Here is a 288,358-nt window from a genome sequence, read left to right on the forward strand (position 1 = left end):
TTTTATACACGCTGGTCTGCTAGGACTATAAATTAGTCTATGGTGATTAAACTTGAGTCATTTGACGTTTTTCACTCAAGATGAAACGATCCTATTCATTTCAGAAGAAAGAAGAAGAAAGTTAGAGGCAGAAACGTGATCTATCGCCTCGTACCAGGGCCTGAAATCTTGGCACAAATTCATGCCAGTGATTTTGAAGAGGACATGAGTGAACCAGAATCCGCACCCTCTAAACCAAGTTCACCACCCTTAGTCAACCCTGAAAAATACTTTTTCATTCGAGAGACGGAAAAGCGCTCCTCTAGAAAATTTAGAACCACGGCTTACAAATACACAGTGAAGTTTAAAGATTTCAAGGCTGAAGTGCCGTTAGAGAAAGCAGAAGTGTTTATCACTGGGGTGTGGGATTCTTTGCTCACCGCACTCAAGCGACAATGTCAACCCAAAGAAGACAATCGCTTGAGACTTTCCATACAACACGACGGTTTGAAATCCCCTGTTTGGATCGTGTTTAGCACCCCTGCAGAATTGACTGCTTCCAAAGTCATGGGCAAGATTCAACACGTACAACAATCTAATGATCAGTTTGACATCACCGATGGTAAAGCCACACTGGACATGACCCACGTCTCTCCTCCTCAAGGGACTGGACGCAAAAAGATGTTATTGGTGGACGACCTTCGCAACACCAAAACAAGTCTCGTCCGAATTAACAACCCTCAAGACCAGATGTGCTTGGCCCGTGCCATCGTGGTGGGACGAACCTATGCCAACAAGAACGACACGGTAGAATGGAAAAGAACCTGAGAGAACATTCGAAAATCGAACCGAGCCAAACAACGAAACGAAGCAGAACTCCTGTTACAACAAGCCGGACTGTCCAAAGACATACCCTGTGGCATTCCTGAGATGCAAAAATTGCAAGATGCCCTAGCTCCACGATACACCTTGAAAGTGCACCCTCAAGAAATGCGCAGGCCTCTGTTCTTTCGAGGCCAAGATTTTAAGGACGGAAAATGCATTCATGTTTATAATCACGATGACCATTTCGATACCATTACCAGTATCACTGCATTCCTGAGATATAGTTATTACTGTGAGAAATGTGATTATGGTTTTAATGATCGAGAGCAACACAATCATTGTGGATTGAAATGCCGAGGATGTTTGGCCTCTCCACCCTGTCTGAGCGAAGAACCAGTGCCTTGTTCAACTTGTCTGCGCACGTTTGTCAGCCCTACCTGTTACCAACAACATTTGAAGACGCAAGGTTCACAGCAGAAATGTGCTTGTCAACTCCTGAGATTGTGCCCTACGTGTGGACAAGGCATATGTACCAATGCTGCCAAGGCACACGTATGTCGAGGAAAGAAAAAATGTCACATTTGTCACCACATCGTGGACTTGGAACATCAATGCTACGTGCAAAAATACCAACCCCCACCAGAGAAAGAGGACGGTCACAAGAAGAAAGGCAATTTCATCTTTTTTTATTTCGAATGCATGCAAGAGACCGGCATTCACATTCCTAATTTCTGCGTGGCTCATCGAGCGTGCGAGAAGTGCATTCAAGAACCTATTTTCAGTCATTGCCCTCACTGCAGCAAGATTCCTGGAGGGCGTGAAAAAATCTTTCGGGGACCGAACACGCTAGCCGATTTTGCCCAATGGATCTTAGACCCCATCGACAAGACGTGGAGCCAAGAGGACATCAAACGTTACGGAGATTGTCATCGTCATGCCATGGTGATGGCTCACAATTTCCCCGGATACGATGGACAGTTTATTTTGAGGTACTATACGGAACATGGCACCGAACGTCCTAAAGTCACTTTGAACGGAGCCAAAATCATTTTCATGCAAGTGGGACAAAGTGGGACAAATGCAGTTTAAAGATTCGATGAGCTATTTGGCCATGCCTTTGAGTCGAATGCCTAAAACGTTTGGAATGACAGAAATGGCTAAAGGGTACTTTCCACACTTTTTCAATACGGAAGCCAATCAACACGCCGTTCTACCCCATTTACCCGAGGCTCACTATTACGACCCCGACAACATGCGTACCGATCAACGAGAAGCTTTCTACGCTTGGTACCAGGCTCACGCCTCGGACCCTTTAGACTTTCAGGAAGAAATGTTAAAGTATTGTCGTTCCGACGTGGACATTTTACGGCGTTGCTGTTCATGGAACACGGAGGGGTCGATCCTTTGAAAGAAGCTTGCACCATTGCCAAAGCGTGTTCCTTAGTGTATCGACAACGATTCATGCCTGAAAACACCGTGGCTGTCATCAGCCCTCAAACGACCCTCTTTGTCAAACGTCAATACCCGGTCAAAGCCCTACGTTGGTTACATTACTTGTGCGACAAGGAAGACAAGTGGATTCAGCATGCCCGCAACGGAGGGGGTGAAAAGACCATCGGAACGTATTCGGTTGATGGCTGGGACTTAGAAAACCCCAAGATCGTGTACGAATTTAACGGTTGCTTATTTCACGGATGTCCCGTCTGTTACCCTGACCGTAGCACTAAAAATCAGTTTTTTACAACGAACCATGGAAGACTTGTACCAGGACACATGTCAGCGGCGCTTAAAGCTGGAACAGCAAGGATACCAAGTGGTGGAAATGTGGGAACACGAGTACGATCACCGTATGAAAACCGATCCCGAGTTTAAACGTCTCGTGGAAAGTTACCAGTTCATGGACCCGCTGAACCCGAGGGATAGTTTGTACAGAGGAAGGACCAATGCCACCTGTTTGCTGTACCAAGCCGACGAAGAGAAAGGAGAAGAAATCAAATACTTGGACGTGTGTTCGCTGTATCCCTACGTGTGCAAATATTGTCGCTTTCCTGTAGGACACCCACAATTGCTGAAGGAACACATCGACCTGAAAAACATTCGACAATACGAAGGCTTAATCAAGTGTAAAGTTTTGCCTCCCACGAACCTATACCATCCCGTCTTACCTCACCATTGTCAAGGCAAACTGATGTTTCCATTGTGCCGTACTTGTGCCGAAACGTGCAACCAAGACCAGCCTTGCCATCACACCCAGGAAGAACGTGCCTTGACGGGAACCTGGGTCAGCGTAGAATTGTTCAAAGCTCTGGACATGGGATACCAACTGTTAGAAGTGTACGAAATTTGCCACTTTCCTAAGACACAACAATACCACAAGGGTGACCCCAGTCAGAAAGGCATTTTCGCTGACTACGTGGATGCCTTTTTGAAACTGAAGCAAGAAGCCAGCGGCTATCCGTCCTCGTGTCACACTCCCGAAGACCAAATACAATTCAAAGAGAAATACTATGAACAAGAAGGCATCTCTTTAGACCACATCGAGAAAAACGAAGGCAGGCGATCGTTTGCCAAAGTGATGTTAAATTGCTTGTGGGGTAAAATGGCACAACGACCGTGTTTACCCAAGACGGAATATTTGACAGAACCTTCCCGCTACTTCCAGATGATTCACGACAAAACCAAATACATGAAACACGTGGACATCGTTCGAGAGGATTTGATCTTGGTCAATTACGAAGAAGATCTGGACTTTGTACAAGACGACCCTTTTGGAAATGTCATCATTGCGGCTTACGTGACAGCTCATGCTCGCTTAAAATTGTACGAAGTTTTAGAACTGTTAGGAGAACGCGTCCTGTACTTTGACACGGACAGTTGCATTTACATCCATCACCCGAGTCAACAGCACCCTAACATCGAAGGAGACCGTTTAGGAGCCTGGACAGACGAGCATCCCGACGACAAGATTCTAAGTTTCGTCAGTGGCGGTCCCAAAAATTACGGCTACGAAGGAGAATTGCACACGACGTGCAATGTGAAAGGACTGACTCTGAATTATCGTACCAGTCGTGTGGTCAACTTTGGGGTATTGAAAGAAGCCTTGCAATCGGGAGAGGATGGAAACTTTAAAGTGAAGACCTATCAACCGAACAAGATTGTACGATTACCCACTCACCACATCGTCAGTCGACCCTTGGAAAAAGTCTATCAAATCGTGTACCAGAAGCGAGTTAGACTTCCCAATCATTTCACCTTACCGTATGGACACGTTGGTATAAAACATTGGTTGTAAGAGGATAGTCACCCGCTAGAAGGATGACTTCGCCACAGCAAGAATCGAGTGAGAAACCCGATGAGAACTCCAAGTTCAAACCCTACCATTTTCCAGTCTTCTTACTTGACTGTTGTGATTGTGCCCGTCGATTGGACACGTTTCAGAAATGGCCTACGGATAGGGAAGGATTACCTTCTTCGCATGTTTTAGCTAGAACAGGATTTGTCTACTTGGGACCTGAGTCAGGATTGGGATACGAGGTACAGTGTTTCGCTTGCGTACTGAAGTTACGAATGGATCTATGTATCTATAAAGATTCAGTTATTCTGGAACATACCCGATGGTCTCCGCACTGCCCTTACCTTTCTATGGCCTTTCCACCCATCACACTACGGTACAATGTTGACGGTACCTTAGAGACGATACCTTCCAGAACAAGACATAAAAAACATAAAAAAGGAAAGATGTACAAGCTGGAGACTGCATTGCGACTAGTATAAAAAGGGGGTTATGGTCAAGATCGATAGTTCATTGTGACTACCAAGACCGAGCGAACAAGATGAATTCTTTCAGAGAAACACAGAACAAGTTGTTTAGAAAGGCACAATTCAAGTGTGAGGCTTCGGAAGTGGAATGCGATTGTGAGCCTTGCGATGGGTACGATGCTGTACGTTGTGACCTTAGCGATGCCGTAAAGCATCATGGGAACTTTAGTGTCACTACCCCTATCATGGAAAGGGATGCTGTGGGTGTCCAACCTGAGGGATGCGAAAGTGATGCCGCTCGTCCTCTTGGAAATTTTACTGGGTTTCGTTTTAAAGGGGAATGTTCACCTTCACGTCTACCCTCCCTACGGATGTCATCCAGCCCTGAGCAAACTCCTGCCCATGTCACTTAACCCTCATCGAAACGAACCTGTGAAAGACGAATATTCGTTTCCTGTGCGTTTGTCGGAATACTGCAACTTTGAAAATCGTCTTCAATCGTTCAAAGGAAAATGGCCTAAGTATCTGGGAGGACCGACCCCCGAAGAATTAGCCGGAGCCGGATTTTTCTACTTGGGCGAAGGAGATAAAGTCAAGTGCTTCAGTTGCGGTGTGTCACTTCATTACTGGGAACCGCAAGATTCGGCCTTCGATGGTCACCGAATTGTCATGACTTACCTTTAGTGGGACCGAGACATTGAAGTAACTTACCATAATCTGTTCATGGATACTTTACAAGAGAACATTCGTGCTTTGCCTGTGGAGTTGAGAGAACGCATTTACCGAGAGCTGGTCAAAATACAAGTGAAACGTAAAGAACAATTGCATCCGTTACGTCACCGGTGTTTGAACCACTGGTACCTGAAGGCTATACAAGGATTGATTCAATTGAAAGTGTTCCATTGGACAGACATTGGTCAACGATCCCCTAGTTTTAAAAAGGATTGGTTTGTTATGGACGATTCTATCTACTACATCATTGTAAACTTACTGCATCGAATTCCAGAGGAAGAGTTAACGAATTACCAACATCTTGAACACAATGCCAACTTAGTGAAAGAGGAAACTTCTGAACGAATTGTAATGTGTAGATTAGTGACTAAACGATTTAAATTCGACACTGAAGTAAAACCATGTTTGTGCAAAGAGTACATTTCTTGTGTCAGACCAAAGAGGATTTAGTATGACCTATTCATGGATACTTTGCTAGAGAACATTCGTGCTTTGCCTGTGGAGTTGAGAGAACGCATTTACCGAGAACTGATCAAAATACAAGTGAAACGCAAACGCAAAGTTATTCAACCGTTTTTAAATTATGCTCTGTTCCAAAGTATAAGAAGACTGATTATAAGTGGATATTACATCAGGCACAAAGGTAAACGAGGCTATTGGCCACCACCCAAGGATTCCAAAAACAGTGTATATACTTATGGATACTTTACAAGAGAACATTTTGGGCTTGCCTGAGGAGTTGAGAGAAAGGATTTACCGAGAACTGGTCAAAATACAAGTGAAACGTAAAGAACAATTGCATCCGTTATGTCACCAAATCTTTAACCACTGGTACCTGAATGGTATAAGAGGACTGATTCGTCAGAAATTTTTTCAGTGGTCAGACCTTGTTGAACACTTTCAGTTTGTGAATGATGATGAACTAGACGTTCGTAATTTTGGTTACTTCGAGATTCACTTACGGCAACGTATTGAGGAAGACGAGTTAAAGGATTACCAACATTTGTTACATGGAATCTGCTTAGAAAAAGACGAAACATCTAGACAAACTCTGACGTTTCAGTTACAGTATGTAACATTTAAATTCCCTACTGGAGAACGAACATGTTTAGTTAGAAATTACATTTATTGCTTCCGAAACAAAGACACTATAAAATCAAGTTGCCATGCTACGGATTATGTCACATATTATTGAACAGATTCCGTGGAAGGAACTCAATGACCATATTCAAACTGTGGATCATTACCATCGATTATTACAAGAACTGTATCCATTCAATTTGGGTCAACAAGTGGTGTGTGTCTTAGTGACTTGTTTTCTGGGATTTCGTTTACCAGCCGATTCTTTGTGGACTCTTTACGATCAGTACTTACCACCTCAATGGCCTTAAATGGTCACGAAAAACTCCTTTTGCTCAAAGCCTTGCGTTTTCATCTGGATACTTCTCGACCTCAACAGGAAAAAAGGATTCGTCAACTTTTAGCTACGCAAGATGTGTATGGCGATGTGAGTGTAGCTTGTGACTTACATCCCCATTGGACAGATGTCCGTGCCTGGAAAGAATGGGATTTTGAGGCTTGGACCCAAGAAGTGGCCCAGTATGCACGAGAGTTGTTCAAGGAAAAAAGTTACTTTTCAACCCGTGTTAGTGACGGTGCCAGAAGAACCCGTCACCCAGGACGGGACTGTCGTGGACAGGCCTGAAAGACCCTTTCGGGAGGACACTTGTGTGACCTTACCCCCTACTATAGAACTGGTTAGAACAATACCCAAAACATGTTGTACAGACACTTGTGTTTATTCCACGTTAATGGTTATCATGTGCCTTTTATCCTTGTACTTAAGCCTTTGGCTTTTATGTATTTTTGTCTTTCGTATTCATGTTTGTAACATTCAATAAACGTGTTCTGAAAAAAAGTATATAAACTCTTGTTTTGTTTGTTTTCATGTCACAAGTGACATTTCTCACACTATGGCTACCTCTGCTGTCTCTGCTCCCTCTTCCTCTACTGTCAAAGTCATCGACGAACACTTAGATCGTGCCAGTTGGGAGGCTGTGTATCTTCGCCATCCTTTTAACATGCTCATTGCTGGACCTAGCGGTTCAGGCAAAACCGAATTCGTCAAACGTTTGATCGAACATAAACATCATTTGATCGATCGTCCCCCTCAGCGGATCGTGTGGTGTTACTAAGAGTGGCAATCGGCGTACAGCCTCTTGCGAGAAAGTCAAGGCAATTCCATCGTGTTTGTGGAAGGCATTCCTAAAGAAGACGACGGCATCGTCTCTGACTCCCGTCAAACCCATTTGGTCATTTTCGACGACATGTTAGGAGAAGACGAAGAAGAAATTAAACTGTGGTTCACGCGCAAAGGGCATCACCGTAATGCCAGTGTCGTTTACATCACCCAAAATTTGTTTGAACAAAGTAAAGCCCATCGCACCATCAGTCTCAATTCGCATTACGTGGTCTTGTTTAAAAGCCCTCGAGATAAATCGCAAGTGCAAGTCTTAGCCAAACAGTTAGGAACGCCTTGGCTGACTCAGGCGTACGACGATGGCACTCAAACACCACACGCCTCTTTACTCGTCGATTTGAAACCTACGACCCCCGAGGATTTGCGATTTCGTACCCACTTGTTTCACCACTGGTGCCAAGACGGAGGGCCTGTCCTGTACACGTCTCCGTCCTCGACTTAATTTCACCCCACATAAAAAAATCTATAAAAACCTCAGACCCTTTTTCGTCTGTCTCACACAACGTCAACATGACGTCCCTTCAGTCGCATCTTCCCGTCAAATTGATTCGTGCTTTGTATGGCATCAGTCGAGAAAAAAATCCACAAATACGAGTTCGTGTCTTAGAAGCTAGTCTCAAGAAGTCTTACGATGGTTCACGGTGACGGCACGTCAAATACTCCAAGGAATCATTCAGATTCCTCATCAAACCAAACGCTTTTTCGATCGAAACAAAGTCGCTTTGGTCCAACTGGCCGATCCCCGCATCGACACTCGAACCAAAAAACAAATCATTTTGAAACCTGGAGGGAGCGGTACTCTAGGAGGGGTCATCATTCGCTCTCTCTTAAGATGGGATCCTAATGCCCCCAAAGTTATACCCAAGAAAAAAGTCCAACGAAGCCCCAGGAAGAAAAAGAAAAAGACCAGGTCCCCAAGGAGAACTTCTCCAGTGACAGGACTCTCCTCTTACCAGACACCACCCCGGAAAAAGAAAAGAAGCCCTCAGAAAAAGAAACAGAGAAAAAGTCCCCAGAAAAGGAAAAGTCCACAGAAGAAAACTAATCGCAAGAGAGGCACTTCGGCCAGGGCGCAACTTTACACTCGCAAACCACGACCTGCCACGGCGGTGACTGCGTCTCCGGCAGCCTCACGTTCATCCACTTCTCCGTTGATGACACCAAGAACTGAAGAGTACTTGGAGACGTTGATCACACCAAGAACTTCTCCGTTGATGACCCCAAAAATAACTTCCCCAGTGGCAGGACCCTCCAATTTAGTGGCAGTGGCTGCTGCTCACAAAGTACCTTCTCCCAAAATCAAAGTCCAAGAAAGATCGGGCATGTTACAAAGTTTACTGGATTTGTCCAAGCAAGAACTGGCTCGATTTAGTCCGTTACGTACCCCTGCACGACGTGTCATGCCTGTCCTCAAACTAATACGACGTAAAGACAATCAGTGGCGACGCGTTCCAGTATAAAAAAGGCCTGTGACCAAGTCGGGGGTATCAGTGTTTTTGGTGCCTTTGAAGATGTCACCCTCCAGAAAACCCCAAGGAAAGAAAAGGAAAGGACTACCACCACGTTTAATCAAACATGGGGACATGTTATCTGTCCTGTCCAAAGCTTCTCCACCTCTACGAAAAAAACTCATTCAATCGGCCTCCAAAGAGGTCATCGATACCGTGTGCGAATGTTGTCTGAACGTTTTGAAAGGCACGATCCCTTTGTCCAAACACCAGTAACAATGCTTAAGCAAACATCGTCACGTTCTTCGCCAAATGGTTCAAAAGAAAATTCCCATTCGTCAAAAAAAGAAGATGTTGGTCCAACGTGGAGGCATTTTACCCCTCTTGTTAGGCACCATACTGAAAGGAGTCTTGGGAACCATGTTGGGAGGACTGGTGGGAGCGAGATAAAAAGGCCCTCGGAAGTCCCAAGATCTCAGAATCGACCCCTGACAACCCCATGGAAGGACGAAAACTGGCTTTAGTGCCTTACAAACGATGGATGGAATACCATCGGTGGCAAGAACAACGCACCCCGCATTTACCTCCCAATCCCAATTTGAGCGAGATGTCCCAGTTACAACACGAATTGCAGTCCTTGATGGATCGCCAAGATTTGTCCGAAACAGAAAAATCGCAAAAGTAAAGATGAACTCCCTCATCGCAAACCTAAAGACCATCTAGCTTACGTGATCAACACGGACGACAGTCATCTCCCAGGAACCCACTGGGTAGCCGTCTACTTTCCTCAAGAAGGATGTGTGGAATATTTCGATTCGTACGGATTGCCCCCTTTGGAAGACGATATTATTGACTTTATGAGAAGAAATGCTCAGACCACCCGATTCAATAATGTGAAATTACAAGGCACAGATTCCTTGGTGTGTGGACAGCACTGTGTGTATTTTCTGCATCATCGCAGCCTAGGTTATTCCTTAGAACATTTAGTAACTCATTTTGATCCTCGTTCTTCTTCTAGAAATGATGTGAAAGTAGATCGATGGTTCTGTGACCATTATGCTTATCTTTTGTCTCAAGCTAGGAAACGTAGTGTCCATCAATGGCCTAATGATTTCCAACAGTGTAAATCACAATTTCATTCACAACGTTGTCAGCCCTGTTTAAAGTAGACTGTAAATTGGAAAAAAATGTTTGATGTTATAATGTTGGATTATTGTTAAAAAATGTTAGAGTTGTTGTTTAGTGTTAAGTGATTATTGAATAAAAAATGTTGTGTTTTGAAAAAAATGCATTTGTGGTTTGTTTAGCTATAAGAATGTTGGATTCATGCTCTTTGACTTCTTACTATCCCTCTCATGACACTCACTGAACGTTGCGGCTCGAAAACCGTGGAGGGGATGTTTTCCTTCACGTCCGCGCTTTGACTTTAAGAACCGGGGTTGTTTCCAGTCTAACCATCCATTGTCGACTCATCCTTCTACGAAGATGTGCTCCAAACTAGCTAAGCTAAACGAAGCCTACGTGAATTTGCATAGGGTCAGACACAGTCTGATACCGAAGCCAGAAGAAATAGCGAATGTGAGAATGCTAAAAGTCACTGAAGACCTGATAGAAGAGCTCTTCAGAGAAGAAGTGAACAGGGAGAAAGAAAAATGGACAGAGAAGTACAGACTTCAGAGACAGCAGCAGCAACAGCAACAACAACAACAACAACAGCAGCAGCAGCAACCTGAAGCTGACAGAGGCTTTGTCGATTGTCGTATCGACACCAAAGAGTTCTTCTTCTCTTTCCGAAGAAGCAGACCTATCGCCAGAAAGTCTATCCTCAGAGGACATCGCATTCTTAGAAACGAAAAAAAGATTGCCATAGCAAACAAAAAGACAACAAAAAAAACCAGCCCTTTTCAGGGCTACCCAATACTCTAGAAAAGAAATAACCATCGATTTGCCAATGTGAGTGTGTGTGTGTGTGTGTGTGTGTGTGTGTGTGTGTGTGTGTGTGTAGGTAGAGTAGTGTGAATATAAACACTAACTCCTTTTTTAAAAAATGTGAGGGTATGTGTTTGTGTATAGGATTGTGTGTTTGTAAGTGCTCACGTACGTTGGTGTGGATAGTAGATTAAAATGATGTCTTTTTTGGTGTTTGAGGTGTATATTTGGGGTTAGATTGGATTGCTTTGCGTATGTGGATAGTCTATTGAAGTGGTTAATAACAAAAAATTTTTAGAATAGTAATGGGTAGCATAAAAAGTGAGTGAGTGTTTCTTTTAGGTCCGCGCGTTGTTTTTTTGATCATGGTCTAGGTAAGATCAATTTTATTTTTTTAGGGGGATGTTTTCCATCACGTCCGCGCTTTCAGTATAAATTGAAACTCGCTCGGCAGTCTAGCTACCCTTGCTGATTGATCAACACCAGAAGAATGAACACCAGAATTGTGAAACTGCTAGAACTCCAGATGCACCTGGAATATGCCAGGCGCATAGTAAATGAACTATCCGCGGAAGCCATAGTAGAAGAGGCAAGAATAAAGAAGGAAGAGGAGGAGAGAAGAGAGAGGGAAGAGGAGGAAAAGAAAATAGGAGAGAGGATGACTTACAAGATACCAGAGACAGAGGATTGGGGTGCTGAAACCAATCATCCCGCCTCTGCACTCCCAAGAAAAAAGGTGAAAGGAGACTGGGGAAGAAGATGCGTGTGTGGCGCCAGGCCAGGAAGGTGCCATCATTAGATAGGTGCATCTGGAGTTCAAAAAAAAAAAAAACCAACAGCCCTTTTCAGGGCTACCCAATACTCTAGAAAAGAAATAACCATCAATTTGCCAATGTGTGTAGGTAGAGTAGTGTGAATATAAACACTAACTCTTTTTTTCATAGTGCGAGTGTATGTGTTTGTGTGTTTGTGTTTGTGTTTGTAACTGCTCAGGTAAGTTTGTGTGAATAGTAGATTATGGGTTTCTTTACTGTTACTTAGCGTATGTGGAGAGTATAGTTTGGGTTTTATTATATGAAATGAGAAAAGTGGGGGATGTTTTCCTTCACGTCCGAGCGTTGTTTGGTCATGATCTAGGTAAGATCAATTTTATGTTTTTAGGGGGATGCTTTCCTTCACGTCCGCTCTTTTCATATAAGAACCCACAGTATTCGTCGTTCAAACCATTCTACAAAGAAGATGGCTTCGAACCAACTTGACAAAATGCAAAAATTACAAGACGTTTTAGACAATTTAGGAATGATGGAGCAGATGTTAGTGAGACTCAATGAAGACCACTATTCCTATAGTCCCCATCGACTAAAGATGGAAATTAATAACTTAAGAAAAGTAAAGGACATAATAAGTGGTGTCATGAAAGAGATAAAGGAGGAGAAAGAGGATGAAGAGAAAAGGATAAGAATAAGAAAATGGAATGAAAAAATTGAAAAAGAAGAAGAAAATTAGAAGAGGAAGAAAGAAGAGGAGGAAGAGAAGAAGAAAGAAGAGGAGGAGAAATAAAAGAAAGAAAAGAAGAGAAAGAGTGTAGGAGAGAAAACAAGAAGTTGGTGGAGAAAAAGAAGAAATTAGAAGCAGAAGAAGAAGAAAAACCAAAGGCCCTTTTCAGGGCCACCCATATTTCTCGAAAAGAGAATGACTTTTCAATTGCCTACCCCCCTTTTTTTTTTTTAAAAAATTTAAAAAAAAAAAAAATCCCATATTCAATTCCCCTTGTCCCTAGACAGACCCAAACACTATTGACCATGTTCAATTTCCCTTGTCCCTAGACAGACCCAAACTCTATTCCCATGTAATGTTAATTCCCCTTGTCCCTAGAGTTGCCCACGATTTTTCTCCATGTTAAATTTACATAGTCCCCAGAGTTGCCCAGGGGTGTCTGTAATGGTAATTCCCATTGTCCCTAGGGTGCCCCTATTAACTACTCAACGTGTGTTTTGTACTTCATAGACTCATCTCTCATATAAAACCTGATTTCTTGTGTTTCTAGTTTCATTGGGCAGAATTGGTAAGACTCACATTTTGTCAGTCGATTCGAACAATTTATGGTTCTATCGTGATAGGTTGACTTCATCTATGATTGATTCTGTGTCATTGTTAAGTAAATACTCATTGATGGTAAATCAGTTCTTTGTTGAAGAATCCTTCACTTTGATGGACCCCAGGCCCTATAATAACTAAAGTGATCTGTGCCGGTGACAAGAGGAAGATCTCGTTTATATTTACCACTTGAAAAGACAATAAAGATATCTTATTTAAGGCTCTTATATCCTGGGCACAATATGTTATTTGCCCTGGTTGAAAGTACTAATCTATGTCCAACGCGTTTTTTGTTCACATCGGCTAACGAGGTTGGGGCAGTACGCACTAGCACAGCATTCGAGCGATACTGTTCAATATCTGATATAATTTACACCCTGAGAAGAAGGTAGAATACACTTTCTCTACATTTTACCTCACAGACTTTCATTCGAGTGAGCTCCGTTTGACATGATAGGATTTAGAGCAACAGCAAGAAACGATCTCCAGGGTCATTTCACAACTTTACAATGACACGGCCAAATGAGTGCGTAATTCTCTCTCTCTTTCTCTCTCTCTGTCTCTGTCTCTCTATCTGTCTCTCTCTCTCTTTCTGTACATATATATATATATATATATATATATATATATATATATATATATATATATATATATATATATATATATATGCTTCCGGTACATTAGGGAAACGGAGATACACAATATGTATCACTTTTGTTAATAAAAACAATCTTGATGATGTATTTTTAGGTTACCGTTTCATGTAGAGAATCTTTAATTTGCTTCTGTGCTAGCGTCATCTATTCAACGTTATTTTTTAACTTAGTGCCAATTTTGTTCGATACGCTTGCAGTCTGAAGTAAACATTAAAGTACAAATATCTTACCCTGTCTAATACCAGGGAGAATGAAAACAATACCTGGATTATGCCTGGAGCTTTTCAATTAGCTTTGTAATGTCTACATAACTATAATCGATTTCTACTGTCTAAATACGTTTATATGCGTCATTAAATATCACGTTTGGTTCAAGAATGCAAATGGGAAATTTTTTTAAATGGATGAAGAAGAATTACCACTTCCATGATGCACAACTCCATTCCACCTAATCAACACAGTCATTGTTGTTCCTTTCGTCCTCGTTATTGTTGGGGGAAATAAAGAAAAACTTATGATTGTGCGTACATATCTCCCAAACCCGGCTTTTTGGGGGTTTGTTTTTGCACGGTCCTGTATCTAATTTACTATGTAAGTTTCACGTCTCCTTCAGTCTTCTTTTGCTTTCGTTTTTAATGCAATATTGTATGCGCACGCAAAATGAGGAGCACTACACAATTGTTTAAAATATGATCACATGACTTCTCATTCTGCCAACAAGTGTCACTTTTGAAATTGTGTGTTTCGTTCTTATCTAACACTTTTTATAATTTTGTCGTGAAGCTTTGAGTATGCATACATCATGTTGTAGATCTAGGTCACTATATTTTACTTTTCATACTTTTACAAAGTTCAATAGAAAATATGCTTTAATATCACATTTCAATTTTTAGTTATGATATATAGGACAGAGTTAATACGTGATTTCACACACACACACACACACACACACACACACACATACATACATACAAAGATACATACATACATGCATACATACATACATACGTGTGTATCCAAACAAAATAAATCTTTTGTGGATAAGATAAATCATTCCAGTCGTGCCATTTCGCCCCATCCACTTAATATAGCCTTTATATCTTATCTGACCTATTGAACTTTACACAGGCCTTTCACGATCGAGGACTTATTGCTAAGGTGGTCTATTATTGCCAAGATGGTCTACTGGTACTCTAACGTCTGTAAGTAATACCTATATTTTCTGAGGAGAATTTTGAAGAAATATGCTTATTGTTTTCTCTGATAAAATACACAGTCATATATGATAATCAGAATGCAGCATGATCAGAACTATGTTTGTGTAACAATACAGTTTCATTACATCACGACAAGATGAAGCCACGAATCACAACCTTTACATAATCAAAGCCTCTCTCTGTCTCTGCCTCTCTCTCTCTCTCTCTCTCTCTCTCTTCGGCAGCCGTATTTGTTTAATTAATGTCCTTGTATATGCAGATGTAAAATATCCGGCAGATTTAGCAATTATCAAAACGTACGGATGAAAGTCACAAGAATATTTTTATTTTATATTTTATATTTTTAGTTTTTAGATTATTAGTGTTTTTGCTGTTGTTAAACCCATGATATGCAATGAACCGTTGAATAAGAAAACACTCATTTTATCCTAATTCTTTAATGACCGTGCGATTATCATTTCACATTATGGTTCAAATTATCTTTGTCTCTTATTTGAAAGACAAATATCTATGCACACAAGATACAGGTATAAGTTACATTCAAACGACAGCTTGTTTACTAACCCAGCTTTCACTCTAGAGAAGAACAAAAATTGGACAGATTTTTTTCAATGAATATTTACTGTCGAGACCTTTTCTGGCTATCGAAACACCAATTTTGTTTTACGAATGTAGAAACAACCCCTAAATTCCTTTACGTACCCCTTGAAATGCAAACTGAATGGTGAACAAACTGTAAATGGGAGAAAATGTGTACAGAACGAACTATGAGCTAATTCAGGAATGCCAGAGGACAAAAAATAGCACTTAGACGGCAAATGCTGCTTGAGGCAAAAAAAAAAAAAAAAAAAGGCTGAACTATACAGAACTGTCGACGAATCATCAATGATGAAGAATAAATCATAAATTATTTTTAATTAGCTTTCGTTGTGTTGCCCCTCAGAAACGTTCGCAACTGCATTTTCACAAGCATCATTAAAGACACGTAAATGGAAAGGCGTAATGATCCAAAGTCTAGATAGATAGATAGATAGATAGATACATAGATACATAGATAGATAGATAGATAGATACATAGATAGATAGATAGATAGATCTATAAGTGTACTATCATTTCAGTGATTGTGTTGTCTCTTCTCAATGTGTGTGCGACTGATGATGGAAAACACCAGAGCAGGAGAGGTTTGTAACAATAACCAAAACACAGCAACATATGGGGAAAGGAATGTACTCGAAATAGTCTAAAATCATTTGCTTGGTACATTAATATTTTGCCTAAATATTCATTACAATCCAAACAATGTTCACAAAGCATAATAGATGGATAAAGCTGAATATTACTAGCATTTGATTAACTTTAAATGTTCAATTTTGCCTGAACATTTATTTGTTTTATTCAGGACTTTAAGTTGTAAGAATTCCAGTGAAATAAATTATTTGTTAATTTTTTACAAAACTTGTTGTCATTCACTCTTTTCTGTTACTTGTTCTAAGAGAATAGACTCGTAACAGAAAATTGGGAGCTCATCCTTGGGATATAAATTTCTCTAGAATAGTTCAGAAAACTTTGCTTTTGAAATTTTGATTCTCCTCACTTTCAAACTGTCTAAATCGCTGGTATCATTTCACATTTTAGAAATCTTTAGTGAACCGACAAGGTTCTTACAAAGTCATCTAATGTAGAGATCTTTATTTCAAGTCCTACCCAGGAACGGTTAGACTCCTTGATAAAGGATGAGCTGCTTCGGCTTCCAAGAATATATCTTTCTGAGGCAATGGCTTTCTTAACGAAGCAAGAAACACAAAATATTTTGGTCAAATATTTGGTAGATAAGAATGTTCTCGATAATAGTGCTTTAGATTTAATTAGTAAGCCTGTATCAGACTCTAGCATACAATTAAAGGAATTAAAAGTTAAACACAATACGGAATTAGAGTTAAGAAAGCTTGAGCTTCAGAAAGAGGAAAATGTAATTAGATAAAGAGGAAAGAGAGAGGAAGTGCAATTGGAGAAAAGGGATAGAGAGAGAGACAAATTGAGTAACAGAAGAGGAGAAACAAATGCAAATGTAATTAGAAAAATGTGAAAGAGAGAAACAAATGCAAATGCAGATGCATAGAGAAAGAAAAAAGTTAGAAAGGGAATATCAGTTTAGATTAACCAAATTAGAGCTGGCAAGTGAAATGTAATCCTCCACTTTATACACAAATTTAAGTTTTGATGTTACTAATAATATTAAGTTAGACACCACCACCCCCTTTATAGAAAAAACGTAGATAAATATTTTCCTCATTTCAAAAAAATTGCAGAAAATCGAAATGGCCAAGAGAGCATTGGATTCTATTATTACAAAGTGCATCTTATGGCATAGCCCGAGACATCTATGCTTCCCTGTCAGTAAAGCAAAGTACTGACTGTGGTCTTGTTAAGGAATGCATCTTAAAATGTTACGCGTTAGTCCGTGAAGCTTAGCGACACAAATTCAGGGACTATAAGAAAGAAGCTAGACAAACTCATGATGAATTTGCAAGAACAAAAGAGCAGTTGTTCGATCGGTGATGCTTAGCTATGAATGTTTCTCAAGGTTATGAAAATCTCTGACAACCCATATTAGTTGAAGACGTCAACAATTGCGTCCATGGTGACGTTAAGACTTATCTTGATGAGCATAAATTCGAAACTTTAGAAAATGCTGCTCCTACTCCAGACCATAATTCCTTAGCTCATAAAGTGTATTTTGTTGGTAAGTCCTCAACTCAGCAGTCGTCTGGTGAAAAAGTATTTCAGCCTCATACAAGCCCTTCCAAATCTCATTCTGGCAAAACTTTAAGCAATCAGGTTTCTGATAAGATTGATCAAAAGTACTTGTCTCTTCCTACGTGTACTTTTTGCAGGAAGAAAAGACACGTTACTTCGGATTGCTGCAAGCTGAAAAATAAGCAACAGAATCAAGAAAAACCTAATCCAAATGATCTTATGTCTAAGAGGTCATGGTCACGGTCATATATAGAAAGAAATATATTTGTTGGGTCAAATAAACTCCAGTCTGATTTTATTATTGATAATTATGAATATATTCATGTCGATGGGTTTTATATCACCCTATATATGCCCATCCACGATTCTCCGGCTGCCTTGCTGGTCGGCTTTGGTTAGCCAAAGGCTAAGGGAGTAAACCCTATAAGAAAATCTGGAGTGGAGACCCTAAAGCAGCTGGACAATGTACTACATCCCCTTCTGGCAACTCCTTGGTCAGGAGAGGGATGGACTCAGCCAGACGACTTTTACCCAAGACACACTGATAATGCTGGACAAATCTGAACTTACCATATCGGATCGGTCGTCGCCCGGGTCAACAAGGACCGCGCCTGCCATTGTCCACCAGGACGGAGGTGACAAGTTTGCTACTGGTACTCTGTATAAAATCAGAGCGAGAGACAGCATTGCCATCGCCACCTGGAACATTAGAACTCTGGAGCAAATTGGAAGACTCCAAGAGTTGACACATGAGCTGGAACACTACACATGGCACATTCTGGGACTCTGTGAAGTTAGATGGAAAGCCCTAGGAGAACAACAAACTGAAGATGAACATATATTATACTATAGTGGAGCGTGTGACAAGTCCATAAATGGAGTAGGCTTCCTTGTAAACAAAGCCATCAAGGGATTTGTGCTTGAATGCTGCCCCATATCTAGTAGAATCATTTCCATTCGTCTGAAAGCATCTCCATTTAACATCACAATTATCCAAGTCTATGCTCCAACAACCGATTATGATGATGAAGAAATAGAGGAGTTTTACAACAAACTACAGAGTATTCTGAACATGGTCAGTAAAAAAGACATCCTCGTCATCCAAGGAGGCTGGAATGCCAAAGTTGGCAAAGATGCTCTAAAAGACTGGGAAGATCATTGTGGACATTCTTGCAATGAGCTTACCAATGAAAAAGGGAGACGGCTGCTCGAGTTTGCAAGCTACAACAACTTGGTAATAGCCAGCACCATGGAGCAACATAAAGCTTCACGATGCTGGACATGGCACGCACCAAATAGAACCCATCACAATCAGATCGACTACATACTGGTTCAAAACCGTTACCGATCTGGCATCAATAGAGCAAAAACAAGGACGTTCCCAGGTGCTGATGTTGGGAGTGATCACGACTTCGTAATTATGAACTTCCGAGTGAGGCTCAAGAAAATTAACTAGCCAAAGAACATAAGGTTCAAATTCAACCTTGAACAACTGAAGGACCCTAACATCTGCAAGTCATTCAAAGCCACAATTGGAGGAAAATTTGCTCCACTCCTTGTGATGGATGGTGATGTCAAAGGGATGACGGACACCTTCAACACAGTGATGACAGCAGCTGCCAAGGACTTCATTGGCCTCCATCGCCCGAAGAAAAAAACTTGGGTTACAGAAGAGATTCTGGAGTTGTGTGATGCCCGAAGAGAACTAAAAAACACCAGACACACAACAGGGGCAATGGAGTACCGAGAAATAAACAAGAATATCAGTAAAAACTTGAAGAAAGAAAAAGATTAGATTGGACAAAAGTGCACAGAAATAGAGAGCAGTCTGATAAAGAATAACAGCAAACAGGCATTCCAAATTGTGAAAAACCTCACCAGACAGAAACAACCAAGAGTCAGTAACATCCAAGACAAAAATGGAACATGCCTCACAGAAGCGAGTGACACTGCAGAAAGATGGACTGAGTATTGCAAAGAACTCTACTACCATCAGTCCACAGGAGATCCAGAGGTGCTTGAAGTTCCAAACTTCTCAAATGATGATGACTTTCCTATTCTCAAAGAAGAGGTGGAGTCAGCAATAAGAGCACTGAAGAATGGGAAGGCAGCTGCAGTAGACAACATCTCAGCTGAACTTTTCAAGAATGGGGGGATCAGTGAAAGAGCTACTAACAAAAATCTGCAATAAGATCTGGCCGACAGGTGAATGGCCAACACAATGGTTATAACACTTCCCAAAAAAAGGCAATCTCCAGCTGTGCCAAAATTACAGAAACATCAGTTTGATCAGCCATGCTAGTAAGGTAATGCTGAAGATATCTTGAACAGACTGAAACCAGAAGCAGAAGAAATAATCGCTGAAGAACAGGCTGGGTTCCGGAGTGGAAGAAGCACAACAGAACACATATTCAAGCTCAAGGTTCTGTGTGCAAAGTACTCGCAACACCAACACGACATCTATCATGTGTTCATAGATTTCAAAAAGGCCTTCGACAGAGAGTGGCATGAGGCATTGTGGGTCACAATGAAGAAGTATAACATGGGTCAAAAGTTCACCAATACGATCAAACAACTGTATACCAAGGCTATCATTGCAGTAATTGCCCAAGGTTCTGTGGTGGACTGGTTCCAGACAAGTGCGAGTGCATCAAGGTTGTCTCCTGTCACCCACGCTTTTCAACATCTACATCATGAGCGACGCCCTGGAAAACCACTGTGGGACAGTCAGCATTGGAGGGCGTAACATCACCAATCTCCGATTTGCAGACGACATTGATAGGTTGACAGGCAGTGAAGACGAGCTTGCCACCTTAGTGAAGAACCTGGATGAAACATCTTCCAGATTTGACATGGAGATAAGCGCTGAGAAGACAAAGCTGATGACAAATACTGGCAAACAAATCTCAGCCAAGATAAAAGTCAGAAGACATGAGCAGGAAACAGTGATCCAGTTCATATATCTTGGTTCCATAATCACCGAATCAATGCATACATTTTGTCAAGAGCATCAGAAACAATGGCAGCTATGACAAAGCTAAGACCCATCTGGAGAGACAAGAATATCTGTCTGAAAACTAAAATCAGACTATTGCGAGCTCTAGTCATCTCAAGCTTTTTGTACTCATGCGAGGCCTGGACAATGACAGCAGAATTACAACGAAGAATACAGTCACTTGAAATGTAACGCTACAGAACCATCCTTGGTATCTCTTACATGGACCACATCATATTACCACCGTCAAAAAGAGAAAGCTGAAATGGTATGGCCATGTCACTAGAGCCACCAGTCTATTCACAACGGTCCTGCATGGCAGCGTCAGAAGGAGAGGTAGACAGAGAAAAAAGTGGACTGACAACATTACAGAATGGACCAAGAAAAGTTTGTCGGAGACACATGCATTGGCACATGATCGAGACAAGTGGAGGGAACTGGTCAGATGTTCAGTAGCACAGTGCCTCGATGACCACACTAGGTCATGAGACTCATGATGATGATGGGTGATGGGCACTCCTATCATTATTACAATTTAAGGGACACATGAGCTTCTCAGAGACTTTTTTATTTACCTTTCTCTAAGAAGTCTTCTTCTAATGAGAGTGTTTTTATTCAGGGAGTAGAGTTCGGCCTTGCTAACGTACCTCCCCATTGTGTAAATGTGTCATCATACATAGTATCCGGACCCGTAACAGTTGGAATAGTATCGTCTTTGCACACTGAGGGTATTTATTTAGCATTAGGCAAAGACCTAGCTGGAGGTAAGGTTGTAGCTAATCCACTGACAACTGACAAGAATAGTTTGACTCAGAACGTCGATCCTATTGATAAAGAAATCCCTAATTTATACCCAGTTTGTACAGTTACCATAGCTATTGCAAAGGAAGCTCTTGAGAATGGTGTTAATCTAGAAAGTATTCCTTTAGCTGACATATGTAATATTCAGGTTTTTGATGAGGTCACTTTCACTCCTTGTGTGGAACAATCACAAGATATTGATCACAGTAATCCTTTTTTAACTACTTATTTTCTGTATTCTTATCAGGGTGACAAGCGACAATCACCTGTCGTCGAAAAGGAAAAAGATCCTAAGATCTTCAGTTTGTTTCAATGGGTCATTAGTCAAACATACGCCACATAAATACCTGTTTGATATTTCGCTAAAAATGGGATTATTATTATAAAATGGAGGTCAACAGAAGTGCCTAATGATGCCGAGTGATCAGTGAACTTTCAAATTGTAGTTCCAAAATCGTACAGACAGGAAATTCTTAGTCTAGCCCCTGAAACTAATTTGTCTCGTAAATGTTTGAATCAAAAAGACTTATCAAAAGATCTTGAATTAAAAGTGATCTTTGAAAATACTGCAGATCTTGTCACACTTATTAAATGGTAGGAAAACTCAGTCAGAAGATACGTAAGGCTCATCTGCAAGATATTCCTGCATTTAGCAGAATAATGGTAGATTGTGTCTATCCCTTACCTAACACCAAGCCAGGTAACAAATTCCTGTTGATATCAAAACGAAAATAATTGTAAAAACTTTGATAAAGATTGTTTACTCAAGTTGGCCTCCCAGAATCTGTCCAATCTGATCAATGGTCACATTTTGGGTCTGGAATATTTCAGCAAGTTATGTACAAATTAGGCATTCAACTATTCACATCTTCTGCCGATCACCCTGACACTTTCCGAACGTGCACTGACTATAGAGTGTGTGACTACAACAGATTAATTTCCATAGCCCAGAATCGATGTCTGTATTGATAAAATTGAAAATGCAAAGTATGTCACCAAATTAGACCTTCTGAAAGGATTTTGGAACATTCCGCTGACGGAAAGAGCAAATGAATTTCAGCCGACCATTTAAATAGTCTGTTGACGCAAGTGATGTTGGCTTGGTGCAGTATTGATTCAAGAAGAAGAAAAAAATGGTGTTGATCATCCAGTATGCTATTTGTCTAAGATATTAAATAAGCAACAGAGAAATTATTCCACAATCGAGAAGGAATGTTTGATTTTGATATTGGCATCACAAAACTGTGAAGTCTATATTGGTTCAGCTCCTTCTCCGATTGTACTGTTTAGTGATCACAACCCACTTACTTTCATTGGCAATATGAAAAGCAAAATTCAAAGATTATTAACATGGAGTCTGATGTAACAGGAATCTAAATATTGACATCAGGCACCTTAATGGAAAAGATAATTTAATAGGAGATGCACTTTCGCGTGTATAGAAATGTCTTGTTTCATTTATACTTTGTGTCATTCATAAGATTTCATCGTATGAACTTTTTGGGCAACATGTATGATTGACTTATAGTAAAAAAGAAAGTTTTATTGGGTAAATCTTTCTTTTACTTTATGAGGAAAGTGTTATGTATATTTAATTTGCTATGTTAGTTAGTTTTTAGGTTTCTTATTACATAACATGCTATTTTAATGTAAAATTGTATATTGTACTTGACCTTGTCCAAAATTGGATTCATTTCTGCTTGACCCGAATTGACTTTTTAATATTTTATTCTGTGAAATCAACAAATGCATAGCTAAATTATTATTTTTGGTTGGAATTAAAATCAGTATTATTATTAATAGAAGTAAGTGTGTTTATTTGGTCTTATGTCTAGGTTCTTTAATTTCCTTAGGGTATTTTACATAATCCAGGTTATGGTTTTTATTTTCTAAACATTAGGGTCATTCTACAAAGTTACTTTCCATTAGGTAATGTTTGTTTTTTGTTTGTTCTTTGTTTGTTTAGAAAATGCTAATTTTGGCCTGAGGTCAAGTAGAGAACTATGCAGTCTAGTAACTGAAAAGATTTTTTTTCAGTTGTGCTTGAAGACATAGCACTTTTAAGGTTTATTATAATTTGTGTCCAGTTTTTCAATTTTGGGTTGGAAAATTGATTTCTTCAAATTACTGAATTCAAGTGATTCTTTTCTGTAGAAATGCAAACGTGCTTTGATACAATTCTTGGATAGAGACATTCACTAGAATTTTGAGTGAATAAAAACCTGGAAATGTATTATTGTGATTCAACAGAAGACCGTTGGAACTTCAACACTCTACAAGCTATCACAGACACATCATAGTCGTCAGTTTTTAGATTTATTCAGAACTTTTAATAATTAGGACTTGTGTCTGTAAATTCTTGGATTATTTAGTGATTTAATTCGCAGTACCGTCAGTTCTTTTTCTCATTTTCACTTTGTATTCTATAAAAATAAATTATTTGTTAAATTGTACAACGCTTGTTGTTCTGTTACTTATTCTAAGACATCAGACTCCTAACAACATCTATACATTTATTTATTCATTTTGCAATGCAGCTGGTATCGTGGTGTGAATTATAATTTCATCATATATTCGACGGTTCCAATCTGTTTAGAACGTTTAGGAAACCTATCGATAACTCCATATATGACAGTAAAGAAAAATTTCTCATTCACTGATTTATCTTTACAGTAACTTTTAACTATGCTATTTTCTTGAAAATACGATCAAGTTGGCTCTGTCTTCAGCTATCAAGCAAAGAACTACATTATCATTGAAAAATAGTTCTAACGGTAGGACTGTATACACATGCTTCACAGGATAAACCTGTTGAAGGAAAATTATTCAGTATTGATAAATTAGCAGTTGCTCTAAACAAGGTTCTATCTTCCGCGTCTATATGAATAGGAATGACACAATCCTCATTTTAATCACTTGAGCTATTTATTTATTTATTTATTTATCTATTTATTTTACAGATAACAATTTCATACATTATTGTTATTGAACTGAGAGCGGCAGTAACACCATTATTTCGCTCATACACACGCACACACAAGCACACACGCACACGAACAGACACATACATACATACACACACACACACACACACACACACACACACACACACGAACACGCACATACTAGATGCACACAACACAATGATAAATCCACTCATCGACCCCAGTAGAGTTAACATTTACAATAAAATGATTCCGTCCGTTCCACGCACCGTCCTTTCTTTTATCCGGCGGTCTAATTCATATAGCGTGATTCAAAAAACTATTCCAGGTATATCTTTTCAACCGTGATAAACATATCATGATAATGGTCTACTGATCACTTTCGTTAATAAGTACGTCTTATGTGCTGGTATTGCCGTGAAAGAAGTTACAAACTGATCAAATGTATCGTTTCAGGGGAGTGACATCAAACCGTATTACATGCATAGTTATGCAACTTAGGATGTAAACAAAACTCATTTCTAATAAAGAACTTGTCATTGTTATTATTTTTAGCGTTGTGATAAAACAATTTTAATATCATCAAACATTTTTTTCTGGACAACTCTTGAAAAACTATTAAATACAACTAGTTTCCCAACTTTTAAATCTCAGTTTCAGAACTTTTACAATTTGTTAGCAACTTTTCAAACGTTCATTATGGCTAGTGTTAGAAGGAGTTACCCCTGTGATGAGAATCATTTTATAGCGTGACTCTTGCTAATCAATTCCGAGAAAGAGAGTCATGTACATACATCAGGTGCATAGGAAAAGAACATTTGCTAGCTTTTTCAATTAATTATATTCGAGAAAGAAATTATTAAGTACGTGTTACATGCGTGTTTGGCCTGGTTATTATTCTTCACTGACAGATAGAGATCGAAAATAAATGTCTCGCTACAGTACAGACTTCAGAGGTTTCATAGGTATTGTTTTTGTAATTCTCACACCTGCTCTTGCCCAGGAGAATTTAAGCAACCTTTTGGCAGCATATGTCACGGTCTCTCTTATAAGACTTCAAAACATTTACCACAGCTTTTTCCAAAACGAATTTCCCTTGGTGCCAATTAATTACAAACCGAATCCAAAATTATAACAGTTTTTACCAAGTGCAACATCCCGTCTCCTGCAGCATCTCTTATACCACAGCCTGCTTGATTATTTGCATCATTTTAAAAAGCATGAAGGTAAAGATGCTTATCAGGCAAAGTACGCATTACCATTTTGCTTCCTATGCGGAGATAAACCCATGAAATACCCGCCTATGAAAACCTGGCATATTGTGTGTCTTGTCGTGCATGAATTATTTACATCACTCTCTGTTGGAAATGGAATGTAACAGTCAATAAGTAATATGATACTCGAGACATTCAGTCTAGATACTTTAATACAACTTAGAACACCAACTAAATAGGCTATTTGGTGATATGTTTTATTATAAAGACTTTTGAAATGTTACGATTTAACAAATAACAAATGTTAATGAACCAAATGAGTGCTTCTGGGGCATATATTAAACTCTTTTGGAGATATGTGTATTTTATAAATAGTACATAAATCAAATTAATGGCTTATATGCGCCTTTTGTACTAAACCATAAGTATGTTACCCTGGCGTCATTCCAGCCAATCTAGGTTTCAGACGCGGCATTCCAAATCTCTAGTACCACTTACTTCCGGTTTGCAGCCAACACTCATCTATACCCATTTTCTCCATCGTTTCTAAACAAGATTATGATTGTGATGACGGCTACATAAACATATTTATTACTAGATATACTCAGTTGTTTTTGTTTTCTTTTTTCATACAGGCTTAGACTGTTTGCCGCAGAAAAAAAAAAACATGCATTTTATATAATATGGGGAATAGTGACTTTCGGATAGATATAGCACATGTTCAGTCGCGGACAATTTGCAAGATATACATGGAATGTTATCAATAAAAGAGTTAATATTTGAAGCATACCTTTCCTTTTTCCGGTATTAGTTTAGGCATTGATTGATGGCACCTCTTTATTGATTACATAATTTTATCCTCTGTTTTGAGACAGATAGAAGGGAGATAGCTGTAAGGAGCAGAACAAGAATCAAATCAACTAGATAGGCTTAAATATGCATGTACACGTTTCATTGACATGAACAAATGAAGGTATATTTCCAAAATGGGAGACATTAATGCTAAAATATCCTTGAACTTCCACGATTCACAACATTACATTTAAAATATTTTAAATCTGTTTAATTACGACATCGAACTGGAGGTTCTGCTCCGACTATTTGAAGAATATGAAGTCAGGTTTAAAAACATTTCATGCATGTGAAACAAATAAAACATCTTTACATCACGTAACAAAAATAAACTGTTTCGGAGGCGGAGATCATATATTAGTTTTAGAAACTATGTTTTCTTCAAAGCCAAAAGACAACCACAGCGAGAATCGGTCCTGTTCAACGATTGCAATACATTGGTAATCGTTTCACGTCGTATATTAGGTCACGGGGGTCATGAACTAGATTTGACGCTTTCTTTGCAATGATTTCTTCGTCAACTGTTTGTCTAAATCTTCCTCATTCCAAATAAGCTGAGCTGACCTTTGTGTTTACATCACACAGCATTGTCTCACTGGGAAGATTGGGTGTCGTGGTCACCATGTTCGGTCACATGCAGTGAAGGGGAGCAGTTCAGATCTCGACAGTGCATGAAAAATACAGCATCGGCTCCAGATTGTCAGGGGAATTCCATCGACATGCAAAAGTGTGATACCCATGTACATTGCCAAGGTAAGAAGGTGAAAATTGTTTCACGAAATGAACATAAAAGACTAGTATGAATTATTATTTTTTTTATGATTGCTCATTGAAAACCAGATTTATGAACAGATTTTTAACTTAAATTCTGTGCGACCGTTTTCGGAAACAAGATTGATAATTTTTCATTGGTTCCAAAATATTTAAGTTCAAACGAGCTTGAAAAATATTGTCTATAATATGACAAAATACGTACATTGTTTGGAATGAACCTGCGCATTAGAGTATCATTATTGGGTCCATTTTTGTGAACGAGATTGATACTTTTTTATTGGTTTCAGAATATTCGATTCAAAAGAGCTTGAAAACTGTTATCATCAATGACAAAATACGGACTTTGTTGGGAATACAACTGCGTATTAGAGTTGTAAAACATTATAAAGTAAATTCTTAAGAATTTGATATTACGTATTTGCCTTACGATTACCATAGAAAGAATGTTTGTGTCTTCCACTTTAGGATGTAACAGCACTCCCATGATGAACAAGGCCGCCATCTTGAAATATATGTTCTAACATCATACAATTACGGGAATGTCTTTCTGTTACACTGTAGCATGTTAGAGGCGGAAAATGCAATAAATATAGCTGTATCATGTGTGAAGTCCCCTGGACCAAAACAGAAAATGTAATGATATAATTCTACCCATGCAGCTTCAGAAAATTCCCTTTTCGAATGACGAAAGGTCGATCATTTACTGATTACACTGTCAGTTATGGGTTTCTCTGGTCTAAAATAAAAAAATGTAATGATAAAACTAAAGCTACTATTTGAAATGTATCTTTGAAACGACTATCAGTCAGTAATGTACTGATCACACCTAGTACGATGCAAAGGGACTATAAATAGAACAAGATACCAGCCCTATCCCTTCCATCGTATGATCCATCTTACAAATAAAGTAAACACCACTAGAGTACCCCTGTAATTTTAAGACCACCCCTGTCGTTCTATTTTAAATAAAACTTCCATCACATTCACACAGGGTATAGGGTAGGGTAAAAAGGAAGGTTTATATAAAGCATTTAAATCCCTTATAAAGAAAGCTAACTTCATTATCTCCCCTAACACACGATGATCTGTTATAAATCAAATAAAATATTTATAATTTATATAAAATAAGGTATAGTTATATTAAATAACTTTTCCTATCTCCGTTTGGAAGGATCAGCACCCAGGTATCTAAGTACCCCAGACGGCAGAATGTTAAAGAGGTGTATAAAATAGAATTTAAATCCCTCATAAAGCTAACCTCTTTATCTCCCTGTTGAATATTTAAAGTAGATGAATCCCCATCCTCTACCTCTCATCCCCATCCATCCTAGCGTAAGCAAACTTATTATTCCCGATTACTTTTCTTATAATCCATGTATTCGTACCAGTGGAGTGAAAGAAGAAGCTAAACGTTGGCCTCCATGTTTGGGATTTATTGTGGGAAACTTTCCTCTAAGAAAGGGTTAATAATTTTCATGAGACGAATCTGTCTGCACATTAGCTAACAAGATAAATGGTTATAAAATTGAAACGTAATCGTACAAATAGTTTCACAGGTTTTTTTTTCTTCACAGAATGAGTCTGTCCGGTTAAAAATGCTATTAATGTTACAAGTTGGTTCTATTTGTGTGGGGATGTGAATTTGTCTGCCCTCAAAATTAAATGGCTTTCATGTTATGTTATGGACTATAAAGAACGCATATGTCTTTATCGTAACATGGGTACGTGAGAGAGAGAGAGAGAGAGAGAGAGAGAGAGAGAGAGAGAGAGAGAGAGAAAGAGAGAGAGAGAGAGAGAGAGAGAAAGGGAGAGAGAGAGAGAGAGAGAGAGAGAGAGAGAAAGAGAGAGAGAGAGAGAGAGAGAGAGAAAGGGAGAGAGAGAGAGAGAGAGAGAGAGAGAGTATACTGTACCTTTATCTTTGTACATTTTGTATGTTGTAGATGGCCTCAAAAGGATTAGTTGTTTTGTTGTGGTGTTTTTAGACCAAGGAACACAAAAATGTTATTTAGTGACGAAACAATGGGGAAAATATGCCTTACCCGATGACACGACTATGTTGACCACCCTGGGTTGGTCCGGTTGTAGGGTTCGAACCAGCATCCTTAAGTTGCGAGTCCGGAAGACTAACTCGAGAAAAGCCAAGTCTCAGAAAATATTCGCACGTGTGGATAACATGTTTGTACGAATATAAAAACAATTAAACCTTTGATAAGATTTGAATATTAACCGTTTACAAAAGACAGATTGTATCCTCTTCGAAATAGAGTTTTAAACCAGTGGTATCGAAAGGCGGTATAAAGTTGATTAGATCGAAAATGTTGAAATGGTAAAATGACACCAGCGATAACGAATCTACGGAGCGTTTACACAAATTCAGATGAAAAGCATTTTGCGTATAATTAATTTTGAATCGAGAAAATGAACTTTTTTGATATGTTTTTTAATTCTTATGTAATTCACGGGAATATATCAAAACCCTAAATCTCTTATATATATATATATATATATATATATATATATATATATATATATATATATCATGTTTGCCTTGATTTTTACTTTGTAAGGTATGAATACGATAAAGAAAATTAAAGAAAATTATAATTACATCTGTTCCGTTCTTAAGGTACCAGTATCTCTCCCTTTCTTTCACTCAGATGTAAATGTGTGTCCTTATATATATATAAAGAAAGCATAATACAATAGTTCAATCAGAGGGAGTACAAGTTCACATTTCTCCCAGAACAGTACACATTTGTAAAATTGTTTTCATTGCTAACCAGATATTCTAATCACATGACTAAAATAGGAACCAATATTTAAAATTACATTTCCAGCCGAAACAACATATTACACTGTTATCGTTTCTGACCAGGCAGTCTTCACACTTTGCAGAAACATATGGACCAGTTTAGGCAGTACTTTTTCTTCCAATACTCACACACACACACACAGACACACAAAATGGAGGCCTATATTCACTTCTTCGTTCACTCCACTGGTACAATTATAGAGATTGTGAGAATAGTAAATGTGATAAATTATAGAGATTATATGAATAGTAGATTGGATAACAGTTATTTTTTTTTTAAATAGAAGAATTACGTAGAGAGATGGATATTGTTGGTGGGGATCATAAACGGGATCAAAGGTAACATATAAGGGTTAAAGTTATATGTTATACCTTTTCCTTTTCATACCACCGTTTCGGACCACTCGATGAATGAATGTTGGTCCCTGTAAACGGATGTACGGAAATTTCAAAGGAATATATATTTTACGTTACTTATAATTCTGTTTTATACCCATTTTAATATTCTACACTATGAATGGAAAAGTAGTTTTGTTTAAGATAGGAGGAGAGGCGAAGGAGAATATATTGGGTTGTTTTAAAAATTTACTTTAATAGTGATCATAAAGTGATAGAGAAACAGGAAAGCTCTTTGTATTTATGCACTTTTGCTCACATCTTAACTGCTATGGTGTGTAAATCACCGAATGTTAGTCATTGAAGAGTCATTGTAAATAGGTAGTATAGTTTTATCAGAGAACCCCACAAATGATAAACCTATATTAATTATAGACAGATGGCAGTAAATCTCATATATCTAGCCTATAACATGCTCCACAGCTACAAAGATATTCCCATAATGTTACACACTTACAACATGCATTTTAAGAAGGCAGGCTAATGTTAAATTCCCGTTTGGGTCTACTGGATATTTAAGATGGGAGCCCCCATAATCCTTTAAATGGCACACATTTATGCTAACAAGGGCAATAACTATATAGTTGAACCATCAGGGCATTATTGTCACAACTTCTCCTGTCGATTAAACCAAGATTAAGCAGGTTATTAATTAGGTGGATGTGACGTCACGCGTAATGATCACCTGCCTTAAAATAGTCAAATGTGTTCAGTGTCTTAAACCCTTTGTAACATAGTTGCTAAATTTTAATGGTTAGATTAAAATGAAGACGACAATATGTAATATTAAGTATCTTGGTTTATGAGTAACGGAATAGAACCGAAGATGAAGTAATGACGCTTTATTGCGATGGACACGTGTATTTTGTACACTCGCGCTTGCAAAATTGATAGAAGTTCATATTATTGTTTCTACAATATTGCGTAATTTCTCAGCTAACAATTCTGAATGGGAACCCTGGTCGTCATGGACAGATTGTAGTGCCACCTGCGGCCCAGGCATTCATGTGAGGACTCGCAAGTGCCGTGTGTATGTTGAGCAATGTGTTGGAGCCTCAGTTGAGCCAAGTGAATGTGATAATGGACTATGCCAAGGTATTATTTGCCTGTTGTTGTAAATATATTTAAATGCAACTGGTTTACGTGGATAAAGAGTTGACAGAAATCAATTACCCCAAGTAATGACCTCCCAAAAGACACACTAGAATCAAATATAACAACTGATACTATATTGATTGTTTATAGACCTTTTTCAATTTGTGTGCTTCAAACTTACATTCATTACTAATTTCCAATATATACTTCCATATTACATACATTACTAAGTAATAATGTTATACCCCCAAGCTATCAATTATCTCTCTCTTTCTCTCTCTTTCTCTCTCTCTCTCTCTCTCTGTGTTTTCTTCTTTCTCCTTCCATTGTCGAAAAATAATTGATTTCTAGAACTTAATATAGTATAAATACATATATGTGTATGTATGTATGTATGTATGTATGCATGCAGGTATGTATGTATGTATGTATGTATGTATGTATGTATGATCTATTTTGTGTTATTAAAATCTTAATACAAAAGAAAGTATCCTAGCTGACTCTACTGAGCAAGGGTACACCATGAACCTCTATAAAAATGGCAACAAGAGTTATATCAATTGCGCTGAAATTAGCATACAGACATTCAGTTCTCAGTGATCTCTTTTATATGTTATTGGGCGTTGTAATGACAAAGAAGCATTCATATATCAACTTTCATAAACAATCATTGAGAGTAACTATTAATAACAACAATTTCGAAAGGTAAACGAAACGTGAAATACAGCGTACAGTGAAATACTGTTGTAAAACCTTCGTCTAAATGCATATAAATGCATCCTCTCACAAAGTTTCATGACTTTTTGTACGAGAGAATATGGGAATGGATACATAAGCTTATGCGTAAATATAAAATCTAAACTCGTACACTCAACAAGTTAGAACCCTCCCCAGGATTTCAATGCTATGGACCTAAGGATCCAGCATATTTGAAGCTCGGTGAAGATGTAACAACATATATGTTACAACCTGTATGGACGCAGACACCGACACTGCGGGTAGTAAACTGTGTTTGTTCTTCTTCTTAATGGCGAGTTATGAAAATGATTCCTCAGAACCTGTTAAATGAAAGGTGTCGCTAGAAGTGAAACCCTTTGAAGAGTATGGCATCGATCATCCACCTAACGCATACATGTATAACCAAATCGAATGGATCACCAACCAGTTTGGTTGCCAGCAAGGTACACTTTTTTACATAATCAGGATTTTCGACACACGGCTTGCCAATAGAAGGGTTTCTTTTTGTGGCGACCAGTACATCTGACAAAGGAAGAACGAGGGAAAGCCCCGAGAAGGACCACCAACACAAAGGAAGCTACTGAGAGGCTTTTGCACATACCCACGATGGCCTAACCGGAGACTTGAAGACACGCCGGCAGAGGGAAGCTGTCAATGATTGATAAATTAGACCACTGGGCCATCCGGTGGTCAAGAGAAAGAATTCACTAGCATACATATACAAATTCCACTCTTTGTAATTTAGATTTTTCATATAATTTTCATGTAAATTTTATAACATAGTAATTAATCTTATTTCGGTCACTGAAACATTTTTCAAAATGAAAACGCCTATCGGTAAGAAATAGTCATACAGTAGAGGGAGCATCCCACATTATTTAGAGAAGTAAAATTCAAATAATTAGTGATCTCATTCCATTTGTAATACTGTTGCCACATGGTCGTCAAGGTTCGTACGCAATTCACGTATAAAACAAGGAAGGAACAATAATTACATATATTCCACGCGACCTTTGGTTCCAAACACAAATCTCACGAGAGACAAGCAACTGTGAATTTCTTTCTTATTAAAAACGAAAGTATCGTACATATATAAGATAGCGGATTTGACCCAAGCAGCAAATCGCAAATCATAAAGCAGATATCCTCCCATGTTTGAAATTGGATTTAAAACTTGTCAACGCTTCTGTCTCGAGTCTGCGTCCATGAATGTGAATGTAAACGTCAAAAAGAATCCAGCATCTATGCTGAATCAATGCGTTTCAAGAGGACTCGCATTTTTAATCAGACATTCAACCTGGCTGAACGTGAAACGGGTGGGAGGATGGACGCAAATCCATCTAGGATTCCCGTCTAGAATTGCGTTCAGTTAGTTGTGTGGAACTGCATTTGCAAGTCGCAACAGAGAAGCATGAAAACTGGTTTCCTCCACAGTTTGTGTTGTTATTTTCTTTTGTCGAGAGCGGAAACTTGCTTTACATTTTGAAAAGGACAGGTAATCAATTTTAATTACGAACAATGATTATTCGTTAACTATAATAATATCACATTTTCGTGTGTTATAATTAGATCTAGTCTTACGGAATTTAAAATGATTTAATCTGCAATAGGTTGGAATCATTTTACGCATCTGTTTCACTTCAGCACCTAACAAGTATATTTCTTACAGTCTCATCTTTTGATTCACATTTTGTTGTCAAGGTTTAATTTAATATTTATTTGATTTATGGCACAATACAGATATAACAGGCAAAGCGTTTATAGCTAAGTCATTGTTAGAATCTGAGTTACTGATACCAAATTGCTCTTGATTTCTGACTCAAGATTCTGCCGGAGCAAACAAACAAAATATCTGCTACATAGTGCGATTCAATTAAGATGTAATTAATCCGTTTTCCTAAAATCAAAGCATACATGAATAATTATTTCATTTGATTTTGAGATCCTTTTGTGAGGTTATATGCCACTGTTTCTGTAAATTGTTTCGGATTAATGATATGCGACAATAACTTCCGTATGGATTAGTCAAAATGTACTTGTTTGTAGCGTTGACCATGATATATGTAAATTATAACTTTCGTGTGCGCTTAAATAAAAGCAGTCGCAAAAAACGTCATTCCTTTTCAAGAGGGACAAATATCGTTCGCATATTAAGCGTTGCCTGAAATTTACCTTTGGAGTTAGTTACAGGAGTGAAATGTGAAATTTTATATTGCGAGTTGTTACATACTAACGAACAGTTTTGTCGCGGTAGCACTTGTTTATTAGTTGTGGCATGGTTCGATGACGATGAAGTATATGGCGCTGTTTAGTATGGGGAGCGGCGGTTACTAGCGACAAGTGGTTTTGTTAGAGATGGGTAGCCCTATAGAAAGACTGATGTTGTGGCACACTTTACTTTGAATATTGCTGGATGCCAGAATTGTATCGGTAGATGTCTACTATTGATTTTATTATGCATGATTAAATAATCCGCTCGTGAAGGTCAGTGTTCATTATTTAAACGCTGAAAGACTACCTTTAGAAAACGAAAATTAATTAGAACAGTACAGATAGACTGACCACAAAAACATGTTTATATATATATATATATATATATATATATATATATATATATATATATATATATATATATAGTTGGTTTCGGCGATAAGTGAATAACTTTAGCAAATTAATAGAGTGTGAACAATTTAGGGGATCAGATTCATCGATCCTAAGTCGGATCATAAATTAGATTTGAGACTCTTGAATCCAATTGACGGTACATTCTCATAGAGCAATCGGATACGATTCATGGCCACAAATATTACGTTCATGAGCATTCGGGGACAGGCGAGTTACATAGGAATTGCTGATGCAACAAGCATACCGTATGTCGCATTTATTTATTTACGTTTCTCTTTGTAGATTTGTTAGAAGTTAAATGACTATTTGTCAGCTTAGTGGGAGTCTGTTTTCTGGGACTATATTTCTCAAACGGAATGATAAGCCAACGTCTAGGAACACAAGTCACAATGTACAGTCTCTAAGAAACCTTATAGTAGCAAGCATTTGTTTCCTAAACAGGATGCCCCCCCCCCCCCGTATTCCTAACATAAGAATATCTCGAATATTTTTCAAGTATAAATGTTTAGTAGTTTCAGATAAGAATAATTAGGTGTATTATGTGCTTGTGTCACGTTTTATAGTACCAGTCATACAATTCATATAATTACGGCTTAGAAATGCGAACTGATCAATCATACAAAATGAAGAAACCAAAATCCATACAAGTGTGAACAGTTAACGTCTTCTGAATGCTTAGTCTTTAGCTGAGAGAGGAGAATAATTCATGGGGAAGGGGCTTTCAAAAATCCTTAGAGCAAGGCTGATAAAGGCTGGTGGCTTGAGGTCCTAGGAGAAAAGGAAACATTGGCCTCAAAATAACCGCACGCAGGTGTTATTTGATTCGCACGGTAGTAAGGTGCTGCAAGACCGATGGCATGCTCCACAGGTAGTAATATAATTTCTTAGCTGCTTTACCTTTCTGTTCTCAAAATGAGAGTATCGTATTGCAAATACATCAGTTGAATGTAAATATGCATTCATCCATTCACATAACGGGTCGTTGTTGATTATTTGTCTTAAAATAGGCAAGGAGATCATACAATGATAGCTGCACTGAATATAAAGTTGCTAGACCTTAGAGAGCAAGCACAGCTCAATGCTTGCAATCCGGATGATTGGTTCGTCTAATGGCGTCTGAATACCTAGCCTTTTCATTTTCTGCAACTGTAAGGCTGCTCAATATTTGTATTTTTGTCAGTGAATATATTTTACAAGGCTAAAAATGGTTTGCAGGTTAAAATAATAGCACATACAAAAAGGTAATCTTAAGTAATTTTGCTCTTTCTCATCATCAAATTGTGTTTTCATTAAATCTTTGTTCGATTAAAAATACATGCATGAAATATTAACTAAAAACACAACGTATACACATTCCACCTCAATTCTCTTCAGTAATGTCCCCATCTATCAACCCGATATATCAGTGCTTTCGTTCAGCTTAAAGACGAATTTATTTTGAAAAGCTAATAATTGTCTTATATTATGCTTACATTAACGACAATCTAATGATTGTTGATGCCGATATGTTCTGACATTCCCTCAGGAAGAATTAACAATATGTATCAACACAAAACTTCCAACCTCAGGAAGCACGCTCTCTCATGGAATATCCAAAAATTAACACTATAATTCACGCGTAATATTTTCCAAATCATGAATGAATTACATGCTTCGACGTACAGCGGTATGCTGTTTTGTAACGTGTCATTCCTGAAATAGCAGACCATCTGTTACTGTAGACTTCAGTGACGGAACGGTAGATTCAAGTATAAAAGTTTCCTCCTGCATGTGTAGCATTCGGTTACAGCTTGTGATCAAATGCATTAACATTTTAATTGATTTCTAAACTTCACTGACGATTGAAGGCGCAGACCGAAAAACAAATTTCTTGACTGGACATATCATTCAAAGCATTGAGGATAGTTATCCTTTTCTCCTTGATAATAAAAGCGAACAAATCATCGCAAACCGTTTCCAATGCTGAAATAGAATTTATACGCAGATTTATGCATCAGTATCAAGATAACATTTTCCAATAAAAAGTCGAGCGCGAGCGAAAAGTAGCTAAAATACGTTGCCCCCAACCTCTTCCATTATTGAGGACGGATATTGTTATAGAAAGTATACATCTTAATTTAAATTCAAGGAAGGATACATAAAGACATCTAAAGTAGAAATAGGAAAATAGTATACTATGAGACGATGGTTATATTTATGCAGGTTTACCCATTTACCCATTTAAATATCTACTTCCCAATTTGAAAGAGCAATTGTTGATCATTTTGACCGCAGATAGTCAATTGCTGACTTGTATGTAATATAACTTTCTAAAAGACGAACCATTATAAGGTGTATATTGCTCTTATTCTCTGAAACGTGAAATTTTTGTAATTATTGCCACCAATCGTTGTCATTGAATCTTCTTAGTGCTCATTGACACTACTAACTGTAGAAGCATCGTTGTTCAATTGCAAACAGATCATTGTTATATTATTATTCCATCGCGAATCTCTTACGCTAATATCTCTACATTAGCTAGTCATTCCTTCTAAGAGACGTCACTTGCGCCTTTTTGTCAGGTGTATATATCTGCTCAAACTTAAGTGAAGTCAAAACGTTTGTGACGGCAATAATATCTAGCCCATGCAATGTAATTTCTAGGAACAACTAATAAGGGGTTTTCGAATGTGGGATAGATTTTGAAAACGCTATTGGTGCCACTTAACCACAGGCTACCATTTTCTTCCAGTGACACGTTGTTTCTCTTATAGTCAATGGATCCTGGGGTAGCTGGAACGCATGGAGTTCCTGTTCTGTCACATGCGGTTTTGGAAACATGACCCGAACCCGGTCCTGCGACAATCCAGTACCTGTAAATAGTGGTAAGACTTGTGAGGGCTCCGCGACAGAGAGCACAGGTTGCCCAAATACGACAAATTGCCCAGGTAGGTTACCAATGACTGTGTTTCTGTTTGATATATGACACGTCAAATGAAACATTGTGTGCAGGTAGAGTATCAATTATGGTTTTTCTATTTGGTATATAACTATGTGTCTATTGTACTTAGTTTTAACCTTTTGACCATAACGAAGTCCCGCAGAGACGATACAATTTTGCAGCCATTGCTTGAACTATGGTAAAGTTTCTTCCGTTGCTATTTTCCCCAACATTAGTAGATTACACAGGAAACAGTCTATTGGAAATTCAATTTTCATTCAGTAAACATGTGTTTATTCTTTACACTTTTTCTTTAATAAACATGTTCAAAATTACGCTAATATTTCTGCATTGGCGAGTCATTGTTCCGTTGATACGTCACCTGCGCTTGCTAGAACTTAAGAGAAGTCTAAACTTTTCTGAATGGAATAATATCTAACATATGAAAAAGAAATGTCTAGGAACAACTACCACCGAGTTGTCAGTTCTTGAAGATTTTTTTAAACAAAAGCTATAGTTGACCCTTAACCAAACGTTATCAATTTCTTTTAATGGAACATTGTGTCTCTTACAGTTAATGGACATTGGGGAAATTGGAGTGCATGGAGTATCTGTTCTGTCACATGCGGTCCAGGAAACATGACCCGAACCCGATTATGCAACAATCCAGTACCTGTAAATGGGGGTAGGCTTTGTGACGGGACCGCAACAGAGAGCAGAAGTTGCTCAAATGAGACAATGTGTGCAGGTAGGTTACCAATGTCGGTGTTTCTGTTTAATACACGACGCGTCTGTGTGCCCTATTTTGTGTTTATTTGCGTCTTTTGTTCTTGCCTAAATCACGCATTGACGATACAATTGTTCAGCCAATGGTTGAATGACGATATCGATCCTAGCATTTCAAAACTTCGATCATTAATCAGAAAAGGCAACTATGGGGTCTAAGTCTAGGTTAAATTCTTCGTTACTTTGTACGCTTTTGTTGTATTTTCGTCGCTCTTCCTTTTGTTTCCTTTAACCGGCTTCATCCATTTGCTTGGTTATATTTCTGGCAAACAGAACTGTACAAAGACTTAACCAATGTTAAATATAACTGAAACTTCTGATTGCAAGAAAACGGTCTTTTGGAAACTCAACTTTTATTCAATAACAATGTACTCACTTTCTACACTTATTCTTTAATAAGCATCCTGAACATTGGCATAAGGTGTTTAAATCATGGCAGTATGCTGGTTAGAGATTACGCAAAACAGTATGTAAACTTCTGCACCAATCAGTGTTACAACAATGACACCGGAAAAAAACCTGTAAGTTATGATATTGTCTTCCGGTAATTTGCGCATGCTACTTACAAAAAAGATCGCATAAAGAATTCGAGGACGTTCGTCAATGAAACATCTCATGGTCATGATACTTATTTAACGTCTAAAAATAGATGCAGACCCAAATCGAGATAAACAGCTTATAGAGCACAGCCGAATAACAATTTGGAATTGTAATCAACATCATGTGTTCTAATTGCCATCTCGCTACGTTATGGGGCATTCTTGCAATAGGGTCAGAGTAAAATGTGAAATAAAGAGAATTGATTCACTTTGCTTTCCACAGAGGACCGTGTTCTCTAGACTATAAAGTTATATATAACAGGTTACACAAGTTCTTTCATTTCGGTAATTAAACATGGCAATATATGTATCTCGAAATGGTTATTCGTGTCTGGTTTTGTACGTTTTCAAAAAAGTGACAATTCGATTTCCTATTACTTGATCATCTTCTTACGAATCAATAATTTATATAAGGTATATATTGATTAAATTCGAATGATCATTTCACATGCGTTGATTTGCGTCTACAAGCGCAACTGCCGTCTTCAAGTAGACAGCACAAACTGCAAATAAAAAACATGATAATGTACCTATCACCGCTTACTTAGCGAACTTACACTGGATAAGAAAGCTCATTTTCTGATAGAGTGAAATGGAATGTTCTGATAGGTAACATTGCTATTTGTTGTAATCTGCATATTACAAGCCGATCGAAATCTCACGTCTCTGGCATAAATAATGGCAATGTATCTCATATTACACAGTTCACCGCTGTCAATGAATGCCATTTATATTCCCCCAAACGTCATGACCACTGCCTAAGATTGATATCAAAAAGTACAATTTGTCTCAAAGGAGTTCATATATTTCAGTTACATCAGCTGATTGCCAACATTTATTCACTTATTGATATAGTACTGCGATTTGAGCTATCTTCATTCCCAGATGTCTATATTGGGTAGGGATCACACGTTAGCAGTGTAGCAGTATAAAAATGAAATAAGTTATATTTAGAGAGCACGCGCAGTTCAATACCATCATTCTTATATACATTGTCATTCTGATAAAATGCACTAATTGAAAATTTAACAACGTGCAATCTACTAAACCTACCAACAACATCAATCTACTACAACTGGACACCCAATTCATTCAAAGAAAAAACAAAAAGTGTTATAGAAAACATAATGCTTGTTTCATATTAAACTTACAATGACACCAATCTATGGCTTTATGATATTCGAATGTGGTCGAAATTCCTCCAAAAGATAATTCAAGACAGGCATTGCCTATAACAATGTCAAATGGTGATTGCAAAAGAAAACATCATTCTTGCAACTCGGGAAAAGTACATTACATCGTCAAATAAAGCGCACGAGAAAAACGCGTCACATTTATGGATAATGTCACTCGATATCAGTTAATACTCACATATCCAGTACGCGTTGCTAGGTCTTACGTATTTCTCATTGGGACTAAATCATCTCTTCATTACTCAATTTCCAAAGGTATAATCACGCTTTGCTATGTCTTACCTATTTCTTATTACAACAAAATCACCTCCTTAAAACTCAGTTTCCAGTCTGAAGTCTTTAATCATATTTGATCTTTATTGTGTTCTGATATAATTTTAACGATACTTTACTTGAAAATACAAACGTTTCTCTCGTATCTTTCTTCATCCTAATCTCAAAATTAAATCGGACAGATGGGGTTTCCTCTTCGGTAATGCTTCTTGGGTAAATAGAAGGGGGGGGGGGGGGAGAATTAAGTCAAAGAACAAGAAGTTATTATTGTAGCCTTGAAACGTATCATTCTCTCAGTGTCTTTATTCGCTGGCCTTACATGTTGATAGATATTAATTGTTAGAACTGCAACTGGGGCAAATGCATTGTTTTCTATGATAACTGAACATGTTCTAAACGTGGCTAGTCAAAGCCATATGGAGAAATTTAGATTCTTTCTTTTGTAGAATAAATATTATGTGTATATTGTTGTCACCTTTAAGTCTATACTAAACGTTGCATGAAGATCAGATATGATTTGTTGAAGTTAAATTTGGACGTGTTTGAATATGTATGTTTTTTTTATTGACACTCCTCTAGGTGTGAGAGTATTGTACGTCAAATGTTCCAACACGCTCTTAAAGTAAAGAAAAGTTCCAAATGCTTTACACACGGACAGCAATTTTCAAACGTATTAATAATAGAGTATGGCATTACAAGGTAAGATGTTATTCAATGGAAATGTAATCGTACAAATAGTTTCACAGGTTCTGTGTTTTTCACAGAATGAGTCTGTCCGGTTAAAAATGCTATTAATGTTACAAGTTGTTCTATTTGTGTGGGGGATGTAACTTTCTCTGCCCTCAGAATTAAATGGCTTTCATGTGATGTTATGGACCTTAAAGTACACATATGTGTTTATCGTAACATGGGTACGTCAGTGTGTGAGAGCGAGCGAGCCAGCGAGGGAGCGAGAAAGAGAGAGAGAGATAGTATACTGCACCTTTATCATTGTTTGTACATTTTGTATGTAGTAAACGGACTCAAAAGGGTTAGTTGTTTTGTTGTGCTGTTTTCCGGCCGAGGTACACAAGAATGTTATTTAGTGACGAAACAATGGGAAAATATGCGATGGACAAGTGTATTTTGTATACTTGCGCTTGCAAAATTGATATAAGCTCATATTATTGGTTCTACAATATTGTATAATTTCTCAGGTAACAATTCTGAATGGGAACCCTGGTTGTCATGGACAGATTGTAGTGCCACCTGCGGCCCAGGCATTCATGTGAGGACTCGCAAGTGCCGTGTGATTGTTGAGCAATGTGTTGGAGCCTCGGTTGAGTCAAGTGAATGTGATAATGGACTATGCCAAGGTATTATTTGCCTGTTGTTGTAAATATATTTAAATGCAACTGGTTTACGTGGATAAAGAGTTGACAGAAATCAATTACCCCAAGTAATGACCTCCCAAAAGACACACTAGAATCAAATATAACAACTGATACTATATTGATTGTTTATAGACTTTTTTCAATTTGCATGCTTCAAACTTACATTCATAACTAATTTCCAATATATACTTCAAAATTACATACATTACTAAGTAATAATGTTATACCCAAGCTATCAATTTTCTCTCTCTCCCTCTTTCTCTGTCTGTTTTCTTCTTTCTCCTTCCATTGTCGAAAAATTATTGATTTCTAGAACTTAATATAGTACACCATAAACCTCTATAAAAATGGCAACTAGAGTTATATCAATTGCGCTGAAATTAGAAAACAGACATTCAGTTTTCAGTGATCTCTTTTATATGGTATTGGGCATTGAAACAACGAAGAGGCATTCATATATCAGCTTTCATAAACAATCATTGACAGTAACTATTAATAACAACAATTTCGAAAGGTACGCGAAACGTGAAGTACAGGCTAAAGCGAAATACTACTGAAAAACCTGCGTCTAAATGCATATAAATGCATCCTCTCACAAAGTTTCATGACTTTTTGTACAAGAGAATACGGGAATGGTTACAAAAGCTTATGAGTAAATATAAAACCTTAACTGGTATGCTAAACAAGTTAGAAGCCTCCCCAGGATTTCAATGCTATGGATCTAAGGAGAGAGCATATCTGAGGCTCGGTGAAGATGTAACTACATATATGTTACAACCTGTATGGACGCAGACACCATCACTGCGGGTAGTAAACTGTGTTTGTTCTTCTTCTTAAAGGCGAGCTATGAAAATGATTCCTCAGAACCTGTTAAACGAAAGGTGTCGCTAGAAGTGAAACCCTTTGAAGAGTATGGCATCGATCATCCACCTAACGCATACATGTATAACCAAATCGAATGGATCACCAACCAGTTTGCATGCCAGCTAGGTGCACTTTTTTACATAATCAGGATTTTCGACACACGGCTTGCCAATAGAAGGGTTTCTTTTTGTGGCGGCCAGTACATCTGACAAAGGAAGAACGAGGGAAAGCCCCGAGAAAGGACCACCAACACAAAGGAAGCTACTGAGAGGCTTTTGCGCATACCCACGTTGGCCAAACCCGAGACTTGAAGACACGCCGGCAGAGGGAAGCAGTCAATGATTACTAAATTAGACTACTCGGCCATCCGGTGGTCACTAGCATACATATACAAATTCCACTCTTTGTAATTTCGAGATTTTTCATATAATTTTCATGAAAATTTTATAACATAGTAATTAATCTTATTTCGGTCACTGAAACATTTTTCAAAATGAAAACGCCTATCGGTAAGAAATAGTCATACAGTAGAGGTTGCATACCACATTATTTAGAGAGGTAAAATTCAAATAATTAGTGATCTCATTCCATTTGTAATACTGTTGCCACATGGTCGTCAAGATTCGTACGCAATTGGCGTATAAAACAAGGAAGGAACAATAATTACATATATTCCACGCGACCTTTGGTTCCAAACACAAATCTGAGGAGAAACAAGCAACTGTGAATTTCTTTCTGATCAAAAAGAAAGAATCGTACATGCATAAGATAGCGGATTTGACCCAAGCAGCAAATCGCAAATCATAAAGCAGATATCCTCCCATGTTTGAAATTGGATTTAAAATTTGTCACCGCTTCTGTCTCGAGTCTGCGTCCATGAATGTGAATGCAAACGTCAGAAAGAATCCAGCATCTATGCTGAATCAATGCGTTTCAAGAGGACTCGCATTTTTAATCAGACATTCAACCTGGCTAAACGTGAAACGGGTGGGAGGATGGACGCAAATCCATCTAGGATTACAGTCTAGAATTGCGTTCAGTTATTTGTGTGGAACTGCATTTGCATGTCGCAACAGAGAAGCATGAAAAGTGGTTTCCTCCACAGTTTGTGTTGTTATTTCCTTTTGTCGAGAGCGGAACCTTGCTTTATATTATGAAAAGGACAGTTAATCAATTTTAATTACGAACAATGATCATTCGTTAACTATAATAATTTCACATTTTCGTGTGTTATAATTAGATCTAGTCTTACGGAATTTAAAATGATTTAATCTGCAATAGGTTGGAATCATTTTACGCATCTGTATCACTTCAGCACCTAACAAGTATATTTCTTATAGTCTCATCTGTTGATTTACATTTTCTTGTCAAGGTTTAATTTAATATTTATTTGATTTATGGCACAATACAGACATAACAGGCAAAGCGTTTATAGCTAAGTCATTGTTAGAATCTGAGTTAATAATACCAAATTGCTCTTGATTTCTGACTCAAGATGCTGCCGGAGGAAACAAACAAAATATTTGCAACATATGCGATTCAATTAAGATATAATTAATTCGTTTTCCTAAAATCAAAGCATACATGAATAATTATTTCATTTGATTTTGAGATCCTTTTGTGAGGTCATATGCCACTGTTTCTGTAAATTGTTTCGGATTAATGATATGCGACAATAACCTCCGTATGGATTAGTCAAAATGTACATGTTTGTAGCGTTGACCATGATATATGTAAATTATAACTTTCGTGTGCGCTTAAATAAAAGCAGTAGCAAAAAACGTCAATCCTTTTCAAGAGGGACAAATATCGTTCGCATAGTAATCTTCGCGTGAAATTTACCTTTGGAGTTAGTTACAGGAGTGAAATGTGACATTTTATATTGCGAGTTGTTAGATACTAACGAACAGTTTTGTCGCGGTAGCACTTGTATATTAGTTGTGGCATGGTTCGACGACGATGAAGTAAAAGTCTATATGGCGCTGTTCAGTATGGGGAGCGGAGGTCCCTAGCGACAAGTGGTTTTGATAGAGATGGGTAGCCCTGTAGGAAGACTGATGTTTTCGCACACTTTACTTTGAATACTGCTGGATGCCAGAATTGTATCGGTAGCTGTCTACTATTGATTTTGTAATGCATGATTAAATAATCCGCTTGTGAAGGTCAGTGTTCATTATTTAAATGCTGAAAGATTACCTTTAGAAAACACAAACTAATTAGAGCAGTACTGATAGACTGAGCATAACAAAAACATATATATATATATATATATATATATATATATATATATATATATATATATATATATATATATATATATATATATATATATATATATATCTGGTTTCGGCGATAAGTGATTAACAAATTAATAGAGTGTGAAAAATTTAGGGGATCAGATTCGTCGACTCTAAGTCGGATCATAAATTAGATTTGAGACTCTTGAATCCAATTGACGGTACATTCTCAAGCAGCAATCAGTTACGATTCATGGCCACAAATATTACGTTCATGAGCATTCGGGGACAGGTGAGTTACATTGGAATTGCTGATGCAACAAACATACCGTATGTCGCATTTTGTTATTTACGTCTCTCTTTGTATGTTTGTTAGAAGTTCAATGACTATTTGTGGGCTTAGTGGGAATCTGTTTTTTGAGACTATATTTCTCAAACGGAATAATAAGCCAACGTCTAGGAACACAAGTCACAATGTACAGTTTTTACGAAACCTTATAATAGCAAGCATTTCTTTCCTAAACAGGACGGTTCCCCCCCCCCCCATCCCAGTCTTCCTAACATAAGAATGTCTCGGATATTTTTCAAGCATAAATGTTTAGCAATTTCAGATAGGAATAATTAGGTGTATTATGTACTTGTGTCACGTTTTATAGTACCAGTCATACAATTCATATAATTACGGCTTAGAAATGCGAACTGATCAATCATACAAAATGAAGAAACAAAATCCATACAAGTGTGAACAATTAGCGTCTTGTGAATTCTTAGTCTTTAGCTGAGAGAGGAGAATAATTCATGGGGAGGGGGCTTTCAAAAATTCTTCAGTTGATAAATGCTGGTGGCTTGAGGTCCTAGGAGAAAAGGAAACATTGGCCTCAAAATAACCGCACGCAGGTGTTATTTGATTCGCTCGGTAGCAAGGTGCTGCAAGACCGATGGCATACTCCACAGGTAGTAATATAATTTCTTATTTGCTTTACCATTCTGTTCTCAAAATGAGAGTATCGTATTGCAAATACATCAGTTGAATGTAAATATGCATTCATCCATTCACATAACGGGTCGTTGTTGATTATTTGTCTTAAAATAGGCAAGGAGATCATACAATGATAGCTGCACTGAATATAAAGTTGCTAGACCATAGAGAGCAAGCACAGCTCAATAATTTGCAATCCGGATCACTGGTTGGTCTAATGGCCTCTGAATACCTAGCCTTTTCATTTTCTGCAACTGTAAGGCTGCTCAATATTTGTATACTTGTCAGTGAATAGATTTTACCAGGCTAAAAATTGTTTGCAGGTTAAAATAATAGCACATACAAAAAGGTAATCTTAAGTAATTTTGCTCTTTCTCATCATCAAATTGTGTTTTCATTAAATCTTTGTTCGATTAAAAATACATGCATGAAATATTAACTAAAAACACAACGTATACACATTCCACCTCAATTCTCTTCAGTAATGTCCCCATCTATCAACCCGATATATCAGTGCTTTCGTTCAGCTTAAAGACGAATTTATTTTGAAAAGCTAATAATTGTCGTATATTATGCTCACATTAACGACAATCTAATGGTTGTTAATGCCGATATGTTCTGACATTCCCTCAGGAAGAATTAACAATATGTATCAACACAAAACTTCCAACCTCAGGAAGCACGCTCTCTCATGGAATATCCAAAAGTTAACGCTATAATTCACGCGTAATATTTTCTAAATGCATTACCTGCTTCGACGTACAGTGGTATGCTGTTTTGTAACGTGTCATTCCAGAAATAGCAGACCATCTGTTACTGTAGACTTCAGTGACAGAACGGTAGATTCAAGTATAAAAGTTTCGTCCTGCATGTGTAGCATTCGGTTACAGCTTGTGATCAAATGCATTAACATTTTAACTGACTTCTAAACTTCATTGACGATTGAAGGCGCAGACCGAAAAACAAATTTCTTGACTGGACATATCATTCAAAGCATTGAGGATAGTTATCGCTCTTCTCCTTGATAATAAAATCGAACAAATCATCGCAAACCGTTTCCAATGCTGAAATAGAATTTATACGCAGATTTATGCATCAGTATTAAGATAACTTTTCCCAATGAAATATCGAGCGCGAGCGAAAAGTAGTTAACATACGTTGCCCCCAACCTCTCCTGTTATAGAAAGTGTACATCTTAATTTAAATTCAAGGAAGGATACATAAAGACATCTAAAGTAGAAATAGGAAAATAGTATGAGACAATGGTTATATTTATGCAGGTTTACCCATTTACCCATTTAAATATCTACTTCCTAATTTGAAAGAGCAATTGTTGACCGCAGATAGTTACCTGCTGACTTGTATGTAATATAACTTTCTAAAAGACGAACCATTATAAGGTGTGTATTGCTCTTATTCTCTGAAACGTGTAATTTTTGTAATTTTTGCCAATACTCATTATCATTGAATCTTTTTAATGCTCACTGACGCTATTAACTGTAGGACCAAAGTTACTCAATTGCAAACAGATCACTGCCATATTAGTATTTCATCGGGAATCTCTTACGCTAATATCTCTATTTTAACTAGCCATTCTTATTAGGAGACGTCACTTGCGCCTTCGTGTCATGTGTGTATGTCTGCTCAAACTTAAGTGAAGTCAAAACGTTTGTGACGGCAAATATATCGAGCCCATGCAATATAATTTCTAGGAACAACTAATAAGGGGTTTTCGAATGTGGGATAGATTTTGAAAACGCTATTGTTGCCACTTAACCACAAGCTACCATTTTCTTGCAGTTTCACGTTGTTTCTCTTATAGTCAACGGATCCTGGGGTAGCTGGAACGCATGGAGTTCCTGTTCTGCAACATGCGGTTCTGGAAACATGACCCGAACCCGGTCCTGCGACAATCCAGTACCTGTAAATAGTGGTAAGACTTGTGAGGGCTCCGCGACAGAGAGCACAGGTTGCCCAAATACGACAAATTGCCCAGGTAGGTTACCAATGACTGTGTTTCTGTTTGATATATGACACGTCAAATGAGACATTGTGTGCAGGTAGAGTATCAATTATGGTTTTTCTATTTGGTATATAACTATGTGTCTACTGTACTTAGTTTTAACCTTTTGACCATAACGAAGTCCCGCAGAGACGATACAATTTTGCAGCCATTGCTTGAACTATGGTAATGTTTCTTCTGTTGCTATTTTCCCCAGCATTAGTAGATTACACAGGAAACAGTCTTTTGGAAATTCAATTTTGATTCAGTAAACATGTGTTTATTCTTTACACTTTTTCTTTAATAAACATGTTCAAAATTACGCTAATATTTCTGCACTGGTGAGTCATTTTTCCGTTGATACGTCACCTGAGCTTGCTAGAACTTAAGATAAATCTAAACGTTTCTGAATGCATTAATATCTAACATATGAAAAAGAAACGTCTAGGAACAATTACCACCGAGTTTTCAGTTCTTGAAGATTTTTTAAACAAAAGCTAGAGTTGACCCTTAACCAAACGTTATCAATTTCTCTTATATGGAACATTGTGTCTCTTACAGTTAATGGACATTGGGGTAATTGGAGTGCATGGAGTATCTGTTCTGTCACATGCGGTCCAGGAAACATGACCCGAACCCGATTATGCAACAATCCAGTACCTGTAAATGGGGGTAAGCTTTGTGACGGGACCGCAACAGAGAGCAGAAGTTGCTCAAATGAGACAATGTGTGCAGGTAGGTTACCAATGTCGGTGTTTCTGTTTAATACACGACGTCTTTTGTTCTTGCCTAAATCATGCATTGACGATACAATTGTTCAGCCAATGGATGAATGACGGTATCGATCCTAGCATTTCAAAACTTCGATCATTAATCAGAAAAGGCAACTATGGGGTCTAAGTCTAGGTTAAATTCTTCGTTACTTTGTACGCTTTTGTTGTATTTTCATCGCTCTTCCTTTTGTTTCCTTTAACCGGCTTCATCCATTTACTTGGATATATTTCTGGCAAACAGAACTTTACAAAGACTTAACCAATGTTAAATATAACTGAAACTTCTGATTGCAAGAAAACGGTCTTTTGGAAACTCAACTTTTATTCAATAACAATGTACTCACTTTCTACACTTATTCTTTAATAAGCATCCTGAACATTGGCATAAGGTGTTTAAATCATGGCAGTATGCTGGTTAGAGATTACGCAAAACAGTATGTAAACTTCTGCACCAATCAGTGTTACAACAATGACACCGGAAAAAAACCTGTAAGTTATGATATTGTCTTCCGGTAATTTGCGCATGCTACTTACAAAAAAGATCGCATAAAGAATTCGAGGACGTTCGTCAATGAAACATCTCATGGTTATGATACTTATTTAACGTCTAAAAATAGATGCAGACCCAAATCGAGATAAACAGCTTATAGAGCACAGCCGAATAACAATTTGGAATTGTAATCAACATCATGTGTTCTAATTGCCATCTCGCTACGTTATGGGGCATTCTTGCAATAGGGTCAGAGTAAAATGTGAAATAAAGAGAATTGATTCACTTTGCTTTCCACAGAGGACCGTGTTCTCTAGACTATAAAGTTATATATAACAGGTTACACAAGTTCTTTCATTTCGGTAATTAAACATGGCAATATATGTATCTCGAAATGGTTATTCGTGTCTGGTTTTGTACGTTTTCAAAAAAGTGACAATTCGATTTCCTATTACTTGATCATCTTCTTACGAATCAATAATTTATATAATGTATATATTGATTAAATTCGAATGATCCCGTTTTACGCGATCATTTCACATGCGTTGATTTGCGTCTACAAGCGCAACTGCCGTCTTCAAGTAGACAGCACAAACTGCAAATAAAAAACATGATAATGTACCTATCACCGCTTACTTAGCGAACTTACACTGGATAAGAAAGCTCATTTTCTGATAGAGTGAAATGGAATGTTCTGATAGGTAACATTGCTATTTGTTGTAATCTGCATATTACAAGCCGATCGAAATCTCACGTCTCTGGCATAAATAATGGCAATGTATCTCATATTACACAGTTCACCGCTGTCAATGAATGCCATTTATATTCCCCCAAACGTCATGACCACTGCCTAAGATTGATATCAAAAAGTATAATTTGTCTCAAAGGAGTTCATATATTTCAGTTACATCAGCTGATTGCCAACATTTATTCACTTATTGATATAGTACTGCGATTTGAGCTATCTTTATTCCCAGATGTCTATATTGGGTAGGGATCACACGTTAGCAGTGTAGCAGTATAAAAATGAAATAAGTTATATTTAGAGAGCACGCGCAGTTCAATACCATCATTCTTATATACATTGTCATTCTGATAAAATGCACTAATTGAAAATTTAACAACGTGCAATCTACTAAACCTACCAACAACATCAATCTACTACAACTGGACACCCAATTCATTCAAAGAAAAAACAAAAAGTGTTATAGAAAACATAATGCTTGTTTCATATTAAACTTACAGTGACACCAATCTATGGCTTTATGATCTTCGAATGTGGTCGAAATTCCTCCAAAAGATAATTCAAGACAGGCATTGCCTATAACAATGTCAAATGGTGATTGCAAAAGAAAACATCATTCTTGCAACTCGGGAAAAGTACATTACATCGTCAAATAAAGCGCACGAGAAAAACGCGTCACATTTATGGATAATGTCACTCGATATCAGTTAATACTCACATATCCAGTACGCGTTGCTAGGTCTTACGTATTTCTCATTGGGACTAAATCATCTCTTCATTACTCAATTTCCAAAGGTATAATCACGCTTTGCTATGTCTTACCTATTTCTTATTACAACAAAATCACCTCCTTAAAACTCAGTTTCCAGTCTGAAGTCTTTAATCATATTTGATCTTTATTGTGTTCTGATGTAATTTTAACGATACTTTACTTGAAAATACAAACGTTTCTCTCGTATCTTTCTTCATCCTAATCTCAAAATTAAATCGGACAGATGGGGTTTCCTCTTCGGTAATGCTTCTTGGGTAAATAGAAGGGGGGGGGGAGAATTAAGTCAAAGAACAAAAAGTTATTAGTGTAGCCTTGAAACGTATCATTCTCTCAGTGTCTTTATTCGCTGGCCTTACATGTTGATAGATATTAATTGTTAGAACTGCAACTGTGGCAAATGCATTGTTTTCTATGATAACTGAACATGTTCTAAACGTGGCTAGTCAAAGCCATATGGAGAAATTTAGATTCTTTCTTTTGTAGAATAAATATTATGTGTATATTGTTGTCACCTTTAAGTCTATACTAAACGTTGCATGAAGATCAGATATGATTTGTTGAAGTTAAATTTGGACGTGTTTGAATATGTATGTTTTTTTTATTGACACTCCTCTAGGTGTGAGAGTATTGTACGTCAAATGTTCCAACACGCTCTTAAAGTAAAGAAAAGTTCCAAATGCTTTACACACGGACAGCAATTTTCAAACGTATTAATAATAGAGTATGGCATTACAAGGTAAGATGTTATTCAATGGAAACGTAATCGTACAAATAGTTTCACAGGTTCTGTGTTTTTCACAGAATGAGTCTGTCCGGTTAAAAATGCTATTAATGTTACAAGTCGTTCTATTTGTGTGGGGGATGTAACTTTCTCTGCCCTCAGAATTAAATGGCTTTCATGTGATGTTATGGACCTTAAAGTACACATATGTGTTTATCGTAACATGGGTACGTCAGTGTGTGAGAGCGAGCGAGCCAGCGAGGGAGCGAGAAAGAGAGAGAGAGAGATAGTATACTGCACCTTTATCATTGTTTGTACATTTTGTATGTAGTAAACGGACTCAAAAGGGTTAGTTGTTTTGTTGTGCTGTTTTCCGGCCGAGGAACACAAGAATGTTATTTAGTGACGAAACAATGGGAAAATATGCGATGGACAAGTGTATTTTGTATACTTGCGCTTGCAAAATTGATATAAGTTCATATCATTGGTTCTACAATATTGTATAATTTCTCAGGTAACAATTCTGAATGGGAACCCTGGTTGTCATGGACAGATTGCAGTGCCACCTGCGGCCCAGGCATTCATGTGAGGACTCGCAAGTGCCGTGTGATTGTTGAGCAATGTGTTGGAGCCTCGGTTGAGTCAAGTGAATGTGATAATGGACTATGCCAAGGTATTATTTGCCTGTTGTTGTAAATATATTTAAATGCAACTGGTTTACGTGGATAAAGAGTTGACAGAAATCAATTACCCCAAGTAATGACCTCCCAAAAGACACACTAGAATCAAATATAACAACTGATACTATATTGATTGTTTATAGACTTTTTTCAATTTGCATGCTTCAAACTTACATTCATAACTAATTTCCAATACATACTTCAAAATTACATACATTACTAAGTAATAATGTTATACCCAAGCTATCAATTTTCTCTCTCTCCCTCTTTCTCTGTCTGTTTTCTTCTTTCTCCTTCCATTGTCGAAAAATTATTGATTTCTAGAACTTAATATAGTACACCATAAACCTCTATAAAAATGGCAACTAGAGTTATATCAATTGCGCTGAAATTAGAAAACAGACATTCAGTTTTCAGTGATCTCTTTTATATGGTATTGGGCATTGTAACAACGAAGAGGCATTCATATATCAGCTTTCATAAACAATCATTGACAGTAACTATTAATAACAACAATTTCGAAAGGTACGCGAAACGTGAAGTACAGGCTACAGTGAAAAACTTCTGAAAAACCTGCGTCTAAATGCATATAAATGCATCCTCTCGCAAAGTTTCATGACTTTTTGTACGAGAGAATACGGGAATGGTTACAAAAGCTTATGAGTAAATATAAAACCTTAACTGGTATGCTAAACAAGTTAGAAGCCTCCCCAGGATTTCAATGCTATGGATCTAAGGAGAGAGCATATCTGAGGCTCGGTGAAGATGTAACTACATATATGTTACAACCTGTATGGACACAGACACCATCACTGCGGGTAGTAAACTGTGTTTGTTCTTCTTCTTAAAGGCGAGCTATGAAAATGATTCCTCAGAACCTGTTAAACGAAAGGTGTCGCTAGAAGTGAAACCCTTTGAAGAGTATGGCATCGATCATCCACCTAACGCATACATGTATAACCAAATCGAATGGATCACCAACCAGTTTGCATGCCAGCTAGGTGCACTTTTTTACATAATCAGGATTTTCGACACACGGCTTGCCAATAGAAGGGTTTCTTTTTGTGGCGGCCAGTACATCTGACAAAGGAAGAACGAGGGAAAGCCCCGAGAAAGGACCACCAACACAAAGGAAGCTACTGAGAGGCTTTTGCGCATACCCACGTTGGCCGAACCCGAGACTTGAAGACACGCCGGCAGAGGGAAGCAGTCAATGATTACTAAATTAGACTACTCGGCCATCCGGTGGTCACTAGCATACATATACAAATTCCACTCTTTGTAATTTCGAGATTTTTCATATAATTTTCATGAAAATTTTATAACATAGTAATTAATCTTATTTCGGTCACTGAAACATTTTTCAAAATGAAAACGCCTATCGGTAAGAAATAGTCATACAGTAGAGGTTGCATACCACATTATTTAGAGAGGTAAAATTCAAATAATTAGTGATCTCATTCCATTTGTAATACTGTTGCCACATGGTCGTCAAGATTCGTACGCAATTGGCGTATAAAACAAGGAAGGAACAATAATTACATATATTCCACGCGACCTTTGGTTCCAAACACAAATCTGAGGAGAGACAAGCAACTGTGAATTTCTTTCTGATCAAAAAGAAAGAATCGTACATGCATAAGATAGCGGATTTGACCCAAGCAGCAAATCGCAAATCATAAAGCAGATATCCTCCCATGTTTGAAATTGGATTTAAAATTTGTCACCGCTTCTGTCTCGAGTCTGCGTCCATGAATGTGAATGCAAACGTCAGAAAGAATCCAGCATCTATGCTGAATCAATGCGTTTCAAGAGGACTCGCATTTTTAATCAGACATTCAACCTGGCTAAACGTGAAACGGGTGGGAGGATGGACGCAAATCCATCTAGGATTACAGTCTAGAATTGCGTTCAGTTATTTGTGTGGAACTGCATTTGCATGTCGCAACAGAGAAGCATGAAAAGTGGTTTCCTCCACAGTTTGTGTTGTTATTTCCTTTTGTCGAGAGCGGAACCTTGCTTTATATTATGAAAAGGACAGTTAATCAATTTTAATTACGAACAATGATCATTCGTTAACTATAATAATTTTACATTTTCGTGTGTTATAATTAGATCTAGTCTTACGGAATTTAAAATGATTTAATCTGCAATAGGTTGGAATCATTTTACGCATCTGTATCACTTCAGCACCTAACAAGTATATTTCTTATAGTCTCATCTGTTGATTTACATTTTCTTGTCAAGGTTTAATTTAATATTTATTTGATTTGTGGCACAATACAGACATAACAGGCAAAGCGTTTATAGCTAAGTCATTGTTAGAATCTGAGTTAATAATACCAAATTGCTCTTGATTTCTGACTCAAGATGCTGCCGGAGGAAACAAACAAAATATTTGCAACATATGCGATTCAATTAAGATATAATTAATTCGTTTTCCTAAAATCAAAGCATACATGAATAATTATTTCATTTGATTTTGAGATCCTTTTGTGAGGTCATATGCCACTGTTTCTGTAAATTGTTTCGGATTAATGATATGCGAGCAGCAGGGAAGTTGTACAGACCAGACCCCCAGACCAAAATAAAGCTTTCTACGCAAACTTTCTCCGTAGAAGCCTCAGATTTCAAAAATAAGCCTTCCTGCGAGAATTAATTTGCGTAAATTCGTTCCCGATTGCAATTTTTGTGTGCAAAAATCATTGATTTTGGACAGCAATTTTGGGGGGGGGGGTAGGAGAAATTTATTCCATCGATGAAGTTTGCAAAGTTTGGCTGTTGATCCTAATTTTACCTCGCATTAAAACAATATAGTTGAAAATAATATGAGTCCGAAAGCTAGCACAGTTGGAGAGCCTCATTCTGCCAGATTAGCGCGAGAGCAATTAGCGGCAGTGAAGAAACTTATCCCGGTAAAACAATTATTTAAGAAAAAAGTTCGTGATTACGAAGATTCTTAGTATGGAATTACAGAGATATCGTCAAAGTTGTTGAGTCCAGTCACTGGAGCAATCGAGCAAGTCGCATACGGCGATAAAAAGGAAGATAAGGAACTCAGGAAGAAGGGGCTTATTCCTATGACGAGAGACATTGAGCAACACACTCGATTATTGCCGGAGCGAATAGTACAAACACAAACACGAGCACAAGCACAAGCACGAGCACGAGCACAAGCACAAGCACAAGCACAAGCACAAGCACAACAAGAACAAGCACAAGCACAAGCACGAGCACAAGCAGAATTGAGGACGGGGCAAATTCCTGAAGAATTAGATGAAGATCAAAAATTACGGCAAGAACAAGCGCAAGAAGAAGAACAAGAGCAAGAGGAAGAAGAAGAAGAAAAAAAAGAGGAAGATAAAGATATTCAACCTCGAGATATAATAAAAAAAAATTTGCCAAGAGTGGTTGGGAAACAATGGAAAAACAATTTGACTTATTTGGTAAAGATATTAAAATATTTGCTATATTTGCCGAAGATTCCTTTGACAATAGAAAAGTTTTTTTAACGGAGGAGGGATTGAAAAAAATTAAATCGCGTGAATCTTGGTATAATAATTTATTTCGAGCCAAATATAATTTACTTGAGGTGAAGAAAACAAGTTTTCTTTATAGTGATTTTCTGGATCTCGCAAAAGCAAGAAAAGAGGAAAAAAAATCTTCGGGGATATCGCAAAAATCAACTCAACAAGAGAAAGAAACTGCGAAGTCCGACTATGAAAATCTTCATAAAGCTATCGGAATTGTTTTTACCCGTGATGTGCATGAACAAATCGCAAGGGGAGAAAATTTAGTAGATATCGCCGCGGATTATGATGATAGGGATAAATATTTTAACCCCAGTGTTCGTGGAAAACCTCTTGAAAAAAGCAAATATATCGACTGGATATATTTTGCTAGTAAAAAACCACCTTACAAACGTGATGACGAATATTTTAAATTTATGGAAAAAGTAAAACAAAAAGAAAAAGAAAAGGAAGATAAGGACGTGTTAACGGAGTGGTTTAACGAACCATCAAAATCAAAGACAGGAAGCGGATATACCGTTTGCCCTGACAGCGTTGTCAACGACGTGTCTCGCCTCGAAGTATTAATCGGAGGAAAACGAGCCGGAAATAACTCTCGCGAAATAATCAACGAAGCCTCAGATATTTGTCAGCGATTATTCCGCGGTGGTGTCATCGACTCTCACATTTACAAGGAACTTGTCGATGAGCTCATCGATTAAAACAACACAATTGAAATAACATGATTGTTCACAAACATCAGCGCAGACCCAGACAGGTCCGCATAGTAAACTCTAGATTGCCTGTATACAAATATATACACGGCAATGGATTCGGCGATATCATTGGAAGTCTCGTTACGCGAGTAATACCTAAAATCGGACCCACGATCAAACAATTCGCGTCAAAAGCAATAGGAAAGATCGGCGAGACTGCCATTTCTGGTATCGGTAATTTGGCCAGTAAAGGCTTCAATACTGTCAAAAGTAAAATATTAAATTTAATGCGTAAAAAACAACCCGTCAAATTACCTAGCACCAGAGAAATGCCACCCGAGATCAGTAAAGTCATAAACGACGCGGCAAATAAAAAAATAAACGATCTAGCGCAGGAAGTTGCTAAGACAAATCTAGTAAAGGAAGTTGCTAAGACAAATCTAGCAAAGGAAGTTGCAAATACAAATCTCGCAAATGAAGTTGCAAATACAAGCTTCATTTCAGGTAGTGGTCTTTGTTTTAGATGATATTCTTAATAATAAATGTTCGCACAAGTGTCAAATGCAGTGTTCGACATGGACGAGCCTGTAGGCAGAGACACATCCGTGCGGGATTTCCAGTATTTCTCGTACGATGCAGTTGACCCAAATACACCTAATCGCTTGGAAATTCAAGTTCACGATACAACAAGATATTTTCTTCCATCTGAGGCATATATCGAAGTTGTTGGGAAAATTAAGAAAAACGATAATACCGACTATGGAGCAGATTTTAAAGTCGGATTTGTCAATAACGGCATTATGGCATTATTCAAGAGTGTCACTTACATGATCGATGGAAGAGAAATCGAATCAATCACGGACAACGTTGATATAGCAACAACGATAATAGGACTAGCGAGATACTCGGATGATTTTACCAGATCAGCCGGCCCTAGTATGATGTTCGCCAAAGATAATACTGATCTCGCTGATCATATCCAGTATACCACCGGTGTACCGCAATCTTCCGCTGGCGCTGCCGCCACAAACGTTGATGTAATGCTCGGCATCAATAATAATTATAACCTTGGATTTGCCACGCGGAGAGCTATGCTAAAGGGAGATGAACGAAGATTCTCATGTGCAATTCCGTTATCTCACATTTTTGGATTTTGCAGACATTTCAGAAAAGTTATTTACGGAGCAAAACACACGATAACTTTCATTCGAGACGCTGCTGGCAGTGACAAAGCCATCTGGAGAGACGCTGTTGTTGTTGATCAAGGTAAAGTACTACTAACTAAATTTACCTTGTGGATGCCAGCGATAGTTCCATCGATGCTCGAGGAAGAAAAATTATTATCATTCATGAATCAAGGAGGAAAATCCGTCATGTCCTGGTTGACAACGATGACAGACTCCTGTGATGTTAATATCAATGGAATATTTACCTGGCGAATTGCGTCACAACAGGGTGCTTCGGCACCTAGGCATATCTTCGTTGCTCTTCAAAACGCAAACAGATACGATCAACTTCACAGTCATATGATATTCGACAAATTTGCAGCAACAAACGTTTCACTGAGAATAAACGGCCAGCAAGAACCATCGGAGGAAATAGCCATCGATTTTGAAAATTTTTCGACTGCTCGCGCGTATCATCGATTGCTAAGTTTCATGGGCCGCGATCAAAATATCGATACCGGATTGCAAATATCACAGTTGGATTTTAATACTCGCTATCCCATCTATTACTTCTCCTTGGAGCATCTCGATTTGGTAAAACAATCTGTTGTCGATATTCATTTCAAAGCCAGAATTAACACAGCCGGAGCAGCAAGAGCCATCGCGGTAATCCTCAGCGATAGAACAATGATCTTGGAAGGAATCAGCGGCAGAATGAGAGTCATCGATGCTCCTGTCGAGAATATGTGACAAATTCTAAATTTAGATTAAGCGGTTATTAATATGCCATACGAACACGTCAGTGTAACTCTGACACCGGGTCAGATAAAAAAGCTCCATTCAGCAACAGCAAAGCGAAGCGGTTTGAAATTAACCTTGAAAAACAATCAGATTCACGGTGGGCCTAACAAACTATCACTAACTAGAGGTCAACGTGAACGATTTACCAGAGCCAAATCAGCGAATTCCGGCGTTCATCTGAATCTCTCAATAGGCGCAATCAAAGACATGGTCAAAATAGGCGGATTTCTTCCTTTTCTTCTTCCTTTACTGGCTCCGTTAATAACAGGCGCAGTATCGGCCTTAGGTGGATTCGGGGCTAAAAAAATAATAGAAAAAGTTACAGGAGGACGATACGGTAAAAAAAAATATCGCGGATCCGGCCTAAGATTAGGGCGACCCCCTTTGTACGGATCCGGCCTAAGATTAACACGCCCCTATCAAATTTAGATCTAATCAACGAAGCAAAGAAAAAAAAAAAAAATTTTTTTAGAGGCGTATTTATGCGAGATCAACTACCAGAAAAACCAAACCCTACCGAGACAGGAATAATAAATCTCGATAAAAATACCGGCCCTGGTACGCACTGGGTTGCCTACTCGATTAATCCTCGCGAAGTTATTTACTTTGACTCATATGGATTAGCACCGCCAAATGAATTTATCAACTACGTGTCTTCGCTGAAACTTCCGGTTTGGTATTCGACTCTTCCAACACAAACATTAGCAGATCCACCAATATGCGGCCCAGAGTCAATTAACGTCCTCGAAGCAATTTCAAAATCATCCGGTCCTTATAACAAAATTTTATTTGAATATACCGTAGATAAATATCATGGTTGACATTTATGGTAGATCCCTCTTCAGGAAGGAAAAGGAAAAAGAAATAGAAGGCGTCGATGTATCAAAATTCGCAACCAAGAGTGATATTAACAATCTCCTATCGTTGTCAGAGATAGATCCTGGCGAAATTGCTATTTTTCAAAATACCGAAGGGCGGTTACAAACTAGCAATGTCAAAATAGCTGATATAATCAAGCGAGATGAATATAACGAACGCATCGAGCAGTTTACTCGCTTGTCAGATTCTGTAACAAAATCCATCGCTGACGTCACTGATCTTATCGCGAAGTTGCCATCGAAGGCCAATATCGCTGATGTAGAAAAATCCGACAAGGAGTTATCAGCGGCGTTGCTGCTAAAAGTCGATAAGGCAACCTACGATGATGCTCAAGAAAAATTTGTAAAACGACTAACCAAATTAACTAACGATCTTAAAAAACTCGACGATGCCTTGGGTAAACTTAGCAAAAAAGTTGACGAGAATATAAAAAAATCCACTGACACTTCATTCGTCGCAGATCAGCTAGAAAAGAAAAAAGTTGATCAAGAATTACACGATGACCTCAGCGATAAGGTAGGAAAAATTAACGATGATATCACTAAAATTATTGCCGATATTGGCGAAATAAAAACCACAATGGATAAGAAAGGCGATAAAGTATTATACAGTGATCTCAGCGAGAAAACAAAGAAAATAAATGAAGATATCGCCCAAATCAACAAAGATATTGAAGCGGCACGTGGATTGTCGCGTCAGGATGCGTACGACGATCTTACCGAGAAAACAAAATTAATCAATGAAGATATCGCCCAAATCAACAAAGATATTGAAGCGACACGTGCACTAATATTTCAAAAAACCGATAAAACATCACATAACGATCTCAGCGAGAAAACAAGAAAAATCGACGAGGATATTACTAAAATCAGCGTAGATATTGACGTGATGCGTGAATTAGTAAGTCAAAAAGTCGATAAAACATCACACGACGAGAAAGCAAAATCCATCAACGATGATATTAACGCGGTACGCCAAATCGTAAACGAAAAAGTCGATAAAACATCACACGATGACCTCCACGAGAAAACAAAAAAAATCAGCGGAGATGTTACTAAAATATCCGAGGAAACCTCCGCGGTGCGTCAAATCGCAAATGAAAAAGTCGATAGAATATTACACGACGACCTCTACGAGAAAACAAAATCCATCAACGACGATATTGCTAAAATTAAAGAACATATTAACGTTGAACTCGAACTAGCACGTGAAAAAAACTATCACGGAATCAACTTGGACTACATCGATAAATATGAAAAAATGAAAGAAAGCCTCGATTTTTCTTCAGGTTCTGTGTATATGCTGGATTTGTTCGAGGATGGTATCAAATTATTGTTTGGTGAAATTATTAACGAATACGAGAAACAAAAAAAATTATTAGATCATTTTTTCCAGGAGTGTATATTTAACGTGCAAACTTCATGTAACGAAATTACCATAACAATAGAGCGAATAAATAAATTAGCCGCTGATATGGAACTCATTAACAACCTAGCGACGGAAAATATACAAAACAGCGCTGTTTTTGGTATTGGTTATATTATCACGGCATTCATGCAAAGACATAACCTAACCGAGAGGACACTGCTAAGTTACAAATTTCCTGGTTATAACGTTAATGAAATGAGAAAATTTGTCACTGATACCACTGATAAGTTATTTCCTAAATTACACGATGCGTGGGCCAAGAAAAAATTCCAAGCAGAATCGATTTTGCAGCATAACAACGATGGAGTGGGGCAAGGACGGCATATTTCACCTGGTATCGTTAATATAACAGAAGTTATCGCGATTTATCTTCACGCGGATGTTGTCGAAGGCAGCTACAATGTTGATTCGTCAGAGTCAAATCAGGCGCAGCAGGGATTTATCTTGTATTCGTTTTCCCCTAACGTCTCTCCCGGATATTTGATAATAAAAGAGCCAGTAAATCCGTTTTATCTGCGATGCCACAATCGATTATTATCAAGGATAAATTTCAAACTAACGAATCAAGACGGAAATTTGCTTGATATACGCGGAGAAACATTAAGTATCAATCTGCTGGTAAGATCATGAGAATCTGTCCACGGGGGAAAAATGGGCCAAAAAAATAAATAAAATCCAGGGAAATTTTCAAAATTAGTATTTTTTTTTTAATTTTTGATGGGGTAAATACCCGTCAAATCGAGTAATTTATATAATTTCGTGAATCTGCTGGGTAAATTACCCGTCAAATTATGAAATTTATATAATTTTATGTTTTTGATGGGGTAAATACCCGTAAAAATAAAGAAAATTGGATAATTTCAGTAAATAAATTATTTTGGTAAATAATAAAAAAAAATTAATAAAAATCAGAAAAATTAGGAAATTTGCGTAATTTTATGTTTTTTATGGGGTAAATACCCGTCAAATCGAGCAATTTATATAATTTCATGAATCTGCTGGGGTAAATACCCATCAAAATTATGTAATTTATATAATTTCGTAAATTCGTTGGGGTAAATACCCGTCAAAATTGCAAAAAATAAATAAAATCCAAGGAAATTTTCAAAATTAATATATTTTTATTTTTTTTTGTTATTTGTGGAATTTTTCAGGAGGATATTTCCTTGGCCTTGTTCTCATCGACAAGTTTTTTCAGTTGTCTGATGCGCGAGCTTGTAATTTTTCTTGATTCATATTCGTCGGATAAAATCAATCTAGCTTTTTCTACCAGCGTAGATAATTTAACAAAATCCTCGATGCGATCATCGCTGACTGTCGCAAGTGATTGATACATCGCGATTTGGATTTTCTTTATTAATTTGTATTCGGATGGTAGCGTGTATTTGTATTCAAGTTTCCCCTGAACAATCGTCTCGAATTCGGATCGGATTTTATTCGTGTCTAGATCCGATGAGAGATTTATTTTTTTCCTCAGATCATCGATAGCTTCGATAATATTGTTTATGGTTTGTTCATCCATGTTATATTAATTTTGTAATATTTAATTATTCTTCGTCGAATATTATTGGTATATAGGAGAATTTGATCCAAGTGCCGAGATTATATGAAAATGTCGCGTGAATTATTCCCTCTGCCGCATATCGCACCGATGCTGGATGAATACGAAAATACCTCCCAGCGCCTCTCATCGACGTGAATATCATCTCCTCACCCGTTTCTTGATTTATTGATTTAACCGACTTAGCTGATCGTGCGCCACCGGTATTGCCGGATCTTAAATTTTCGCTCTGCGTCACTGCGCGAAGATTGGAAAGTTTATTATTGATTTTATTTCCATCGATGTGATCGATAACAAGTCCAATCTCTATTGGTCCGTGATAGCACTCGTATACGAACCGATGGTTGGAATAATTTTCGCATCTTCTTTTTTTGTTTTTACCGACTGAAAATCTGAGATAGCCATAGTTATCAACCCTACCAACATTTTTCTTTGTTTTGATGTTTCTGACGGTACCATCCGATGATGCTTCGTAACCCTCGATAGTTGGATGAGATTTATACTCGTGCGTGATTGTCATTGCAGGAATCGTCAATTTCATTTCCATATACAATATTCTGTTTGTTTAAATCATAATTTGCCTTGAATCGATTAATATAATCTTCTTCGCATGTTATCACCGACGAGGATCTTTTTTTGTAATATCTGAGCAATTCTCGATAATTTTTCCCTCCACAGGACAAACACAATCGGGTCTTTCCTCGTGTGCCAACTTGACAAACTAAACATCGCTGTGGTCCTTTACTGCCTCGTCGAATCGCGTATATGTGAGCACCACAATATTCGCCTCTGCAGGATTTGTCGCATGATTTTGTTGATCCGATTGGTATCCACGAACATTTATTCATTATAATTTAGATATTTGTCTAAAATATAATAATGGATGTATTTGATCTTGATGAGGCAGAATATATCATACCTGAGGTCGATCGCGCCAAGAGAGAATTCCTCGATGATGGAGCGATTCATGTTTGGTCGACATGGAAAACTAACGCTGTTGATGCTACGATGAACCTAGAGCGGGCAAAGAAGATAATCGAGCACATAAAATTCGAACACAAGGAAGAGCGATTTATCTTTGGGATAAAATTTATTGCACAAATGCCTGACGACACTTGGATTATTCGCGATAAACGAGATCCCGTGCGTGGCGGTAAGAAAAACGTCGTTCTTGATAAAAATTCGAAGCTAGGATTATTATTGGGAATCGATGGTCCTTATTATGCTAGGGCGTATCCATCTAGCGCTGTTGTTTATGGAATTTATCGGTTGAATAATAATCCGGACATGAAAAATCTACCTGTGATGAAAGAATCACCGATGATAAACTGCGTGGCTGAGCGCGTTATCGAGCATATGAAAAACGCTCGTCGCGGATCCGGATTGACTCAGTTGAGGTTGAATAAAATTAACTCATGGGCAAAGACAGTTGTTGATGGCGCATCGATTGACGATGTTGCTGTGTTGAGCAAGAAACTTAAATTTCCTATTACCGTGAAAACACTATCGGGAGAAATATTATATTCGTCGCCATATAAATCTCGAGGAGTTCCAATCGAAATTGTTGATCATAATTCACATGCGTGGTCGCAGTCGGTAATGATATTCCCGCGAGATCGGGTTGTTAAATTTTATCCTGTGGAAGGCGCTGATGCCATGTTTCGATATATCAAAATATTAGCCGCGTCTGATCCAATATCGGTTTGGTTATTCTCGAGTGAAGAAAAATACGATCAGTTTATCTTGCCGCGAGGAGATATTTACCGAGATGAAAAATTACATGAATCTATGAAAAATATCGCGGTGAAATATTCGTCAAATCCCGATCAGTTATTAACGAATTGTTTTACGGTTCCGTCTGTTGCTGCTCACGCTGCCAGAGAGAGAAATTCGTGGAAACCTACAAGGAATGAATTTCTCACTGATATTCAACTTAGCTGTATCGAATACGGCCATGGCGGATTGTGGAATACCAAATATTATTTCGAAGATATGATCTCCGTTGATATGAGCGCGTGCTATCCTGGAAGTTTCCTCGGATACGGCGATTGTGCGGATTATTTTGCTAAATTTGGTCATCCCACCAGCGAGATGACGAGAGTTGCAATTAACGGACCGTTACCTGATTTTGTCATGACCGGATTCGCTTGTGTTACTTCATTCGAGTTTGCTGAAAATTTACATAAAATTTGTTATATTTGTTTTGGTCGGCATTTATCTCAACGTCGTTGGGTCCCTATAGTGTTATTGAGGTATATGCTGGATTCATCAATGTTAATATCGTTGACGGTTAGCGAGGCGATTATATCGTATAGAAAACAAACCGAAGTTTGGTTGCCGACGGATTGTGAAAACGCGAAGGATATTGGAAGAAAAATAATTGGCAAATTTACTCAAGGAGGATCCGTTGATCATAAACACCGACACGCTAGGTTGTTTATCAATGATGCCGAGATGGACTTTATTATTGCCGATACAGTATCGCGAGGAATATTCTGCAATAGAGAGAATATTATCATTGACGGAGAAAAATTAGGTACCGTAATTAGCTATCTCGACGGAGAATCAGCGCAGTATACGCATTTGAGGTCTTCGATGCTCGCTTATGTGAGTATAAATTTACTGTCGATGATAAATAAATTTTCTGATATCGCAGTAAGGGTCGCAACGGACTCGTTTTATATCGATAAGAAATATCAGTATAGGCTGGATAATTTAATCGCCGATGGTTCTTGGGGCACTTGGAGGATAAAAAACGAGGATATCCTAGATTACTGTGAGGACGCTGATGTCGAAGATTGCGATAAATTTCATCGAGATAAATGCGAGGAAATATCGACGGCTGCATCTGCATTTGACCCGATTTCACGTAACAAATTCGTCTACATGAATGGTCCTGGTGGTAGCGGTAAAACAACGCGAGCGATAAATTTATTTGCGAAATCTGATATGATCGTGTTGACTCCAACTCACAGATTAGCGCGAGAAATAAGGCAACGCGGCGTTGATTCTGGTACTTATCACAGTTATTTCAAATATAGCGGTGGATTATGGGATTCGGCTCGCATGGGAAACAAATATATCAACAGAATTATAATATTTGATGAAATTTGCACAGTAAATTTAGTTGTATTAAAATCGTTCCTGGCATGGCTGGAGGAGAAAAATACCGCTGTGATAATGTGCGGAGATCATGGCCAGCCTGATCCGATTGATGGAGAATCTTTTCACGAATGGCTCAGAAATTTCGTTGACTATTATGAGGAAATCGACGCTGATTATAGATCCGATGATATTTTACTGACTGAATTTAAGAAAATAATTCGATTGCGACCGAATAAAATTCAATGCGATGTGATGAGAAGAATAATCGACGAGACTCCGATGGATATTTTTCTAAATTTGTGGCGTCCCGATCATTTGATTGTTGCTAGTAGGAAAATTGTTCGCGATGTTATTCAGGAAATGTTATTCAAGCTTCATTGTGAGAAATTTCCAACATTGCAGGTGCCGTTGTGTTACAGGCCCGCTGATACCAGAAAACAAAATATCAGTGTTACTTTACCCTGTGGAGAGGAAAAGATCCTGGTACTGAACGATATTATTCTTGTTGATATTAATCTTGTTAATGACGCGATAAACGCAGAAAGATCGCCATGGAAACAAGGATATGCAACAACGATACACTCGTCGCAGGGATTAACCGTGGATGGCCAAGTTTGGATCGTCGATGATAGAATTTCCTGGTCAAATTTAGTTTATTTAGCCGTGTCAAGAGTAAGAAAATTATCTCAGTTAGGTAGAATTCGGTTTCACATTAATGACGCTGGCGGTAGTTGAGTATCTTTCGGTATTATTTGTAATTCCTCCTTGGTAAATCCGCGTTGTGGCGCTAGCGAATCTAGGAAATAAATTGCTGGTCTTCCCGATGATCTTGTTACGGATGATATTTTATGTGTTGTAACGCTCCAATTTGGATCAGTTGCTCTTTTTCTTCCTCCTTCAGCCTCGCCTTCTTTATATAAATACCTGACCGTGACGCTACCTAGCACAGGCGGAATTGTGGAATCTCGCTTTAGGGGTATATTTGGTTTTGTAATTGCAATTGCAGGTTTCATTGCTATTGTTCTCGTTGTCTCGTTATTTAGTGCGTTAATCACGTGAGGTAATCTTGTTACCCAATCATGAGATCGATTATCTTGAATAAATTCACGCGCGTACTGGTATCCGAATAATCTTTCCGCGAGAGTTTTATTGAATCTTTCGACGATAGCCTGATTGTGATGAACACCTACAATACCGCGACGGATTTTAACATTATTCTTTTTCATCAATGAAGTAACCGCGCCGAGAAATTCTCGACCTGGATCAACCTGGAGAAGCTTCGGCCATGTTAATGGAGATCGTGAATAAATTTCGCTAAACGCCTTAGCAATCTCTGTTGCTGTTTTATTCGATAACGGTTCCGCTTCCTTGTATCTGCTAGCGATATCAACAACCGTCAACACATACTTGTATGTGACTCCGTCGACGGTATCGTAAGGAAGAAACATTAAATCAGCCTGATGGACTTCATTAGGGACGCTGACAGAGAAACTCGCATATGATATTTTCTTAGGTGGAGGAAGATAAATTTGCCAGACTGCCTGTTTCGATAGCCACGATTCAGTAACGGACTGTTTTACTTTAGCGGCTTTGGCAAGTTTGGCTATTGCTGATTTTCCTCGCCAGAATCCTCGCGGAGAATAATATATTTGCTCCATTATTATTTACCAGCGCCGAATACTAATTTACCTTTCATCGCGCCTTTTATCAACCAGGTTGCCAATTTTTCTTTGAAACTTTTGTCAGGAATCGCGTCTATTGCATGAATTAGCCTAATATCAGCGAGATGTCTTTGTTGTAAATCCCCGCTACGATACGCAAGATCGTGATAGTAGCACGCGTTATCGATGGCGTTTACTGGATCTTCACCGGGATTTGGTTGATTATTATCGTTGAGTCTTATATCGAGCCTTGTACCGGGTCCGCAGTAATTGTATCCTGGCAGATGTTTTTCTCCGGGATATTTTGCCCAAGGCAGCCCAGGTAGATTTTTCATGGAGGCGGTAATGTCTCCTCCGGTTCTTCTATTTTTTTTTTTACAAATTTAAACTTGCGTGTCTTACAAACTTCGCATTCTCCTGCAATTGCGTTCCTGTTATTGCGTGTGACGATTTCGATTGGATTTATCGTAGCTGTGCGCGTGCGACACTTAACACAATATAGATCCATGTATTTTAGTAACATGAATGTAATTGATTTTTCCGCCACGAAGCGACGCGAGCAAGCGAAACACAACGCGGTATTACCGAATTCGATAAGGATGATAATCATTGGCCCGTCCGGTTCTGGAAAGACGCAATTGTTGCTAAATTTGATAATGCGATGGTTAAAATGGGATAAGTTGTATTTGGTTGCACCGTCCGTTGAAGATCAGCGTTGTTATCAAGTGCTAAAGGAATTTAGCGACAATACCGACGAAGGCACAATCGAATTCATCACAGACATCAATGAAACCCCATCCGTGGAAAATTTAGATGGCGATGTTAATAATCTTGTCGTATTCGATGATGTTATGCTGGATAAGCAAACTAATCCGGCTAGGATATTCTCGCGTGGCCGACACAAGAACACCGATGTTATTTACGTGACGCAGCGATATACACAAATTCCAAAAGTAATTAGGGACAATTGTAACATCTTATCGGTGTTCAATGGCGTCGATACTCACACGCTAAGAAATATTCATCAGACTTGGTGTAACGGCGATATGGACATAAACAAATTCAAAATTTTCTTCAGCCGCGCCCAGGCAACACCGCATGGTTTTATCACGATTAATCTTCACGATCCGCGTAGTAGATATCGAATCGGTCTTGATCAAATTTATTCATAAATTAGCAGCCAAATCTTTGCAAACTTCATCGACGGAATAAATTCCCCCCCCCCTTTTTTTCCTTGTCTAGAATCATCGAATTTGCACACAAAAAATTGCAATCGGGGTTGAATTTACGCAAATTAATTTTCGTAGGAAGGCTTATTTTTGAAATCTGAGGCTTCTACGGAGAAAGTTCTCGTAGGAAGCTTTATTTTGGTCTGGGGGTCTGGTCTGTACAACTTCCCTGCTGCTATATGCGACAATAACCTCCGTATGGATTAGTCAAAATGTACATGTTTGTAGCGTTGACCATGATATATGTAAATTATAACTTTCGTGTGCGCTTAAATAAAAGCAGTAGCATAAAACGTCAATCCTTTTCAAGAGGGACAAATATCGTTCGCATAGTAATCTTCGCGTGAAATTTACCTTTGGAGTTAGTTACAGGAGTGAAATGTGACATTTTATATTGCGAGTTGTTAGATACTAACGAACAGTTTTGTCGCGGTAGCACTTGTATATTAGTTGTGGCATGGTTCGACGACGATGAAGTATATGGCGCTGTTCAGTATGGGGAGCGGAGGTCCCTAGCGACAAGTGGTTTTGATAGAGATTGGTAGCCCTGTAGAAAGACTGATGTTTTCGCACACTTTACTTTGAATACTGCTGGATGCCAGAATTGTATCGGTAGCTGTCTACTATTGATTTTGTAATGCATGATTAAATAATCCGCTTGTGAAGGTCAGTGTTCATTATTTAAATGCTGAAAGATTACCTTTAGAAAACGAAAACTAATTAGAGCAGTACTGATAGACTGAGCATAACACAAACATATTTATATATATATATATATATATATATATATATATATATATATATATATATATATATATCTGGTTTCGGCGATAAGTGATTAACAAATTAATAGAGTGTGAAAAATTTAGGGGATCAGATTCATCGACTCTAAGTCGGTTCTTAAATTAGATTTGAGACTCTTGAATCCAATTGACGGTACATTCTCAAGCAGCAATCAGTTACGATTCATGGCCACAAATATTACGTTCATGAGCATTCGGGGACAGGTGAGTTACATTGGAATTGCTGATGCAACAAACATACCGTATGTCGCATTTTGTTATTTACGTCTCTCTTTGTATGTTTGTTAGAAGTTCAATGACTATTTGTGGGCTTAGTGGGAGTCTGTTTTTTGAGACTATATTTCTCAAACGGAATAATAAGCCAACGTCTAGGAACACAAGTCACAATGTACAGTTTTTACGAAACCTTATATTAGCAAGCATTTCTTTCCTAAACAGGACGGCTCCCCCCCCATCCCAGTCTTCCTAACATAAGAATGTCTCGGATATTTTTCAAGCATAAATGTTTAGCAATTTCAGATAGGAATAATTAGGTGTATTATGTACTTGTGTCACGTTTTATAGTACCAGTCATACAAGTCATATAATTACGGCTTAGAAATGCGAACTGATCAATCATACAAAATGAAGAAACAAAATCCATACAAGTGTGAACAATTAGCGTCTTGTGAATTCTTAGTCTTTAGCTGAGAGAGGAGAATAATTCATGGGGAGGGGGCTTTCAAAAATTCTTCAGTTGATAAATGCTGGTGGCTTGAGGTCCTAGGAGAAAAGGAAACATTGGCCTCAAAATAACCGCACGCAGGTGTTATTTGATTCGCTCGGTAGCAAGGTGCTGCAAGACCGATGGCATACTCCACAGGTAGTAATATAATTTCTTATTTGCTTTACCATTCTGTTCTCAAAATGAGAGTATCGTATTGCAAATACATCAGTTGAATGTAAATATGCATTCATCCATTCACATAACGGGTCGTTGTTGATTATTTGTCTTAAAATAGGCAAGGAGATCATACAATGATAGCTGCACTGAATATAAAGTTGCTAGACCATAGAGAGCAAGCACAGCTCAATAATTTGCAATCCGGATCACTGGTTGGTCTAATGGCCTCTGAATACCTAGCCTTTTCATTTTCTGCAACTGTAAGGCTGCTCAATATTTGTATACTTGTCAGTGAATAGATTTTACCAGGCTAAAAATTGTTTGCAGGTTAAAATAATAGCACATACAAAAAGGTAATCTTAAGTAATTTTGCTCTTTCTCATCATCAAATTGTGTTTTCATTAAATCTTTGTTCGATTAAAAATACATGCATGAAATATTAACTAAAAACACAACGTATACACATTCCACCTCAATTCTCTTCAGTAATGTCCCCATCTATCAACCCGATATATCAGTGCTTTCGTTCAACTTAAAGACGAATTTATTTTGAAAAGCTAATAATTGTCGTATATTATGCTCACATTAACGACAATCTAATGGTTGTTAATGCCGATATGTTCTGACATTCCCTCAGGAAGAATTAACAATATGTATCAACACAAAACTTCCAACCTCAGGAAGCACGCTCTCTCATGGAATATCCAAAAGTTAACGCTATAATTCACGCGTAATATTTTCTAAATGCATTACCTGCTTCGACGTACAGTGGTATGCTGTTTTGTAACGTGTCATTCCAGAAATAGCAGACCATCTGTTACTGTAGACTTCAGTGACAGAACGGTAGATTCAAGTATAAAAGTTTCGTCCTGCATGTGTAGCATTCGGTTACAGCTTGTGATCAAATGCATTAACATTTTAACTGACTTCTAAACTTCATTGACGATTGAAGGCGCAGACCGAAAAACAAATTTCTTGACTGGACATATCATTCAAAGCATTGAGGATAGTTATCGCTCTTCTCCTTGATAATAAAATCGAACAAATCATCGCAAACCGTTTCCAATGCTGAAATAGAATTTATACGCAGATTTATGCATCAGTATTAAGATAACTTTTCCCAATGAAATATCGAGCGCGAGCGAAAAGTAGTTAACATACGTTGCCCCCAACCTCTCCTGTTATAGAAAGTGTACATCTTAATTTAAATTCAAGGAAGGATACATAAAGACATCTAAAGTAGAAATAGGAAAATAGTATGAGACAATTGTTATATTTATGCAGGTTTACCCATTTACCCATTTAAATATCTACTTCCTAATTTGAAAGAGCAATTGTTGACCGCAGATAGTTACCTGCTGACTTGTATGTAATATAACTTTCTAAAAGACGAACCATTATAAGGTGTGTATTGCTCTTATTCTCTGAAACGTGTAATTTTTGTAATTTTTGCCAATACTCATTATCATTGAATCTTTTTAATGCTCACTGACGCTATTAACTGTAGGACCAAAGTTACTCAATTGCAAACAGATCACTGCCATATTAGTATTTCATCGGGAATCTCTTACGCTAATATCTCTATTTTAACTAGCCATTCTTATTAGGAGACGTCACTTGCGCCTTCGTGTCATGTGTGTATGTCTGCTCAAACTTAAGTGAAGTCAAAACGTTTGTGACGGCAAATATATCGAGCCCATGCAATATAATTTCTAGGAACAACTAATAAGGGGTTTTCGAATGTGGGATAGATTTTGAAAACGCTATTGTTGCCACTTAACCACAAGCTACCATTTTCTTGCAGTTTCACGTTGTTTCTCTTATAGTCAACGGATCCTGGGGTAGCTGGAACGCATGGAGTTCCTGTTCTGCAACATGCGGTTCTGGAAACATGACCCGAACCCGGTCCTGCGACAATCCAGTACCTGTAAATAGTGGTAAGACTTGTGAGGGCTCCGCGACAGAGAGCACAGGTTGCCCAAATACGACAAATTGCCCAGGTAGGTTACCAATGACTGTGTTTCTGTTTGATATATGACACGTCAAATGAGACATTGTGTGCAGGTAGAGTATCAATTATGGTTTTTCTATTTGGTATATAACTATGTGTCTACTGTACTTAGTTTTAACCTTTTGACCATAACGAAGTCCCGCAGAGACGATACAATTTTGCAGCCATTGCTTGAACTATGGTAATGTTTCTTCTGTTGCTATTTTCCCCAGCATTAGTAGATTACACAGGAAACAGTCTTTTGGAAATTCAATTTTGATTCAGTAAACATGTGTTTATTCTTTACACTTTTTCTTTAATAAACATGTTCAAAATTACGCTAATATTTCTGCACTGGTGAGTCATTTTTCCGTTGATACGTCACCTGAGCTTGCTAGAACTTAAGATAAATCTAAACGTTTCTGAATGCATTAATATCTAACATATGAAAAAGAAACGTCTAGGAACAATTACCACCGAGTTTTCAGTTCTTGAAGATTTTTTAAACAAAAGCTAGAGTTGACCCTTAACCAAACGTTATCAATTTCTCTTATATGGAACATTGTGTCTCTTACAGTTAATGGACATTGGGGTAATTGGAGTGCATGGAGTATCTGTTCTGTCACATGCGGTCCAGGAAACATGACCCGAACCCGATTATGCAACAATCCAGTACCTGTAAATGGGGGTAAGCTTTGTGACGGGACCGCAACAGAGAGCAGAAGTTGCTCAAATGAGACAATGTGTGCAGGTAGGTTACCAATGTCGGTGTTTCTGTTTAATACACGACGTCTTTTGTTCTTGCCTAAATCATGCATTGACGATACAATTGTTCAGCCAATGGATGAATGACGGTATCGATCCTAGCATTTCAAAACTTCGATCATTAATCAGAAAAGGCAACTATGGGGTCTAAGTCTAGGTTAAATTCTTCGTTACTTTGTAAGCTTTTGTTGTATTTTCATCGCTCTTCCTTTTGTTTCCTTTAACCGGCTTCATCCATTTACTTGGATATATTTCTGGCAAACAGAACTTTACAAAGACTTAACCAATGTTAAATATAACTGAAACTTCTGATTGCAAGAAAACGGTCTTTTGGAAACTCAACTTTTATTCAATAACAATGTACTCACTTTCTACACTTATTCTTTAATAAGCATCCTGAACATTGGCATAAGGTGTTTAAATCATGGCAGTATGCTGGTTAGAGATTACGCAAAACAGTATGTAAACTTCTGCACCAATCAGTGTTACAACAATGACACCGGAAAAAAACCTGTAAGTTATGATATTGTCTTCCGGTAATTTGCGCATGCTACTTACAAAAAAGATCGCATAAAGAATTCGAGGACGTTCGTCAATGAAACATCTCATGGTTATGATACTTATTTAACGTCTAAAAATAGATGCAGACCCAAATCGAGATAAACAGCTTATAGAGCACAGCCGAATAACAATTTGGAATTGTAATCAACATCATGTGTTCTAATTGCCATCTCGCTACGTTATGGGGCATTCTTGCAATAGGGTCAAAGTAAAATGTGAAATAAAGAGAATTGATTCACTTTGCTTTCCACAGAGGACCGTATTCTCTAGACTATAAAGTTATATATAACAGGTTACACAAGTTCTTTCATTTCGGTAATTAAACATGGCAATATATGTATCTCGAAATGGTTATTCGTGTCTGGTTTTGTACGTTTTCAAAAAAGTGACAATTCGATTTCCTATTACTTGATCATCTTCTTACGAATCAATAATTTATATAATGTATATATTGATTAAATTCGAATGATCCCGTTTTACGCGATCATTTCACATGCGTTGATTTGCGTCTACAAGCGCAACTGCCGTCTTCAAGTAGACAGCACAAACTGCAAATAAAAAACATGATAATGTACCTATCACCGCTTACTTAGCGAACTTACACTGGATAAGAAAGCTCATTTTCTGATAGAGTGAAATGGAATGTTCTGATAGGTAACATTGCTATTTGTTGTAATCTGCATATTACAAGCCGATCGAAATCTCACGTCTCTGGCATAAATAATGGCAATGTATCTCATATTACACAGTTCACCGCTGTCAATGAATGCCATTTATATTCCCCCAAACGTCATGACCACTGCCTAAGATTGATATCAAAAAGTATAATTTGTCTCAAAGGAGTTCATATATTTCAGTTACATCAGCTGATTGCCAACATTTATTCACTTATTGATATAGTACTGCGATTTGAGCTATCTTTATTCCCAGATGTCTATATTGGGTAGGGATCACACGTTAGCAGTGTAGCAGTATAAAAATGAAATAAGTTATATTTAGAGAGCACGCGCAGTTCAATACCATCATTCTTATATACATTGTCATTCTGATAAAATGCACTAATTGAAAATTTAACAACGTGCAATCTACTAAACCTACCAACAACATCAATCTACTACAACTGGACACCCAATTCATTCAAAGAGAAAACAAAAAGTGTTATAGAAAACATAATGCTTGTTTCATATTAAACTTACAGTGACACCAATCTATGGCTTTATGATCTTCGAATGTGGTCGAAATTCCTCCAAAAGATAATTCAAGACAGGCATTGCCTATAACAATGTCAAATGGTGATTGCAAAAGAAAACATCATTCTTGCAACTCGGGAAAAGTACATTACATCGTCAAATAAAGCGCACGAGAAAAACGCGTCACATTTATGGATAATGTCACTCGATATCAGTTAATACTCACATATCCAGTACGCGTTGCTAGGTCTTACGTATTTCTCATTGGGACTAAATCATCTCTTCATTACTCAATTTCCAAAGGTATAATCACGCTTTGCTATGTCTTACCTATTTCTTATTACAACAAAATCACCTCCTTAAAACTCAGTTTCCAGTCTGAAGTCTTTAATCATATTTGATCTTTATTGTGTTCTGATGTAATTTTAACGATACTTTACTTGAAAATACAAACGTTTCTCTCGTATCTTTCTTCATCCTAATCTCAAAATTAAATCGGACAGATGGGGTTTCCTCTTCGGTAATGCTTCTTGGGTAAATAGAAGGGGGGGGGGGAGAATTAAGTCAAAGAACAAGAAGTTATTAGTGTAGCCTTGAAACGTATCATTCTCTCAGTGTCTTTATTCGCTGGCCTTACATGTTGATAGATATTAATTGTTAGAACTGCAACTGTGGCAAATGCATTGTTTTCTATGATAACTGAACATGTTCTAAACGTGGCTAGTCAAAGCCATATGGAGAAATTTAGATTCTTTCTTTTGTAGAATAAATATTATGTGTATATTGTTGTCACCTTTAAGTCTATACTAAACGTTGCATGAAGATCAGATATGATTTGTTGAAGTTAAATTTGGACGTGTTTGAATATGTATGTTTTTTTTATTGACACTCCTCTAGGTGTGAGAGTATTGTACGTCAAATGTTCCAACACGCTCTTAAAGTAAAGAAAAGTTCCAAATGCTTTACACACGGACAGCAATTTTCAAACGTATTAATAATAGAGTATGGCATTACAAGGTAAGATGTTATTCAATGGAAACGTAATCGTACAAATAGTTTCACAGGTTCTGTGTTTTTCACAGAATGAGTCTGTCCGGTTAAAAATGCTATTAATGTTACAAGTCGTTCTATTTGTGTGGGGGATGTAACTTTCTCTGCCCTCAGAATTAAATGGCTTTCATGTGATGTTATGGACCTTAAAGTACACATATGTGTTTATCGTAACATGGGTACGTCAGTGTGTGAGAGCGAGCGAGCCAGCGAGGGAGCGAGAAAGAGAGAGAGAGAGATAGTATACTGCACCTTTATCATTGTTTGTACATTTTGTATGTAGTAAACGGACTCAAAAGGGTTAGTTGTTTTGTTGTGCTGTTTTCCGGCCGAGGAACACAAGAATGTTATTTAGTGACGAAACAATGGGAAAATATGCGATGGACAAGTGTATTTTGTATACTTGCGCTTGCAAAATTGATATAAGTTCATATCATTGGTTCTACAATATTGTATAATTTCTCAGGTAACAATTCTGAATGGGAACCCTGGTTGTCATGGACAGATTGCAGTGCCACCTGCGGCCCAGGCATTCATGTGAGGACTCGCAAGTGCCGTGTGATTGTTGAGCAATGTGTTGGAGCCTCGGTTGAGTCAAGTGAATGTGATAATGGACTATGCCAAGGTATTATTTGCCTGTTGTTGTAAATATATTTAAATGCAACTGGTTTACGTGGATAAAGAGTTGACAGAAATCAATTACCCCAAGTAATGACCTCCCAAAAGACACACTAGAATCAAATATAACAACTGATACTATATTGATTGTTTATAGACTTTTTTCAATTTGCATGCTTCAAACTTACATTCATAACTAATTTCCAATACATACTTCAAAATTACATACATTACTAAGTAATAATGTTATACCCAAGCTATCAATTTTCTCTCTCTCCCTCTTTCTCTGTCTGTTTTCTTCTTTCTCCTTCCATTGTCGAAAAATTATTGATTTCTAGAACTTAATATAGTACACCATAAACCTCTATAAAAATGGCAACTAGAGTTATATCAATTGCGCTGAAATTAGAAAACAGACATTCAGTTTTCAGTGATCTCTTTTATATGGTATTGGGCATTGTAACAACGAAGAGGCATTCATATATCAGCTTTCATAAACAATCATTGACAGTAACTATTAATAACAACAATTTCGAAAGGTACGCGAAACGTGAAGTACAGGCTACAGTGAAAAACTTCTGAAAAACCTGCGTCTAAATGCATATAAATGCATCCTCTCGCAAAGTTTCATGACTTTTTGTACGAGAGAATACGGGAATGGTTACAAAAGCTTATGAGTAAATATAAAACCTTAACTGGTATGCTAAACAAGTTAGAAGCCTCCCCAGGATTTCAATGCTATGGATCTAAGGAGAGAGCATATCTGAGGCTCGGTGAAGATGTAACTACATATATGTTACAACCTGTATGGACGCAGACACCATCACTGCGGGTAGTAAACTGTGTTTGTTCTTCTTCTTAAAGGCGAGCTATGAAAATGATTCCTCAGAACCTGTTAAACGAAAGGTGTCGCTAGAAGTGAAACCCTTTGAAGAGTATGGCATCGATCATCCACCTAACGCATACATGTATAACCAAATCGAATGGATCACCAACCAGTTTGCATGCCAGCTAGGTGCACTTTTTTACATAATCAGGATTTTCGACACACGGCTTGCCAATAGAAGGGTTTCTTTTTGTGGCGGCCAGTACATCTGACAAAGGAAGAACGAGGGAAAGCCCCGAGAAAGGACCACCAACACAAAGGAAGCTACTGAGAGGCTTTTGCGCATACCCACGTTGGCCAAACCCGAGACTTGAAGACACGCCGGCAGAGGGAAGCAGTCAATGATTACTAAATTAGACTACTCGGCCATCCGGTGGTCACTAGCATACATATACAAATTCCACTCTTTGTAATTTCGAGATTTTTCATATAATTTTCATGAAAATTTTATAACATAGTAATTAATCTTATTTCGGTCACTGAAACATTTTTCAAAATGAAAACGCCTATCGGTAAGAAATAGTCATACAGTAGAGGTTGCATACCACATTATTTAGAGAGGTAAAATTCAAATAATTAGTGATCTCATTCCATTTGTAATACTGTTGCCACATGGTCGTCAAGATTCGTACGCAATTGGCGTATAAAACAAGGAAGGAACAATAATTACATATATTCCACGCGACCTTTGGTTCCAAACACAAATCTGAGGAGAGACAAGCAACTGTGAATTTCTTTCTGATCAAAAAGAAAGAATCGTACATGCATAAGATAGCGGATTTGACCCAAGCAGCAAATCGCAAATCATAAAGCAGATATCCTCCCATGTTTGAAATTGGATTTAAAATTTGTCACCGCTTCTGTCTCGAGTCTGCGTCCATGAATGTGAATGCAAACGTCAGAAAGAATCCAGCATCTATGCTGAATCAATGCGTTTCAAGAGGACTCGCATTTTTAATCAGACATTCAACCTGGCTAAACGTGAAACGGGTGGGAGGATGGACGCAAATCCATCTAGGATTACAGTCTAGAATTGCGTTCAGTTATTTGTGTGGAACTGCATTTGCATGTCGCAACAGAGAAGCATGAAAAGTGGTTTCCTCCACAGTTTGTGTTGTTATTTCCTTTTGTCGAGAGCGGAACCTTGCTTTATATTATGAAAAGGACAGTTAATCAATTTTAATTACGAACAATGATCATTCGTTAACTATAATAATTTTACATTTTCGTGTGTTATGATTAGATCTAGTCTTACGGAATTTAAAATGATTTAATCTGCAATAGGTTGGAATCATTTTACGCATCTGTATCACTTCAGCACCTAACAAGTATATTTCTTATAGTCTCATCTGTTGATTTACATTTTCTTGTCAAGGTTTAATTTAATATTTATTTGATTTATGGCACAATACAGACATAACAGGCAAAGCGTTTATAGCTAAGTCATTGTTAGAATCTGAGTTAATAATACCAAATTGCTCTTGATTTCTGACTCAAGATGCTGCCGGAGGAAACAAACAAAATATTTGCAACATATGCGATTCAATTAAGATATAATTAATTCGTTTTCCTAAAATCAAAGCATACATGAATAATTATTTCATTTGATTTTGAGATCCTTTTGTGAGGTCATATGCCACTGTTTCTGTAAATTGTTTCGGATTAATGATATGCGACAATAACCTCCGTATGGATTAGTCAAAATGTACATGTTTGTAGCGTTGACCATGATATATGTAAATTATAACTTTCGTGTGCGCTTAAATAAAAGCAGTAGCAAAAAACGTCAATCCTTTTCAAGAGGGACAAATATCGTTCGCATAGTAATCTTCGCGTGAAATTTACCTTTGGAGTTAGTTACAGGAGTGAAATGTGACATTTTATATTGCGAGTTGTTAGATACTAACGAACAGTTTTGTCGCGGTAGCACTTGTATATTAGTTGTGGCATGGTTCGACGACGATGAAGTAAAAGTCTATATGGCGCTGTTCAGTATGGGGAGCGGAGGTCCCTAGCGACAAGTGGTTTTGATAGAGATGGGTAGCCCTGTAGGAAGACTGATGTTTTCGCACACTTTACTTTGAATACTGCTGGATGCCAGAATTGTATCGGTAGCTGTCTACTATTGATTTTGTAATGCATGATTAAATAATCCGCTTGTGAAGGTCAGTGTTCATTATTTAAATGCTGAAAGATTACCTTTAGAAAACGAAAACTAATTAGAGCAGTACTGATAGACTGAGCATAACACAAACATATACATATATATATATATATATATATATATATATATATATATATATATATATATCTGGTTTCGGCGATAAGTGATTAACAAATTAATAGAGTGTGAAAAATTTAGGGGATCAGATTCATCGACTCTAAGTCGGTTCTTAAATTAGATTTGAGACTCTTGAATCCAATTGACGATACATTCTCAAGCAGCAATCAGTTACGATTCATGGCCACAAATATTACGTTCATGAGCATTCGGGGACAGGTGAGTTACATTGGAATTGCTGATGCAACAAACATACCGTATGTCGCATTTTGTTATTTACGTCTCTCTTTGTATGTTTGTTAGAAGTTCAATGACTATTTGTGGGCTTAGTGGGAGTCTGTTTTTTGAGACTATATTTCTCAAACGGAATAATAAGCCAACGTCTAGGAACACAAGTCACAATGTACAGTTTTTACGAAACCTTATAATAGCAAGCATTTCTTTCCTAAACAGGACGGCTCCCCCCCCATCCCAGTCTTCCTAACATAAGAATGTCTCGGATATTTTTCAAGCATAAATGTTTAGCAATTTCAGATAGGAATAATTAGGTGTATTATGTACTTGTGTCACGTTTTATAGTACCAGTCATACAAGTCATATAATTACGGCTTAGAAATGCGAACTGATCAATCATACAAAATGAAGAAACAAAATCCATACAAGTGTGAACAATTAGCGTCTTGTGAATTCTTAGTCTTTAGCTGAGAGAGGAGAATAATTCATGGGGAGGGGGCTTTCAAAAATTCTTCAGTTGATAAATGCTGGTGGCTTGAGGTCCTAGGAGAAAAGGAAACATTGGCCTCAAAATAACCGCACGCAGGTGTTATTTGATTCGCTCGGTAGCAAGGTGCTGCAAGACCGATGGCATACTCCACAGGTAGTAATATAATTTCTTATTTGCTTTACCATTCTGTTCTCAAAATGAGAGTATCGTATTGCAAATACATCAGTTGAATGTAAATATGCATTCATCCATTCACATAACGGGTCGTTGTTGATTATTTGTCTTAAAATAGGCAAGGAGATCATACAATGATAGCTGCACTGAATATAAAGTTGCTAGACCATAGAGAGTAAGCACAGCTCAATAATTTGCAATCCGGATCACTGGTTGGTCTAATGGCCTCTGAATACCTAGCCTTTTCATTTTCTGCAACTGTAAGGCTGCTCAATATTTGTATACTTGTCAGTGAATAGATTTTACCAGGCTAAAAATTGTTTGCAGGTTAAAATAATAGCACATACAAAAAGGTAATCGTAAGTAATTTTGCTCTTTCTCATCATCAAATTGTGTTTTCATTAAATCTTTGTTCGATTAAAAATACATGCATGAAATATTAACTAAAAACACAACGTATACACATTCCACCTCAATTCTCTTCAGTAATGTCCCCATCTATCAACCCGATATATCAGTGCTTTCGTTCAACTTAAAGACGAATTTATTTTGAAAAGCTAATAATTGTCGTATATTATGCTCACATTAACGACAATCTAATGGTTGTTAATGCCGATATGTTCTGACATTCCCTCAGGAAGAATTAACAATATGTATCAACACAAAACTTCCAACCTCAGGAAGCACGCTCTCTCATGGAATATCCAAAAGTTAACGCTATAATTCACGCGTAATATTTTCTAAATGCATTACCTGCTTCGACGTACAGCGGTATGCTGTTTTGTAACGTGTCATTCCAGAAATAGCAGACCATCTGTTACTGTAGACTTCAGTGACAGAACGGTAGATTCAAGTATAAAAGTTTCGTCCTGCATGTGTAGCATTCGGTTACAGCTTGTGATCAAATGCATTAACATTTTAACTGACTTCTAAACTTCATTGACGATTGAAGGCGCAGACCGAAAAACAAATTTCTTGACTGGACATATCATTCAAAGCATTGAGGATAGTTATCGCTCTTCTCCTTGATAATAAAATCGAACAAATCATCGCAAACCGTTTCCAATGCTGAAATAGAATTTATACGCAGATTTATACATCAGTATTAAGATAACTTTTCCCAATGAAATATCGAGCGCGAGCGAAAAGTAGTTAGCATACGTTGCCCCCAACCTCTCCTGTTATAGAAAGTGTACATCTTAATTTAAATTCAAGGAAGGATACATAAAGACATCTAAAGTAGAAATAGGAAAATAGTATGAGACAATGGTTATATTTATGCAGGTTTACCCATTTACCCATTTAAATATCTACTTCCTAATTTGAAAGAGCAATTGTTGACCGCAGATAGTTACCTGCTGACTTGTATGTAATATAACTTTCTAAAAGACGAACCATTATAAGGTGTGTATTGCTCTTATTCTCTGAAACGTGTAATTTTTGTAATTTTTGCCAATACTCATTATCATTGAATCTTTTTAATGCTCACTGACGCTATTAACTGTAGGACCAAAGTTACTCAATTGCAAACAGATCACTGCCATATTAGTATTTCATCGGGAATCTCTTACGCTAATATCTCTATTTTAACTAGCCATTCTTATTAGGAGACGTCACTTGCGCCTTCGTGTCATGTGTGTATGTCTGCTCAAACTTAAGTGAAGTCAAAACGTTTGTGACGGCAAATATATCGAGCCCATGCAATATAATTTCTAGGAACAACTAATAAGGGGTTTTCGAATGTGGGATAGATTTTGAAAACGCTATTGTTGCCACTTAACCACAAGCTACCATTTTCTTGCAGTTTCACGTTGTTTCTCTTATAGTCAACGGATCCTGGGGTAGCTGGAACGCATGGAGTTCCTGTTCTGCAACATGCGGTTCTGGAAACATGACCCGAACCCGGTCCTGCGACAATCCAGTACCTGTAAATAGTGGTAAGACTTGTGAGGGCTCCGCGACAGAGAGCACAGGTTGCCCAAATACGACAAATTGCCCAGGTAGGTTACCAATGACTGTGTTTCTGTTTGATATATGACACGTCAAATGAGACATTGTGTGCAGGTAGAGTATCAATTATGGTTTTTCTATTTGGTATATAACTATGTGTCTACTGTACTTAGTTTTAACCTTTTGACCATAACGAAGTCCCGCAGAGACGATACAATTTTGCAGCCATTGCTTGAACTATGGTAATGTTTCTTCTGTTGCTATTTTCCCCAGCATTAGTAGATTACACAGGAAACAGTCTTTTGGAAATTCAATTTTGATTCAGTAAACATGTGTTTATTCTTTACACTTTTTCTTTAATAAACATGTTCAAAATTACGCTAATATTTCTGCACTGGTGAGTCATTTTTCCGTTGATACGTCACCTGAGCTTGCTAGAACTTAAGATAAATCTAAACGTTTCTGAATGCATTAATATCTAACATATGAAAAAGAAACGTCTAGGAACAATTACCACCGAGTTTTCAGTTCTTGAAGATTTTTTAAACAAAAGCTAGAGTTGACCCTTAACCAAACGTTATCAATTTCTCTTATATGGAACATTGTGTCTCTTACAGTTAATGGACATTGGGGTAATTGGAGTGCATGGAGTATCTGTTCTGTCACATGCGGTCCAGGAAACATGACCCGAACCCGATTATGCAACAATCCAGTACCTGTAAATGGGGGTAAGCTTTGTGACGGGACCGCAACAGAGAGCAGAAGTTGCTCAAATGAGACAATGTGTGCAGGTAGGTTACCAATGTCGGTGTTTCTGTTTAATACACGACGTCTTTTGTTCTTGCCTAAATCATGCATTGACGATACAATTGTTCAGCCAATGGATGAATGACGGTATCGATCCTAGCATTTCAAAACTTCGATCATTAATCAGAAAAGGCAACTATGGGGTCTAAGTCTAGATTAAATTCTTCGTTACTTTGTACGCTTTTGTTGTATTTTCATCGCTCGTCCTTTTGTTTCCTTTAACCGGCTTCATCCATTTACTTGGATATATTTCTGGCAAATAGAACTTTACAAAGACTTAACCAATGTTAAATATAACTGAAAATTCTGATTGCAAGAAAACGGTCTTTTGGAAACTCAACTTTTATTCAATAACAATGTACTCACTTTCTACATTTATTCTTTAATAAGCATCCTGAACATTGGCATAAGGTGTTTAAATCATGGCAGTATGCTGGTTAGTGATTACGCAAAACAGTATGTAAACTTCTGCACCAATCAGTGTTACAACAATGACACCGGAAAAAACCCTGTAAGTTATGATATTGTCTTCCGGTAATTTGCGCATGTTACCTACAAAAAAGATCGCATAAAGAATTCGAGGACGTTCGTCAATGAAACATCTCATGGTCATGATACTTATTTAACGTCTAAAAATAGATGTAGACCCAATACGAGATAAACAGCTTATAGAGCACAGCCGAATAACAATTTGGAATTGTAATCAACATCATGTGTTCTAATTGTCATCTCGCTACGTTATGGGGCATTCTTGCAATAGGGTTAGAGTGAAATGTGAAATAAAGAGAATTGATTCACTTTGCTTTCCATAGAGGACCGTGTTCTCTAGACTATAAAGTTATATATAACAGGTTACACAAGTTCTTTCATTTCGGTAATTAAACATGGCAATATATTTATCTCGAAATGGTTATTCGTGTCTGCTTTTGTACGTTTTCAAAAAAGTGACAATAGGATCTCCTATTATTCGGTCATCTTGTTACGAATCAATAAGATATATTATGTATATATTGATTAAATTCGAATGATCCCGTTTTACGCGATCATTGCACATGCGTTGATTTACGTCTACAAGCGCGACTACCGTCTTCAGGTAGACAACAAAAACTGCAAATTAAAGACATGATAATTTGCCTATCACCGCTTACATAGCAAACTTACACTGGATAAGAACATGTATTCACTTATTGATATAGTACTGCGATTTGAGCTATCTTCATTCCCAGATGTCTATATTGGGTAGGGATCACACGTTAGCAGTGTAGCAGTATAAAAATGAAATAAGTTATATTTAGAGAGCACGCGCAGTTCAATACCATCATTCTTATATACATTGTCATTCTGATAAAATGCTCTAATTGAAAATTTAACAATGTCACATCTACTCAACCTACTAACAACATCAATCTACTTCAACTGGAAACCCAATTCTTTCAAAGAAAAACCAAAAAGTATTATAGAAAACATAATGCTTGTTTCATATTAAACTTACAATGACACCAATCTATGGCTTTATGATATTCGAATGTGGTCGAAATTACTCCAAAAGATAATTCAAGACAGGCATTGCCTATCACAATGTCAAGTGGTGGTTGCAAAAAGAAAACATCTTTCTTGCAACTCAGGAAAAGTACATTGCATACTCAGATAAAATGCACGAGAGAAACGCGTCACATTTGTGGATAATGTCACTCGATATCAGTTAGAACTCACATATCCGGTACGCGTTGATTGGTCTTACGTAATTCTTAATGGGACTAAATCATCTCTTCACTACTCAATTTCCAAAGGTATAAATCACGCTTTGCTAGTTCTTACCTATTTCTTATTACAACAAAATCATCTCGTTAGAACTCAGTTCCCAGTCTGAAGTCTTTATTCATATTTGATTTTTACTGTGTCTGATATCATTTTAACGATAGTTTACTTAAAAATACAAATGTTTCTCTCGTATCTTTCTTCATTCTTATCTCAAAATTAAATCGGACAGATGGTGTTTCCTGTTCGGTAATGCTTCTTGGGTAAATAGAACGGGGGTGGGGGTGGAAATAAGTCAAAGAAGAAGAAGTTATTAGTGTAGCCTTGAAACGTGTCATAGCCTCAGTGCCTTTATTCTCCGGCCTTACATGTTGATAGATATTAATTGTTAGAACTGCAACTGTGGCAAATGCATTGTTTTCTATGATAACTGAACATGTTCTAAACGTGGCTAATCAGAGCCATATGGAGAAATTTAGATTTTTTCTTTTGTAGAATAAATAGTATGTGTATATTGTTGTCACCTTTAAGTCTATACTAAACGTTTCATGAAGATCAGATGTGATTTGTTGAAGTTAAATTTGGACGTGTTTGAATATGCATGTTTTTTATTGACACTTCTCTAGGTGTGAGAGTATTGTACGTCAAATGTTCCAACACGCTCTTAAAGTAAACAAAAGTTCTAAATGCTTTACACACGGACAGCAATTTTCAAATGTATTAATAATAGAGTATGGCATTACAAGGTAAGAGGGTATCTAATGGAAACGTAATCGTACAAATAGTTTCACAGGTTTTGTGTTTTTAACAGAATGAGTCTGTCCGATTACAAATGCTATTAATGTTACAAGTTTTTCTATTTGTGTGGGATATGTGACTTTCCCTGCTCTCAAAATTAAATGCCTTTCATGTTAAGTTATGGACCTTAACGTACACATATGTGTTTATCGTAACATGGGTGTGCGAGTGTGCGGGATAGAGAGAGAGATAGAGAGTATGCTGTCTCTTTATCTTTGTTTGTACATTTTGTATGTAGTAAATGGACTCAAAAGGATTAGTTATTTTGTTGTGTTTTCCGGCCGAGGAACACAATAATGTTATTTAGTGACGAAACAATGGGAAAATATACCTTATCCAATCACACGACTATGTTCACCACCCTGGGTTGGTCCAGTTATAGGGTTCTAACCAGCATCCTTCAGTTGCGAATCCGGAAGAGTAACTCGAGAAAAGCCAAGTCTCAGAAAATATTTGCACTTGTGGGTAACATGTTTGTACTAATATAAAAACAATTCAACGCTTGTTTAGATTTGAAATTTAACCGTTTACAAAGGACGGATTGTATCCTCTTCAAAATAGACGGTTAAACCAATGGTATTGAAAGGCAGTACAAATTCAAATGAAACGCATTTGAGGTATAATTAATTTTGAATGGAGAAAATGAACTTTTGTGATATGTTTTGTAATTCTTTTATAATTAAATGGGAATATATCAAAACCCTAAATGTCTATATATATATATATATATATATATAATGTATGCCTTGATTTTTACTTTGTCATTTATGAATACGATATAGAAAATTAAATAAAATTATAATTGCAGTTGTTCCGTTTTTAAGGTACCAGTATCTCTCCCTCCCTTTCCCGCAGATGTAAATGTGTGTCCATATATATATATATATATATATATATATATATATATATAAAGAAAGCATAATACAGTAGTTCAAAAAGAGGGAGTACATGTTCACATTTCTTGCCAAAACAATACACATTTGTAAAATTGTTTTCATTGCTAACCGATATTTTAGTCATATGACTCAAGTATGAACCAATATTTAAAATTACGTTTCCAGCCAAAACATCACCTTACACTGTTACCGTTTCTGACCAGACAGTCTTCACACTTTGAAGAAACGTATGGACCAATTTAGGCAGTACTTTTTCTTCCAATAACCCCCACCCCCACCCCACACACACACAGACACACAACACACACACAAATGGAGGTGGCCTATATTTGCTTCTTCGTTTACTCCAAATGTACAGTTATAGAGATTATGAGAATCGTAAATGTGATAAATTATAGAGATTATATGAATAGTAGATTGGATAACAGTTAGGGGTTTTTTAATACAAGAATTGCGTAGAGTAGTGAAAATTGTTTTTTGGGGATCATAAACGGGATCAAAGGTAACATATACGTGTTTAAGTTATATGTTATACCTTTTCCAATACATGCCACCGTTTCGGACCACTCGATGAATGAATTTTGGTTCATGTAAACGCATGTACGGAAAATTCAAAGGAATAGATATGTTACGTTACTTAAAATTCTGTTTTATACCCTTTTTAATATCCCCACACGGTAAATGGAAAAGTAGTTTTATTTAAGATAGGAGGAGAGGCGAGGGAGAATATAGTTGATTTTTAAAAAAAATTACTTTAATAGTGGTCATAAAGCGGTAGAGGAACAGGAAAGGTCTATGTATTTACGCAATTTTGGTCACATCCTAACTAGTACGATATGTAAATCACTGAATGCTAGTCATTGAAGAGTCATCATAAATAGGTAGTATAATTTTGTAATAGAACCCCACAAATGATAAACCTATATTAATTATAGACAGATGGCAGTAAATCTCATACCTCTAGCCTATAACATGCTTCAATGTTACAAAGACATTCCCATAATGTTACACACTTACAACATGCATTTTAAGAAGGCGGGCTAATGTTAAATTCCCGTTTGGGTCTAGTCTATGTTTAAGATGGGAGCCCCCATAATCCTTTAAATGGAACACACTTATGCTAACAAGGGCAATACCTATATAGTTGAACCCAGTGGGCATTATCATCACGACTTCTACTGTCAAATAAACCGAAACTGAGCGGATTAATAATTAGGCGGATGTGACGTCACGCGTAATGATCACCTGCCTGAAATTAGCCCCATGGGTTCAGTGTCTTAAACCCTTTGTAACATGGCTGCTAAGTTTTAACAGGTAGATTAAACTGAAGATGACGATATGTAGTATTAAGCATCTTGGTTTTTGAGTAATGGAATAGAACCGAACATGAGTTAATGACACGTTATTCCGATGGACACGTGTATTTTGTATACTTGTCTTTGCGAAATTGATATAAGTTCATGTTATTGTTCTTACAATATTGTGTAATTTCTCAGCTAACAATTCTGAATGGGAACCCTGGTCGTCATGGACATCTTGTAGTGCCACTTGCGGCCCAGGCAGTCATGTGAGAACTCGCAAGTGCCGTGTGATTGTTGAGCAATGTGTTGGAGCCTCAGTTGAGTCAAGTGAATGTGATAATGGACTATGCCAAGGTATTATTTGCCTGTTGTTGTAAATATATATATATACACAATTGGTTTAAGTCGATAGAGTGTTGACAGAAATAAATTACCTCAATTAATGACCTCCCCAAAGACACACTCCCATCCCACATCAGAATTAAATATAACAATTGATAATATATTGGTTGTTTATAGGCTTTGTTTAATTTGTATGCTTCAAACTTACATACATTACTAAAACCAAGCTATCAATTATCTCTCTCTCACTCTCTCTCTCTCTTTCTTCTTTCTATTTCCAATGACGAAAAATTATTGATTTCTAGAACTAAATATAGTACAAATACTTACGTATGTATGTATGCATGTATGTATGTATGTATGTATGTATGTATGTATGTATGCATGATATATGTTGTGCTATTAAAAGGTTAATAGAAAAGAAAGTATATAACTGACTCTACCGAGCAAGGTTGACCATGAAACACCATAAACCTCTATAAAAATGGCACCAAGAGTTATATGAATTGCGTTGAAATTAGAAAAACAGACATTCAGTTCTCAGTGATCTCTTGTATATGTTACTGAGCGTTGTAATAACAAAGACTCATTCAAATATCAACTTTCATAAACAATCATCGACATTAATTATAAATAACAATAATTTCGAAAGGTAAGCAAAACGTGAAGTACAAACTACAGTGACATACTGTTGTAAAACCTGCGCACGCATGCATATAAATTCATCCTCTCACAAAGTTTCACTACTTTATGTATGAGAAAATATGGGAAGGTTTACAAAAGAATATGTGTAAATATAAAACCTTAACTCGTGTACTCAGCAAGTTAGAACCCTTTCCAGGATTTTAATGCTATGAAGTCTACGCATAACGCAGCTATGGACCTAAGGAGCCGGCATATGTGAGGATCGGTGAAGATGTAACAAGATATATGTTACAACCTGTATGGACGCAGACGCCGTCACCGCGGGTAGTAAACTGTGTTTGTTCTTCTTCTTAAAATCGAACTATGAAAATGATTCCTCAGAACCTGTTAAACGAAAGGTGTCGCTTGAAGTGAAACCCTTTGAAGAGTATGTCATCGATCATCCACCTAACGCATACAACCAAATGAAATGGACCTCCTAAACAGTTTGGTTGCCAGCTAGGTGTTCTTTGTTACATAATCAGGATTTTCGACACACGGCTTGCCAATAGAAGGGTTTCTTTTGTGGCGACCAGTACATCTGACAAAGGAAGAACGAGGGAAAGCCCCGAGAAGGACCACCAACACAAAGGAAGCTACTGAGAGGCTTTTGCACATACCCACGATGGCCTAACCGGAGACTTGAAGACACGCCGGCAGAGGGAAGCTGTCAATGATTACTAAATTAGACCATTCGGCCATCCGGTGGTCAAGAGAAAGAATTCACTAAAATACATATACAAATTCCACACTTTGTAATTTCGAGATTTTTCATATAATTTTCATGAAAATTTCATAACATAGTAATTAATCTTGTTTCGATGACTGAAACATTTTTCAAAATGAAAATGCCTATCGATAAGAAATAGTCATACAGTAGAGGTTGCATTCCATATTATTTAGAGAGGTAAAATTCAAATAATTAGTGATCTCATTCCATTTGTAATACTGTTGCTACATAGTCGTCAAGCTTCGTACGCAATTGACGTATACAACAGGGAAAGAACAATAATTACATATATTCCACGCGATCTTTGGCTCCAAACATAAATCTCACGAGAGACAAGCAACTGTGAATTTCTTTCTGATCAAAAAGAAAGAATCGTACATATATAAGATAGCGGATTTCACCCAAGCAGCAAATCGCAAATCATGGTACAGATATACTCCCATGTCTGAAATTGGATTTAAATTTGTCACCACTTCTGTCTCGAGTCTGCGTCCATGAATGTGGATGCAAACGTTAAAATGAATCCAGCATCTATGCTGAATCAATGCGTTTCAAGAGGACTCGCATTTTTAATCAGACATTCAACCTGGCTGAAAGTGGAACGGGTGGGAGGATAGACGCAAATCCATCTAGGATTACAGTCTAGAATTGCGTTCAGTTATTTGTGTGGAACTGCACTTGCAAGTCGCAACAGAGAAGCATGAAAAGTGGTTTCCTCTACAGTTTGTGTTGTTATTTCCTTTCGTCGAGAGAGGAACCTTTCTTTCCATTATGAAAAGGATAGTTAATCAATTTTAATAATGAACAATGACTATTCGTTAACTATAACAATTTCACATTTTCTGTGTTATAATTAGATCTAGCCTTACGGAATTTTAAATGATTCAAACTGCAATAGTTTGGAATTATTTTACGCATCTGTATCACTGCATCAGCTAACAAGTATATTTCTAAGTCTCATAGTTTGATCTACATTTTGTTGTCAAGATTTAATTTAATATTTATTCGATTTATGGCACAAAATAAACATGACAGAGAACTCATCATCTATTAGGCAAAGCGTATATAGCTATGTCATTGTTAGAATCTGTGTTAATAATACTAAATTGCTCTTGATTTCTGACTCAAGATGTTCCCGGGGCAAACAAACAAAATATTTGCTACATAGTGCGATTCAATTAAGATATAATTAATACGTTCTCCTAAAATCAAAGCATACATGAATAATTATTTCATTTGATTTTGAGATTCTTAAGTGAGGGCAGATGCCACTGTTTCTGTAAACTGTTTCCGATTAATGATATGCGACAATAACTTCCGTATGGATTATTCAAAATATACCTGTTTGTAGCGTTGACCATGATATATGTAAATTATAACTTTGGTATGCGCTTAAATAAAAGCAGTCGCAAATAATGTCATTCGTTTTGAAGATGGATAAATAACGTTCGCATAATAAGCTTTGCGTGAAATTTACCTTTGGAGTTAGTTACAGGAGTGAAATGTGACATTTTATATTGCGAGTTGTTAGATACTAACGAACAATTTTGTCGCAGTTGCACTTGTATATTAATTGTGGCATGGTTCGATGACGATGCAGTCAGTATATGGCGCTGTTGAGTATGGGGAGCGGAGGTCCCTAGCGACAAGTCGTTTTGATAGAGATGGGTAGCCCTGTTTGAAGACTGATATTTCTACGTGAGTTTTCATCGTGATTCAAAGGGCATGAAGAAGTTTTTGACCTGTTAGAGACCTCCTTTTATGAAAGGCTTTTAGTACACTTTACTTTGAATACTGCTGGATGCCAGAATTGTATCAGTAGCTGTCAGCTATTGATTTTGTTATGCATGATTAAATAATCCGCTTGTGAAGGTCAGAGTACATTATTGAATTGCTGAACAACTACCTTTAGAAAACGACAATTGATTAGAGCAGTACTGAGGAGGGGCTTTCAAGAATCCTTCAGTTGATAAAGGCTGGTGTCTTGAGGTTCTAGGAGAAAAGGAAACATTGGTCTCAAAATAACTGCACGCAGGTGTTATTTGATTCGCTCGGTAGTGAGGTGCTGGGAGACCCCTGATATGCTCCATACGTATTAAAACAATTTCATTGTTGCCTTACTTTTCTGTTCTCAGAACGAGTGTATCATATTGCTAATACATCAGGTGAATGTAAATATGCATTCATTTATTCACATAATCGGTCGTTGTTGATTATTTGTCTTAAAATAGGCATGGAGATCATGCAGTGATAGATGCAGTGAATATAAAATTGCTAGACGATAGAGCTCAATACTTGTAATCCGGATGACTGGTTGGTCTAATAGCCTCTGAATACCCAGTATTTTCATTTCCTGCAACTCTGAGGCTGCTAACTATTTGTAGACTTGTCAGTGAATAGATTTTACCAGGCTAAAAATGATTTGCACGTGAAAATAATAGCGCATACGAAAATGTAGACGAAGTAGTTTTGCTCTTTCTCTTCATCAATTGTGTTTTCATTAAATCTTCATTCCATTAAAAATACATGCATGAAATATTAACTAAAAACACAACGTATACACATTCCACCCCAATTCTCTTCAGTAATGTCCCCATCTATCAACCCGATATATCAATGCTTTGGATATGACACCCAATTTGTTCAGCTTAAAGGGGAAATGTTTTTGAAAAGTTAATTAATTGTCTTATATTATGCTTACATTAAGGACAATCTTAGGATTGTTGACGCCGATATGTTCTGACATTCCCTCAGGAAAAATTAACAATATGTTTAAACAAAACCTCCAACTCAAAGAAGTACGCTCTCTCATGGAATATTAAAAAATTAGCGCTATAATTTACGCGTAATATTGTTTAAATCATGAATGCATTATCTGCTTCGACATACAGCGGTATGCTGTTGTGTAACGTGTCATTCCAGAAATAGCAGACAATATGTTACTGTAAACTTCAGTGATGGAACGGTAGATTCAAGTTTAGATGTTTTCTCCTGCATGCCTATCATTCGGTTACAGCATGTGATAAACTGCATTAACATTTTAATTCATTTTTAAACTTCATTGACGATGGAAGGCGCAGACCGAATGAACAACTTTCTTGACGGGATATATCATACGGAGCTTTGAGAATAGTTACCGTTCTTCTCTTTAATAATAAAAGCGAACAAATCATCGCAAACCGTTTCGAATGCTGAAATAGAATTTATACGCAGATTTATGCATCAGTATTAAGATAACATTTTTCAATGAAATGTCGAGCGCGAGAGAAAAGTAGTTAAAATACGTCGCCCCCAACCTCTCCCATTATTGAGGACGGATATTGTAATAGAAAGTATACATCTTAATTTAAATCATACTTAAACATTCAACGAAGGATACATAAAGACATCTAAAGTAAAAATAGGAAAATAGTATATTATGAGACGATGGTTATATTCAAGCAAGTTTACCCATTTACCCATTTAAATACCTACTTCGTAATTTGAAAGAGCAATTGTTGATCATTTTGACCGCAAATAGTTACCTGCTGACTTGTATGTAATATAACTTTCTAAAAGACGAACCATTATAAGGTGTGTATTGCTCTTATTCTCTGAAACGTGTACTTTTTATAATTATTGCCATCAATCGTTATCACTGAATCTTTTTAGTGCTCACTGACACTATTAACTGTAGAAGCATCGTTCTTCAATTGCAAACAGATCATTGCTATATTATTATTACGCTCTCTTACGCTAATATCTCTACATTAATTAGTCATTCTTTCTAAGAGACATCACTTGCGCCTTCGTGACAGGTGTATATGTCTACTCAAACTTAAGTGAAGTCAAAACGTTTGTGACGGCAAACATATCGAGTCCATGCAATATAATTTCTAGGAACAACTAATAAGTTGTTTTCAGGTGTGGGATAGTTTTTGAAAACGCTATGGTTGCCCCTTAACCACAATCTATCATTTTCTTGAAGTGACACGTTGTTCCTCTTACAGTCAATGGATCCTGGGGCAGCTGGAACGCATGGAGTTCCTGTTCTGTCACATGCGGTTCTGGAAACATGACCCGAACCCGATCCTGCGACAATCCAGTACCTATAAATGGCGGTACGACTTGTGAGGGCTCGGCGACAGAGAGCACAAGTTGCCCAAATACAACAAATTGCCCAGGTAGGTTACCAATGACGGTGGTTTTTGTTATATAAGACACGTCAAATCAGACAATGTGTGCAGGTAAGGTATCAATGATGGTGTTTCTATTTGGTATATAACTATGTGTCTGTTTACTTAGTTTTAACCTTTTGATCATAACGAAGTCCCGCAGAGACGATTCAATATTGCGGCCATTGCTAGAACTATGGTGATATTTCTTCTATTGATATTTTCCCCAGCATTAGTTGATTACACAGAAAACAGTCTATTGGAAATTCAATTTTCATTCAGTAAACATGTGTTTATTCTCTACACTTTTTCTTTAATAAACATGTTCAAATTACGTTAATATGTCTGCATTGGCGAGTCATTAATTCAATCATACGTCACCTGCGCCTGCTCGAACTTAAGTGAAGTCGAATCATTTCTGAATGCAATAATACTAACATATGCAAAATAAATGTCTAGGAACAACTACCACCGGGTTTCCCGTTGTTGAAGATTTTTTCAAACAAACGCCATAGTTGACCCTTAACCAAAAATTATCAATTTCTTTTAATGGAACATTGTGTATCTTACAGTCAATGGATCATGGGGCAACTGGAGTACATGGAGTTCCTGTTCTGTCACATGCGGTCCTGGAAACATGACCCGAACCCGATTATGCAACAATCCAGTACCTGTAAATGATGGTAAGCTTTGTGACGGGACCGCAACGGAGAGCAGAAGTTGTTCAAATGAAACAACGTGTGCAGGTAGGTTACCAAAGTCTGTGTTTCTGTTTCATACACGTCGCGTCCTTGTGCCCTATTTTGTTTTTATTTGCATATTTTGATTGCCTAAATCATGCACGGACAATACAATTTTCCAGCCATTAGATGATTGACGGTATCGATCCTAGCATTTCAATCTTCGATCATTTATCAGATAAGGCAACTATGGGGTCTAAGACTAAGTTAAGTTTTCGTTACTTTGTACGCTTTTGTTGTATTTTCCTCGCTCTTCCTTCTGTTCCATTTAAACGGCTTCATCCATTTACTTGGACATATTTCTGGCAAACAGAACTTTACACAGAATCAACCAATATAAAATGTGACTGAAACATTTGATTGCAAGAAAACAGTATATTGGAAACTCAGCTTTTATTCAATAACAATGTATATACTTTTCTACCCTTTTTATTTAACAAGCATCCTGAACATTGGCATATGGTTTTTAAAGCATGATAGTATGCTGGTTAGAGATTACGCAAAACAGTATGCAAAGTTCTGCACCAATCAGTGTTACCACAATGGCACCGGAAAAAAAAACCTGTAAGTTATGATATTTTCTGCTGGTAATTTGCGCATGTTACTTACAAAAAAGAACGTATAAAGGCGTTCGAGGACGTTCGTCAATGAAACATCTCATGGTCATGATACTTATTTAACGTCTAAAAATAGATGTAGAACCAATATGAGATAAACAGCATACAGAGCACAGCTGAGTAACAATTTGGACTCGTAATCTACATAAGGTGTTCTAATTGCCATCTCGCTACGTTATGGGGCATTCTTGCAATAGGATCAGAGTGAAATGTCAAATAAAGAGAATTGATTCACTTTGCTTTCCACAGAGGACCGTGTTCTCTAGACTATAAAGTTATATATAACAGGTTACACAAGTTCTTTCATTTCGGTAATTAAACATGGCAATATATGTATCTCGAAATGGTTATTCGTGTCTGATTTTGTACGTTTTCAAAAAAGTGACAATTGGATCTCCTATTACTCGATCATCTTGTTACGAATCAATAATTTATATAATGTATATATTGATTAAATTCGAATGATCCCGTTTTACGCAATCATTTCACATGCGTTGATTTGCGTATACAAGCGCGACTACCGTCTTCAAGTAGACAGCAAAAACTGCAAATAAGAAACATGACAATTTACCTATCACCGCTCACATAGCGAACTTGCACTGGATAAGATCGTTCATTTTCTGATAGCGTGAACTGGAATGGTTTGATAGGTAACATTACAACTATTGTAATCTGCACATTAAACGCCTAATCCGATATATCAATCTACTTCAAGTGGACAGCCAATTCATTCAACGAAAAATAAAAGGTGTTCTAGAAAACATAATGCTTGTTTCATATTAAACTTACAATCACAAAAATCTATAGCTTTATTATATTCGAATGTAGTCGAAATTCCTCCAAAAGATAATTAAAGACAGGCATTACTTATCACAATGTCAAATGGTGTTTGCAAAAAGAAAACATCTTTCTTGCAATTCAATAAAAGTCCATTAAATAGTCAAATAAAGCGCACGAGAAAAACGCGTCACATTTACGGATAATGTCACTCGATATCAATTAGAACTCACATATCCAGTACGCGTTGCTAGGTCTTACGTATTTCTTATTGGGACTAAATCATCTCTTCACTACTTAATTTCCAAAGGTATAAATCACGCTTTGCTAGTTCTTACCTATTTCTTATTAGAACAAAATCACCTCCTTAGAACTCAGTTTCCAGTTCTGAAGACTTTAATCATGTTTGATATTTATTGTGTTCTGATATCATTTTAACGATACTTTACTTGACAATACAAACGTTTCCCTCGTATCTTTCTTCATCCTAATCTCAAAATTAAATCGGACAGATGGGGTTTCCTGTTCGGTAATGATTCTTGGGCAAATAGAACGGGGGGGGGGGTATTAGGTCAAAGAACAAGAAGTTATTAGTGTAGCCTTGAAACGTGTCATTGCCTCAGTGCCTTTATTCGCCGGCCTTACATGTTGATAGAGCAGCAGGGAAGACGAACAACCTTTAATTGGTCCACCAGTGGATCGTCAAAATAAAGCTTCCTGGAGAAAATTCACCGAAAAACGCCTTATTTACCAAAAATAAAACCTCTTTGATTAATTCGTTTTAGTCCAATATGTCCACTTCTTGCGGCGAGTTTGAAAGCACGTCTTCCCTGCTGCTCTATATTTCATCCAAAAATTGTATCTAGTCCGATTCGATGAATTAAAATCATTATCATATCAATAATGACAAATATTGGAGAAGCACATTCTGTTAGATTAGCACGAGAAAGAATAGAAGAAATAAAAAAATATATTCCTGTGAGAGATTCTGTCAGACGAAAAATTCAAGCAAGAGAAGAAGCAGAACGAGGTTTCACAGAATCATCTGAATTTTCTTAAACCTGTGACTACATCTACTGAAGAAATAAAAGAGATTTTACAAACTCTTCCAGCTGATATAGTTAAAGCTCAAACAGTTGGTGAAGACAAAAACCTGTATCTGAATCTAAAGCAAGAGTAGTAAATATTGAACTGGTTGAAAAATTTAATGAAATATTTATTGAAGATATTAAAAAAACTATAAAAGAAGAATTACCTGAAAAAAATGTTTATTGGTTTACTTAATAAACTTAATAATTTAAAAATCGATCATAAAAAAGTAACCGATAAAGATTTTATCAAATGGATATATAGCATATATAAAAACAAGAAACGAGTCAGTAATTCAGATTTGGGATATAGAAATCTTGTTGAGGAAATAAATAGACTTGATAGAGAGGAACTAGAACAAAGATCACAAACATCTCAGTATCAATTTCCTCCACCCTTACAAAAACAAAAATTTCTTCCGCAGCAACAGGAACTTTTTTCACCTTCTCCACAGTTGCAAGAACAAAAACCTCTTCCACGGCAGCGATCACAAATATTTACCGATGAGGTTCTTACTATTTTTACTGATCGGAATAAATTGATTAATATTGCTGCGCATAAATTTGAATCCAAAAATAAGTATCTAAATCCTGAATATTTTGAAAAAATAAAATCTGATTACTGGATTCCTGTATTATATTCTGTTGCTAAAAATGTTAAATATGATCCAAAAGATCCAGGATATCAAAAATTTAGAAAAGAAGTAATTGAGGCGAGGAAAACGCCTCCTCGACAACAATCTCCAGAAGAAGAGTTTCATGATCCTCCAAGCGCTGTAGGTAGTGGTTTGGGAAATAATTATGCTTGTCCTAATAATATCCTCAATGATGTATCACGATTGGAGGTTCTTATTGGGGGAAAAAGAGCCGGGAATAATTCACCAGAAATAATCAATGAAGCAGCTGATATCTGTCGGCGATTATTTCAGGGTTGTATCATGAGTATAAATGTTTATCGAAATCTCATTGATGAAATCGTTGATGACTACAGCGATTAATTGTTAGATAAATAAGTAATTAAATAAAATGATTGTTCATAAAAATCATTATAGACCCTTACCCGTTCGAGTGATAAACTCACCGTTGCCAATATACAAAATTACTTATGGAAGCGGAGTCGGTGATGATATTAAAGATTTTTTCACGAGAATGACTCCTAAAGCAGCACCTATTGCAAAACAGTTATCGATGAAAGCAATGGATTTTGTTCGTGATAAAGTTCCTGCTGTTATTGCCAGTATCGCTACCAAAGCGTTTTATATGTTTAAAGACAGAATAGAAAGATTAACACGATGACGATGACCGGTTAAATTGCCTAGCACTGAGGTTATGCCTGCGATATTAGTAAGGTAATAAATGAAGCAGCAAATGAAAAACTAAATGAGTTGATAAATCAAGGAGCCTAACAAAATACGAGTTTGATATCAGAAAGCGGTCTTTGTTTTAGAAGATAATAAAATTATTATAAAATGTTTAAACGGATATCAGATCCAGCTTTTGATATGGACGCACCTGTATTTAAGGATGAATCAATGCGCGATTATCAACATTATTCATATCATGCAATATCACCAAATAATGAAGGACGAATTGAACTACGAGTTCAGGATACAAGTAGATATTTTCTACCTTATGAGGCGTTTATTGAGGTTGTGGGTGAAATTTTAAAAACAGATAATAATCCATACGGAGAACATTTCATAGTTGGTTTCGTTAATAACGGTATTATGGCATTATTTAAGAGTACGATATATATGATTGATGGAAAAGAAATCGAAACAACCAATGATGACATCGATGTTGCTACAGCAATTATAGGCTTAGCGAGATACTCAGATGATTATACTAGATCAGCTGGTCCAACTATGATGTTTGCCAAGGATAATTCTAACTATCCTGATCTTAACCCATTTCGTTGCATACAAGTTGAAAGCGATCCTGCATCTTATCCACAACCTGCTGGAGCGGTAGATAGACCAGCTGCTGCGTTTTTAATGCCACATAGTCAGAATCCTAATTACAATCTAAGATTTGCTACGCGTAAAATGATGTTGAAAGGTGATCGTAGAAAATTTTCGTGTGCGATTCCATTATCTCATATTTTTGGATTTTGTAGAAATGTCAGAAAGGTTTGAGCTGTACTTGTGAGGAAAACGATAGTAACGATGCTATCTGGAGAGAAGGTGTTGCTAATGACGCTAATGCTGGTAAAATAGTATTATCTAAACTCACATTATGGATGCCAGTAATGACTCCATCGATCACTGAAGAACAAAAAATACTCTCCTTCGTGGATCAAGGCGGTAAATCAATAATGTCGTGGTTAGCGACAATCGTTGACAGTATTAATACTACCGCAACCAGTGATTTTACTTGGCATATTTCATCACAACAAGGTGTTTCTGCACCAAGACATATTTTCATTGCTCTTCAAAGAGCTGATCGATCAGGTAATCAGGTAAATAGTCTAATGATATTTGATAAACTTAATGCTACAGAGGTATCATTGAGGATAAATGGACATCAAGAACCATTTGAGGAAATTTCATTAAATTTTTAAGAAAATCAGGTATCACGTGTTTATTATCGTTTGATGAGTTTTCTGGGACGAGATCAAAATATCGATACCGGTTTACAAATATCACAATTAGATTTTACAGGATTATATCATATTTTTTATTTTTCACTAGAACATATTGATTTAGTAAAACAATCTGTCGTTGATATACACTTTAAAGCTAAAATAAAAAATCCACTGTTACTAATATCAGAGCAATTGCTGTTATACTCAGCGATAGAACAATGTTGCTTGAAGGTATTGGTGGACGAATGAGAGTCATTGATGCTCCGGTGGAAAATATGTGAGATTAATTTAAATCAATCACTTTTATTATAAAAAGCCAAATTGTCATGCTAGTGTGACTCTGACTCCGAGTCAGGTGAAAAAACTTCAATCAAACTCAGCAAAACAGTTGTGGAATAAAAATGACATTAAAAGAAGATCAAATTTCTAATGGTGGTCCAAATAAACTATCATTGACTCAAACACCACTAAAGAATTTTAATAAAGCAAAACAAGCAAAAACTGGAATCCAACTTGATCTGTCTCCGAATGCAATCAAGGATATTATTAAAACAGGTGGTTTTCTTCCTCTTCTTGCATCTATATCTTTTATTGCAGCAAAATTAGCTACTGTTGCTCCGATTGTTGCAAAAGCGGCTGCATTAGGTAGTGTTGGATACGCTGGTCATAAAATAGCAGAAAAGATAACGGGAGGAAAATACAATAAAAAAAGGATCCGGATTAGAGCTACCAGGAACCCCTCCAGCATGGTATGGAAAAGGTCTAAGGCTACCAGGAACCCCAGCATTATGGTATCCAAAACGGCGTTGACTGACGCGATGCGTCCGTTGTCAAACTTTGATTTGATCAATAAATCATGCTAAAAAACTAAACATAAAGTTCTTTAGAGGTGTTTTTATGCGAGATCAGTTACCGGAGCAACCAAATCATAATGAAACCCTAGTTATTAATCTCGACAATAGTGATGGTCCGGGAGCTCACTGGCTTACTTACGCGATAAATCTGCGGTAATTTTTTATTTTGATTCATATGGATTAGCACCACCAATTGATTTTTTAAAATATATACGACGATTACAAACTCCAGTTTGGTATTCAACGTTACCAACACAAAAACTGACTGATCCTTCGATATGTGGTTATGAAGCAATTAATATTCTTGATGCGTTATCAAAATCAACCAAACCATATCATAAAGTTGTTCGTGAATACACCGCAGAGAAATTAAATCAGTCAATAATGAATAATGGTTGATATTTACGGACGATCTCTCCTATCACGAATGATGAAAAAATATTCTAGTGTAGATCTGTCAAAATACGCAACAAAAGACGAAATTAACAACCTTTTAGCATTATCCGAAATAGATCCGGATGAGGTTGTTGTTTTTTCAAGACCAGCATGGAACATTAAAACGAGTAATATCAAAATAAATGATATAGTTCGACGGACCGATTATGACACTCACGTGAATGATTTCACAAATCTTCGAGAAAATTTTAGAAAAACCGACGAAATCAATAATGAATTCTTCGGTATTCCAAATAATATCAGTATAAAAGTCGCTGATATCAAGAAGAACATTGATGTGTTTGAAGGAATTCGGGTATTAATCCCTGGAGTTATCAAAAAAAAAAAACTGGTCTTATTAAAATTCAACATGGAATTTCATCACAGATTAGTAATATTGTACCTGTGATATTAAAGGGATCCGCAACGTGGTCACAAGATAGTAATACTGTCAAATTTACCGCACCGGTCACTGGTGCGTACAGGTTATCTGTTTTTAGTTTTATAAAATTTAGAACAGTTATGAAAAATTATATCTGGCGAAATTCCATAGATAGACCTTTGGGGGGGAGTGTCTATTATAACGAATAAAGGAACCGAAGAAGAATTTACTTTGAGACATATTGATGTAAAAACAACACCAGTCGGTGTAGGATACGTGTGGTGCATATAATTTTTATTTGAAACACCTCAATTACCTTAATTGGTTACGTAAATAAAATAAATAATGAGTACCCCAATCGACAATGCATCTCGATACGGGTATAATCAAGCGCGTGAATGGCAAACAGCATTTAAAAAATATCATCGACGCGTACACAGGAAAAATAAAAAAATATCGAGGACGATTGTTATTGCTGATGTAATTGTTTATTCAGTATCAACCGCTGTTGCCGGAACCGGTGTAATATTATCTGCGGTAACAATGATGGCACCAGTAGCTGTAACTATTTGTATTTCAGCGACAACGACGATTGCAGGTGTTCTTAATATCGTTGCAAAAAATATGTTCCTGTACGAATGAAAAATTATCCGATTATATAATAAAATTACACACAGCAACTGTCGCGTATTCAAAATTATCCTCGATACTATCGACGAGTCTCAGCGATGGAATGATATCTGATTTCGAGTTTTCATCGATGATCAAAATATATAACAGCGCTGGTATTAAAGACACAAGTATTAATAATGACGGAATTACTCCAACTGATCGTGACAAACACAAACCCACCAAAGACCACCATGATCTCGGTAAGTTCGACTAAACCAGAATTTAGCATAAACTTTCCAACTGCGATTTCAGCAAATGAGATCGCGCTAGCACAGTTGCGAGTATATTATAATTGGCCAAATATCAGATCAAAATCATTTGGTGGGTTATGATCGAATAATTCACTTGTATTTGCTATATAAAAAAACAGATGGCACTCCTGATTGGATCGTTGTTGGTATTCCAACCGGTAGTTATCAGGTCGAAAAAATCAATGATGAATTATCACGCAGAATAAAAAATATTACCGGAGAAGAATCTAAAATAAAAATATCCGTTCATGAACCAACGCTATCTGCGGTCATCGAGATAAATTCTCCTAATCATGTTGTTGATATGTATAAATCGTCGATCAGAACTGTCCTAGGATGGCCCGAAATTCAACCACCGACACCACCAATACCACCAGAACCTAAAAAGTCTGATTATGTCACGGATAAGCGATCATACCACGAAATTAATCCTCGTTATAAACAAAAAAATACGTAAGATAAAAGAAGCAACTTACAGTAGTGAATTTATTTTCAGAAAAAAGGCGATATATTATCTGATTTTTCTTGTGAGAAGATATTTTTTCAAATAGGATCAAAAGTAACAAGAATATGTATATTTGTTGAATTAAGTGATATCATTGAATTCTTCAAGGAAATTAATCAAGAGCATAAAAAACTACAGCTGCTACGACAGTATTTTCAAGAGTGTGTTTTTAATACATCAAGTTCATGTAACGAGATTATCAAACGCGTGGAGATACTAAATCAACTCGTGTCCGACATGGAATATTTAAACCAGCGAGTAATTCGGGCAGTAATTGATACTAAAAATTTAGACGGTAAACGATGATTTTTAGACGCGTATTTTTTGACGGAAGCTGAATTACAGAATTTTAAATTTCCGTGATATAACGCGGATGAACTGAAAAAATCTGCCAATGATGTCATCGATGAATTCTTTTCTAAAATACTATCCGCGTGGAGAAAATCCCTACCACCACATCCAGCTATTCTTAGATACAATAACGATTCATCTGGAGGCGGACGACATGTATCCAGAGGAAGAGTCAATATAACATCCGTTGTCGCAGTTAATCTCGCTTGTGATGTCGTCGAAGGTAGCTACAGCACTGATACAACAAGATCAAATCAAGCTCAGCAAGGATTTATTCTTTATTCATTCTCGCCAAAGGATATACCACCTGGATTTTTAATAGTGCAAGAACCAATTAATCCTGTTTATCTGCGTTGCCATAGTCGTTTGTTATCAAGAATAAATTTTAAATTAAATGATCAATCAGGAAATTTATTGGATCTGATAAACGAAATGTTGAGCATTAATTTGCTTGTAAAATCGTAAATAATTTCAGTTAAAAACAAAAAATATATAAGAAATTTTATTTTTTTCTTTGAAAAAGTCAATTCTGATAGGATATTTACTAGTCAAAATCATGAAATTTCTTAGATTTTATTTTTCTGATAGGATATTTGCTAGTCAAAATTGTGAAAATCAACCGATTTTATTTTTCTGATAAGATATTTACCAGTCAAAATCATGAAAATCATTCGAAAAATCAATTTTGATAGGGTAATTGGTAGTCAGAATCAATCAATTACCTGAAATTTCAGTATAAAAAATATTTCTGTAAAAAAATAAATATTTGAGTAAAAAAATAAATAATTTCAGGAAAAAAAGTAATTTCGGCAGAAACATAAATAATTTCAGTAAAAAGATAAATATTTCAGTAAAAAAATCTGTAAAAAAATTTATTCACTATCCAGTATTTTTCTTAATTGTCTCACGCGAGCGTAATTTTTTTGCCTCCTATTCGTGAGACAATTCTGATCTGATCTTTTCGATTGCCAGAGATAAATCAACTAAATTTTTATCTGCGTTTCATCAACGGTAGCCAGTAATTGACACATCGCAGACTGAATTTTATTTATAAATCTATAATCGGATGGCAGAACATACCGCCCTTCGTATTTACTTTCTTGCAGTGTTTCAAAATCAGGAAAGATTTTTTTCAGGATTTAATTCGTCTGATATTTTTATTCCGTCATTTTCCAATTTTTCAATAGCAGCAATTATTTCATTGATATTTTCTTTATTCATTATATCAAATATCATATTTCTAAAATAAAGTAAATATTTTCTTCAGAAAAAAAGTTTTTTAATCCAATATCAGAGGAACATAGGAAAACGAAATCCAACTTCCAAATCGATACGAAAACGATGATTTATATATATTTTCTGCGACATGTTTGACCGAATGTGAATTAATACCAAAATGTTTTCCAGCATCGGTCATCGATTGAAATATTATTTCTTCACCGGTTTCCACGTTGAAGGATTTAACAGCTTTGGCAGTTTTATCATTACGGCCAGTGTTTCCTCGTTTATAGTTCTAGCTTTGAATAATTGCTTGGAGGATGGATATTTTATTATTCAATCTGTTTCCGTCAATATGGTCAATCACAAGATTGTCTTTTATTACTCAAAAAAAAGCATTCATAAACGAAACGATGATTGAAATAATCTTTCCTTCCGGCTATGAAATGAAGATAATCAAATTTATTGACTCTACCAACTGGTTTTTTCGTTTTGTAGTGTCTAACAGCACCATCACAAGATGCTTCGTAGTTTTCGATGAATGGATGTTTTGTGAATATTCCGTTCATCATGATAATACAATTTGTCTAAATTAAGGTTTGTTTAAGAACCTTTTTATATAATCCTCATCGCATTTGATAACTCTGTCACTATCATATTTTTTGTGTCGTAGTGTCTTTTTAACTCTCTATATCGTTTTCCACCACAGTCTAAACACAATCGTGTTTCTCTGACTCCAACTCCACATCGCAAGCACGGTATTGGTCCTGAACCACCTCTACAAATACATTGTAGATGCTGCCCACAGAATTCCTTTCTGCAAGGTTTTCCACAATTAGTTGATGAACCGATCATTAACCATTTGCATTGATTTATTATTCATATTAGATATTTGTTTAAAATATAATATGACTGCAACAAAGCCTTTATTTGATCTGGATGATGTTGAAAACGATTTGATCGAAATTAATAACGCCAAAAAAGAGTTTTATGATGATGGAACATCTCATGTATGGTCCACGTGGAAAATTGTCCATGACACCGAAGGTGTTGTTGATAACACAATGAATGATATGCGAGCAAAGAGAATCATCAATTATATTGGAGTTCATCATCGTGATAAGACATCTATTTTTAGAATAAAATTTATCGCGCAAATGACTGATTCTGATGTATGGGTCATTCGTGATAAACGTGATCATGTAATTAGTGAGAAAAAAACTGTTGTTCTAAGTGGTGATTCTAAACCCGGTTTCTTAACTGGAATTGATAAACCGTATTATGAACGATCGTATCCTGTAACAGCGGTTGTCTATGGGATTTATCAACTTAATGATAAACCCGATATTAGAGATCCTGCTCCAATGAAATTTTCTTCGTTGAATTGTGTAGCAGAGCGAGTGATAGAACATTTTACAAATACGAAACGAGGGGCTGGTTTAACAGATTTGAGACGCGACAAACCAACCGCGTGGGCTAAATCAATCGCGGATAAAGGAGCATCAATAAATGATGTTGCTGAGTTATCAAGTAAACTAAAATTTCTGATGGTAGTAAAAACACTATCGGGAGAAATTTTATATGAATCAGTTAATAAAGGAAAAGGAACGCCAATTGAAATTATTGATCATAATGCTCACGTGTGGACATCCGCGGTAACAATATTCCCACGAAATCGAACTGTAAAATTTTATTCCCTAGAGAATTCTAATGAGAATATATTTGATCCTGTGTCAGTATGGTTGTTTAAAAGCTCTGAAGAAGAGTAAGATCAATTCGTAAGACCGAATGGTGATTTATACCGAAGGGAATCATTACATGAGAAGATGAAAAAACTCGCGGAAAAATACTCAGAAAACGCAGAACAATTACTTATCAATTGTTTGATAATTCCATCAGTTGCTGCTCACGCTGCTCGAGAAAAAACTCGTGGAAACCAACAAGAAATAAATTCCTCGAGGATGTCCAAATGAGTTGCATTGAATACGGACACGGTGGTTTATGGAATACCAAATACGATCATAAAAATATGATATCCGTTGATATGGTCGCATGTTATCCAGGAAGCTTTCTAGGACTAGGTGAATGCACTGAATACTTTAAAATATTTGGTCATCCTACAAATGCAATGACACGAGTATCAATTAATGGTCCTTTACCAGATTTTCCATTGACGGGATTTGGTCGTGTGGTATCATTCGAGTTTGCTAAAAATCTTCATAGGATTTGTTACGTTTGGTTTGGTAGACACTTCTCTGAAAAACGTTGGGTTCCAACAGTGTTATTGAGATATATGCTTGATTGTGTAATGCTAACGTCACTGACAGTCAGTGAAGCGATTATATCATACAAAAAACAAAATTCGGTTTAGTTACCAGCACGAGAAAATGTTAGCATTGATGATGCTATTGATGAGTATTCACGAGACTGTCCTGATATTCCTATTGATGTGATTGTGAATGATGCTCATAATATCCTCAATATCAAACTCAACAATAGCGAGAAAACAGCAAAGGATCTCGGTAGAAAAATAATCGGCAAATTTACTCAAGGTGGAGCATATGATCACCGACGGCATCATTCACGATTAATTATGGATGATGCTGAATTAGATTTTATAATCGCTGATACCGCCACAAGAAATATATTCTGTAATCGAGAAAATATTTATTTATCAGACGGAAAAAACTAGGAACAGTCGTCAGTTACATTGATGGAGAATCTCCTCAATATACTCATTTAAGATCTTCAATGTTATCTTATGTTTCGATAAATTTACTGTCGATGATAAATAGATTTCCTCATGAAGCAGTTAGAGTTGCTACAGACTCTTTTTATATCGATAAAAATCATTCAGCGTTGCTAGATCGTTTTGTAGGTACTGATGAATCATGGGGTTCATGGAGAATTAAAAAAGAAAATATTCTTGATTATTGTGAATCAGCCGATGTTGTGGTTAAGGAAAATTATTGTCTTGATGAAATATTAGAAATGTCGTTAGAACCATCAGTGCATGATCCGGTATCAAGATATAAAACAGTTTATCTGAATGGATTAGGTAGTTCAGGTAAAACAACACGAGTAATAAATTTATTTTAAAATTCAGATATGATTGTATTGACACCAACACACAGACTAGCACGAGAGATGAAGCAACGAGGAGTACAATCATGTACTTATCACAGTTTTTTCAGATGGAAAGGTGATTTATGGACTCCAGATCGAATGGAAGAAAAATATATTCCCAAGGTTATAATCTGGGATGAAATCTGTACTGTTTCGTTAGAGGTATTAAAAATATTTCTCGATTGGTTATTAACAAAAAATACCGCTATAATAATGTGCGGTGATCACGGTCAACCACCACCTGTTGATGGAGCGTCTCCACATGATTGGTTGAAAAATTTTGTTGATCACTATGAAGAAATAAATGACGATCATAGAGCACTTGATGCAGAATTAAGTGAGTTAAAATAATTAATCAGACTGCAGCCGAATAAAATTCAGTGCGAGGTGATGCGCAAGATAATTTCAGAAACACCTAAGAAAGACTTTTAAAACCATGGAAACCAAATGATTTGATAGTTGCAAGTAGAAAAATAGTTAGAGACACACTTCAACGAGAATTATTTCAGTTGCAACGAGAAAAATTTCCAACACTACCTGTTCCGTTATGTTATCGACCAGAAGATACGCGACTGCAAAATATCGACGTTGATGTAACAGGACAGGGGTAATAAAATCTTGTGTTGAATGATATTGTTACAGTTAATATTGATTTCGTTGAAGACGCGTTAAATGCAGACAAATCACCTTGGACACTTGGATACGCGATGACGATTCATTCATCTCAAGAATTAACTATTACTGATACTCGAGTTTGGATTGTTAATGATCGCATCGAGTGGTCAAATTTAGTTTATCTTACAGTATCTCGAGTTAGAAAAATATCTCAGTTGGAAAGAATTGTTTTAGATAAATTAGTGATTAATGATGAAATCGACGATGATATAATAAGAAAAAAATATCTAGCTATAAACGAGATGACAAAAAAATAAACGCGATTTTAATCTTGATGTTGAGTTTATTATATCGCTGAAACAACAACAAAATAATCACTGTGCCAGTTGTAATTATATAATGCTATGGCGGTATCCAAAAAATGATCCAAGATAATTTACCGTAGACAGAAAAGATAACAATTTTGGTCATACACGAGAAAATACTATGTTAACCTGTCTTGAGTGTAATAGACGTAGAGGTGCTGGTGCTAGTTAAGTGATTTAGGTGGTAATTAAGTGTCTTCGGGAATTACTTGTAATTCTTCGCTCGTGAATCCGCGTTGAGGAGCAGTTGAATCAAGTATATAAATCGCTGGTCTACCAGTTGATCTTGTTACACCAGATATTTTATGTGTTGTGATGCTCCAAATAGGATCAGTTGCTCTTTTTCTGCCGCCTTCAGCTTCACCTGGTTTATATAAATATCTTATAGTAATATTACCTAATACCGGTTGCGCTGAAAATTACGTCGCTGTATTGGTATATATTTTTTGTGATCGCGTTAATCGGTTTCATATTTATTGCTCGGGGCGTTTCGTTATTTAAAGCAGCTATCACATTTGGTAACATTTTTACCCATTCGTTAGATCTGTTATCTTGAATAAACTCTTTCGCGTATTGATATCCAAATAACCTCTCAGCTAGTGTTTTATTAAATCTTTCAACAATTGCTTGATCATTATGCACTCCAGTGTGTCCTCGTCGTATTTTAACATTATTTTGTTTCATCAATGACGATACAGCACCAAGAAATTCTCTACCAGGATCAGCCTGTAATAAATTTGGCCACCACAGAGGTCCTCGTTGATAAATTCTTTCAAAAGCATTAGCTACCTCAACTGCAGTTTTTGTTGATAACGGTTCTGCTTCTTTTATTCCTACTTGCAATATCAATAATAGTCAGAACATCTTTGTGTGTTTTTTGATTAATAGTATCATGCGGTAAAAACATGATATCAGCTTGATGAACTTCATTAGGAACACTGACGTCAAAATGTGTATACTGAATTCGTTTAGGTGGTGGTAGATAAATTTGCCATATCGCTTGTTTTGATAACCATAATTTAGCAGTAGAATATTTTACTTTTGCTGCTTTAGCAAGTTCACTGATCGCTGCTTTACCTTTCCAGAATCCAGCTGGGGAATAATAAATCGATTCCATTATTATATATAACTAGCACCTAATGCTAATTTATCTTTCATCGCAAATTTTATCAACCAATTAGTTATTTTTTCCTTGAAGGATTTACCTGGAATAGAATCTAATGCATGAGTTAATTTTATATCCGCGAAATGCCTGTCTTGGCTATTGTTACTCCGATAAGCAATATCATGAGCAAGACACGCTCGATCAATAGCATTTATTGGTTCTTTACCTAATTTTGGATGGTCCTGATTATCGAGTCTGATATCAAGTCGGGTTCCGGGACCACAATAACTGTACCCAGGAAGATGTTTTTCTCCAGAGTATTTAGCAAAAGGAATTCCCGGTAATTTTGTTCATTTTGTTGTGATATCACCTCCTCGTCTTTTTTTATCAGCAGAAACAAATCTAAATTTCTTTGTACCACATATTTCACATTTGCCAGTAGCAGCCGATCTATTATTTTTTGTTTTAACAATTGTTACATCAATTGTTGGAGTACGCGTCTTACATTTTACACAATATGAATCCATGAGTATATTCATATCATGAATGTAATTGATTTTTCCGCGACAGGAAAAAGAGAACCAGTCAAGCACCATCCTGCATTACCGAATTCTATTAGAATGATCATCATAGGTCCATCTGGATGTGGAAAGACACAGTTGTTGCTTAATTTGATAATGAGGTGGTTGAAATGGGACAAGTTGTATTTGATAGCACCATCGGTCGATGATCAACGGTGTTATGATGTAGTAAAAGATTTTAATGAAAACGCAAAATTGTTGAGTGATCACAGTGATGATGTTATCGATTTTATTACCGATATTAATGAAGCACCATCATTTGATTCTATTGATGGACTCATTAATAATTTAGTTGTGTATGATGATGTAATGCTAGATAAGCAGTCAAATCCTGCTAGAATATTTTCTCGAGGAAGACATAACAATACTGATGTTATTTATGTAACTCAACGATACACGCATATACCAAAGGTTATCAGGGATAATTGTAATGTTCTAGTTGTTTTAATGGAGTTGACACGCACACGCTAAGAAATATTCATCAAACTTGGTGTGGTGGCGACATGGATATGATTAAGTTTAGAGTCATAACAATAAATTTACATGACCCTCGAACAAGATACAGAATCGGACATAGTAAATTTTTGGATGAAATGTAGAGCAGCAGGGAAGGCGTACTTTCAAACTCGCCATAAGAAATGGTTTTATTGGACTAACACGAATTAATCACCAAAGAGGCTTTATTTTTGGTAAATAAGGCGTTTTTCGGTGATTTTTCTCCAGGAAGCTTGATTTTGATGATCCACGGGTAGACCAATTAAAGGTTCTTCGCCTTCCCTGCTGCTTGATATGTATTAATTGTTAGGACTGCAACTGTGGCAAATGCATTGTTTTCTATGATAACTGAACATGTTGTAAACGTATCTAGTCTGAACTATATGGAGAAATTTAGATTATTTCTTTTGTAGAATAAATATTATGTGTATATTGTTGTCACCTTTAAGTCTATACTAAACGTTGCATGAAGATCAGATGTGATTTGCTGATGATAAATTTGGACATGTTTGAATATGTACGTTTTTTATTGACACTCCTCATGGTATGAGAGTATTGTACGTCAAATGTTCCAACACACTTTTAAAGTAAACAAAAGTTCCAAATGCTTTACACACGGACAGCAATTTGACTCGTCTGTGGTGAAGTGTGACTGACAGGAAGGCACGTTTGGAATTTCTTGGGGGTTGCTCATCAGAGTCAAATATCACGCACTTGATATGCTAGAGTGACTGGCTTCATTTTGATGGCGAGCGCAGAGCCCAGTCCTTAGCCTACCTCTTCTGGAAATGCACACTTGTATCTTCAGCACCATAATGCAGATGAAACTAATTCGTTTCCGGTTGTCAAGTTCTATTTTGTATTGTCGTATGGTGATGTGGTTAGAAGAAACGGAAGAGTGCAAAGTGACGTAGGTAAACAACAGCAATGCCAGTGCAGATCTTGTGACCCCGAGGTCAGTCTTGTTTTGCGTTATCACCTCAGTTTATTTTTTTATTATTTGCTGTTGTTATTATTTAGGGCTTAAATCCAGATCGGTTATACATGATGGTCAGTATGACTTTTTGAGGAATAAAGCGGTGAAACTCCAGTATGAACCACTTATCCACGGGAAATGTATTGGCAGGTTCCTCGAATGCCCACTTTGGCATAACGAGATACTCTACCCCACGCAGACAGATGTGATATGGCAATGGTCGTTTTTCAGAGAAATAAAAGATGGAACGTAGCAATAACAGTGCTCGAGCTGATAGGTGAAGGCTTTAAAATCTCTGTTTCCCGCTGATTGCTGCAAATCACTTGAAAAATTAAAAAGGTGATAAAGTCTGCATTTCTGTACGAATACCTTTAGAAACCGGCTTCCGCTTGTAGCGGCGCTTTACGAGAAGTAAGAACGTCATCCAAAGAGCTTTCCGTGTGCAGAGAGGACCCTAGCGTATCTGTTATTTTAGGTACCAGTTTTATTTGTGCCCGGAATTATCGTGTAAGTCGTGCTATCCGTGCGTAAGACTGCTGACAGTTGCATCGGCTGGCTCGCCGGAAACCTTATGGTGATTGTTATCACAATGTGGTAGTTATTGTGTTCTTTGCCGTTCTCAGCCGACTCTCAACAAACGTAGGAAATAAAATCCCCACTGCGATGTTAGCCAAAATCTGTGTTTTGAGCCTCCTTTGTAGGTGCGATTTCCTCTATTCCACCAGGTCTATCGTCGGCTCTAGCAATAAGCCAGAATATATGCTCATCAACATGCACAACCGAGGCAGTAGCAATCCTGCTGCTTGTCGCATATCGAGAAGGAACGAAATCAACCCATTCATGATTAGCTGGCTACGATTGTTTAAGGGATGCCGCTGCTGTGAAAGATATCCTTTCCTAATTCATAATTTTGTATATCACCATACACCTGTTTGTTATAAGAAGGGCGTTATTATGCCATCCGTGGGCGCCAATTCTTAGCCCCTTGTTGCTTGGCAACATGTAAAAGACTTTTCTCAACGACACAGTCTAGCTTACTCATAATCGGTCTCGCGTTATATGTCAATTATTAGAACGTAACTAATAAACTAGAGGTATCGGTAGATATCAGCACCAACATATCATCCACGTGTATCAGTAACATAATTTGCATAACACCGCCCATTCTCAGAGCAGTATTGATCAGCGCATTTCGGTTTGTGCCTTTATGTGCCTCCTGTGCGAAACGTGGTTCGTTCTGCCAGCAGGGTCTTCAGACAGAATAATCAGGAACAAATATAGGGGGATGAGTATCATGGGTGGGATGGCCTTTGCACATGCATGAATATGATAAATATACCGGCCTTCCTGGAACACAGCTGATACACAGCACACATATTCATTTGTTATCTCCTTGATTATATCGTCATTCTGTTATTATTCACTCTAAATGTATTACAAATGTACTCCATGGCAGCTATATCAGTGTTATTATAATACGAATGCCACGTTTTATGTTTGGATTTAGGGACTTTATCTGAGCACACACAAAAACACATCCTGACAGTACACGTGAAATCAACAAAAGCTGTTCGCCATTTTAGGCAAGGTTTCCGAAAGAGGCTGGTCACCAACGTTAGCGCCACATCAGCTGCTTGGGCATCCAAATTCAAATTTCACTTACTTCATCAAAACGCCATCTCAGACTCAGATTTCCAGAATTCTAGCCACTGTTTTAAGTACTATGTACATGTATTTTCTACTGACAAATCCTTTAGATAGGCGCTTGGTTCTATAACTGGTAATATGTAATGACTGAAATTTGCACGTAGCGCTCCTACACAGATCTTTAAACAAAGGATCAAATCTGTTTTGGCACGTAAAATCAAAGGCACGTCTATGGCTTAGAAACTCAATTTAATAAATCATAGGAAAGTGAAGAAACAAAATCCATGAAAATGGGAATTTAGGATTTCACGAATAATTGGTAGTTAGCTGATTTGAGGAAAATTCTGTATGGTACTGAGACGGCTAAGAATCCTTCAGTTGACAATAACGTATGTTTTGACGTCCTAGGAAATAAGGCAAGCATTTATTTCAAACGAACCTCACGCAGATGGCCTTTGTTTCGCTCGGTACTCGGGTACCGGGAGACCCCTAGCGTATTGGAAAAGTATTAATAAGTAGTTTTCTTATATTTATTTCTTTTTCTAAGAATGACACATTGCAGCTACACCAGCAGACATACTGACATAATGGCTCATTTTTTTGTGCTGTTTCTTCACCGATGCTTAATTTGGACACGGACAACGTGCAATGATAGCAGCACTAAATATGTATTGCTAAAAGAAAAGCGTGGTAGCTCCACATTCTTTAACACTAGTTGAAACCTTTCACCAACAAGATAATCTATTTTGCTTGCAGCCCTGTCTATCGACAGGAACTGAGCTAATTAGCTGGATATATATTTTTGTCCTTGGTCACCACATATCCTTAACGTGTGTCAGATTCTTTTATTTTGCATCATCGCCCTTTACAGTGCTGTATTGAAGGGCGCATTTCAGTGTGTGAGCCTAAAATTCTCCAAAGATACAGCAGAGCACTTTCATTATGGCACTCTACGCCGATGATGATAATGCCTTCTGTTCTGTCCAGCATCAAATACACACAAATGTGTTCTGCTTCTGTAGCCTTTGTCCTACACAAAATAGGCAAAATGGTGCTTTTCTTAATGCACAGTCCTCAAAACATAGCAAGTTGGTTCAAATATATTATGATGAGCATAACGAGTGGGAAAGCCTTCCCGTATCCACGGACCTCATAAATGGACAAATCTAATATACAATATATCCAGGCCTTTGCTATCACCTTGTATGTATTGCTAATCAGTGTTTTTATTCAGTCAAAACTCATCAGAAAGTCACTGTTCAGCGGCTATATCAATGCTATTTTCAGCTGTGTACTACATTTATTGGTTTGGAAAGGGTATTTCATCTGAATAAGAATTTTTTTCTATCTGATACCAAATGTGTAACCTGCTAAAGCTGCTAGTTATTTTATGCATGGTTTCCGAGGGAAGATGGTTCCCAACACTAATGCTGCAGCCGTTGCTAGAGCACCAAATTTAAAAATCACTTGATTCTGACAAAACTTTATCTCAGATTATATTCTTCCTGCAGCGTGTATGTTTCCAAGTGCTAGCAATTTGTGTGTACTGTCCTATCGTTTGATTGGGCCTTTTTGGTTACAGAACAGGTTATATGCATACGGACACATTTTCGCGTGAGGAAAATATACGAATCTTAATCTTGCTTTAGAACTCAGGCAGAACATCTGCGAGCTCTGTCCAATACCACGGGCGCACGGCTATGCGATTAAGGCATTTACTTCTCACCTACGGCTGTGTCTGTTGGCACGGATGTGGAGAAAATTGGCCAAGTGTCAACAATCAAATAGCAATTGCCTTTGAGATCACATCTTTATGTCTGCGGCTTGGTTTCCAAATCTGGAAATTTCATTAGCTGGCTGCAGTCCAAGAAGACTAAAATGCACAACGAAATCTGCGTCTCCAAAGAGGCAAAACTCAACATAATAGCCAAACAATACCGTTTGCGAGGAATAGGTTAAGATCATTCACGACGAAGTCGACAATTATACGGCAATAAAAATGGGATAGGGGCTGTGTCACACAAGACGAACGCTTCCGTTATCATCGACAAAATGGAGAAACGCGCATCGATAGCTAAACGTAAAGCAGAAAACCACGAAGAGGTTATCAAAATTCTAGCTTGAAATTCTTAATAAGCTGCTTTAGTTTTATGGAAACAGATGAAACATCTAAAAACCACTGAAATAATATGACACAACTGGGACGACAAATGTTTTTCTCTCATACTTATCTCTCTAACACAGAATAAAACCTATGGCCTATTCACCGCACCATGTGATACATTGTTTTCACATTGATGCACTCTTCAGCGACGCCAAAACAAAATACCACTGTTGTCATCATTCCAAATCAAAATACTCGTACATGCAGATCGGTGTTGTTGTTTTTGTTCTAGGGTTTAACGTCATTTTTCAGCACATGATAGGCTATTCATGGCGGACAGTATTAATGGTGGAGGAAGAACCCGGGAAATCCCCGGAAAGAACCACATACCCTCGAGAAGCTACTGGCAAGCTTTCTCGCATACTCACATTGGCCGAATCCGAGACTCGAACCCACACAGATAGAAGTGAGATGGCAGTGATCCGTAACGGAGAGCGCTTTAGACCACTCGGCCAATCGGTGCTCCAACATGCAGATCGAAATGGTCTTATATAATTCATTCAATTTTATCAACAATAATTAATTTAATTTTTTCTGGTGCCCCTGTCAGGCTGGTGCCCTAAGCTCGTGCTCAATATGCTTAATGGGTAATCTAGCACCGTTTGGCATTATAATGTAGCATAGTCGCATAGCGCTGCTAATTGGTAAAATACAGGTAAAGTGTATTTAACTGTGCAGATGCATTTCAGTACCAACAAAAAAATCACTTATCCATCTTCAACTACCGCAATTTATCAATTATATATATATATATATATATATATATATATATATATATATATATATATATATATGGATATTTTTCTCATTTTCTCAAGCAAGCATTTTTCTAGCAACTATATGTCGTAATAAAAAACCCTGTTCAAACGTTTGTGTCGATAATTAGCATCAGATGTAAAAACAAAAACACAAAATACAAGTCGCCTTCGAAACATGTATCAGTTACCGTGCATTTCATCGTCCCATGTTTTATTTTTCCAGAGAAACCTACAATTTTGAGCGTGACGTCATCACCGCCATCTCCAGTAGACGGGAACAAAGTGATTCTCTCATGCAATTCCACGGGAAACCCGACTCCTGAAGTTCACTGGACGTATCAAAATGTAAATAACGTATCATTTACATGATTGCTCAAAATCCAAAATGATTATTCAGAATGTTAGCGTTATCAAAATACATTGCTACCTTAGGACTCCAGCAGAAAACATTATCGGTACTGCTTGCATTCGGAACAATTGCCATGAAAGTTCCACACAAGCAAATAACTTAGACCAATAATAATAAAATGGACAGTATCTAATTCTATTCGTATTGTCAAACAAACAACACTGACCCTGACTGCACTGCGCATTATGTTACGGTCGATCTGATCTATACTTTTGCGAGTTATATACTGCAACATTCGATTTTCAAGGGAAGGGCGTGGATAAATGTTCACCGAAGTACATATAGCATATTTTCAAGTCCAACCAATTCATTCTCAAAACAGTTCATGTATGTAAGGTCTTGCTGGGCGGGAGTAGTGGTGGGAAAGGGGAGGGAACAGCAATGGAAGTGTTCAAAAATAGAACATTTCCAAAGGATACAGCCTTACTGTGGTTCAAGTCCTACTTTGTCAACTGGACACAAATTGTATCTGCAAATGGAATACACTCCAGCCACCCAGTTGATCTATGTTGTGGTGTTGCACAGGGGTCCTTTTTTGGACCTGTTCTCTTCATTCTGTACACTCAGCCGCTCTCAAAGCAGCAGAGGGGGCGAATCGGACATTTGGTCCAATCGTCATTTGGTTTAATTGATACTTTCTGCACTCAGCGGATCCAGCGTCGTCAGCGCCTGGTAAAAAAAAAACGACGTCGTCGTCGGGGGAGGGGGGGCAAATCGAACGTCATTTAGTTTAATATACTTTCTGCACTCAGCGATCCAGCGTTGTCAGCGTCCGGTAAAAAAAGCGCGACGACCGCGTTGATGTCATCGCCCCCTCTGCTGCTAAGGGGTTACAATGAAAATTATTTACAATTTAACCGAATATTTGGTCAAGTCCGATACGATATCGTGTCCGAGGATCATGTAAATTTATCGTTACAAATCCATGTGGGGTCGACTGAGCATGACTAAAAAAGTTTCGAAAAACATTAAAGTCCATGTCACAACCGCACCATGTCTGCCAAATATTTCGTAGCGTGTGTGTATCAACGCCGTTGAATACAGCAAGAATATTACAGTTGTCTCTGATTACTTTTGGAATCTGAGTGTATCGTTGAGTGACATATATCACGTCAGTGTTTTTATGCCTGCCTCTGGAAAATATCCTAGCTGGGTTTTTTTGATTGTCTAACATAACATCATCGTACACGACTAGATTGTTAACGTCGCCATCAATATCATCAATACCTGGTGCATCATTGATATCTGTAATAAACTCAATAACATTTTTTTCAGTGATCGCTGATGCATTCTCGTTAAAATCTTTCAACACCTCGTAGCATCGTTGATCATCTACGCTAGGGGCGATTAAATACAACTTATCCCACTTCATCCATCTCATTATTAAATTAAGTAAAAATTGCGTCTTGCCGGATCCAGATGGTCCGATGATAATCATCCGGATCGAGTTTGGTAACGCTGCAACATGCTTAACTGGTTCTCTTGTTTTAGTCGCCGAAAAATCAATTATATTCATATCTCTATACATAAATTATGGATCTATATTGTGTGAAGTGTAGAGTGCGTACTGGCACAAATGATATGACAACCGTTACAACAAGAAATAACAGATCGGCACTTACTGGTAAGTGTGTACAATGCGGTATAAAGAAATTTAGATTTATTTCTATTAGACCCGGGGATGTTTTAAAAAAAAAAAGCGAGGAGGTGATATTGCAGCCAAGTTATCAAAACTCCCCGGAACACCGTGGGCAAAGTATCCAGGAGAAAAGCACCTCCCAGGATATAGCTACTGTGGCCCCGGAACACGATTAGATATCAGACTCGATGATCAAAATCAACCCAAACCCGGTGAGTATCCAATAAACGCTATCGATAAGGCGTGTCATGCTCATGATGTTGCTTACAAAAGTAGCGATCTGCAACAGCGTCATATCGCGGATGTAAAATTAATTCACGCGTTAAATGCTATTCCTGATAAATCCTTCAAAGAAAAATTGGCCTCATAGTTGGTAAAATCGGCTATGAAAGGTAAATTAATGATGGGCGCTGGTAATTAATAACAACATGGAATCCATCTATTATTCTCCGAGAGGATACTGGAAGGGGAAGGCCGCAATTGGTAAGCTTGCAAGCGCTGCAAAAGTAACGAGGGCCACTGCGGCTAATTGGTTATCCAAACAGGCTATATGGCAAATTTATCTACCACCGCCTAAACAAATCAACTTCTCGCGCTTTGATGTCAGCGTACCTAATGAAGTTCATCAGGCTGATATACTATTTCTGCCGCATGACAACGGTTACAAAAACGCGCTAACCGTAGTTGATGTTGCGAGTCGATACAAACAAGCGGAACCGTTTAAAACAAAGTCAGCAACTGAAGTAGCCGATGCGTTTGAGCGGATTTATCGAAGAGGTCCTCTGCGCTGGCCAAATCTATTACAAGTTGATCCTGGTAGTGAATTTCGCGGCGCTGTTTTATCAGCGTTGAAACATCATAGCGTCGCGATACGACGAGGTCATACTGCGCTACATCGTGATCAGGCAATTGTTGAACGATTCAATCGGACTCTTGCTGAACGGTTATTTGGATATCAGTACGCAAAAGAATTCATCCAAGAAAAACGATCTCGTGAATGGGTCAAAAGGTTGCCAGGCGTAATTGCACCGTTAAATAACGAGATTACCCGAGCAATCAACATGAAGCCCAGCGACGCGATTAAAAAAAAGTATATACCCGGAAGATCAAAAATAAATAGCGTTTCCAAGCCGATTCTCGGCGATGTCACCGTGAGATATTTATATGAATCAGGAGAGCTTGAAGGCGGCAGAAAAAGAGCTACTGATCCTATTTGGAGTGTTACCACACATAACATATCAACGATAACACGATCAACTGATAGACCACCGATCTATAGACTGGATTCAACTGTCCCACAGCGGGGGTTTACACGCGAGCAACTACAAGTGATACCTGACGATACTCAATTACCCCCGCGTGGTCTTAACTAGCGCCGTTGCGTCTATTGCTCTCAAGACAGGTCAACCTCACATTGTTTTTGACATGACCGAGACTGTTATCGATCCTGTCCACGGTAAATTGGCGAGCGTCTTTATCCGAATAACGCCAGCGCATTATGCAATTGCAACTCGCGCAGTGATTATTCTGTTGTTGTCGTAACGCAATTATTAATTCGGCATCAATATCAAAACGCCGCTGTTTTTTTTATCCTGTTGGCGGTAACCCGAGAGTTTTCTATCAATGACGCTTGCATCGATGATGTCGTTGTCACTGGCTTCGTCAATAACAATTCTTCGAAGCTGATTTATCCTCCGTACTCTGGACACTGCAAGATAGACTAGATTTGACCATTCGATGCGATTATCAACCATCCAAACAATTGTATCCGTGATAGTCAATCCCTGCGATGAATGTATTGTTGTTGCATATCCTAGCGTCCACGGGGATTTATCAGCACGTAGCGCGTCCTCGACGACGCTGATATCAACGAGCACGATATCATTCAGCGCAAGAATTTGTTTTTCTGTCCGTCCTGGAATTTCAACTTCAATGTTCTGCCGCCGTGTACCCGCGGGTCTATAACATAACGGCACTGGGCGCGTTGGAAACTTTTCCTTATGCAACGTAAACAACTTTTGCTGAAGTGTGTCTCTGACTATCTTTCTACTCGCTACAATCAAATCGTTTGGTCTCCCTGTTTCCCAAAATTCATTCATTGGAGTTTCCGGAATCACCTCGCGGATTATTTCACATTGAATTCTATCCGGCTGTAATCTGATTAATTTTTTAACCTCGCGCAGTTGTTCATCAAGTGCTCGGTAATCAGTATCGGTTTCTTCATAATAGTCCACAAAACCCTTTAACCAATCATGTGGGCCCTCGCCGACAAATGGTGGTGGTTGGCCATGATCTCCGCACATTATCACCGCTGTATTCGCGCGCAGCAACCACTCAAGAAACATTTGTAAAACATCTAACGAAACAGTACATATCTCATCCCAAATGATAACCTCAGGAATAAATTTTTCACCCATTCGATCAGGAGTCCACGCACCGCCGCTGTATCGAAAAAAGCTGTGATAAGTAACGGCGTCAACATTTCGTTGTTTTATCTCTCGCGCTAGTCTATGGGTTGGTGTAAGCACGATCATACTTGCCCGCGTTCGAAATAATTCAATTGCCCGAGTCGTCTTTCCCGACCCGCCACAGCCGCTTAAATAAACTGTTTTGTATCTACAAATTGGATCAGAACACGGTGGTGCATTAGACCATTCTGATAGATTATCACCGCGTAAGTAGTTGTTCTCAACGGTGACATCTGCTGATGGTGAATAATCGCGTCGTATTTCATTTTTAATTCTCCATGTACCCCAACTCTCGTCCGGACTAGTAAGCACAGCTACGTTGCTTTTATACTTTACGTCTATGTACATTGAATCAATCGCAACTCTAACTGCGGTGTCGGGAAATCTATTTAACATTGACAATAAATTTATACAAGCATAACCCAGCATAGACGCCCTCAAATGTGGATATGCCGGGCTGTCTCCATCGCTGTAAGTAACAACTGTACCCAACCTTGTTTCATTGGACAAGAAAGCTGTTTTGCAGTTCACGTATCTATTTTTCGCCACTGCGTCCTTGATTACGAAATCATATTCTGCCTCATCTATAATCAGCCGTGAGCAATATCGTTTGTAGTCGCAGTTTTTTCCACCTTGTGTGAACTTACCAATTATTCTTCTACCGAGATCTTTTGCCTCTCTGTTTCGTTGGTTGAATATCTTTTTGGACCATTCGATGATATATTCCTCGTCGGCATCAATGTGTTTTCTGGATTCGTCAATTATGCTATCTAGACGCTCCGGTTCTGGTAACCAGACTTCAGTCTGCGCCCGGTATGATATAATCGCGTCACTGACAATCAACGAAACTAGCATTTTACAATCAATCATATACCGTAGCAGCGCTATTGGCAGCCACTTCTTTTCAGTCATGTGTCTACCGATCCAAATATAGCAACAGCGATGAAGTCCTGCCGCGAATTCAAATGATACTATGCGAGCGAATCCGGTTAAATCAAAATCAGGCAGTGGTCTATTAATAGCAACACTAGTCATTTCATGTCTGGGGTGTCCAAATCGTTTAAAGTACTCAGCGGCGGATCCATACCCGAGAAAACTCGCTGGATAACAGGCAACCATATCAACGGAAATCATAGCGTCGCGGTTGTATCTAGTGTTCCATAGTCCACCGTGATAGTATTCCAAACAACTGGATTGTACATCCGGTAGAAATTCCTTGCGTGTTGGTCTCCACGCATTTTTCTTTGCTGCAAAATGAGCTTCAACCGATGGAATTGTAAAACAATCTGTTAGCAGTTGTTCATCATGCTCTCCAAATTCCATGGCGGTTTTTTTTATCCTGTTGTGAAACGCTTCAGTGCGATATAATTCGCCATTTGGTCTTACAAACTGATCAAAGGTATCCGCATCGTTTTCAGCGCTGCGAAGTAACCACACTGATACAGGGTCGTTTTTACACAAACAAGCAATAGCATCAAATAGTTTCCTCTCCGCGAGAAAACCATCCTTGGAGAATTGTTCTCCCAGGAATTCTTCAGGTATATACTTTACTGTTCTATCCCGTGGAAATATTGTGACCGCGGGCGTCCATGCGTGTTCGTTATGATCAATAATTTTGATTGGGGCTCCCTTTGATTTATACTTTGATTCGTATAATACTTCACCGGTTATCGTTGTAACGGTTATTGGAAATCTCAACGATGTTTGTAATTTCGCTATGTCGCTGATGGTTGCTCCTCGCTCGCGCACTGTCTCCCCCCATTGGTTGATTTTGCTACGTCGTAAATCAGTCAATTTGTTTCCTCGACATGCATTTGTAAAATGCTCTATTATTCGTTCTGCTACACAATTTATCCCCGTTGACTGTTTCATCGGCGCTAGTTTTCCGATATCAGGTTTCTTATTTAACGGGTATATTCCATAAACAACTGCTGTTTCAGGATACGCTCGTTCATAGTATGGTTTGTCAATTCCGGTTAACAGCCCCGGCTTGGAGTCGCGGCTAACAATGACTGTTTTCTTGTCGCTGAGAACTGGTTCAAATTTATCACGTATGATCCAATTACCTGATTCCACCCGGACAATGAATTTTACTCTGAAAAAATACTTTTTACCGTCAAGGTGTGATATTATCGTTGCTGCGCGTTTGTCGTTCATGGTAGCATCAACAACGCCATCAATTCGAAATGTTGACCAACTATGAGATGCACCATCACGCTTGAATTCATTGATACAATCACGGATTTTATTTAACAGGGTTTTATCGTTTATTAACGCTTTTGGTGCGTCCTTGAGGGCTCTATCGAGATTGAACTTAATATTTTTCCAAGGCTTAATTGCTGCTAATTTCTTGAACTCCTCCTCCATATAATTAAAACAAGTATTTAAATGAAAGAACATAGTATAATGAATCACTGCAAATGGTTGATGATTGGGTCGACAACCCCGTGCAATAAATCATGTAGAGGTGAATTCTGCGGGTATCATTTACAAAGCGTTCGTAATGGTTCTCTTGGCCCCCTCCCGTGCTTGGTTTGCCATGTTGGTGTAAGAGGAAAATCGCAGTTGTGTATCAATTGTGGAGGAAAGCGATACAGAGAGTTAAACGTTATTATGATAAACGAATAAAAAACTCCACCGTTGACTTCAACAACGATAAAATCATCAAAACTCCTCAGGACTACATTGAAAGGTTTATAATTAAACCAAATAATGAATTAGACAAGTAGTATTATTATACAAATGAACCAAGAGTTCAGACCTCACCCTGTGCTTGTTAATTATGAAGCATCTCGCGACGGCGTTGTTAGACATCGTAGACTAAAAAAACCAGTTGGATGGAAAAATAATCACGGATATTTGATATTTGGTGCTGGGAAAAAAATCTATCTTGTTCACAGGGTGGTATATGAAACGTTTAAGGGGCCAATCGAGGATGGTTTCGTTATTGATCGCATTGATTCTGATTGTCTAAATAATTCTCTTATAAACCTGCAATCCATTACTCAAAGTCAGAATAACAAAAAGGGTAAAACAGGGAAACACGCAAAAAAAGCAAAAAGCGTCAAATCGTTTGATACAATAACGCACGAAGAAAAAATATTTCACTCTATGAATGCGGCTGGTAGGTACTTCGATATTTGTAGTAAATCAGTTCGAGATGTTGCAGAGAATATAACTAAAACAGCGATCTCAAAAAAGACCGGACACAGAATTCGATTTTCATATATAACATCAAAGGGGAATAACTCGTGATGGTATATCACCGAGTGACAAAGTTACCGACAGTGTGAACGCTACAGTCTATTACAATTAATAAATTGTCCGTTTTAAAGAAAACTGATGGAATAAATTGTCTTTACAAACAACTGTAATATTCTGTTTTATGTTTCATCGAAGTATTTAGTGTTGTTTAAATGCTATTGATAGCGTTTTTTAAGTAATTTAACAAAATACAATAACACACCTTGTGACTGACGCGGTTGTATTAGTCACCTTATATATAAGCCGACTCGTTATAAGCCTGGGGCTTTCAAAAGCCGATTCGACCAATCAAAACTAACCCACGCTCTTGACCCGGGCGTGTGGTTGTCTTTTGTTCACAATCATGCAACCGGGTTAATTTAATTGGGTTGCTTTTGATTGGTTGAATTGACCGTAGAGTTCCGCCCCGCCGTTTTATGTCTGTGCCGTCTTGTGCCGTCCCATCATTAATTAAGTACATGTAGTGATGTCCCCCCAAGCATATCTTCTGGGCGGTCTACGATGACGTTTGTCACCCTAGGCCTCCCTCCCGGAGATGTATGTTTCGGGGTCCCCTTGGGCTCAGATGGATGCGAAGGCACCCAAGGGGTTCCAAGATGTGTTGTTGATGGCTTGTCCTTAATTAACTTAATTAAGTAACCTCTGGGTCTCTCTGACGTCATAGGGCGCCAGCGAGATTGCCAAATGGGTTATAATTCTCTAGGCAGTAAAGATGTTAACAGCACCTTTATATGCCTAGAGATCATTTTGTAAAACTTTTTTTTTGATATTAGAAATAAGATGTTTATAAGAATATGAATATCGAAGACATCAATAATATATTAACCGAGATTTCAAAATTAAAAAATCAAGGAATTGAATTATCTGATAGTCTCAACAGCGAAAGAATATTATCCGACTATGAATATATTAACGAACAATCGAAACGGGGGCGTTTTACCCTGGCCCGCGAGTATTCTTTTATAAAACGATTACAACATACGATTATTGAAAACCTGTACCTCAATGACGTAAATGCATTCATTGGGCTATTCACTGCCGTTGAAACAATACGAAAAAAACTTGGACGTGCCTATGAACGACGGCGGGAGATTTTTAGTAAGATTAAAAACATTAGAAAGATTATAGACGAAACCCCCGTGGAGCCCCCAATTTAATGGTAGCGTAACGGGAGTGGCACATTGAATGTATACATATTTTTTTTTCCCCCCGATAGGTCATACTACTGAAATAGTAAGACGATTGCGTTTCATGGCATTTGGGTATTCCTGCCACACTCGGCGGGAAATTAGAAAATTTTTATTTATAATAATGGTAGGCGAATCACTTACTACTCGGCTAGCCAGAGAGCGGCTAGCAGCGCTTAAAAAGTTCATACCGTTACGAGACAGGGTCCGAAAACAACTTCAAACGCGGCAGCAACTACAAACTGATTTTACTGTTGGAAGTGAACAACTCTTTGCTCCGATAACGAGTGCAACCAAAGATGTGAAAACAGCGATATACGGGGATATCCCCGACGAAGAAAGAAAGAAAAAGGCGCCACTGCTTGGCGTCCTTGAAAAGATAGCGGCTCAGACCGAACAAACAAAAAAGTCTTTAGAAACACTTCCTGCGGAAATAGCGGTTGCTACAACACACCAGCGGCGAAGACCACCACCACTCGCTATAATGGACCCACAAGAACCTTATGTTACAATGGCCGATGAAGAAGAACTAGGTGCTACTGCAAGAGAACCAGAAGAAGAAATACCGGAAGAAATACAGGAAGAAATACAAGAACAAAAAGAGAAAGGGGAGAATATACCCCGTAATGTACTTAAAAAGGACACAATAGATAAAATTAGAGGCTTCAACAGCGATGAAGAATTGATTAATTTTACTGCTACAAATTTTGCTAAGGATACACGAGAGAAGGAGCATATCAATAGCAGTTACTGGGGAAATATAAAGACGTTAAAGGATTGGACAAGAATAGTGTATTTAGCAAGTAAATATAAAGATACATTACCACATCGTGGTGATGTCAATTACACAGCATTCCACAATAAGGTTAAAAGTAGGAAACCAAAAAAAGGAAAAGGATACAGCGGCGTGGTTGAAAACGCTAGTGTTACTTGTCCTGGTAGTGTTTTTAGTGATATATCACGGCTGGAAGTACTAATCGGAGGAAAACGAGCCGGAAATAACTCTCCGGAAATAATCAATGAGGCCGCTGATATTTGCAGGCGGTTATTTGCCGGTGGTATCATGGACATAAATGTGTATCGAAAACTCATTGACGAACTGATGATTAATTGGAAAACTGGTGTTTTTATAATAAAGATGATCATACACTACAACCATGATAAACCAGTAAACGTCTACGTGGTAAACTCACGATTGCCTGTATATCGCGCGTGGTACGGAGACGGTCTCGGTAGCACCATTGCGGGGTTATTTACAAGAATGGCCCCAAAGGTGGCGCCGTTAGCTAAACAATTATCTATGAAAGCCATTGATGTTATTCGTGATAAGGGAATCAGCGCTATTGGAGATGTTGCCGGAAAGGCGTTTTCTGCAGCAAAGGACAAACTAATGTCGTTGGTGAGAAGAAAAAAACAAACGCCGCTGCGTTCTACAACAGCAATGCCTGCAAATGTCAGCAGGGTAATAAATAACGCGGTGGAAAAAAAATTAGCGTCAATGACCGAGTCGATGACCGAGTCATTGGCGGCTCAGTCGTTGGCGACTCCGCCATTGATGGCTTTGCCAACGACCACGTCGTCGTCCACTGATGCAACAACCAGCGCGCTCATGAACGCGATAGCGGGAAGTGGTCTTAAACCAAAACGGAAACGACGTTGAAAATCGTAGATTAGTTTGCAATTGAAAACATCAACATGATAAATAATAAAATGTTTGCGCGAACCGCTGATCCCGCGTTTGATATGGATGCCCCAGTGCGCAAGGATGATTCTGTCCGTGATTATCAATTTTATTCCTATCAACCACCACAAGCCAACCTACGATCGCGAATTGAACTTCAAGTCCATGATACCAGTAAATAATTTTTGCCGTGTGAAGCGTTTATCGAAATCGAGGGAGAACTCGTGACAAATGTTGCCGATAATACACCATACGCAGATGACCCTCGGTAATTGAATCAGAGGTATCACCGACGTCACATCAATATCGATTCGATACCGTAAAAGAATTCTCCGCGAACTTGAAAACGCTTTCCGAACAATATTGTGTAAAAATAAAAAAATACCGTCGAAAAATAACCACCATCGACGTGGCCGTGTACTCGGTGTCCGGTATAGTAGCTGGTACCGGTGTCATTTTATCCACGGTGACCATGATGGCCCCGATCGCTGTTCCAATCGCTATCTCCGCGGCGACAACAATTGCTGGAGTTGCCAACGCAATCACTAAAAAGATATCATCGTGTTCTCAGAAAAAACTCAACGAGTATACAGTAAAACATCAAATAGTATCCGACGCGTACTCGAAATTATCCGGGTTGATCTCGTTGTCAATTGATAATTCGTTCATATCCGATGTTGAATTCTCCACGATGGTCCAGTTGTATGACTCCGCGATGTCAAAAATCGAGGATTTTCAACTGGAAGCTGGAAACCACGTCGCTGAAACCACTTCAATGGGCTTAAAACATTCTCCTGAAAACAAGCAAGTTGTTAATATTCGGTGTTGAAATTGAACACTAAAAACAGCGAATAATAATAATGTCGCTGAACCCCGAATGGTTTCAATTACTTCAACGGATCGCGGAGAACACCACTCCGGTACAAACAAGTATGATATCAATAACATCAACGAAGCCAGAATTCAGTGTGAACTTCCCATCATCGGTTCCAGTGAAGGAAATATCCCTGGCAAAATTGCGAGTATATCACAGTTGGCCTAATATCCGAGCGGAAGCATTTAACGGACAACAACCTAACAACTCGCTGGTTTTTGCATGGACAAATAAGCCCGATGGGACCCCAGACTGGAAAACTGTTTCAATACCAACTGGGTCATACCAAATAGAACAAATCAATAAAGAATTTCAACGCAGGATAAAATCGATTACCACAAAGGAATCAAAAATAGCTATTACGGTTCATGAACCGACGTTATCGTCGACGATTGAAATAAGCACACCGGGGTATATGGTTGATATTTATAACAGTTCAATAAGAACCATACTAGGATGGCCTGAGAATCCACCTCATGAAATCCCCGCGGACTTGCACACGAATGCGCAATCGTATCATGAAATTAATCCCAGTTATCGAGATGATTTGTCTATTATAAAAAACACGTTATTACCCAGCAGGTTTATATTTCAAGACAGGAATACCATGCAATGGTATTTTCCGTATAAGGAAACTCCTGAATCGTCCGCCGTGGTCACAGTTAATTTAAGTGATATCACTGGTGCTTTTACCGAGATTAATCGTAATTACCAATTACAACTAGAACAGCTACGGAAAACAAAAACACGAAAACACGTTGAGGTGTTAAATCAACTTATATCAGACATGGAATATATCAATGAACGAATCGTTAAAACAATATCTGCTAACAGCGATGATAATAAACAAAAATTCCTAACCGAGTATAATATCACAGAAGCCAATTTACCGGATTTCAAGTTTCCAGGATACAACGCGCCAGAACTAAGAAAATCTCTTCATGATTTTCTCGGCCCATTAAATATCCTTAGACACGATAACGGAGAGGATGGTAGGCATATTGCTCCATACAACGTAAATATCACATCGGTAATAGCAATCAATCTAGTGTGTGATGTTATCGAAGGGAGTTACCAGGTGGATACCAAGCAATCAAATCAGGCTCAACAGGGGTATATCCTTTATTCATTTTCACCAACAGCCCCTCCGGGATTTTTAATTATTGAGAGTCCGATTAATCCGGTCTATATGCGATGCCATAATCGGTTTTTAACGAGAATTAATTTCAGACTTACCGATCAGTCAAATAACCTAATTGATCTACAAGAGGAGGAGTTAGTGATCACTCTGTTTGTAAGATCATAAAGATTTTCATTGTAACCCCTTAGCAGCAGAGGGGGCAATGACATCAACGCGGTCGTCGCGCTTTTTTTACCGGACGCTGACAACGCTGGATCTCTGAGTGCAGAAAGTATATTAAACTAAATGACGTTCGATTTGCCCCCCCCCCCCCTCCCCCGACGACGACGTCGTTTTTTTTTTTACCAGGCGCTGACGACGCTGGATCCGCTGAGTGCAGAAAGTATCAATTAAACCAAATGACGTTTGGGCCAAATGTCCGATTCGCCCCCTCTGCTGCTCTCAAGTGTCATAGATCATCATCCAGTGTCTCATCAATTGTACGCTGATGACACCCAAATATACAATTATAGCCACCCAACTGAAGTAGATGCTACTAACCAAGGTGTAGAGAAGTGTATTTCTGATGTGAGATCATGGATGACATGTAACAAGCTGCAGATGAATGATGATAAAACTGAGGCCATTCTGATCACAACACAAAGACTTTCTCATTCACATCCTTTACGTCAAACAATAAATATCAGCAACACCAACATTAAATTCACACAATCAGTGCGAAACCTATGTGTTACTCTGAACAGTACTCTAACATTGCACCAACATGTCATGAACATATGCAAGGCTGCATAGCTAGAGCTGAGAAGCATTAGCTCAATTCGCAAATATCTTTCAGTTGATGCCACTAAAACACTTGTGTGTTCATTAGTACTTTCAAGACTTGACTATCGTAACTCAATTATGTCTGGTTCATCTCAATATCTGCTCCAGAAACTTCAAAAAGTTCAAAACACAGCTGTTCGGATCTTACTTAGAGTACCACGACCAGAGCACACTGCTCTGTACCCTACAGTGGCTATCCATTCTATCCAGAATCAAACACAAAAGGTATTCTCTGAGCTACGTTTCACTGTCGGACTCTAGTCCAACATACCTATCCGACCTCCCCCATGTGTACACACTAGCAAGATACTTACGCTCCTCTTCTGACAATCGTATACTCAGTATTCCCACTATGAAAAGAAAGTCATATGGACAGCGTTCTTTTGTATACCAGGGCCCAGCAACATGGAATGAATTGCCCACTGAACTTAGACACAAAGGCACAGTGATCACATTCAAGAAGGCTCTCAAAACTCACTTATTTCGACTGCAAGAACAAACTTAAAGACCTAATAATGTTTCCTACCTTAAATATTCTCAGCATGTTTTTGTTAATGTTTTCTAATTTTATGGTGTTTGTTTTTGTACTCATATCATTATACGTTTTTTGTCTTATATGTGTTGTCTAATGTTGTAAAGCGCTTAGAGCTTCTAAAGATTAGGCACTATAGAAAGTCCTCATTATTATTATTATTATATGCTCGTAGTGTCAATGGCATTTTTGATGGTATTTTAACACGGAATGAACTTTAGTCTTTGCAAACCTATAAAGATGAAAAGAAAGGAGTTGTTGTAATACCTTATTTAAATATTTTGAAAAGTGACATTGTTTCTCGACTATTAGTTGTAAGTATTGGATGTCCGGTTCTGGATCCTAGGTAACTGTCCCGAGGTGTGGTTGAGATAGGTAATTTAGGTGTTGCGAGTGAGTCCAATAGAAGTGGCGATTTGCAATGCTGAGCATTTTAGTTGCTTTCAATCTGAAATAGACACCTGTTCCAATCTATGGATATTGTCACATACCCCCAACGGAATTTTTAGTAACCCCGGAGAAGGACGGACAATTTAAAGGTTAAATAGCTCCGTGCCCCCAATCAGCAAAGCCGACGGTCTAGGTGTTAAAATATAAAAAAATAAGGTGAGACAATTTAATAAACCTTATCAAAGTATTCCACAATTACAGGACACTTTTCAATGCATGTGCTTCCAATCAATCCACAACCTATCCGAATTGCCAATTATTTCATCCCGCGAAATTAGATCTGAGAGTGTTTCCTTCCCGTGTCCCTTTTTGTTACTCATCTTTAACTTCCATCTTGTATTGCTTTCCCTGCTCTCCTTGTTGGTACTTCCGGTACCCTCGTTTCCGTTATATCGGCCCTTCTTGTCTTTACTTTTAGTACCCTCCTTTCCGTTCTCTCGGTCCTCCTTGTCGGTTCTTTCGGTACCCTCGTTTCCGTCTCCGACCCTTCTTCCACGCATAACAGCCTATCTCAACGTGCTCTCTGCGTCTTATCTCTAATATTCGGGTGGCGTCTGTTCCCACCCGGAAAGCTTCCCGTGGACTAGCAGGTACGTAAAATGGTGCCTCCTTGTTCAAACACGGGAGAATTAAGACACTGTCACAGAACTTTCCTCAGCATAATGACAATTAAATCATTAGGTCCACTCATAGACTCACATCCAAATATTCCACACAATAATATCACGACTTCTGATACATACATATATATCCCTAATTCTCTATATTGTAAACTATCAACATCGATAATATTCTTACGCATTTTCTGCCTTACTAATTATAAAAGACACTTGCAAATATAAAGGCCTAATTATACATGCACGAGGCCAACAAAGCTTAACTCTGCACAATCCACAACTATATATTCAAATACAAACAAGTACAAGGTCTAACTACACACTATTAAAATCAACATCGTAGCAGATTACACCGTCAACTTTAATTTTATCCCAACAATTACATACATTAATCTTGATTATTACTAATTCGCTGTGCTTTACGACATGTTGATAATTCAGATATACAAAGAATAAAAAATTGTCTAATACATTCAATGCACATAGGAACGTATAAATCTTACGACACCTAGTTAGGAAGTGAGATTCGGGACTTTGTTCCAATTTCGACTGTAGGTCCTAGAACTAACTTCCCATCCTTTTTAACCTTTTTTTTTTTTTTCGCTTTTGGGGGCACCAGACAGATGCTGCCCCCCCCCCCCCTTTTCCCACAAAGAAGTGTTTTTACGTGTTTGTGTCTACCCTATAGGTGTGTGTGTTTGTATTGTTTTATATAAAAGAAGTTTGATCAAAAACTTATTTACTCACAACTTTTTGATGGGGTATTGTTCCCTAGTGTTATCAAAAGGGTTGTTCGTCCGATCTAGGTTTGTTGGAGTCTCTTCCCTTGTTTTTAGCAGTGACTTCTGTTAAGGATCCCCTACGTCCTGTATATGCTATATGTAAGTTTGCTATTTTGTTTTCTGTGCTATATATGTATATGTTAATACAGCAGTTATATCAAATTTGCCCTCTTTAGGTTATATATTAAGAAATATTTATGTCTAATCTATGTAGATTGATAAAGGTTCTAAACGGCATATAATTTTAGTATTTTTAGTAGATACCAGTTATTACTAAACTTATTCCCCATTTGTTTGTATCGTTTGTACATATCCTGCATGATGATTTGTCTGAGGCTCTTTCGCAGGCCTGGTCACTTCGCGTGGCGCCTTGTGATATAGCCCTGCCATGTCTATGTCTCTTACTTATCCATCATGCAGGTCCCTGTGTCCCACTATTTATAATGTAATTTGGGAAAGGAAAGATAGAGAGACTGGAGAGGGAATAAAAAGAAGAAGAAAATGGAAATAAAGGAATTTTCTAAAGACGTTTTGTATATTGATATTCTTTATTTATCACTTCGGGAACCCACTTTTGATTAGTATTGGCAGTATAAGATTAGCCCTTTTATTCTTCGTTTTAGTTATATTCAAATCCTATCCAAAGTAAGCGCTGACTATACAGGATGTATTCACTCCGTTACCTACATAAGTCTCACCACAATGACTTCAAATCATACAAAACGACCATTAAAAAATTATTAAAATACCGGGATGGGGTGGTGGGGTGAGATGAGATTAGGGCTCCAGCCTGCGTACTGGCGGTACAGACCCTGCTTGGGTTGTAAACAGAAGCCCTTTCCCATCTCCATCCCATTTGGTATAATTTTATAAAACTTATTAATAGATTCCCATGATATTTTTCCCTTCATGTTTTATTTTATATTCTTCTACCTTTGCCGCAGACTAGCATTGTTTTTGTACTATAGCAGGAATTACTTAGAATATATTCTTAGTGTTCATTACATACATATAATTTAAAATTGTTTCGAAATATTAAAATATATGGGGTGAGAGATAAAGTTTGGGCTCCAGTCCGCGCACTGGCGGTACAGACCCATACCTGGGTTGTTTACCGAAGCCCTTCCCCCATCTCCCTCCCCTTTGGTTTAATTTCATTAAACTACATGTTTTATTTTATTATTTTTCTAACGTACCCGCAACCTAACATTGTTGTTGTAATATAATCAATTATTTTTAAAACTACTTTATTTTCAAAATTTACGTCTATATATAAAATGTTATTTATATGGTACTTATACTCTTTAGATATTTCCATTATTAATACTTTTTACATATTTCCATATTTAACATTATCCTATTATTTTTTTTATTGTATCACATTGGGCGATCGCATGGAGTTTAGTGAAGTTGGCTACTTTACATAAAGGGCATTTTGGCATTATCTGATTATACGACGTCTAATAGTTTCTTCGCCTGTGAGCCAGGTGTTGTGTAGATATTTAAAATTATGCTTTCTGTTTTCACAGATCTTATTGTTTCCCAATTTAGTCAAGTTCTTTCCCAGGTACCCCCCGCCCCATTGTCCTGCTCTAGTCTACATCTTTTATTTTTTGGTTGTTGTTGTTTTTGTAGGGTTTAACGTCATTTTTCAGCACACGATAGTCTATACATGGCGGCCAGTATTAATGGTGGAGGAAGAACCCGGGAAATCCCCGGAAAGAACCACCGACCTTTGAGGAGCTACTGGCAAGCTTTCTCACATACCCACAGTGGTTGAATCCAAGACTCGAACCCACGCAGACAGAGGTGAGATGGCAGTGATCCGTAACGGAGAGCGCTTTCGACCACTCGGCCACTCGGGGCCCCTATTTTTTTTTTGGTATATCTTCTCTTTATAAATTATATGTATTTTCTGTGTCTAGTTGCCATAAATCTATTTTGTCTCTGTATTGAAGTAAATTTTCTGTAATGTATCTAAATTTTCTCGGCACTTCGAGTTTTTCTGTAAGCTTGTCATTTCTGTATATATCTGGTCTGCTTCTCATCGTGAAGCCAACCCAACACTGTCTTAGGTTCGGGTTGCACTTTTCTAAACCTATTAATTATGTTCAATATCTTCATTAGTAGGGGCTGGGTTAACACAGTCAACCTCTACTTTTTGCTGCATATAGATTTTCTTTCATTATGTAATATGTTTTATAGTTTCATATATAGTCTATAATGTTTGTCTAGTTTAGAGTTTCATATTCCATATCAATTGACCTAATAGTGTAGTTTATATTTGAATAGAGATATGTTTTGGCCACTTGGGCCCGCTCAATTATGCATAACTGCGCTAGAGCCCAAATATGTGCGTTTTCTTTTTAAAAAAAAATTAGTACATGCTTGTAGTTTTTCTATTTTGTCTTTCCTTCCAAAAATTATCCCTACAGCTTTCACTTTGTCCCTCGCCTATTTTCAGAATTTCGGCCTTGTCGTGATTTATTTTAGAACCTGATGCTTTCCCGAAATTTTCTCTTGATGTTGGTAAGATTTTGCATCTCTTATGAAGTTTGTACAATCATCTGCATGTTGGGGGCATTTTAAATTCCTCTCTAAGATTTGGAATTTCTATACATTGTATTTCTGGGTTGTTTCGTATTTTATGACTTAGAATCTCAATTGCTATTACGTATAATAGCATTGATACGTATAATAGCATCCTTGCCTCACTGATCGTTGTATTTCAAATTCTTCGTACATTTTCCGTATATCTGTACACATGAGGTTATTTTTGTGTATGGGATTTCAGTCCATTTGCGGAAGTTTGTTCCGAAACCGTACTTCTCTAGTACTTTCTTTCTATATATATATATATATATATATATATATATATATATATATATATATATATATATATATATATAGTTGTGTTCTAATTGGTCAAAAGCATTTTCTTGTTCGAAAAGTACCTGTTTCATTTATATAATCTATTATTATTTTTATATTTAAAATGTTATTTTGTATGTCCCTTCCATTTTTCCCCACAAATTTGGTTTACATTAGTTATTTTCCCATATCCACCCTTTTAATGAACATAAAACTTCGGCACTCAGAGCGCAGTCTAGTCTCTCAAATTTCCCTATGATCTGCTCTTGCCAAAGTCCAGACGTCCACTGATTCATTCATAATGGATTAAACAGAATAATGACTGCCTGCGTGAGGAACCCGCCCGAAATTCGATTATCTTAGTTCTGATTGGATTCCGGTGGTCTCTTTGAAAACGGTCTGCGGTGGTATCACTGAGATGTTACAATTTCAGGTTTCCGGCCTCCTAAGCTAAGCCGACTGCTAACTGCAAACAACAGTATTTTTCGCCCTGCGGCAAGATCTTCAAAGGAAGTAACCGCGAATTTGAAGTTAACGCGTTGACTTATTGATGGACAGGTATTTTCTTTGTTTCAGAATCGGCCTAAAGTCGTAATATTATATAACACGTATTGACATTACCCAAACTATTTCGAATTACAAATTATATCAGAAGACATTTATAAACATGAGCAGGAATTGTTAACAAATGTTCTTCCACAACGTGACAGATATTTTGCGATCGTTGTTGTTGTTGTTGTTCTTCTTCTTCTTCTTATTATTATTATTGTTATTAGGAACTACACATTTTTCAGAATTTGGGGCTTTTCTACGTCCCACCTGCGATTCACTACAGTCCAGATGAAACCCAGGTGACGATTGACGTGTATACCAGCACGACGTACGGTGGAAAGTGGACATGTTTCGCATTCAACAGCGTTGGTACCGTTAGCCTGGGCATACACATTTGACGTTAAACTTAGGTTTCTAATTTTACGAGAAAATTCTTTGAAATGCGGTTTCAAATCAGGCTTGATGTTTGGCTGTTCTCAATGTTATATAACACTGACGAGATCATAATAAAGTTACTTTGAGGAGTTTTTAGGTGTTGTAGTTTTGAACAAAACCAAAATTTAATGACGCAATATATGTAATAGATTTGGGGCATTGATATCTAGGTCGATGTCAGGTTGTGTTGAGTAATATGCAACAAAATTAACGTGGAGAATTCCTCTGTTTCATTGTTATGGCAAACGCCTAGCATGGAAAACATTTAAGCAGACAAACCATATCACATTTACTGAAATTGCTAACAGACTATAAAAATACTGGAGAAAATGGCTGTAGAGTCTGTCATATCTCTCTCTCTCTCCCTCTCTCTCTATCGTAGTGTGCTCAGTCTGTGCAATGAATGATTTTGAACTCGAATAATCGTTCGGTAGTTTTCAATAAGCTAGTGATATTTTCTTTGCACGAGATTAATGATTTGAACATAAGACATCTAACATTACATTTTAGTTCGAACCACACATATTAATTTAGAGTAGTATGGAAGAGTAAATAAACTTAAACGAAACGAACACTGTCCAAAATATGTTATAGAACGACAGGTACAGAAGGTATTATGGGAGAAATAGGCAGGCAGGGATTATCTAACTGAGCCCTACTAGCTGATCTATATATCCATCAATTATTGTTACCTTAATTTGATGTCGACGGTGCCTTAAAAAGGTAGACTGGTACCACTAACGTAAAGAAGATGACGACTAAAGATGAAAATCTGAAGGATAATTAAAGTGTGGAACCGACAACAACGTTTACACTGACTACCTGCACAACCCTATGCTTTCTGCCTTCTAAATCAATCATTCAATGAATCAGTCAATCAAACAAATAATCAATCAATTAAAGATTAAACATAGGCGTCAATGAGTCATCTAGCAGTTTCGACTGGTCCGTTGAGAGAAACTATTACCGCTCTAGTTCATGGGAGATAAATCTGCAAGAACCGTAAAAACAGGTCGGGTCCATGTTACGTATAAACATGGAACGTGTCTATTATGAACATTATAAAAACCCACATAATGGATTTGTATGGAATTCAAAGCTGTCTTAAATGGTCCGTTTTTAATACATGCAGATACAATTATATCATATGATACGCATATATAGGTGCGCTAGCGTCTGTTCACATTCAAACCATGTGACCGAGTTTTCAAACATGACGAAAACTAAGAAGACGATGAATTATTGTGCACCAGCCGCGAAGACGAGAAGCGAAAGCATAGCAGCGGCTACCAAAGTCAACACGGGTCTACTTCCAGAAGAGGTGGATTTTAATTTGGATTTAGTTGATTTTGTTTCTTCTTCGCAAGATTTGTTTTCAGTACCAGTACCTTCGCCACCTTCTCCTTCTTTACCACATATCGAATATTTTAAACAGAGACAGAACGAAGAATTTGAGAAATTGTTACAGCAGCACAAAGAAGCAGAACAAGCTTTTCTCCTTCAACAACAACAGCAGAAAGAAGAAGCAAGAAGAAGAAGCAGCAGAGAAGAAACAAGGTCTAGAAGAGAAAGAGAATAGTGAAAGTCAAACGGTGACGGTACTCAGACATTTTGGCAGAGGTAAGGAGTCTGAAACAAATGTATCAGACTTCTTTGATGTGACCAAAGAGAAAAAGCCCTTCCCGAGCCAAGTTTCCCAGCCCTGATATTACGCCTGCGATACCACCCCTAGTGACCTCAACCAAATCATCATCGACAGGAGCCAGTCCTGAAGTAGACCATGGCCGTGGCAAATGCTTAACGCAGTTTGTTTGCTTGAGGGCTGATGAGAGTTTGTTTTTTAAAATCGAAAAGAGATATTATTTCAACTGCCAAAATCAATTAAAACTCAAAATCAATTTTTTATCTATCATGTACTGATGTTTCCCTTGTGCCGTACTTGTGCCTAAACGTGCAACCAAGACCGGCTTTGTTAGCACACCCAGGAAGAACGCGCCTTGTCGAGAATGTGGGTCAACGTGGAATTGTTTAAGGCTCCGAACCTGGGATATCAATTGCTAGAAGTGTACGAAATCTACCACTTTCCCAAAACAGAAAAATAACACAAGACTCAGAAAGGTATTTTCGCATACTACGACGATGCTTTTTTGAAACTGAAATAAGAAGCCAGTGGCTATCCTTCCTGGTGCCACACTCCCAAAGACCAAATGAAATTCAAAGAGAAATACTGGGAGCAGGAAGGCATCGCTTTAGGCCACGTGGAGAAAAACGAAGGAAAGCGATCGTTTGCAAATGTGATGTTAAATTGCTTGTGGGGCACAATGGCAAAACGACCGTGTTTACCTAAGACGGAGTATTTAACAGAACATTCGCGGTACTTCCAGATGATTCACGACAAAACCAAATACATGAAACACGTGGACGTCGTTCGTGATGATTAGATCTTAGTCAATTGTGAAGAACTGGATTTTGTTCAAGTCGACGGATTTGGAAATGTCATCATTGCGGCTTACGTGACAGTCCATGCTCGCTTACAATTGTACGACTCTTTAGAACTGTTAGGTGATCGCGTCCTGTACTTTGACACGGACAGTTGCATCTATATCGATCGCTTGGGTCAACGACACCCTGACATCGAAGGAGATCGTTTAGGAGCCTGGACAGACGAACACCCCGACGACAAGATTCTAAGTGTTGCTAGTGGCGGCCCTAAAAATTACGGCTACGAATAGCGGGACAAACAAGGAGAAGTGCACACGAAGAGCAAAGAGAAAGGATTGACTCTCATTTATTGCAACAGTCGAGTAGTGAACTTTGGTGCATTGAAAGAAACACTGCAGTCTGGAGAGGATGGAAACTTTAAAGTGACCGCCTACGAACCGCACAAGACTGTACGTTTACCCATTCACCAAATCGTCAGTTGGTCCATGGAAAAAAATGTTTCAAATTGTCAGAAGCGAGTGCGGCTTCCCAGTCACTTCACTTTACCGTACGGTCACGTCGATATTGATCAGCAAATAAAAAAAGACAACCTCCAAGATAGATAGTTCATTGTAACTACCAAGACCAAGCGAGAAAGAAGAATCCTTTTAAACAGATATCATTCAAGTTTGAGGATTCTCCAGTCGAGTGCGATGCTATGGCTTGCGATGAGAGCGATGCTGTACGTTGTGGCCTCAGAGATGCAGTTCCACATCATGGTAACTGTGTTATTACAACTACCATTACCACTACACCTACATTGTAAAATGATACTCTCCGTGTCAAACCTAACGGATGCGAAAGCGATGCCTCTTGTTATCGTGGACTTTTTACTGGTTTTCGTGGTCAATGTTATTTTCCACATGAAACCATTCAGCTACCACCCTACGGATGTCATCCAAAACTGAGCAAACTCATGCGGATTTCACCAGAATCTGTGAGAGACTAATATTCGTTCCCTGTGCGTTTGCCTGAATTCTGCGACTATGAAAGTCGATTCCAAACCTTCCATGGAAAATGGCCTAAATATCTGGGAGGTCCTAACACTGAAGAATTAGATAGAACTGGCTTTTTCTACTTGGGCGAAGAGGATTAAGAGATGTGCTTTAGTTGCAGTGTGTCACTTCACTAGTGGAAGCAGAAAGTTTTGGCTTACCTGGAACATGCTCGATGGTCTCCGGATTGTCACTACCTACCTTTAGTGGGACCGAGTCATTAAAGTGGCATACCATGTTGCTTAAGAAACCAGATTGGTTAGGAGTCAAACATTGGACAACACCTAGACAAGTATTTAAATGCCATTTAAACAATAATATTCAAGGACTACTAAACGAACTGCAAGAGAAGATTTACAAGGAATTTTGGCAGTGACATGCCAGAGCAAAATCTCAATTGTTTATTGTGGAACTTTTGTGTCGAGAAATTCACAAGATGAAAGTGAACAAGTCAACAAACGTCGTCAGATTTCTATGGATCAAGTGTGCGTTAATCCAATTATTCCGCTTTAGTCCGCTTACATCAGAAGATCTTATTGACATTACCCTGAATGGGAGAGGTCAGAAATTACTCACTATGTCCAGTAATTTCGCTCTAGAAGATTTTAAATAAAATAATACCGACTGGCTTGAATCATGGATACATTACAAGAGAACATTCGTGATTTGCCTGTAGAGTTGAGAGAACGCATTTACCGAGAACTGGTCAAACTACAAGTAAAACGCAAAGATCAATTGCACCCGTTACCTCACCGATGTTTAAACTACTGTTACCCGAATGCTATAGGAGGACTGATTCAGATGAAAGTGTTCTAGTGGTCAGATATTGTTAAACTATACGTGAGCTAGAAGGCTTGGATTGTTGTGACTCATTATATTTACTACAAGGTAGAATTACTGCAAAGAAATCCAGAGGAAGAATTAGAGGGTTACCAAACTCTTTTACACAACGTAAACTTACTTCAAGAGGAAATGGTGGAACGGTGTTTTGTGATGTGCAAGTTAATAACTAAACCATTTAGATTCGCCACTAAAGTACAATCATCTCTGTGCAGAAAGTACACTTATTGCCTCCGACAAAAAGAGGTATAAAAACAGGCTATCATGCGATGGCCTTTGTCAGAAATGATACCACAGATTCCGAAGAAGGGAATCAATGAGAGTATTAAAACAGTGGAAGATTACCAACACTTATTACGAGAACTGTGCCCATTCAATTGGGGACGTGTGATATGTGTCTTAGTGACTTGTTTTCTGGGATTTCGCTTACCAGTCGATATCTTGTGGACTCTTTACGAACGGTACTTACCACCAAATAAAACATGAAAGTGGTCCATTTAAATGACCGCGAGCAATTCATATTTTGTTCAAAGCCTTGTGTTTTTCATCTGGATATTTCTCGACTTCTACGGGAAACAATATTCGTCAACTTTTAGGTACCGAAGATGTGTATGACGATGTCTGTGCAACTTGTGACTTGCGCCGTCATTGGATAGATATACGTGACTGGAAAAATTAGGGTTTTGAGGCTTGGACCATAGAAGTGGCCAATTATGTCCAAAAAAAAGTAAATTTTAATCCTGTGTTAGTGACAGTGCCAGAAGAACCGGTCACCGAGGACACACACTCCTTTCAGGACAGAACTATCATAGACATTCCTGAAAGACCATTTCGGATTGCTACTAGTGTGACTGTACCCAATGTAGAAACTGTACAAATATTACACACTGTCCCTAGAACACCATGGTTACCAACAACATGTAGTACAGAGACTTTTCCGCTTTGATCGCTTTGATGTGTTTGTTATTGCTGTACTTAACCATTTGGCTTTATGTATTTTTGTCTTTCGCGTTGTTCCATTTTAACTTGCAATAAACGTGTCCTGAAAAAGCTATGAAAACTCTTGTCTTATCTGTTTTCGGGTCAAAAGTGACTTTCCCTGCACTATGGCTACCTACGCTGTCTCTGGTTCCTCTTCCTCTACTTTCAATGTCATCGAAGAACACTTAGATCGTGACATTTATGAGGCCTTGTATCTTCGACATCCCTTTAATATGTTGATTGCCGGACCTAGCGCTTCAGGCTAAACCGAATTTGTCAAATGTTTGATCGAACATAAACATCATTTGACCGATCCGCCACCTAAACTAATCGCGTGGTGTTACGTAGAGTGGCAATCGGCGTACAGCCTCTTGCGAGAAAGTCAAGGCGATTCCATCGTGTTTGTGCAAGGCATTCCTAGCAAAGACGACGGGATCGAGTCTGACCCCAGTCAAGCCCATCTGGTCATTTTCGTTCACATGCTAAGAGAAGATGAAGAAGAATTAATCTGTGGTCTACGCACAAAAGTCATCATTGTAATGCCAGTGTCATTTACATTACTCTACATTTTTTTCAGCAAAGTAAATCCCACCGCACCATCAGTCACCCCCCCCCCCCACGCCTATTTACTCGTGGATTTAAAACCCACCCACCCCTATTATTTGCTATTTCGTACCCATCTGTTTCACCACTAGCGCCAAGACCGAGGGCCTGTCGTGTACACGTCCTCGTCGTCGACTTAGCTAAAAAATCTATATAAACCTCGGACACTTTGGATCTGTCTCATATAGCGTCAACATGACGTCCCTTTAGTCTCATATTCCCGTCAAATTGATTCGAGCCTTGTATGGCATCAGTCACGAGAACAATCCACAATTACGTGCTCGTGTCTTAGAAGCCAGACTAAAATAAGTCTCACCATTGTTTACGGTGACAGCAAGTCAATTACTGCAAGGCATCATTCACATTCGTCATCAAACCAAACGCTCTTTTGACAGAAATAATGTAGCCTTGACGCAACTGGTTGTATCCCGCATCAAGAATCAAACCAACAAGCAAATCATTTTGAAACCTGGAGGTAGCAGTTCTTTAGGAGGTGTCATCGTTCGCTCCCTCATAAAATGGGATCCTTATGACACCAAAGTTCTCCCCAAGAAAAAGTCCACTCCCAAAAAGGCCAAACGAACCCTAAAGAAGAAAAACAACACTGGTTACAAGACCAGGTCACAACCCCAGAAAAAGAAAATCCCCCAGAAAACTGCTTCTACCCACAAGAGAGACATTTTGACCAGGACTCAACCTTGCATTCGCAAACCACGACCTGCAGCGACGGTGACCCTGTCCTCAGTAGCCTCAGGTTCTTCTACTTCTCCATTGTTGGTGACACCTGCCCAATCAGATTTGACACCCGTTCTTCCTCAGTTGCTGTAACAATAAAACGTCTCCTACAGCGGTGACGTGTGTGATGTGATGTGATTTTGATTTTTAACGTAGCTTTAACAATTTTTCAGTCATATCGCTACGATGTCTGCAATGTGGCAGTTTATAGTGATGTCTAGCACTGGGGCATCATGCCGCAGACATGTAGCATGATGTCCCACCCAGTCAGATTATCCTGACACCAGGCCGACCAGTCCTAACACTAACCTCTTAATGCTGAACGCCAAGCGAGGCAGCTGTTAGTACCATTTTTTAAGTCTCTGGTATGACTCGGCCGGGGATCGAACCCACGACCTCCCGCATCCGAGGCGGACGCTCTAACCACTAGGCCACCGGAGCGGTTTACAGCGGTGACACTCCCCTCCTACTTAGCTGCAGTGGCAGATGCTTACAAAAGTACCTGCCCCCCAAAATCAAATTCCAAGAGAGATCACGTTACAGAGTTTACTGGATTTGTCCAGAAAAGAACCGTCCCAATTTAGTCCGTTGAGAAGCCTTCCACGACTCGTGATGATTGTCATCAAATTTATACGAGGTAAAGACAATCAGCGGCGACGCGTTCCAGTATACAAAAGACCTGAGGCAAAGCATGGGAATCAGTGTTTTTGTTCTCCTGAACACCCAAATATGCCACCTACCCCCCCCCCCCCCAGCTATCATTCTTCTAAACCCAAATTAAAGAAAATGAAAACACTTCCTCCTCGTTTAGTTAAACATGGGGACTTGTCCGTTCTGTCCAAAGATTTTCCACCCATGCGATAAAAACTAATTCAATCCACTTCCAAAAACGTCATCGATACAATGTGCGAATGTTGGTTGAATGTCTTGAAAGGCAGAAAAAATGCTTAGCCCAACATCATCGTGTTGGGGTTTTTGTGTTTCGTCTGTACGTTGCAGTACAATGTTTTCCATGGAAATATTTAAAGGTCACTCCCTGACCTTCGTGTTCGAATATGAACAACTAGCGAGGCTTTGAAATATTTTTTAAGATAATTTAATGTCTGAGATTCCGAGATATAGGTCCGACACATTGATTATTGTTTGATCGACGCTGAGTAAGATTTGATATACTATGCTCACTGGTATTTTACATCCAAATATCTTTTAAACCAAATTTCATTTGTAATTTACACTCCAATGAATGTCACCTAGGCAAGGAATTTGGTCTTGGCTATTCTTTCTAATTTGTAAGGATGGTGTCGTTAAACACTGTACATCAATCCTATGAAAAGTGACCACATATCATTAGTAGAGGGTTAGATAATGTTTGCTGCATTTAAGCGAGATATTGGTACTGCATCACAACAAGTACAGCAGCGGCTGCACTCCTCAATCGTGAAATTGACAACTCCACACAACTTTTAAGTAGTTTGAATTAAGGTTAGTGGTGATTCTAAATTATCTTGACTAATCACAACGGTTATATGTGCTTATCTTAAAGATTTATGAAGAGTCCGTGTTGCTTGACCCATGCAACATAAATATAACATTTGCTTTGTATTCCAACGATAGGTAGCCATTCTAATTCCAGTTTATTTATTGGAACTCATTTAGGAGAAAATTTAAAGAAATATAACATTTGAACAAACTGTCACCACTATAGGCCGATAGCGTTTTCCAGTTTACGCGTGTAAGACACATAATATGGTCAGTCGAACTGGCAGTATACTCTCGAACGTTTGTTACACCTTTGCATATTCGAACCAATGTTCCTAAAGATTAAGACTGCCTGACGACACAAGATTGAACCTATCATTCGTTACATGCAGATGATGTATGCGCAAACGTTTTACTTCGTCTGCTTACAGCCAGTGACATTGGTATATTGTTTATGTGTACTGATCAAGGATTGATAGTAGCAGATAAACAATTGAAGTACAATGTCCTATGTACTTGAACAATATAAACCTTATTGAAATATTGACACATTTCAACAACGTATGATTTCCACTCCATAATATATAAATTGCAAAACACTGTAATCTAATGTGTCTGACTTTGTAAGTTAAAAAGAATTTCAATTTATTGTATCCCCGCCGCCTGTGAAATAAGTAGACAATGCAATATACAAAGACTAGATATATAAATGGCGCCATCAACGACAAAGAAAAGTAGTAACAATAATAGTCACAATAGTAGCATGGAAAATATGCATGAACGTCTAATAATTGCTATTATTTATCGACACTTCCTGCAATGAGGCCCATCTCCACAAACAACCAGATAGTGTAAAGTTTTAAAGAAATTGCTAGTCCCATTCGATATTCTTGAGGCATATTCCACGCGCGCGAGTGCTCTTGCGTGCGCAGACATACTCCACGTATTTAAAGAGAACGAATTGATTCATATAGATCCCAGGCCATGTTTTGTGCAAAAATCAATCATAAGCACATGTGACTGAAAATATACTTAATAAACAATGTTATGTCAATTGCACTCAAACATCTTATGTTTGCTTACAATGACTCCTTGCTACCAGTTCAACGGACTGAACAACTCGACAATGACAATTTCATAAAAGCGGGGGAAGCATTCTGACTAGCTAGCCTTTCCAAATCATTCATAACAAGAGGAAAACCATACTATTTGAACGATTTATATTAGAATTCTTCTACTATTTTCATTTTCATGACTATTAAGTATGCAAGGTATAAATACTTGAAAAATTGAGAAATAAACAAGACTATCCACATGCTTGTTCTCGTGTATACTAAAACCAAAATAAACGCTGTCATTATACCCGTCCATTGTAGGTATAAATGCAGAGGTTCTTCTACCATGATTTCTATCTGCTGTTATTTGTCCTTACGGAATTTCCTTAAATTTGTATAACGCCGATAGGGCAAATCTTATTCGCACGCCTCTTGACTCAACACAATATTGTAACTCCAATGTGTTATTAAAGTCGTAACAGTAGCTCACTTACAAGACAAATATGAATCAAATCAAACGCTAACACAGAACCAGAAAGTATATATGAAATCAGAATAGTTATATAACGTAAGCTTCACACACAATTAACACAATATTACTGTAATGGATCCTGAAACTACAAGAGATGGGGGTGGGAAGGAAGAGATGTCGGTAAATTAAGGAAACTGTTGCTACTAATCACCAATATAGTATTGGCGGATATGAGTAAACTAAATTGTTTGCTCTACAATAGAGATATGCCCTCAAAACGAGTAACTAAATAAAATATTGAGACTAGTATGCAGAATCATATTTGAGCCAAAACCGAAGACGCATAGACAAAATTAAGTACCATATACAAAGTCATATGCAGGATAAATATCGCTTCAACACCCCAATTGAAACAATGTAAATACGTTGCACAATTCTTAGCATGTGTGCAATATCACAACTAATGTTTCTGTTTTCAAATTCAAGTCACTGACATAATCTATTTTTCAGCTGAATGAAACACCACAAATAGATAATTAGACCAATTATGCAATGAGATGTGATGCATATATTTCAACTGTTCGAATATTGTTCGATCCAAGTATGAAGATCAAATACTGAAAATTAATCAAGTTAAGTTGACCATATTCTAACATATTGTTACATATATTTGATTTAAATTTTATTTTATTTAAGTTGTTTAAGTTTCGATTGTTTGTGGGTTTTGGAGTCGTTTTACTTTCTTTACATATCGATGTATTGTAATTTTGTTTTCTAGGAATTTTATATTTTCCAGAAATTTAAGTTTGACCTGAATTTATCCTTAGATCCCTAATAATATAAACTTGTTTCTATTTTTGACATATTTCCTGGTCCTGATTGAGGGTCAAGTAAACAACTTTTTATCGGAGTAAAATGATTGGTAATATCAAGGACATACATGAGCGATGTGATTTGTTTTTACATGTAAACATGATGACGTGATCCTCTGTTTCGCAATTAGGTATTTCCGAAATTGCGAAATACTTAGTATTAATAGTGATGTTTAGAGAGTGAGATCTGAGAGTCCGGGCTTTTAAACACATGATGTCACGTTTTTTTTTCTTATGTTGTGACCAGCATTAAAGTTTTGAGCTTTTGAGTTATATGTTAATTTTTCTTCAGATTACTTGGACTCTAAAAGATTAATTCGTTTCTCTGGAAATATTATATTCATACAGAATTCTTGAACAAGGACATTTCTTGAAAGTTGTATCCGATTTGCAAGACCGGAGGATTAATTATTGTGTTACTGCAACTAACTGTAGACTTCAACACATTACAGGCTACAGCATACGTCTTCGCTTTCCATATTGGAATCTTCATCGGGACTCGTAATTTGAAATCATTAGATGATTTCAATATTAGGACTTCGAAAACTTTATTCATGGATTATTCTTGGATTATTTCTGGATTTGATTCTGGAAAACTTAAGTTCATTTATTTTCATTTATACAGACTTTTTCGAGGGAAATAAAGTATTTATTATATTTTTCAAAGCTTGCTGTTTTCTTTATTTCTTGAAATGCTGATTATATGAGCCTAAACACGTAACATGAGAATATAAAAGTTCAAACGAAATTAAATAATTGACAACAGTATTGTTGTGTTCATTTAATACGAAACAAATAAATGTCCATACAGAATCATTGAATCTGTTGAAATTAGCCTATGAAATCAAATGCTAGGTCAGAAATGTTTTGTGTTAAATATCGAGTCAAATTATAGCAAGTGAACTGTTAATGTCCTAATCAAAAGTTCATATGACCTCGTAATCTTACTCAGCGGATCAGTCTGATCATCCCTCATAGTTTCCAGTATCCTGGTCTGACCCTATGATACCACGTATTGCCAAGCAATATTTACAGACCCCTGCTTTCAGAGCCAAAATGTGACCGGTTGAAGGAAAAAAGAGCCTTAAAGATTTATCGGCTTCATATCCAAGTTTTATTCTGTAAGTTACGTGCAACATATATCAAAGTTTAGTTGGCAATGCGTGGTCTAAATAAATTAAACATTTCATTTCTGCATATTCATATTTACCTTGGAAACATTATTTACCATTATTGATATGCTTGTAAATACTTGCATAACCTAATCCAACACTTCAACATTATCAGTCACTAGTTAAAAAAATGAACGCGGAATTCATTACAATCGTATAAAATGGCAGCTGCAGGTATTTGACTATCAAAAAGAAATAAAACTATGAACTTCACATAACATAAGCCTAATATACATGAAATAATCGAGAAGCACTAATACTGCAATAAAGCATTTTACGGCAGCTTTCTAAATAATGTGTAACACAGCTATTGCATATTTACAAGACTAACACTTGCCTAACGAAGTGATGGCACGTGCCGTTGGCACCGATTACATCTGACCTAGTTAGCCTTACAATTATGAAAGTTGAATTTAGTAGAAGCATATAGCAAGATAAATATCTTTGTATGAAACTTTTTCATATTAAATGAAACATGAGCATATCTGAATGAACGTGAATTTAATACAAAATGATATGTCAGCGTTTAAAGAACAATTTTTATGTGTTGTCAATAATGAATATTGTACCACTGGAAAAATATAGTCTATGGGAAAATTGTTTTAAGAATAATGAATTGAACTAGAACTACCTGTATTCTAACTCTGGTATAATGCAGATTTTAAGATGTAAAAGAAATTTCCAAAGTAACATATGTCCTAAAAATGTACTAAGTAAAAACAAATGAATGGCAACAAAATTAAAGTTCAGGGAGAAAAACCATTAATTTGAGTATCTGTTACGAAGGTTTGCTATATGGTGGACTTAAGATAAAACCGCACCACAAAAATATATAGCAAGTTTAAATATTCCTATATGTTTATGTAATAAATACAAATTTATTCAACTTGCACTGATGATATCCATTCTTAGCTACTTTATCAAAGAGTAATTTGGTTCAGGTTAAACGAAAAAATTATCCAGTGGCCTAATGAGTCAAACCACATAACTATCAGTCTATGTAAGTACAAGATGAATATCACTGTGCCAATTACAGAGTTCAGATGGCCCACAGAGTATCAATGAAAATGCCCACACAAACGTTTCCTGACCCCCGTGAATGTACCAGAGAACAAACACAGCCGGAGTTCCATGTGTATTATTCGATGATGTTGTTTTCATAAATTTATATGGCTGAAGTACCCAAATCTACAAATCTACTGACAGCATGATATTGAAGAAATTATATCTCCGTTTTTTCTTGTTTAATCCACTTGATCTAGTCTTCCTTCTATCATACATATTTACATAACCTCGGCTTCAGCACAATTTGTCCCACGGTGGGCACCAAATGTTACAGCTCTTGCCTTCTACTCACTGAATAAATAAATGATACAAGTCCAGTATTTGTTATTATTGGGTTTATTGTACATTAAGGTTGATAAGTGCAGATTGATACATTTATCATGCTTTTTTACACCCTGAAAATACAATAAAAATACATTTACTGCAACAATAAATAATACCGTTATTAGTGCATTATTGGTCTGCATGTTTACATTGATTCTGTTTATACTACATTCAATACAAATAGCTTATTACACCATATATTTATTGATTATCCATGTATAGAGATAGTGGACCAAATAAACCTAAACACATCAATCAGTGAGTAGAGCAAAAGTAGAGAGTAGACAAACAGACACTCGCATGGACATAATGATAGGCTTTTAAAATAATATGCAGGTAGATAACCTATTAAAGATACTGAAATACATCAACATACATTCTATAGTAATACATGTATACAGAGTACATATAAAATAAACTATTACATTAGCCATATTATAAATATATTTACCTTATCATATGGGACAAAAATCAGGTCACATTTTCCTTGAAGCAAAAGAATCATCAGGCACCTTTCTAAATGCATTGTTATGACCAGCATCCTTCAGAAGCTCCAATGGAATGACCACCACTAATATGCTGTTCATTCTATGCTGTTTATACAGACAAGAAGCAAACTAACCAAAATGTTACTTACCACTTGTCATACAATAGAACAACCCAGTATGAACAGTAATCATGGTAGCTTCATTGCTCAGAGTGAACAAAACTTAAACAGGTAATCGTAGTTCAATGTTGCCTTAATGGCTAAATATGTGTAAAATGAGAATAACACAATCATTGCAACTGATGCCTTTAATTTACTCATTAATGAGCATTAATTGCATAAAATAAAAAAATACATACTTCTGCCTAATTAAAACATGAATATATAAAATTATAACATATGTGCTCCTGCTACATTTGTTACTGTTATTAGAGCCTAAACACGTAACATTATTCCCCCCCCCCCACATTAACCCTATTACGCCATGAGCTTTCCAAAAATTGAAATCTAACAAAAAACAAATCACCAAAGTAGCAGTCCATATGTTAATACCTCTTATGCTGGAGATCAGTTCTATTTAAAGTGTGTACCTTGTGTTTGAAAAGTTATGAATTTGCTATATGGTGTGCCGACTTGAGTGAATTGTTTTTGCAGTGTAACATATTTTCAAGACATGAGAATGTCATCAAGTATTTGTGCTACTTCTGTCATATAGGCAATGCATCTTCCTGTTTGGACCACATGTCTGACCCACGTAATCCAAAACTTAATTTCAAGCAACACGCATCAGCTAAAACTGTAAGAAAAATATCTAAACAAAATGGTTAAATAGTTGCTGTTTCTCAAAATGTATGTGTCGAGCACGTATTTTGCAGAATAAAACATAAAGTGCAATTTAAATATTTGTCATGCCCTTACTCACTTTAAAAAGCTCACTAAAATTAAAATAATGTCCGATTTGGGGTTTTACTTGTAATATAAAGCCAATAATTTTGTGCAAGACATCACTTTAATGATGGGTATGGTTAAAAAAGACATGTTTTGCTCTCAGGGCCTAACGTTAATTTTCAAAAGCATATTAGAGTTATCCCCACCTTGGTTATGCATAGCTTAATAAGTTTCTGTATCGTGCTCGATTTAAAATAAAATAAGTCCAGACTCACGGGCTTACAACGCGAAAGAATTGTAAATATTTTAAAAAAGAAACATACATTTGTATAAGAAATAAATGTACAGAACGGTTGTACGGCCATATAATGATGGAAATGGAATAAATGTACAAATTATGGGTAACTGATACAAGTTGACAAGTACGCCATCCACCAATCCATTAGTTTATAGTTTTCTTTGTGTCTCTTCATTTTCATTGTTTATAATGTAACCATATTTCATCTGTCATTGTAGCATTTTACAAACAAAAAACAAAATAATGACAAAACTTTATTTCAATATAAGAAAATGTCAGCTCTTCAAAATAAAACACAATTATAATGATTAATATAAAAAAAACTTGTCCAAACTCACAATTAAAATAAGTCAAGTCACAAAGCCTTTCCAAATACGTTTTCTCTTGTATGTCCAATTACAAGCCAAAGGCAGTATATATACATGAAGGTAAGCAAATCATTTCTGGTAAGTTGTTAAGTTAGTTTCATTGTGATTGTTCAGATTACTACATAAAGTTTGCAAGTACAATATTTTGAGACAATTTACAATTTTATAATAATGTTTTACTGGAATTCATGAAACAAATTAGCAAGCAAGTTTCAAATGTCTCAGTTTTGAGATTACTTACTTAAAAATTTAACTTTTTACGTTTGAAAGGTAAATTGAAACATGGCATTGAGACTCTGATCAGAAAAGCTAATAATATTTAATTATTGGTTTGAAGACGAATTCAAATACCTGTACGATTTGTCAGAATCGTCAAGCAACCAAGCATGATTACAATCTTCCATAATCATTTATAAATAAGTTAAGATTTTCTTTTACAACTTATAAGGTTGAAGGTTCACAGAAAACTAAAATGTGATTAGAAGCTTCCATTTATTGTGAAAATCCACTATTTAGTTTTTCCTGAGCACCAGCAATGTCAAAAGACAAATATGCCAGTCAACTCACTGACTTCTCAGGAAACAAGAAGCTTGACAGTACGCAAAAGTTCTATTCTCCATGTCAAAAATATTGTCTGCCAATGATTAAATCACTGATTAATTGTTTTGGATGAACCCACCATCGATATTTAATTGTTAACCAATTACCAAATCTACATTTTGGACACATATATACAAGTCTCTGTGCATCACTGCGTTTATAGGAAGGAACATTTACGATTGCCTGAAATGTTGACCTAACCTTTATCTTTTCTGTGACATTTTGACTATTTACCTTTATGTCCAAACTATTAATGCTTTAGTTTGCTATATCAAAACAACCAACCGTCATACTCACAGAGCCTAAGACACACAATTAAAAAGCAAGTCAATCTCAATTATGTTTCAGTTAACTATGTGAAATACAGAGGACAAATCCCAAAGAAGAATTAGAATTGATACAATAAATATGAGCAAAACAAGGAACACTTTCATATCACATTTTTACAGAAAACTGAAGATAATGAAATTGATCAGGCAAATAATATGGTGCAAATTAATATCCTATTGTGCTTTATCAGCAGTTTAAATAGTAGCTTGAAATGGAAAACCACGCAAGACCTAACAGTGTGAAGATCCATGTCCCAATTTTGCGGAAAACTTACAAATATGAGTCGAATTACCTACATAATTAAAGTATAGTTTACCAAATGTTAAGTTTGGAAAGATTTTGTGTAATGTACATAAATGTGAAAATGATTTGTGAAAAGATCCATTACAAGTGAAAAAATTCATGCCGAATAGCTATATAGCATGTACATGATTATAACTAGCAGTCATACTAAGGGAGGCAACTTTAAGAGGATACAGCAAAATTGCAAATATATCCCATTATTAATTAGTGATGTCATTGTACACATTTGTAGGATAGGAGATTTTGGAGTTGACAAAAGAATAGTTCCTAATTCAACGGAAAAAATCTTATTTAAGGTCATGTTCGTCCAATTGTGTACAATCAAACGTTACTTCATAATCTGAAATGATGTTATCATTCAATTAAGGCATCATTTGTCTGGAAGTATTTTAGTACTACGAACTCTGGGAAAAATTTGGATTAAATCGATGTGGTTGCTTTTTCTATCTCTTACTAAAAAATAAAGAAGGATAATTCCGATTCCGTTTCAATGAAAGACAAAAACATCTTCTGAAAGGAAATATTAAAGAAAATTATAAAAGACCATTGGAAATCTTAAGTGAACTAATAGTTATGTCATGCCAAAGAAATTAACTTGTCTATATATCTCTTTCTTTGTGTATTTGATAGCAGGATTGTGTGACTTTCAACTTACACAAATTGGACACATTTTCAAACTTCATTCGGCTATTGTTTGGTTGATTTAAAATGTTTATTGGAAGGTCTAAAGTCATTATATTTGTGGCAACATTTACACCTTTCAAAGAAATAAAGTCTCACAGACTGTCTTCTAAACTTGGTGACAAAATTTGTTTGTTTCTTGGTTCCATTCCCAGAATGATGTTGTTTTATACTTTTAACATTTTTTTCTGTTTGTACAAGTCGGTTGACAGCCTGGCAATTTTTCCGCAATGGTGTCACACTCATCTTAAATGCTGGGACTGCATAAAGGCTGATATTCCATTTGTCAGTTCTCAATATTCCTGAAAACATAACAAAATGCAAATGCATTTTGTAGGAATCAGACATGGTTTGTAAAACTTGAATGTATGCTGAACATATGAAAGAAAACTTGGCTTCTGTGTTTTTGGCAGGTACTCAAGCTTTACTAGTCTTTTATGATTTATATTATTACATAATCAGTCATCTTATCAATACAAATTTAAAAAATACATAACAATATAGATTCATTTGTAAAATAAAACGCTTCCCCCATGCAACCCCGGAATATCAAAGTCCAATATGTGGAGAAAAAAGCCACACAATCTTGTAAAATTTAGGTAAATGCCAACAGAAAGTAATCAGGCTATTTACATATGCATATAAACCTGCATGCCATATTTCGTGTGCATGGGATAAGCGTTTACAGAGTAATCCTTCTAAAGTTTTCAAAAAGAAATTAAAAAAATGTAAAAACAATATGGATATAACATTTTTTCACCTAAAAAGTCCTAATCCCAAAAATATAGAAAAAAATAACAATGTAACACAAACTTTCTCACATAGCCTATTTATTATTTATTATTATCAACAACATATAGACATCTATAACAATTTGAAATTGTCTATCTTGTAAACATTAAGTACAATCATGCTACAATGGATTAAGGAAGGACTGACATACAGATGCTTGAACCAACAGAAGAAAAAATATAATACCCACTCATGATGTTATCATGGGGGACTAATAACACAAATGCTGTGTGAAGTAGTTCCCAATAAACTGAATAGCATGACTTCCCTATTTAAAGATATGTATAATGAAGTACACATGCATTATATAGCTTAAATGTATACACAGCAAAACACAGATGTAGTTAAGTTTTTATTTATAATTATACTGTTTGCCTAGGGGGATTGTCTGCTGCTACTTATGAAACTGTTTTGCTTCATTCTGTCAGTGAGTGATTTAGCGGCTACTGAATGGCAAACGTGGTTGTACTGCGGTCACAGATGGTCTGTAAAACTCCCTGACAGAATGTTATGGATAACATTGAGTAACGTTTCTTCAACGGAAAGTGAAGGAGCCCAGCGAAGAATGCGCTGTCCAATGAAGGTTGGGATGAGAGCAGCAACTGTGTGAACTTTACTCAATGGTTCTGTTTGAATACACCATATAGTGTTGACATTACATTCTTGGGTGAATAAATGGAATAGAATGAAGTTAATGCCCCAAAGAAAACATGTGCAGCAGATATTGTCCCCCAAGGATGCAGCTCTCAGTACTTAATTTTAAAACATTGTGTTCAAGCAACATGTGAAATTTAAGTATTGTCAAGCAGCTTACAGTACCGAATCACAAGTCTCAAATCACTGGATAAAAACAGAATGAAGTTTCAAGGTAAAGGATGAATATCAATCAAGCATTAGCTCTCAATTTGATCAAGAAAATGGAAATTTTACCCAGGCAGATCTGAGTCTGTGCACGTTGTTTAATGATGGTAATTAATGTTTGTATATACAGTTAAGTAATACCTGGTATTCACCCGTTTAAGTTTCTTTTGGGGAAAGGGAGATGCTACAGCATCCGTGACCATTCTTAGTACTGTAATTAATTGCTGACAATATGTATTGTTGTGTTTTATTGTTTGCTGTGATTGATGGTCTGATTTTAGTATTGTTGTAAGGTTGGTAACATTCATAAATTGACTTGAATAATGTATAAACTGAACATTTTATTTACTGAAAAATGTAACAATTGGGAGTTCTCTGCATAAATCGGGAAATGATATGATATTGAGAGTAAAGCGTGGAATGACTCCAAACGTCGGGAATTTTTTTCTCCCGCCAGGATAGTTGACAGGTATAAGGAATTGATTTGACATTATGCATGTCCTTGATTATTCCCTTTGAAGACGCAATGGGTAATTGTATTAGGAAGGTGTACATGTTTCTAGCACTACAATGGTAGTTTAAGTGACACTGAACATTAGTCTAGATATGATTCGTACCGTTTTTCTTTGCCTTGTAACAGCAGTTACCATCATAACCAATCAAGGCTACAAAGGATTAGATAGAAGGACTGTGATGTTTATTGATTTTCAGTAGCAAGCAATTACCTACATTTCAGCCAGTGGAAATCTGTTATCAGCCTCAGATTGGTTATTTGTAAAATTCTTTTTCTACTTCGCCAATAGCAGAGTATGTCCATTAACGTTCTCGTCCCATAACTATCTTGGCCTATCCAAATAGCAGAGTATGTCCATTAACGTTCTCGTCCCATAACTATCTTGGCCTATCCAAATAGCAGAGTATGTCCATTAACGTTCTCGTCCCATAACTATCTTGGCCTATCCAAATAGCAGAGTATGTCCATTAACGTTCTCGTCCCACAACTATCTTGGCCTATCCAAATAGCAGAGTATGTCCATTAACGTTCTCGTCCCATAACTATCTTGGCCTATCCAAATAGCAGAGTATGTCCATTAACGTTCTCGTCCCATAACTATCTTGGCCTATCCAAATCAGCACAAAACATAATTGATCCATTATATACTCAGCCTTTCAGTCTACAGTTTATATCAAAATAATGTATATATAATATTCTTTGACTGTTTCGTTCAATAGTCATTTATTTTGCAATATAAATAAATTGGGAAAAATATTCCCAGATTAATTAAATTATATATTACATAGTTAACGTTTTGTAACTATACTTGTCCCGTTGCTGTTAACTGTCTACTGAGTTGAATGTAGCATGTGTCTATTCTACTACTTGTGATTGTAAACATATCTTGACACATGTAATCTGATACAGTCACACTTCCAATCCACGTACAGTATATTTTGTTTCAACAGAAAATATTTTCCAGTATTCTAAGTTTAAAATGTCTCTGTCCTTGTAAAGCCACTATGCTAAATGTGTTAAATAGATACTATTTGTTTAGAAAAATATATTAGCACAGAGTCAAAGCAAACATTTCCAATTCTTAATTCTTTTTTTTTTTTTGTATAAACTTTTTTATCTTTGCCTGTCTTATCCTTTTTCTGAAAATTAATGTTATTACATATTTTATTTGTATAAATTTATTATCAGCAGTAAATATCACATATCATGTCGTGACCCAATTTAGTACCTGTAAAACATTCATATGATGAACAATTTTCATCGTTTGCAGTTAATACTCTTGAACATTCTACACAGTGGTCAGTAGTCATCGATGTGATGATGTGGTTATTACATGGGGGGGGGGACAATATTTTGTTTTTACTCAAAATGCCCATTTACAAAAGAAATTACTTTACACATCATGGTTAAACAAGCCATTGAAGTTTGTATAACAATTGATGAGTAACTAATTAGTAAATAACATATTTTGATTAAATATTTCTTGTTTAACAGGTGTTCCAAAACCATGCAATATCACAGAAATACAAACGTTGGTCCAACATGAATATTGTTTGCTATTTATTGTTCAACAGCAGCAAGTGTTATGAAGCCATGCAAGATCAAGGGTAAGGTTGACTTTGTTGTGGGCCAACTCTGTAATGGGATGAGTATGTTATGGGGAAAGTTAATAAAATGAACTTTTTGCCTATTTCCAAATGATGAATGATCTTTTTGTTATAGTTACAAATGATGTGATTGAACTGTTTCCAGTTTTTGTTGTTCTAGTCTATTATAGTCATACTGATATGAATCCACATATATTACATTTTCTGCTTTTGTTGTCTAAAACAATCACAAGTGGTATCTATAAAACACACTCTCCAAAAACCACCACATGGACATAAATCCTTTTGTTTCACAGGCCTAGCTCTGGCCTATATAATAAGGAAAACAACTGGTACAGGTGTTTACGTAAATTAATTAAAGGGTTATTTATAATAAGCTTTAGATGTTGCAAACGTTGATGATATTAGGGACAAGATAGAAGATTAAGTGGCTCTAATTAGCAACAGTAACAAGTATATAGTTTTAAAGGAAATATAGAATTTATACTTAAAGTTTGATAATCTCTGCCAGGCCTTTAAAACTAAGGTACAATAATTTCCATTATATTTTGCTGTCGAGTTTGAAACGTACGTGCAAGTCTCATTTAGTCATCATTTACATGTTAACAAATCAACTTGAAGACAAATTGTTTTAAAGAAATTAACAGTTTAGTTTATGAAAGGAAACACACAGATTTATATATCAGAAGCACTAAAGACAGATAAAAATGATATCAGGATGTCTTTTGCGAAGTGCACTAGCTTGATATGTTATAGGGAAGCAGTTGTTATAAGCCGGAGAATTTAAATTTGTTTGTAGTGAAATATAACTGTTAAATAGGTAGCCTAACTGCTAATTTCACCCAAACCACCATCATCACAGATACATTATTTAAGGCATATAGTAAGAAAATAGAAGCTAATAGAAATCACCGAAATCAGATTTGTTTTAAGAAAAGGCATAATAGCAAAGTGAATAATGGAAGGAGAAGAATATATAAGATACATACCTTCCTAAAACAAGCCACTAATGAAGACACACAAAATTGCCAAGAAACTTGCTGTTGATCCGGCTGCAGTATTAGCAATGGATGGTTTCTCAGGTTTAGATTGGTCTGAACCTGGCGATGGTGAGCCGGCCTCTGTAAGAACAAAAGTATATTAGTATGATTCACAAATTTATACAGCTATTTTGTCAATATATTATAGGTATCTTTAACCTTTTCTACCTTTTGAATTTGTCATAAACCAGCAATCAGTGAATACAACAGTCCAAGTGAAAGAAACTGATGCTCCACTGGCTGAAAATATTAGCAGTAATTCATGAAAAGACCATTTTTTCCTTTTATCTATAGAATGTTCAAACCATCTTATTTATTATTCAGTGACGACAAGATTTTCAAATTAGTTACTGTGGCAGACATATTGCATTTAAGTCTGACACCATTATTATTTGTTACCAACAATGCATCAAAATAATTCCAGACAAAAGCCTGTGTTGATATGACAAGTTCCGTTTTAGATTGTCAAAATGGATGAGTTTGTAACCATATTCGATAGCAGATTGGCACCATTTCCAGTTAGTACCAACTAGATATCATAATAATTCTTTTATTGAAAGTAAAAGAAAGTACAATGTCATTATGACATGGAACTATGATTCTTACTGTGGCCCTATGTAGTTTACATATTTGCATACATAGAAAGAAAAATCACATAAAACTGTAATTTGTTTCTTGTGGAAATGAATAAGTTCAAACTGAAAAAATGCAGAATAACAATAAAGTAAAAATGAATATAATAATAAAAGTAAAAAGTCCTGATATAAACATAATAAACAAAAAAAAACATGATATGAGAGCAAGTGCATAAAATAAGGTCATGGGTGAGATTTGTCCAGTGGTCCACTGGTTAATACATGCCTTGCATATATGGTATAAAACCTGGGAGTGTTGGTGTGTGTGGGTCACTCCCCTTGAGATGCATCCGAACACCAATTCTCATGAGTGTACAGTTCAATATAGTCCAAGATATCAGGTGTGTACTTATTTTCACAGGGTCATCATATGACAAGATAGGAATTGGAAGTTTTCCTTATGAAATTAAAAGGTTGGAAGAAACTATTCTCTACAGCAATAGCTATGTAGTATATAAGAATTTAAATTGTCATAAGGTCGAAAACTGCGGATTTAGTTTGCAACAGAAAGGTATTTATTTTTAGATCATTACTTTTAAATCGCAGTAGTATGAAAATGGTCATTTTGCCTCATTCTTTACCCTTTGAGCCCTTGGCCACCCGTCTTCATCTCTAACCCCCATGACAAGGTATCTCCCCACGTGGCCCGTGGTGTTTTTGTTACTTATTTGCCGAGGGGTTGGTAGTGGTGTAAACCCTCACGAGACGCGTTATGTTAGAATTTATACATGCTTGAATTGTGAATTTCGAAACATGGTTGATGTATGCAAGAGTAGTTACTATGGACGTATATATCTATCAGAGCATGGATATTTGAATATTTGTGTATTTTGATTTGTAAAGTAAAGAATTCGTCTGATTATTGTGATATTGTGTAGAATAACGGTATTAGGAATATGTATTGATGTATGGGTATATCGATGTGTAAAAATGCGTGACCCAAGAAATTTAAAAGCCGTTATCTGATGATAGAATGTGTGTAGTGTGAGATGAGAGGGCTAAGGAAAACGAATGTACCGTCCTTGTATTTTCACATGAAGCTTTTTATGGGACAGAGAAATACCGGTTCCATTGAGTCCCAATTCTTCAAGAGGTGGAGACGGAATTGAGACTAGTCGAGACAGCAAAAGTCGACAGAAGGGTAGTCATGGGAAAGTAAGTGAAGGGTCGAGCGGAAGGAGTGTAATTGGAACTTTGAGTCATTTGATTATGGAATTGTTATTAATCTGTTATTCATTGAATATCAACCTTTTTTGTATATTTAACCATTTAACCGTCCGCATTGCTGACAGGAAACTCGGAGCTTTACATCTATCTTTCACTAAATTTAACTTCCACCCAAAATAGAGCCTTGGTGGGACTTTTATAATAATTTAAATAAAATACTGGGAGCACCCCACCCCAAGCATGTACAATCGCCAGAATCAAACAATCCCATGAGTGACCTTGGCCGCACTAGATCACTATTCCACGGGAGATTTACCACTCTAGTACCCACGCCGACTGTAGTATATTTTGGATAAGATGCGTTATTTTACGTCCATTGTTTATAACGGCTTACATTTGTTTCTAATAAAAGCCACCACAAGCAATCTTGCTTTCACGTGTCCTTGCACGATATCTTATATGATTCGTAGTCCCAGTGTTGGGTTAATCACATTCAGGTCATAAATGAGATCCACATCAGCAAGTTAACATCCACAGACATCACTGAATGTTTGGCATGCAAGGTCACGTCTGTAACACGCCGCATTCACGCAATTGATCAACAGATCACTAAGGTACCTGCACCACTACTTGCAGTAACTTCATGGAACAATAATGGGTGAAGTATTATTCAAAGAATGAGAAGAATACACTAAAGTGAGAACGTTAGCAAATGGTCGTGTTAATTTCACATCTCTGGCTGAACGTGCCATTGACATATCTAAACATCATATTTTCATGGTGCGCGAGTCCGGAACATATTTATCATAGCCGGAACTAAAGGTACCTGGGATCGAATGGAAATACTGATAAATGATAAGCAGTATGTTTATGTTCATATTGTACCAGTAATATCACAAACTGAGAAGGCAAACATTGTTATTTATAATTCTTACTCATCTGTAATGTCAAAATCGTCACCGGAGATGAAATTCAATTTTAAGCACTCAACATTTATCTGGGAAGAATGGTTAACCGATTGTGGTGTTTGTGTTTAGATTAGATTTTATCATTATTATCTAAGAAATGGAATCTGACAGCGGTGATGTGATTGCGGTAAATACTAACATCGATAACAACTTTGCTCCACTTCTCGAGGAATATCTGTGTCAAAGTGGCGTTACCAAGCCCTCGTATAAACTGTCATATAATTTTCTTAAGGGCCAAGTAGAAATTACCATTTGGAATCAAGCTGATGTGCCACAGCCAGTTCAAAGCTAGCTTGGAATCAACACATGTGCGATTGAAAAAGCCGAAGCGTTGACTGTAGCACCAGATGCAAAAACACACCGAGTTATTTTTAAAATGGCATACTAGCGTTCAACGATGCCTCTTGTCCAGTTACGGTCATCATCGAATATATTAAACCAACAATTACTCATCGTAAAAAGGAAAGGTCTCGACTTTTATTTAATAAGGAATCACTTGTTCGAGCGAAAGTAAATGGACAGAGATGATCGTTCGATGTCAAAGGCTCTGGCCTAATCGGTGTGTTTTTATATGAGAGGGATGCCAAAATGCAAGAACCCATATTCGATGAAGATTTAAGTAATCCTGAGGCAGAACTCTTTAACATCTGCATGGCAAGTGGGCAAGGATAAAAGAATAAATGGATAGAAGTGCATGAGTATTGTGCCTGCGCCTTATGATGAGACCGAACAAGGTCTGTTTATCGTACAATTAAAATAAGCGATTTTATTATTGATAGGAGAACTATGATATACCCTTAGTCTTAAAGTCATACAAGAATAATCGAAGCGAAACAATAGCTGCAAGATGCAATTACCAAGAGAACCGCGTTGACCATGAAATACAAACTCACGTGTCTGGTCGTAGATGCTATTTGCGGACTCGCTCTGGCAACAACTATTGGTCTTGGAGTCAATGGAATCACGACAACATCCATCATTATAGGTGCACCAATCGGTATTGTTCTCGGAGCTATATCGGTAGTAAACAGTATTTTTGGTGGCGCGAGCAACTACATTCGTGAGCAAGGTACGCAACATAGAACAGACTCATTACAAACAGTAAATTGTACTCAATAGCAATCGAGGAAAAATAATCAATGCAGCCGTGTTTGGCACTGTGCTGGCAGAAATGGAAAATTACATATAACTCCATGCAAAAATAAGAAACCGGGCTGTTACAGATTTATTAACAGTGCAAAGCGATTAAAACAAAATCTTCACGCCTGTCTGAGTATAAGCAAGATCATCACTCACTCTCTCTGCAGATGTTTCCTTTTCACAGTTGCTTCAGACTAGCAAAGAGTTTTGCGGAAGAAACTGGTTAACGTCGTTTGCTACCCAATGGAGACAACGAAACCTGTACGACTCTAACCCCCTTGACTGACACACCCACGTCTCATGGGTGTTTATACCATTACGAACCCCTCACCAGAAAGGTAACCAACACATCATGGGCCACGTGGGGGTATAGTTTGTCATGGGACTTAGAGAGGAGGACAGGTGGCTGGTGACTTATAGAGTAAAGAATGAGACTAATGGCTGTAGAAGATAACAATACTCATTCCAGAAAATGAAATAAAGATTTTTGTGCTGCTGAATTGCAATGTTTGTTTTCATATGGTAACTAGATGAAAGTTTCTTTCACAAAAATCAAAAAAAGATAAAGAAATATCTAATTTTAAGCTAGTTAGCGTTCTCAAAAGATTTTAAAATTAAAGAGTCAGTTGACATTTGACACCCAAATTTCAAACGTTAAAATAAAAATCTAGATCAAGACTCGTAACTAAAATATCATGACCTGTTTGTTTTTAAGCCATGAGCTCGTAGCTGGGAATGGTCCTTATTCATGGAGCAAACTGATGCTAAACTGTTTTACAACTTTAGAAGATTTCTTCTTCTTCTCAGAATTATTACTAACTTTCTGTTTCTTTTGAGTCAAGTTCGGAATGTTCTTCACTGCCATGTTATTTCTACAACTTAGAAATGAATATACTTCTTCGAGCCATTGTGATTAATTAACATAAAGCAGTGCATGACAATTCAATGAAAAAAGAAGAGGTTATGTCTTGTACTTCAAACCATACAATTTATCATATAGATATTTAGAACGATTTTGAGTTATGCCCTAGAAATGAGAGTGGGATGAACATATAGATAGACACTGTTGAATGGAATAACAGATGGATGGACGTCATCAACGTCATTATATGGGGGAGAAAGAAAAAGCTCTAAGCAGGCAAAATTAATGTTTTTGGCTCTGTGGTGATGAAGCTGTTTGAGGAGACCGGTGCTGAAATTTAAGACTTTAACAGCAGACATCTTTAGAATTTTCTTACTTCTATGATATTGTTTAATTGCTATTATTAGTAAGCTAATCCTGAAGTGTATGTAACACTACATGTTTGACATTCAGAGTAAATTAACTAACACCATGATCACGAATATAATTGTAGGGTCATCAGGCTGTACTAAATATGTGCATTTTATTAAACATTTCCTTTTACTGGAGAAATCTTTGACTATTAAATGAAAGCATAATAAAACAGTCAAAATATCTTTCGAATGAAGACATACATCTGTCATAAAATTGACAAGCATGCTAATGTAAAACAATAGAAAAAATAACAAATTCAACAGATACCTGAACCTGGGCAGTTTGGACCAGCAGGGCTGGTATTACAAGCAGGACATCTTCCATTGCTCTGGTCACAAGTTCCGTCTCGGCATTTATACACACATGACCCATTACATTGGTTGCCATAGAAACCAACCTTGCATTTGTTGCACTTGCCACTTACTTTGTCACACAATCCATTATCACAGTTGAGATTACATGTGTTCTCACAATTCGTGCCATAGTAACCTTGCATGCATCCTTCAAGACATGTGCCATCAATAAACTTACAGTTTTTGTTTTTACAGCGTGTGGTGCATTCTTTATCACAGAAATTTCCATACCATCCTATGTTACATCCTGCAATGCAGTATCCTGTATTAAAGTTACACAGCTTCAGTCCATTTTGTGTGTTACAATTCTCCCAACATTGCCGATTACACAGATTATCATAGTACCCTGCCTCGCAAGCCGTGCATTGTCCTGTCTGTCGATTGCACACTCCGTCCTTACAATTCTTACATGACTGGTTACACGCTGGTCCAAACCAATATGCCTTGCATCCATAGGTGCATTCTCCTACAGACTGAGTACAGGTGATGACACCATCTGAATCCATGTTGCAGTATGGGCTGCACTTTGCCTGGCATGTATCACCATAGTAACCTTCATTGCAAGTCGTACATTTTCCTGTGGTTCTATCACAGCGGGCACAATTACTTGGACACTGGGTCTGACACTGCTGACCATAGTAACCATCTACACAGCCAGTGATACAGTTTCCAGTTCCACCATCGCAGAAAGTATCAAGGCATTTATCACAGGTTATGTTGCATGAGATGCCATAATAACCAGACTTACATCCAAACGTACATCCTGCAGTCATCTGATCACATGCAGTGTCTTTACATCCTTGAGAACAGATTCCATCACAAATAATGCCATATCGGCCCACTGAACAACTACATGTTCCATCATGCCAGTCACATGTGCCATTCACACAAAGACATTGCTCCGTGCAATACCTTCCAAAATATGTACCATCGCAGCCATTGTAACAGGTGCCATTACTGCGGAGGCATTTTCTGTTCTTACACCTCAGACTGTGACAGCTTTGATCACACTGTTCCCCCCACAGTCCCGGGTCACATTCTGAAACCAAAAAAATAATGATTGAAATCAAAATGTTTTTATTCAGTTACAATGAAACAGTAAAATTACCTAATTTAACTCTTTTGTACAAGAGAAACATTTAAACATTGATAATCAACAATTCCCATCCAGTAATTAATTACATCATATCCTATTACAGATACAGGGTTGTACAAAACCTCATCCAGTTAGATGCAAGACCATATCACAAATATCCATAGGTCCCACTCATAATCAAAATCATCCAACAATTTGACGAGACTAACCTATTTACCAAGTCTTAATAATATGAGGTCATAAAAAAGTCTCTTAAGTGGTAAGAAACCCGGCCAATCACATGCATGGTAACTTCATTAAGATTGTAATGAGAAAAACCCATGGACAGTAATTTTGGTTTCGTCAACGACTCGGCAATCCAGTCGTCTACACAGAAATACCACCCAGTCGACGACTCAGGTACTCAGTCAGCGACACAGTCGACGATCCAGTGAACAAAAAAAATAAAGGAATAAGCTGGTATGCCGCTGGGGTAGAAATCTGTCGCGCGCTGGAGCACCAGTCCTCAGATAGATACAGCGGTGTATCACTCCAAATACAAAGACCTATCCTACTTAACCCGAGATAGCGAGCCTCAGGGTAGTGTAGTCGAGAGAGGTTCAGCTACAATATGCATAGATGCTGCTTATAATAAAAGCACATTATACGTCTTGCTGATTTAAGCCTATTTACCAAGTTTGTTCAAAATTTGATCAGATATACTGTCTTAAGAGTGATAGCATGCTCAACCATTCAAATGCAAGATCACGTCATTAATGTGCAAATATCTCGCATGTTATCGAAATGTTGTGCAATCTTGATCATATATGACTGTATTCTATCACTGCGAAAAATCAGATAAAATAATTTCAGACTTCCAGATTGGTAAGAACCTCAGCCAGATACAAAATCACCTCATTAATATCCATAAATCTTGCTCATTATGGGACTCATCCAAAATTTTAATGATCAAAGAATTTATACAAAGTTTCATTACAAAAGGATGAATCCGAAACATTGCCTCCAGAGTGGTAATAACTCAATCAATCAGGTACAAAATACATCATTAATGTGCTATGATCGTGGTAATTACCTAACACATCCATGATACCAATGATATGAGCAAAGTTAATCACATGTGAGATCACCTCATTAGCATGTCACTCATAATCAAACTCAACCAAGAACTTTGATGATATAAGCATATCTTAGGTTTGACAAAATTAAATCCTAAAGAATGCATTTTCTGTCAATCAGATACAAAGTTATCCACCTTATGAGTGTGGATCTTGCTTTTTATTCTACTACTTGAACATCTTAATGACGAAAGCAATAGTTCATGTCTGATCATCACCGGATCAGCGAACATGGATTCCAAGGTGGGCTAATCAGATTCAAGATCCCATGAATTTTACTTTTAATACCCTCATTATCAGACTTTTCCAAGATTTTGATGATGCAAGCCTCCAATTCTGATTGAAATTAGATCATATATACAAACTCCAAGGACATCCACAAATGAATGGAATGACAGTTGGATGTAACACATTTCTGTATTCCCATCAACTTCACTGAGTGGGAGATAAACAGAAAAAGCTCATAGCAGACTAAGGTTTTGGCCATGTCCCTATGAAACTGTTTTAGACGACTCATACTCCAGTTCAAAACTTCTGAGTAAAGGTCAAGATGATAAGCTATGGAGACAAACAACCGTGCTTTCTGTTCAATAGCTCCACTTGTTTTAATGAGGAGTCAGGACCATGGTCAATAGAAATTCCCATTTGAGATGATTCGGCATCCAAATGACGAGGCTTAAGGTAAATTACGTTAGGACTTTACCAGGTAGCGTGAGATAGAGACCGTATGTTACAAAATATAGGGATGAATGGATCGCCCTTGCAGTTGCTCAGCAATATCATAGCCCGTAGAAAACCTCTGTGAGATTTCCACAATCACGAATAAACGATGAAGAAACAGGTATCATTTCCAAGCTGGAACGAATCTTATTTGACTGTGTAATCTATGGTTTCGGGCACAATTCCACGCTTAAGAGGTGGTAAACATTACCTTATCAAAGGAACAAATATTTCCCTCTTCATTGCAACTAAGAGGAACAGAGGTCATTATGTGAGGTATCAATGCAGACCTTATTTACTGGCTTAACTGTGAAACCAAAACTTTTTCAGCTACTGTCTCCCATCCCCATCTTCACTATACATTTTCCAAATTCCTTACAGTACCAACTGAGCTACACAGCAGGCAGACAGACAAACTGTTCTGTAAGGCAATTTTTGACGAGTCATTTCTTTATCAGCCCGCTTAGAATGATACATTTTGAAATCAAAATAATATGAACAGACTTAATAACATAATTAGTATTTAATGGCTTGTCTTGGAGCTTTTCCTATTCCGATTGTCTTTTTTGCCATCCATGCTTCTGGTTCTTATGCTGGCTAGCAAAATCCTGAAAATGTTCTAATATTTTTCCTTTGATGTAGACAACATTGTATGTGAATAATTGTAAAGCTATGTTTTCCTATTAAGTTACGAATTTACTTTTAGAAGGAAGATAGATCATTATGATTTTATGACACTTATCACAATCAACAGGGTTAGGACAATGGCCAGTCATGAGCCCGACAAGTTCACCTATCTGTGTCGTCAAATAAGTATGTGTGCACACAAAATTATCTTCATTGCCATACACAATTGCTATTCTTGTAATCTTTTGTTATTTTCCTGTACACAGAATCATATGTGAATGGTTATAAAACCTCATTGTCCCATTAATTTGAAAAAATATATTTTTGCAAAGAAGAGAAATGATGTCTTACCGCAATCACTACTGTTCTCACATCGGCATTTGCCCGCCAACGTCCCGACTTGTTCACATGTTCCAGAAGTCAAGCATGTTTGTATGCACACATTTTCGCACACGGTACCATAGTAACCAGGCTCGCATCCAGCACAATTACCAGAATTCTTGTCACAAGTCTTGCCTTGACATCGTTGGCTACACACAGACTGGCAGGAATCTCCATAAAAACCAGCCACGCATCCATCTATGCAGAATCCATTGCCAATGCAGTTATTATTAAGACAAGTAGAGCTACATCTACTCTGACATTTTGACCCGTACCACCCTGTCACACATCCTTTGTCACAAAAACCTGTCATAGTATTACAGGAGGCTGGGTTTGTCTCACCAGCGCAGTGACCACTACATGCCTCAGTGCAGTATGAATCCCACCAACCAGCCTTACATCCCTCAAGAAGACACAACCCTGTCTGAGTGTCACATTTTCCACTAACACAGTTAGAACAAGTTTTGTCACAGTTGGACCCATACCATCCATCTATACAACCACTGTCACACTGACCGGTTGCTATACTGCATGTAGTAGTGTTAGAACCAGGCCAACAATGAGTGCTGCATTTACGGTCACATCTGTAACCAAACTCCCCGGGTTTGCATATGGTGCAAAATCCATCTTTACGATCACACGCTGCACAAACTGCATCACATTTATGGGTACATTTGGTGCCATAGTAACCATCCACACACCCAAATGTGCATGTTCCAATACTGTCACATGAACTGAGCTCACAGTTTGAACAGGGAATTTCACATCTGTCACCATAGTAACCAGAGAGACACAAACAGGATCCAGTGTTAGGGTTACATTGACCATTGTTGATACATTTACAAACACCTTCACATTGCGCCCCAAAGAAACTAGTCTTACATCCTCCAGCACAGGTTCCATTTTCCTTCGTACATATGATGGAAGAACAATGTGAAGGACAGGATGACTGACAGTGCGATCCATATGTTCCATCTGGACAATCTGTAAGAGATGATTCGTTCTCAGTAGATATTATTGCATAGCAACTCATCAAACAAAGTCCCTCTATATATGAACTTCTCTTATCAAGCTCTCAATTATCATTATGCCATACACAGAGAGAGATGAATATTCATTTTTATCAAATGGAACTTTAAGGAGCATTTCAGAGGAAAAAGGTTCAGATATAAATGTGCGGAAAACAATTTTGAAAACATTTTAATGAATTTTAACATTAAAACATCATCAAACAAGATTAAGTAAGTATAGAACAAAAATTAAAAAAACAGTCAAGTAAACTATTGAGAAATGAGTCAAATAAATGTGGCCCAAATGCCGATTTTTTTGTTTCTAATTTTATACTCACTTATTAATTATATTTTACATGTGTGTAAATAGATCATTTAAAAATGTTCAATTATATTTGCAGCTCATAAAAAAAAACATTTGCAAAGTTATTTGAAGACACAACTCTGTATTAAAATTACAGTTACACGTTAGGGCTGCTAAATGTACCAAATTAAGGACAAAATATGACAAAGTGACAGAGTCAGTTTGGACTGTAGCACTAGGAGATGTTGTCATTGACAACGTTCTTGCTGGCCAAGTCAGGGAATATGCATACACACTGTTATTTATATCTATATTTTTTGTGACTCCTGACAGGTGATTGTATTTAATGCTTTAAAAATGTATTCATGACTGTAACTTGTACAGATTATCGTTTGTTAGATTTTGCCTATGGGCTAGGGTCTGTTACGGGTGTAAAATTACATAGGGTCTATAAATAGATGCTTACGGATGTGTTGACACTTAATACTAATGATGCTAATAAGTCATAAATTACAACTTTGGGTACATTTTCATTGGCTGATGAGGTTTTAACGTTTCTAGAAGTATTCAGTAACTTCCCATTGGTTGGGGGAAGGTCACATGTGTAAGCAATTTAAAGATAAATTGACTGGTAATATATATCATGTGGTGTATGTTCTGAAATATAGTCGTATTAGAAGGTGTATATATGGAGAGAACTGAGCAGTCTGTTTGATTCCAATTTTGGAGTCATCCTCATGTCTTGTGTTCCTGTTGTAAGTCTGAAGAAGTATCTTATGTTGTACTTAGATATTATTAGAGAAGAAAAACATTTTATTCAGTGGAAAATGGAAATGCTAATTACATGGACTAATATTATTCTGGATAAATTGTTTTGGTACAAAGTCATGATTTCTGGTGGACAAGTGCATTTCCGGTGTTAACATTTATACGGAACTTTTCATTCTTTTTGATTTTCATTGATATTTTATAGGATTTTTTGAATCACTTCATAATACTTTAAGGTCCTCTCACATATTCATTTATAACTTTGATAATTAAATTGTTACATTTTACAAAACTTGTTGGTTTCGCTTCTTTCTGATACTTAGTTTATGGCCATAACATCGTAATAACACCCATACGAGGGCAAAATAGTATCACATTTTACAATGGTAAGACACGTAATTTGCTCATGGATGTAGTTTATGTTCTTTAAAACTATACATTTTAGCTTGGAAAGTCAAGATTAGATTACAGTGACTGACAAATCAGAACACAGTATTCAATTCAGCACATAGTATTATCTTGCCTAGCGATTATAACCTTGGCTGTCAGTCGCTTTAATTCAGGAAAATGGGTTATAAATATTCAAAGAAAAGAAAGCAAACTGTGTCACGGTATGAAAATTCAAATGTTTAAGGTAACTAATGGTGCAGTTTTAATTAGTAGAGCTTGTAAATAATTTATTAAAAGAAGATGACACGAAAGCATTGCCCTTAAGTCTTTAAGTACTTATTGTATATATGTATGTACATTTGCCTTACAGCAATCACTGAGGCTCTCATTCTTTCATATATATATATATATATATATATATATATATATATATATATATATATATATATATATATATATATAACACCATGTCGGTCAATTCTGCGCGTCGGGTAATTCTACGCAACGATACGTCATTTCTGTACACATTGGATCACATGCTATTTCGGGTCAAAAATCCATTTTGCATCAAGAAAGAACGATTGTGCTTTAATTAAAAAATCTGATATTCATAAAGCGTACAAAAATATCCCACATTTCGACTCGAAAGGCATATGAAAATATGATTTCTAAATGTCATCATGAAGATCCACTCATGACCTTAAATTTTTAACCCAGAAAGTCCTATTTACTATGTATCTTTTAGACTCATAGAAAAAATGCATTATATAAAAGATGGAAAGTATACCTTATAAATATTCTGCATTTTAATCCAAGTTTACAATTTTGCAAGAAGTTGTCCCACACATACATTTTCGATTGCTACACAACGTGTCAACTTGCCACTAGAAGAGCATTCACAATAAATTTTCCGGAGTATAGTTTGTTTCTAAATTCTTTAGTAATTCTTCCCCATAAACAAGACGATGTAAACACATTACATCCTATTCATTGTTGTTTCTTTTCCGCATAATAGCTTATGTTTAATAGAATGTTGAACTTTACTAATTGTTTTTACAAGATCGGTTTAGTTTTCATAATATCTCTTGCCATTTATTGCCATTGTTACGTTGAATTTTGTAAAACTAGCTATAAACCTGACCTAATTACTCGACTGAAATGCTGACAGAAACAGTCCAAAGTAATATATTTCATTTATATAAGCCCGATGGATAAACATTACATTTTTGCAAAGCTGTGCGCATAATAGGTCGACATATCGAGAGTCATTAAAACACGGGGTTGGTATCCAGTGTGTCCAAAATTAATATAATTTTGAACAGAATATTCTGGTGAGAATTGTCTCCTTTAAAATAGTAAGCAAATCTATATGAGATAGAGAGAGGGAGAGAACATGACCCTGTGTTGTTATAGTAATGCAAAGTTAACTTAAATGAAAAATAAAACCTCTTGCATGTGACAAATGGATGTATCTATTCTTGATACCCATATTTGGATTTGAAACGGAAATGAAATAATTTGACCTGTATGTATAAAATAAAATGCCCATTTAGGAGCTAAATATCGGTAGTTATTATAAGTATAACTTGCTAAATCCTTTGAATAAGAGCAGGTGATATAACAACAATGGACCTTGTGTTTCTAAATTTGTCTTGGGTATAAATCTCACATTTGAATGATATATGAGAACAAATGAGATCCCCAGTGGTTGCTGTAAGGAAAATTTAATTTAAATGAGAGTCATCTCTTTATTTTTTCAACTAGTGAAGTCTCATATTTGGACTCGAATCAAACATCTGATACATGAGTTCTTAGAGCAACAATAGTACACATACATTAGGGTTAGGTTCAACGACACATTATATGTCTGACCCAAGTTTACTTGTCCGCTACCTAAATAACCACACACAAAACGTAACCTTCTTGGTATTCAAAAATATTAAAACTTAAAATAATTACCTCAAAACTAATATTTAAAGTCAACGTTAAACAAACATCATTATAAGAATCATCAGTTTTCTTTATGGAATAAAAAGGTTAAAATAAATTATTTTCTAAGTCAGTATCTACATAATAATTTCAATTCCTTAAAAGTTGTTAAACTGTAATATTCGTGACTTAAACGTAACAAAAGAAACCCATCTCAAATACTGAATGAAGTTTTTTTTCCACTGAAACATCTAAGAAGGAGCAATTAAATATATAAAAGCTAATATATATTGAAATTAATATATTTAAAAAATGCAGTTAGTACAACATTACGTCATTTTGAAGATGTCTGGTGTAATATGCAGTATTTTCATTTAACAAAAATGTAAATAATTCATTAATGGAGTGAACTAAAATATCAACAGTATATAGAAATGAATGATTTCTAATAAACAAAAGGCACATACGGGCCACGTCACTGTTGTGTGTTGCATGTTTCATAGAGATATTTAGGATGGTTTGGATATGTGCTCCAGAAATAAAAGTGGGATTGATGGATAGACGAAAACAGATGAATATAGCTAATTTATGTATTCCCTGCCAACTTCACCACGTGAGGGATAGAGAAAAAGCTTACAGCAGACAAAATTTAACATTTTGGTTTTGTGCTCATGAAGATGTTCAAGGAAACCCATCCTCAAACTAAAGACTTCAAACTTAGGCAACATCTTTAGCATCTTCTTACATATATGATATTGTGCTAAGTAACAATACTGGTCAGATACTCATGAAATGTCTTTAACAGTATACATTTTTATAATCAAGGTCAAATTAGCAAAAATCAGCAAGCACGGCACCATATCTGTAATTAAGGGGCCAGCAGGCAATGCTAAATGTGTTTAATTTATTAACATGGTTTTGTGTCAGATAAATTGTTGAATTTTGAATGAAAGTGTAACATATATTTGGAAGTGGGTGTGGTTTTTAACTATATTTAACTAGGTGCTATTTAGCATTTAGTATTTAGAAGCTTAGTAATTTTTGTGCAGTAAAACATCATCCCTTTCATGTCAATACGTCCTACCACAGAGTGAAGAATTGTGAACAAAACACAGACCACGATGGTAGATGCGCAAAGGTGTCTTCAATAGAGCCAATAGAGCCAGACACAGAAAGTGAATGTCGGAAGGTTGTAGCTACAGCTTCCAGCACATGTTGAAATGGGGATGAAGTCTTTAAAGCCTCCTTCAGCATACTAAACACGCTAGCAGATGTCGGCATGAGAAAATATGGTGATTTACGACCAAATTTTATGTTCATTTGCTTCAATTTGCATCAGAATGCAGGCCTAGACGTCAGTCGAAATACCCACTTGGGATGATCCAGCATCCAACTGGGTTGTTTTAATATGGATTATTTTGGGAAATTTACCACGTAGCTCGAGCCAGAGTTCATGGAGGAAAAGGCCACCCTCCAAGTTGCTGAGCATTATATTGGCCAGAGAAACCTGAGATTTCTACAACTGTGAACGAATGAGGAAGAACTGGTACGTCTGATTGAGTTTGCATCCCTGGTATCTTACCAAACTGGAAATACTCTTCATTTACTGTGTAGGCATATGTCTACATAAGGAAGGTCGGTAAACGTCTCCTTATAACGGGACCATATCTCTTCGTCTTCATTCAACTGAGAGGAGACAGTGGGCCTGACAGGATGTATCAATGTTGCTGCTTCCATATCGAACACACTGGAGACAATGAGGATAGACTGAACATCGTCATCATCTAGTACACTCCACGCGGTGAGTAATAGAAGCTCTATGGAGAAGAGGAGACCATTGGTCTTTCCTAGATGGTATAGATGTCACGTCTCTAGTTTTCCTGCTTGATGCCACCTGACGAGGGGCTGATGGTTTTCCACAAGTTTCAGCATCATCTCCAATCTGGGGTAAAGGTCCAATAGTCAATGAAGGCATAAAGGACCAATGGAAGTCCCACATTCCGTATGGATTCATTAGGATAATAAGAAGAATCTGATCTGATAGTCTATTCCCATTCCTGCAGAACAGACGGTAGAGTGAAAACGGGGGGGGGGGGGGGGCCTTGTATGAACCATTCCCGTTACTTAAAAGACTCTGTTTAATTACCAGGGAACACTAATCTTCAATCGGCACACGATGATCACTGGATTGTAATGGGTAAGATATGACCGGTGAATGTGATGAATTCACTGGTACTTGTGACCATATACCTTCCACTCAGCTCGAATTACCTTACGTCAAAGTCTGGCACCATGTATATACTTTCTGGGCCATCAGGCTATGATAAATGTGTGCAATTTATTAATAATCTCCTTATTGCTGGAGCAAATTTTGAACATGAAAGTGTAAGATGTAGTGTTTTGTTTTTATTTGTAACTAAAAATCCCACTGCCAAAGAGGAGTGACAGATCTGAATTTGCCTTTAAATTGAAGACAACCAGTATCGATTGACATGACATAAAGCTGGCCCCATCTTCTCTCAGACGCTAAGGCGATCAGCGATCAACACCAGTTCTGAGTGCAAGGTTCGTGGGGTTTTCTAAGCCCACAAAACAAAAGACTGATTCTATCTGAGAGCAGGAGTCAGGTCTCTCTAGCTAATCAAGGTGCAACTGTCACGTACTGAACAAATTAACGTGTGCTGGAACTTGCAGTCTGAAACCCTTGAGAGTCTATATTGAACATCCTTTGTTCTTAAAAAGAAACAAAATGAATTAGTAATGTAAATCACAGTGGGACATAATCCTCTTGGACTGTACAATGGACAGATTTGGGAACAAGTCAGGTTCCTCCTTATCAAAGTGTCAGATTTCTTCCTCCAAATGAGAGAAGGTAGTGGACGTAATTGAAGGCATCAGTGTGGCTGCTTCCCATTCGAACGCATTAAAGACTTGGCGCCAATACCTTTTCCTCAAGGCGGTGAGTAGGGCTCTGTGTGTACTGGAAGTTCCAGGGGAAGATGAGACAACTGGTCTTTCCTTGAAATTGTTTGGGTTGCTCGGCCGAAAAAGAATTAATTTTTATGGATTATTATTATGTTTATGCTATTATAGATTATTAGTATGCTTATGTTATTATTCTTCAATTAAAGACATACATGTATCTACAATTTTACAAGCATTCTAATGTGATAAAGGGAAACATTTTAAATAAGTAAAGAATGATACCTGAATATGGGCAGTTTGCATCAATAGGGTTGGCATTACAAGCAGGACATCTTCCATTGTTTGGGTCACAAGTTCCGTCTCGACATTTATACACACATACCAAATCACATTGATCACCATAGAAACCAATCTTGCACTTGTTGCAGTTGCCAGTTACAGTGTCACACAATCCATCATCACAGTTGGAGTTGCATGTGTTTTCACAATGTGTGCCATAATAACCTTGTATGCAGCCTTCAAGACAATTATTAGTATCATTCATGCAGTTTTTATTCTTACAGCGTGTGCTGCATTCTCTCTCACAGAAGTTTCCATACCATCCTATTGTACAGTCTCCAACGCAGTACCCTGTATTAAAGTCGCACAGATTCAGTTCACCACCTGAATTATTACTGCACCTTGGGCTGCACTGTTTCCGGCATGTTTCGCCATAATAACCTTCATTGCAAGTTGTACATTTTCCTGTGGTTCTATCACAGCGGACACAATTACTTGGACATTGGGACTGACATTGCTGACCATAGTAACCGTCTACACAGTCAATAATACAGTTTCCGGTTCCACCATCGCAGAGAGTATTATGGCATTTATCACAGGTTATGTTGCATGAGGTGCCATAATAACCAGGCTTACAGCCAAACATACATCTTGCAGTCATCTGATCACATGCAGTGTCTTTACATCCTTGAGAGCAGATTCCATCACAGATAATGCCATATCGGCCCACTGAACAACTACAAGTTCCATCACGCCAGTCACATGTGCCATTCACACAGCGACACTGCTCCCTGCAATAACTTCCAAAATATTCACCATCACAGCCATTGTAACAGGTGCCGTTACTGTGAAGGCATTTTCTATTCTTACAACTCATACTGGGACAGCGTTCCGCACACTGTGTTCCCCACATTCCTGGGGCACATTCTGAAACAAAAATGTATAAAGGTTAAATTCTAAATATGCTTTTTTATTTAGTTACAATATAACATTAAAGTATAGCTTTTGAGAGTGGTGATCAACAATTCCCATCCAGTAACTACTTTGCTTAAAATCATTGCAGATCTACACAGTGGTAAAACCTCTCAGCCAATAAGATGCAATCTAACCTCATAATTATCCATAAGTCCCTCTCATAATGAAATCATCCAACGTCTTGATGATATTAGTCTATTTACAAAATCTGTTTAAAATGGGGTCATAAATATAGTCTCTGATGTGATAAGAACCCCAGCCAATTAAAGGCAAGTTCACTTCGTTGATGTGCATGATCATGCTCAAACTAAAAGCACATTATAGATTTTAATGATATTAGTATATTTACCCAATCTTAATTTTTTTAAAACTTGTATCAGAAATACAATCTAAAGAGTGGTTGCAAACTCAGTCAATCATGCCTAACATCACATCAGTAAATATGAACATATCTTGTACATTATTAAACTCTCGTGATATCTTCATCATATAGGCTCATATTCTAAATCATATAGATAAATAAAACTTTCAGATTAGTAATAACATCAGCCAAATACAAGATCATAGTATTCATATCAATGGAGTTTCCTCATTATGGGACTCATCCAAGATTTGATCAAAATCGGACCAGCCATATTGCTTTCAGAGTGGAAACAAGCACAGTCAATCACATGTAACATCTACTCATTAATTCGTTTCCATCTTGCTCATGATTGACACAGTTAAGAACCTGATGATATAAACGTGTTTACAGTTTCAACAAAACTGAATCAAATTAAATGTTATCTCGCCAATAAGATAAAGTAATATCTTTTCACGATGTTGATATCTCAATTTTTTTAAAATTCCATTAACATCCTAATGATATTAGCATGCATTCTTATTTTGAACATTATTTGTGCACTAAGTTTGTTTTCAAACTTATCCAAGAATTTTATGATATAAGCAAACATTCCAAGTTTGATCAAATCAGATAATAAATACCAACACCAGTGTGGTAACAGCCATTTGTTGATTGACTAATAACAGACATATACATAAATATAACTTTGACAAAAACCATGAGGCGTATTTCATCACTTTGTTTTATTCCAGTCTACTGAGAAGTCTCAAATAAATGACACAGCTAAATCTTTTTGTATATGCATGAATCTATTTGATAATGACATACAAAGACAATTGAATGCTGAAATGTACTAAAACTATTAAATGTTCGAGTATCCAAATCCGTTTTGTTTCACTATACCAACAACCCAATATATAGGCTTGCCAAAAATCGAAGTATAACTGGTAAGTATTCAAAGTTCGGATTTGATACACATTAACCTTAATACATGAAGAGATAAGAAATTATGATCAACAACAAATACTCAAAAATCAATGTTGCACATATGAATGATAATTGGCAAAATTAGAGGGAAGAAACATATATTTATATATATAGACGTAAAAATCAGTAACAGATCCTTAAAGATAGATCTTAAATTGATTTAAATATTGAGATATATTTCGTGAATTAAAAGAGCAAATTATATGTTATGGCTTAATCTCAACTAACAAGAAATGTTTGCTCTGATTTATTTGCAAATATTGACAGAATATTATTGCTCAACTGATTTAAAACAATGTTGTCCCAAAGTCCCACCAAACATGCACCACACGTAATTTGCTAACAATAAACCATTATTTAGAAAATACAGTAGATATAATAATAATAGCACCTTCTTACAATAACAGAACATGAATGAAACCCATCCAATAATTTCAATGTTCTTGAAAGGATTGACTTTTCATTCAGTGAAATAAGGCACAAGCAAAATCTTTTGCAAAATTAATATTCCTACAGTGGATGAAGTAATAAAACTATCTGACTTTTTTTACTTGTTTTGTAATCTTAACCATACAGAATTTTTGTATAAAAGTCACAACCTGATCCGAATGTTCTTTTATGAGTTACATGGTTTCAAAACTACTTAGTCAGAGGTTGAGCTTGGTGACGGAGGTGTGAATCAGGCGCAGGTATTTCAATGGCATAATGTTGTGCCAACATCATTAGATCCATTTCATTAGGTTCCAGTGTTGAGTTTCTAGTATCTTCTACTTTTTCTTTTCTTTTCTTGATATATGGTCCTATTCTTGCTCTTTTGAAACTTAGGGTAGCCATTTTGTCCAATTTCACACAATCTAGTTATTCAGTTCTACTGGCCAGTAATTACAAAAACACATGCCCATAATAAATAATACCAAACTGCAGTAACTTGTTATGGGATGAAGCTACGGCAGTTTGTTTCCCCCAGATTGAGGTCACAGTGTGAGGCCACTTTAAGGAGGTACATTAATTCTTAAAACAACAATTATATTTATAAAGCTATTGAAAGTTCTAAATCATTACCTCAAAGACAGAATTTAACAATGAATACATTTCACAAATTGAGTATAAAGTTGACTAGCACTTAATCCATTCTACAATGAAAGTTTGTTTAAAAATACTCAAAACCCCTCAGGAGGACCCTATGAATCCCATAATGCATCAGTAGTTCAAAATTTGAAATCATCACTGTAATTTTAAATCTGGCAGTCTAAGACTAGCATTTTTAAAATATAAACAATGTTTGCTTGTATTTACTTTCATGAAGATGAAACATTTCGTGTTGTATCAAAAAGTAATCCTTCTCTGAAAATGAAGACTGAGTTCACTATAAAAATTGAAATGGAGGTAAATGGGGTTGCAAGTTCTTTAGTGGAGTTATAGTAAAAAAAGGTGGTAAGTAAAAACCTATGTCCACTTTGCATATAATCAATCTAGTCAATGGTTGTCCTTGCCATCTAGTTACATCTTAGGTTTTTTTTTTTTTTTGTTCTTAATTATCATGAATGTTAATTATGGTATGAAGATAACACAACTGTATACTTTGCAGATATGCAAGTAAACACATTCTTAAGTATTGTACATTATGAGGAATTTATCTAACACCTGTCTGACCATCAACGTTGGGTAACAGCCATTATAAGCTGATTAAAGAAAATGCCATTATAGGAAATTGTTGACTGAGAAGCTTAGAATTTTAAAAACCAGGTAAGAACATTTTATTCAAAACTACCCTTGTGGTGATTGTTAAATATCAGATTACAGACACTGCAATGGTGCTTTAGGTCTCACTGTATAGTTCAGTATTTTGACACACACATACCGAATTTTTAAGGTAGAAGTCATGAACCTAATTATCACAAGCCTAGCATCTATAAATTCACACATAAGCTAAATCTAAAATATGTTTTAGATTTACTTTGAGTTAGGCTTGGAAATTGGCTGCCTTGTTGGTGACTGCCTGTCACAGTTAGATGAGCATTGGATATCAAATGCGTAACTTGGGCTGCAAATAATTTACTTGGCTTACGTATTTACCTGTGTCTGCTACAGAGGTAAATATCTAAAAATCTAGATGGTTGAGGGATGAACTGTATTCATACATAAGGCACATACTGATTCTTTTAGCTGCCTTTCACAGAAAAATATTCAATGTAGCTTTTTCTTGTCAAAAATGAATGTAACATTTAGGGGTTGGTGGCAGTGTTAGTTAAGTATAAAAACCACCAATAGCATCAGGAATCAACCTGATTACTGCAGTCAAATGTCACATGCATGCTTTCTACAAAAATCATTATTTTGTTTTTATTTGTATCTTCAGTGTAAAATTATTCTCATATTTCTGTAATTGGTCATTGTTGGATGCGAATTCACCAGATAAACTGTCCAGTGAGACCTTACCTGAACAGTCATAATTTGCCACTGCAGCACGGGTGCTGAGACAATTATTACTATTTCTGCATGTACATATTTTTGCAACTTTTCTTGAATTGATTCATATTTATAGATAGAAGTAATTAAAATCATTTCTAGGTAAACGAAGAAAAAATAAGTATAAACCAGACATGATAAAAAAGACATTTATAAAAGATGAATTGTTCTTGATAATGAAGCATAGGAGCTTATGAATCTGTTGTCAAGTCCTTCAAGCCAAAGTATGAAGGAGAAAATCCAGATGATATGTTTGTGCTTGACATATCAAACAACACTGGAGATATTCATGCCTATGAAAAGAGGGCGAGAAAAGAGACGGAGAAATTGAGAGGACGTACAACACAGAAAGAGGCAGGGAATGAAGTTGTAAGGAAGAAAAAAGAAAAGGTGACACCATCATCAAATAAGGCTCAGAAACAAAACATTGAAGCTTTTGCGGCCTGTAAAACCAGCCAAAGAAATCCTCTAGACAGCACTCATAAACATGAACCAGAATTCCATCCCTTCCACAGTCAGCAGTGATTCACTAGAGGATACACCATTCACAGAAACGTGGAGGTTCATACAACAGGATATTAATAAAACTACATATCCGGAAAGAACAAAGTTACCAGGTTTGCTTTAGCTCTTAAAAAATAGATTAATCACACCTATTGTATCTATTTAAAATCATTTTCAAAACCCTTTTTTAAATTAAATGAATAGTATATATAATCACTCCATACAATAATAAATACAACTACTGCTTACCTTGCCAGAAAGGGAAGTAACAAATACAGTCAACAAAGAAGGCAATAATCATGTCAACAGAAAACCTTTTAAAATTTGTTTTACAAAAAGATTTCAATATATGTTTGATTGTTTGGTGGAATAAACCTACTTAATCCATTTTTTACTTCAAGGTACATACTACTCAAGAGAACCATACACAGCAGTCAACTCCATGGGAAAATAATTTGTTTGTGTCAAAAGAGCCAACATGCTACATACTAGAAGCTCTATCATCACTTCATAATCCAACACAAAACACCCATAACATGCCCAGTGCAAATGTCCCATCTGCTGTAACACAAGCAAAGAAAACATATAATACATAATATAGCCAATGACCTGTGTAATGTGTCATTAAACAAGAAAATCAACCATCCGTTTTCGTAACGTATACACTGCAAATGATATCAAATGCATAAATTAAGCATTAATATTTCTCCTTTCTTCATCAAATGAATTAAATTCATTTTCTTACCACAAATATCTTTATTTCAGAATATGCGAATGCATGGTGTAGTAAATGTGGAATAGCAAACCCATCCATGACTGATTTGAATGAAGCTGTGACTGAAACCGTTAGTTATATTAGAAGAAAATGTATACAAAACTTGATGAGTGCAATAAAACATCTTTGTTCAGCAAAGAACAAGGCTGTATTGCAATGAATTATTATTCCAGCAACTGTATTTGTGTTATGATGTTATTAAAATCAACTACACTGTTCCTCTATTTTGTCTATGTTCATTGCTTCATGAGTAAATTGCCTGGATGTATATTTTCCAAATAATACGCCTCTTGCATAATACGCTTTGTTTGAAATGGCTGTAAAATGTACTCATACTCAAGGTCTGGTTTATGCCAATATTTAACGCCTGTAATTTGGGGTTTGCTTTACGCCTGAAATATATTCCTGTACTTTTGTATGGTTTACGTCTGTAAAATACTTCGATATGTTTCATGCCTGAGATTTACGCTTGTATTTGAATATGTTTTATACCTGTGATTTACACCTGTAATACATTGATGTATTTGAATACAGGCGTACTAATTTAAATAATTCGCCTCTGTGTACGAATAAAGTACACTAGTATTACGCCAGCGATACGCTTGTGTTACGGCTGAGATACGCTAGTATTACACTTTTCTCATATTCTCATAAGCAAAAGAGAACCCATAGTTTAGGTTCAGAATACGCCTGTAGTACGCCTATGATACAGGCTTATGATTTCGTACGGGAAGCCTAATATTAATTAGAAACATTATCATATTTTAGTGTTGTTGATAATTAAATTAAAATACATATAATCTGATAATTTTCTGAGACTGTACTCATCGTATGATATTAACTTTCAGAACCTGCTGCACTTAAGGTCATATTTATATCGCTAAGACGGTCAACTTTATCCCACATCAACTGTTGGTAATATGACGCCAACCATTCACAGTGTTTAGAAAGCTTGTAAGTCGGGTCAAACTGCAAACAACATGGCCTTTTATCTACTGTCATATAATCTGGCAGCAGATCAGCGTACAATGTTGTTTTTTTCTACTGATTACTACAAATAATCTGCATAAACCCAGATACGTTATACAATAGCAGATCAATATGCAGTTTGCAGTCGGATCTGACATGTACATGAGTATATATTGTACATTTTGTTTTTTTAAAAACTGTTTGACTATTGGGAAAAAGTCTTACAAGAAAAGTAAAATATATCAATTACAGCTTCCATGTAAATATAGTCTGTTACTGTTTAATCAAACCCAAGAACCAATAATTTAGATATGGCAAATGTACTAGTATACCAATCCATTTTATGGTTTACTAACTACTTAACAATTACCAATTTACATAAAAATGTAAAAATGATAAAAATAAGGAAACTATTTCCAGCCAATTAAAACTGATGGTTGAAGAGTTAGGATGAACCAAATAGTCTATCTTAAGATTAAAACTAATTCCCACAACGAACAGGTTAATAAACCACACTATACGTTTTACTTGTTTGATAGCAATAATATATAGCATTTACCAAACTATTGTTTGTTTCAGTAAAAACCAGCAGTATATTTTATGATTTTAATGAATAGAAGAATAGACGATAAGAAACCAGAAGCGTTAGTGTCAGATCTTCATTGCAGTTATGGAAACAGAGACAGTTTTACAGATCTTTATAACATTCAATCAAATGGTTGGAAAATCTGCTTAAAACCAGTCTGACCGTCCCAAAAAAGCCAGTGTTACATTATTTACTAAAAACACCACAAGTACATGAAAAACTTGAATTAACTCATCCCACATACATCAAAGACGGGAGAAAAAGTCTACTAACTTTGTCATATTTTGGTTTCTTTATCCCCAGGACTTTATTTAACTAAACAAATCATAAAATCCACTGCAGGTGTACATAAACCATAATAACCAATAAGTATAAATCCAGATCTGCAAATGCGTAATGTACAAGTAGAACGAACTGCATTGACCCTGCTGGTACGTTATACAATTGGTTCGACACACTTTATAGTTCGGGTTATACATATAAACTATGATATCTACCTCTGGTTGGACAGTTTGGAGACTGATCTAGTCCACAACCTGGGCACAGTCCAGTTCTTCTGTCACAGGTGCTATCTGCACATGATTGATGACACTCATTGTTACACATGTCCCCAAAATATGCACCACGGCATCCTGAGCTACATGTACCATTATTGTAGTAACAGAGTCTGCTGACACAGTTTGCATTACACTGGTTCTGGCACTTGTCTCCATAGAAACCTGCATTACAACCATTGAGACAAGCAGCTGTATCTCTGCTACACTCTGGAGCCCCGGTTATATTTCCACATGTCCTACTACACTGATCTGTACACATCTTTCCATTCCAACCACCCTGACATCCCAAATTACACACACCTGTTGTCATGTTACATGAACCCTTTAGGCAACGCATACACTCCTTGTTACATTGCTCTCCATAATAATATGGTTTGCATCCTGACTGGCAACGCCCAGCAGCTTGCTCACATATAACAATGCCATTATTGTTACTCTTGCAATTCGTGCTACACTGTAACTCGCAAAACTTTCCATAGAAACCACTCTTGCATTCCAGACACACACCAGTGTTTCTGTCACATCGGGCACAATCAGGTTGACATGAAGAATTACAGAAGTTGTTGTAGTAACCATCTTTACATGCAAGAGTACAAACTCCTGTATATCTGTTGCATTTATTATCTGTGCAATTACTACTAGGACACGGCATCTCACAATTGTAGCCATACATTCCAGCCCCACACTCTGGAAAAGAAAAGGAAACACAATGGAAATAAAGACAAAAATCATATTCAGTTTAGCAATTATTTAACAATTATTATAATTTTTTTAAAAACTATTGTTACACATGCATTTGAAACTGCATTTACTTCTTATAATAGTTCGCAAGGTACATATATGTGAAAACAAATATTTTAAAACTTTTATTAAAAGATATAAAAAATATGTAAATCATAGAAAGTTTATCTTTTTTCGTCCAAATGTTGCTTTAGTACATAAAAAAGAAGAATAAGTGGACCTTTGCGCTCCTTCATATGATTGATATGTACCTCGCAGCCTAACGCAAGTGCAGGTGGCTAAGAAATCTAAGTCAATACGATACTTTCTGCAGGAAGTTCTCCATTGTTTTTAATTGCATATGTAATGAAAACAATTGTTTAGTGGGTTCTATATTGCATTGTTTTATATTCATATTATGGAGGTATATCAACATCATTTCTCTAATAATAAATTGTCTTTACTCCATGAAGCATGCTGTAAAACTTGGTAAAATTATGTTGTCTTTCGTGTTATTGATAAAGTTGTTTTACCATTACAAATCTTTTCATAGTGGTGTCCATATTTGATTGTGGATCCACATCATCTAGACCAGGGGTGCAGAACCTTTTAACGTCAATCCATCCTTTTACAGAGTTAAGATTTGTCAATAATACATGGCACACTCGTGCATTTCCCATGCACATATGAAGAACACTCATCATTTCATAGGTGAAGTTCATGCCTGAACATCAGAATGGGGTTGGACGAAAGCACTCAGCAATAGCGACAGGTAAATGATACACAATTTAATACAGTTTTACCTCTTCAGCCCCCCAAATAAAATTTTAATAGCAACAGTAACTTATCCATCACTATTTGAGTAGCTGAATTTACCACATCAGAAGACTATTGTGTTAAAATTATCCAAAATAGAGAACAAACGAATATACTTACCAGTAGAAGGAAACCTCACATACTGAATGTTCTTGTATTTCTGGGCCAAGTGTTACGCCACAACTATGGATCCCAGAGAGAAGCCAATGTTTGTGATTTGCTGTGTTAACAAGTGGTGGTGGAAGGATGAGAAGGTAGTATGAAATCAACAAAATGTTGCCGTCATAATGTCATCCATGAAAGAGCAATTGAGATGATGCAGCAACAGCATGAACCTATTGGTGTTTTCGTTTCTTAAGATTTGTCGCAATTTGTATGGGACAGATAAGTTCTTTTGATTGTGGTTATCATTCACTCTGATATAATGGCGGCTGAAATATCAGTGGTGTGGTGCTCTTGAGACGAAGGAACATAAGTGTTTTATCACTCCTTTACACTCTCAAGGCATTTAAATAGAAAAGCACTGTCCCATCTGGGTTTAAAAATCGATCTTGATCATCTCCATCACAAATTCAACCAACACTGGGAACCTCAATAGGTAGGTAAGCTACCGAAGGGAACTGATTTTGGCTAAAAATCCTGGTTGACAAAGGAAAGTTGGTTGTTATGGGTTTAATGCTATTTCCAACACATCATACGCTATACATGGCAGTCAGAATAACTGGTGGAGGAAGAATCCTTGAAAACCCAGGAAGAACCATCAACCGAACCACAGGAAGCTTCTCACATACCCAAAGGAGAGAAATGGACTTCTAATTGCCATTAAACCAAAGACAGCCAGAATCAAAAGAAAATATATGAATCTCGCTGCGTCTTCTTGCAAAGTCCTAAGCGATTAAAACAGTCTTCAGTGCAAGGTCCTGAAAAGAAGACTCACCTATGGATTAGTGTTCAGTAAAATATTATAAAAAGGTAGATTTATCTGGGTGTAAGAAATCAGGATGCAGGTCTCTGCAGCACAAAATATTCAATGAGATCAGCCTGGTGCAAATCCAAAACAATACCTGAGCCCAGCGAGAATAGAAATAGCGGCTCTTTAGCCTTTTATAGCTGATACTGAATATCTTTTATTTTCGAAAAGGAACAAAAGAAAATCAGCAATAAAAGTAAAAGAGAAACAGCTAAGATCAACGTATTTCCTACTGGACCAGTCACATAAGTTTTCCAACTGCTATCATGGACCTTGGATATCGAATGTTGCCAACGACATCCTGGCCCTAAAATTTGTTGATATGGATAGATCGCCTCGGATCGGCCATGTGTGAAAGTCGAGAATGTAAGGACTGCTGTGGAAGCGGGAACCTGAATTTTTGTATTAGAAGATCCCTTCTGTGGGATAGAGTCCTTGATTGATCAATCACGACGTCTAGATCAGTGAACCATGATAGTTGGGGCCTCAGTGGTTTGGTGAAAGAATATGTGGGTCATTAATAAAGAGACTTGTTTCCAAACTAAACATGGTAGTCCTCGTTCACAATAGAAAGTACATCCGTCATCCATGATTATTGACTATACCGTTGAAAGTAGTTCCAGAGAAGCACCTATGGGGATGCTTGGGACAGAGATGCATGCCATGAATGGTTTAAGTCCCTACAGTTACCCCCCTCTCAGCCTCCGCCTTATTTAGGAAAGGAAGGCCGGTTATAGAACTTCCCCTAAGTGTCTTATCACATTGGAATGAGGCTGCATCTGGCTGAATAGTTTAAGTGATCTTTTCGCATTGTTTGGCTTCCTGGCCAATTGCAATTGGTCAGGAGCAGATGCAAAAGGTCTATATTAATAATTGTTAAGCTATGGTAGTGAAAAGCCCTCGAACGCAGGTCTTGGCTTCCAACGGTGCAGCCAATATAAAAACTTCACTGTGATTGTGTCTGAATTTCATGGAGTCAGGGCAGATGTCCAAAGGTTCCGCTGATAAAGTCATTTAGACAGAACGTTCCAAGCCAGGGTATGTCTTAGCCACAGCTTCCAGCACACGTTGCTATGTTGCTGGATTCCAAGCGGCCTCCTTTAGCATATTAAAGGTATACGAGAAGAGGTCAGCATGAGAAGCTATGATGACCAGTTGCTTCATTTGTTTTAATGGGAAGGCATGCCCAGACTCCATGTGTAATACCCACCTCAGACACACCCGAGTTCAAATGGGAAGGTTTAATGGGCCACTTTAAGGAATTTAGACGATAACTCGAGGCAGATACTATAGTAATGGACTACCAGCTACATCACCATTCGATGTCTTGGCCTTTTGAGTACTTCTGTCATATTTCCTCAATAGAATAGACGAATAATTGGAGCTTGTGTGCCTAACAGAAGACGTCCAATGAGCAGTTTCTACCTCAAATTCAATGGGGTTGACAAGAATTACAAGCTATGGCATCATCATCTAGTACACAGATTAACCAGATATATTACCATAGCATACGAGCAGGATGGTGGTTAGGCATTACTTGTCCTTTGGTGGAAGTAACATAGGAGCACTTTGCACCATTATCCATACCCCATGATGGTTTGTAGGGGCTCTATGTCTGTTACAATTTTCAGGGTGAAGAAGAGACTGCTTGTCTTTCCTGGATGATGCCATGCCTTACACATTTTTGGCTGATGCAATCTGGCAGGACAGGGCAGTGACATCACATCTACTCTGGTTCCGTGTATCAGTAGCCCAAGTAGGCAAGATGCATAAGGTTTCAGTTAGCCTTTGGTGGAGGGCCCTACATCACTTAAGGATTCATTGGGATAATAGGAAAGGTAGAATAATGATCCGATCTCTTTCCATAGTTTGAATCCACTGCGATGACTCCAAATCCTTACAGTATGTGACAGTAGAGTCCGGGAAGGGGGCTCAGTCCAATCCCTATCCCAATACCATCAGAGGTCTAAGTAATAAAGTTGTAAAGTTGGCAACCAGTATGAACGTTGACCTGTACAAGATGACAGGTTACCGGAATCGACTGACCGGTCACCATGTACTGAAAGCTGTATAAACCCATCTGTAAAAGAGACAATATAGCAACAAACAATGCTGGGTCTATCTTTACATATGTTTGTCTGTCTGTTTTTCTCTAACCTGATGGCATCAATTTATGTCTGCAGAGCACTGAAGACAAGTACGATTGTGTCTGCTACAGGTTCCATACAAACATCGATACATACAACAAGACAATTCAAATGTGTCAACATAGTAACCTGTCACACACACCGTGCTACAGTAACTTGTACTCCATAGCACATCTGATCTGCACAGTTCTTGTTACATTGTATTCGACAGAACGTGCCATAAAACTCCAACTGACAGCCTTCAAGTCAGGTTTTTGTTGTCTGATAGCATGTATTATTAGCGAAACATAGTTTAAACTTTGTCAGAGCTGAATGGAAATAATTTTAAAAACTGCAATATTAGTATGAAATGATAGGTCAGTATGCATATAACAATTCTGATGATTTATTTGTGTGATACGTACATTTTAGCTCCACAAAATGCTTTGTAGTTAAAATATTAATGTACTTATTGCTTCTGAAAAAGGATGAAAAATTAGAAGCAAGAAAATTAAAGATACGCAATTTTCAAAGACATTTTAAGGAGTAAAAAAGAAAAGGTGCCTAATTGAATCAATTATTTCATTCATTAGTTATTCAATTAATTAGTTGTGTATACTATACTGGACAAATAAACCATTCCTAAATTTGAATATCTTAGAAATAACGTTTTGTCTTGTTTCAGAGTTCGCAAGCATATGGAAGTTCAATTTGTGCAAGACAGGACCTAATGGAACCACAATATTTATCCAGCTGGCAGATAAGGCCGGGTTAATGATGGACTAGTCTGAAACAGCTTGGGTAAAAGTCAACGGGTTTGCCGAGGCTGGGTTATATAGGTGGTCAAATTTGTAGAAAAGGCTGAGTTATAGGTGAACCAATTTGCAGAGAAAGCTGGGTTACATATGGGATGTTTTGCACCTAATGATGGGCTAGATGTGGGCCAGTTTGCCGAGAAAGCTTGATTAGTTCGACAGATAGGTCTAGTTGTAAGTGAGTCAGTTTAAGAAAGAATTGACATGCTTTCAAATTTATACCTGCGTGTGGACATTCTAGGCTTGGGCTTGATTCTGCACATGCAACACAAGATCCATCATTTCTGTCACATGTTCCATTTACGCATGTGGATACACAGATACTGGTACAAACTGAACCATAGAATCCAGTCATACATCCCCGTGTGCAGTTCCCTGTATTAAAGTCACACTCGTTGTCTATGCAATTGTTGCTACAATCAAACTGGCAATGGCTTCCATAGAAGCCTATATCACATTTATGTGAACATGTGCCATCCATTTGTACGCATGGATCTTCCTCTCCAAAACATTTAGGGCTACAGTCATTTTGACACTGATCACCATAAAAACCATTAACACACCCTGAGACACAGTAACCAGATTCAATGTTACAGAGAACAGTATTATTTGCATTGTAGGTACAATGCTCTGGGCATCTTGTCTTGCATGTATTGGTGAACCATCCTGACTGACAGCCATATTTGCATATTCCACTGTCCTGTGCACACTGTCCTGATCCAGCACAGTTCTCACAACTCTGGTTACATTGATCACCATACCACTTATTTAAGCAGCCATCGATACACTTCCCTGATGCCTTCTCACAAATATTTGTTGAATTAGAAATTACACAGTTTTGATTGCAGGACATATCACATTGGGTTCCATAGTACACTTTCTTGCAGCTAATACAGTTACCAGTAACAAAATCACATGTTCTGCATGTGCTGCGGCACTGCTTATCACACTTTGGTCCGTAAAAACCATCAACACATGTCTGCAGTGTGCAGACACCATCTGCCTGCTCACATAGGCCAGTCAAACAATTTGGGCATTCCAGCTCACACTCGAGGCCATACAACTTGGTGACACACCCATCCAAGCAGTATCCTGTCATTTGAGCACAATTAGAGTTGTTACATGTCTCGGGGCAAGCCTTTTCACAGAATGTTCCATAGAAACCTTGAGAACATGTACATTGACCTGTCTTCCAATCACAATCACCAGTCTGGCATCTACATGTATTGTTGCAATGTGTTCCATAGAAACCAAGCTTACACCCGTGTGTGCAGGTTCCTTCATATCGACTACACTTGTTAGATCCACAATTTGTTGGGCACAGCTTGTCACAGATAAGTCCTTGAAAACCTGTGTTACACTCTGAAAAAGATAAACCAAGCATAAAACAATTACATGCTCCATTATCCAAGGCCTAATTGGTAAACTAAAATGTCACTAATCCTCAGCTTGAATTTATCCAGCTAAAACTTCAATACAATACTGTGCATGGACCAAAATCATTTAACCGATCTATAAACCACACTTAAATGCATACAAAAATGTGTACTTTATACAGAGCTTTAAAAAATCACGACTATTATATATCTATATCTATCTATCTGTCTATATATATATATATACATATATATATATATATATATATATATATATATATATATATATATATATATATATATTGTATATTGCATACGTGTTTGTGTCTCACATCTGTGTATCTGACCGACAGTTGAGTCAAATCCACATAACATTTGTCATGCTAAGACATATTATATATCTAAGTAATGAGATATAAATGAACTCCACAAACATCACTCATCCAAAAAAAATTGCACTGTTCACACACATGATGTGTATTTCTGACTTTAATTATTTCATACTTTTATATTGGTTGAGCCCTGATCATTCCAGTGTGTTTTGTTTGCAAAGTATATGATGTTTATCAGTTGGATAGTCTTCCCAACGCTGTGTGCCCTGAATTTCAAGTCACATCAGTCCTTTCTCGAGTGGAAATATGGCTTCCAAAACAGCAGTGGACGCTTGTAGCATGTCCTCTAGAGACTCATCACTGCCAATAGTAAATCTCACTTCCTATTGGTCGGGATCTCTGTTTTTCTGTTTGCACCTCAATTAAACTGAAAGAAGAACCAAGTGTACCGCACTTTCCGTGTAAGTACACTTTGTTAATCTAGCTTGTTTGCATTTTAGTCCAATATTTGCATCTAAACCAGTCAACATATTGTTATTTTTTCCTCATTTTCTTTCAGCCGGGCCAAGTCCACTCAGGCACAGCTAATAATGCTGCAACTTTTATTTTTGCATTTCACTAGATTGAAGTTTCTTTAAAACATCCAACTTATCCTTGACAGAAAAGACTTTCCTTTTCAAGGACGTCTACGTTGAGCAATCGAATGCCTCAGTTCACTATTTATCCAAATTATTTAAGTGTACAATGTTTTGTCTTAATTCACTCATAAATGCTGATAATAGTGAACTCACTTTTGAATCTAATTTCACGAGATAGTGACACTTAATTAATTTTCTGGACATTATCTTTAGCGACATATATAATGCAAATCAGAATCTATCAGTAACTGTCAGTTTCTCACTGGTGACTGGATAATACATTCTGAGCTGCTCTGCAATAGATCACAGAAAGTCGGGACAAGTACGAAAAACTTGTCGTCGCTATTCCTTTCTATGATCTGTTGCTTTCCGAATATAAACAAACAATGTTAACAATAAGCTTATCCTTTGTATGATTGGCAAGCCACGTTTACATTGGTTAAGTCCATGATTTAATGGTGTGCTTTAATGCGAAAGCAGAATTGACAGTCCTGTGTACTGTGACCAAATATAACAGTTGTCACCTTATTAGAGACATGGCCAATTTCAGGTGTGTAATTGCCTCTTATAAATATAAAACCTGGCTTTGAATACAACTGTGGCTAATTAGAGTCAAACAGTGACCATAAAAACATGTTCGTTTGATGTCCAATCTAGTACAGAAAGTTTTCTATCAAGTTTTAAGCTAATGTATGTTGAAAATTATATTTTCATTTAAAAACATTTTTGATAATTTTGCTTATTGGGTCTAGAGTCTTATGGCATTCTATCCAGAATCAGGTTGTGGCGATCTCTTGATATTGTGGGAGGGCTGTATATGTTATTCCTTTGTAGCATTGCAAAGTGTTATGACAGTGTAGAAAATGAGTGTAAAGTATTATGCCACTTTTAAACTAACACCTCCATCTTATTATGCCATAGCGCGGCAAATGATGCCAAATGGTGTTATGATACAGTGCGTCAAACATTATTTATTACATGACCTTCAGACACTTGTAATGGGACTTACATGATACAATGAGTCATGTCATTTAAGTTCATTGTATCATTAGACTCAGAGTGCTCAATATCAAGCATCATCTATTAGCTCTTATAATTAAAGTCACAATTCAATATCCTGTAATTTTCTAAGTGCTTCATTATCTTGACCTTATTAAACAAAGGTAGAAATTATGTGATGCTATCTATTCTGAGATGCACGGATCTATGCACAACGCTGCACAACTCCTACACGGTTCAAGACGCGGTTTCGTAGTTGGACAATGTATGCGTACATGAAGTTGTATTACTGTCGCGCATGACTAGCACAAACTTACATGTAGTACACTGAACAGGGGCTTTATCTGTCAGTACATGTATGAGTAAGCAATGTTTTTGTCCATGTGGCTCAAGATAGATTTATACAGACAAATGATACTGAGCCATATGATCCGTCGATACCACAAGAAACTAAGCTAAACTTGGAAACTATTGATGTCTCACCCTATAATCATGTATACACCTGTTGGTCATGAAAAGATTAATTCAGCTATGCGACTAAAACTGGTGTGGGAATCCATTCTTTCATGTGGGGGGTATCCAAGTAGAGGCACATGTTTTAGGTGGCAGCTGGTTAAACAAAGGTGGGGAATGGAGAGGTTTGTGTTTTACAATCACTTCAGTTGTTTTGATACAATAAAAACTGCCATAGTGGACACCTCCATATGGACAATGTACATTAACCCCTTTTCTTTAGGTTATTTTATCCCTTAAATAAAGTACATATGTTTGCTGTTTGCTACAGAAAAAATTATCTGGTCACCTGAGTGTTCTTTATCGACAGCTTTCTTTGAAAAACAAAATGCAAAGAATGACGCAAATTCAATGCCAGTTAATATAATATGAATATATCTAACAAACCAATCAGTCAGGTTTATTCTGTTTATAATAGGAATGGAGGTTAAATAGTCATATTTGATAGATATGGCTTTATTATAGACTAATACTAGGATAAGATTCACATTTCCCATTTAAATCCAGATACGCGTAAACTAGCAAATTAAAATATATTTGACATTTTTCTTAAATCGATTTTCTTAAATTAATTTTCTTAAATCGATTTTCTTAAATTAATTTGCATTCTTCTTAAAGGTTCACTACGCTGTCTTAATTAGATCGTTTTTAATTGTTACAGAAAATGATTGTTTAAAGAAAGATGATTTTTCGATGATTTGAATTAATCACTTTATAACTCTATTTAGAAAATTTTGTGCATGCATCGATCTACCTATTCTCTACCTGTTCTTTTTCAATCTCTGTGTTCTGAATGGTGCCACATCAGTTTTCAAAGTATTGTTACTATTCTTTGGTTACAAATTAAGTAACTAAAATAATGAATAGTTAAGAAGGGATCACAATGATGAATACCTTTTAATTGATCAGTAACAGGAGCGAAAGTGACCTCCTCAAAAGCTGGACAAATACGAATAGTTTCTTGATCAACATCATTCTAAAAAGCTCTTCTTGCCTTATCTCTAGTAACTGCGCAAGCAGGGTATAAATCAAGGATTTGATTTTCAAAAAGATCAACCTTTTGATCGAAAAAAGGCTAGTCAGTTACATGTGGATTAACCACAACATTATCTACAGCTAATGCATTGCTTAGCAATAAATGAACACCCTCAATGACATAGAATTCACAGCGCCAACAGTCACTGGCCCTGACATAAGTCTGATGTTAAGTTAACAGTATAAAGAGGTTTTGGGAAAAGCGCACTATAACTCCTGAACAAGAACACTTTCATCAAAAGAAGACTTCTCAGACAAAAGCAAAGTACATACTATTAGAAGACTCTGATAAGCTCCTGTGTCCATTAATATTTTAATAGGGATAGGATTGGGCGAATCACCAATAAGTGATATAGAACCATTCGACATGAAATGACTCATAATTCTCCATAGTATACTCAGAGTGGAGTTTGTTTAATCCCCACAAATGTATTGCTTCCAATAAATGACTATGACCTTGACATATGAGAAACAAGATCATTTGGAACTATTCTGTCTTTATTTCTCTGTTTATTTTTCATATCTGAATGCATTCAGAAATACCGTGCCCCATTTTCTTGCAACGAATGCTGTAGGAAGAGACAACGATTTCTAATCAGCATTATCAGGCTTTAGATTCTGATTAGTTGCATCAGACTGAAATTTTAAGTACTCGCTTGAGTCTAATTTGGTTTCTTACTTACCCCATCTTGTGAAAGAAAAACGAATTGACAAAAAAAAAACGTTTTGAGCCAAAGAATATTCATCAGCTGCACAAGGAACGTTTTCTAAAGTATCTATCATATTTTCATCAAGGTAAATATTGACATCTCACTGGACGCAGTTCTTGAACTCTTCGACTAATACGAGTTGTCTAAGTTTGTCATAATCCTTATCAATCATTTTAGATGCGCACCACCCTTCAAATTGTCTCGCTTTTACTATGCAAAATAGACATAGGTTTAGTTTCCTGCTTTTCTACTATTTTGATACCTCTCTCGATGTGTCTCAGATACCAACTCATAAGCCATCAAGACACATTCCTTAACTAAATCATAATCAGTACTTGCATCTACTCACAGTGCAGTATATACTTCACAGGCTTTGCTAATAAGTAGACTCTTTATTAACAAATTCCAGTGCTCTCTCGGCCATTTAAAACTTGTAGCTGATTTTTTCAAAATGTAAAAATATTGATTTGCTTTTTCTAAAAGGCGGAACTAACTTGATATTTCTATCAAAACGTGTGGTGGAGTAATTTTTGCTTTACAGTTCTTATACGTTTAACTTCAATTTAATTTTTCCTGCACTTGCATCTAATTTCCTTTTTCCTGCATTTTCATTTCCGTTTCTTTTTCTTCATGTGGAATCTGTCTCTCTCTTTCTTCATTTTCACGTTCAGGCTTTCTTGACTTCATTTCCTTCTTGTATTTTAATTTAAATCCATAACTTGCAGGTTACAGACCGATTCTGACTAACTAATCAAACCCAAAGCACACTTATTCAAAATATTTTTTCTTACCAAATACTGAACGTACGATTTTTATTTCTTGTTTTAACAAAGATGGTTATGCGTCCGAAAGGTCATATTGTCTGGCAAGTTGGAGCAATTCATCCTTTTCAAGGACTCTAACCGTTCCTGGCTAGGATTTAAAATACAATTTTCCACATTACTTCACTATAAAAAGTCAAAGAGACTAGTCTCTGCAATTCGTCTCCAGGACGAGCCCCCGACTTTATGTTACAACTCTATGATCAGAAACTAAGTAACAAACAAAGCAAAACCAATACGGTTTGTAATATTTTACAAAAAGTTTAATCATCAAAGTTATAAATGAAAATGTGTGAAGAACTTATACAGTATTATGAGAAATTCAAACCAATCCATATAAAAGACTATCAAAGTCCTAAATGACTGAAAAGTTCCTTATAAATTTCAAAACCAGAAATGTACTGGTCCTCCAAGAACCGTGACGTTGTCAAGATGTATTTGCCCAGAATTCCATTGAATAATTTATAACAGTTCCAGAATTATGCCATACCCGCCATAAACTTTTAATTATTATGATTATTATTATTAACTATCATCATATACATAAGCATCAATTTAAATAAATACAAGGCTATTAAGATCCTCAGGTCACGTATGTAAAAACTTAACTAAAGTTCTTTGCGATTTGCCATGATTAATAAGAATATTAAAAATTAGCTAGAATTATGCACCAGAAGTAACAGAAATATAGCTATAGGTAACACTATAATGTACTAGGGTCATATTTGTTCTGAAGCTGTACAATGAAATCTGTCTTAACATAAATCTCTTACGAAGGGTACATGTCCATAAATGATAACATCTGCAAAAAACTATTTTCAGGTTCTTTAGTTTTAATATATATATATATATATATATATATATATATATATATATATATATATATATATATATATAATGGACAATTTCTGCAAAGAACAAATTTTTTGTGTGGTTGCTTACCCCTTCCCACCCCACCCCACCCCTTTCAGGCTCAGGCATGTAGAGTAGCCCCAAAAACTCCACTCCAGCGTGTTGCATGTCGGAACTGATGGAAGCATCCTTCTGCCCTGTGATGTCTATCAAGTTGTTCTGGTTTAGGAGATTTGGAACGTTTTAAAATGATGTGATTTGACTTTGTATATTAAGGGTTTATCCCTTTTTGCCATTATCTTTCTTTTGTACTACTTTGTGGGGAATACCTAACTTAATTCGTCATTAGATAGCTAGAGGTGTTCTGACATGTCATTAAACCATATACATAAATATTCCCACTTAACTGTCCTTTACAGACAGATTTCACTAAATACAATACATAACCCACAACAATGGGTATATGGTTAGCAACATTATATCTGCCAGACGTATCTTTTCTTAGTGACCACCGATTAAAATTTATACAAATTTTCGATTAGCATTAGAATAGCCATACACGGACTAAAATAAACGGTCAGTCTCTAGAGGAAATCATATTACAGAGAGGCTGATTAATGAAGGTTTATCTGTATCAGACGTAGCTCAGATGTTAAAGCACTGAATTCGTAATCTAAGGGTAATGGGCTTGAGACCCACACAGGCTATCCCATACTGGCTTTTTTAGTGAGCCTCTGGGAAAGGCACATAACTCCCATTTCCTCAGGGTGATATTTTTGAAAGTGCCATAAAAAACAACCAACCAACTTATTTAAGACCCCTGATAATAAATTTATTTTGGTATTCTACAGTAATCTTGAAGTAGCCCGAACTAACTGATAATTTATTAGTATACTCACTCACTTATTAATACTGTTAGTAGAAGCGGTAGCTTGTAGGATTGAATTGCTACCATATATATATATATATATATATATATATATATATATATATATATATATATATATATATATACATGTACTTGCATGTATTGCTGACAAAGTGGCAGACAGCACAGACCTTGATCTTATTGTGGCATAATGCACCAGCAGATCTGGATTGATTCAGTTTGTTAGGTATAATTAGTAGAACAAACAACACAGAGCCTCATCTGGCAGTCTGTTATGCGCTGGCAGATCAGGGTCTATGTTTCTTGCAGTTTAATCAAACTTATATGTGTTGGTATATACCAGGCCCATTCAACCCGCTGCCCAATATTTCCTTTTGTTCGACCCGCGGCCATGTATGCATTCCTTTTGAAAATACATGTATGCATTTTAATGAATATACATAATTAGTGATAAGGAACTGTTCTTGCTCATGTGGCATCTAACCTTAAGCATTTTATCTGTTCTGGTCCTCAGCCAAGAAAGGTGTGTGTGTGTGATTTGGATTTTTAACGTAGCTTTAACAGCTTTTATGTCATATCGCGACGATCCTGCAGTGTGTCAGTTTATAGTGATGTCTAGCACTGGGGCATCATGCAGCAGATATTTAGCATATTGCCCGCCTAGTCACACTATCCTGACACCAGGCCGACTAGTCCTAACACTAACCTCATAATAATGAGCGCCAAGCACTGCAGCTGCTAGCACCACTTATACAAGTCTTAGGTATGATTCGGCTTGGATCCGAAGCCAAGAAAGTGTATACAGAAACTCAGAATTTCAAACTGTAGCATAAGATTTCTTTAGGATCACCTGTATTACTGAGGAAGCGGGTATTTTATAAGTTCATATTTTTAAAAACTATGTCTTAAATAATGATGTATTTCTCAACACATTCATATTAATTAGGCTCACAGGGGCTTGTATTGCTGCTTATTTACCTATAAATATACATGATACATAATACATATTGATATCTTTATTTATATTGTTGCGTGGATATGTAAAGGTATTTATGTAGTGAAACAGTGCCTAATGATTGGGCTAAATATTGTGATTTGTAATCATGCCTTACAAATGTAAGTCTGATCCAGTTGCAAACACCACATACCTTTATCTTAATGTGGCATAATGCACCAGCAAATTTGGATTGATGCAGTTTGTTAGTGTCACATTATAAGTAAGGAACAATAGCCAGATTGCAACATGTATATGCTACACACTGAGGCTAATTATTCGCTTCATAAATGTTGCAAATGTCAGCCTTGCGAACAATGAGTGTCAAAGCGATGTGTACACAGCTGGCCGGTTGACTTATGTTACGATAGTGTAAGCCGACATCAAAAGGACGGGTGGGAAGCCAGTTGTACATAACATGGCCATAGGAACTTGTTACTGGCGCCTTATTTGGCTGGGCGCGATTCACAGATAAGTGGCATGAATTGCCGGTGATGGGTTCAAAGGAACGTCAAGTGGGGGTCGTAAATCCACCCTTGACAGACTGCTGTGGAGGGGGCAACGTCTGCTAATTATGTAGACCATGCGTGAATCGACATCCACTCGGAACTGAGCAAGGCATGGTCACCATTGGAATCGCAAGTTTAAATCTAGTGTCTAGAAACTAAACGTCAGTAGTCGCTAAACCATCTTGCAGGAATTACATAAGGAAGTTATCAGCTACTCCGACGTCATTCGAAATTGGCAGGAAATATTGTTATTCTGGAAATTACAAAGGAGCTTCGGACAGGAAGCTTTTAGGGACCGGAGGAGCTGTAGGAGACAGAGAAGGGAAATACCCTGGTACAGTTGGTCCTGAGTCTCTGGGAGACAAGAAAAGGAGAGAACGGAAGCGGAATAAGTGGAAGGTGAAGGACGTGGTTGTTGGACTAAAGGGTTACTGGGTGCCAGTCAAGAAATACTACAGATGAGTAGAAACACAGGACAGGAGGAAAATCTATCGCACTAAGTCAGATGATGAAATAGGCCGTCACATGCTCGAGTGAAAGACGAGTGATATGGTTTTGAATATTAAATTTCATTTGAGGAAAGACTATTTGTTATTGAATGACAATAAATTTCTTGTTTATTTGAATTTCACCTTTTGTGTATTCAGTAATTTAACTGTCGGCATCGGTGACTGGGGGCTAGGAGCTTTGCATCTCTATCACTACTTTAATTTCTAACAAAAGAAAGCCAGGGTGGTTCTTCTGTAATAATTAAAGATAATACTGGGAGCACCCCACCCCAACCTAAGGTAGTCTACGAGACCTTTACAGTTAGGTATAATTAGTAGAACAAACAACACAGAACATGATCTGCCTTCATATTATGTGCTGGCAAATCAGTGTCGATATTTTTTGGAGTTAAATCGAAAATATATATGTTGGTACATATAGAAACTCAAAATAAATTTTTAAAGCATAAGATTTCTTAAAGATTAACTGTATCAACCACGTAGGGTCCATTTTATCAAACAGTCCATATTTGTTAAAAGTAATTCATAAATAAGAAGTAATTTCTTCAAACAGGTAATATTGTTTTCACCGAGATTATATCACTGCTTATTTACATGTAAATATCAATGACACATAATACAAATATTTTTATTGGTATTGCTGTATTCATATATAATGTTAGGTAATACGTGATACAATCACCTGTGATTGAGCCAAATATTCTGATTGTGATCATGCCTTACAGACTGAGTTTATTTGAATTTATCTCTACTGCATCTTAAACACTGCATGCATAACAAATAGTATGAGAACAAGACTGTGATTAAACTTTGAGATAGAATAAAAATAATTTAAATCTTTTTCACACCCTATTTGGCTATTGCGTTATGTATGTCTATATCATGTATTTATTCATAAATTGTTTATATCAAGTATATTATTAATATAATATAGTTTGCATAAGAGTCACTTAGTTAATGGCATTTTTATTTGCCAATGTCTTATGGATGGGTCGTACTATAAATCCACAAGGTCAGTGTACCAAGTTCAAATAAACAACATCACGTGGTCCAAAAAGGCCGAGAGCAACACAAATGGAGGTCAAAATAACATCTAGTAATCCATCGGGAAAATTTGCTCTGATATAAAGGTCAAAGGTCAGTCTGACCTAATTACTGATTGGTTAAATGGTAACACATGGTTTTGTTTCCTGAATGCTAGTATTTCACAAGTTTAAATGATTCGTTGAAAGAAACTGCCCTGTTATATTAAATTATTCTTTTATTTCTTTTATAAAAGCACTAGAAAGCAGAAAGCATTCATTGTAAGAGATACATTGAGGATCTTGATATTCTTTTAAACTGATAATCGTTCGTTGGAATTGAAGTACACAGAACATTTATTTTAACAATGGATACCATATACTGGATTTAAAGACTTGAATATATTAATAATTTTAGAATTACTGTAAAACATTCGTGGACATTATGGAACTTAACATTCTGAATTTACCTCGAATTCAAATAAAGCCTTTTCGATTTTAAAACTGATTCTTCTGTACTTTTAGCATAGAAGGATATATAATTTTTATTTGGAATACTTTTGGAGTCTAGCCGGACTACTGGGAATTTATAGAACACTTTAGGAATTGTAGAATTCATGACATGCTGTAAGTTATATTTAATTATTTAACTCTTTCGCCTTGTATTTTAGGGAAACAAATTTATACCTTAAATTATACAATAAATCTTGGTTTTGTATTTTCTTGGTGAGGAATTTAAGCCCTTGGGACATCATAATTGCATATCATACATTGTTGGCACTGTTATAATCAGAGTAACCCTGGATTAAGTCCATAATACTCCAGAATATATATGTGTGAACATACCGGTACATTCCTCATTCCAGTGGCGTTTGTGTAATAGGGACCTTTTGGTTCCTGCTTTTTTCTTTTCTTTTTTTCTCAAAGGAACCATTTTGTCAACAAAGAACCGGTGTAGAGACCCTATAATCCACTCAGACCATCTAGTGACATTCAAGAGGGGTGGATGGGTTCCATTCTTATAGATCATTTAAGTAGTTTCCACCTTGCTGCATGCAGGAAATCCCAACACAATTTGAAGGACATACAAGGTTACATGTGTCTCTATAGAAGCCTGTGTCACAGCTAAATAAACACTTTCCACCTGTTCTGGCACAATGGCCAGTTTTACCCTGGTTTGTTGCACAAGTATCATTACATTTCTCTTCACAATGGAGACCATACCAGTTGTCTTGACAACCAATACCCCAAATTTCAGTGGCTCTATTACATTCCTCATTCAAACAGTTTGAACGTGGTTGGTGACACTGGGGTCCAACCCAATAAGGAACAAAATTGTAAAGGCATGCACTTGTCTCCTTGTCACAGTAAATATTTTTTCAATTAGCTTGACAATGGGTGCTACAACTGGAGGAACACTGGCCGCCATACTAAGATGGTTTGCATGCTACGCAAGCTACTGTTGACTTTTGACATGACACACACCTAGCATTGCATTGATCCGAACATTGATCACCATAGTAACCATCCTGGCAACCATGCAAGCAAACTCCATTAGACTGATTGCAGACATGGTTTATACAATTGCGGTATGTTCTATTGCAAAATCGACCAAAGTAACCAGACAACCCGTAGTACATACGACATCATATCGATCACATTTATTTTGGGCACAGCGCGAGGAAGGACATGGCTGATCACAGACCTTGCTATAATTACCGATTGGGCATTCTGAATTAAGATGCTTAAATTAAACTTGTGTGTCAAAAAATATGATATTATCTGCTGACATATCTACTAATTTCCTTGACAGAATAAGTTGATCCCCCCCCCCCGTTTAACTTGTAATATTGTCTCCTCCACGTTAAGTGCCATATATATATATATATATATATATATATATATATATATATATATATATATATATATATATTCAACATCAGTACCATATATACTCAGGCTTTAAATCAGAACTAATTATACCAACAACACAGACCCAGGTCTTTCATTGTATAATGAACTGGTAGGTCAGTGTCTCTGTTCCGATCATTATATAGATTGTTGTTTCTTTATCTTCTTCTGATTAATCCTGACATATGGCATAGATCCGACAGCACATTACATGAAGACAGATTTTGCTCTATGCTCTGTCTTATACATAGTACGCATGGTATATAACCGTTCTGTAATCTGATCTTCAACAAGGTCACTGACAAAATGGATATGTAACGAAAACTGATACAAGGTTAGGTTCTGCTGACCTTTCAGATCACCAATCAAATTACATCTTTCAATTATATGAGCACATTGTTTGTATTGATAACCCTCCCTAACTCAAAAGACAAGATTTTATCTGATAGGTTGCTAAAAATAAGTGAACCTTTATCAGTGCCTATCAGATCTAGTTGTTATAAGTAGATCTTGATTTTAATCAGACTAAACTGTACCACTACTCTGATTGGCTTACAGAATATTTCAACCCGTATGATCACCTAATATATTGCTGAAAAAATGAAATTCTAAATATTAAACATTTCCATATATTGGCCATGATCATCCGAGGATATTTAGAATTTTTTAACGTAGCTTTAACAGTCATATTGCTACGATGTCTGCAGTGTGACAGTTTATAGTGATGTCTAGCACTGGGGCATCATGCCGCAGACATGTAGCGTGATGTCCTACCCAGACACATTATCCTGACACCAGGCCATGCGAGGCAGCTGTAAGTACCATTTTTGCAGGTTTTTGGTATGACTCGGCCGGGGATCGAACCCACGACTTCCCGCATCCGAGGCGGACGCTCTAACCACTAGGCCACCGGAGCGGCCCGAGGATATGTATTTATGAAGTAGTAAAAACAACGATTAGGGTTAAATTTCTTCCTGGCAAACCTATGTAGGTGTACTATGGATAATGTATATATCTGTTTATAATTCGACTCCCACTAAAAATTGCTCAGATCCAAATCTAATATCACACAATTCACCGGCAGACCTAACTATATACAGTTTGTCATGAGTGATAAATAGAACAAATAACATAGACCCCAAATCTGATTTGTTTTCAAAATATTTCAACTCATATGGTGAAGATACCATACCACATTACAATAATATGGTAACTTCATTTTAAAATATAAACTTTATTATCTTACTGAAATATTGTCAGTTTATTTATAAGGACACCAAACCCTTTTACAATAATACAGTCACTTTATTAAAACGTACATCGTAGCGATATGACTGAAAAGTGGATAAAGTTTCGTTAAAAATCCAAATAACACATACATATATACACACAAACACACACACTGAAACTTGGCCCACATTCATTCACTGGATGAGGAGATATAGCTACTTAATTACCACCAAAATATGACCCCTACAATAATGGTTGTATTGTTAACAGCCCGATTCGCACGCACAAGCTAGTTTTGTCAATAGCATGGAGGAGCTGTGTTCAAATATGCACAATACATGTACCCCAGCACAAATTGCTTATGTGTTGCAACAGTGTTTAAATGACGTGTGTATTTCCATTAAGTACGGTTTACTTCCTTTGACATATTTTTTTTTAATTTTTAAAAAACTGTTTGCCAGATAGAAGATAATTTCTGTGTTTCTAAATAATTTTTCCAAAAAACGACGTAGACCATGATGAAGACACCTTTACTAGAATAGTAACAGCGGGATATCAAATAAAGAATCACACGTAGTTATGTCAGTTATATATATTTGGAAAAATAACAATTTAAGGGTCTAATTTGTTCAATAGATATGTCTTTAGGTGTGATTGATATTACTCGAAGCCATCTAACGTGTAGCGTAATATTTAACAGCCCCAACTGTAACACAACAATGCATTAAGAGTGGACGTTGATGATTGGGACAAATGATAATTGAGCATTTCAGATTATGTTTCAGTAAGTTATCCTTTATATGAAAAGAAGCCATCTGACTTCGAGCGTTGTATTTAACAGCCCCAGCAATAAAAAGCTGAAGTTTTGATAAATATTCATACATCCCGAGTTAACAGTGATCTGGAGAAGATCGGAATCAATCAGACTATGCTGGCAATTTGAGTTCGATCAGTCATTTGATATATGATGAAAATAATTTTATCGGTAAAACAGAAAGCATAATTCTATTTTGCATAAATTGCGTAATTCTAGGAGAAATTGTATCATTCAAATGGCATGATCAATTTCATTTTGCTTATGTAATTGATTAAATTTTACATACGGGAACTCGTGCTGTTCTATTCTATATCTCTGCTCAGTTATTTTGTATTTCATCAATCAATTGTATGCATTTATTTTATTAATTACTGGATCCGGGCAATAGCACCGTGGTCTATTATCCCTTAGATAAGGATAACAGTTCGAGGATATCATATATCATATCACCCTCCACGACGCATATATAATATATATATATATATATATATATATATATATATATATATATATATATATATATATATATATATATATATATGACCATGCCATTTTTACCGTCTGCACATGAACTTTCTCATCCAATATGCAGAATGGTGATCTAGCTTTTTGAGGACAGTTGCATGCATTATGAAACTATTAGTATATATTTACGTACCATTATGAGTTGCATGCACAGTTTTAACACCTCTCTCTCTCTCTCTCTCTCTCTCTCAAACTCGCAAGTGAACTTGACAACTCGATACGTCCAATTTTGTTTGATGTTTAGCTGATAAAGTAACTGATGATGTATATTTCGTAATATTGAGACGGTGAAGACATAGTCGTAAGTCTATATTATTAACGACTTAAGTTCCAAGGTGGTGACTTCTGATGCGACACATTCCCATGCTGAAAAATGCATGCAATCAGACAGAAAACAAATCTAGAAAATCTCACTCATCTAAAGTAGAACAATACTGATTTGCAATGTAGCGAACCTGCATGTGGCCTATAGAAGAATAGTTTGACATGTGCATTTACAGTTAATTATCTGACATACCGAGTCGAAAGTTTCAAATTTTACATAAAACTGAATATCATAGAAGTATGTGATATGCTGGTCTCAAGTCTTCTTTAAGCAATCAACTGTCTTAACAGTCACTATTTCTTCACTGCAAAAGAAAAAACCTAAGTTAAACAGTCTCCTGTCTTTAGAAACAACTTGTCTCACTTTCTAGAAGTTGCTGTTATAAAGACATGTTAGGCTGCGTCTCTTTGTTTCATTGCAAACCGCTATTTGGATAGAGAACACTACCAGCAACTGAATATAAAAAAATGTACAAAAATGTCAAAACGCAGTTAGTGGAGAGAGAGAGAGAGAGAGAGAGAGTGTGTGTGTGTGTGTGTGTGTGTGTGTGTGTTTGATTTTTACCGTAGCTTGAACAAATTGAGTCATATTGCTTCGGTGTATGCAGTGTGGTAGTTTATAGTGAATCCTATCACTAGGGTATCATGCCGCAGACATGTCGCATCATGTCCGACCTAGTCACATTTTCCTGACACCAGGTCGACCAGTCCTAACACATACCTTTTAATATTGAACGTCAAGCGAGGTAGCTGTTAGAACCATTTTTTTTTACAAGTGTTTGGTATGACTCGGCCGGGGTTCAGCGCACTACCTCCCCCATTCGATGCGAAGACTCCAACCACTTAGACCACCAAAGCAGTCGATCGAATGATCGAGAGAGGGGGGGGGGGTATTCAAAACGCAGATTGCACACACATAGCTGCCTCAGCTTCTTTGCTTGTGGAAATTTTATGATGGACGATAGCAAACTGCATAGCTTTTGAACATTTTTTCAAACAGCAATTAAATATAAGAATGGAAAACCTAACGACCAATAATCGGTCCATCGTAAACACGCATCAGTCTACCAGACCTGTCGAGGAATATATAAAGATAAAGAAAAAACATGGTTACTGAGTGTCTGTGTGTGTAAAACACATATCGCCACGATCATCCATTTTGTCCCCACTCTTCCCCCCCCCTCCCATAAGCAAAGCCTCTTTACGAAGTCATGGATGGTTAGGATGGACCCTAGGGCTAATGTTAGCTGCATATATTAATTTTCTCATTGCATATCCAGTATGCAGATACATCAATAAATAGGTTGGATAGCTCTATTTGTGTTTTTATGTTCATAGAGTAGAAATAGGTTTTGTTATGGGGATAAATAGTTCAAAAGTTATGACTCAAAGGATAAGTACCAGAGGGGTTAAGGGCTGACCCAGAGGTTAATGTCAGCTCACATATGCATTTGTCTTTTCATTAAAGTCAGGTGATCTATGCATAAAAAGTTCCGAATTTTATGACCCAGGGTTACGTCACTGGGAGTAAGGATACCTTACAAGCCAATGTAATTGTACATTTGAATTTTGTCTTTGGAAGCTCATTGAGTGAATACATGAGAATATAATGTACATCTCAATAGTTCCCAAGTTACAACCAAGGGGCTATGTACCGACGGGTGGGAGGGAGGAGGATGTGGGTAAATCGGGGAGGATAGACCCATTACCCATTTTAAATATACATCTGAATTGTTATTGGTTTGCTCAGTAAGTGCGTCTACATATGGCGACAGGGTGGGGATCCAAACAGTTCTCAACATGTGCACTTGGGACTAAGTCCCTTGTGTCGTTGTGTAGCTCAGGAAAGACCCAGGGGTCAATGCTGGCTACATACCTGAATACGTGTCGGGCCGCGCTATTTATATTTTGAGGCACTTCTGTACCAATTTTCATATTTACTAATTTTTGACTACATTTGTGCTTGGAGATAACGTGACAGACAGTTAAACGGATGTTATTACAATATCCAGACGTATGTTCTGTTTTAAGGTTGGTGTTGTTGTTGTTTTTTCTGCTGCTGTAAAAAGAGTGTCACGATAAGCAAGTTACTGCAAGTTTACGGCTCGGCACTAGACATGGCTAAAATGGTTATTTAGTGTTTTGTTTTTTTTTCATTTCAAAATCTGCACCATGGTAGATTGCAAGTAAATCAAGTCAGGTAGTTGAAGTAGTTTAAGAACAAACAATTTAATTTTCAAAGGTAGGTGGGTCTGGAAATGTTTCGAATTGTGATATTTTTCTCTTCTTAAATATTTTTAAACTAGTACAAGAATATAATTAAATCTTTTCCCACAATTGAAAGAAAGGAGATTTGTTCAAGCTATTTAAGAGCTCGAATTATTTTCACAACCCCTACCCCTTTCATTTCGCACAGCAAATTAAATCGTCAGCCCCGTACATTTAACATTAAAACATTAGAAGACACGTCAACATAAAGACTTTTATTCCGGGAGGGTGATTTTAATGGCATACCGTATTTCCTCACAAATTAGCAAAGGATTGAACTGGTAGCAGTTCTTTCTTCATTATTAAGTAGGCAAGCGATATGCTCTCTGGACACATACTAAGTAACCTTTAAAAAATTTGATAATGCAATGTTGGGGGAAACGGATGCGTGCTATTTACGATTTGGAAGCGTGTAAGTGCTACTCATCTGAAGGGACTCATGTAATATGGACAGATGTACACATGACATTCATTCAGCGGTTTCATGTCCGTCAGGTATTATACCATAGCGGTGAGGACGTATGTCATTTTTCATTTAATAAAAATCCAAAAGATGTGTATTATTGGGGGTGGGAGGATAAATCGCGATTGTGTGATATGATGTTCTCTTTCATTGCAGCGTTTATTTTAATTCATCAGTACTGTATAGGTTAAGTGATTGGAATGCCAGTCAGCAACCAGCTTTTCCCATGTGAAACCAGCATTCATGGCGAAACAAGCAATTCAGTACTTAGTTAAAGACTATTTTTCTTGAACTCTGATATTCTTAGGCCTGACGTAGCTGAACTGTGTATGATTAGATTAACATCAAAAGTCTGAGGAAATGTATAGCCAGCCATACTCCATGTTACAGGGCCGGATTAAGAGGAGGGGCACCGGGACACGTGTTCTGAAGATAAACTGTCTAATACTTACCTTAATATACTTATTATAATTATACACATACAAAGGACAGACAGTTCAAAGACTGCTGTCAGGGTGTAAATACAGATTCATCAGGCCCCCTCCCATCTTAAGTGGCCGCCCCCCCCCCCTTAATCCGGCACCTCCATGTTGTGGGTGGATACTGATAGACGTGGGCCATATTTCGTTTAAATGGATAAGTATATTCTCTCTCTCTCTCTCTCTCTCTCTCTCTCTCTCTCTCTCTCTCTCTCATTGTTATGTTTATATTTAAAATACCAGATCAAATGCACACTGCTATTAAAGAAACACGCCAATGACACTGCATTTTTTTCGACGTACATAAATGAAGTATAGGTCTACTCTTCGTTTTAATAATATTGTATGGGCAAATGTAAGAGAAAGTAAATCATGTCACAACGTTTGTATTTCGAGTGATTTCTCTCGAACAGCCATTAGCGGAAGCTCGACATAATGATCATATTTGGCATTCTTGTGCGTGTCTGTCGGTAAGTCTGTCTACACCCTAGACTACCCACAATGTTGCATTTTTTAAAATTTTAAAAGTCTTTTCTTTCGATGCAAAGAGACTTATTGAAATCATTCAGTTTTTCATGGAGATAATGTTTCAAATACATTTGTAAAGGAAGATGACCCATAAGATGGCCGACGGTGATTTAAAGGGAAGTATTGTAATAAATTTGGAGTATGCGCATTTGATTGTAGCGCCCAGTTTTAAGGAATTCTTAGATTTGTGTGATTACTTGTGTGATTATTGGAATTCGACGCAATGGAAATATCCTTAGCCCGAAATAATTAGCCAATTACTAGGAGCAAACGTTACTGAGTGACGTGTTAGTGAGTTTGCATGATGCTATGTTTCACTAGTAGTCAATTCAGGTCAAAACCGAATGAATGTCCCTGTCTCAAGATAGTCCATATTAAAATCTAGTGGTGTACATTGATGATATGACTGCAGAGGCAGTATTTACGGTAGGAAACCGGTAAATTACACAAAGGAATAAATAAGAAGGGACTCTGCAGACACCGTTCATGTCGCCATGGGACAAATATAGTGCAGTTATATTGGCGAAATGTGCCTGGAAAGCATACATTGACTGGCCTAAAGTGGTGGAGTTAAAATAGTTCCCAGTTTTAGTGGATATTTATATATTTTCTACGGCTTGAACGGCTGGCGGTACGGAAACCTGATGGAGATAAACCATGCAGATGTGTGGCTGATAGATATTTGGCAGGTTGTTTTATCTGTTGTCTTCCATTAACTAGAGTAAAATTTAGGTATAGAATGGACACTTCGGGCTTTCTAATTTACAATTGAAGTTGTATGGAAGTCTTTGGAAAGTTGGGGTATACTTATGACTTCTAGCGGAAATCGCGCCAGGGTTTTACATCCGCTCCGTCAAGTAATGACCCATGGCTTGTAACATTATTTTTTAAAAACTTATACTATATCATGTGAAGCGTGTCTATTCGTAACAATATAAACTAAATCTAAATATTGTACTGTATCTATTCGTGATTACAGAACACACAACTTCGAAAAAAAGTAGGCACTTATTTAACTACGCACTGTGCGACGGCAGACCTAGGCGTATTAAGTCTGTCTCCCTTCATATGAAATATCGCATGAACAGTGTAAACCCTGATATGGATGTACACTGTTAAATAGGGGTAAGATGCACATTGCATGCCAGTAAATACTGCATATACCAAACTATTTTAACACATATTTATTCTGCTCAAAATTGAATCGTGTGACATATTGAAATTGAAGTTATTATTTCGCAGCACTAGAAATGAATTACTTATGTATTCATGCACCCTTCTTGTTTGCTTTGATGTTGCTTATAAACAACATCTAAAATCGTTGTGTCGTTTATTTCTTAAAATCTGCAATAAAGTTTACAACTGTGTGTACTTATAAGAATTGAGCTTCATAGTTTACATAATTCATGCTTTAAGAAGATTGAAATTGAATCATACACTGCGTAAACGGTCTTTAAAGCTTCATGACTTCAGGAATCATGGAAAGTAAATTTTACAAAACCTATCTGTGATCATTAAAACAAAATTCTAAAGTTAAGTGATATGATTATCGATTTTTTCAACCTTTAATTAAGACAAAACAAAAAACAGAAACAGACCAAACACACAAGAAGAACAAAATACAACAAAAGAGACCGTTTTAATTTGTAGCAAAATAAAATCTACAGATTCCAGTTAATGTTACCTTTCCTCAAAAGGCGATCCTAATATCAGACACAGACTTTATTTAATCCAATCGGAAGATGTTTTCAATGCGCATCCTTTGCATGTCTTTATTTTTTTCTTTTTGTTTAAACAAAATTTGTGGTTTCATTTTTATTAGTAGTAGTAGTAGTATATGTCATTCTCACAAGCGCCGAAAACCTAATAAAATACGGTGTATAACATTTCGTAAATCCTCCTCAAGTTCGGACTCTCATTCACCTACAGTTCATAAAATTGTAACTACACTATTCCCATCAGCTAAATAATCAATATGGTGCTTCTCTAGTTACATCAGGCCTGTTTTATTTTAGTCAAGTGATTACAAAATGGTTCCAATATAGATGAGATTTTATGATTAGACACAGTATAATATATCCATGGGATCTTGTGTAGTATGCCTTTATCCAAGGCAGAAGTATTGGCAATTCGCCAGGATCAAGAAAGGTTCCTTGTCGTGACTGAAATCCAACACCTCATGCCAAGTTGATAGTAATCTTGTCAAACCAAAAGCTGAGACAATTGTTATTCACATAATGTGAATATTTACTTTAATGTATTTGAATAATAATAATATTAATAATAATAATAATAAACTTACCGGCAGTTCTGCACTGGATGTTTGGTGGAATCTGATAGCAAGCTTCACAGAGACCCGTGAGGAAGTCACACGTGCCGTCCATGCAAGTCTCTGTGCACGTTACGTTACACATGTAACCAGTCATGCCGGGTTTACACATGTCAATACATGTGCCGTTTGTCTTGTTACATGCTCCATTCCCTGCACAATATAAACTGCATTTATACTGGCAGTTGTCACCGTAAAATCCAGTCAAACAAGCCTCACAGAAACCATTCAATCGTTCACACTTGGCGTTTATGCAGTTTGTGTTATCACATCCTATCGAGCAATATTCGCCATAGAAACCATCGCTGCATCCCAATAAACAAGATCCAGTTGTAAAATTACATGTCACAGTGCCTTCAATTTTAGCACAGTTGACGGAGCATTCCGCAAGACAAAGCTCTTTGTAATAGCCGGGGTTACAACCATGTTCACAGAAACCGGTCGAGCGATTACAAAGTCCTTCAAGGCAATTGCTGCAACTCTTGTCACACATTTCACCATACCAGTATGCTTGACAGCCATTTGGATCTGTGCAAACACCAGTCGTTCTGTCACACCGTCCGTTGTAACAGTTCGTGCAAGTGAGGTTACACTGATCACCGTATGAATAATCTTTACACCCGAAGTCACAAAATCCTGTCTCCACTACGCATGTGGCTTTTGTGTCATTCAAGCCTACTGCACAGTTTACAGGGCATGAGTTGTTGCAACTGAAACCATAATATCCAGGGTCACACCGATCACACACTCCTGTTACTCTATTGCACGTGACACAGGCCATGTAGGGACATGGAATCTTGCACATATCACCATAGTAACCCTCGTGGCAACCGTTGATACAATAACCAGTCTGTAAGCAAGTTCGAAGCCGGCAACGCTCATTGCACAGTTCACAGTTGGTATCATTAATGAAGTATCCGCTACCGCATTCGGCGCACGAAAGAAGACTATTGGTGTAGTTGCATCTTTTGCAATTAGGAATCGTACATTGTTCTGTGCATCGGTTGCCAAAATATCCATATGCGCAGTCGAACAGGCATTTACCTGAAACAACATAAAAGAGCATGTGCGTTAGAACAAACATATCATGTTTCACAAGCTATTATCAAACAACAACAACAAAAACAGCAATAATAATAATAATAATAATAATAATAATAATTGTTATTATTAGTAGTAGTAGTAGTATTTGTATAACTTCAATTACCCGAGCCCTGATTCTATGAAAGGACCTTTTCAGAAGTTCAAACGTCCAAACATCGGGGAGAGAATGTGGCAAAGGATAAGAGAGTGCCGTGAAATATAGGGGGGCTAGAGGGACAAGGGTATGGGGGCACCGTAAAATGTCGCTCATAATCACTTTAACTGATTTTGGTATCGCAGTGATTGGAATAAGACCACCTACGTTATGTCCTCACGTGAAGTTTCCCACTGTTCTTGGGGAATGTATTAATTATCTATATTTTTACTATCAACGTCATCTCTGGTATTAACCGATCAGACGTCACTATTCGTTGTTTCGACAACATGGTTTGACTCTACATTTTACCTTGTGCCTAGTATACGCACTTATTAGACTGTGCCAGTTACTTTTTCCTTCTTCCAGATATTTGTAATCACTTCATAGCATAACAAAATTCTTTCCCAAAATCTAATCTTTTTTCAGGTAAAATGTAAATTGTTATAGTTAAGATTTCTGACATTAGACTGGGGATAAAGTCCAAGTAAACTAAACGTTCACACCTTCAGGAAACAGAGTACAGACCGGTTTGATTAAAGTTATGAAGTATTCTTTCCAACAGAAGTGTATCTTGCTCGAACACTCGAGCTTTCTATTTCTTTTCTTTCCTACTAAAAATGCGAATCCTCCATCCCACTGTTGTGTTTTATCAAATAGTATTCAGTTTAGAGACAACGGTCTTGCGATCGAAGATATCAGGATTTTAATGATGGCTTGATGTCGAGAATAGATTTTTTAAGCAACATGTTAGCGGAGCCTGCTGATCATACGCTTACTACATTGAACGGACAATTAACGTCCTAAATTGCAAGAATCTTATCCCCATTTGAATAAACTTTCAAATATACTGTCGAAATATAGCCAAAAGTCTAATCCTCTGTGGCATCCATGACGTCAAAATGGCGTCGCAGTATCCAACAATACATCGTGGATTTGACTGCCATCAGGACCAATTAGAGGGAGGGGGCATATGGATTGTGTCTCAACCCCTAAAGGCCTCAGTTTTTACCAGTTATTTTTAGATCTCTTAAATACTCTCATTGTGTTTGTGGTTGTCTTTTAAATATCTATGTTGTAAATTATACGGGCTTGTTCTGGCATTCATTTCCCATTTTCAGAATAACCTGGACATATGGGCTTCAGACTCTGGAATTAGCACTGTCCTGTCTCAACCTCGTAAGGGGAATGACTGCCATAAATTTGTATGTTCAAACAATAAAAACCTCGTAAAATTATATGGAAAGTCAGTTGATCACTTTTAGATAGTTACAAAGTACATTTTGCAAAAGAGTTTTAATTTGTATTCAGGAGACTACAGACCGACGGAAGACGGAAATACTGTACATTTATGAATGATCTTGGGTCTGTTGAAAGGATAAAGAGTCACGTCAGGGAATTTCCAACAAGTGTTTGGAGCTAGGTACTTATTCACCCTTTGTCCAAATTTTCATCAAAAGAAGATCATTTATTTAATTTTAAAAATTTAAAGTGCGAAATAATTCAATTGGTGAAAAGTCATATTTATATTAAGATTGTGACATAAGTCTCCGCCCTCCCGAAACACTAAAATAAGTTGTGCATCTACAGTTTTGAACAGCAACTTCCGGGATTGATTTCATTTAGATAAGCGAGTGCTGATGACATTACGACTTACCCGTCCTGGGATCACATGTCACTGCGCTGCCATTCTCTGCACAGTGGGTGGGGCAAGGCAGGCACATGGCTGGGTCGGCGTCCGAAAGGTAATACCCGGCAGAACACACGTAACATTGGTTGTTGTCACAGTCCTTGCAGGAATCACGGCAACATTTTATGTTGCCATTAACATTCCTTTCAGTGTATAACGAAACACATCTCGTGCATGTGGGAACGTTGTTAGAGATCGTGCATATTCCACAATTAACCCGAATTTCTGTGCACGAATTGTTACACCAAGCTCCATAGTAACCATTTTTGCAGCCATTGCTACAAGCACCCGTGGTAGCATTACAAACTACCAATCCAACAGTATTAACTTCACACTGGTTGTTGCAGCATTCCTCGTTATATCGCATTGTTGTATTACAGTCCTGAGTGCAGCTTGACGGACAGACTGCAACGATAAAATTATTACAATAAAATTCGAAAACACTTGTATACCCTAACTTGTTTTCATTGACTTAAAAAAGCAAAACCCCAATAAATTAAAATAGGAAAAGCATCTGAATAATCTGAGGAGATCACGGATTTGACCGAGGTGAAAACTCGGTCTTAATCCTTCAAGCAGTCATAAATGTAAGGGCCTCATTTTTGACTGCTGATAGTGTTCTACACTAAAATGATGTTTTAAAGGTATTATTGAAGTACTTTGTTTTAAAATATGTTAACATGCACGTGGTGATTAATTAAGCATAGTGTTTTGAATTGGTATTTGTTTGTTAAAAGTGTTGTGCTTATATCATGAAAGACCGAGTCACTCTCTTCATCGAATGATGCGGTCCTCCTCAGCAATAAATTTCATTAGGTCAAGAAAAACCCGCTTAAGAAAACATTTCAAATTAATTATTGATCATAGTTTTCCTTTTTTATCAACTCTACCCACAGAAACTGCATGCTATCAACGAAATTTAATTTGTTCAAAAGAAAACGTCATATATGTTGCCATAATCTTAGCTATGCAGTTTTGTTTTTGTTTGAAACTTTTCCTGCTTCGATCATGATAAGATGTCCATTACACCGACAACAATTATGAAAAACCAGGATTTTATTATTTCATATGGAATAATTTTTACTTTAAATTATATTTCTTACTTGTTGCTCCGCCATATTTCCCACGTATATAATAATAATAATAATAATAATAATAATGACGACGACGACGATGATGGCGATGTTGACTTAGTACAGCGCTTAATCTTTTGAAGCTCTAAGACTAAGCGCTTTACAAAACTAGATAACACATAAAACATGTATAACAACATTACAAAAAAAGGACATGAAATTACAAATCAAAAACATGCTGACAGTAATGAAGTGAGTAAACGTTATTAAGTCTTTAAGATTGTTCATTTAGTCAAAATAAGTGAGTTTTAAGAGCACTCTTGAATGGGGTCACAGTGTCCCTGTGTCTAAGATCAATGGACAACTCACAGCTTGGTCACGTAGTTGGACTCTGGTACACAACATAACGTTGGCAGGATGGCTTAGTGGGAACAAGGAGAATACTGGTGTCCGAAGAAGAGCGCAAGTTTCTAGATGAGATATACACATGGGTGAGGTCTGACAGGTATATTATACTGGAGCAAGTCAGTAAAATGTAGCATAGTGAACATATCGTGTGTTTGATTACAGAGAGGGTAGGGGGTGTTGTGCTTAGTTATTCGTACTCTGAGGATGATTCGAGCAGCGTGTTCTGATCTTTTCGAAGTTTATGTTGTCGTTACTGAGACGAAACAAATACAAGTGAATTATAATGGTCCAGCCTTGAAAGTACTGTTGCGAGATACCACTGGCCTTTAACTTGGTGACAATTAAATGACACACCATGCACTTTGTGGCCGATAAACTCTCCTTAGAATAAAGGTCCTTTTAAATTTAGACCTTAACTCCAAGAGGTCTCTGTGATGCACCGATGAAGTGGGGAATCGTTACAATAAGAATGGGTCTACGCATAAAGTGAGGAATCCTTACAATAAGAATGGGACTACGCATAAAGTGAGGAATCCTTACAATAAGAATGGGACTACGCATAAAGTGAGGAATCCTTACAATAAGAATGGATCTACGCATAAAGTGAGGAATCCTTACAATAAGAATGGATCTACGCATATAGTGAGGAATCATTACAATAAGAATGGGACTACGCATAAAGTGAGGAATCATTACAATAAGAATGGGACTACGCATAAAGTGAGGAATCATTACAATAAGAATGGATCTACGCATATAGTGAGGAATCCTTACAATAAGAATGGATCTACGCATAAAGTGAGGAATCCTTACAATAAGAATGGATCTACGCATAAAGTGAGGAATCCTTACAATAAGAATGGATCTACGCATAAAGTGAGGAATCCTTACAATAAGAATGGGACTACGCATAAAGTGAGGAATCATTACAATAAGAATGGGACATGAAACGCAGACTCAAATTTAAGTTTCATCTGTTTTATTAACATTTTAAAAAAATCATATCCAGTAAAAAAAAATTAAGACTCAAATATCAAATGCATCACTTCTGTATAATAACTCATGGAATTGATATCACAGTAGTAATTCGCATTTGGACAAACATAGTTAATTTAAAGAACACTTTATTATGATAGAAGCTGACATAAACATTTACAGATATCAAAGTTTTAATGTTCAGACTTTATACTAAAACCACTGTTTTGTGGTAGACAGAACAATAATTGCAATGCCATTAGCTGGTAAAGGAAAGTAACATTTCCATTGATCAGAATGTTACCACGTGATCAAAATGAATTGCGTTTATTTCTGTATGACCTGTAAGAAGAACTACTTTTCTAAGAACACCCACTTCTATAAATAGAGCCACGAGTACAGCATAACATAAACACTACCAGTGAAGGCAGACACGAAGTAAGCACTAAAGGAAAAGAACGTTCTAACAATTTTTTTTAAAAAACATTGAATAAATTTGGTTTTCATTTGTTGAAGGACTGGTAGAATGATGACCTTATTACGATAAAGCAGGACAATCCCAACTGCTATGAATAGCTACGTAACAGAAAACCCCAAACATGTATTACTACGCTCAATTAAGATTTCTGTGTTTTAGTGATGCAAACAAAATAACATAACGAATAACTGGAATTTCAATTAGGAGAGTTTAACGTTGTTTTTTATTTTTCTTCTGAGGTTGTCGTGGTATAAACTGTCAGTTGCCGACTCGCACAGCTTACATAACGCCCTTCGGGCGTTATTTGCTGTGTGAGTCGGCAAATGACAGTTTATACCACGTTAAACTCTGAAGAAACAACGTTAAACTCTTAAATCATATGGTCTGCAAGAAGCACTTGACTTCATCTCACAAGATCATGGAAAATAATCTCTTTACCTGATTAAGCAGATATTCTTTAAAATGTGTGATATCGTAAGCGACCATTAAGCCAGATAACGAAGGGAATGTTCCAAATGTTCCCAACCTGGAAATGAGACTGAAACCAATGATTGTTTATACAGTGCAGTGCATTCGCCATTATATGCGGTGCAAACGCCTTTATATGCGATCCGTTTATTATCATGTGCAGTTCAAATTATATGCAGGACACACACCTTTATATGCAGTCCATTTAACATTATATGCAATACAAACACCTGTATATGCAGTGTAAACGCTTTTATGTGTAGTGCTTTTAACATTATCATGATGATGTAAACTACGTCGGAAATCTTACAGACATTACCGATAAGTGCTTGACTGATTGATTGATTTTATTTTTAACGGCGCATCCGCACTGTAAGGCTATTTAGCGCCAAACAAAATGTTATATGTATAATCTTTTAAATATTATGATAAGTCTCACATCGACCAGAAATTTTAAAACACAAATAGTTGAAATTAAAACGGTAAGATGGTAACGGTGAAAAATAAAGCTTCCCGATCAAGGGGGGATGTAAATGTTGTATGTTGGTGAAAAATGATGAAAAGGTATTAAAAAGGGACGGTATATATCTTGCATAAAACTGCACAAGGTGACAGCATAAAAGTTAGAGTTTAGAGTAAATATTTACTGCTTTCAGGAACTCTATAATACGAGTGATGTTTATAGTATCAAAAAGTTCTTTCATGTCATGCACTATGTAATAACTATCGCGCGTAGGTTGCAGGTCAAAACACTCTATCATAAAGTGCTTAACAGTGAATGGTTCATTACAAGAAATGCACTCTGGTGGGTCTTCACCTTTTAGTATGTAGGAATGGGTGATATAAGTATGACCAATTCACTCTGGTGGGTCTTCACCTTTTAGTATGTGGGAATGGGTGATATAAGTATGACCAATGCACTCTGGTGGGTCTTCACCTTTTAGTATGTGGGAATGGGTGATATAAGTATGACCAATGCATTCTGGTGGGTCTTCACCTTTTAGTATGTAGGAATGGGTGATATAAGTATGACCAATTCACTCTGGTGGGTCTTCACCTTTTAGTATGTAGGAATGGGTGATATAAGTATGACCAATTCACTCTGGTGGGTCTTCACCTTTTAGTATGTAGGAATGGGTGATATAAGTATGACCAATGCACTCTGGTGGGTCTTCACCTTTTAGTATGTAGGAATGGGTGATATAAGTATGACCAATGCACTCTGGTGGGTCTTCACCTTTTAGTATGTAGGAATGGGTGATATAAGTATGACCAATGCACTCTGGTGGGTCTTCACCTTTTAGTATGTAGGAATGGGTGATATAAGTATGACCAATGCACTCTGGTGGGTCTTCACCTTTTAGTATGTAGGAATGGGTGATATAAGTATGACCAATGCACTCTGGTGGGTCTTCACCTTTTAGTATGTAGGAATGGGTGATATAAGTATGACCAATGCACTCTGGTGGGTCTTCACCTTTTAGTATGTAGGAATGGGTGATATAAGTATGACCAATGCACTCTGGTGGGTCTTCACCTTTTAGTATGTAGGAATGGGTGATATAAGTATGACCAATGCACTCTGGTGGGTCTTCACCTTTTAGTATGTAGGAATGGGTGATATAAGTATGACCAATGCACTCTGGTGGGTCTTCACCTTTTAGTATGTAGGAATGGGTGATATAAGTATGACCAATGCACTCTGGTGGGTCTTCACCTTTTAGTATGTAGGAATGGGTGATATAAGTATGACCAATGCACTCTGGTGGGTCTTCACCTTTTAGTATGTAGGAATGGGTGATATAAGTATGACCAATGCACTCTGGTGGGTCTTCACCTTTTAGTATGTAGGAATGGGTGATATAAGTATGACCAATGCACTCTGGTGGGTCTTCACCTTTTAGTATGTAGGAATGGGTGATATAAGTATGACCAATGCACTCTGGTGGGTCTTCACCTTTTAGTATGTAGGAATGGGTGATATAAGTATGACCAATGCACTCTGGTGGGTCTTCACCTTTTAGTATGTAGGAATGGGTGATATAAGTATGACCAATGCACTCTGGTGGGTCTTCACCTTTTAGTATGTAGGAATGGGTGATATAAGTATGACCAATGCACTCTGGTGGGTCTTCACCTTTTAGTATGTAGGAATGGGTGATATAAGTATGACCAATGCACTCTGGTGGGTCTTCACCTTTTAGTATGTAGGAATGGGTGATATAAGTATGACCAATGCACTCTGGTGGGTCTTCACCTTTTAGTATGTAGGAATGGGTGATATAAGTATGACCAATGCACTCTGGTGGGTCTTCACCTTTTAGTATGTAGGAATGGGTGATATAAGTATGACCAATGCACTCTGGTGGGTCTTCACCTTTTAGTATGTAGGAATGGGTGATATAAGTATGACCAATGCACTCTGGTGGGTCTTCACCTTTTAGTATGTAGGAATGGGTGATATAAGTATGACCAATGCACTCTGGTGGGTCTTCACCTTTTAGTATGTAGGAATGGGTGATATAAGTATGACCAATGCACTCTGGTGGGTCTTCACCTTTTAGTATGTAGGAATGGGTGATATAAGTATGACCAATGCACTCTGGTGGGTCTTCACCTTTTAGTATGTAGGAATGGGTGATATAAGTATGACCAATGCACTCTGGTGGGTCTTCACCTTTTAGTATGTAGGAATGGGTGATATAAGTATGACCAATGCACTCTGGTGGGTCTTCACCTTTTAGTATGTAGGAATGGGTGATATAAGTATGACCAATGCACTCTGGTGGGTCTTCACCTTTTAGTATGTAGGAATGGGTGATATAAGTATGACCAATGCACTCTGGTGGGTCTTCACCTTTTAGTATGTAGGAATGGGTGATATAAGTATGACCAATGCACTCTGGTGGGTCTTCACCTTTTAGTATGTAGGAATGGGTGATATAAGTATGACCAATGCACTCTGGTGGGTCTTCACCTTTTAGTATGTAGGAATGGGTGATATAAGTATGACCAATGCACTCTGGTGGGTCTTCACCTTTTAGTATGTAGGAATGGGTGATATAAGTATGACCAATGCACTCTGGTGGGTCTTCACCTTTTAGTATGTAGGAATGGGTGATATAAGTATGACCAATGCACTCTGGTGGGTCTTCACCTTTTAGTATGTAGGAATGGGTGATATAAGTATGACCAATGCACTCTGGTGGGTCTTCACCTTTTAGTATGTAGGAATGGGTGATATAAGTATGACCAATGCACTCTGGTGGGTCTTCACCTTTTAGTATGTAGGAATGGGTGATATAAGTATGACCAATGCACTCTGGTGGGTCTTCACCTTTTAGTATGTAGGAATGGGTGATATAAGTATGACCAATGCACTCTGGTGGGTCTTCACCTTTTAGTATGTAGGAATGGGTGATATAAGTATGACCAATGCACTCTGGTGGGTCTTCACCTTTTAGTATGTAGGAATGGGTGATATAAGTATGACCAATTCTGATTCTTGCAATAAGTGCCGAAATAAAATATACCGACAGAAGAGCATGTATTGCGTTCACCGTCAAATATGTGGTCCGCCAAGCTGAAGCTTGCCTTGGAAGAAATTGGTCTTGGAACGTTGTTCCAACGATTTTATTAGAAAAGGATCGACAACAGTGCCTTTGAGATGGTGCCCGATTCCGACTTATTTGAATGGGAGTAGACACCATTGGTGACCAAGTACAACTAAAAGATAAAATCAGAAAGGTCAAATCGGCGATGATGCGACTCCAGATATGGACACTATGGTAAAGCTATCTAACACAGGTTTTATATTTTGTTATATATTAATCGGTACCGAGTCCACTTGGTTAACATTTGTCAATTATTGCAAGATTACGAATAAATAGGGGTGAAACGATACGTTTTCCTCACGATATGTACGCATCGTGATACGGGGCTCATGATACGAGACATATCGCGATACGTGACTTGCTCCTTTTGAAAATGAAGGTTACAGTACATATAACATTGTAGAACTGTATCCAGTAAAGTGTCATGCTACTATGAAACATGAGAGATATAAAAAAAATAATTAATTGTTTAAACTTGTAAGTTTTTCTTTATAAATCTCAAAAAAATCAACTGCTTGAAAACTCAGCATATTTTATTAAATTTTTTATCAATAAATTAAACAAGCATCATCAAAATAATTAATTGATGAGCACAGTAAATTTTAGAAGCAATGAAATTAGAGACTTAAATTAGCTTTTATCCATTGAAAAAAAAAACGTGTATAGCTCTTCAGTAAAATAGTCAGTGATACAAGTTTCGTGAATGTTTATCCATCCAGTACAGTGTTCCCACTACATTTTTGGATGCGGTGTTTGTACCCCTGACTTTGGGAAACTGGAGCAATGATTACAAACTGGAGTTAGACATAATGAATGACCAATAAAGACTGGTATAAGTGTAATCTATTGAAATCTTTTTTTAAAGCATCACAGTGATTGGTGTAATAATCGTAAATGACATGGTTTCAGATGCTGCTGAAATAAATGATTTATTATAAAAATACGTCTTATGCGCGCGATATAATCCACAAATACATACACTCTGGGCACTTTTCTGACCTGACGTTTCCAGAATACTTTTCGCACGTATATTTTGTCACAACCTTGACTTTTCTTTTAGATTAGGTTCAACGATACTAATTTCGTTTAAAGCTAAAACATTGCTATCATTTTTGGGATTTAATTGCGTCAAAATATTTGTTGACTCGTGTGCTGGACGCCATTTTGAATCTCATTATCGGTCTTCTACGGATTTTTTATGTTTAAAAAAAATTTCGCTATTATGCAAACTATATTTTGATGTTAAAAATGATGAAAGGACTATATTTTTGTAAACTTTTCGTTTCACGCACGCATAAAAATGACGTCATAATATTACACTTTTTCATTCAGGCTGAATTCGGAAGTATCTTTGCTACTCCGCCATTTCCGTGACCAAACAATTTTATTGCGAAGAAAAACGGAAAAAGCCGAGCGTTATCTTGATTGTATTTAATTTTGCCGGAGTCTTACGGCATGTTGCGAGGCTTTCTTCTCGGCTTTTTTCCGCGTGTTTCTAATATAATTTTGTTACGTACATCCACGTTCTTGATACAAGTTTCACGCGTGAATCCTGTGATATTTATATGAATTACATACATACGTATGTGAATCGGAACTGAGGATGTTCTAATAGTAAGAACTTTTACGCTATTTAACTTAGTATTTAATAATTAGAAGTCATTCATTTAAATTCCACGATCCCACGGCAGAAAACCGAACCGAACCAGTAGCTATTTACCTTAATAAGCAATACATAAAGATATTGTGGCTTAATAGTCATGTACTTTCTTTTCTATGACAAAAGTTATTTGACTCCGTGACAAAATTTACTTTTTCAAATTCCATGATTTTTCCAAGAGGGATTTTACTTGCCCATTTCCCCTCATTTTTTAGAGGCTATGGGTGGGTTGAATTCCTTCAGCTGCTTTTTTTTAGAGTTTTTGTTATACCTATCAATGCAAGCAAAATATGTTTTTAACAGTACTCCGTCATCACAGATAATATATTGTAATCTATATTCTATCTTGAAAAAAAGATAACGCCTGTTTTATTTAACACTTTAGTATCCATTGATTTCCTTATGTTTAAAGTGGTCTCCGTGGCTGCGATGTCAGGATCGGTGATCCGTGATCACTCGCCCCTCACCCCTGTGGGTTGATTTGTTGGAGATCTCACATCGTCACAATTCGTATGTGAAAAGCTTGCCAGTAGCATGCAGAAGGTCGGTGGTTCTACTCATGTGCTTCTCTGTGACTGAAAAACAGTCCCTGGAGTCTTCCTCCACCATTATTACTGGTCGTCATGTATAGCCTAATGGATTTGCTGAGAAATGATTTAACCCCCATCCCTTCTGTTTAAAGCTTCAATGACCTTTTATTTAATAATCTGGAAATAATTATCCAAAAATAGTGCAAGTTTGTTTCGTCTTTAATTGCTAAAGATATTAATAATAAGATCGTCAATTTTACAGTTTTAATTTCATTTTCATTCAGCGGTTTTACCGGTAAGGCACTCGCAACTTCTCGGTCTATCCTGCGGATCACACCTCGAATGTATGCCGATATCTGTCATTAGCTGCCATTCAGGCGATCTCTGTTATTTACTTAACAAGTATTGATTGAGATGTTGCAAATGCACACAACTATTTCTTCATTCGCAACTTCTCTGTCAATCCAATAGTCAAATGCCAAGGTTAAATGAAATAAGTGCTGTTTCTATTTCTGCGAAAAAATGGAACATTATTTTGAAAACTGCAACGCTTACCTAACATCCGAGGCACAGTGTTGTCTTGCAAATATAGCCGATATGATCCGAATCAGGGTATAGGACACACGGTATTAATTGTATGGAAAATGGAAACCAGACTGGAAATGGGTTTGACCACGATTGGTTGATAGTGAAAGTTATTTTGAAGGAAAAAGAATCTTTTGAGGGCTTGTCCTAGTTGTAACTGAAAACAATAGAGACTTTATTTTCTTAACGGAATTTTAGTCCTTTAACAGCATTCAGCTTGGTACACTCATTACTGATATTAGCACCTGACTCTTGGGTGAGGAATTGAAAGCACATGTTTCAAACAAATGTAGATCCAGAAAATGCCGAGGCTCATATCCTTTTCTCTACACAGAAGCTGTCACCCAGGTTTCATCTATACTAATAAATATAGGTTTGATCATGAGCATTCAGAAATATAAAAGTTATTGAATTTTTAACATCATGGTGTTTGCATAGGTTTGCTATGGGGACTGAATTACTAGCATGAGTCCTGTATGATGGGACATGTATTTCACGGTAGTATTTTGTAGGATGGAAATCAGATAGTGTTACAACTCAGTGCAATAGGAGTGTCTACCATTTAGTATCCTTTATAAGCAATTAAGCACGCTCGCTTGCATCTACATACAATAGTTCTCTGTGGAATAGACTGACACACACACACACACACACACACACACACACACACTTTCATGAAGATAGTATTAATGCACCAATATAATTTTGCTTCTTCTTACTTTCGCTGCATTTCTTAAATCGCGTCCATTAGTTGCTGCTATTTCTATATTTGTGCTGTGCTTGAATGTTCTGTCACTTGAAAGTGCTTGAAGTATTACTTTTCAAACGACATGCATTCACAGACCCAAATATACAATTGTTGTATATATATATGCACAGCTTATGTATATCGATAAACAGGTATGCACATCATGAAGAGCAACAAATCTCCTTTTTATTTATAGCTTGCCCTTTTAATTATAGCTTGCCCTTTTATTTATAGCTTGCCCTTTTAATTATAGCTTGCCCTCTTTTAATTATAGCTTGCCCTTTTAATTATAGCTTGCCCTTTTAATTTCCTTCACCTCCAATCCGATTTTATTGAACCGTTTACAAATCCTTAAATCGTGTGCTTATTTAAATTCCGATACGTTAGAAAACATTTTACAAAACAGAACGACACTGAACTTGATTACCATCTTAGGTTTAACTGTAAACCTATTAGATTACGCACAAAAGCAAATTTTTAATGGTGGTGGTATAGCGGATAGAAAAGGGATAGGCAGAGAGATATTCTGATCAATAGTTTGCACATGTATGACAAAACGGGATGAAACGGTATAATACATAACTATTCTGCCTTTTATATGGGAACAACATTATATATCAGTTCTTTAAATTTACTTAATGTTACCTGTATATTAACATATTCTATGGTTAGTTTGCCTAAATTATCAGATATATTCAACAAAGTCCATTTTTACATACTATATTATTTGATAATAATTTAAAGTTGATATATACTCCATTCAGTGTCAAATTCAGGGTCACATAATGCATGATAATAGTGAAGCAAAAAGGAAATTATTCTATCGTATGCGCACCGTAAGCCTAAATAATTAATTTTGTTGTGAAAATGAAAGAACCGCTGAGAAATCCGCTTAACTATTTTATCAAATATTGTAAACACGTGAATCCAAAACGGATAGACCTTTTCGTTCACCAACACGTTCTTTTCAAATAGTTCACTTTTATATTGCAGTCCATTGTACGTGTCTAAATTGTCTATGCAACTTAATTGTTCATTTCATAAAATAAGCTGAAAGGTAATTCAATGCTTTCGAAAAGGATCTTTGTACTTGTACGCTTTTTTTTTTCTCTCCAATTGCAACAGCATAATAATTCCTTAATAAATTCAGCCTTCCTCAGTGATCGGGACACATGAATGTGCTCATTGAATACATCGCAGACTATGTCCTCGTTTAAGGGTGAATGTATATTCTGAGATAATTTTGAGCGTGATAAATTGGATAGATACCTATTTCAAAATTATACATATCAGTGTATGACATCGATGTATATATATATATATATATATATATATATATATATATATATATATATATAGCTGTCAGCTGAACGTGTAGATCGAAGGAAATGTATGTTTAATGGGTTCAATCAAACAACATAATTTTGGTTATTGCATGGTACGCACGTTTTAAACGTTGCACATTATTTTGTTTAAATATCTCCGAGTTTTCTCTGAAATAAGAAAACGAAATCATTTTTCTCAACTTTTATATTCAAAGTTTTTACTTTCATATATCGCTTAAATTAATCTTAAATTCTTTTATCATCATCAAGATAGCATTTGAATGAAACTGGCGTAAAACACGTATTTTATTAATATTTCTTAACCTAAATAGGCATATTCCACACAAGTTTATTTTAGAAAGTTATCTTGTTCTTGTGAAGCTACGAAGGTCTTCTGAAAAGCAATGAAGTACAATTTAATTTTAATATGGAGCGCACTTACGACACAACTTCGTTCTTTCATAATATGTTTTGAATAACCTTCACCACCACTTGACAAAATATTGCAGTAGGGAAAGCATGCACGCAGTCTGAATATCATCCAGAATGGGATAGTTTTAGGTAACAATGCTTTATCCAGCTTTCCCTTATTATTTCGCCACGTGACGCCCTTGCATTTATATGAATTTATAGGGGTACAAACTTGAAGACTTATGAATAATGTTATATTTTAGCATATACATAAGGAATAAATATTTATATTTTAACTTATTAGTTACATTGTAATCATAATATTTGTACGTATCACTTTCCGGTCCTAAGTTAACATCGGGACAGTTTGTCAGATTGCCAGCTATAAACAATGGCTTTTCAAAGAATGTTTTGATGTATGTCGCAGATTTTATGGCGAGTGTGTAAATTGCTAAAAATAAAACACGTGACATTCTCTGACAGGTATATGTTGGAAATAAAAGGCTCTCGTCTCCAAGGAAGATTTCGTTAAAAAGAGTGTTTGCCTTTAGGAAAACGTAGCACCTATAAGTGGCGTGTATGTTATGTTCTTTGCACGATAATTACAAGAGACTCAATATATACTACCTGGCAAACATTTAAATAGACAAATATAAGTGTTCTCAAATAATTCTATATAGCCAGATTCTCAAAATAGTTTGATGCATGTCAGCGATTTCAAAGTGACTACATAATAAGTGTTAAGTAAATGAATAAAATAAGTGTTCACAAATCCTTGATTTTTCAGTATATATTATTACAAACACTCGTTGAGTTTGAGTATAATTAAATCATTACAAAGCAGTCTATCATCTCTCTCTGTCTATCTCTCTCTCTCTCTATCTCTGTCTCTTTCTCGCTGTCTCTGTCTCTGTCTCTCTCACTCAAACAAAAAATATGGTTATTTCCAAAATATTTTCTACCTATCCCTTGATATGTCTACATACATATACATATATGCTTTTGTTCTTCCAACTATATCTGCATTTTAACAATTTCTATGCTACACAGACATATATATATATATATATATATATATATATATATATATATATATATATATATATATATATTCACACATCTTTGAGTTCTGAGTATAAATAAATTACAAATTTCTTTTACAGCCTTGCTTTCTTATCTTTCTGTCTCTGTCTCTCTGTCTGTCCCACTCTCTCTCTCTCTCTCTCTCTCTCTCTCTCTCTCAACTGTTGTTACTTCCAAAATATGTTATACCTATCCATTTACCTGACATTTACACTTCCGCCTTTGCTTGTCCAACTATATATGCATTCTAACTCTTTCTAATGTACACATATATCTATGTGTATAAATACCTATATTTTTGGATATCTATAAGTATCGGCAAAGGGTTTTACGTCGCCAAAGAGATTCAAAGAAAACAAACATTTCCATAAATATAATGTGATTTCCTAAAGATATACCATGTTTTATGTTATTGTTTTCCTCGTGTTGGGATATTATATTTGCGGTAAGCTCAGATTTTCCTAAGGAAAGTTTAATTTTATAGTCAGCCTGCCCAGGGCAAGCTGCAGCTTATAAAATTTGTAAATCCTTGGTTTTAACTCCTTGCATACAAAATATTTTTATACCAGATTTAGGTGGTGTTTAGAAGGTAAGATGAACCCGATTCTTTTTTTTTGTCACTCATCATACTCAGCACGGCGTGATATTGGAATGCTAAATACGCGAGTGAAGCTTATAATAGATATAAACTAGGATTTTAGTAAATAAAGAATAGCTACAAACTTTCACTTGTGATGTGTGCAGCAAAACTAGGCAAACGCATTAAAGTATTTGCACGTGGAAAAACATAAGGTTTTTTAAATATGGTTTTTATATCTTTTGCAAGGGTACCCAAGAATTAAATTATGCCAGTTTCTTTATATAATCAAGTTTTAATATTTTTTATTTCTAAAGATCCCTTGTTTCTCGTTCCGTAATTGAAATTCTTAGAACATACCATCATAACGTCAAGTTTCAAAACTCTCCACACAGAATCAGAAGGGAAAACATTGCACCACAAAACATACCCTTAAATCAGGAAACAAAAGAACCCAAACTACAACCCACATTGTAACAAACCAGGACCACCCTGATAACACTCCAGATACAAACAAAACTGTCACCCCAAACATACCCAAACCTAATACACACCCCAACACAGAATTAATACAGTAACTAATGAACCTAACAACAGGAACCCTAATACAAGATCTCAGTAGCATAAAGAAAACCCTCAAAACCATTTTCACCATACTAGCTGATTGGATCACAAGACTAACAGATAAAGACAACGTCAAAACTGAATAGTACAAAAAATAATAAAATCACCATCTGGTAATGGAACTGGAGAGGAATCTTTAAAAACCTATCAGAACTGCAGAACAAACTGAACAATACGGCCGTAAAACCAGACGTAATCTGCCTACAGGAAACCCTCATAATACAAGAACACAAACGCCTGCCCAAACTACCCTGTACCATGGTTGACGAAACAGTGCACTATAGCACATAAAGACAAAAATGGGCCTTAAATGAACATAAACACACCAAAAATTATATCTACTTCCAGCAAAAGAGATAAAGAGAAAATACTAAAACAAACTATAAAAACTGTTAAAATTAATCTATGGCAAACCTTTTGCTCTAAACTGAGTCTAAAATCAAACTCAGAACAAATATGGGAGAAGATAAAAGCCATAAAAGAGAAAGCAACTACCTCAGCCCCAAAAATTAAAAATGCCATAACAAATAAAGATAAGGCAGACCTCCTAGCGAGGCATTTTTCGAACATGAGTAGCAACAATAATCACACCAGAAACTTTCAAGAACACAAACAAACTAATGAAGGAAACCCAACCTCAAATGTTTCAAGACCAAGGAACAAAAGAATCTCATCTAAATAGCGACATCACAGTACATGAATGGGAGATAACCCTACGATCCAAAAACGAAACATCCCCTGGTAAGGATCAGTTAGGTTACATTATGTACAAAAAAACTACCTACCAATATAACAATAGCCATAATCAAACTCTTTAATAGGATATGGGATAAAGGCCAACTACCCACCAAATGGAAACATGCCATAGTAATACCAATCCCCAAGCTAGGTAAAGATCCCAACTACATAAATTCGTACCGACCCATCTCCCTTACAAACAATATTTGCAAAATAATAGAGATAATAATCGTAAGAGGTTACAACACGACCTAGAAACCAATAACCTACTCTCCATAAATCAATGTGGCTTTCGGAACAAACGGTTCACCACTGACCAGCTTCTCAGATTGGAAACAGACATCAAACTCGCTTTTAACGCACATAGGAAAACCGATCGCACCCTTATAGCGGTTTTTCTAGACCTAGAAAAAGCGTTCAACCTAGTATGGACCAATGGACTAATGGCCAAATTAAACCAGTTTGGAATAACTGGACGCTTGTTCAACTGTATTGGCGATTTCCTCACAGGACGGAAAATTACCACAAGAATAGGCAACACCCATTCGGAATAATTTTCACTTGAAAATGGAACACCGCAAGGCGGTGTAATAAGTCCCCTACTATTTAACCTAATGGTAAACGACCTTGACCTCAATTCAGCCTCCGCGAAAATAAACTTGTCACAATTTGCAGATGATAATGGCATATGGAGGAATGAAAATCCTGCAATAACACAGAAATCCAGCAGAGCCTAGACAACATAGGGAGATGGGCGGACAAATGGAGTTTCAAAATATCTCATGAAAAAACTGTGGCAATCATATTCACCCCCAAACGAAATAACAACCTAGTCTATTCAACATCTATATACAAAATCAATTAATCAAATACGTAACAGTAGTAAAATTCATAGGAATGTTCTTTGACAACCACCTCACATGGAAACAGCACATTGAACAACTCACCCAGAATTGTAACAAAGATCTCAATTTACTCAGGAACATCACAGGGACTGACAGGGGATCCAACCAGGAAACCCTCCTCACGATAAATAAAACCCTAATTAGATCAAAACAGGATTACGGTTGCCAAGCATATAACTCGGCTAAGCAACCTGTACTACAAACACTTGACACTATCCAGAGAAAAGCCTTACTATTATGCACAGGAACACTCCCCTCAACATCATTAGAAGAACTGCAAACACTAACAGGAGAACTACCCTTAAAATTACGTAGGTAAGAACTGCTCCTCCAATACTCCATTCGATTAGATACCCACCCAGACAACCATCCCACCAAAATAGCTATAAATAAGCGTAGTAATCCTTGAACTAAGAGGAAAGATACCTCTACTAAAAAAACAGGCAACAAAAATACAGACCAGAACAAATCACCATGGTTACAAAAACCACCAAGGATTAACATTGAAGCTACCAAATTAGGCAATAAAGAAGGACAAGAAAACTTACTAAAACCTGTACTGGTAAACGAAATCAACCAAAACTACACGAACTATGTTAAAATATATACCGATGGATCAAAAACAAACAACCCACCAAGAACAGCAGCAGCAATAGTCATCCTTGAATTCAATATACAAACGGGATCCAGATTACCTGACTATTGCTCCATTTACACCACTGAATTATGGGCTATACTTTAATCACTACAATGGATAAAAGACAACCAAATACCTAAAGCAGTCATTATAAGCGATTCCCTAAGCGTTATCAAATCGATCCAAAATCGCAATACTCACTCTAGGGAACAATTCTTCGACAGAGCATGCCAATTAATCGACCATATCACCACAGCACATCAATTAGTCGAGCTCATGTAGATACCGTCGTACATTGGAATCTCTGGCAACCAAACAGCAAAGTTGCACAAACCAAACTATGAGATCAAAACTCTATCAAGCTTAACTATAACTCTACAGAAGCACTAAGCTTCGCACAAACATATATAGACCAAACATGGCAAGATTTTTGGAACTCCACAAATGGTAAAAAGCACCATGAAACCCAAAAGCCCGTAGATAGGAACATACAGCTACCTAAGGGTACCTATTTAGAACAGAAAACCATAAACAGGATAATAACTGGAAAAAAACTAAACTAGCAAGCAGTTTTGGAAGGTTTATAGAACCCAAACCAGCAACCATTAACTGCTTTAACTGCCACACCACCGAAGATCCACACCACGTATTCAATATGTGCCCAAAATATCAACCCGCTCGGAAAATATTTATCAAAAGCCAAAAAGAGATTGGATCACCACACACATACCCAGAGTTACTTATGGACACTAATAAAAATAAACAATCAGCATATAAAAATATAAATAAATTCATAGACTCAGCAGGACTTAGGAACAAAATATAATTACTATCCCCACAAAACCAAAAGACCCAGTAACTAGCTAAATAAATTTAGAAGCCACAACATAAAAACCCATAACATATCATTCAATTTTATAAAAGTATTAATAAATAATTCACTTACGTAGCACCTATAAAAAAAACGAAGAAAACCGCAAAATCGGATGTCCTAGATGTCCTTAACGAACCGAGTAATCAGCTAGGACTCCGGTCTCTTGCTAAGTAAAGTATCAATAACATTCAATCTCTAAAAACATTAATAAATAAATAACTTAAAGAGGCAATATCTAAAAACTTATAAATAACACAACGTAGGAAGCACACCCTAAACACCTTGACTAGTAATACCATAATAACCTTAAAAATCTCTCATCATACATGATTTCTACTAAGAACCTCTATAAACAGCATAGAACATGCCTCCCCCCCCCCTTTTTAAAACATTTTGAAGAAGGAAAAAAAATCGCAAAAATAATCGCAAGAAACACCAGGCAAATGCAACAAGAAACAAGCGATGTAAAGCAAGCAGGACAGTTCCCGAACTCTCCTTCCCACTAATGACAGCCAATCATTCAACTGTAAGGGACCTTTATGGACCCACAGATTGAGGCCAAACTATCAGGGTTCCTTGAATTCATAAAAGCCTGGGGGAGGTGGCACCATTCCCTTCCCCAGGAACAACTAGCCGGCTGCGGTGCAGTCAGAAAAGGGTGGCACATGCACAATTGTCCGCACGCCACTATAATTAAACTCAACAACAACAACAACAACATACCATCAACGGGTTCACTATTTTCAATATATTTCATCAGCAAATGTGTTTGTATATTTTATGTTAAATATTTTAAAATTATACTCTGTCCAATTTGGATTATATATTTTATCAAATTTATATTTTTTTCTTATGTACCCTGACCATATTTTATGTTTTTGCTTTTTTCCTTTAAAATCATATTCGTCATATTGATCCATTTAAAAATAATTTGACCATGTTTATGTTTGATGGCCTCTATGTGTGTCTTGTTAATACATTGATGTCTTGTATGATTATATTTATCCATTATTTTCGGCAAAAGTGTCTAAAAATTGTTCGTGCTATTTGCCGGTAACTAATTTCCGCATTATCCTTTTAAGACTTATATTACAACATTCATAACTACAGCTTTTTCTCATTAAACGTTTGACGCATCTCAGTATTATCATCCAACCATTTCTTGAACATGGTTTTCTTACTTCGATAATTTGGTTCAAAGAATTTGTTACATTCATTCCCTTTGTTGGATCACAATAACACAATCCAAGAATGTATCCTTATTTGAAATTTAACTATAAATCCAAGCCTATGTTTCCAAGAATGCTATTTTATATGAGCACGTTGTACTTCCAGTGAATAAATAATTTGAATAAATAAAATTCCAGTTCATATTAACTAATGGACAGGACAATATTTAAATTGATTCTGCACAGATCTTAAAGCACGAATAAATAGGTTCTAGTAAGACAAAATTATATGGTCCTCTACTTGACCTCAGGTCACAATTAGCATTTGTTGTATTATAAAAATTACCTGATGGAAAATAACCATCTAGAAGGTTCCTAATCTTTGCAAGATAGTTATAATTAGAATACAAAATGTTATAAATATGATGTCCTTCACTCCGGCAAAAATAACAATCCTAATAGTTAAACCATACTCACTGAAAAACTTTCGAGCTATGTATAAGGTGCTTAGAGAATGAAAAAAGAAATCAATGATTTAGATCATGTAGAAAATGAACTCGATTTTGGACAAGGTCAAGTCCAACATACAATATTACTTTATCAATAGCATATAATGAAATAAAAAATAACAAATATAAATAACAGTATGCATTCCCTTTACTGTCCTCACTAAATTCCTGAATGTCGGCTTAATGTGCTGATCACATTGAATATATGGTAATTGTTATTATGCGGCGTTGAGTGAACTTTCATATTAAGGGTTAATCAAATACTTCAGCTAGTTCTTTCGTCCATTTCAACGCCTCGTTACGTTTTTTGTTTTATTGTCCAAAGCCTAAATTATGATAAAGTTTTATGATTGATTTAACTATTATTTTTGGTGCCAAAATCATTACTTTATCACCTTGTGACTTAGAGACACTTGGTTTAACAATAATCATGTTTCTCAGATATGGCATCTAACTGGGAGTCCATTATCTAAGCGGTTTCCAGATCCACAGTAAGGGTTACCAAGCAATGTTAGACCTTTTACTGATAAAGTTATGTACATCTAATTTTACCAAGTTTGTTTTCGATGGCAATAGTTTGTTTTCTTTATTCGACATAATAAACAAACTTCTTTCATATTTTTTAAACTAAAAACCAAATAATCTCTGTCAATTTTTGTTTTATACTTGAAGCATATGGTATATTGGATATACTCCTTGTTAATTAAAAGGCTCTTGATTTTTTAATGACAAAATTGATTTTATTGTTTTTTATGACTAGTTACTTTATCTTTTGTATCTGTTTTGTACCATTTTGTAATATTGTATTTGCATATTGCTTTATTTAGTTCTCATTTAAAGAACATGGTTGTAGGTTGAAATAATAGCAAAAATGTGTTTTGGCTTTTCGCCTTTGTATCTATGTATGATATAATAAACACACAAATAGATGTACATGATACTATCAACGTTTTACCAGTCATATATGTTCTTAATAATATCGGGTGGAAGTAATACAACTTATTGAAAATATTGCATTTGTGTGCTTTGGGGATGATTATAAATAGCTACCAAATATGCTCCATTTCCTTTGGAAATTTCTTCTAAATTAACTATAATACATTCCTTTTGTTATATTTTGTCAAGATGCATCCTTGTACTAAACCAATCTCTAATGTGTGTGTGTGTGTGTGTGTGTGTGTGTGTGTGTGTGTGTGTGTGTGTGATTTGGATTTTTAACCCAGCTCTAACAATTTTTTCAGTCATATTGCTACGATGTCAGCTACGATGTCTGCAACGTGACAGTGTATAGTGATGTTTAGCACTGGGGCATCATGTCGCAGACATGTAGCATGATGTCACACCCAGTCACATTATCCTGACACCAGGCCGACCAGTCTTAACACTAACTAACTAGGATTTTAGTAAATAAAGAAAAACTACAAACATTCCCTTGTGATGTGTGCCGCAAAACTTGGCAAATGCATTAAAGTATTTGCACATGAAAAAACATAAGGTTTTTCAAATATGGTTTTTGTATCTTTTGCAAGGATACCCAAGAATTAAATTATGCCAGTTTCTTTGTATAAACAAGTTTTAATATATATATATATATATATATATATATATATATATATATATATATATATATATATATATATATATATATATATATAATCGTTTTCATTTGAATATTATTAAGAAATTGTATGTCTTTATTATGAATTATATTCCTTGTAACAGAAAAAAATTGCCTCTTTTCCCTTTAACCCTTGTCTAACACCGTTTCCTAAAAGACCTAGTAGGACGAATCTTACTGGCCCCACGAGTAGAGGTAGCATCGTGTTTGTTTATTTGTGTCTGTGAATATATATATATATATATATATATATATATATATATATATATATATATATATATATATATATATCTTTTTGCTTTAGCTTTTATTTTATTAATTTGTTATTTTTGTATATCTCTGGTCGGTTTCTCAAAGTGAAGCCGAGCCAGTAGATGTACAGTGCTTCCCACGCTGTACCCGGGTCTGATTATAATTTTTTAAATCTATTGATTATGTTAGCTAATTTTAGTAGTTGGGGGCTCGGCAACCCCAAGCCCCCTCTACTGTTGGCCCTATATAGTGTCTCTTTTTTACATAATGCATTTTATGATTCCATATATAATCTATTATTTCATTGTCTATTTTGTTTAAAACTGTATTATGCTTGTCTGTGGTTTTAATTATATAGTTAATATTTGAGTATAAATAAGTCTTGGCCACTTGGGCCCTCTCCATGATACATAATGGCGCCATGGCCCAGATTTTCACATTTTCTCTTATTTTGTTGATATTATGTTTATAGTTTTCTACAGCTTCTTTTTCTTTTACCAAAGTAAACCCCTAGAGCCTTTACCGTGTCTCTCAGTGGGTAGTCCAGGGTGGTTGCCCCTCCATTTACCTATTTTTAAGATTTCGGTCTTGTCGTGCTTTATTTTGGAACCCGACGCGTTACCAAATTTTTCAAATTATTGGAGCATTTTGAATTCTTCTTTTAGGTTTGGTATTTGTATGCCTTGTATTTCTGGATTGTTTCTTATCTTGTGACTTAGGATTTCTATTGCCATTACGTATAATAGCAATGATAGTGAACATCCTTGTCTCACTAATCGTTGTATTTCAAATTCTTTCGTGCATTTCCCGTTTACCTGTACACATGAAGTTATCCCAGTGTATAGGATTTCGGTCCATTTCCGGAAGTTGGGTCCGAATCCAAAATTTTTTTAATACATTCTGTATATAGTTTTGTTCTAATCGGTCGAAAGCTTTCTCCTGGTCGAAGAGTACCATAGCACCCTATCGTACCGGTTTCATTTATGTAGTCAATGATAGTTTTAATGTTTAAAACATTGTTTTGTATATCCCTCCCTTTTCCCCCACAAGTTTGATTTACATCAATTATTTTGTTTATCCCACCCTTTACTCTATTTGTTAAAATCCTACTTAAAATCTTATAGTCCGTGTTTAAAGGTGATATGGGCCTCCAGTTTTTAATCTCGTCTCTATCCCCTTTCCCTTCGTATATAATTGTGATAACCCCCTCCCTCATAGATTTAGTCATTTTATTTTTACTTAAAAATATATTATTATACAAAGCGTTTAAGATCGGCGTTATTTCACCGTGGAACGTTTGGTAGAATTCCAAAATGAATCCATCTTTCCCTGGCAATTTCTTTTTAGTGAGTGTAGCTATACTCTTTGTGATTTCTTCATCTGAGATGACGTCATCACATTGGTCTCTATGTACTGTTGATGTCATCTCACAGTCGACATTTTGTAAGTAGCTGTCGATTGTGCTAAAGTCTATGTTCTATGTGGTGCATAGGTCTTTATAATATTGGGAACTACTATTTAGGATATCTTCTTTTACATTATGGGTTACAGTGTTTATTTTGATTTTGTTTGTTTAATAAATTTATCATTTCAGTTCGGTATATTTTGTCAATTGTTGTTAGGTCAGTCGTTCTGCCAATTTCGTCCCCATCCCAATTGAAATCTCCCCCTATGATTAGATTTTCCATCGAATATTGTTGTAGGTAGTTAGATAGGTTTTATATAAAATTTAGTTTCTTATTTCTATTACCTGGCAAGTACACATTTATTATATGCCATTTTGACATGTAGCAACCGTCCCTTAAAAAATTCCCCCTCCTCAAACCTTTCTCAGCTTACTCCCTGTTTATTTTGTATTATTGTTGCTAACCCCCCTCTAATATCATTATTTGCAAAATTGTTGCATATCACTATTGCGTTAAATTTGTCTTCTAAAAAAAATTGGAACTCTGGCGTAATTCCATTGTGTGTTTCTTGTATCATTATTACATCAAAGTTTGTTTCTTTGGCTATTTAGTCTGCTTTCGCTTTCTCTATCCCATTGCTGTTGATAGTAGCGATCCCGAAGTTTGTTTGTTCCATTTTTGCTTCACACACAGGTGCCGTATCACTTTTATATAGAATTTAATTATTGCATGTATTTCAGTTAAAGTTGTTATATTCAATTATTTATTTTTTTGTATTTATATTATTTTTGCATTCCCGTCGGGCTCTGGATTGGTCCCAGAGCCTCGTTTGATTGGTTGCTGTTTTCTGTAAGCTGTGAGACGTTTATGGTTTCCATGTCTGATTCATATTCGCTTTCGTTTTCCGTGTCAATTCCATTGTCGTTTTTTTGTTTGTTCTGTCGTTGTTTCAAGGTCCTTGTCTTTGTCTTTGGCTTTCCTTTTTTCATGATTTTAGCCCTTACGGGCGGGATTACTGTTTCTTGGGTTTTGTTTAGTATTTGGTACACATAGCTCAACTCCCCTTCAAGGGAGGAGCCATGTGACGACGTGGCGTGTTTGCGCTTCTGCGCCGGTATTGACGTTGATGTCATGGTTTGGTTCCCAATATGTCAACAGGTATCTCTTCTTGTTTCCTCTCACTCTCTTGGATAATTTCATCCTCAAGTTGTATTAGAAAATACGGGTTTTTCCCCAATATTTCATCCTCGTATTTGGGGGTTCCTGGACGGCAGGTCTTTTTTGGGGTGACAAAGTCTTCCCACTCTAGATCTTTGTCGGTCGTATTTATTGTGGGTGTCTGAGTGTTTCCATAAGGTGTGGTTGTTGTGTCATTTAGTTGTGAGGTTGTCTGATAAATTATGTCCGTATTGGGGCCCCGAGTGGCCGAGTGATCTAAAGCACTCTCCGTTACGGATCACTGCCATCTCACCTCTGTCTGAGTGGGTTCGAGTCTCTGAATCGGCCAATGTGGGTATGTGAGAAAGCTTTCCAGTAGCTTCTCATGGGTCGGTGGTTCTTTCCGGGGTTTTCCCAGATTCTTCCTCGACCATTAATACTGGCCGCCATGTAAAGCCTATCGTGTGCTAAAAAATGACGTTAAACCCAACAACAACAACAACAACGACAACAACAATATGTCCGTATTTGCGAAGTCAATCAAATTTTCGCCATTTATTTCCTCATCAACAGTTTTTGTTGTATTTGTAGCCGCCGCACTTGCATGTGTGCTTGGGGCTAACGGATTTGTACAGTCTCCGGGCGCATGCCCAATTTTCCTGCATCGTGTACAGGGACGCTCGTACTCGCATCCCTTGTGCCACGTTTTTAGCAGGAAACCCAAAACATACAAAAATGTTGGGAGCTTGGCTGCGTCCTCTTTTGCAACTGTAATGATTCTTACCCCGGTTTTTATTTTCTGGTACCCCCACACAGTTGCCAATTTTTTTTATTTTTACTTTGATCTGAAATTTCTGTTTTATTTTGTCTATCAGAGCTTTGTTATCAACTTCCAAGGGGAGCACCGACACCATTACGTCTCTTGTTCTGGGCTCTAACCCTCTGGTGATTGGGGGGGGGGGGGCTTCTGACAACTTTGCTGTCATTCCCTTAATGTCTATTTGCCCCATGTCTAATAGGGGAGTGTCGTAATCTTTGGGAAAGATAATAAATCTATTTTCCCTCCATTTTGCATTCCCTCAGTCTCATCTACGGGTAATCCTTTCGCTCTGAAAGCGGTGATTATGTCTGATTGTTGTTGGCAATCTGCAACGTTCCCGAAATCTAGCAGTTGGCATCCTTTGGGGTGAGAGGCTATTAAAATATCTCCCCCATCCCCTTTCTCTATTTTAACTGCAAAGTACTGATCAAGTCTTGCCCCTTTATACATAGTTTTATGTCCCTGGGCCATAATACTATTTGGAGAACAAATTCCCAAAATGTTTCCAAATCTAACACACTGTAGTAGAACAGGCACAATTCTCGCTACTACACAATTAACAAAATTGTAAAATTAAGTATACAAAGGATTAATTGGTATAATGGATCACGGCTGTGGTCCAAATTATATATCAGCTAATCCTAAGAGCGACGTGAATTTCGCTCATATGGTCTCACGCTGTTGTGTAAAACTGTGTCATGTATTCAAAAAAAGCACTCTTTGTCAAAAATACAGATTGCTACAAACGAAATTTAAATTGTTAAGCAACAAACATATGAAATCAATGTAAATAATGAATGTAATAAATGAAAGAAAAAAAAGTTTGCATGAAAGATCACAAAATGTGATCAAACAACAAAATTGAAAAAAGCAAATGTGAAATGAAGAAAAAAGTGCGACATTAATATACCCTTTTCTTTCTATTGAAGTACGCTCTTACGAGCTGCCTTGGTTACCCATTGCTTCCTAGGTGCTTTTCCGATGGACTTGAACATCTCATATTCAAGCATTCCTAGTTAGGAACAGTAGAAATTTTGCCATTCTTAAGAGCGACAAAATTAACTTGTTGACTGCTCGGCGTCTCACTTCTAATAAGTAGGATAATACGGGCATTTGGAATAAAGAGTGGTCTCGATACGAAAATGATGGGTCCATGAAGCAACACAAAATAATCAAACTTTTACCCTTCCTGCTGTTTTTGCAATCATAGCAAATGTGCACTCAGATTTCTTAGTGGTGTGTAGCGCAACTTAGCAAATCGTGCACCTTTTTCCAACTTTATTTCAGACTCTGAGATAAACTTTTCAGTATCCCAGAAGACAACGCCCTTTTATCACTATGTATGCAACGTTTACCCATGTAAATACTTTAGTATACTGCTCATAAATGTTTATAACAATCAGTAAATGTTTAGACAAACTTTCACATCAGTGTCAGTGATGCAGGAATTACCCGTTACAACTGATTTCCATCTCTGTGTAATTTTTTTTTTTGCTTATTCTTTCTAAAGCATACATAAATTTCCACCAAATGTGGCATCGCTCGAGAAATGCTGAATTTGAGACAGTTGCTTATGCCGAACATTGCACAACATTACACTTCAGGCCAGAACCTTTGATGAGCAAGATTTTATTTTAAAGAAACAACACTTCAAGTTTGTAAGCCAGTGCATTTTCTTAATCATTTTAGATCATGCAAAAACGCCGTATTCAGGAGGTTTGATAGGTTACATTATCGATTTTGATATATGCAGCAGTACGATATAATATCACGACTATGCTAAATATTTTTTAACAAAATGATCATACATATTCGACAAATGCATGCCTTAAGAACCGAATCATATCGTAATAAGAGGAAAAGATAAATAGCAATGAAAAGTTGGCAAGTTACAAGCGGTATGTTATGCACATTGTCATTGGTTTTCGTATCAATAGCCGTCAGCATATGGGCGGGGGGGGGGGAGTTTGAGTTTCGAATCGTTTCTCTTAAACGGTGTCTTTTCCGTTATTGTATACCGTGTACATGTTTATATATTTTGGTGAACATTTCATCCTTATTTAACACAGAGTTATTCTGACCTGCATGTAAAGTCAGTCGTCGATTTACTTCATGGAAATCGTATGATGAATTATCGTTTTATCAATTATAAGCCGATAAATAATTTATGGTGAAAGTCGTATATGAAAAGTAATACTGACCAGTATTCATTTTATGCCATTATACAAAAACCAGACCTAATCATAATTTTGTGAGAACTGTTAGACTATTAAAGCATATAATGGTATTCGAAGAAATGAAACTGAAGCTAAATATCTCTAAATTAGCTCCTTAAATTCTAATTACTTCTCTGTCAAACTTATCTCCGATAAAACATTCATACGACATAATCTGATCTAGCTAAATTTATCAACAATTATGCATATGTTGTTCATGAACTTGCACATCCCCATACACTATAAACAATGATTGCTTAAATAATTGTTTAATGGAAAGGGTGAAATAGCAATAAAAGCTGAAAATGTATATTTCCCTAATTAATTACAGTCTGTAATCGCTTATAAGGCGAGTCCTACTTCAAACGCCATAGACCATAACACGCCGTCTCAAAATGAGCCGGCAGATGAGGGTCTTTTGTCGTTTGTTCAACTGATTGTTACTAAGAAACTGCAGAGACCCATATCTACTGGTGAATTTTGCAAAGACAGATCTGGGTATTTACATTTTGTAGTTGGACTCGACTTAAAAGCGAGTACAATCCGTATGCCTTGCTAAGTCATTGTACATTATCATTAATTCGTGGGAATATGACGTAAGACTTCTATGATGGAAACAAAAAAGTATCATATATCTGCATAATTCTGCCCTTGAATCTCGTTCGGCAATTAGAGAATATAAGGAAATCTGGTTCAAATTCTTCTTCAATTATTTACTTATCTTATCCTTAATGTATATATATATATATATATATATATATATATATATATATATATATATATATATATATATATATATATAACGCCACTTCATTCCTACCATAACAAATTACTTCCTTGAATTAATACCGCTGCGATCGATTTGTACACGAGTATATGATACATTCATTGCCTGAGTCATACAAAAAATAAACAGTAGTGTTTTCAAAGCACCCCACCCAACAGTACTACAATGATTTTTATTATTTGTTGTCTTCGTTTGTTTATGTTAATTTGTTACCGTACATCATTTAGCTCAAAATACTTCAGCCTACAATTTTTGCTCGGATCCCATCTATTAATTTTCAATCTGCGCGAATGCTGTTAAATATAATTGTATTATATGTCCTACCATCCGTCTCTCTATACCTGATTGCGTGCCTTAAACGAGCCCTATGTCTACTAGCAATGTTGATCTTTAGAGAGATAATTCAACGGTGATGTACTTATCAAGCGTAAAACGTTTCAAAAATACCATTCTTGTTTTCCAACCTGTTATCCATACAAAAATGGGAAGGTTGCTATGTGGGATTGGTTTGACAGAGAAAAGGGAAAACATGGTTACTAAACTAGAGAAAAGCCGAAACATTCAGGTGTTACTCCAGTTGTAGTAGTTGTATTAGGTGAACACTAGGTACCCCGACTCTGTAGGAAATTGTTTAACAGCAAATCTGAACTAAGGCTGCATCGACCAAGATTTTTTTGTTTATTTGTTTTTTATGTGAATAGGCCCAAGCAATATTTAGCAAATTGTATCACAAACAAACACAACAGGGACTTAGAACACTCACAGAGTGTGAATTTCAAGGATGTTTATTTTAAGTCCGACATGTCGTCGTCAACGAAACCTGAAACATCGTTTCTCAAAATCCAACGTGAAAGAGATAGGGGCAAAACATACCAACGACGTCAGAATTTAGAATGTCAAGGATGTCAAGTGATAGAAATGTGGGAACACGACTGCAATTGACGTTTCAAAAACGATCCAGACTTTTGATACATTGTCCAAGAGTACGTCATGGCAGACATCGAAACTTTGAATACGCACATTTTGTTTGTAGGATGAACCAATGAGACACGCTTGCTCTACGAATTCACGAATCTCATGAAGAAAGAATCAAATACATCGATGTGTGTTCGTTGTATCCTCGGGTGTGTAAATATATATATATATATATATATATATATATATATATATATATATATATATATATATATATATTCCTGAAATGATGACTGAACAATAGACGTAGAACACATTTGTCAGTACGAAGATCTCATCACATGTCAAGCATTACCACCAACCAATTTGTATCATCATGTCTTACCACATTATTTAGAATCAAAACGTTATGTCGTACGCTTGCTATTTAAGCTTCGCCATCAGAAACATAAATATTACGGTTATCAGTAAAGGACTTACTCTCAAACGTTAGTTCCTGTCAAGTAGCAAACTGTCACGTCCTAAAAGAAGTTTTAATGTTCGAGTCGTGATTAAAACTTTTAATGTGAAAACGATGGATCCTTACAAACGGTAACCGAGAAAGATTTATTCCGCACAGAAATAAAAAATGGATCTTTTCAAAACTTACATGATGCTGAGTGTGATGTAGTATCCTGCGACCAGAGTGATGATGCATTTTATGACATTATGAATGCTGCACGAACTTGCCGCTCGACTATCGAAGGTGAAACCGTTTGTGTGCTACGCTATTGATCTCATCCGCACACACACGCACACAAACCACAACTTAGTAGAGCAACATACAATAATCATATACGACGAGTGGCAGTCAAATCCACCACCATGGCTTCTGGACTCCGATCCATAATCGAAGGTCATAATTTCCAAAGGCAACTGACGAAGCGTTCACTGGTTTGTATTTTAAACAATGCAACTCCCAATGGCGCTATTGATCAGAATCCTTTCGACTTCTAACATTTCGAAACGTTCAAGAATTCACCCAAAATGACCAAACATTTTGTACCAGACCTTTAGAACCTAACCACCCCAGAATAATTACATTAGATCTAACTTGCATCTGTTTGAAACCACAGGATAACAAACAGTAATCACGTCATTTTGTACAACTATTATGCAGTAGGAAATGCTTTGTGGGTATTCATTTCACTCCAAACCATGGAATGGGCTAAGGACATTACCACCCTTTAAAACAGGTCAACTCCGTGTGGAACTTCACTTTGCACTAGCTCTCGCGAAAACAATATAGATCATCTTGCATGCTATATCTCATAATCGAACGGTCTAAGACAAGTGATCCAAGATTATTAAAAAGATGGAACAAGAAGCCGTGGAAATAACAGTAGCTGACATACACACTCGACTGAAAAAATGAATAAAAATGATATGGAGCATGACTGTCAACAAAGACACTGCTGTGTTATACACAGAACGACAATTACAAACTGCAGGTGCACCAAAGAGAAAGATACAGTCGTAATGATATCTCGATGACCAGAACAAGAACAAGACACAGTATCATCTGTTTGCTCGCCATAAAAACATTGTTGTGGTGTCAAATCGATAATCCTAGTAAACTGCAGCACGACAAATGGTTGATGATGAGTTCAGAGGACAAGCTGGAACAATATATGGAAGACTCCTAGAGTCTCATCTCAGAAGAGAAGATTTTGACAGTATTCAGTTACCATTCTTTACCTCCAATAACATCTCTGGAAACAAAGTGCATATAATCTCTTGCAACAATGTAGCGACACTGTCCCTTCATCTATTTACTTGATAAATATTTTATGGGAATAGTTCAATTGTGAATTGATGACTTATCATTAACTTTGTAATTAAATCTTGACAATTTCATTACCCTCTATCTCACACACAATTCGTATGCAGCTTCTTGGTATCCCGTGGTGAACTTCCTTATCGAAAATCTAAAGGTGTTCAAGCCTATATTATCAAAACAGACGAGAAGAAGTGCAACACCCACTCTGTTGAATAATGTGAGATTACAAGGATATGATTATATTTGTGTGACCAATATTGTGCCCATTTTTTTCATCAACGTAGTCTTGGATTTTCTTTAAAACATCTACTGACATATTTTGAACGCGATTTTCTAGAGAAACGATAATAAAATAGAAAATTAGTTTTGTGAACAATATTGGTATCAATTTTATTTAGCCCAGCAATGTGTACATCCATTGCCAAATGATACGTACAACCTTTTCAAACGAAATGACAAGCCCTAATCCCTTCCCTTCATGTATTAAACATTACTGAGAGGAGTTATTAAAACACGATGACTTTGCAAACAATCGGTGTTGGCATTTTCTCCCAAAATCTCTCTCTCTCTTGACCTGCGGCACACACACCCTTTTTAAGATACACAACTTCGATGAATATGTATGTCCCCAAATTTATTAAGCAGAATAAACTGCCGCATTTCATGCAGCGTCAAGATAAACGCACATTTCTCTCCAAACATCTTAATATGTCCTATAGATATCAAGAAATACAAAATATGGCATTTCATTTGGATTGCAGACAAACTCACACAGCTCTTGAAATACATATAGCATGATACACAGTCAAATACAGACTCACCACAAAACTATTGACGTAATATTATATTTCGGTTCTTGTGCATACCATCGTCTAATGCTACACTTTTACAAGACACGTCTTTAAAAATGGAGGTTTGTTAATTTCCCATGTTGTCCCCGTAAATGTGTCACTCTATTTAACACAGGACTCCCGTAGTACCTTCATATGCCCCACTCTACTATTCACGAAGACTGAGTCTGGACTAGATTTGCAAAGTCGTATTTAAAAGTAAAATACATTTCAAATTACTTACATTCCCAAATGACGAGGAAGACACATATCCACATTATGACCTTCATTTTGGGTATTTATGGTCCATAGGGAACGAACACAGACAGAAAATGATGAAGTTTGATCTGATATCACAGTCAGAGCTGGGAAAACTTGTTTAACGTTCGCGGATTAGATATCATGTCGGTAAAGAGCTTATTAGAGCTGGGAAAACTAAACTAAAAATAAATCTTATGCCATCGTCAGGTGACTAAATACGTTGTACGCAATACCCGAAAGTATTTGTGTCTATTGTTCTCCGTTTTCATAAATAACCGTTAAATGTCGTGGCGCTCAATGCATATAAGTATAATGAACATACAATCGACTTCGCAAGTCACTCGTTTCTAAAAGGATTTATCAAAACTTTGAAAAGAGAATTAAGACAACTGGGATTATCTACCAAATTTGTCACATTTGAAATCGTATGGTCTCAACTGGCATACTAACCTGACATCGTGGCAGTTAATTCAGAAATAAATGTGTATTGAAATATTTTGAAAAATTTCAATTAGTTTTCTTATTTCTTTTAAGTGAGGAAACAAAGATAATAATGTCAGCTGAACGTCATGAATCACTCCAGAACTTGAGCGCGTTTGTATATCTTTATCCTTTTTTTAGCGTAAACTATTATTATTATTATTATTATTATTATTATTATTATTTCGCAAGATATTGTAGTACAGTACTGCAACAGCGCTACAGTAAATATCAGTAGTTTGTTGTACCATGGAAAAAACAACGGCAAAGTCATTTCAAGCCTGTATATGCCAGAGTTGCTACAATAACACAAAGCGAAAACAGAAAACATTTTCAACAGTTTTGCTACCGAATCCACTGCATTTGCTTTAAAGAAGGGAATAGTAACATTGTAATTTTTGACACAGCCCTCCTGAAAGCTAACACAAGGCTGACAGACGAAACTTTAGCAATGTAATTTTGTGGTACACATCATACTGTATTAATTAAATAATGTTTCAAAATATTGCACTGGTGCCTTTTTTATATAAAAAAATGATCAATCAACGTGAAATTTCTTTGCTCCAGACGCTTGAACGAGACTGTAACATCGTACTTTTTTACACTCTCCTCCCGCAAGCAAGAATATAATGTTATAAATAATGACTTAATGTAAATGTATTAGTTATCATTATGTATGTAAAAGGCTACCAAATTCACCATATATTGTTTCACAACGTATTTATCCCAGTCAGCCTCGATTTCACTAATACCAATGACACATTAAGAATGGGTTGGAAAAAAAGTTGTTTACTTGATTCTCAGTCAAGGTCAGGAACTAGGTCAGCATAAGATACAAAGTTCGGTGTTTACAACTAACAGTCAGGTCAAACTAATTTCTGGAAAATATCAAATTCCTAGTATACAAAATTATACTACTTGACATGTAATGAAATTAAAAAAAATAAATGATTTTAAACTAACAAACGATTAAATTAAATCAAATATAAATTAAATCTAATATACATAACAATATACGTTCCCTTGTATCCTCTGTGAACAAAGCACTTGTAAAGTTAATTATATGATAAGGAAAACAAAGAATTAATTAGACGTAATGTTAAAGGTAAAACAAGATCGTTCGATTACTGTTAATGACCAGCCATTTCATTCTTAGAGGGACAATTGATTTCTTTCCAACTGGGGTAATTCTTTTGTTTTTCTTTTACCTCAAGATAATTTTTCAACCATTATAGTGGATATAATTAGTTCCTATTCTCTACAACTTAGGAATATTTCTGGCTTTGAGCTCTCGATTTAAAAAAACCCACAGGACCCCCCCCAAAAAAAAAAAATAGAAAAGGAATTAAATGGTAGGTCCCTTGCACTCCGGTTTCATCTTTCATCGACCTGATGTACTCATCCTTGTTTTATTTCGACTACTGTTTTACGTCCACTACACTGGGCAAATGACTTGGATCTACAGAGCTGAGGCCGTCAAACTTGTCTCGCGATTGTCGCTTCAGACTATATAAGTTATCTGAATTTTCGAGGAAATATAGGGGCAGATACATGTAAAATGATTAAAGTTTTCTACAATAATTTCCTGTTTATAATTTGCAATGAATCAGGGCAGTTGCTGGTATTGGTAACAGCCATGTTATCACGAAATTCAAATGGTCACAGAGCTTAAGGTAGTATTATTCGGTGTGAATTTAGAAGTCGCCAAACATAGGATTTGATTCGGAAATATTATGTACATATTGCCAAAAATGACCCTTCAACGAACGATAACTCAAGAGGCACACGAAAAACCGTTAAGTGTCTAAAATGATGGGTTTGTCTGCAAATGAGTCTTCAATATTATGCATTTGACTAACTTTGGACGAGAATAAACTTATGTACGATCATGATTGGTCAGTGTGACAGGTCTGAGCTCCTCATCAAGTATTACACCTCTTACAGCCATGTCAGTTGGTTTAGAAAATCTTTGCTTGAAAGACTGTTAAAAATGTCTCAGTTATTTCTGTTGCAGCACGCCAACATCCCTAATTACTGGAAAGTAAATAAAACTTTATTTTATAAGTATTGCAAGAAAAGAAACTCAAATGTGTTTGTTACCGGTATAAGCTAGACGCAAGCTGGATCACGTATTTCAAAGGCATTACTTCCTGGATGAAGTGAATAATTCCTTTTCCGTAGTCTTCTTCGCTACACATCTCTTCGCTTAAAATGTCGGATGTGAATTTAAGAAAATGGCAAAATTCCGTACACGTTATTTTTAAGTAAAGACTCGTTGACACTATAGGAGAAGCTCGTGTGGTTGCTGTTTTTCCTAGCATATGACATCCAGTGAACCAACCGAGAAATCTGAGTTTGGAAGAGAGGCTATATATATATATATGTCACGTCTTACAGCTAGAAGTGATAAGTTGCGTCTCAAAGGTAATAATAGCAGACATCCGATACAAGTTGCATGATACAATTTTAATCCCCAATTGGATCAATCGGCTCTAGAATTTGGGTAAGTTGATGAAAAAGTATCAATAGGCAGAACTTGACGCATAAAACCTAATTTTATTCACAGCTATTTATCACTTTATCAATGACTGTGATAACTGCCGACAGTATAGTTGAAGTAAGGAAGAAAAGTAAGCACAATTACAATTTCTTATTAAAAGAAAGGCAGTTGCAAGAGAAGCTCTCCAGTTTAGAGAAGTTTTGATTTTTGAAAGCCAAATAATTGCTGCAGGAAAAAATATGTGCGTTTTACATTAATTGGAAACCATCCCAACCCTTTACTACTTTTCATAAGCGTCCACTGGAGTCCACAAAAATGAAAGTTAAATAATACAAGCTCAAAATACCACTTCTTAGATTTTAAAACCCCATCCTGGCAATCCTAACTACGGTCTTGGCAGAGGCCTTCCTTCTGGACCATGACAGATGTAAGCTGGTTTATACGCTCTTGTCCGGAGCACCCGAAGAGATTTTCTTTTTAAAGTTAGCGCCCATAGAAAGCGAAGGCAGTTCTAGTAATGTTTGGGTTTCTTCCCCATCACTTGTGTTACATATATCTGATTTAATATATATTTATTTTAATTCATTTGTTTGTTTGTCAGTTTTAAAAAAGAGTTTTATTTTTCTTACATGCTATTGGAGACGATATTTTTCCAGAAAATCGGTTGAACTTAATCATTCTTTCATAAACACCAGGTGTTGACCTGGACGCCGACACTGATTCAAAATTAGTAAACAAAGTTCTTTTTTTATTTTAAAAAGATTGGTTGTTGTCAAGGTCATGATGGGGCTTTAGGTTTAAGATGCAAACTTGTTTTTTATTTCTTCGAGAAATGATTGGTTTTCGGCTGGATCATTTTTGGTGTAGGTGAGATAAACATGATCAAGTGACCCCATCTCCCTTTGATTTCGCAATTCTGTTTTTTTCAATAACTACGCATTTGTTAATTTTAATAGAGATGTGTAGAGAAAGATTTCTAAGTTTTGGGCTTTTACACTTGGTATCAAATTGTTTTCTTTGTTGTTGCCATATCTGTAAGTTAATTATCTTCGGATCATTTGGATTTCAAAAGGATTATTTCTTTATTCTATGAAAATATTTGAATAGTGCTCATATAGAATTTTTGGGAAGACATTTCTTACAAATTTTATTCTCATTTCCAACAAAGGAGTGTTATTTACATGGAACTGTAAACGACAACATTGTATAGGATACGGCTTACGTCATCGCCTTCCATCTTGGATTCATCGTCGGGTCTCGAACTTGAATGCAGTATTACATTTTATTATTAGGACATTAGCAATTTAATTCGAGGATTATTCTTGGATTATTTTTGGATTTCATTCTTGAAACCGTAAGTTCTTATTTTATTTATTTTTACATAATTTTTCCAGGGATATAAATTATTTGTTAAATTTTACAAAATGTTGTTTTTACTCTTTCTGTGTTACTGTTTATTAGAGCCTAAACACGTAACACGTGTACCTCCTGACAAGATATTTCGGTTTTCCTTGCGGACAAATACATATTCAGTGTTTAATGTTTTGTTTTGTTTTTCTTAGGAGGTGGGGAGTGGGCGGCGATGGGGGTGAGTACTCAGCGTTACAAATGATATAAATATTCTCATACTATAAGTTACTATGTACGAGTTTTTAATGTTTGTCCCTTTTTCAATATGATTAAATTTATCCTAACTGAAATGAATTACTATCTTCAATTTCAGTTTTGAAACTATATAATTTATTCAATTATTTATCTGCTTACGTTCATCAGTAGTCCATTAAATAAATGGCAAACAATAATTAATCCTGCTTTAAATAAATGAAATCAGTTAATAATTAATTATTACACATTTATTTATTGATTCATTTATTTATTTATTTATTTATTCAACGCTTTTTTCACTCGATCCAGAATATCTTAATCTTGCATCTAGTTAGCTATTTGCATAGACTATCAATGAGGACAACTCGATGGTAGATAAGACTTATTGAAAGTAGAACAAGATGTTTGATATTGTAAAAAATTACATTATCTAGAGAAAAAAGTCCTCCTTGTGTAGTGTTTACTCTACGATATATCATAATAAAGTGCTTCACGTTGCCAGGCTGCTTTCAAAACTGTCATGAAGACCTCAAAAGACACTCGTAGATCGCTTGTTCATCAATTTGGTTCTAAAAGCCATTAATGATACTGAAATGTCAATATTTGAGGGAAGGAGTAAGTATAGACAAAGTTCAATTAATAATGTTCAGCGGAACTATTTACTTCCACATGCCTTACTGAAACCTCTATTATAAGATTTGAAATATACACGATTTTTTATTTTTTTGCGTTGCTGGTTTTTTATTTTTATTTTGTAGTTTTGGTGTTTTTTATCGTTTGAAGTGCCAGAGAGAGAGAGAGAGAGAGAGAGAGAAAGCTGGGGGGATAGTTTTATGTTAGAAACTTAAACTAGGTCTCCGTTATTCTCAATGGTTTGAAAGGCCTATTATAAATATGTAAGTATATCAATAATCACGAGTATGTCAATGAACTAGTACACGGTACAGGCCACATTCTGATTTAAGGTAAGTAAAGCTATGTGTGTGTGTGATTAGGATTTTTTAACGTAACTTTAACAATCTTTCAGTCATTTCTTTAGTTTTATATCAATGTACACTGTACTTAAGTAATCAAACATAATAACATAAACTTGTCAAGGGGGTCTGTTGGAATTTTATTCTGGTGTCTAACAGTGTACACTGTTAGTTGAAAAGTTCATACAAACAGCCACATAAATAATTAAACGAGATTTTATAGGTCAATAATAAACAATACAAGATTTTATAACACGTTTTTCTTAAGTCATATCGCAATTTTAACGGATCATCGCGGCATAAAATAGAATACAAAGTGTTGTACTACTAATAATGCAGCTGTTGCTCTTGACTACCACTGTTTTCTGGATCACCACTGCTTTCTTGACTATCACTACTGACTACCACTACTATCTTGACTAGCACTACTTTCGTGATTGTCACTGCTGACTACCACTGCTTTCTTGACTACCATTGATTTCTTGACTATCATTGTTTTCTTGAGAACCACTGCTTTCTTGACTATCACTGCGGACTACCACTGCTTTCTTGACTACCACTGCTTTCTCTACTACCACTGTTACCACTGCTATCTTGACTACCACTACTATCTTGACTCGCACTGCTTTCTTTACTACCTCTGCTATGTTGACTACCACTGCTTTCTTTACTAACACTGCTATGTTGACTAGCACTGCTATCTTGACTATCACTGCTTTCGTGATTGTCACTGCTGACAACAACTGCTATCTTGACTACCACTGCTTTCTTAACTATCACTGCTATTCTGTTACGACTTATGTTAAGAATAATTTATCGTTCTAATCCAGTATCGCAAGATACTTGCAAAATGATCTGGTACATGTGATTGGTATGCATTTTTCAGTCGCGCAATAAACACTTTGGTTGTTTGGGGTCCCAGGTGACCGAAGGATCTTAAGCCCTTTCCTTTACAGATCACTTACACATCTCACCGCTGTCCGCGTGAGTTAGAGTCTCTGCTTGACCACCGTGGGTATGTGTGTAAGCTTGCCACTAGCTTCCCGTGGGTCGGTGGTTCTTCCCCGGGGCTTACCGCTCCAAATATATTTGCCGCCATATGTAGCTTATCGTGTGCTGAACAATGGCGTTAAACCCCACGCAACCAAACCAGTTTAAGTTAAGTGGGGGTGGAGGAAGATTTGGGTTCAGAATCTTAAATATCTGAGTTCGCATTGATATGTACGACGGGCTCAGATATTAAGAATTCTGATTCTCGTCGGGTATCTATACTCTAATAAAAAAAGTCGACATTTAGGGAGATCATCTTTATATGACTTGAATTGTGGGGGCCTCGAGTGGGAAAATAAGACAACATATGGGTTCACATATGCTCAAGCCGCTATAGTTAAAAAAGACACTACTTTCATTGGATTTCTTCACTGGCTATACAAATATAATTACAAACAAATGAGAATTAAAAATAAACGGCAACTCTGCAGATATCGTAGCGATATGACTGAAAAATTGTTAAAGCTACGTTAAAAATCAAAATCACATCACATCAGAATTAATTGTTGACTTATTACAGGATGATGGTCATAAAATTGTACTAAGGTGATGATAAGAAGTTAATGTTAGTTCGCACTCTGAACAGTTCGTCTTCTACTGTTTCCTGAATATCTAACCTTGCGACATGCTACAAGCCATAAGGTTGTATTAGGAGCGGTAGTCTGGATTGAATAATAACAAACACTTTCTTTTTGCTGTATTTTTCAGTTATGTTGGAATACATTTGATTAAGTCATGATTTCAGTGCAGACATAGAGTTTTTACTGTGAGTATGCATTGAATGTAATATGTGGACCATTAGGAATGTAGAAAATATGACAGAGACTAAGTTTCCATATTAAGATTCATGCACTGTACATAAATTAGTCAAACAATCTTTCAGTTATATTACTGTGTATAAAAGCGCACGTGTTCTCTGGAATTCGGATACTCCCATTACAGACCACAACATTTAAAATTATGACCCTGAAAAAGAAATGGTTCACATGCTACCTGCCCCTGATATGCATGCGGAAGTGACGTACCCCTAGAAAAAAAGGAACACACTCACGAATATATTACAGAGTAGGAAACGTTTTATAAAATAAGCAGTGATTTGTGGAAATTTACATAATTAAATGGCTGACTGGTTGTTGGTTGTTTTTTAACGGCACGTTCTGCAATTTTATGTGGCTGAATCAGACGGACGAAATGGCCCTAACTAACTTTTGGAAGGAGAAAGTGAGACAGCCGATCCGAATTAGTCTAGGCTGGTATCAGTCCCGCAACGATTGAACTTCGAACTCAATTGACAGTAGTTAAGGGGGGCACTTTACGGACAATGGGAATTAGCATTACAGACCCCCCTGGGTTAGATTACGGACAATGGAAATTTAACATGGCGAAAAATCGTGGGTCAGATTACGGACAAGGGGAATTAACATGGCGATAAATCGTGGGTCACTTTACGGACAAGGGGAATTTAACATGGCGATAAATCGTGGGTCACTCTACGGACAAGGGGAATTTAACATGGGGAATAGTTTGGGCTTGTTTAGGGACAAGGGGAATGGAACATGGGATTTTTTTTTAAAAAAAATTTTTTAAAAAAGGGGTAGGCAATTCAAAGACTATCTCTTTTCGAGAAATATGGCTGGCCCTGAAAAGGGCCTTTGGGTTTTTCTTCTTCTTCTTTTAACTTCTTAACTTCTTAACTTCTTCCACCATTCTCTTATTTTGTCCATCATTCCTTTCTTCTTTTTCTTTTCTGTTTCCGGCAGCCAGTCCGGGTGGCCCATGGCCCGGAACTTCTCTTGGATTTTCATCCAGTTTGTGTTCAGTTTATCTAATTCATCCCTTTTTTTCTATTTTCTTCTTCTTTTCTTTCATTGGACCACTTTTCTTTGATCTTCTTGACCTCTTTGGTCAGCACATTCCTCATTAGTTCGTCAGCTTTCTTAAGTTTTTCTAACCCCCACTTCGCGAAACACCAATCTGTCCATTCTACAATGTCTTCTAGAAAGAACCTTGCACTCGTCACATGATCTATCGCTTCTTTTAACTTACCCACTTTGACATACGGTGGGTTAATTAAACCTCTGATTCTCTTCTCCTCATCCTCTATCATTTCTTTTACAATATTTATGGATAAGTGGAGGCTGGTTACTTGTCTTGAGACGAAGTCTTTTGTCACTGCATACCTCCATTCCTGTTCAACCCTTTCTACTACACTCAATCCATCCACCATCCAATACCAACTTCCCATAAGATCGTTGTATAAAGCTGAAGCTGCTGGCATCTTCTTGTTTGCTTATTCCGTAGAATGGGTTCGAATGGCCAACACTGTTAGTTTTATACTGAAAGCGCGTACGTGATGGAAAACATCCCCTAAAAACATAAAATTGATCTTACCTAGATCATGACCCAACAACGCGCGGACGTGAAGGAAAACATCCCCACTTTTCTCATTTCATATAATATAACCCTAACTATACTCTCCACATACGCTAAGAAACAATAAAGAAACCCATAATCTACTATTCACACAAACTTACTTTATTAGTTACTAACACAAACACACAATCACATACACTTCCACTATTAATAAAGAGTTAGTGTTTATTTTCACACTACTCTACCTACACACACTGGCAAATCGATCGTTATTTCTTTTCTAGAGTATTGGGTAGCCCTGAAAAGGGCTGTTTTGTTTGGAACTTCATGGACACCTGGTTAATGGTGGCACCTTCCAGGCCTGGCGCCACATACACATCTTATCCCCCAGTTACTTTTTACCTTTTGGGGGGAGAGAGCAGAGGCAGGATATGTCGCTTCAGAATCCCAATTTTCGCTCTCTGGGATTTTGAAATTTCTTCTCTCCTTTTCCTCCTCCTCTTCTTTGTTTCTTCTTTCCTCTTTATATCCTCTTTCTTCTTCTTTATATCTTCTCTCCTCCTCTTCTTTGTTTCTTCTTTCCTCCTCTCTTATCCTTCCCTCCTCGACAATGGCTTCCGCGGCCAGTTCATTTAATATGCGCCTGGCATATTCCAGATGCACATGAAGCTCCAACAGTTTCTCAAGTCTCGTGTTCATTTTTTGGTGTTGATCAATCAACAAGGGTAGCTGGACTGCCGAACGAGTTTCAATTTATACTGAAAGCGCGGACGTGAAGGAAAACATCCCCCTAATAACATAAAATTCATCTTACCTAGATCATGACCAAAAAAAACAACAACGCGCGGACCTAAAAGAAACACTCACTCACTTTTTTATGCTACCCATCACTATTTTAAAATTTTTTATAAATCACTTCAATAGACTATCCACATACGCAAAGCAATTCAATCTAACTCCAAATATACACCTCAAACACTAAGAAAAGATATCATTTTAATCTACTATCCACACCAACTTACTTGAGCTCTTACAAACACAAACACACCAACACATACCCTCACATTTTTAAAAAGAGTTAGTGTTTATTTTCACACTACTCTACCTACACACATTGGCAAATCGATCGTTACTTCTTTTCTAGAGTATTGGGGTAGCCCTGAAAAGGGCTGTTTTTTTTGTTTGCTATGGCATTCTTTTTTAGTTTCTAAGAATGCGATGTCCTCTGAGGATAGACTTTCTGGCGATAGGTCTGCTTCTTCGGAAAGAGAAGAAGAACTCTTTGGTGTCGATACGGCAATCGACAAAGCCTCTGTCAGGTTCAGGTTGCTGCTGCTGTTGTTGTTGTTATTGTTGTTGTTGCTGTTTTTGAAGTCTGTACTTCTCTGTCCATTCTTCTTTCTCCCTGTTCACTTCTTCTCTGAAGAGCTCTTCTATCAGGTCTTCAGTGATTTTTAACATTCTCACATTCTCTATTTCTTCTGGCTTCGGTATCAGACTGTGTCTGACCCTATGCAAATTCACGTAGGCTTCGTTGAGCTTAGCTAGTTTGGAGCACATCTTCGTAGGAGGATGAGTCGACAATGGATGGTTAGACTGGAAACAACCCCGGTTCTTAAAGTGAAAGCGCGGACGTGAAGGAAAACATCCTCCACACGGTTCTCGATTCGCAACGTTCAGTGATTGTCATGAGAGGGATAGTAAGAAATGAAAGAGCATCAATTCAACATTCTTATAGCTAAACAAAAGACAAAAGCATTTTTTCAAAACACAACATTTTTTATTCAAAAGTCACTTAACACTAAACAACAACTCTAACATTTTTAACAATAATCCAACACTATAACATCAAACAATTTTTTCAAATCACAAACATTTTTTTCTCAATGGACAACAATCTACTTTAAACAGGGCTGACAACGTTGTGAATGAAATTGTGATTTCCACTGTTGGAAATCATTAGGCCATTGATGGACACTACGTTTCCTAGCTTGAGACAAAAGATAAGCATAATGGTCACAAAACCATCGATCTACTTTCACATCGTTTCTAGCAGAAGAACGAGGATCGAAATGAGTCACTAAATGTTCTAAGGAATAGCCCAGGCTGCGATGATGCAGAAAATACACACAGTACTGTCCACACACCAAGGAATCTGTGCCTTGTAATTTCACATTATTGAATCGGGTGGTTTGAGCATTTCTTCTCATAAAGTCGATGATATCGTCTTCCAAAGGGGGCAATCCGTACGAATCGAAATATTCCACACATCCTTCTTGAGGAAAGTAGACGGCTACCCAGTGGGTTCCTGGGAGATGACTGTCGTCCGTGTTGATCACGTAAGCTTGATGGTCTTTAGGTTTGCGATGAGGGAGTTCATCTTTAGCACAGACGACAGGATTCCAAGAAGCCGTATACGAACTGTGGTTCAGAAGGTAATAAAGTTCCCAGGTATCCATCTGTGTTGTTTTTTTCTTCTTCACAGGTAATAATAAGTCGTCAATTCGATTCTGACTTTTTGCTTGAAAATGTCTGACGAATAAACGGTTATTCGTTCTGTTTCCTCACTCTGATTCAGGAGAGCTTCGATACGATGGATCTCTTGAGTGGTTAATGGTGGACAAGAATGTTCACGCAAGTCTTTATACCACTGGTGCAACACGTCTTTGTTCGAGATGAGGCTCCAAGCTTCGTCCAGATACTCGTCCAATTTTTCTTCTTGACTCAACATCAGGCATTTATCGTGTTGAATTTGACTGGGATGATCGTTTTGACATCCATAGCAATTTTTCTTGATCAATTCCGTCATTTTGTCAACCAAGTGTTTGGCAAAACAGGAGACTAAATGGGCTTCTTGTTCTGGCCATCTTGACTTCATCATGATCACTTCTTCCACAGTCTCCTCACATTTCATGTCCAAAGTTTCTCCACTAGGTAAAGAGGGATAACAGTCTTCCATGGTTTCTAGTAATCTAGAATGACTTCTCTCAAACTGTTGATTTCTATGGTATTGTCGAATTCTGCATACAGAATGACGTTCACCGTTTCATCAGGGATTCGGTCTTTAAACTGAATTTCCACACGAATCTGGCCAGATTTTATAGGGTGGAAATGTCCCTCGTCGCTGCCTTGGTCAGGAGTGAAATCAAAAGCCCACAAAGCATAGCCTCCTGCGTAATCCTCGTACGTAATACCGTGACTGGTGTTGGTTCCTAACTGGCCGGTGGCTTCGTACAGGGACAAGTACGATCTCAAGTAATTCTTCTTCTCAAAGTCAGGTTCGAAAGGTCGGGTACACAAGGTCTTGCCATCGCGACTGACTTCGATCTTGGACACGCCAAAGTGTTGAAAGTTGAAAGGATTTTTACCCAAATCTCCGTTGAAGGCTGTATTTTCGACGATACCAACGATCAAACGTTTGGGTAGCTGTCCTTGAAACAGATGATCTTCGATCATGGATCGTTGTCCCTTGGGAATGGTGAAGGTTTTCACTTCCACGCGTCGGATCGGATACTTAGCGGTCGTTCTGCTCAACGTCTGACTGATGTCGTTACCCACTTTAGGTAACACTTCCACGCGTCGTACGTAGAGCCTGGCTTCCTCGATGACAGTTTTGCAAGCAGTTTTACCTATCAAATGGAAAGCGGTACTGCTACGATTCAGTCTCAGGCGGACATTCACCCCGTTTAGCAAATATTTCTCTTGTAACCACATGTCCAAATGCAAACGATCCATCAGTTCTAAACTTTTGTTGTCTCCTATGATTCTGTTTCTTCGTTCTATAAATCCTTCATTTGTTGGTTTAGTTTTATCCTTTGTATCAGTTTGGAATTCTTCAAACTGGCCTGCTTCGTCAGCTTCCCATAGCACACAGGCATTGAGATGAGTGTTCTTGGCATCTATTCCGTACGTCAAGAGATTTTCCAGGTACGCTCGATAAGGGTAAGTATCCATGCTGCTGCTGACCAGTTTGTTGTTCAAGTACAAGTCCACTCCGCTAAACAAGGAATGCATGAAATTGTTGACGGGAGCTATTACCTCATCGCCATCTAGAGTCGAATTGTCCTCATCGACAACTTTAACTTTCAAGTACAAGTAACTGCTATTCAGATCGATGTAATCTTCGGGCTGTCCTTTGATTTCAAACTCGATGGGAGCTGAGGCTGTCAATGAGGAGACGGGATGAAATTCCACCCATTGGGATTCTTGCATCGTCATCATGGTGGGGGGCATGGCAAACAGATCCAGTTCCGTCTTGGAACAAGCGCAAGATTCTCGGTGCATCATTTTTTTTGTCCTTTTCTCAATAATCGAAAACGTCTAAGTCTCGAACGGTTCTTCTTTTCTTGGCCTTTCTAGCTTGAAGTCTGGTGAAAGGGTGTTTTCTTCGTCGTCGTCTTTTTCTGCCTTGTCCTTGCTGAATGCCTGATTCGGTAGCGTGCAGGGCATTTATAGGTGTGTCTCGTCGGCCCAAAATGTCTTTGCCCGTTTGCAGCAAGACATTTTTGCCTGCCCTCATGAAGGCTTCTTTAGGGTTTTGTTTGTCGATGATGACATTTTGGAGAAATTCTTTGCCTTGCGTCAGTGCCGCATCTTTCAAGGCGTGCAAGCCGCGTGTCACCATCGGTTTCAACACCGGGACCACCGAACGAAAGGCCGATTTTAACATGTCTCCTAAACCGTGTCCTCGCTGTCGAGCAACCCCTTGGTACACTGGATACATGACTTACTTACGAGTCGTGAGAGAACCGTTTTCGAAAATGGAGTTTCACCGTGACTTTTCCTTTGGTGAATGGAATATTTTGTCCCAAATCTCCTTTTATAGCAATGTTGACCGTGTCCAAATACGACTTGCTGACAGGCAAATAATGAGGATGGACAAATTCGCGGTGGACGTGGTAAGTGTTTCCACCTTCCTGGTCACTGACTGTGGTATTATCCACTTTGAAAGGAATGACACGCAGTAACGGTACAGAGGTGTGTCCCACCACGTTATACTCCACCACATCGGAGTACACGAACATTAAATTCAGTCCTTGATTCAGTTCTACAGGGAATCGAAAATACTTGTAAAATTCCGTATTGCTGTTGATCTTCGGATTAAAATTTGGAGCCATGTTTGTGTCTCCACCTAAAATATCAAACAAGTCACGATTGAAACTGATGGACATCGTTTGGGTATCCTGCAATTTCATCAGTAAGCGACGAGCCACTTTATGGTACTCCAGGGTGACACTTTTTTTGGCTCTGTTCAGGGCTTTGGCAAAGGCGAACTCGAACCTGTCCGCAATAGTGTCCACCAAATGTTGGCCGCTAAAATAAAACCCTGGTGGAATTTTCACGGTGTAGATTTTGAAGGCTGGATTGCTGGTGGATGTTGTTGTGATCCCTGAAAACCCGATGTCAGCCATGGCTTCTTGTAATTGTTGGTTCAGGATTTCGACCTCAAAAAAGTTTTGAGTTTCAGTGATGTTTTTGATTTGTGTAGGGTGAATCATTTCTACTAAAGCCACTTCCCAATGGGCTTCGTGATCTAAGGGGATGGCTTGAGGTAATTTGGCCGTGTAACAGCACAATGTGTTATTGGGAAACACCTCCATGGAACTGTCACTGGGTAAGGTTAAGTAAAATTGGTTTTGGTGACTCATAATTCCAGAGTTCTGTGGCTCTCCGAGGGGATATTACTGGACGTCAGAGGCGTGTCTCCGCCCAAAATGGGGTTCTGATTGTGGTTGGACTGGTGACTGGCACTGGCACTGGCACTGGACACAACGTTCCCGTTCGAGGAGAATTTCAGGGAGGGATTGGGAAGCAGGTAACCGATGCAACTGCTCAATAAAATGGTCCACAATTGTTTGTCTTCTTGTTGCAAACTCAGATTGGCAATGGCTGCCCCGATGACACAATACACCACGAAGATTTGGCAGAAAAAGACGATTTGCGTTTTAGGCACACGTTCTCCACACCACACCCACAAGGGTTGTTTTTGTAAATCTTGCACAGAAGAACTAGGTGAAGGAGGAGTGGTCGACGTAGCTGCGTCTGTTGAGTGAAAGGGCATGATGGTCACTTCTTCTTTTTATAGTCGATGACTTGCGAAGCGTCGATCCAAGAATCGAAACTGGGTGGATATCCTTTCCAACGTACTTTGACTTCTTTGACACGTCGTTTGCCCACTTTACGGGTTCTGCGTTCGAGAATGCTTTCGATGTCGTACACGTCGTCTTCTTTTTTGGTGACACGTTGTAACTCGGGCAAATAAAACGTTCCTTTGAGTACTTCTCCGTTCATGTCTGCCAATTTATAGACGGCAGGATGACGGCCATGCACTCGTCCAGTGACGCGAAACAATTCGGTCGTCCAGTTAGGTAAGTAACCTTTGTCGAAAGTGCGTTTGGTTTTGCCAATGCGCACCCAATCTCCTACGGCCAACTCTCCACTTTTCTTGGGGACAGCCCTCGTCGGGGACGTACCGAACAGGCGCTCGAACACCAGCACTTCGTTGTCGGGAGTCACGTCTTGCGGGGCACGTCCGATGCTTCGATGGTAAGATTGGTTGTACGCTTGCACCAGATGCGGTAAGATGTCGATGTACTTCAGAGTGTGGTGATGCGTAAAATATTTCCACATGCGTTCTTTCAAAGTGCGTTGAAAACGTTCCACGATGCTGGCTTTGGTTTCGGGATTCTCGGTGGTAAAAAAATGAATGTCACGTTTCTTTAATTCTTTTTGGAAAGCTTGGTTCAGAAATTCGGTGCCTTTGTCCGTTTGCCATCGAAGAGGGTGACGGCCACTTTGTTTCAACACTCGTTGCAGGGCTCGCACTAACTCGCTGCTGGATTTGGAAGTCAAGGGCACGACCCAGGCAAATTTGGAAAAGACGTCGATGACACAAAACAGATATTTGTAGCCACGATTGTAGCTGGCCAAATGAGAGACATCGGCTAAATCGGCTTGCCATTGATGATCGATGCCTTCCACTCGGGTGCGACTTCTGGCAAACTTGCGTCGAATGGGTTTGTGTAAAGTGTAGGTAGCTTGTTCTTGTAACCATCGTTGCACTTGAGGTAAACGGAGACTTTTCAGTCGCGTTTTGGCAGCACGATACAATTTTTGAACTCCTGCGTAACCTGCAGGATGCGAGGGATCGTAGTAAATGCTGGCTAAGACTTTTTCCATTTTTTATTTTGTGTTGATGTGTTAATAAGTCACCCACTCTTCGGTGATGCTACTTTGGGTGGGTCGAAAGGGTGGTTTGGAAACGGATTTACGTGTCCGATGGGCTACGGGAGTAGAAGTCGAAGGTAGTGGTGGTGGTGGAGGTGGCAATGGAATGGCTTTGGTTTTCTTTTCTTTTTTCGCTTCTGGTTTCCCTTCTTTCTTTTTCACTTCTGTCGAAGGAGGCGTGGACATCATCTTTTTAACCCAAGCTTTCATTTCTTCTCGTTGGGGTGTGGGGGACGGGGTCAACAAGGATGCTGCAATCTTACTCGAAATGGGAGCTGCTGACGGTGTTTGAAACACTTCGCGCATCTCTTCTTCCTCAGGTCTTTGTGGGGTAGCATCTCTGGTGACCCTTGGGGATGGTAGTGGTGGTGGGGGTAATGATGATGATGGTGCTGGACTTTTCATCAAGGTCTTAAAATCTTTTAGAGTGGGTAAAGCTGTTTCGTCTAAAGCTTTCTGGTGAAAGAGTTGCAGTCTTTGCAAGAGTTGACCGTACTTTTGCGATTTTTCTGTTTCGGACAAATCTTGGCGATCCATCAAGGATTGCAATTCGTGTTGTAACTGGGACATCTCGCTCAAATTGGGATTGGGAGGTAAATGCGGGGTGCGTTGTTCTTGCCATCGATGGTATTCCATCCATCGTTTGTAAGGCACTAAAGCTAGTTTTCGTCCTTCCATGGGTTGTCAGGGGTCGATTCTGAGATCTTGGGACTTCCGAGGGCCTTTTTATCTTGCTCCCACCAGTCCTCCCAACATGGTTCCCAAGACTCCTTTCAGTATGGGGCCTAACAAGAGAGGTAAAATGCCTCCACGTTGGACCAACATCTTCTTTTTTTGACGAATGGGAATTTTCTTTCGAACCATTTGGCGAAGAACGTGACGATGTTTGCCTAAGCATTGTTTCTGGTGTTTGGACAAAGGGATCGTGCCTTTCAAAACGTTCAAACAACATTCGCACACGGTATCGATGACCTCTTTGGAGGCCGTTTGAATGAGTTTTTTTCGTAGGGGTGGAGAAGCTTTGGACAGGACAGATAACATGTCCCCATGTTTAGCTAAACGTGGTGGCAGTCCTTTTCTTTTCTTTCCTTGGGGTTTTCTGGAGGGTGACATTTTTGCTTGTGGGTTCCGGGACATTCACCGAACAGACACTAACGTCGATGACTTAACGCACACCCTTTTATCTTTTTTTGGGGACTATCGCTTTGTCATAAAGGTGACAATGTTTTTCCCAAAATCACCAAGGAATCCTCCCCTTTGTTGACGCTTCTTTTTCTTGGAACGACTGTGTCTTTTCTTAGGGTAATGTCGATGCTTGGCTAAGCGCTTTGTCGGATGACGCGTCTGCCTTTGTCTCTTTCTTTTGTGACTTCTTGGAGGTGACATCTTTTTTACAAGTTCACTGATACCCCGACTTGGTCACAGGCTCTTTTTATACTGGAACGCGTCGCCACTGATTGTCTTTACGTTTTATCAGTTTGAGGACAGGCATGACACGTCGTGCAGGGGTACGCAACGGACTAAATCGAGCCAGTTCTTGCTTGGACAAATCCAGTAAACTTTGTAACATGCCCGATCTTTCTTGGACTTTGATTTTGGGAGAAGGTACTTTGTGAGCAGCAGCCACTGCCACTAAATTGGAGGGTCCTGCCACTGGGGAAGTTCTTTTGGGGGTCATCAACGGAGATGTTCTTGGTGTGATCAACGTCTCCAAGTACTCTTCAGTTCTGGGTGTCATCAACGGAGAAGTGGATGAACGTGAGGATGCCGGAGACGCAGTCACTGCCGTGGCAGGTCGTGGTTTGCGAGTGTAAGGTTGCGTCCTGGCCGAAGTGCCTCTCTTGCGACTAGTTTTCTTCTGTGGACTTTTCTTTTTCTGGGGACTTTTTCTCTGTTTCTTTTTCTGGGGGCTTCTTTTCTTTTTCCGGGGTGGTGGTGTCTGGTAAGAGGAGGGTCCTGCCACTGGAGAAGTTATTCTTCTTGGGGACCTGGTCTTTTTCTTTTTCTTCTTGGGGCTTCGTTGGACTTTTGTCTTGGGGATAACTTTGGGGGCATTAGGATCCCATCTTAAGAGTGAGCGAATGATGACCCCTCCTAGAGTACCGCTCCCTCCAGGTTTCAAAATGATTTGTTTTTTGGTTTGAGTGTCAATGCGGGGATCGGCCAGTTGGACCAAAGCGACTTTGTTTCGATCGAAAAAGCGTTTGGTTTGATGAGGAATCTGAATGATTCCTTGGAGTAATTGACGTGCCGTCACCGTGAACCATCGTAAGACTTCTTTGAGACTAGCTTCTAAGACACGGGCTCGTGTTTGTGGATCTTTTTCTCGACTGATGCCATACAAGGCACGAATCAATTTGACGGGAAGATGCGACTGAAGGGACGTCATGTTCACACTGTGTGAGACAGACGAAAAAGGGTCTGAGGTTTTTATAGATTTTTTGATGGGGAGTGAAATGAAGTCGAGGACGGAGACGTGTACAGGACAGGCCCTCCGTCTTGGCACCAGTGGTGAAACAAGTGGGTACGAAATCGCAAATCCTCGGGGGTCGTAGGTTTCAAATCGACGAGTAAATAGGCGTGTGGCGTTTGAGTGGCATCGTCGTACGCCTGAGTCAGCCAAGGCGTTCCTAACTGTTTGGCTAAGACTTGCACTTGCGATTTATCTCGAGGGCTTTTAAACAAGACCACGTAATGCGCATTGAGACTGATGGTGCGATGGGCTTTACTTTGTTGAAACAAATTTTGGGTGATGTAAATGACACTGGCATTACGGTGATGCCCTTTGCGCGTGAACCACAATTTAATTTCTTCTTCGTCTTCTCCTAACATGTCGTCGAAAATGACCAAATGGGTTTGACGGGAGTCAGAGACGATGCCGTCGTCTTCTTTAGGAATGCCTTCCACAAACACGATGGAATCGCCTTGACTTTCTCGCAAGAGGCTGTACGCCGATTGCCACTCTTTGTAACACCACACGATCCGTTGAGGGGGCCGATCGATCAAATGATGTTTATGTTCGATCAAACGTTTGACGAATTCGGTTTTGCCTGAACCGCTAGGTCCAGCAATGAGCATGTTAAAGGGATGGCGAAGATACAAAGCCTCCCAACTGGCACGATCTAAGTGTTCGTCGATGACTTTGACAGTAGAGGAAGAGGGAGTAGAGACAGCAGAGGTAGCCATGGTGTGAGAAATGTCACTTGTGACACGAAAACAAACAAGACAAGAGTTTATATACTTTTTCAGAACACGTTTATTGAATGTTTTTTTTTCAAACATGAATACGAAAGACAAAAATACATAAAAGCCAAAGGCTTAAGTACAAGGATAAAAGGCACATGATAACGATGAACGTGGAATAAACACAAGTGTCTGTACAACATGTTTTGGGTAATGTTCTAACCAGTTCAACAGGGGGTAAGGTCACACAAGTGTCCTCCCGAAAGGGTCTTTCAGGTCTGTCCACGACAGTCCTGTCCTGGGTGACGGGTTCTTCTGGCACCGTCACTAACACGGGTTGAAAAGTAACTTTTTTCCTTGAACAACTCTCGTGCATACTGGGCCACTTCTTGGGTCCAAGCCTCAAAATCCCATTCTTTCCAGGCACGGACATCTGTCCAATGGGGATGTAAGTCACAAGCTACACACACATCGTCATACACGTCTTGGGTAGCTAAAAGTTGACGAATCTTTTTTTCCCGTAGAGGTCGAGAAGTATCCAGATGAAAACGCAAGGCTTTGAGCAAAAGGAGTTTTTCGTGACCATTTAAGGCCATGGAGGTGGTAAGTACTGATCGTAAAGAGTCCACAAAGAATCGGCTGGTAAACGAAATCCCAAAAAACAAGTCACTAAGACACACACCACTTGTCGTCCCAAATTGAATGGATACAGTTCTTGTAATAATCGATGGTAATGATCCACGGTTTGAATATGGTCATTGAGTTCCTTCCACGGAATCTGTTGGATGACATGTGACATAGGTCGTGGCATGGCAGCCTGTTTTTATAGTCTCTTTGTTTCGGAAACAATACACGTACTTTCTAGCCAGAGATCTTCGTTCTCCAGTAAGGAATCTAAATCTTGCATACTGTAACCGAAACTTCAGAGTTCGTTTAGAAGTTTCCTCTTCCTCTAAGTAGATTCCACGTAAAATATGTTGATAATCCTTTAACTTGTCTTCCTCAATGTATTGCTGTAGGTGAATCTCGAAGTAACCAAAATAATGAACATTTCGATCATTCACTAACTCAAAGTGTTGAACAAGGTCTGACCACTGAAACAATTTCTGACGAATCAGTTCTCTTATACCATTCAGGTACCAGTGGTTAAAGATCTGGTGACGTAACGGATGCAATTGTTCTTTACGTTTCACTTGTATTTTCACCAGCTCTCGGTAAATGCGTTCTCTCAACTCCACAGGCAAAGCACGAATGTTCTCTAGCAAAGTATCCATGAATAGGTCATACTAAATCCTCTTTGGTCTGACACAAGAAATGTACTCTTTGCACAAACATGGTTTCACTTCAGTGTCGAATTTAAATCGTTGAGTCACTAATCTACACATTACAATTCGTTCAGAAGTTTCCTCTTTCACTAAGTTGACATTGTGTTCAAGATGTTGGTAATTCGTTAACTCTTCCTCTGGAATTCGATGCAGTACGTTTACAATGATGTAGGTAGAATCGTCCATACCAAACCAATCCTTTTTAAAACTAGAGGATCGTTGATCAATGTCTGTCCGATGGAACACTTTCAATTGAATCAATCCTTGTATAGCCTTCAGGTACCAGTGGTTCAAACACCGGTGACGTAACGGATGCAATTGTTCTTTACGTTTCACTTGTATTTTGACCAGCTCTCGGTACATGCGTTCTCTCAACTCCACAGGCAAAGCACGAATGTTCTCTTGTAAAGTATCCATGAACAGATTATTATTATGGTAAAAAGTTACTTCAATGTCTCGGTCCCACTAAGGGTAAGTAATGACAATTCGGTGACCATCGAGCATGTTCTACGTAGGCCGAATCTTGCGGTTCCCAGTGGTGAAGTGTCACATCGCAACTGAAGCACCTGACTTTATCTCCTTCGCCCAAGTAGAAAAATCCGGCTCTGGCTAATTCTTCGGGGGTCGGTCCTCCCAGATACTTTGGCCATTTTCCTTTGAACGATTGAAGACGATTTTCAAAGTCGCAGTATTCCGACAAACGCACAGGAAACGAATATTCGTTTTTCACAGGTTCGTTTCGATGAGGGTTGAGTGACATGGGTAGGAGTTTGCTCAAGGCTGGATGACATCCGTAGGGGGGTAGACGTGAAGGTGAACATTCCCCTTTAAACCCGGTAAAATGTCTAAGAGGACGAGCGGCATCACTTTCGCATCCCTCAGGTTTGACACGCACAGCATCACTTTCCATGACAGGGGCAGTGAGAACAAAGTTCCCATGATGCTTTACGGCATCGCTCAGGTCACAACGTACAGCATCGTATCCATCGCAAGGCTCACAATCGCACTCGTCTGCAAACTCCGTTACGCAGTTACAATGGTAACCACATGGACAATCGCAGTTTCCTTCTGGACATTTTCCGTCGCAATGCCTGGGTCTTATCCATCCAGTATTAGTCACACTAGAGGAAGATACAACTTTTTTACAATCCCCAAACTGGAACGATGTCTCTTTCAAAGTATTCATCTTGTTCGCTCGGTCTTGGTAGTCCCAATGAACTATAGATCTTGCCTAGGGTTCCTTTTTATATACAGACCAATACCGACGTGACCGTACGGTAAGGTGAAATGATTGGGAAGTCGCACTCGCTTCTGGTACACGATTTGATAAACTTTTTCCAAAGGTCGACTGACGATGTGGTGAGTGGGTAAACGTAAAATCTTGTTCGGTTGGTAAGTGGTCACTTTAAAGTTTCCATCCTCTTCCGATTGCAAGGCTTCTTTCAATACCCCAAAGTTGACCACTCGACTGGTACGATGATTCAGAGTCAGTCCTTTCACTTTGCACGTCGTGTGCACTTCTCCTTGTTTGTCCCGGTATTCGTAGCCGTAATTTTTGGGACCGCCACTGACGAAACTTAGAATCTTGTCGTCGGGATGCTCGTCTGTCCAGGCTCCTAAACGGTCTCCTTCGATGTCAGGGTGATGTTGAATCGGGTGATGGATGTAAATGCAACTGTCCGTGTCAAAGTACAGGACGCGTTCTTCTAACAGTTCTAAAGCTTCGTACAATTTTAAGCGAGCATGGGCTGTCACGTAAGCCGCAATGATGACATTTCCAAAGGGGTCGTCTTGTACAAAGTCCAGATCTTCTTCGTAATTGACCAAGATCAAATCCTCGCGAACGACGTCCACGTGTTTCATGAATTTGGTTTTGTCGTGAATCATCTGAAAGTAGCGGGAAGGTTCTGTCAAATATTCCGTCTTGGGTAAACACGGGCGTTGTGCCATTTTACCCCACAAGCAATTTAACATCACTTTGGCAAACGATCGCCTGCCTTCGTTTTTCTCGATGTGGTCTAAAGTGATGCCTTCTTGTTCGTAATATTTCTCTTTGAATTTTATTTGGTCTTCGGGAGTGTGACACCAGGAAGGATAGCCGCTGGCTTCTTGCTTCAGTTTCAAAAAGGCATCCACGTAGTCGGCGAAAATGCCTTTCTGAGTAGGGTCACCCTTGTGGTAATGTTGTGTCTTGGGAAAGTGGCAAATTTCGTATACTTCTAACAGTTGGTATCCCATGTCCAGAGCTTTGAACAATTCTACGCTGACCCAGGTTCCCGTCAAGGCCCGTTCTTCCTGGCTGTGCTGACAAGGTTGGTCTTGGTTGCACGTTTCGGCACAAGTACGGCACAAGGGAAACATCAGTTTGCCTTGACAATGGTGAGGTAAGACGGGATGGTATAGGTTCGTGGGAGGCAAAACTTTGCACTTGATCAAGCCTTCGTATTGTCGAATGTTGACCAGGTCGATGTGTTCCGTCAGCAATTGCGGGTGCCCTACAGGAAAGCGACAATATTTGCACACGTAGGGATACAGCGAACACACGTCCAAATATTTGATTTCTTCTCCTTTCTCTTCGTCGGCTTGGTACAGCAAACAGGTGGCATTGGTCCTTCCTCCGTACAAACTATCCCTCGGGTTCAGCGGGTCCATGAACTGGTAACTTTCCACGAGGCGTTTAAACTCGGGATCGGTTTTCAAACGGTGATCGTACTCGTGTTCCCACATTTCCACCACTTGGTATCCTTCCTGTTCCAACTTTAGGCGTCGCTGACAAGTGTCCTGGTACAAGTCTTCCATGGTTCGTTGTAAAAACTGATTTTTAGTGCTACGATCAGGGTAACAGACGGGACATCCGTGAAATAAGCAACCGTTAAACTCGTACACGATCTTGGGGTTTTCTAAGTCCCAGCCATCGACCGAATACGTTCCGATGGTCTTTTCACCCCCTCCGTTGCGGGCATGCTGAATCCATTTGTTTTCCTTGTCGCACAAGTAATGTAACCAACGTAGGGCTTTGACCGAGTATTGACGTTTGACAAAGTTGGTCGTTTGAGGGCTGATGACAGCCACGGTGTTTTCAGGCATGAATCGTTGACGGTACACTAAGGAACACGCTTTGGCAATGGTGCAAGCTTCTTTCAAAGGATCGACCCCTCCGTGTTCCATGAACAGTTCTCGAAATTTTCCACAGCAACGCCGTAAAATGTCCACGTCGGAACAACAATACTTTAGCATTTCTTCCTGAAAGTCGAAAGGGTCCGAGGCGTGAGCCTGGTACCAAGCGTAGAAAGCTTCTCGTTGTTCGGTACGCATGTTGTCGGGGTCGTAATAGTGAGCCTCAGGTAAATGGGGTAGAACGGCGTGTTGATTGGCTTCCGTATTGAAAAAGTGTGGAAAGTACCCTTTAGCCATTTCTGTCATTCCAAACGTTTTAGGCATTCGACTCAAAGGCATGGCCAAGTAACTCATCGAATCTTTAAACTGTACTTGTCCCACTTGCATGAAAATGATTTTGGCTCCGTTCAAAGTCACTTTAGGACGCTCGGTGCCTTGTTCCGTATAGTACCTCAAAAGAAACTGTCCATCGTATCCGGAGAAATTGTGAGCCATCACCGTGGCATGACGATGACAATCTCCGTAACGTTCGATATCCTCTTGACTCCACGTCTTGTCGACGGGGTCTAAGACCCATTGGGCAAAATCGGCTAACGTGTTTGGCCCCCGAAAGATTTTTTCACGTCCTCCGGGAATCTTGCTGCAGTGAGGGCAATGACTGAAGATAGGTTCTTGAATGCACTTCTCGCACGCTCGATGAGCCACGCAGAAATTAGGAATGTGAATGCCGGTCTCTTGCATGCATTCGAAATCGAAAAAGATGAAATTGCCTTTCTTCTTGTGACCGTCCTCTTTCTCTGGTGGGGGTTGGTATTTTTGCACGTAACATTGGTGTTCCAAGTCCACGATGTGGTGACAAATGTGACATTTTTTCTTTCCTGAACATACGTGTGCCTTGGTATTATTGGTACGTATGACTTGTTCACACGTAGAGCACAATCTCAGCAGTTGACAAGCGCATTTCTTCTGTGAACCTTGCGTCTTCAAATGTTGTTGGTAACAGGTAGGGCTGACAAACGTGCGCAGACAAGTGGAACAAGGCACTGGTTCTTCGCTCAGACAGGGTGAAGAGGCCAAACATCCTGTGCATTTCGATCCGCAATGCTTGTGTTGCTCTCGATTGTTATAACCATGGTCACATTTCTCACAGTAATAACTGTATCCCAGGAATCCAGTGATAGTGGTAATCGTATCGAAATGGTCATCGTGATAATAGACATGAATGTATTTTCCGTCCTTAAAGTCTTGCCCTCGAAACAATAGAGGTCCGCGCACTTCTTGAGGGTGCACTTTCAAGGTGTATCGTGGAGCTAGGACATCTTGCAATTTTTGCATCTCAGGAATGCCGCAGGGTGTGTCTTTGGGCAGTCCGGCTTGTTGTAAGAGGAGTTCTGCTTCATTTCGTTGTTTGGCTCGGTCGGAACGTTGAATAGTGTCCCAGGTTCTTTTCCATTCTACCGTGTCGTTCTTGTTGGCATAGGTTCGTCCCACCACGATGGCACGGGCTAAGCACATCTGGTCATGAGGGTTGTCAATTCGGACGAGACTCTTTTTGGTGTTGCGAAGGTCGTCCACCAATAACATCTTTTTGCGTCCTGTCCCTTGAGGAGGAGAGACGTGGGTCATGTCCAGGGTGGCTTTACCATCGGTGATGTCAAACTGATCATTAGATTGTTGTACGTGTTGAATCTTGTCCATGACTTTGGAAGCAGTCAATTCTGCAGGGGTGCTAAACTCGATCCAAACAGGGGATTTCAAACCGTCGTGTTGTATGGAAAGTCTCAAGCGATCGTCTTCTTTGGGTTGACATTGTCGCTTAAGTGCAGTGAGCAGAGAATCCCACACTCCGGTGATGAACCCTTCTGCTTTCTCTAACGGCACTTCGGACTTGAAATCTTTAAACTTCACCGTGTATTTGTAAGCCGTGGTTCTAAATTTTCTAGAGGAGCGCTTTTCCGTCTCTCGAATGGAATAGTATTTTTCAGGGTTGACTAAGGGTGGTAAACTTGGTTTAGAGGTTTCAAATTCTGGTTCACTCATGTCCTCTTCAAAATCACTGGCATGAATTTGTGCCAAGATTTCAGCCCTGGTACGAGGCGATAGATCACGTTTCTGCCTCTTACTTCTTTCTTCTTCTTCTTTCTTCTCGAATGAATGGGATCGTTTCATCTTGAAAGCAAAAAGTCAAATGACTCAAGTTCAAACACCATAAGCTACTTTATAGTCATAGCAGACCAGCGTATATAAAAGGGTGTGTGTCTTGTCCTTTCACTATTCATTTCACTCTCAAGCCGAGCACAACGATGGAAGAGACTAACCAGATGGAACGTTTCGTCAGAGCTTTGCGAGGGGTCATTAGAAAATTCTCTTCAGACCAGCCGACGGACTACTCTCCTTCCTTTAGAGATAAAAGTCAAGATACTTGCTATATCTGTCAGAAGAAAGGGCATTGGTCTTCAGAGTGTCCAGACCGTGAAAAAAGAACAAAAACAGGGACTAAAAAAGACAAAAGTAAAGATACCTGTTATTATTGTAAAGAAAAAGGACATTGGTCTCCAGATTGCCCAAAAAAGAAACAAGAGGAGTCAGAAGAAAAGAAGGATTCTTCAGAAGAAGAGAGGAATTCTTCAGAGGAAGAGAGGGATTCTTCTGAGGAAGAAAGAAGACAGGTGAAGAAAAAGAAACAGGAGAAAAAAAGAAGAAGGGAAGAAAGTGAGGAGGAAGAAGAGGAAAAGAGTGTGACGGTGAAGAAATTCAAAAAACAGAGAGACTAAACAAGGAGAAAAGAAGAAATCAATGAACTTTTTATTAAAGTGTTGTGTTGTGAATTGTGAATTGGATTGTAAAAAATGGAGAAAAGAATAAATGAATGATATAAGGTAAGAGTCTTTGAGTTTTGATTTTAAAATAAGAAGCTACACTCACGCACTCATACACAGACACGTACTATAAGGGTAAAATGGGTGGGGTTTATTTTTGAGTTATTGGCAAATTGAAATTGTATTTCTTTTCGAGAAATGTGGGTGGCCCTGAAAAGGGCCTTTTTTCTTTATGGTGCAGGGGTGAGTTTAAGCAATCACTTTTAACTGCCTTAAGCCTTTGCCACGGCCAAGGCCTACTTCTGGACTGCGTAATGATGATAATGATTGGGTTGAAATCACTAAGGGTGGTACGGTAGGCTTAGTCACAGGGTTGACGTGTTTAGCTCGGGAAGGTCGTATTCTCTTCGGTCGTGATAAAGAAGTCTGATACATTTGTTTCAGACTTCTTAACTCCGCTAAAATGTCCAACAGTACCGTGACCGTTTGATTTTCACCCTCTTGTTTCTTTGCTGCTACTTCTTCTTGCTGTTGTTTTTTTCTTACCTCTTCTTCTTGTTGCTGTTGCTGTAAGAGAAAAGCCTGTTCCGCTTCCTTTTGTCATTGTATAAATTTCTCCAATTCTTCTTTCTGTCTCTGTCTAAAATTCTCCACTTGCGGTAATGAAGAAGGTAACGAAGGTTCCGGAACAAATTCTTGCGAGGAGAGAAAATCGACAAAATCCCAATTCACCTCTTCTGAAAGTAAGTCCGGGTTCCCTTGGGCGGTCTCCCCTGCTGGTGCACCCCATTGGATCGTTTTCTGAGTTTCCGTCATGTTGAATCACTGTCGCATAGATTGACTGCACACAAGCGCTAGCGAATCTATATAGACTACGTGACGTCACAGACTGCTCTCTTCGGATTGGATGCGGGCTGACTGAATTCTGTAACGCGTGTTCGGATTGGTGAATGAACTCAATCCGTTTCAATCCTTTCTGTCCCTATAAATAAGCGCAGTTCACTGCATTGATTCACCTATTGTAGGAGCCTCAACATGTGGACCGACGTTGAATCTTCAACCCTTGTGTCAACAATGATGTTCAGGACGGACATGCTCATGTATGTCCGATCCAAGTGGACCGTTGTCCACAGGACCAGCAGCAGCCTGTGGATAAGAAGAGTCTATATAGAGAGACAAGGTTGCCTCAAGGGGACTCTGATGTACGGCCCTGCTGTAAGACGAAGTTTGAGGACAAGAAGATGTCGCAAATGCCCTTTATGTTAAGGGCATATTAACATAAACCAAAGGCCCTTTTCAGGGCCAGCCATATTTCTCGAAAAGAGATAGTCTTTGAATTGCCTACCCCTTTTTTAAAAAATTTTTTTTTAAAAAAAATCCCATGTTCCATTCCCCTTGTCCCTAAACAAGCCCAAACTATTCCCCATGTTAAATTCCCCTTGTCCGTAGAGTGACCCACGATTTATCGCCATGTTAAATTCCCCTTGTCCGTAAAGTGACCCACGATTTATCGCCATGTTAATTCCCCTTGTCCGTAATCTGACCCATGATTTTTCGCCATGTTAAATTTCCATTGTCCGTAACCTAACCCAGCGGGGTCTGTAATGCTAATTCCCATTGTCCGTAAAGTGCCCCCCTTAACTACTATTGACCTACAGCTGATCAAACATAAGTGACTAATGCTACTCCTACGATCAGTACTGTCATCGATAGGTAGAAAGGAAAGAAAGAAATAACTGATAACAGCTTTTGGAAGAATTAAGAAGAAAAGATACATTCAAACGGAGATTCGTTATATTGGCGCATTTACAAATTTATTTACGTCACACAGAGAAAATAAAAAAATAAAAACATAAAATTCACATTTTTGTCAAAATGGTCGACAATAACTAGTGGACTATAAACGGCTGTACTTTTGAAGGGTACAAAGAAGAACACACCTTTATATCCTGATGTAATATTTTCTACTTGATATTTGCTGTTTTGATTTCTCAGTCATGAATCTATAACGCTAAGGTTTAAGGAAGACATATGTTTGCAGTTGAAATTTCTGCAGTTGAAATTTCGTCTTCTTCTCTCACGTGCGCGCTCAACCAGTTTCTCATTTTACAGGAATGATTGTCTAATCTATATGTATTAACCCTTTTTCAACGTTAGGACGGTTTGTATTGATTAGACGGTTTGTTATATGCCTTGAAAAAAAAATGAAAATAAACAAAAAGTAAAAAACAACAGGATGAACAGTCAAATAGTCCTTCCCGGCTTGAAACAATATCATCAGTAAGTATCATATATGCGTTTTTATTTATATATTGTACAAAATGTTCGTAATCTTTTTTTAATTTTTACTTGAAATAGTTGTGCAACTAGCACACGTAAACATTAATGATTCGTCCGCTAGTTCTAGACTGAAATCATGTAATCGGTATTTTGGAAACATTTTACAGGAATGATTGTGTAAACCATATGTATTAACCCTTTTTCAACGTTAGGACGGTTTGTATTGATTAGACGGTTTGTTGTATGCCTTGGAAAAAAATGAAAATAAACAAAAAAGTAAAAAACAACAGGATGAGCAGTCGAAAAGTCCTTCCCGGCTTGAAACAAATCATCAGTAGGTATCATATATGCGTTTTTATTTATAGATTGTACAAAATGTTCGTAATCTTTTTTAATTTTTACTTGAAACAGTTGTGCAACTAACACGTCAACATTAGTGACTCGTCCGCTAGTTCTAGACTGACGTCATGCAATCGGTATTTTGGAAACAAAAGTTTCATTTATTCTATCGCAAGATTTCGGGAGTTCGGCTGGAGTAAATTTTACCTGAGAAACGGATTTATAACCAACACATAATGATTTAAATAAGCTATGAATAATTTACATTTTGAACATTTGCTCCATAATTAACCATTATATCAAGGACACGAATTTTCCAAAAGTTAGGTGCAATCTTTGTTAGGGCAAATTTCTGTTTCTCGACATTATATGTGAGTGTGTTTGTGTGTATTTAATTTTGTAAGATGCAACAGCCGTGATGAAGTGTGGCAAGCGAGTAGTGAATGGGGTGAGATTAGCGACAGTGGGAATTAGCATTAAAAACATCCCCTGGGTAAGATTAGCGACAATGGAAATTTAACATTAACCACCCTGGGTAAGATTAGCGACAATGGAAATTTAACATGGGCAAAAAACCCTGGGTAAGATTAGCGACAATGGAATTTAACATTGGAGAAAGGAAAAGAAAGGAAATATCCATTTTAGCGACAAAGGCATTCGAACAATGGAAAAAAAATATCGATTCTAGGGACAAAGGCAATTGAACATGGGGAATAGAGTTTGGGTCTGTCTAGGGACAAGGGGAATTGAACATGGGAATAGAGTTTGGGTTTGTCTAGGGACAAAGGGGAATTGAACATGTTAGAAAAAAAAAACTACTTTAGGGACAAGGGGAATTGAACATGGGATTCTTTAAAAAAAAAAAATTAAAAAAGGGGTAGGCAATCGAAAGGCTATCTCTTTTCGAGAAATGTGGGTGGCCCTGAAAAGGGCCTTTGGGTTTATGTTAATATTAATATTAACATAAACGGCATCTGTCACATCTTCTTCTTCTTAAACTCCTTCTAACTGCAGGTCCATACACAAGTACCCTCTTGAGGCATCCTTGTTTTTCTATGTAAACTCTTCTCATCCATAGACTAGTATCTGTCCTATCAACAACAGTCCACTTGGACCGGACATACATGAGCATGTCCGTCCTAAACATCACTGAAGACACAAGGGTGCATGATTCAGCTGTGGTCCACATCGTGAGGCGACGAGAACAGGTGAATCAATGCAGTGAACTGCGCTTATTTATAGGTAGAGGAAGGATTGAAACGGATTGAGTTCATTCACCAATCCGAACACGCGTTACAAAATTCAGTCAGTCTGCATCCAATCCGAAGAGAGCAGTCTGTGACGTCATGTGGTCTATATAGATTCGCTAGCGCCTGTGTGCTGTCAATCGATGCGAGACAGTGATTCAACATGACGGAAACTCAGAAAACGATCCATTGGGGTGCACCAGCAGTGGAGACCGCCCAAGGGAACCCGGACTTACTTTCAGAAGAGGTACATTGGGATTTTGTGGATTTTCTTACCTCGTAAGAATTTGTTCCGGAACCTTCGTCTCATTCTTCATTACCGCAAGTGGAGAATTTTAGACAGAGACAGAAAGAAGAATTGGAGAAATTTATGCAACGACAAAAGGAAGCGGAACAAGCTTTTCTCCTACAGCAACAGCAACAGCAACAAGAAGAGGTAAAAAAAAACAACAACAAGAAGAAGTAGCAGCAAAGAAACAAGAGGGTGAAAATCAAACGGCCACGGTACTGTTGGACATTTTAGCGGAGTTAAGAAGTCTGAAACAAATGTATCAGACTTCTTTATCACGACCGAAGAGAATACGACCTTCCCGAGCTAAGTACGCCAACCCTGTGACTAAGCCTATCGTACCACCCTTAGTGCTTTCAACCCAATCATCATCATCAGAAGTAGGCAAAGGCTTAAGGCAGTTAAAGTTGATTGCTTAAACTCACCCCTACACCAAAAAAGGCCCTTTTCAGGGCCACCCACTTCTCTCGAAAAGAAATAGCCTTTCAATTTGCCAAAACTCAAAAATCAACAAAAAAAAACATTTTACCCTTATAGTACATGTCTGTGTATGAGTGCGTGAGTGTAGCTTCTTATTTTAAAATCAAAACTCAAAGACACTTACCTTATATAATTAATGTATTCTTTTCTCCATAGTTACAATCCAATTCACAATTCACAACAGAACACTTTATAAATTACATTCACTTCTTCTGTTTCTTTTTTTTACTCTCTCTCTTTTTTTCAATTTCTTCACCGTCACAGTCTTTTCCTCCTCTTCCTCCTCACTTTCTTCCCTTCTTCTTTTCTTCTCCTGTTTCTTTTTCTTCACCTGGCTGCTTTCTTCCTCTGAAGAATCTCTCTCTTCTTCTGAAGAATCCCTCTTTTCTTCCGACTCCTCTTGTTTCTTTTTTGGGCAATCTGGAGACCAATGTCCTTTTTCTTGACAATAATAACAGGTATCTTGACTTTTGTCTTTTCTAGCCCCTGTTTTTGTTCTTTTTTGACGGTCTGGACACTCTGAAGACCAATGCCCTTTCTTCTGACAGATATAGCAAGCATCTTGACTTTTATCTCAAAAGGAAGGAGAGTAGTCCGTCGGCTGGTCTGAAGAGAATTTTCTAATGACCCCTCGCAAAGCTCTGATGAAACGTTCCATCTGGGTAGTCTCTTCCATCGTTGTGCTCGGTTTGAGAGTGAAATGAATAGTGAAAGGACAAGACACACACCCTTTTTATATACGGTGGTTTGCCATCACTATAAATTAGTCTATGGTGTTTAAACTTGAGTCATTTGACGTTTTGCACTCAAGATGAAACGATCCTATTCATTCGAGAAGAAAGAAGAAGAAAGTAAGAGGCAGAAACGTGATCTATCGCCTCGTACCAGAGCTGAAGTCTTGGCACAAACTCATGCCAGTGATTTTGAAGAGGACATGAGTGAACCAGAATCCGAACCCTCTAAACAAAGTTCACCACCCTTAGTCAACCCTGAAAAGTACTATTCCATTCGAGAGACGGAAAAGCGCTCCTCTAGAAAATTTAGAACCACGGCTTACACCTACACAGTGAAGTTTAAAGATTTCAAGTCCGACGTACCATTGGAGAAAGCAGAAGGGTTTATCACCGAGATGTGGGATTCTTTGCTCACCGCACTCAAGCGACAATGTCAACCCAAAGAAGGCGATCGCTTGACACTATCCATAGATCACGACAGCTTGAAATCCCCTGTTTGGATCGAGTTTAGCAGACCCGCAGAACTAACCCCTTCCAAAGTCATGGACAAGATTCAACACGTACAACAATCTAATGACCAGTTTGACATCACCGATGGTAAAGCCACACTGAAAATGGCCCACGTCTGTCCTCCTCAAGGGACCGGACAACGCAATAAGGTGTTATTGGTGAACGACCTTCGCAACACCAAAAAGAGTCTCGTCCAAATTCACAATTCTCAAGACCAGACGTGTTTAGCATGGGACGAACCTATGCCAACAAGAACGACACGGTAGAATGGAAAAGAGCCTGGAAAACTATTCAACGATCCGACCGAGCCAAACAACGAAACGAAGTACAACTCCTGTTACAACAAGCCGGACTGTCCAAAGACACACCATGTGGCATTCCTGAGATGCAGAAATTGCAAGATGTCCTAGTTCCACTCTACACCTTGAAAGTGCACCCTCAAGAAATGCGCGGACCTCTGTTGTTTCGAGGGAAAGACTTTAAGGGCTGATAATACATTCATGTCTATTATCATGATGACCATTTCGATACCATTACCACTATCACTGGATTCCTGGGATACAGTTATTACTGTGAGAAATGTGACTATGGCTATAACAATCGAGAGCAACACAAACATTGCGGATGGAAATGCCCAGGATGTTTGGCCTCTCCTCCCTGTCTGAGCGAAGGACAAGAAAGAGTACATTGTCCTGCTTGTCTGCGCACGTTTGTCAGCCCTGCCTGTTACCAACAACATCTGAAGACGCAAGGTTCACAGCAGAAATGTGCTTGTCAACTGCTGAGATTGTGCCCTACGTGTCGACAAGGCCTACGTACCAACAGTACCAAGACACACGTATGTTCAGGAAAAAAAAATGTCACATTTGTCACCACATCGTGGACCTGCAACACGAATGCTACGTGCAAAAATACCAACCCCCACCAGAGAAAGAGGACGGTCACAAGAAGAAAGGCAATTTCATCTTTTTCGATATCGAATGCATGCAAGAGACTGGCATTCACATTCCTAATTTCTGCGTGGCTCATCGAGCGTGCGAGAAGTGCATTCAAGAACCTATCTTCAGTCATTGCCCTCACTGCAGCAAGATTCCCGGAGGGCGTGAAAAATTCTTTCGAGGACCGAACACGTTAGCCGATTTTGTCCAATGGGTTTTAGATCCCATCGACAAGACGTGGAGCCAAGAGGACATCGAACGTTACGGAGATTGTCATCGTCATGCCACAGTGATGGCTCACAATTTCTCCGGATACGATAGACAGTTTCTTCTCAGATGCTATACGGAACAAGGCACCGAACGTCCTAAAGTGACTTTGAATGGAGCCAAAATCATTTTCATGCAAGTGGGACAAGTGCAGTTTAAAGATTCGATGAGCTATTTGGCCATGCCTTTGAGTCGAATGCCTAAAACGTTTGGAATGACAGAAATGGCTAAAGGGTACTTTCCACACTTTTTCAATACGGAAGCCAATCAACACGCCGTTCTACCCCATTTGCCTGAGGCTCACTATTACGACCCCGACAACATGCGTACCGAACAACGAGAAGCTTTCTACGCTTGGTACCAGACTCACGCCTCCGACCCTTTCGACTTTCAGGAAGAAATGCCAAAGTATTGTCGTTCCGACGTGGACATTTTACGGCGTTGCTGTGGAAAATTTCGAGAACTGTTCATGGAACACGGAGGGGTCGGGTCGATCCTTTGAAAGAAGCTTGCACCATTGCCAAAGCGTGTTCCTTAGTGTATCGACAACGATTCATGCCTGAAAACACCGTTGCTGTCATCAGTCCTTAAACGACCCACTATGTCAAACGTCAATACTCGGTCAAAGCCCTACGTTGGTTACATTACTTGTGCGACAAGGAAGACAAATGGATTCAGCATGCCCGCAACGGACAGGGCGAAAAGATCATCGGAACGTATTCGGTCGATGGCTGGGACTTAGAAAACCCCAAGATCGTGTACGAGTTTAACGGTTGCTTATTTCACGGTTGTCCCGTCTGTTACCCTGATCGTAGCACTAAAAATCAGTTTTTACAACGAACCATGGAAGACTTGTACCAGGACACTTGTCAGCGACGCCTAAAGTTAGAACAGGAAGGATACCAAGTGGTGGAAATGTGGGAACACGAGTACGATCACCGTATGAAAACCGATCCCGAGTTTAAACGTGCCGTGGAAAGCTACAAGCTGATGGACCCCCTAAACCAGAGGGATAGTTTGTACGGAGGAAGGACCAATGCCACCTGTTTGCTGTACCAAGCCGACGAAGAGAAAGGAGAAGAAATCAAATATTTGGACGTGTGTTCGCTGTATCCTTACGTGTGCAAATATTGTCGCTTTCCTGCAGGGCACCCACAATTGTTGACGGAACAGATCGACCTGGTCAACATTCGACAATACGAAGGCTTGATCAAGTGCAAAGTTTTGCCTCCCACGAACCTATACCATCCCGTCTTACCTCACCATTGCCAAGGCAAACTGATGTTTCCTTTGTGCCGTACTTGTGCCGAAACGTGCAACCAAGACCAACCTTGTCAGCACACCCAGGAAGAACGGGCCTTGACGGGAACCTGGGTCAGCGTAGAATTGTTCAAAGCTCTGGACATGGGATACCAACTGTTAGAAGTGTACGAAATTTCCCACTTTCCCAAGACACAACAATACCACAAGGGTGACCCCAGTCAGAAAGGCATTTTCGCCGACTACGTGGATGCCTTTTTGAAACTGAAGCAAGAAGCCAGCGGCTATCCTTCCTGGTGTCACACTCCCGAAGACCAAATAAAATTCAAAGAGAAATACTATGAACAAGAAGGCATCTCTTTAGACCACATCGAGAAAAACGAAGGCAGGCGATCGTTTGCCAAAGTGATGTTAAATTGCTTGTGGGGTAAAATGGCACAACGCCCGTGTTTACCCAAGACGGACTATTTGACAGAACCTTCCCGCTACTTCCAGATGATTCACGACAAAACCAAATACATGAAACACGTGGACGTCGTTCGCGAGGATTTGATCTTGGTCAATTACGAAGAAGATCTGGACTTTGTACAAGACGACCCCTTTGGAAACGTCATCATTGCGGCTTACGTGACAGCTCATGCTCGCTTAAAATTGTACGAAGCTTTAGAACTGTTAGGAGATCGTGTCCTGTACTTTGACACGGACAGTTGCATTTACATCCATCACCCGAGTGAACAGCACCCTGACATCGAAGGAGACCGTTTAGGAGCCTGGACAGACGAACATCCCGACGACAAGATTCTAAGTTTCGTCAGTGGTGGTCCCAAAAATTACGGCTACGAATGCCGGGACCCACAAGGAGAATTGCACACGACGTGCAAAGTGAAAGGACTGACTCTGAATTATCGTACCAGTCGTGTGGTGAACTTTGGGGTATTGAAAGAAGCCTTGCAATCGGGAGAGGATGGAAACTTTAAAGTGACCACCTATCAACCCAACAAGATTGTACGTTTACATACTCACCACATCGTCAGTCGACCCTTGGAAAAAGTCTATCAAATCGTGTACCAGAAGCGAGTGCGACTTTCCAATCATTTCACCTTACCGTATGGACACGTCGCTATTGGTCTGTATATAAAAAGGAACCCTAGGCAAGATCGATAGTTCATTGTGACCACCAAGACCGAGCGAACAAGATGAATACTTTCCGAGAAACACAAAACAAGTTTAGACAGGCACAATTCAAGTGTGGGGCTTCTGAAGTGGAATGCGATTGTGAGCCTTGCGACTTTTCAACTTGTGTTAGTGACGGTGCCAGAAGAACCCGTCACTCAGGACAGGACTGTCGTGGACAGGCCTGAAAGACCCTTTCGGGAGGATACTTGTGTGACCTTACCCCCTATAGAACTGGTCAGAACATTAACCAAAACATGTTGTACAGACACTTGTGTTTATTCCACGTTGATGGTTATCATGTGCCTTTTATCCTTGTACTTAAGCCTTTGGCTTTTATGTATTTTTTTTGTCTTTCGTATTCATGTTTGAAACATTCAATAAACGTATTCTGACAAAAAGTATATAAACTCTCGTCTTGTTTGTTTTCGTGTCACAAGTGACATTCCAGACACTATGGCTACCTCTGCTGTCTCTGCTCCCTTTTCCTCTACTGTCAAAGTCATCGACGAACACTTAGATCGTGCCAGTTGGGAGGCTTTGTATCTTCGCCATCCCTTTAGCATGCTCATTGCTGGACCTAGCTGTTCAGGCAAAACCGAATTCGTCAAACGTTTGATCGAACATAAACATCATTTGATCGATCGACCCCCTCAGCGGATCGTGTGGTGTTACAAAGAGTGGCAATCGGCGTACAGCCTCTTGCGAGAAAGTCAAGGCGATTCCATCGTGTTTGTGGAAGGCATTCCTAAAGAAGACGACGGCATCGTCTCTGACTCCCGTCAAACCCATTTGGTCATTTTTGACGACATGTTAGGAGAAGACGAAGAAGAAATTAAACTGTGGTTCACGCGCAAAGGGCATCACCGTAATGCCAGTGTCGTTTACATCATCCAAAATTTGTTTCAACAAAGTAAAGCCCATCGCACCATCAGTCTCAATGCGCATTACGTGGTCTTGTTTAAAAGCCCTCCAGATAAATCGCAAGTGCAAGTCTTAGCCAAACAGTTAGGAACGCCTTGGCTGACTCAGGCGTACGACGATGCCACTCAAACTCATGCCTATTTACTCGTCGATTTGAAACCTACGACCCCCGAGGATTTGCGATTTCGTACCCACTTGTTTCACCACTGGTGCCAAGACGGAGGGCCTGTCCTGTACACGTCTCCGTCCTCGACTTAATTTCACTCCACAAAAAAAAATCTATAAAAACCTCAGACCCTTTTCGTCTGTCTCACACACATTTTGAACATGACGTCCCTTCAGTCGCATCTTCCCGTCAAATTGATTCGTGCCTTGTATGGCATCAGTCGAGAAAAACATCCACAAACACGAGCTCGTGTCTTAGAAGCTAGTCTCAAAGAAGTCTTACGATGGTTCACGGTGACGGCACGTCAATTACTCCAAGGGATCATTCAGATTCCTCATCAAACCAAACGCTTTTTTGATCGAAACAAAGTCGCTTTGGTCCAACTGGCCGATCCCCTCATCGACACTCAAACCAAAAAACAAATCATTTTGAAACCTGGAGGGAGCGGTAATCTAGGAGGGGTCATCATTGGCTCTCTCTTAAGATGGGATCCTAATGCCCCCAAACGTCTCCCCAAGAAAAAAGTCAAACGAAGCTCTCAGACGAAGAAAAAGACCAGGTCCCCAAGGAGAACTTCTCCAGTGGCGGGACCCTCCTCTTACCAGATGCCACCCCGGAAAAAGAAAAGAAGGCCCCAGAAAAAGAAAAGTCCACAGAAGAAAACTAGTCGCAAGAGAGGCACTTCGGCCAGGACGCAACTTTACACTCGCAAACCACGACCTGCCACGGCGGTGACTGCGTCTGCGGCAGCCTCACGTTCATCCACTTCTCCGTTGATGACACCAAGAACTGAAGAGTACTTGGAGACGTTGATCACACCAAGAACATCTCCGTTGATGACCCCAAAAAGAACTTCCCCAGTGGCAGGACCCTCCAATTTAGTAGCAGTGGCTGCTGCTCACAAAGTACCTTCTCCCAAAATCAAAGTCCAAGAAAGGTCGGGCATGTTACAAAGTTTACTGGATTTGTCCAAGCAAGAACTGGCTCGATTTAGTCCGTTACATACCCCTGCACGACGTGTCATGCCTGTCCTCAAACTGATACGACGTAAAGACAATCAGTGGCGACGCGTTCCAGTATAAAAAAAGGTCTGTGACCAAGTAGGGGTATCAGTGTTTTTGGTGCTGAAGACTCAAAGATGTCACCCTCCAGAAAACATCCCTCTTCTAAACAGCCCCAAGGAAAGAAAAGAAAAGGTCTGCCTCCTCGTTTAGTTAAATATGGGGACATGTTATCTGTCCTGTCCAAAGCTTCTCCACCCCTACGAAAAAAACTCATTCAATCGGCCTCCAAAGAGGTCATCGATACCGTGTGTGAATGCTGTTTGAACGTCTTGAAAGGCACGATCCCTTTGTCCAAACACCAGAAACAATGCTTAGGTAAACATCGTCACGTTCCTCGCCAAATGGTTCAAAAGAAAATTCTCATTCGTCAAAAGAAGATATTGGTCCAACGTGGAGGCATTTTACCCCTCTTGTTAGGTCCCTTACTGAAAGGAGTCTTGGGAACCATGTTGGGAGGACTGGTGGGAGCAAGATAAAAAGGCCCTTGGAAGTCCCAAGATCTCAGAATCGACCCCTGACAACCCCATGGAAGGACGAAAACTAGCTTTAGTGCCTTACAAACGATGGATGGAATACCATCGTTGGCAAGAACAACGCACCCCGCATTTACCTCCCAATCCCCATTTGAGCGAGATGTCCCAGTTACAACACGAAATGCAGTCCTTGATGGATCGCCAAGATTTGTCCGAAACAGAAAAATCGCAAAAGTACGGTCAACTCTTGCAACGACTGCAACTGTTTCACCAGAAAGCTTTAGACGAAACAGCTCTACCCACTCTGAAAGATTTTAAGACCTTGATGAAAAGTCCAGCACCATCACCAGTACCAGTACCAGTACCACCACTACCAGTGACCAAGACAGATAAAGGAGGAGAAGAAGAAGAAGGGTTTCAAACTCCACCAGAAAAAGTACGCAAGTTAACAACACCACCTACCTCCAGAATTGGATGGATTAAAAAGATGATGGCCACCCCTTCTTCATCACAAGAGAAAAAGAAAGTGAAGACAGAAGTGAAGACAGAAGTGAAACAAGAACCGATATCCCCCGCTCAGACATCCTCCTCTTCAACACCTATTGCCGGTCGCACACGCAAAGCATTGCAATCCAAGAAAGTACCCCAAGAGAAAAAGAGTAGCATCCTCCAAGAGTGGGTGTCTTATTAACACACAAACACAAAAAAATGGAAAAAGTCTTAGCCAGCATTTACTTCGATCCCTCTCATCCTGCAGGTTACGCAGGAGTTCAAAAATTGTATCGTGCTGCCAAAACTCGATTGAGAAGTCTCCGTTTACCTCAAGTGCAACGATGGTTACAAGAACAAGCTACCTACACTTTACACAAACCCATTCGACGCAAGTTTGCCAGAAGTCGCACCCGAGTGGAAGGCATCGATCATCAATGGCAAGCCGATTTAGCCGATGTCTCTCATTTGGCCACCTACAATCGTGGCTACAAATATTTGTTTTGTGTCATCGACGTCTTTTCCAAATTTGCCTGGGTCGTACCCTTGACTTCCAAATCGAGCAGCGAGTTAGTGCGAGCCCTGCAACGAGTGTTGAAACAAAGTGGCCGTCACCCTCTTCGATGGCAAACGGACAAAGGCACCGAATTTCTGAACCAAGCTTTCCAAAAAGAATTAAAGAAACGTGACATTCATTTTTTTACCACCGAGAATCCCGAAACCAAAGCCAGCATCGTGGAACGTTTTCAACGCACTTTGAAAGAACGCATGTGGAAATATTTTACGCATCACCACACTCTGAAGTACATCGACATCTTACCGCACCTGGTGCAAGCGTACAACAAATCTTACCATCGAAGCATCGGAGGTGCCCCGCAAGAAGTGACTCCAGAGAACGATGTGTTGGTGTTTGAGCGCCTGTTTGGTACGTCCCCGACGAGGGCTGTCCCCAAGAAAAGTGGAGAGTTGGCCTTAGGAGATTGGGTGCGCATTGACAAAACCAAACGCACTTTCGACAAAGGTTACTTACCTAACTGGACGACCGAATTGTTTCGTGTCACTGGACGAGTGCATGGCCGTCATCCTGCCGTCTATAAATTGGAAGACATGAACGGAGAAGTGCTCAAAGGAACGTTTTATTTGCCCGAGTTACAACGTGTCACCAAAAAAGAAGACGACGTGTACGACATCGAAAGCATTCTCGAACGCAGAACCCGTAAAGTGGGCAAACGACGTGTCAAAGAAGTCAAAGTACGTTGGAAAGGATATCCACCCAGTTTCGATTCTTGGATCGACGCTTCGCAAGTCATCGACTATAAAAAGAAGTGACCATCATGCCTTTTCACACAGACTCAGCTACGTCGACCACTCCTTCACCTAGTTCTTCTGTGCAAGATTTACAAAAACAACCCTTGTGGGTGTGGTGCGGAGAACGTGTGCCTAAAATGCAAATCGTCTTTTTCTGCCAAATCTTCGTGGTGTATTGTGTCATCGGGGCAGCCATTGCCAATTTGAGTTTGCAACAAGGAGACAAACAATTGTGGACCATTTTATTGAGCAGTTGCATCGGTTACCTGCTTCCCAATCCCTCCCTGAAATTCTCTTCCAACGGGAACCACGGGAACCTTGTGTCCAGTGCCAGTGCCAGTCACCACTCCAACCATAACCAGAACCCTTTTTGAGCGGAGACACGCCTCTGACGTCCAGGAACCCCTCGGACAGCCACAGAACTCTGGAATTATGAGTCACCAAAACCAATTTTACTTAACCTTACCCAGTGACAGTTCCATGGAGGTGTTTCCCCACAACACGTTGTGCTGTTACACGGCCAAATTACCTCAGGCCATCCCCTTAGATCACGAAGCCCATTGGGAAGTGGCTTTGGTAGAAATGATTCACCCAACACAAATCAAAAACATCACTGAAACTCAAAACACTTTTGACGTCGAAATTCTGGACCCAACAGTGCAGCAAACCATGACGACCACTTCTCAACATAAATCACTTCCCAAGACCCCAATACTCAACAGTGACACTTCTCCTCCTTTTTACATTTATCACTTTAAAATTAACTCAGGCCATTATTTTAGTGGTCAACATCTGGTGGAGGCCATCGCTAACAAATTCTATTCAGCATTTGACAAAGTTCTGACCGGACTAATAAAACGTGTCACCATTGAGTACCACAAACTGTCTCACCGTCTACTCATCAAATGTGAAAGTGAGGAAAAAAGTATACGTATTAAATTTTGCCCAGAATTGTATGACATTTTGGGTGGAGACCTCAATATGGTCACGGATAAGCAGACCAAAAAGATTCACATAGCAGACATTGACAACAACGGGCATTTTGCGAGGTATTTTCGTTTCCCGGTAGAACTGAACCAGGGACTGAATATGATCTTCGTGTACTCCGATGTGGTGGAGTACAACGTGGTGGGACACACCTCTGTACCGTTACTGCGTGTCATTCCTTTCAAAGTAGATTCTGCCACGGCCACTGACGAGGAAGGTGGAAACACTTATCACGTCCACCGCGAATTTGTCCATCCTCACTATTTGCCTGTCAGCAAGTCGTATTTGGACACGGTCAACATTGCCATAAAAGGAGATTTGGGACAAAATATTCCATTCACCAAAGGAAAAGTCACGGTGAAACTCCATTTTCGAAAACGGTTCTCTCACGACTCGTAAGTCATGTATCCAGTGTACCGAGGGGTTGCTCGACAGCGAGGACACGGTTTAGGAGATATGTTAAAATCGGCCTTTCGTTCGGTGGCTCCGGTGTTGAAACCGATGGTGACACGCGGATTGCACGCCTTGAAAGACGCGGCACTGACGCAAGGCAAAGAATTTCTCCAAAATGTCATCATCGACAAACAAAACCCTAAAGAAGCTTTCATGAGGGCAGGCAAAAATGTCTTGCTGCAAACGGGTAAAGACCTTTTGGCCCAACGAGACACACCTATAAATGCCCTGCACGCTACCGAGTCAGGCACTCAGCAAGAACAAGGCAGAAAGAGACGACGAAGAAAACACCCTTTCACCAGACTTCACACTTCTAAAACTAGAAAGGCCCAGAAAAGAAGAACCGTTCGAGACTTAGACGTTTTCGATTATTGAGACACAGCAACAAAAAAAATGATGCACCGAGAGTCATGCGCCTGTTTCAAGTCGGAACTGGATCTGTTTGCCATGCCGCCCACCATGATGACCATGCAAGAATCCCAATGGGTGGAATTTCATCCCGTCTCCTCACTGACCGATTCCGCGCCCATCGAGTTTGAAATCAAGGGACAGCCCGAAGATTACATCGATCTGAATAGCAGTTACTTGTACTTGAAAGTCAAAGTTCTAGATAAGGATGATGGTGCAGTAGAAGACACTGAGAATATAGCTCCCGTCAACAATTTCATGCATTCCTTGTTCAACTCAGTGGACTTGTACTTGAATAACAAACTGGTCAGCAGCAGCATGGATACTTACCCTTATCGTGCCTACCTGGAAAATCTCTTGACGTACGGAATAGATGCCAAGAATACTCATCTCAATGCTTGTGTGCTATGGGAACCTGACGAAGCGGACAAGTTCGACAAAACAGATGGAAGCAATGACGGCTTTGAGGAAAGACAAAAAAATCTTAAATAAGAACAGTTTAGAACTGATGGATCGTTTGCATTTGGACATGTGGTTGCAAGAGAAATATTTGCTGAACGAGGTAAATGTTCGCTTGAGACTGAATCGCAGCAGTACCGCTTTCCATTTGTTGGCTGATACTGCTGCTGGCAATCCTAAAAGCCAAATCGAGGACGTCAAACTCTACGTACGACGTGTGAAAGTGTTACCCAAAGTGGGATATGACATCAGTCAAACGTTGAGCAGAACGACCGCCAAGTATCCCATACGACGCGTGAAAGTGAAAACGTTCACCATTCCCGCTAACCATCATTCCATGATCGAAGATCATCTGTTTCAAGGACAGTTACCCAAGCGTTTAATCCTTGGTATGGTCCTGAATTCAGCCTTCAACGGAGCCTTCAAAGAAAATCCTTTCAACTTGCAACACTTCAACGTGAAGAAAATCGAAGTCAGTCGCGATGGCAAGACCTTGTGTACCAGACCTTTCGAACCTAACTTTTCTCCCAATAAAATGAATTACTTGAGATCGTACTTGTCCTTGTACGAATCCACCGGACAGTTAAGAACCAACACCAGTCACGGCATTACGTACGAAGATAACGCAGGAGGCTATGCTTTGTGGGCTTTCGATTTCACTCCAGACCAGGGCAGCGACGAGGGACATTTCCACCCTATAAA

At 37.7% G+C, this 288,358-nt stretch overlaps 2 protein-coding genes across 3 annotated transcripts; one reads left to right on the forward strand and one right to left on the reverse strand.

Moving 5' to 3' along the window:
- The first annotated feature begins 14,820 nt into the window (after nucleotides 1-14,820).
- On the forward strand, nucleotides 14,821-135,707 carry LOC149793665 (SCO-spondin-like). Its single transcript, XM_089969032.1, has 20 exons — nucleotides 14,821-14,887; nucleotides 16,022-16,084; nucleotides 27,053-27,220; nucleotides 31,386-31,544; nucleotides 37,661-37,834; nucleotides 38,402-38,575; nucleotides 41,875-42,033; nucleotides 47,954-48,127; nucleotides 48,695-48,868; nucleotides 52,149-52,307; nucleotides 71,843-72,055; nucleotides 72,623-72,796; nucleotides 76,078-76,236; nucleotides 82,121-82,294; nucleotides 82,862-83,035; nucleotides 88,000-88,158; nucleotides 93,550-93,723; nucleotides 94,287-94,460; nucleotides 116,244-116,365; nucleotides 135,552-135,707. Exons 1-20 carry the CDS (start codon nucleotides 14,863-14,865, stop codon nucleotides 135,705-135,707), a joined length of 3,108 nt encoding a protein of 1,035 aa, XP_089825158.1. The 5' UTR covers nucleotides 14,821-14,862.
- A 13,107-nt stretch (nucleotides 135,708-148,814) lies between these two features.
- On the reverse strand, nucleotides 148,815-213,674 carry LOC149793666 (uncharacterized). 2 transcript variants are annotated; one of them, XM_089967651.1, is made up of 9 exons: nucleotides 213,250-213,674; nucleotides 210,329-211,399; nucleotides 188,505-189,644; nucleotides 182,776-183,522; nucleotides 174,674-175,597; nucleotides 167,036-168,049; nucleotides 163,047-164,165; nucleotides 157,537-157,668; nucleotides 148,815-153,075 (listed from the first exon to the last, which is right to left on the reverse strand). In XM_089967651.1, the coding sequence occupies exons 1-8, from the start codon at nucleotides 213,647-213,649 to the stop codon at nucleotides 157,541-157,543; spliced, it is 6,543 nt and encodes a 2,180-aa protein (XP_089823777.1). In that variant the 5' UTR covers nucleotides 213,650-213,674; the 3' UTR covers nucleotides 148,815-153,075; nucleotides 157,537-157,540. The 2 variants fall into 2 exon arrangements, with proteins under 2 accessions (XP_089823777.1, XP_089823776.1); XM_089967650.1 differs by having other exon boundaries at nucleotides 163,041-164,165.
- Between the last annotated feature and the right edge of the window lie 74,684 nt (nucleotides 213,675-288,358).

Source organism: Sinohyriopsis cumingii, chromosome 8 (genome assembly GCF_028554795.1).
Source record: "Sinohyriopsis cumingii isolate HCF-2022 chromosome 8, ASM2855479v2, whole genome shotgun sequence".
NCBI lineage: Eukaryota > Metazoa > Mollusca > Bivalvia > Unionida > Unionidae > Sinohyriopsis > Sinohyriopsis cumingii.

What these genes read in the sequence shown, in the direction of transcription:
- LOC149793665 (XM_089969032.1), top strand. Translation starts at nt 14,863, where the DNA reads ATGGTCTACTGGTACTCTAACGTCT. An exon ending in TGATAATGGACTATGCCAAG is followed by an intron (nt 76,237 to 82,120) that starts GTATTATTTGCC and finishes TTTCTCTTATAG; the next exon opens with TCAACGGATCCTGGGGTAGC. An exon ending in AAATACAACAAATTGCCCAG is followed by an intron (nt 93,724 to 94,286) that starts GTAGGTTACCAA and finishes TGTATCTTACAG; the next exon opens with TCAATGGATCATGGGGCAAC.
- LOC149793666 (XM_089967650.1), bottom strand. Translation starts at nt 213,649, where the DNA reads ATGCGATATAACGAGGAATGCTGCAACAACCAGTGTGAAGTTAATACT. An exon ending in TCCAAACTGTCCAACCAGAG is followed by an intron (nt 175,598 to 182,775) that starts GTAGATATCATA and finishes TTTTTGTTTCAG; the next exon opens with AATGTGCCCCAGGAATGTGG. An exon ending in TGCAAACTGCCCATATTCAG is followed by an intron (nt 168,050 to 174,673) that starts GTATCATTCTTT and finishes CATCTCTTACAG; the next exon opens with ATTGTCCAGATGGAACATAT.